The 288358-nt window shown below is 36.4% G+C and overlaps 7 protein-coding genes and 2 long non-coding RNA genes across 13 annotated transcripts; 5 read left to right on the plus strand and 4 right to left on the minus strand.

Moving 5' to 3' along the window:
* The first annotated feature begins 50839 nt into the window (after nt 1–50839).
* LOC127951590 (uncharacterized) lies at nt 50840–54699 on the plus strand. The gene is made up of 6 exons (XR_008152670.1): nt 50840–50872; nt 51702–51764; nt 52094–52151; nt 52950–53044; nt 53335–53420; nt 54230–54699. It is a non-coding gene; the product is annotated as an uncharacterized LOC127951590 (long non-coding RNA).
* On the minus strand, nt 54688–57809 carry LOC127951591 (uncharacterized). The gene is made up of 2 exons (XR_008152671.1): nt 57667–57809; nt 54688–55275 (listed from the first exon to the last, which is right to left on the minus strand). It is a non-coding gene; the product is annotated as an uncharacterized LOC127951591 (long non-coding RNA).
* On the plus strand, nt 57001–59288 carry klf17 (Kruppel-like factor 17). The gene is made up of 3 exons (XM_052549570.1): nt 57001–57183; nt 57702–58662; nt 58775–59288. Exons 1-3 carry the CDS (start codon nt 57097–57099, stop codon nt 58948–58950), a joined length of 1224 nt encoding a protein of 407 aa, XP_052405530.1. The 5' UTR covers nt 57001–57096; the 3' UTR covers nt 58951–59288.
* Nucleotides 59289–61488: 2200 nt separating this feature from the next.
* slc6a9 (solute carrier family 6 member 9) lies at nt 61489–109130 on the plus strand. 5 transcript variants are annotated; one of them, XM_052548431.1, is made up of 14 exons: nt 61489–61638; nt 72304–72560; nt 97276–97432; nt 98395–98526; nt 99445–99715; nt 100884–101016; nt 101249–101383; nt 101469–101572; nt 101821–102058; nt 102537–102671; nt 102766–102865; nt 102966–103066; nt 103166–103336; nt 104434–109130. In XM_052548431.1, exons 2-14 carry the CDS (start codon nt 72531–72533, stop codon nt 104656–104658), a joined length of 1932 nt encoding a protein of 643 aa, XP_052404391.1. In that variant the 5' UTR covers nt 61489–61638; nt 72304–72530; the 3' UTR covers nt 104659–109130. The 5 variants fall into 5 exon arrangements, with proteins under 5 accessions (XP_052404391.1, XP_052404390.1, XP_052404392.1 ...); XM_052548430.1 differs by lacking the exon at nt 61489–61638 and adding an exon at nt 62321–62501; XM_052548432.1 differs by lacking the exons at nt 61489–61638; nt 72304–72560 and adding an exon at nt 62321–62501.
* Nucleotides 109124–122127, minus strand: ccdc24 (coiled-coil domain containing 24). The gene is made up of 8 exons (XM_052548433.1): nt 121844–122127; nt 120004–120173; nt 116678–116830; nt 116493–116597; nt 114203–114257; nt 110480–110531; nt 109741–109846; nt 109124–109611 (listed from the first exon to the last, which is right to left on the minus strand). Exons 1-8 carry the CDS (start codon nt 121973–121975, stop codon nt 109233–109235), a joined length of 1152 nt encoding a protein of 383 aa, XP_052404393.1. The 5' UTR covers nt 121976–122127; the 3' UTR covers nt 109124–109232.
* A 1231-nt stretch (nt 122128–123358) lies between these two features.
* Nucleotides 123359–128177, plus strand: LOC127950963 (von Willebrand factor C domain-containing protein 2-like). The gene is made up of 3 exons (XM_052548434.1): nt 123359–123903; nt 125689–125818; nt 127335–128177. Exons 1-3 carry the CDS (start codon nt 123550–123552, stop codon nt 127514–127516), a joined length of 666 nt encoding a protein of 221 aa, XP_052404394.1. The 5' UTR covers nt 123359–123549; the 3' UTR covers nt 127517–128177.
* Nucleotides 128178–128529: 352 nt separating this feature from the next.
* On the minus strand, nt 128530–226954 carry LOC127951700 (beta-1,4-galactosyltransferase 2). The gene is made up of 7 exons (XM_052549739.1): nt 226397–226954; nt 212988–213420; nt 183809–184044; nt 152471–152658; nt 149854–149976; nt 139076–139180; nt 128530–133747 (listed from the first exon to the last, which is right to left on the minus strand). Exons 2-7 carry the CDS (start codon nt 213322–213324, stop codon nt 133597–133599), a joined length of 1140 nt encoding a protein of 379 aa, XP_052405699.1. The 5' UTR covers nt 213325–213420; nt 226397–226954; the 3' UTR covers nt 128530–133596.
* An 802-nt stretch (nt 226955–227756) lies between these two features.
* On the minus strand, nt 227757–234105 carry LOC127951107 (V-type proton ATPase 21 kDa proteolipid subunit c''). The gene is made up of 8 exons (XM_052548771.1): nt 233844–234105; nt 232982–233030; nt 232739–232822; nt 232417–232494; nt 231463–231532; nt 231208–231259; nt 230939–231129; nt 227757–230014 (listed from the first exon to the last, which is right to left on the minus strand). The coding sequence occupies exons 1-8, from the start codon at nt 233911–233913 to the stop codon at nt 229988–229990; spliced, it is 621 nt and encodes a 206-aa protein (XP_052404731.1). The 5' UTR covers nt 233914–234105; the 3' UTR covers nt 227757–229987.
* An 11507-nt stretch (nt 234106–245612) lies between these two features.
* On the plus strand, nt 245613–258381 carry LOC127951342 (G-protein coupled receptor 54-like). The gene is made up of 5 exons (XM_052549191.1): nt 245613–245999; nt 246786–246910; nt 249856–249991; nt 254623–254861; nt 257180–258381. Exons 1-5 carry the CDS (start codon nt 245774–245776, stop codon nt 257552–257554), a joined length of 1101 nt encoding a protein of 366 aa, XP_052405151.1. The 5' UTR covers nt 245613–245773; the 3' UTR covers nt 257555–258381.
* Nucleotides 258382–288358: the final 29977 nt, after the last annotated feature.

Here is a 288358-nt window from a genome sequence, read left to right on the forward strand (position 1 = left end):
GCTTTGGAGTTGCATTGATTACTAAAAATCATTACTGTAGTTTATGTTAACTAAAATGCATGTAAAGCTCTGAATATAAATATCAGATACTTAAAATATGAAATGTTGCCTTGGGACCTAAACTAATAAAATGACTAAAACTCATAAATGTATTCATGTAAAATGTTACAAAAAAGTTTTTTTTTTTTTTTTTAGCTTGACTTGATAAAATTGATTAGTCTCTATTAGTTGAAAACTTTTAGTACAAAAAAAACAACAACAACCTAATGTTAGCTTGTTCATATAGTCTACTGTAACAGTAGCTATAATATACTGTTATAAAAATGATACAGTTTTCCCTGAACTTTATTGACCCTGTTCATAAAGAGGCACCTGATATCTGGTTGATGTCTATGTTGTATCCTCAATATCGGTGATACCTTGTAGTGACAGGGATTTATTGGTTACCAGAGGTCAGACTGGGGTCCAGGCAGTAATGTGTCTCCTATGTAGCGGTGAAAGAATGTACCTGTGGTTGGATCATCTCACCTCTCTGCCATCTAACCCAAGTCTTTACTTACTGTCAAAGGCTGTGTATTCCAGACAGCCGTGCGATCCATAGAGTGCATTAGGCAGGCTGTGGGCTGGGCTCAGGTTACCGCCCACCCTGTGGCCTGAGTGGCGCTAGAACCAGGAAGAAGCCTGATGAGTGCAAGCAGATCTATAGAAATTGCTTTTGGAGGTCAAAGCCATCCCTGATGGGGAGTATAAAGTGTGGGGGCCATTATAGGCAGTTTACAAACATCTCCGCAGACCAATCAATAGGACAGGCCTTCTCTGCTGCGTTGGGTAATTCCTCGATCGCATTGGCTGTCTGTACCAATGGTAATTTACACCTTCATGTGGGAATTTTACTGTGTCTCCACCCCTTCAGTGTCCACTACTTTCTGGTTGAAGTGCTTGTACAACTCATTCAATTAGGAGCCTCTCCTCTCCTCAGCCTCTTTATAAGATCGATTCACTCAAGGTGCTTGACAGAAGAAAAAAAAAAGGCTTTGGGTATTTAGTTATGTGCTGGAGTAGGAAATTGAAGAATGTTGAAATGTTTGGCCATCTGGCATATTGTTAAATTGCTCATCTAGATTTAGTGCTGCAAAATAGCATCTCCAGAGTGCATTTACACTACACACATTGTCTTATTTTCAGGAAGCCAAAATAATGAAAATTTACTGGTTGTGCATTAGTTCCACTTGACCCTAAGTGGATAGAGACAGATTAAATTCCCTGTAACGTAGACAACTGCTTTTGGTCATAAAGTTATTTTTGCCAAACGGATGGAATTATAAAAATGTTTGCAAACTACTGTTGATATAAATGGAGATACTGGGGTTGAACATTAGGTACATGCGATGGAAAAATACCACCATACACCATCACCTTCCAAAATTAATACTTTTATTCAGCAAAAAAGTCGTAGTCAGAATACTCCATCTGCCATCACACATGCAATCTGGGTTATAAGAAGCGACAGGAACACTTTTTGTAAGCGAAGAAAACAAAAATAACGACTTTGCAGCTGTATCATCCATGCCACAAGGATGAGCTGTTTTATTTTTAAATCAAAGTGCTCTTTTGTTGATTTTGATTGCTTCCATTGTCCTCATTTGTAAGTCGCTTTGGATAAAAGTGTCTGCTAAATTACTAAATATAAATGTAAATACATGTAGAAACAGTCAATCCCTGTGACACAGAATGGCATAAACAGCATACAGTGATATTAAGAGACACAGAGGAGACCGTTGACAAAGGAATTCTTGAATAAAGTCGTTATTTTTGTTTTCTTCATTTGCAAAAATTGTTCCCGTCGGTTCATATAACCTAAATTGCACGTCTGATGGCAGATGGAGTATTCTGACGACGACTTTCATACCTTTTCTGTACCTTGACACTGTTATTTACTTGGCAGTCTATGGGACAGTCATCCAAAATATCTTCAGTTGTGTGTAAAAAGGAGCTTTTACGGGTTTGGAACAACATAGGGGTAATTGACTGATGACAAAAATTTCATTTTGGGGTGGAGAATCCCTCAAAATAGACATTTATATAGTTCCAAAAGAATTCTATTTCAAATAAATGCTGTTCTTTTGAACCTGATCTTGGAAATATCCTCTTGTAACAAGTTACATTTTCTTTTACTGGACCCATAGAGATTAAACAATGTAAATATATAAAAGTCTAATCATGAAAGTGACTAACACACAATGTTTAACTGCTAGTGCATACTTTATGTATATGTTCAATCATTTTTCCAAATTGTTTGCTGTTTTAGAATAATATTTTCCCTTTTTTAGGTTAAAACCTAAACAAAAATTTCGAAAGTTCAAAGTTTTTAGTTAAAACTAAAACATGGTTACAGATGTTAGAGCAAAAAAGTGCTACAGCCATCCAGAGTTTTCCATATTCCAAAGTCTTATCTGCTCATTTAACAGTGCACGTAAATTAGGGCACCCATTATAACTTTTGGATGGTTATGGTTTATGGATGCAAAAATGTCCCCTTTTCTTTTGTCTTTCACGAGCTGCCTGGAGGAATTCGATGATTATGTATGAAAGCTTTGTTCTCTAGCTAACGTTGTGGCTAAAGCGCCATTCTGAATTGTTCTTATATTCACCACTGCTTACAAGATTGCCTGGTGACATTATGAGGATTTAGCAGGGACGCTTGTTTAATAACGAGGTGAAGTGAAATGGTTTGTGTGTTTGTGTAGGGGATTGTGCATGTATGTGCATGCATGTGTGTTAGCACTGACAGGATTACCATAAACCTGCTGGTGTGAAAGATGAGATATTAAGCCTCGCTGCCGTCGACTCTTAATGGGCCAGCGTGGGAGTGTTGTTCCCCAGGCTCAGTAATCTCTCCCAAGACCTATTTATTACCAAAGAAAATCTGCTGTAGCATTCATATCCGCTACTTCCCTGAGATTACACATATCAATCACAAGAACAATGTATTAAGGCCCCTGCAACAAGATGCATCCATACTCAATGTATCCTCTGTCGCCTGCCGGAGTGTTTACCAACTTTGTCTGCCAAGTTTGATTATGATAGACTGCCACAAAAAAAGAAAAAAAAAAGAGAAAGAGAAAGAAACAAGGCCTGACCTGCTGACCTCAAAATAATTACAACACAGGCTGTCTGGCTTTGAGGGCCTGACCAGGTAAAACAGGCTACTAAAAGGAATTTATTTGTTGTAAAACTGCAATGCTAAAAGTATCATATAGGAAAATGTAAGTATTCATACTTTAATCTAATCATGAAACTCTATAGCACATGTAAAAAAACAGCTTTTAAAATAAGTCAAAAAGCCAAGAAAAAAAAAAAAAATAATAATAATGTCACAACCCCCAGAACTCTGGTCTGCGTTTGTTTTAAATGAGAGATTTATTCCTTACATTTCTGAATGCAAGCAGGCCTACAGAAGACCGTTTAAAATCCCTGAGGTGTCTTGTAGTACAACACACGCCCCACATGAGGGCGCTAAGCACTGCTAAAGATTTTGGGAGAGACTAGCGGGTTCAAGTCAAAGGTAAACTTCATTTTAGAGGGAGAACGTTTTTAATATCTTGAATCGTTTCTTTCTCATTAGCAAGAAAACATTCTAACGACATTTTGACAGTAGTCATGTTTATGCTGCTGATTTCTCAGTGTTTTTGTTACATTTTGTTGTGTGAGGAGATTACACTTGCGTGATAGCAGTTTCCATGTGAGCAACTCGCCACTACATTATTTAGCTCTATTTTCATGTCCACGTGAGGTTTTTGGTCTAACAAGACTCTTGTATTTTGTAGCATTGAGACATATTGTGCACATAATTATCACTTTATAATTGCTAGTGGCCTGTCAGCCAAACGAGACTGTCCTGATAATGTTCATATGATTATTGATTGCAGCTTTTAATTAAAATAATCTATTAATAATAAAACAGATAAATTATGTAATATTTTTAGAATAGGCCTAATAAAAAAAGTCAGAGTTTCTTGTCTCGCATTGTTTTATTTCAGTAAAAGCCTTGCTCTGTCCAAAAATAAATAAATATGCATAGCCTACATAAATATTTATTTATTTATTATAGAAGTAATTACATTTTGGCTTTATGTTTATACAGGTCAGAATTTAATTTTGGAGAAAATTCTAAATGTGTTGTTTGCAATCTGTGTTACTTACAGGTGCATTTCAATAAATTAGAATGTTGTTGAAAAAGTTCATTTGTTTTTAGTAATTCAACTCAAGTTGTGAAACTCATGTATTAAATAAATCCAGTGCACACAGACTGAAGTAGTTCAAGTCTTTGGTTCTTTTTATTGTGATGATTTTGGCTCACATTTAACGAAAACCCACCAGTTCACTATCTCAACAAATTAGAATATGGGGACATGCCATTCAGCTAATCAACTCAAAACACCTGCAAAGGTTTCCTGAGACTTGGTTCACTAGGTTACACAATCATGGGGAAGAATGCTGATCTGACAGTTGTCCAGAACACAATCATTGACACCCTTCACAAGATGGATAAGCCACAAACATTCATTGCCAAAGAAGCTGGCTGTTCACAGAGTGCTGTATCCAAGCATGTTAACAGAACGTTGAGTGGAAGGAAAAAGTGTGGAAGAAAACAATGCACAACCAACCGTGAGAACTGCAGCCTTATGAGGATTGTCAAGCACAATCTTTTCAAGAATTTGAGTGAACTTCACAAGGTATGGACTGAGGCTGGTGTCAGAGCATACAGACGTGTCAAGGAATTCAGCTACAGTTGTTGTATTCCTCTTCTTAAGCAAACATCAGAGGCGTCTTACCCGGGCTAAGGAGAAGAAGAACTGGACTGTTGCCCAGTGGTCCGAAGTCCTCTTTTCAGATGAGAGCAAGTTTTGTATTTCATTTGGAAACCAAGGTCCTGCAGTCTGGAGGAAGGGTGGAGAAGCTCATAGCCCAAGTTGCTTGAAGTCCAGTGTTGAGTTCCCACAGTCTGTGATGATTTGAGTGCAATGTCATCTGCTGATGTTGGTTCATTGTGTTTTTTTTTTTATCCAAAGCACCCGTTTACCAAGACATTTTTGAGCACTTCATGCTTCCTTCTGCTGACCTGCTTTTTGAAGATGCTGATTTAATTTTCCAGCTGGATTTGGCACCTGCCCACATTGCCAAAAGCATGAAAAAGTTGGTTAAATGACCATGGTGTTGGTGTGCTTGACTGGCCAGCAAAACCCTCAGACCTGAACCGCATAGAGAATCTATGCGATATTGTCAAGAGGAAAAAGAGAAACAAGAGACCAAACAATGCAGATGAACTGAAGGCCACTGTCAAAGAAACCTGGGCTTCCAGACCACCTCAGCAGTGCCACAAACTGATCACCTCCATGCCACGCCGAATTGAGGCAGTAATTAAAGCAAAAGGAAACAGTACAGTAAATAGTGATATTTTTGTTAAATATGAGCCAAAATATTCACAATATAAAGAACCAAAGACTTAAACTACTTCAGTCTGAGTGCACTGAATTTAATACATGAGTTTCACAATTTGAGTTGATTTACTAAATTACTTTCCATGACATTTTAATTTATTGAGATGCATCTGTACATACCTTCAGGTTAAACTTGACAAACAATGACTAAATTAAAGAGTACAAGGGCTTACAGTTATGACAAACTGAGTTCATATGCTTAGACAACAAATGAGACAAACATCATAGCCCTAGCAACTTGCTAGCATTTATTTTTATTTATTTATTTATTTAAGAGCACAATATTCTCTCTTCAGCTAACCTAAACCTTAAATCCAAAACGGTCATCCTTAAATCCTAATTTCCCAGAGCAGTGTTTTTCAAAATAGGCTCCATGGAAAAGTTCAATCACATTTGGGTCTGTGATATCTGAAAAATTTAAAATGTAACTGGAAAATTGACTTTATATTTGTAACCAGACCAAATGTGAGTTTGCAAAAATAAAATTATATATATATATATATATAACATGGAAAGGGAAAGTTTTTAGAATCCATGCTGATTTAACCATAATAAGACCCCTAAAATATTTCTCTGTGATACTGAAAATACATTGCACCCAGCCATCAGTAACCTCTCACATGGGCACGAGCAGTAGAAACTTCAGACCCCCAGCAGCCCCTCCGCCACCCACTCCTCACACACCGCTCGCACAAGAGAAGCCTTTGACTCTGCCGTTTCATCTGCCCCGCTCATCACCTTACCTTTCATCTTCCGTCTGCCCAGGGGGCAAACACTGGCCCTTTGTCTGCACGTCGGGGGCCTGGGGTGTAGGATGTGTTGCTCTGCTATTTCTGTGTCCCTTACAGTATCTGTCTGTCTGAGAGGCAGGTGAATGACAGGTCTGAGCGTGGCCTCACATGAGCCTGTAGTGCTACTCACAAGTCCTGCTAGATCAGACGTAGTGAATTCAGATTGCTAGAACATCAGTATTGCTTCCCTTTCATCTGATATAACACAGTCTTGCGAAGGTATTTGCGCAGTTTGTGTACTGTCTTAATACAGAAATATGTTGAAGCATCTATTTTCCATGGCTGTTTAAAGGCTTATAATAAGGGCTTTGTTTGGTTTTCTCTCTCTTTCAAGAACAGCACTTGTACTGTAGCCGTGGCTCATCACACTCCATTACTTTGTTTGTCTTAGCGAGTATATGCTCCACTAATTGTGTAATAATACCACTAACTGTGTGCGTTAAACTGTGCCATAATCCTGCGACTGGACTTTAGCGTGTTTAATGGGAAGAGCCTCTAATTAGGGGATTTTTTACAACACTTAGCAAACATTACACTTGTTGCCAAACAAAGACAGACAGAGTACGTAGTTAATGTTGGCTTTGTTGTGAGGAAACAGTGTACTGTACTGTTAGTAATGTTATTTATTGTGAGGTGTTATTGGTGCTGTTAGGACACTGTAAACACGTTTAAGGATTTTGAGATCAGATGACTCTATGAAGTACAGTACCTAGTTCACTTTGAGGATTTCTCTATTTAGAGCTGTAAATGGATTGTTCATCAACAAAAGCAAATTGTCTGACCTTCTTTGCTTTGAAATGCTAAAAAGGAACTGTGTTTTCCAGGACTGGAAAAGTTGGTTCTTTTCAATGATTCAGTCAAACCAGTTCACAAATCAGACTGAATGATTCATTATAGTGAGTTGGTCTAAACTTTAAGGGTTTTTATAAACCTGTATCCAAAAATCATTGATGGCTGGAAAGATCAAAAAGGGTAGGAATGCTGAAGAATTACCTGCATTACCTGCTCCTCAAAAAAAAAAAAAAAAGGCCCTAAAAGTAGCATAAAAGTGGACCGCATAGCCATCATGGTAATAAAATACATGTTAAAATACCTAAAAATAGAGAACCGTTATTTTACATTGTAGTAATATTTCACAATATTAATGTTTTAATTTTTAACTTTAACGTTTTTTTTTTTTTTTAATAAATGCAAATTTAGTTAGTGTAACTTCTTGGTGACTTCTGACCGTCCCCAAACTTTTCAACAGTAGTGTATATAGCTCACCGTCTGCCTAATGTTCTGATGTTCTGCAGTATGTTCATGCAATGAACAAACTGAATTTGTAACTGAAATTATTTACTGAAAATCTTCCCCTCCATGAAATAAAGAAAGTCAAACAGGGATAGAACAAAGGGTGTAAAAGGGTGAGTAAATGATGACTGAATGTTAAAGGGTTCTGCTAGTTAGAAAATAATTGCAACTTGATGAAGTATTTTTAGTTTGGTCTAGTTTAGTTGTAGAGACGGAAGAGAAATAAACTAGTTTCCTCTTACCATTGTGATTACCATACTGACTTTTCTGTCATTTCAACCCATTTCATATCCTCATGTCTTGGCAGCACTTGAAAGAGAGAAAGAGATCAGGCATTGGGCAACAGTTTGGCCTGGGCCAGACCCAGTAGTAAGATAAGCACAGAGAGATGTTGTCTGGTTCAGTCTGTTATCTCTGATCCTTACAGTCAATATGCTGAGAGAGCAGGAGAATGTTGACCATCACTCCTGCCAGGCAGACCATTGTTACCTATTATACATGTCTGCCATCATGGATATCTGACCTGCCAGCTTTCAGAGTGTGCGTATTCTCTCTAGTACATTCGATATGATGTGATATGTAGCGTATAGTCATGCAGTCTTTGGTTTGTCCTGTACTTTTTCTGTCAGCGGTACATCTTTGAATCCACTAGAGGGCAGCAAATAAACACATTTTAGCTTCATTTTGTATTATATCTAGGCCTGTTTGCCCTTTACTTATCTTGAATGATCTTGTTCAACCTCTTGAGGAGATCTTTTTTTGTTGTGGTTGTTTTACATATAAATGCAGTCTATATAAGTACTTGTGTAGAGCAGCAGAGGCATGCTGAAATGTGATTATGCTCCTTTTTTACTCTTTCTTTCTCTTCTTTTCTTTCTATCATCCTCTCTGTCTAACGAAGAAAAGGTAGAGTATGATGGCCCGAGGCGGCCGTGACTCACCTGTGCAAACAGGGGGTTGGAAAGACTGGTTTTAAATCCGCCAAATCCACTGTATTCCGTAACTGACTGCCTGCTTTACTTTCTGCCTTAATTAACCACTAAATTGAGTATTTAAGAACTTTGTTGGTCCCATTCATGATTCTAAACGTTCCTTCTTTTAATTGCAGACAGTTATGGAGGACAAGTGATGTTTTGATTCGCTATGATTTAAGGTACAGCTAACACCATTGCAGGTTAGTAATCCCTGCGTCATTCATGTCACAGTTGACTTTATGTTGGGACATAAAAACGTGAGGTAACATCTCTCTTTCCAGTGAATGTAAACATCCCAAGAGTGCAAATAAACCTTATCGCTCTTCCTATTAACTCCCAGTGTAAATAGTGAAACCATTCTGAATATGAAAATGCTAGTGTGTTGCTTTCTTCATCTACCTGGATGTCGCATATTCTTCGTTTTCCTATGGCAAATATATCTTTTTTTCTTTTCTATTTCCAGTAAAGTAAAGCAAATTAGTCGGTTTTCATAGACTCAGAGTCATTCATCTGCACTATTCATATTTTTGCAATGCCAAAATGATACCAAAATGTCACGAAATGCATCAGGGTGCTTGTTTTGTTTAGTTTTTCTCTCTTACTTTAAAACCAAATACTATGCAAGTCTGAAAGCTAATTCCATTATTTCCTTATTTGTCTGTCCATTTTAAAGTATGTACATTACATGTTTCTTCTGGTGTTGCATGAAGCCTCAAGGGAAATATATTTGACTAAGTCTCTTTCTCACACTCACAAAAGTGTATTTAACATCTTTGTTAAACCAACACTGTGCAGCTGCTTTTGTCTTAGATCATTTTAGCTTACATTAGATTTGCAATGACTCTGCAAACTGTCTATCTCAGACGAGCCTGAATAGCAGTGTTGTTATTGTTATAAAACTGTTAGATAATCTTTTATCAATTGGAATATCATATAAATACTAGAATGAAGTAAAGACTAAAGCTACAACTGAAATTAAAATAAATTAATGCTAAATAGAAATGTTTAAAAAAACAATTAAAATGTAAAATGGAAACTGAAAATCTAAAAGCTAGTCTGCAATATAATAGTATGTAAATAATACTAAAATAACACTTCTGAATGCCCTCATGGCTATATTTCAACACGGATGGCACAAAAGGATGATGATGATGCCAATTCAGCATACACCAGCTGGTATTGGTTCAAGTGTGGCTCCTGCGTGAGGATGTTTATTCTTAGACGCGCTCTTCAAAGTCCTTCTGTATTCTCTGTCAAAAAAAAAATGACTGGAGCCCGGCCCTCCCCCAGCCTGCCTGTGTTCACGGAGGATTTTGATGTGGTGTCAGACAATGGGCGATTTAGAGATTTCCTGTTTCGGAGTGTCGTATGATTTGTCCTCAGGCAGTGATGTTTAAGAAACCTTTTGTTGCCGAATAGGACCAGTGGAAACTATACTTCCCAAAGGTCCTTTATGTCACCTGTTGAATACTGGGATTGTGAGCCATTGTGCGGTGATTTACACAGGTAACGTTGGCTCCGGTGACCCCGGCATGACATGCGCAGAGTTAACAGCGTATTTGATATGGCTGCCTTTTTGCTTTTACCAGATCTTTCTGTCAGGAGAGCAGGCTTTGTGACGGACAATGGCTTTTGTTGGCGGGCACAAAGAAGAGGTTTCAAACATCTATTCACGGTTCCACTGTGATTATGGCACATGGATGTATAATTTCATCAGAGAGGAACAAAATGTCTGCCATCAAAAAAGAACATAACTCTAAGAATCAGTTCAGTTGCCCACAGCGCTGTATGTGTGCTTTGGTGCAGGTGTGAGATGGATTATTATATTTTGGAGCTCAGGCATTCTGTTTACTTCCTGCATGTCAACTCCAGCGCTCCTGCATGAGAGCGTGAGACATGGCGACAGGTAAACAGGACTGACAGGGAGGATGTAGATTTGGCATGTCCCAGCCTGGAAATGCTTGTTCTCTGAGCTAAATGTTTAAGACATAATAAGCATATAGATATATGTGTGTGTGTGTGTGTGTGTGTGTGTGTGATGAAGTGCGTGTGTGGACTAAGGGGGGATTGGGATGGGAAGCCAGAAAATGTGTGTGAACAAAATAGAGGAGTGACAGAGAAAGAGATCGGGACAAAAGAGAGAACTGGCTTATTGAGAGAACATCAAACGGCTCTCTTGAGGCTCTCCTCCTGCTGGACAGGTTTTGCTCATCTGCCACTTCCATTGAGAACAAGAAGAGCCAAAACCACATCCACATCATTGTTCCTTTACTTTCTCTGCTCGACTTTTATCATGGCATCTGTAAAAACAAAGATAAAGTTTATTACTTCAGTGTACCATTTAACTCAGCTTACACTTCTCAGCCATTTCCGTCCATGAGAGATGATGAATAAACTCTATATTGTGGGTACAGATTCTGTTTAACTGCTGAGAGGGGATCATTTACCTTAAAAAAAAAAAAAACTACATATTTTAAAGATTTTTGACAATCCTCATAAGGCTGCGGTTCTCTCGGTTGGTTGTGCATCTTTTTCTTCCACACTTTTTCCTTCCACTCAACGTTCTGTTAACATGCTTGGATACAGCACTCTGTGAACAGCCAGCTTCTTTGGCAATGAATGTTTGTGGCTTACCCTCCTTGTGAAGGGTGTTAACGATTGTCTTCTGGACAAATGTCAGATCAGCAGTCTTCCCCATGACTGTGTAGCCTAGTGAACCAAACTGAGAGACTATTTTGAATGCTCAGGAAACCTTTGCAGGTGTTTTGAGTTGATTAGCTGATTGGCATGTCACCATATTCTAATTTTTTGAGATAGTGAACTGGTGGGTTTTTGTTAAATGTGAGACAAATCATCACAGTTAAAAGAACCAAAGACTTAAACTACTTCAGTCTGTGTGCATTGAATTTATTTAATACACAATTAGTTTCACAATTTGAGTTGAATTACTGAACTGAACTTTTCCACGACATTCTAATTTATTGAGATGCACCTGTATACTCTATATATTTAATTTCAGGATTAACTATTCCATTCCACCTTTACACTTTTTAAATGTTTGGGGTTGGTAAGTATAATAACAGTTGCATTGTGATATATTACTATAGTTTAAAATGTAATGTATTCCTGAGATAGCAAAGCTGAACTTTCATAAACATTCTGCAACAAATGTCTTTAATGTCACTTTGATCAATTTAAAAAGGCATAAACCTGTATGAATTTCCCACTGACTTTGGTTACTAACATTCTTCAGAAAGTATTTTATTCAGGGTTTTGTTTTGCTTACCATCACTTTAATACATGTTAGCTGAATAAAATAACTAATTTCTTAAAATATTATGTATCTTTGACATGAGAGTTCTGTCATTGTCTGAGCATGGCTGGAGGCCTTCCAGACTTCCTTCTAGATTAGTCTTTCCTCTGTCCATAAATCCCACTAAGCCTTTTGCTCTTCAGAGACAAGATGATGAATCCAGCCCAGTAATCTGAACCCCACTATGTCTGTAAATATGTTTCAGTCAAGACCCATGATCATGCCTTAAATGGGACATCTTCAACAGGACCACATCTTGGTGCCCTCTAGCCTTGCAAAAAACAATAAGAGCTCTAAGCTGAAGTCAGAGTGTATCAGACACCTAGCGTGGAGCTGTCAAAAAAGAAGCGTGTAAGTGAACAACACTAGATATGAATCAGATATGAGGGGACCAGGATTGGCACTTTTTAGCATGCAGATACTTGTCAGAGGAAAAATGCAAAATCTCCTTGCTTGTAGGGGATCCTCTGAGGAGATACCAAATACTACTGGATGAATGCAGTATAATTCTCCTTTTTGGTCATGTATTGCATTCTGGCACCAAAACATGATAACAAAAACTGTTTGCAAACATATGTATCATTTGGCAGATACTGTTATCCAAAAATTCTGCACATGTATCTTTTAGAAAGTTAATACATTCCTTAAGATTCATGACCTGAATCATGACCACGATGCTGGTGCAGGGAACTACTTGTTATTTAAGAATGTTTTCTTTGTTGGTCTAGTTTCTTGGAACATAAATCCCGGTTGTAAAATAATAATTATAAATAATTCAGACACCACAATAACTCAACTGTAAAACCTGATGTTTAACCAGAACTAGGTGTGTGAAACTTGTTTTTTTAAGCACCAAGCATGGATTCTGTTGATTGCATAACAATATTATATAATAAAACTTGTCAAAACAGTTAAAGTGTTTTTTTAAACCTCATAAGCTATTAAGAATGTAGATTGGTCATGTTGCCAAAGTGCAACAATAATGTTAGTACAAGACTGGCACAATCTTGGTGTCATTGATAATGTGACATATTTCACCATAAATCTTGTAAAAACAAATGGTAGGATTTTATTTATGGTGCTTCAGCTTATGTACTGTTTTATTTGTTTCTTTGTTTGTTGTTGGTTTTATGCCAGAGGAAAACTGGGCAAGGTGCCTGTCAGATTTAGTATTAGATCAAAAAACGCAGAACTATTGCTTGCAATAATTTTAACTTTCCTTATGGTCTGTCCTTGTTTTAGGCCTATAGTTTCTAGGAATATTTACACCCTCAAAAACATTGAGGCCTAATCTAAACGATTTATGTACTTTATATTTTATATTTATTATCCAATCAGTTTATTTAATTAGCCTCATCTTCAAAGGATCAGTGTGGAAGAACTTGACTGTCCAGCACAGAGCCCTGACCTCGATCCAATTGCAAACGTTCACATAGAAACTCTTCAAAAGTTCATGGAGCTTTTATAGCTGTGTATTTATACTTAAGTTTTCTACAATTTCCACTGTTTGATTGGACAACGAGAACTTTACATATCTACTGAACACATGATGTTCTCTGTGTAACACCTCAAACCACAAGATAATCTCTCCTGTTCTAAACTGTTTCTTCCTCTTTAATGCAAAATTCATCAGCAATATCTAAAATTCACAAAGTCCCCTCAGTGCAGAAGCTCGGGTGAAGCTCAGGTTGATCTGCTGACAGAGGGATGTCTCGGAGAAAGCACTTGAGGGCGATTAACAGCGAGATGATGTAGTCAGGCTTGGATACAAGAGGGGCACCTGTCCCAATCGTCAATCTCTCTGCTCCCCGGGCGCAGGACGATGCATACCTGGCTCTTTTCCAGATTGTCTTTTTCTCCTTCTCTCTCTCTGTCTCCCTCCTTATCTTCCAGTCTTTCTGTTTATCTGTTGATCAACCAATATTTGCATTTCTTTCTTTATCACAAGATAGACTAAGGTATGACAAGTGCACAAATTTTGTATCCGCATGTACTTGTTATTAGCATGTGGTTTCTCATGGTATGCTTTTATTTAATTTTTTGGAAGTCATTATCCAGGTTCTAGGACACGGCAAGTCAAAAGCTGTCAGGTTTGATCAGTCAGCTCATTTCAGCTTCAGGGCTTTACATACTTTTGGCATACTAAGTGTTATGTGTAACCCCTGTCTTTCTGTATGAGGTTGTGTTATTCACTATCACGAATAGCATTCCCCTTCTTATGAAGCACTGCAGGACTTTGTAAAAGAGTCAAATTGCGCACCTATACACTATACTACAATGCATATTCAAGGCAAATATCAACCACTTGAAGTTTAAATCCGTTTCATTTGATAACTTGTGAAGGATGAAGAAATGCTATGTTGAATGGTATCTTTCAATGCTTTTTTTTTCAGTCGGTACCTTGGGACACAACAGGTGTGTTTATTTTACTCCCAACAACTGTGGTACTGTTATGGTACAATTATGCCTTATTCACTCATTCAGTCAATTAAAAGAAAGAAGCGGTAAAAGATCTTTATTTAGCGTTTGTGACCGTATCAATTAGAACATGTATGGTATGATGCTTTGATGTCATTCTGGATTGGTCCCAGCATCACATCATTTGTTGCTTAAATCAGTTTCACACATAAATCAGACTTCACCTACAACCCAGATAAAGCAAATTCCACCAGGTCGTGAGGCGGTTATTCACTGATCAGTCACAGTTATCTGGAACTTGATTTATTTACCCTGACAGCCAGGTTGACGCTGTGTAATGTGTCGAGATGTGCTGACAGATTTATCCATTGCCCAAACACTGGTCAACAATGCTGTCCTTAAAATGAGAGCTATCCTTTATCAGCGAGACAAGTCAGGCCAACTAGATTACACTGAGATGCCAACAGTCCCTTTTTGAAGTTTATTGTTCTGATGTTTGATTCCTGTTCACAAATATGTAAAGCATGAAATTAGGGCGTTACATTTTTAGAAATATAAATAAATGTGACCCTGGACCACAAAACCAGTCTTGATTTATACATCATGAATAAATACGCTTTTCATTGATGTATGGTTTATTAGGATCGGACAATATTTGGCCGAGATATAACTATTTGGAATTCTAGAATCTGAGGGTGCAAAAAAATCAAAAGGCTGAGAAAATGACCTTTGAAATTGTCCAAATGAATTCTTAGCAATGCATATTACTAATCAAACATTTTAAAAATATATATTTATAATAGGAAATTTACAAAATATCTTCATGGATTTTGATCTTTACTTAATATCCTAATGATTTTTGGCATAAAAGAAAAATGACCCATACAATGTATTTTTGCCTATTGCTAAAAATATACCCCAGCGTCTTAAGACTGGTTTTGTGGTATATATATATATATATAATATATAAACATTCCTTAATATTGTAATCAATGTAAAAAATGTAGCTTCATATTTTTAGGTTTCTTTGCTGAAGAGGGAGTTCATAAGAGAAGCATTTCTGTCAGGACCACTATCGTCAGAGATGTCTGACAGTTAGCATACAGTTTGGATTGAGGTATGGTTCTGCTCTGGGCAAGAACTCCCTGTGCATCCATGCAGCCTAGCATGAATAAGAGAAGTGAGAGCAGCAATAACCTCCAGCATAAACAGAACTGGACCAACATGAAAGTATTGCAGATATCATTAAAGTTCAATAATTGAACGTACACATTTAGAATTAGTCTGATTATAAAGGAGAAACAGAGGAGGAGTTGGGGATGGGGGAGGGTAATTAGCTATTGAGCAATGTGAAAACTGCTGATAATACTGAGGGACCTTATATATGATTGCTTAGATGGATGTCGTATTCCTACAGGTAGATGGGGATCAGCTGAGAGTCAGCAGATGCGAGCTTGACTAAGGTGACCAGAACTAATGCCTACACTTGATTTATTTTAAATAGAGAAGGTTTATATAATTGTAAATTTGTTTACTGTCACTTTTTTATCAGTCGAGTGTATCTGAATAAAAGTATTAATTTCTTTAAAAAATTTATAAAAAATGCATAAAAAATAATAATAAAATAAGACTTACTTAACCAAAACCTTTGAATGATATTGTACATAGAGTTTGACTCCTAACCCTAGGGTTGTGGGTTTGAGTCTCAGGCCGGCAACACCACGACTGAGGTGCCCTTGAGCAAGGCACTGACACCCCAACTGCTCTGCATTTTTTACATCAGGCATTTCTTAGTTCTGAGATAAATTTCAAATTATCTCTGTTCTTTTAGTTAGATGCACTACTGAGACCACTAGAGGGTACTGTACTTTCTGTACTCATGCAATCACCCACATTATTTATAATTAGACACAGAGTTGTTATAATAATAATTATTATTATTATTATTTCTCTGCTGTTTCTCACACACTGTTGCCCATGCACAAGACTTTAAAATGTTTAGCCTTTTTATTATTATTATTATTATTTGGGGTGAGATTAACTTAATACTAATAGTAATACTAATACAAATATCAGTGGCCATATAATCACAAAACTCCATGTTTCATGCAGTAACAATCACAAAATTGGTGGCATTATCAAATACCTGATCGCTGTCGTCAGCTTGTTTAAACACAAGACGTTTTCGTTTCACGTAGTCTGTGACAGTTTTGATAGTACTCCCCTGGGCCGCACAGTCACGTCTACCACCTCGACTGCGCTTCCTTATCAACTGCTCACTTATTAGTTCATGAACTGTAATGATTGTGCGCCACGGCTGCTGCTCTGCGCTGGAGGGGAGATTGCAGAGGGCTTTTAACAACTAACGGCAGGCATAGATGCATATCAGAACCCAGCACAAACAAATGGTTTATCAGATTCAAGAGCCTACACAGAACATAAGTTTCATTTGATGTTTGGAGTTCTAATCAGGAATGGCAGGACCTTGTTTGTTGCCAAGCGCAACAGGAGACAAAATCCCCCCAAACTTCCCATTCAAGAAGTGTGACTCTGAGACAAATGTCTTTCGTACTGCTGGTGCCACTAGTCCAATAACATCTAAATAGAAAATCTGGAGTGGAAATTGTCTTTTTATCTCAGGTCTTTGATGTTGCGCACAAGCAAATCCGCTGAGTTTCCTCTTTGCATTTTGTAAGCCGCTGGTTGTCGACAATCCCCCGGGCCTTTATACGTGCCATGGCCCATGCCAGAGACAAGCTGGAGAAGAGCCACATACCTCCATGCCCCTTGGGTTCATCTCACACTCTTAATCTCTTTTCCCATTACATTCAGTTAATGATGATTAATTAAATCGCATTCTTCCACCTGTGTTCCTCCAGTTCAGCTGCCGATTGATTTTGCTCATGTCTCTCAAAGAAATTTTTTTTTAAGGATTTTGCAGGTGACTGATGAATGTCCTTGCTCGAAGCATTGAAGCTGTGATTGATCATGCAGCAGAATGTCAGTACATATGAAGATACGAAAAGATTTAAACCACTTCACTGTGTCACTTGCAGAGGAATGCAGAAATAGTGCATTTTCAAAAAAAGAAAAGTGGGCGCGGGCAACATCTAAAGCACTTAACCCTTCGATGCCCAAGCTATGAAAACACCTTCTAATGCACAACAAGGGTCTAAAATGACCCGTATTAATTCCTAATTCCTGATGTTATGTCATACTTCTAATATATATATTAGCAGTTATTTAGACAAACATATTTAACACATTAAATATGTTTATTTGCCGCTTTGTACACATAACTTACACATATCACTGACAACCGATAAAACTAAAATTTACCTGCCTGTAGTGCAACTGTAATAAATTGTAGTGAATGTACAGTAACTGAATAAAAGAAAAAGTCAAGTTTTTTTTTTTTGCCAGGTAAGGAGTCCTAGAGAGCCATGGTCCTGCAGAATGTCTGTAATTTTCTCTTCCTGTGGCTCAGTGGTAGGGCATTGCATTAGCAGTGCAAAAGGTTGTGGGTTCAATTCCCAGAAAACACACATACTTGTAAAAAAAATAATAATAATTATAACCCCAATGCACTGTATTTTGCTTTCAAGCATCTGCTAAATGCTTAAATACAAAATATAATATTAGGGTTGGAGTTGAACTCTCCAGGACTGTGGCTCTTCGGGACTGATGTTGACTGATGTACACAACGAGGATGATAACACCAAACCATAAGCAACCTCCATATTTTCCATTTATATGAGTCGATGCAAACCATTTTACTCAATCTATTGGACTTGGTCTGAGTTTCCCCTTAGAGAACTCATCAGACAAGATATCACATATTTCAAAGTCTGAATCAGGACTAGAATTGCCTGATCTTCCTGGTCCTGTTCTTTTTGTAGCATCTCAACAACAGTTTCAGCCATTAGTATAAGATGATTGAGACCAGCTATACTAAAACTCAGGATAAAGAAAATCAAAAGAACAAGAATATATAAGGAGTGCACATCATACAGCCGTTTTAAGAATATACTTATAATAAAAATAAAAATAATAATTTATTAAATTCATATAGTGATGTTCTAAGCATTTAAAGAGCTTTACATTGCGATGGGGGGAATCTCCTCATCCACCACCATAGCAGCCATAGTGCGCCAGAACGCCCACCACACACCAGCTTACTAGTGGAGTGGAGACAGGGTTAGCGAATTCAGATTCACCATTGGGGCACATCCCTGATTTTCAAAGTCAAGGTAACCTTAGCCTAACATTCAAATATTATGTGTAGTTGTCTTTCACAATGTATCCAATATTTTCTGTGGTAATAAATTATAAAATAAGACTTGCCTCAAATATGCAAAAGCAGCCATGTAGAATTGTGAAATGGGGCAGGTGGATAATTTCTACAGTAAACATGTTCTTACTTGCAAAATAATAATAATAATAATAATAATAAAAACATAATATATATCAAAGATTTCTATATAGGAAATCCTTAGGGGGTCGGGGGGGGGAGGCAGGACCCCACCTCCCCACCACCCCACCACCCATGTGAGGGTTGCCCCCCTAAAAATATGATTAAAAACCAGTCTGTGTATTGTAAATAACAATGATTTGTACTTTTTAAATCATTGTGTAAGTAGTAAAACAACACAAATGGGGCAAAAATGCGTTTTAAATTTAGAAACATTTTGAGTCTCCTCTCTCTTGCCACACAGTGCTTTGGTCCAAATGCCTGCTTTCCTCTTTTACATCCACTACACAAACACAAATCCGGTGAGAGAGAACAGGGTCGATAGTTGTGATACTCCAAGGCTGTCAATGCTATTTTTGTACAGTATATGGGTATATATACAGTGTGTATATATATGTGTATGTGTGTGTATGTGTGTATGTATGTATGTGTGTGTGTATGTGTATGTGTATGTATGTGTATGTGTATATGTTTATGCACGTATATTGTTTATGCTTAATTTCTGATGGGTAGATGTTGTTTTGTAAATAGGGTAGGCGTAATAAGCCATCGGCTTCAGCCTACACCTTTTCTGTTACCCTGTATTAGAGGGGTAGTAATACAAAATATATTTTTTTAAAAGCAATAAAGAAAACACATATCTTTCCAATTTAAAATCTCTCTTAATCTCTGTCGGTTGTTAGGCCACTGTTCATTCATTTTGTGAATTAGCCACACAAACAGTCACAGAATTCTGGTGCTGTTTGGAAGAGTCTGTCTTTGAACTTGTTTTGTCTTGCCATGCATGTTTCTGTGATCAGTGAAAGCCCTCACTCGACTCTTTAAATGACATTTTTCCACCTGTCTTTTTCACCGTAGTTTGTTCCTTCTCTGAAATTGTATCCTAATCCGTTCAATCTCTTAACAGCTCATCATTACAATCCCTGTAGATTACACTGTCAGGGCAGCCTGACATGTATAGTGCATGTAAATGTGTGTTTTCTGGCTGCCTGCCAGTATACATACCTCCCGTGTGTTTTCTTAGATTTATTTGTGTCTTACAAGCTAGTTAACATTTGGAATCTGATTTATGTGCACCATATACTTGTTATTTTTAATGGATTATTTTTGAATTACCTATAAAGTTTGATAAGCTTCAGATCTACAGTGACAATTAGTATGGCAGTTACAACATAACTGCTCCGTTCTCATGTTTTACTGAGCATGTGCTTTATGCCTTCCAGACTTAAACATTTTGGTTTTCTGTAGCGCATCCAACGGTAGCGTATTGTTGCATTTTCTGCTAAATTGCAGATGCTTCTATGTCATTTAACTGGCTTACACAGAAGAGGTTTTGTTGAAATCACCATAACAATTAGTGCCTAGTAAAATAGCCTTAGTAAGAATAGATTGGAAATTATAAGCCTTAATTAGAAGTGTTAAAATGAATGCATTAGTTAAATTATTGTATGCATAATTCCCAGCTACCTTTGCAAATTAAAAACGTATTAAATGTTTATAAATATTTTTTGAATTATTTGTGGTAAAGAAAACAAAATGCAATGAAATAATAATAATCATGATAATAATCGGCCAACATAAAAATAAAACTGCTACTGAACCCTGATTTGTGAGTGTATGAAAATCCTAAAAAAAGAGTGTTCAGTTGTTTTTTAAACTTCATGTTTTATTTCTATAATGTGCCAATAATTTTGTCCGATCATCTGAAGTTCTATAATAGCAACCGAAAGTCAAGTGAAACCTGTTGACCCTCTCCTCAAGTCAGTTGCGGTCATTGTCTGGAAGATGATTGATGGATCCGCTAATGCGATGAATAAGTGTTGAGTGTCTTGGTCTTACTGTATATTTACATTCAGAGTTCAGTTTGGGACAGTGTGAGTGATGAGGATGAGTCACAGGTACAGTAGATCTTATAAGGTTTGCACAGCTGGAACGCCACATATCTAGTAGAGTCGTTCAGAGGATTTTATGAAACGTGTCATTGGTTCTAAAAACGAATTAATGAGTTGTTTTCAGTTCTCTGTGATAACATTTGTGATTTGTTTGAGAATTTTGCCCATGATACATTTGGATCTATCAGTGAAGGGAAGATTGGGTTGATACTACTGACAGCTCATTGGTTGTGTGAGCGAGCATGGAATGACTGTGACTCATTGCTGGAATTCCACCCATCTTTCTGTCCGTCTTGATTTTGTCAAGGTTCCCACAGAGTGAATCATATGAATTATAATGAGGGAATGCACTGACAATTATGAGTAAATAATATACATCGCCAGTATTCTACCACAGTATCATTCATGTTCATCTGTCATAGTTATGATTAGACGATGTAAAAAAAATAAAAAATTCTTATTTGCTTTATTTACCAAACCAAGTACCGTTTATTTTATAGAAATGTGGCAAAATCACAATTTTCTATAATGACCATTTCACAAAAAGATGATTAATTAGTTTTAAATGGATGTATTGTTCAAACTAAATACAAAAGGTGTAGCGTTTGCTAGTTTGTTTGTACATTTAAACATTTAATTGCTTAAATACTTTTTAAAGCCACAATATGAAGTTAATATTTGTTTACAGTAGCCTGTGTACTACTTTAGCAGATCAGCAGTACTGTAAATAAATGGCAAGTTTCCCGTTCTAAATAACGGTTCTTCAAAACTGAACAGTATAACGGGGCCAGACTGGCGCACTAATTGGCTTTAATAGGCATTGGGGCATGAGGTGCTTCCTCTGTGTCCACTAGGGGAACCAGTCTACTTCCGTGTGCCGCGTCTCCATCAGTTAACCACCAGATCCTTAACTCAGACCTACGCAGTCTTGTAGCAGGGGGCCTGTTAGTGGTCATGGACTGAGACACTGTGTCCCTCATTGGGGCATTCGTGGCTCCATTCAGGGGGGACAGAGACGCTGGGGTTTTCCCCTTCTCCTTGTTCCCCTCTTTCCCATATCCAGGACTGTTTGATGTGAATAGGCAGAGTGTGAAAGGTGGGAAAGGAGGAAGGACAGCCAAATTGCTTAAATGCCACACATTTCCTGGTAAAAAAAAAAAAGAAAACCAAGACATTTCCAAAGTTTTCCCTGCAACTCCCCAGAGATACGATGTGAAACGACCCAGATGAATGGATACCTCAAAGCGTTTTGGTATTGGAATGGTCAACATGACAAGTGTCCTAGTTTTGAGAGCCAAAATAAGCAGTTTAGAATAAGGATTGGCCTCAAATACAAAAGAGAGAGAATTAATATAATCCTCCTCATTTACTTTTCTGATAGGTTTACAGTTGATCAACCGAATAAAGACTTGTTGCAACAATTAGGATTTTTCCTGCTGGCCTGGTTGGGCCAGTAATTCAGATTCATACTTGCCCTGGCTAATTTTCACTGCCATTTTAATATACATACATAAATGTGTGTGTATATATATATATATATATATATATATATATATATATATATATATATATATATACATACACACACAAACTCACAAACATGGTCAGAATTGTTAGTACCCTTGGTAAATATGATCAAAGAAGGCTGTAAAAAAAAATCTGCATGGTTAATCCTTTTGATCTTTTATTTACAAAAAACAAATCACAAAATCTAACCTTTTATTGGAGAATAAGAATTTAAAATGGGGGGAAATATCATTATTAAAGAAAAAAAAATTGTTTGTTTGTTTGTTTTCTCAAAATACATGTTGGACACAATTACTGGTACCCCTAGATATTCTTATGAATAAAATATATCTGAAATATACTCACAGTCATATTCACAATTTTGAGCACACCAGGGTGATTATGAACAAGTAATTATCCAGCCATGGCTTCCTGTTTTACAGAAATATAAATTGTAGGAAAAACAAAGGCCAAATTCCAAATTAATCACCCATCACAATGACAAAACCCAAAGAATAACTTCACAAATTAGAAAGTGGATCGAACCTTGAAAAGAGCAAGAGCAGTGAAAATGCCAAGTTTCCACCATCAGGGGAATAATTAAGAAGTTCCAATCAACAGAAAATGTTAGGAATCTGCTTGGAAGAGGAAGTGTGTCTATATCTTCCTAATGCACAGTGAGAAAGAGAGTTTGAGTGGCTAAAGACTTAAAAAAAATGATCCAACAGCATCTACATCACCACATGTTGTTTGGGAGGGCTTCAAGAGAAAAAAAAATCAAGAAAAGAAAATGCTTTCACCAACAAAAAAAAAAAAAGAAAATCTCCAGCATATTCAGTTGTCAGACACAACTGGAACTTCAAATGGGACTGGCTTCTATGGTCAGATGAAACTAAAAAATGAGCTTTTTAGCAGCAAACACTCACAAGATGTGTTTGGTGAACACAGAGATAAAAAAGTACCCCATGTGTACAATGAAATATACTGCTGTATTTTTAATGTTGTGGGCCTATATTTCTACTGGAGGTCCTGGACATCTTGTTTAGACACATGGCATCATTGATTCTATCAAATACCAACAGATAAAAAAAATCAAAAAGTGACCGACTCTGATAGAAATCTTATAATGGGCCATGTTTGGATCTAAATAATCTAATAATCTAAAAACAAACCTTAAAAAAAAAAAAAAAAAACACAAAATGGGTCAAATGGCAACCAAGTCTTGTGTTCCAAGATGTTATGGCTATTCCAGTTCCCTGACCTGCACCTTATAGAAAATGAGTGTGGTGAACTGGAGAGGAGAAGCACCAACATGGATACTAAACTATTTTGGCAAATGGAGGTTTCAAAAAGTATTGAATAAAAGGCTACCGTTAATTGTGTCCAATATGTATTAGAGAAAAACATTTATCACATATGATACTTCTCCAATGAAAGTTTAGATTTTTGGTGAATTGTTTTAATAAAAGATCGAAATGATTAACAATACCAATTTATTTTCATAGCATTCTTTGATCATGGTTACCAAGGGTACGAACAATTCTGACCACATATGTGTGTGTGTGTGTGTGTGTATGTTGGATACTATGCATTTATTGCCTCCATGAAAACCAGATTTATTTGACACTTCTAAGACTATTATTGAGTTAATCCCTATACAGCAAGATAATGTTACCATTTACCATATTAGACAAAAAATCTAAGGATTTTTTAAAAAAAAATTAAAAAATTTTTTTTAAATACTGTTAGAAGGTTTTCCCATAGTTATCTCTTGTAGCCTTTAACTGAAGAAAATTAGTCTTTCCCAGGTTTCACAGCTTCACAGCTGAGGGTGAGGCTGATACATTGTCCAGGCATGAAAGCTTGCAGAGCCCTCCTTTTCCGCTTTGGGGAAGACCTTTAGACTTCATTAAACCATCAACAATCCTCAGCCTCTCCTTTACTTGCCCTCACTTCCTGTACTTCCTGTCTGATCGTATGTGCAGTTAATAATCAGAGCAGAGTGTCAATCTCCATGGCAAATGATCTGCGGTCCCCACAGTGACATCAGAAGCAGCTGTTTGCATTGGGGCCGGTTCAAAACAAACAATCGGTCAGCCGTTAGAAGAACCAGTGACTGAAGTTTAGAATCAGTCTGACAAAGTTTTACACATCAGTACTTCATTCTGATCATTTTGTCATTTTGTATAAGCAAATACATAGTATAGCATACTTCCTGTTTTTCAACAATACCTTTTATAATCTTATTTTCTGAGGCACACTTGTGACCAAGCCTCTACAGAAGAACAGATACCAAATACATACTGTAAAAGGGCTGACAAGCCCTTTTTTTCTTTTTCTTTTTTTTTTACCCACGAGAAGTTATGTTGTTAGACTGAATTAAACCTAAAACTATTATAAATATGATATAAGCTGAAATTAAATAAGTGTTAAACATAAAACTTACATGAAAGTTAGAAACTGAAGTACTACAATGACTCAAACTAAAGTCAAACTAAATGAAAGCCTAAATAGAAATATTTAAAACAAAAATAGAATATAAAAAAATAAAGGCTAAACTACTACAGTAGTATAATTTTAAATGAACACCCTTCACAAAGCCATTATTATGCTCTTCAGTAAGGCTTTTAAATCCAGGTTGCTCCTGGGCCAATTATCTCTCTTCTGTAAATCGCTTAGGATAAACTTCTCTGTTAAGTGACAACTTGTACCCTACTGAAAACATTTCTACATCATCTGATATGCTTGTGTTGACATTGCTCCACGTGTGTACTTAACGTTTAAATCAACAGGGTTCTAATACCTATGGATTAGACAGCAGATGCCACGCAGATAGCGCTTCACCTGGGAGGATATTCTTCTATTGCAGTGAAGGAACGACTAAGGTTAGATGACAAACAGAAATATGAGAGTCCGGCATGACAGAAGTCCTGATCAGAGGATGTCACTGTGCTCTTGTGGCTGTTCTCTATAATTAAAGTGGGGACGGATGGGTGCTGATGTGTGCGAGTTAAGATCAGAATCTCATTGTCACAGCAGGGGTCCGAGCTTTCATCCTGATCATAGAGTGGGTAGTAAAACAGTTCTCTACATGCAGGGTCTTTGCTCTCACATAAGACTGTAATGTGACAGTGCTCTCTGTTACATTTCAAACATGAAAGCACAGACATTTCTCTCTTTTTAGCCTCTTAATGATCCAGTGTTTACTAGATGTTGACGGTGCTTTGTGAGCGGGTGGGCTCTTTCACATTCAGTGTTTCAGATTCCTGCAGTGGGTTCTGTAATGTGGTGGAACAGGAGAGACGGGTTTATCTGATGACCCATACTCATGCTACTGTCTTGCCCTGGAGCTGCAATGGCAATGTCCAGGCCAGGCCAGATCTTTATCATGTCTTTTAAGGCCAGTGCACTTGTGGCTGCAGGGATACATTTCTATTGTCATCTCTGACCACCATTCTTTTAGAAATACTCATAGCTATGCAGCAATTCCGTGTTAGTTCTGACAGTTTGAAGAGCTAGGAGTGATTTCTGTTAACGAGGAGATTTTATGACATCATCTGTCATATAACTGACAGTTAACCTATTTAATCCTAAATTCTTCCCAGTTTATTGAGCCCATGTATTTTACTGCCTGGATAGGTCAATGAAACGGTAAGCTAATGTTTTTTTTGTTGGTTTGTTAAAATGGGTTAAAATATGTGCTTTAGTCTTTGTAACAATTGTAATAAAGTAGACAAATTTGATTATTTGGTCAATAAGAATGAACAGAAAATACAGTTACAATTGATTTAGTACATTTTTTATTTTATTTTTTATTTGTGAATATGTGCATGTTTAAAGGTCCTGTGCGCCAGATATGAGCCAGAGTTGTCATAATTATAAATGTAATATTTAAAACTTTAATTATAGATACATTTTGTATTCAGTAAATGAGTACTTTTATTATCTCTAGAAGTTCATTTCCAAAAGATGCGGATTTACATAGAGAACAGAACAGCAAATGATTGGCAGCATTTTTATAATTGGTTCCTGAATTTCACTCTAGAGAAATGTGAATCATGACGGAGGAAGCATGTGTGGTGTTAAAGTGTTGATGGAGAGGAAATGCATTCTGTGCATGTTCTCCAAAGCATCACGCAGAACATTACGGCTCCTGGGCCGGCACAGTTTCCTTAATGTTTCCCTTGAGATTGGATAACAAATCTGGTTTATGACTCTTATGACTAAGATCCAGAAATTTGGGTGGAGGGAGTACATTTTGTGCTCTTGTTGGATCAGCAGTCATACTCTGTGAGACTTGACCCTGGGCAGGTGATGACGTGGGCTGTCCACCTCTTTCCTCATATCGCTCAGTCTAATGCTCTCACTTCTGCCTAAAACAACCAGCAGCAGGCACCTGTGAAAACAGAGGGAAGAGCAAAGAGGTGCTGAAGAGTTTAGCCACAGTGTCACGTTGACTGTCAGACACTGCAGGAACACGCCTGCTCGCTTCAGCTGTTTCCCTTTCGATGTTCTCCTCGTGCAATCTGTCAACATTTAAAAGTACACTGAGTGTACATTATATATCTGATTAGGAACCTTGTTTGACCTATTTGAGTATCAAACTGTTGGAAATATTGCATACATTTGAATATTTGGTGTTCGGTCAACTCTGGACACTTGCATTTCATAAACTCTGTAGAAAAACATTTAAAACTGTTCTGACTTACATTTGTAGTTTATCTAATGTGGTACAGTGTCCAACATTGAACATACCTCAAAGAGTATTATTTTGAAGAGTCAAGACCATTATGTGATGAAAAAAACATTTTAACATTCTTAAAATAAAAACTATCTCTCTTGTCATAATTTCATTATGTATAATTTTATACGGAATTAAACAATTCCACAGTTTTCGCATAATTTCACAAATTTACAGCTTATATATATATATATATATATTAGTGCTGTCAATCGATTAAAAAAAAATTAACTAATTAATCGCACAATTTTTAAAAATTAATCGCGATTAATCGCGATTAATCGCAATAAAAAGACTGAAACTTTTTGGATATGTAAATGTAAAATGTAAATAATTAATGTAAACTCAAGACATTTAAATTTAAATTCAAAATATTTAAATTCAAAATATGATTGTTTATTGGAATTTTTGTTTAACTTGTAACACAGATTTTCTCATGTAAACAACATACCTGCAATAAACCATCAATATCCTCCAAATTAACTGTTGGCTTGAAAGCCATATTTATTACAGAAATAAAAACACAGGCATGTAAGTACCATTTGAATTTCAAAACAATCAATGCCAATGAAAAACAAAAATGATTTCCATGTTGAATTATAAGTGGACTGCAAAAAAATTCCTAAGTATAGTCATTGCCAGTGCTTTAAGTGGGCCAGTACGCACCAGTACTCAGTACCGCCACTTCCCAATATAGCTCTTGAGCGTACCGCCACCTCTCCGTGCGCCCAGAACGTGCTTGTAGCGTACCGGTACGCTCATTTGGACATCTGTTTTAATAGAGGTTTTAATCTTTTACCTGCACCGCCGATTTTCAGAGCGCCCTTCACAATGCAAGCTTCCTAATTCATCCCACCCAGAGCAGAAACTACATTACCCATTCACCCTTAAGTTATACAAGTGAATAGCGCATGTGTCGCTTTTCCCACTGTTAAGTGTCAACAACTCAACGTGGCCGGAGAAGGTGTGTGAAACTCGTTGTGAGTTATACTAAAGCAAAATCTTGAGTATTTATTGTCTGATAAACATTAAAAACTGTCTGCGGAGGTTGAGTCGTCCTGCAGCCCCCGCTGGCTGTTCATTGGCTGCAGCATCTTTTTTCTAAGTTCTAAAAAAATACCGTAGACGGCAAGGCACAAATTTAGATATTCATTTATCTAATTAATCTATAGCCTATGCACAAAGACAATATGATCTTTTTGTCCCCTTTTTGTTTTAAAGCTTGATGAAGAGAGAGAGCGCAAGTTGCTGCAGCTGCGAGGAGGACAGTGATGCACGCGTACAGGAGTGATTGACAGTTCGCGGCACTGTGTACAAAAAATACTCCGCTACACAATTATTTCGTTATTTTCGTTTAAGCTTATTAACAACGTTAGCGTTACAGAAAGGTCTGATTTACGCACTGTTACAGTCATTGTTTTTTTTTTTTTTTTTAAACAATGACATTTGAGTTCATGATTTTAATGTTGCTGTTTCTTGTGGCAGACTAAATGAAGAGTAATGTTTCTTGTGGCAGACTGAAGAGTAATCCGGCAGAGTTTTATACTGAAACTTTCCGTCTAAATGTCCTTCCTTGGTCTTATCCATATTTCTTTGCACGTTGAACACACATAGGCCACAACTGGAAATAAAAAAAACTGCAACCGCGTTAATTGCGTTATTTTATTTTAACGCGTTAAATATTTCAAATTAATCGAATGCGTTAACGCGCTAATTTTGACAGCACTAATATATATATATATATATATATATATATATATATATATATATATATTCTATTCACAAGTTTTGGGAAATTGTAAATAATGTGTGCACAAAATAAATTCATAAGTGATCGTTTAACTCATTCTTTATTTACATAAGTTAAAAACAAGTTTTTTCATTCATGTAACATACATTCATACATAAAAAATATATTAAAAAAATGTATATACAAAGCAACAACCCCTGGGACATATGTTCATATACTTGAGCCGTGTGAAGCTAGGGAAGGCCTGCGGGTGTACAGTAGCTCTTAATTATTTATATTATTAATATAGATTTTAGAGGTGTTGATTCCTTATAAAGGGATTTTAGAGGCACTGAAAAAAAGCTTTCTCTTTCCATTTATTAGTGTGAAGTCAAGACCACAATGGCGACTTTGAGAAGTGAATTGTAACAAACTTGAACTTCAAGTTCAAAGCAAATGGAGCACATACACACATCCTCTCAGCCACACCACTAAATCTGAACACTAGAGATGAAGGGGTTCACCTTCACCTCTTCAGACTCTCCCAGAGTGGCCTGTATCTCTCATGTTGGCCCATCTGGGATTACACAGGCTGCCTTTTGTTATTTTTTGAGTTTCTAAAGCTGTGGAAGTGCTGTTTTTCTTGCCTCTTCCTTCAGGGCTTTGTGTGTTTTAGGTGACACAGCGGATGTGAAGAGCTGATTATCATGCCCCTCTAGAAGCATGGGACTGGAACTGTTGGGTGGAGAACCTTATATCTGGTGCAGCTCCACCTGTGGGAATGAAACAAATGTCTTTTTGTTCACAGTATGTCAACATATCAATCAAACATAAAATATACACTACCAGTCAAAAGTTTGAATAATTACTTTTTTCCTTTTCTCCCTTATGCTCATCAGTGCTGCATTTCTTGTATCAAAAAAATATAGAAGAAACGGAAATATTGTGCAGTATTATTGCCATTTAAAAGAACTGTTTTTGAATGTAATATATTTTCAAATGTAATTTATTCCTTTGATTGTAAAACTGAATTTTCGGCAGCCATTACTTCAGTTTTCAGTTTCACACACTAATAGTTGTTATTTTTGTTAATAAAACTGCTTGATATTTCTTTAAAAACTGTGATTCTTTGATTAATAGAAAGTTCAAAAGACCAGCATTTATTTGAAATCATTTATAAAAAAAAAAGAAAGAAGATTTTATCCATTTCTTTTAGTGATGATTGAGTCTTTAGCTAAACCTCTAGAGTTGTTTGGGTCTGCTTTGGCATTGGTTCTGTGTAACTGGGATAGCATTCCTGCTGAGGCCTCTTCAGCCAGAAGCAGGGCAGCCCAAAGGCTAGGGCAGGCCTGCGATTGTAGCCCCCTGCCAGGCCTGAATGAGGGTCCTGCCTCCCATCAATTTCCCCTGGGACCAGCCCCATGGAACACAAGACTTTACAGCTCCAATCCAATCGAATCCCCAGGCAATAGAGGGCTGAGTGAAAGAGAGCCAGCAGGTAGTAATAGTCACTTAAAACAGCAACAACATTCCTCTGTGGGCAACCTCGCCCTGCCTGGTGGAATCGTAGAGAATCCCACCAGGTACCAGTCATAAAAGAGACATGATACTAACTGACCCCCTCCTCTGTCTCACCATACCTCAGCCTAGCCCTGAAATGAGGCTAATTTGCTTTATTAATCACCCTCGGCTAACATAACTAAAACAGTATTATCAACATGTATGTACATAAGTCATGGTATGAAGCTACAGTTGTTCAACGTGCCAGCATGCAACCAAAACGTGTATCTCAACGTGTCTGTCTTGGCAGCGGTACAGTCTGACTAAGCTCTAAACTAGCTAATCTAGAACTAGAGTAACCGCACCCATGTATGGTGTGAATATGGAGTCAGCCAGTACTCATACCGCTCCAACAGAACCTGAACGTGCTTGCAATGGTCTGCGTGACAGATGCATATTAAGAGGCCTGCACAAACCAGTGGCACCACTTTGCACCACGTTTGCACTGTCAAGGCCCCAGATCTTACTCAACCGGACATCACACCACCATGGACGTTTTAGTAAACAAAAAAATGTCATTCATCAATCAAGCTACCCGATGGTCTTTACAATGAGGGTTTTGTTACAGGAAAAATTATTATTTTTGTCATTATTTACTGTCATTTCAATTTCGGTTTGACTTTTTCACCTGTGTAATGCAAAAGTGTATGTTTTAAACAGGTTGTAGGCTGGTAGAAGGAAAGTTGAGTTTAAAACTTAAAAAAAAAAAACAAGATGCAAAAGCTGGTCTGATTTTTCCAAAATGTTCCTTTCATGTTCCTCTGAAAAACAGTATTTTGTGTGAACTAAGGCAAATGTTTAAGTTAAATTATTTAATTTAAGGCAAATTTCCCGTCTGACAGATGTGTATTTTTCAACAGAGTTAGCATTACACTTCTGGATACAATGATAGATTTTTCAAAAGTTTAGGTTAATTTATTATTATTATTATAATTATTATTATTATTATTAATTAATTAATTAAATTGCTATATTGCAAAGTTATTGACATTGTAAAAAAAAAAACATCTAGTTCAAATCAATGCTTGTGAACTTTATGTTGATCAAAGGATTCTGCAGCAAAATATGATGGTTTCCAGAAAAAAAGCAGCATTGTTTTCAACACTGATAATATTAAGAAATGTTTCCAAATCTGCTGCTGAAAATACATCTTAGCCATCACAGGAATAATTTACATTTTTAAAGATAGAAATGAGTTATTTTGAAAGAGTTATAATATTACACAGTATTTTGTAATAATTGAATGCAACCTTGAGCATAAAAAAAAAAAAAAAAACATCTTACAGACCACAAACTTTTGAACAGCAGTGTATATATTTGAGTGTGAAGATCATCTATAACATTAATGAATACCATTCTTAACATATTTGCCCATTGTTAGGAAAATGATATCCAGTGCAGTACAACTAATTTGTTCATTCTCTTTCTTCTTTCAGTGTTTATAAATGGCTCCTATTGTGTGATGACTGATAGTCCAGGTAGTGGCATCCAGCTGAGTTCTAACAGTTCGTCTGCACTCTTCCCCAGGCATAGGTGGGTTCAGCTTTGACTTGTGATTAGTCTTACTACACACATCCACCCATTTTTTGTTGATAATCATAAATCTATTCATGGCAGTAAGGCACATTATAAGATTTTTTTGGTTCTGCGTTTTCATATTTGAGATCTTGGAAAATTCTGTTATTTTGTAACTTCTAATAAAAGAATCCCAGTCATGGAAACACACTCCTACCCCCTGCCAGGATTTATGGAATTTTTTATAAGCGGTGTATCACACTCTCGTCACAAGCAAAACAGCTTGCTGTAGATGTACATAACAAGCCCTGCAGTGAAGCTAGCTTTAGACACAGCTATGGAGTTTAGATGAATAAACACTTTCGCAGTTCAGGCTGATTTCCAAGACAACATCAAGTGGTTAAAGGACCGCTAACTGATTAAATGCAACATGCACTGCTACTTTACACATGACTGCATGGATAATACACTTCAAACAATCTACTGTACACATTTAGCAGCATTATTATTACTTCATTAAAGTGTGATATTTCATTTAACATGCCAATTTAACAGTCACACGTGACACTTGATGTTTACTACACTAGCAACAAGGAATCTGACCAAAGAAAACTAGCACTACAATTACTCTTTCCCAAATGTTTTGTCAGTAAGTGTCACTTTGTCCCCAAATGCATCCCTGAAAATAACAATTTAAAGTATAAAACAGTATAATCTCTCTAAAATATTCTCAGTTATAGCCTGTCTGTCTATCATCCGTCAAGTTGTCTTCCTTTGAGAAAATTAGACAGTATTATATCTAAGCCCCCACGCAGAGATCCTTCCTCTCCCTTACACTCACCTGTGTGTTCTCTGTGCTGTGTCCTGGCAGGTCTGTGGGCTGCAGGGGGCCAGCACTGACTGACAGAGGTCCTGCCGTGAAAGGCGGAGAGCTCCTCATGGGCCTCAGCATGCAGCCCCTTTCCCAGGCCCGCCTTGAGGCCTCCGGCCGCTCTGCAGGAGAGTCCCGCTCCGCTCTCAGACCTCATCCACTGACCTGTGGGGCAGGTGAGTCTGAACCACACCAAGACCCAACCTTTAATTTAACCTGTTCCACATCTATATGCACTGTCTCTTAGGAAGGACCAATTATGACCTTTATAGCTAGCTAGCTAGCTAGATGGATATCTGTGTATATACTTGCATACATACTACTATCTACAATTATATCTATTAGACACACACACACACAAACACCCACACACATGCACACATTTGTTTCGCTATATTAGCAAGGGCTTATCATGGACTTCCTCTGTTTTTATGTCAGGTTACTGAACATTACCCACACAGAAACCTGTGTAAAACACTACATTTAAATAAAAACTTTATTTATAAGAGAGATATTGAACGTTTACCAAAATATTTCTGAAAAAAGAAAATAACTTCAAAAACTGCACAAAACTATTTTAATTGACAAAAGTCAATGTTGCTTCTTCACATGGTAGATGGATTGTACAGTCTTATGACACGAAAATGGAAAATGCATCTCTAGATGTTAGAATAGTCCATACTAAAGATATAGCTTTGTTTCATCCATGTGTCTAGACCAGTTATGTCTTTTAAGGAAATGTATTGTCTCCATAATTAAACAAATCATCTTAATTTATTTATGTGGAATGGGTGTATTGAAATGTTATGTAATGGTTTAGTAAAAGTAATTTTGAAAAGCACCCTGGAAAGATGGGATGAATGTGTGTAGGTTGGAATTTACATTATTATTTTTTATCTCACGATTAGCTTCACTGTTAGTAATTATAGGGGATTTTATGTAACCATAGGGGTGTTTCTTGAGCTCCATCTCATGTTTCAGTAGAAACTGAAGATCCATCTCGGATCTGGTTGTTGACAAAGCAGTTTTATTCATTTTTAATGAAGAAAATTCAAGTTTCTCCATAAGGTCCTTGATTGTAGGTTTGAATGCTTTATAGGATTAAACAGCTGGATGATTGAATTGCTTGTTAATGGCGGTGGTCCACATTCTTTCTGAACACCTCTCTGGACACGGGACCGGGTGGTGCGTTTGTCTTCTGTAGAATCTTCTAAGACAGGGTTAGACATGGGCTGGGTCCTCTCAGCTCCACGGGGGGTTATGGTCTGGGCAAGCCTGGGCACACTATATTCAGCTCTAAAGTTATATGAGAGCCACGCCAAAAATGTACAGAGCCAGCCTGTTATTTGCTTCATTCCTTGAGAACTTCACTTCCCGCAGGATTTTTGCTGCAGGGTGTTAAGGACACTGATCAGCCTCCAAAATTAGTTTCATGTAGGTGCAAGGTATGTTATGTTCTGGAAATCAAACCATCATTGTTTGTCCTTAAGGTTTACTGCAACACCACAATTTCCACTATGACATGTTGTCTTTGTTTTTTGGATCATAACAATTTTCCCAGAAACCAGTTATGTTACAACATGCCATCTATACATTTATTATTTAAGTTGTGTGTAATTGCATTACATTGTGTTTAAATCCTCAAATTATTTTGAGAGCAGGATTGACTTGTTTATGAATGACTTGCACAAGATGTTTAAAGTGCCCCATTATGCCATTTCCAATATGGCCTTCCATGAAGTGTGTAATGTTGCTTTCTGTGAATGTAAATGTTCAGCAAAGTTGAAAAGCCGAAAGTGCACAATAAATAACGTTATTGTCTCCCAAAATATAGAATCGACTTTCTACAGCCTAAACGAGCCATTAGTAATTCGAATACCACTTCCTTGATGGCTACACATCATGAGGTAATAGATTTGCATAATTCCCGCCTATGTTCTACATTAGCCAGAAGCAAACCCCGCCCACAAACATGTAATTTAACTGACGACTGCTTCTCTAAACTCTGGGAGTTAAAAAAATAATATTGGGGAGTTCAATGCTGGATTCTCTAAATGCTTGCTCTTCAAAGATGGCACTATGTTTATTTGGACCAGTTGGCTCCATTGAATCACAAGTATGATAAATGATAGATATTTATATTTTCTATCCAGCATTCAAAATATGGCACTATGGCAATAGGTGTACCGTTTCTGACATTCGCTGTACGCGGTAGACCAATCACAACAGGATGGGCAATCTGACCAATCAGAGCAGAGCAGGCTCATGAAAGGAGGGGTTTAGAGAGACTATATCTTGGAACTGCTTTGAACAAATAATTAGAGAATCACTGGAAAATGAGGCGATATTAAATGCATATTTTGAGAAAACAAAAACTTTTTTTGACCTTGCATGCATGTAATCCTATTGAAGGGGAGACTCCCAAAAGAATATTAGCAACCTTAAAAATGGCATAATGGGGCATTTTGATAACATTTAAATACCACTCGACTATAAATGACAAATTACAGCTCCCCAGTTGCAGCCAACTGTATGAAGCATATCAATATATGAAATTTTTATTCCGGTATGTAAATTTGAGTCTGTGTCTGTACTAAACATAAATCTATTTTGGAATGACCTGCCCAACTCAATCCGAGCAGCTGAGTCCTTAGCCAACACATCTCTTCCATCTTTATCTGACCCTCTAACTCCCTCTAACTAAGCACTTTCTATTCTGATTGTATTTCTAATTCTCTAAACAATCTAAATCTCTAAACCTTTTAGACTTGCACTCTATTCATTTACTGTTTGTTTTCTTAAAAATAAAAACACTAGCTTTTCTTATCTTTGTATAATAAATAAAAAGAAAACAAATACATAGAACACACAATTAACAAAAGCCATAAAAGGCCTCTAACACTAGCTTGCTCTATTCTTTTTCTATTCTATCTGTTTTCTAATGAAAACCAATGACAGCATTTTTATTTGTGACATGAATAGCCTAGTTAAAAATAGTAATAATGTCTGTTTATGTCATCAGAGTCCATCTGTTTGTACATGTGAGGATGGAGAGGTGACCTGCACTAGGTCTGTGGATGCACTAAGGTTTTGCTCCAAATGGAAAAGTGTCCTGAACTTTTCCATGATTTCACAGAAAAAACTATCAGGGACTTCCTGTTTCCAAGTGCCCTGACTGAAGCTGGCTCAGAGAGATATCCCGATACAACACACACAGTTCCACAACCTTCGCTTATGCCCCTGATACCTTGGAAATGTCACGAATAGATGATTCCATCTAGTTTGTGCAGTTGTTGCACCATCAGCGTCACTAAAACAGGCGGTGGCTCTTCACATGCAGTTATTCTTATACCTAAATCAATCTGAGTTTCATGAAAATGTTGTTGCGTTATAAACCATCCTGTTTTGGTGGTAGAGACGACTACTTTCTGTTTCTGTATTGTCTCAATGAGCGGTCCCAGTGGAGGAGGTGCCGGCCATTATAAGCAATCATGCCTTTTTGGGGATGGATTTATTGTAATACGGACAGCTGAATGAGGCAACTCTCATGTCTGTGGGAAATGAAAATTACAAAATGGTTTTGAAATGTGAACAAGAGGCTTTTATATAGAAAACACAAAATATCTGCGAACCTCCGCTGCAGTTCAGGCTAAATGAGACGTACTTGAGTCCCGCACTCATCTACATGGAATGAGTGTTTGAAAACACTGCTGTTGTCTTCCCGTGCCTCACTCTAGAATTTTCCCATTTTAAAACGACACAATTAGTCAGTGAAGTGGCTTATTTTCATGCTGTTAGCTATGACAGAAAGAAATTAGTGTAATTTTGAAAATGCATTGAATTGGCATATCTTTTATAGAGCTCTTAAAATACTATTGTACTCCGGTTATATGGTACATTTTTATTTTAGCCACATTTGTTGAGAGATATAAATATATAAATCATACAGGTCAGGTTTAGGGCTTTTTACAAAACTTATTTCCGTTTGTTTGATTAGAAAACAACACAATTTATTTTCTGATGTAATGAGGCCACACTTTATCTGCAACTCAGCTGGGTTTGATGTTTGCCATGCATTTCTATTTTAGACCTTTGAATCAGATAAGACGGCGATGACTTGCATGAATCAGAGTGACTCTAAGACAGATCATGGACTTCTGGAATGTTCTCAAAGCCTTCAAAGTCCAACTTTTTGCAGATCTCACCACTTCCGGGAACAGTTTGTTTGATCTCGGAGGTCCCTGGAGATCACAGCTTGAGAGGAGATGACACTGGCACAAGGGAAAAAAAATGGGGAAAATGAAAGAAAGACAGAGATGGAGTTTGAAGAGGCTTCAGTTACAGTGAACACAATATGACAAAGATGGCGGTGGGGGGTTGATTCCTTCCGTATTTTAAGAGAAGTGTCACTCTGGGAAAGACACAGGTGAGAGAGTAGAACTGGAGGAAAAGAGGCATGATCATGAGAAGGTGATACTGCCCTCTGGCAATGAGACAAATTACCACCTTTTCATTTTGGTCTCTTGTTTTGAGAGGTGGTCAAAGCTTATGCCTGCTTACCAGTGTTTCCCCTAGGCCTCAGCAGCAGGTGTAGCTCTCTAATGGATTGTATAACGGTTCCAATATTTACAAGATTTAACTGTTAAAATACCACTCATACAAATTATATCCAGTTTATTTTAACAACACATGTAACAGATTATTATGGTCTCTAGACTGTACATTTGGCCGAAGTCCCAGATCTTTGATTTCCTAGCCATGCTAGTCTGTTTGTTTGCTTAGTTAGTTAGTTGTTTATTTGCTTTAGTTATTCAGTGTTTTTGCACGATAAACCCCTGTAGACCAGTTCCAAATCTCTTAAACACCATCTATTTATTAAGAAATTGAAACACTCTCACTCACTCACTCACTCACTCACTCACTTTCTCTCTATATATTCTTAATTTGTTATATATATATATATATATATATACATATATGTTTACTCCTATTTTATTAATTGTGTGTAAATAGGACAAAATGTATTATTTATATATAAATATATACAGATGTTTTGTCTGATGTACTGCTTTAAAAACTAAGAAAAAACAAAATAATATTAATATAAAATATATAATTATATGTATTATACAGTTTACTTATTTGGGTTACTGCGTAATGTTTCATAGACATAGAAATATATTTGTAAATAAGTTTGATAGTTAAAATTGCTTTCATCTGAAAAACACAGTGGGGGGAGGGTCTGGTTAAGATTATGGTAATCAAAAACACAATATATATTGAGAAATACAAGAAGTATTGAGCAAAAAGACAAACAAAACATTTTTTACAGAAAACAGAAGTGAATTGGTTGGTTATCTCTTACTTAATGCAGTATAGCTTCACCATAAAGTTTACCATAGAGAGTCACTGATTTACTCCTTTAACACTGGAACCAATGGCGAATTATGACTGATGAATTATGGGTCACATTATAAGTGTTGGTGTTGTCCACTGGCCAAAAGACTTATTCTGGGCCAAAATGTCAAGGTGTCTGTGTAAGCAGGTAATCGTGCCCCTTTGACAGGGAGGCTATGTAGACACCCTGTGCCATAACCCTTGGATTTCCTCACAGTGAGATGAATTATCCTCAACTGGTTATCCTGCTTCATGCCCTGGAGGCATCCTTAATCGCCCACCCCCTCATCCTATCTCTCTGCCAGGCCACCACAGATCCATTTACCCCTTCAACAGCAGTTACAAAACAGGCTTCTGAAAGGAGAGGACTTGCGTTACAGTTTCTGTGTGCATGCTTTTGCTCTTTTTTAATTACCTTTTGTATGATGCACTATATGGTTTCAGGCACCTGGGAGACCTTCATATAGAAAAACTATGGCAGTGTTTGCCTCGAGGTACTGGCGAGGGATGCAGTACATTAGGACAAACAGTCTGTACCACATCAGGTTCTCTAGGGATGGAGAAGAGGCTTCCAGCACCTCTTTTGCGTCCCGCCACTGGATACTGACTGCCTACAGCAGGGTTTAGGCGGGATATATCCATATAACAGAGAACAGAGTGTAACTTTAGATTGCGGATGTAATATCAGTCCAAATGTTACAGTGTATGTCATCACATATGTAGAGGGACAGCTTTTCAGTTATGCTAATGCGCTTCTCTGATTGCCTTTGCACGCAATGCAGATACTTGTGAACCAAGCTGGGAAAGATTAACAAGGAAGTGTTTAACAAGTCTGTTGCTTCACCTGCTAAATTGTGTATTTACTTTAGTTTACAGCAAATTGTATGCAAAAAAAAAAAAAAAAAAGTACTGTAGTATTGAAGTACCACAAATCAAGTTTCTTTGGATATATATTTTTATTTATTATTATTTTTATTCTATAAGGCTATAATTATTGCTATATCACATATTTAATTTTTATGCTACCCAAGGTTGCATTTATTTAATAAAAAATACACAAACAGTAGTAATATTGTGAAATATATTATTACAATAAAAAAACAGCATATATTTTTTTAATGTTTTAAAATGTCATTTATTCCTGTGATGGCAAAGCAGAATTTTCAGCAGCTATTATTCCAGTCTGCAGTGTCACATGATCCTTCAGAATTTTTAAATATACTAATGTATTGCTATTTTGTAGTTATTATCAATGTTGAAAACAGTTGTGCTGCTTAATATTTTTGTGGAAACTGATCCCACTTTTGAAATATAAATATTTAGTAATATTATAAATGTCTTAATTGTATTTTGGATCAATTAAATGCTTAATTGTTTATAAAAGAACATAAAATAATATACAAATTGTGTATTCAATATTTATTATATTATATGAAAAAAAAAAAAAATTAGAAGGCTTTAATTTTTGCCAGCTTGAATTCTGTGAAAATATAACATTTCAGTCATTAATCATTTCATTAGTATCTGTTAAAGATAAACATTTGCTGTAATTATTCTATCTAAAGTTATGACCTACAATCTGCAGCATATGTTGTTAGATTGAGAAAGTATGTGTTTCTACAGTGCCTGTATATTGACATAAGGTGCTATGTTAAACATTGCTTTTATAAAATAATAAAATGCATTACAACTGTGTGCAACGTGACTTGATGACATGGTGTTTTGATAAAACTTGTCTGAACACTTGAAAGCTGATGATAAGATCACACACTTGTTGATACAGAATGAGTCAAGAATTCTGAGAAAGACATGAATAATCAGTAAACAGACAACTTTAATGACGTTGGAATATTTTGAAAATGTGTTGGCCCTCCATTGATCTGTAGCTGTCAGATAAATCGAAGCGACATTTGAAATGTAATAGTAAAATACGCCACAGAACATCATGATGCATATTATATTCCTTCCTTATCCACACATTCCAAGGGTGCAAACAAGATTCGCAAATATTTAGAGTCTGCTTACATATTCCAGCCGTGTTTCTGTGACCAATGTCTATGACGGCAATTACAGTGTGTACATGTCATGTTTATTTAGAGCTATCATAATCCTGACAGGATGTTTGCTATGTCGGGCAGGATGCCAGCATGTGCCACATTTGAAGAAAAAAAAAAAAAAAAAGGGGAGCACAAATGAAAACATTTGTTTTGTTTTTTTGCCAGTGGCTGTCAACATTTGCGATCTTGAACTTTATCACAACCTGCAGCAGTAATAGTGTAATTAGTTGTTGGTTTTTCTCTTCATGTGGTCCTGCTCGATCTTTATCACAGGCGCCATTTCGGGGGCTTGTGGAAAATGGCAATGTGCAGCGAGCTGGGTTTGGTCAAGTTGTGTGGTCCGTGATGGGAACCGGAACGCTGTTGCTGCCGGTCTGTTTGTTTAAGAGGTTGCTTGAGCTCCCGGTTGTGTCACATGCCTGTCACAACTCATTTGCTGGACACTAGGGACCTGAATGGCTCCAAAACTCCAGTGACTGTCTTTGCAAAGGAGAGAGTGGCCTACCCTTTCTCATGCTCAAAGCATCAAAGAGAAAAAACATGTCAATTCTACATAAGATAATATCTGCCATGTATTAAAAGAGTACCATGTATCAAAACTGAGGTACTTACCGAACCATCATATTTGTGTACTGTTACACCCCTACTATTATTAGAAATAAAGTTCTTAATGCAAGGAGCACTACCTTTTTTTCAAAACCAAGAGATGATGTTTTTAAGGGAAGATTGTAATGTTGACCAATGCTGCATTTGTTTAAATACAGTAAAAACAGCAATTATTAGTGGTTAATAAATTATTACATTACTCAAGAAACATTTCTTATAATTATCAGTACTAACAACAGTTGTGCACCTATGGAAACTGAGATGTTTTTTCAGGATTTTTTTTATGAACAGAAAAAAGTATATAAAAAGTATATTATAATAATGCTGATTAATTTAATGCATTATTACTGATTTAAAGTATTAATTTATTTAAAAAAAGACAATAATTTTATTTTGAAATGGAGAACAGTCTTCCAAAATGAACCACTAAAATATAATAATTATAATGTAAATGTGTATTAAATGTCAATTGAATGTGGAATATGCAGTTGATCTTGCATTGAGGTTTTTTACATAGTCATGAAGTTTTCTCCACATCATCTTTAATGTCCATCAGTTTTATTATTGTATGTGTCACAAAACACCATATACAGTATTGTTCAAAATAATAGCAGTACAATGTGACTAACCAGAATAATCAAGGTTTTTCGTATATTTTTTTATTGTTACGTGGCAAACAAGTTACCAGTAGGTTCAGTAGATTCTCAGAAAACAAATGAGACCCAGCATTCATGATATGCACGCTCTTAAGGCTGTGCAATTGGGCAATTAGTTGAATTAGTTGAAAGGGGTGTGTTCAAAAAAATAGCAGTGTGGCATTCAATCACTGAGGTCATCAATTTTGTGAAGAAACAGGTGTGAATCAGGTGGCCCCTATTTAAGGATGAAGCCAACACTTGTTGAACATGCATTTGAAAGCTGAGGAAAATGGGTCGTTCAAGACATTGTTCAGAAGAACAGCGTACTTTGATTAAAAAGTTGATTAGAGAGGGGAAAACCTATAAAGAGGTGCAAAAAATGATAGGCTGTTCAGCTAAAATGATCTCCAATGCCTTAAAATGGAGAGCAAAACCAGAGAGACGTGGAAGAAAACGGAAGACAACCATCAAAATGGATAGAAGAATAACCAGAATGGCAAAGGCTCAGCCAATGATCACCTCCAGGATGATCAAAGACAGTCTGGAGTTACCTGTAAGTACTGTGACAGTTAGAAGACGTCTGTGTGAAGCTAATCTATTTTCAAGAATCCCCCGCAAAGTCCCTCTGTTAAAAAAAAGGCATGTGCAGAAGAGGTTACAATTTGCCAAAGAACACATCAACTGGCCTAAAGAGAAATGGAGGAACATTTTGTGGACTGATGAGAGTAAAATTGTTCTTTTTGGGTCCAAGGGCCACAAGCAGTTTGTGAGACGACCCCCAAACTCTGAATTCAAGCCACAGTACACAGTGAAGACAGTGAAGCATGGAGGTGCAAGCATCATGATATGGGCATGTTTCTCCTACTATGGTGTTGGGCCTATTTATCGCATACCAGGGATCATGGATCAGTTTGCATATGTTAAAATACTTGAAGAGGTCATGTTGCCCTATGCTGAAGAGGACATGCCCTTGAAATGGTTGTTTCAACAAGACAATGACCCAAAACACACTAGTAAACGGGCAAAGTCTTGGTTCCAAACCAACAAAATTAATGTTATGGAGTGGCCAGCCCAATCTCCAGACCTTAATCCAATTGAGAACTTGTGGGGTGATATCAAAAATGCTGTTTCTGAAGCAAAACCAAGAAATGTGAATGAATTGTGGAATGTTGTTAAAGAATCATGGAGTGGAATAACAGCTGAGAGGTGCCACAAGTTGGTTGACTCCATGCCACCCAGATGTCAAGCAGTTTTAAAAAACTGTGGTCATACAACTAAATATAAGTTTAGTGATTCACAGGATTGCTAAATCCCAGACAAAATTTTTTTTTGTACAAAATAGTTTGGAGTTTGTACAGTCAAAGGTAGACACTGCTATTTTTTTGAACACACCCCTTTCAACTAATTGCCCAATTGCACAGCCTTAAGAGCGTGCATATCATGAATGCTGGGTCTTGTTTGTTTTCTGACAATCTACTGAACCTACTGGTAACTTGTTTGCCACGTAGCAATAAAAAATATACTAAAAACCTTGATTATTCTAGTTAGTCACATTGTACTGCTATTATTTTGAACAATACTGTATGCACTTTATTATCATTATTATTATTTGTAGGGAGATTTTGCCAATACGTTTTATGGATTCTAGGTCAGGTCAGGTTCTTGCAGCATATTGCTCCGTTAAGGTTTAATCAGCAGTAATCACTCAACTACAGACCAGAGTGACCAAGGCGGGCTGCGATAGAGTCCTGGCTCTAACTGAAACACAAGAGGGGATGGGGAGATAACACCTCAGACTCTCTCAGCTCTATTAGACGTGTGAAGTGCACTCTCGCTTTTCTCAGAATGGGCTGATGATATACAACGCCAGTCTGAACGGTGAAGGATCTTCATCTGGTTTCCTGTTCTTACACTGCTGACCCTGTGGCATAGATAGATGATACAGATGGACATCACTTGAGCTGTGCTCACTTTCCAGGACAATGTCTTGGTTGAGATGACACAACCAGGGCAGTTAAAGTCAGTTTTATCAATTAGCACCCTAGAGTTTTTTTGAGAGATAGCCATAGTTTCCAGATCTTGTGGTCTTGTGGCTATTAGATCAGCTCCACTGCTCATCCCACCAAGGGCTGAATGACCCTTCCTTATTACTGAAAGACCTGAGGATTGTGAAATGCTGTTATCTGACTGTTAAAGAACAGCTGAGACAAAGGCCAGTTCAGACCCTCTATCTCTGACGGACTCATTACGCTTATATCCTGGGTCAAATAAACAGCTGAAAAACAGAACGTCTATTTGAAATATACTTTTGTAATAATGTTAAAGTCTTTACTGTCATGTTCAATAAACCCCAACCTAAGGTTTTTTTTTCTTTCTTTCTGTAATTGTCAACTAAAATACAATTAGACACACAATACAATACAATGAATTTAATTCATTCTAATTCAAATATAACTTAAACATTCACTGAGTGTGGAATACGTGGAATTTTTTCTTACATAATCCGACACGTTTCTTTCTTGTATAGTTTGCAAACATAGCATTAGTAATGCATTTGTCAGAAACACCATGTGCACTTTATTATATTTATAATTTGTGAGGAGATTTTGCCAATAATGTCAAATGTTTTATGAATTCCAGGATGTTTATTTGCTCATGATATTTGTGTTTCACTCTGCAGTAGTCTCAAACCACCACTTTTAACACATTCATTATTTAATTAAATTAAATTTTTTAATTAATTTTATTTTTTATAATGGTGTGATATTGTAAAGTCTCCTCAAAAGTACAAGTGTATTACAAAGTCTGAAAAAGGTGCAGTAGAAAAGCTAAAAATAAAACTATTGTTTATACTGTTTACATTACTGACATTTTTATTTTACTAACAAAAGGCTCTGTGAAAATTCCTCTTCCCTGTTCCACACAAGTGTCACATGTTCTAAACACATGCAAAAAAATTGTTTTAATTAAATTCTTGTTCTTTCATTTCTCGCCTCTGTCTTTGTCCTTCACCACGCTGACAGTAGATCTCTTTAGGCAATATAGGGTGGTTCATTTTAGGAGTCTGCCACGTGAGAAGGCTCGTCGCCAAGCTTCCTGCCGCCCACAGTAACATACGCTTGGCCCTCTTCTTCTTTTTCTCTCAGCAGACAAATTGAAAGTAGATTATTGTTGGTGTGGCTTCTGTCTGCCCTGGCACTAGTCCATGTCAGGAATTGCTGAGATGTGTGTGTCGGGAAGACCACCCCTTGCCCCTGTCGATAGTAGTCCTGCTTTGTTCCCAGGGAGTTCTCTCTCTGCTCGCTGTAGTCTTATCCTGCTTATCCTGCTTGGCTATACTTCACATCAGCACAGGGAAAAGAGAAGATGACTATGTGCCAAGCAGAAACTCCCATTTGAGGTGCAAAATAATGGTGTTGGGGACTTTGCACAATGGCCGTTGTTCTTTTGGTTTCGGTGCTTCTTAAGAAGCAGATATTTCGCTAATTGCTTGCATATGAATGCAAAAAGAAAATAGAGATCACTCCTTGCTGGATTATATTTCATTACCATTACTATTTGAGGTAATGGTGCTAATTATGATTATAGCAGATAATACTTTTCTTATTCTTAGAGCAATGCACAATTTAAAAGATACTGTAGTTCTTCCAAAATGGACTCATTTACTGATCTTTATGTTGTTCCAAACCTATATGACTGATGTTCTTCTGTAGATCACAAAAGAATATTTTATACTTTGTCCATACAATGAAAGTCAGTAGAGTGCATTGTTGTTTTGGACACCACTGGCTTACGTTTTATGAACAAAAACAGTCGAAACATTCTTCAAAATGCCTTCTTTTGTGTTCCACAGAAGAAAGTAGGTCATTCAGGTTTGGATCAACATGAGGGTGAGTAAATGACGGGACAGAGCAGCCCGGTTTTGTCCGGTCAGGTGTGAACGGGCCTTCGGTGAGTGTGAAGCGACCGTTAGGCTCCTTGGAGTCTCTCAGAGTTATTAGCAGCTCAAAGACCTGAATGCTACCAGCCGATGCAGGACTAGTTCCACCTGTTTAAGCCTGAAAACACCCAGGACTGCTTAGAAATAAGCCAACCGTCAGAACAGGGCTTTTCCTGAATGTCTGCTTGTCATGAGAAAGCACACTGAAGTAGAAAAATGCATTTCCACACAAAAGGAGCGAAACAAGTGCATATTCAAAACGAAACGCTTAAAAAAAAAAAAAAAAAGATTTGCATTTTGTAATCTGGTTCATTGAAATCAATCATTTTTACTGTAGAAAAATTGTATAATTGTATAAGTTGGCTTGATTGATGTGTGGAGAGTATTTTAAGGTTCTGTGAGTCTGAACATGCTGCTCACAGCATGCGGTTTCTTTTCAGCTCTGATTTGTTAGTTGTAATGTAAGTCCAGCCTAGGACTAGACTAAACCTAAGTGTTAAAATCCCATAGCAACTATTTGCCTCAAATATTTGGCTGTGAAACACGTTAATGGCCGCGCTCTTATCAGCCTGATAACGGTTAATTAGTTCTACTTAATTAGCCTGGTAATTCCGATTAATATCTTTTTAATCTTATTAAGTGCTCATTGGCGCAAATGATGATATTCGCAGTCTGATCCCACAAATCATTTGCAAGGAACTCTCCATTGTAAACAAAGGAGGAATTAATGAAGGCCGCCTCATGCTGGTGGCTGGGTGTTTAAGGAGAGTGCCATTAAATGGTGTGAAGATATTTATACCCATCTTGTGCGCACAAGGGCATTTAAATGTTAATATGGCAATATGATATCACACACATCATTTGTGTTTGGTTCTTTATGTACAATATAGTTCAGGTTTAGCCAAAGGACATACTGTTCCATTATTACCCTATAGAGGGGTCACTTATTGTAAAAGGATTTAGAACAGGTGATTTTTTAAACTGACGAATAATTGTTGAAAAACGTGTTTTTTCTTTCTGTCTCTCTCTCATCGAACCTCCAGGGTGCTAACAGATAAAACCTACTTCAACTGCCCCAGTTGGGTCGCCTTACGGAGACTGTGCCGTACACATTGTGTGGGAAACTCAAGAAGCGTCGCTCACAATAGCAGGTCTATTTCATACAGTCTTCTGTCGTGCTCATTTTGGGTTGAAAGCCTGCAGGTATTGACGCTATGTTTTGGTTACACAATATGCAACATTGTTCCTCTTTTTTTCGAGGGATATTATGTGTAGAGCTATGTCTTGTCGAACCCAACCTGTTACATTTGGAGAAAGTGTGAGGGCTGTAATCACGTAGCTGATCAATATCTGACACTGACGTAGCCACTGAAATATGGCATTTATTTACTTAGTGCACAAACTGTGGTTGTCCCATTGCGCTGTTATCAGAGGTTCTCTCCTTACCATTCAAAGATCATGACGAGCATTTCCATTTATTCCCATTATTCCATTTATTCTGCAACAATGGATGAATGGGCCAGGAGAGAGCAATGACAATGGCGGAGTGCAGGTCTGTCAGAAGTGAAAGGCATTACGCAGACAGGTGAGCTCATAGCACGGGTTTCCCTCCAATGCGTTTTCCCACATTCTTTACAGTAGAAGTCACCCCTGATGAATGAAAACATGGCCCACCGTGGGCAGATGGACAAAGGCTGTCGTTTCATGGGCAGGTGTTATTTCTTTAAGCTGCGGTGAGAGTTTTCCCTCTTATTCAGATGTCACAACTACTGCAGTTTTACAAAACAGCCACTCAAATGCATAAAGACACACAAACCAACAACATTTGCTAATTGTTCAGTGGAATGTGTGACGGCAACAGATATTTTTTTTCTGTATAAAATGTTTTTGCTGGTCGATTTCCAGATTTGATGTTTCGATTCATTGTGGCTATTCAGTTCCTCAGGACAACATTTCAACATAGCGTATGAGAGATAACCTACATGACAAAAACGAAAAGTTTCACTCTTTTGCATACTTGAAAGAATAGGTCCGATAAATAAATGAAATTCAGTCGTCATTTACTCACCTTCATGTCATACAGTGAAAGTGGAGTCCAAAGCAATTTTTTTAAATAACTTTTTTGTGTTGTTTATTTGTGGGCTTACAGTGCATTCAAAGTATACTTCCATCATTTACGCATTCCCTGAAAATCAAACCCATGACTTTGGAGTTGCTAGCACTGCTACTGCTTGAGCTACAAGCAAAACAAATAAAGTTTGGAATGACATGAAGGTGCGTAAATGACAACAGTGTTTTTCGTTTTTGCACTAACAATCTCTTTAAGTCACCTGAATAGTGTGGTTAAGCTGTCTCAAGCACCAAAATGTTTGTAAATTGCTCATACAATTATTTAAATTACTAATACATGTGTCCCTGGCATGCACATACAGGTCCTGATGGCTGAGTATGAATGTGTTCTGGAATTCTGTTTGAAAGGAGAGAAAAAAAAAGATGGAGAGCACTTTTGGCAAACTGGCATGTGAGAGCACAAGGCTGTATGGAACGGCTTCTCCTGTGGACTTTTGACCCCAGACACATGCAGTCATTCATAGAGACAAGTTTTGTGTCCCCAGACAAGAGTTGCTCCAAAGCAGGCAGAAGCAATTACACTTGGAGACAAAGAGGCCTCCAGGGGAGATGAGAGACATGGAGCAGTGAGTAGGAAAAAAAAGACCAGCTACTGGAAGTTAACAGTGCGGATGTGTGTTGAAATAGATGTGAATATACAGGATATTTCTGCTGGGCTACCGTTTTATATCATATGACTTTACTGACTTTACTTTAGGTTAAAAGGCCCCTTTGTCATTCATTGCAATACACTTCCTACAAAAAAGTAATGTCTGAGATTATTTTAAATTATTTGAGTATTCATTCTTCACATTTCACACAGTCTGCCCCTTCATACCCCCCCACCCCCCACCCAGTACTTATGTTAGATAGCAGTGAGTTTCTCCTCCTGGTTGGGTGATGGGGGATAATTACTATTCTGGAGACTTTAGATTAGATTGTAATTGAAAATCCAAGTGCCTGAGTGAAAAGCCTGCGCAGAAAGACAAATGGAGGGAAAAGGCAATTTAGGCCATCAGCCACAGTAAATACAGTGCCACCTTTACAGAGTTTACCTCTATACACTAATGTAGCAGCTCGAGCATCAGTGTAAGCTGAAAATTGTCCTTAGTTCACGTGCTGTGTGGGGTTACATTCAGACCACCTTTGAGTCGGCAGAGGTTTTGTCCTCACCTGTACCTTGTCTTGTCTGAGACCCTGCAGTGGGTCTCGGTCTTCATCATGGTCCAGTGGAAGTGAAAGGACTTGTTCTTTTGTCGTTCTTGTGTGCTAGACAAGCACAGGAAGATCGAGTGGACAACTCTGATGGTGGTCGGTGCAGTGGACACAAATATTTGCTCCTGTGCCCACACAAATTTGTCTAGGTGGTTGAGTCGCTGAGCGATAGGTAATTAGCTGCACTTAGACACCACAGAACAATGAAAGGGAAAGGAGTAGATCGTCTGTTTAAAATGTTTTTTTTTATTTGTAAGATTTTCTAAAAAATATATTTGTTATGAAATAATATGCCATAAATCACACACTAATGTGATGTTTACACAGGTTTGTAGGTGGATTCAATGTGGAATTTATAGCACAAGCAGCTTGATTTTTTTTTTTTTTTCTGATGGAAACAATTGATTGTGGGTGTGCAGTGACTGACTCAGCCATTAGTCAGAACATTTAACAGTGAAATGGAGAGGTATAACATGTTATATATAGATCTTTGTGATGAAGGGACCTGTGTACCTTGAAGGGCACTTCTTCTCAACATGTCTAAAGGAGTCCTGCTACAACTTGCCTGTTTGTCTTCAATACAGAAGTGATAAACGTGCAGAAATGACTCCAGTCTCATTTACACATATCAGTGCAAGCAAAGCATGTTATGTTAACTGAAGATGAGCATCATTGCAAAAACGCTGATGCCATTATACATGGTGGGCATATGTGGATGTAAACAGGAAAGTGTAAACATTTGCTGTCATGCACATATATACTTCCCAAAGATCACGTATCATTCACAGGCCACAAGTGTGTGAGGGTGGAGACTTTAGGATTGTGTTCCTTCATAAAATCAACATTTTCTTTATCTGATCTCCCTAAAATTTCAACAGAATGGCTTGCATGCATTCAAGAGACTAAATATGCATCAATCTTCTGCTCTATCTGTTAAAAAGCATGGTTTGTTTTACACAAACATTATGAAATGTTTTTATTTAAATAAAAGTGTTGCTCACACAGCTTCAGTTCATTATGACTAATGAGTATAATGTGGGTATTTATATATCATCAAAAGCAAATATCTCTCTCTTTCTCTCTCTCTCTCTCTCTCTCTCTCTCTCTCTCTCTGTGTGTGTGTGTGTATTTGGCTGAAGATTGTTCTATCCTGCTACACAGGTACTGTTTGCCATTTAGCAATTAACTTTATTGCAATTAAAATAAAATTGGGTGCAGTTTATTAAAGCAGTATATTTGAAACACACATATACAGTGGCATTTTGTGTATTATGTTATCAGGGAAATGCTTTAAAAACCAAGAAGGAAATTCTACGTAAGTCCATGTAAACACAGCTCATTTTAGAGAGGAAACACATGCATTATTTTATTTTACAATATTGTAAAGCTATACAGGACACAGGTAACACAAATAAAAACACTTTGTCAGTGTTATGGTGAAAGCCAGATTGTATGAGAGATAATATATATATATATATATATATATATATATATATATATATATATATATATATATATATATATATATATATATATATATATATATATATATATATATATTAATCAAAAGATTTATTTATGTTCCCTACATACATGGTGCATCAGTACTTTATTCCTTTTATAAAATATTTGGCATATATAACCCTATCTGTTTTTTTTTCTGTCAAAAGTCAATTTTTATCCATAATGGTAACCTAGCTTCATTAAAGAATTAGTTAAACTGGAAACTGAAGCTAATTTGTGTATTATGTTATCAGGGAAATGCTATACAAACCAAGAAGGAAATTCTACATAATTTCATGTAAACACAGCTCATATAGCCCGGGGCATTTTAGAGAGGAAACACATGCATTGTTTTCTTTTACAATATTGCAAAGCTATACAGGAAATACATTAAAGTCACTCAAATAAAAATGCCTTTGTCAGTGTTACGGTAAAAGCCAGATTGTATGACATAAAGATAAATAAATCAATATTTATAAGAAGATTTATTTATGTACCCTACATACCTGGTGCATCATTTTAGAAAATATTTATCATGTACACTCAAAAAAATGAAATCTGGGTGTTGTTCGATAAAAATAAATAGAGCATTTTGAAACAAATAAAATTAATCAGTTTAAGGGATGTACACAATTATTTTAAATCAGTCTGAACTAAAGCCATACAACCTTAAAAGAGCTCAATTCATTTGTGTCGAAACAACAAAAAATAATGATTCAAGTCAAACTACTACTTTTGCGCATGCGCTGATGACAGGAAATCCACGTGACCTCGTCAGTTATCGCGGGCGCCATTATGTGGAGTCCAGTCTATGGAGGAATGCTGTAGAATTGGTAAGTTCAAAAATCCTTTATTTTCTTTGTCTGCATTGTGCTGATAGAGAGTAAAACTATTTAAATCAGTCAGAATTCAACATTAAGCGGATATTTGACAGCTTATTGGATTATTTGAATTACTCTATTAGTCACATGTTCATACTCGATAAAAACATAGTAAATCGATATAAACGCCTGCATGTATGTACATAATTTAACATTAATGCGGTATTTGCTTAGTTCTAATTCCTGTTGCAAGCGTTATTTTACTAGATTGTTTCAGTTAACCCACTCGGGCTTCTGTTGTTGAGCGTACTGTTAAGTGATGCTTCTGTACAAGTAAAGACGAGAAGACTGCGAATTAATGTAAAAACGAATTAACAAACAATGATGTCAATACAATTATATGCTTGATGTTAATCAACAAGCAGCCAGGCGGCGTGGAATACAGTATAGAGCACATGCGTACTAGGCATGTGTCATTTGACTATGATCGCACAGGATTAGGGTGCACGCGTTGTAATACGTTGTATTATTGTTACAGTTGCTGTAATTGAATGAGAATGATTTAAAGACAATTTGATATTTGTTTGTATGAAATATAATGATCGAAACTTCCCTTCCGGGCAGCATTTACATTTTATATAGATTTCAGTTATAATGCATATTGCATGGGAAAATCAGCCTCGGTTTCGTCGGTAGAGCAGGATCGCCCGTTTTCTTCAGAATTGTTTTGTGTTTGTATATATTATAGTTTTACTGTTGCTGAGCATGTAATAGGTGAAACATCTGTACAGGTAAATACAAGTACACTGCAAATTTATGTAAACATCGTTTTATTTTACAGGTTTTTACAAGAGCTCATTAAATAGCAATCCTATACTTGGGTTATAGTCTACTTTTTCACATGGTAAGTTGTATTAAGTATGTTCTTAAATGGGTTTAGAAAAATGGCTCATTATTACTGTAATAAAATAAAGGAAAGTTTAAAGTGTTTTATTAGTGTGTGCTTGGAAATACCTAATGTTTTCATAACCAACATACGAATGGATAATGTAATTTTCTGATTTCATACAATTTGATAGTTATTTTACTATATTGTTTCAGTTATGAAATTAGCCATTTCATTCAGACGACTGCTGCTGAGCAATCTGTAGGAGATTTCTCTGTTCAGGTAAAGATGAGAACACTGCAAATTTATGTAAAAATGATTTTTATATTTTTATTTTTATTTTACAGGTTTACAAGAGCAATAAACAGCATCCCATGCTTGGGTTTTAGTAAACTTTTTCATGTGGTAAGCTGTATTAGTGATGTTCTTAAAGGGTTAGTTCAGACAAAAATGAAAATGATGTCATTAATTACTTACCCTCATGTCATCCCAAATCCGGAAGACTTTCGTTCATCTTTGGAACACAAATGAAGATCTTTTTGATGATTTCTGAAAGATTTCTGTCCTTTCATGAACAGCGACACAACTGAGACTTTGATGTTTTAATAAGTTCGATGTTCGAAAGTATGATGAACAGATTTAATTTAGGTTTTTACTTGCATATAAACATTGATCAGCAAACATCAACGGAAGGTCAACTGAACCTGATTGATGCCCAAAAACAGAAGCTCAGACGTGCTGCGTAACGAGAATGAACCTCATTGGTTCTCACATGTCAAACAAACATGCTTATGCTTCCGTTCACCACAACTGATGAGTTGATGAATGTTTATATGTGAATAAATTGCAAATCTAAATCTGTTCATAATATAAAGCGAGTCTTCAGAGAAATGTGACTTAACCGCTCAATTTATATGGATTCGTTTTATGATCTCTTTATGTACTTTTTGAAGTATCAAAGTCTCAGTTGCATAGCTGTTTATGGAGGGACAGAAAACTTTCAGAATTCATTAAAAAAAAAAATTATTTGTGATCCAAAGATGAACGAATGTCTTCGAGCATGACACGAGGGTGAGTAATTAATGATAGAATTTTTATTATTAGTTGAACTTTCATATAGATTGCATGTCCTGTTATACTTGGTTATCGATATGATATTGTCAAATAATCAATGTTTTTGTGTTTTTTTTTTTTTTTTTACAGAACAACAGCGTAGACATGGAAAGAGAATGCATCCTCAAAAAGCACTGTGTGTATACTTAAAGGAGGACCATCTACAGCTGTTCAAGGAGTACAATGTAAGCAACTGCTTTTCTCTTCTTCACTTTTATGTTTACATTAAAATCTAACCGTACCATTCTCTACTTATGGTTCGGCACGCACTTGAACCGCGGTCCACCTCTAATGACGATGCGAGTGCCGTATGCTGCTCTAACGTCTAGTCATGAACGCTGTTGCTATCTTTGTGTAAACAAAACTCATTTAAGCCTTGCTAACTTAAACATTCAAGAGCAAGACGCAAAAGAGAACTGTGAGATGATTTGTGAGTGTGCTCATCCAAAGCGCCCACATGTTTTTTTTTTTTCAGAAAACGTGCAAATACTGAGTTCTCTTTCAAGTCTTGTGCTTCAGAGGCCAAATTCGTACAAAAATTATATCAACATGACCGTCTTGGTGAGTATCCTAGCAAACATAGTCTGTTATGTCTTAAGTGAAGTTTTATTAAAAGAGAAAGACATTGTATGTGTAACAGTATGTACTGGATCGTCAAAAAAACTATTCTCACTGCCTGTGTTTTTAATGTTAAATCACACAAGAAATGACAAAGAAATTACTAACTAATCTTGACTGAATAGCTGATGTTACTTCAATAATGATTAATCTTTAATTTATTCAGTAAAGATAATATGCAGTGTTTTATATTTGATTATCCATTTTCTGTACCTAAGGGGAAGTCGGGGCCTAATGGTTAGAGAGTCGGACTCCCAATCGAAGGGTTGTGAGTTCTAGTCTCGGGCCGGCAGGAATTGTAGGTGGGGGGTATGCATGTACAGTTCTCTCTCCACCTTCAATACCATGACTTAGGTGCCCTTGAGCAAGGCATCGAACCCCCAACTGCTCCCCGGGCGCCGCAGCATAAATGGCTGCCCACTGCTCCGGGTGTGTGCTCACAGTGTGTATGTGTGTGTGTTCACTGCTCTGTGTGTGTGCATTTCGGATGGGTTAAATGCAGAGCTCAAATTCTGAGTATGGGTCACCATACTTGGCTGTATGTCACTTCACTTTTCACTTTCACTAAAAAAAAACTACTGTTAGATATCTGAAAAAAACTGAAAAGCACTGTTTATTTTATTTGAATCTTTGATCTATTGTATTTATTTGTAATGTTGCTTGTAGTTTGATTATTTGTTCTTATTAATTGTTCTTATTAATTTTTATTTTACAGTAGTCCAATTTTACCACATTTTATTTGTCTTGCCCAGGATTGCGACTGGATGAATGCTAAAGAAGCCATAGATCAGATGGTAATGGGGATCTACATCGTCCAATCCATAGACGCCAACCAGGAGATAAACCTGTGGACGTTGGTATCCTGATTGAAGGGACCGAGGTTCTCTGCTCTTTGAAGAACGTGTAGCAGTGGCCATGCTGTTTGGACTTACTTACGCCTTGAACCTCAGCTACCCACAAGAACTCAAGGCTACATTTGAGGTCATCCAGAAAGTGTTCTTTATCTTGGATGGACAAAAACTTTCACTAAAGGTACCAGCCCTTAAGAACAAGATGTTGGAGTAAGTTACCTTACGTGTGTATTCTCAAAAGACTAAATCTTGACTCTAGCTGTGCATATACATTGAAATATAATGTTGTTCATCTTGGATGATATTTTTTTGTATTTTTTTACCTGAAAATTTGCCTTGAAATAAGAATAAAGAGAAACTTTTGACATTCACTTTGAGAACATTTTATTTGTGCAGTAAATTACATTTTGATAGACATGTCAACAATTAAACATTTGTTTGATGTAAATAAAGTTGTACAATTAACTTAACGATAGTAGTTGACACAATATTTCTGGTTTTCTAAATTAAGTGATTAAGATTAATTGGCTCAACAAGATTAAACAGTTTATAGATAAATACGATAATATGATTCAAATGAAAATGATTTGATCTTGTTGGTTCAAAATGAATTTTGCTCTTGGGTTCCATTTGCCTAAATTAAGTTGAGACAACACCATTCAAATGTGTGGAAATAGGTGTCATAATTATATTAAGTTAGACCAACGATTTATTTTTTTGAGTGTATATATAGGCTGTTTTTCTGTTAAAAGTGCTTTTTTATCCATAATGGTAATCTAGCTTTGATCGAGAATTAGTTAAACTGGACATAGAAACAATTTCTCAGGCCAAATTATGCATCATGTAAATACAGCAGAATGTCTCCGGGAAGATGGTGTCCTGTCTGCCAATCTGCAATCTCCTTAATTGTGTTTAGAAAACAGCAACGGGGGGTTGTTCTCCCGTTCCTTTCATACACAAGGACAAAGCAAAATATACAATATATATAGGAAATTCCTTCCAAAAACAGGCAAAATATAGGCAAATTGGAAATTGTAATGGTAGCATATATAGCGCTTAAATAGACTTGATGTGCCTAACACATTGACAATTTTTTTTATCTTTCTCAAGTATTATGTAAATACATATACATATCTCTATATTAATACAGTTCTATATAGAGTAAAAATGCACAAATCTGTGCATAAACAAATTTACTGTTCCAGATTCATACACATTACTTATTGCTAAGTCTTATATTCTGCACTGAAGTGGAGACAGCAGTTCGGTATCTTGGGTATTTCGCACGTCTGTTTTTTACAATTAAAATAATTGCAATTGTACATTGCTTGCGCTGGGGAAAGGACACCCTTTGTATTTCAGGAAATTCTATCAATTTCCATTTCCACCTCTCTTTAGACAATGCGATTGTACCGGATTCTGAATTACGTAGTATGGTTAAAAATAACAGGACTATATAAACCGACAGAATCAGATTGTACAAATGCTGCTGGTTTGCGCGCAGAACAGGAGAACCAGCACGCGCAAAACCTTTCCATATTTCTCTGCGAATAGTTAGCTCACGGCTACGAAATATTCAAAACCGTTTTTAAATCCTGTTTTTCGTTCTATCCACACTTTATTTGTGTTGGAGTCAGGGATGTTAAAATGTCTCGTCCTTGGCATCAGGTGGAATAGTTTTTGCCCACCTTGTCTCTAAACATAAGCCCGAGAGCATTAGGCCATTCATTTGCATTTTAATCAACTGAAAGAGGAGGTCTATTGACTCGGAGATCATTAACTAACATGTACCTGCATTGTTGAACATTGAGATTATCATGTTGTTTCGATGGCTCCGAGATTTTACTGCTGATTGTTCAAATGCTAATTAAGCAGGAGTTCATTCTTGGAGAAATTAATACTTATATCAGACACATGAGATCAGGCCATTTAAATACGAATGGAGCGGTGAAACTCACAAACATCTAACTGGTTTATTGAAACTTTTGGTTCCATGTTATATAATTTATATATATATATATATATATATATATATATACTTTAGCTTGTGGTTTTTATTTTCAAGTTGTTTTGTTTTGCATTATTTGCCACACACCTTTAATATATAGATCCTATAAATAATAAATTATACGGATTATTTTCAACACTTTTTAATATATTTTTCTTATATAATTGATCAAAATTATGTTTAAACGGCTCTCCAATAAAATACAATAAGTCTTACCGATCGGGGGGTTGTTGCGCCCCCTTCAGAACTCAAGTAACTGAAATAAACAAAAATCCAACAAGTTATATCGGCATAAGCAAAATGATTTGAATGCGAAACTGTTTGTCATTGAATCATAACATTTGTCTATACTACGAACCGAATTATTATTAAATAGTATAGTGTGATTTAATATTTACAATGAAAACACAATAGCAGCTCCAGCATGCACATTTTAGGGCGTTTGAATCTCTCTATAATGTATCCTCTGGAACATACAGTATTTAAGCAATCTTCGTTATTTAATGGAATAATGAGATACGGTTAATTAAAAGACAAATTATCAATTGTGCTTTGACAATATTTACATGTTGCAATGGTTACCAGAGTAAACCTAATAGGCTACAACTACATGAGCAACGTCACGAGAGCACGCCCCTGCGACATTCAGACCCTCCTTATAATGGGACAGGTAAGCAGCCAGTCAAAGGAATTAGAGACGCATTGTCTATCTCGGACTGAATGAGAGCGGACACCTACTAAGTTCCCTAACATTTGCAACATGGCTCTTGCAGATGCGATGTTGCCTTCGATAAATTCTTTTGCAAATGACCAGATGTTAGACGAAAAGCAGTCTGCAATTGTTCGGGTGAGTTCAGGTTTTCATTTCAATTTAAGGTAGGCTATAGGCTATTTCAACTGTATTTTGCAGCCTTTGAATAATGAGACTATGGTGTAGACTAGGGTCTTAATGTTATATATAAGCCTACGTTTAACTAATCACGGGAGTTGCAAGTTATTGATACATAGAGCTATTACAAATCGTGTTCGTGTGGAGATGAAAGTGCATTCGTTAACATTATTATCCTACTGTACATCAGCAAAACATAAATAGCAGCATAGGTTACTGTTATTATTTAGCGATCATTTATACATTAATATTTCAAGACCATAACAAGAAAAAAAGCTAATTTGATAAATGTTGAACATTTATTTTTCTAAGTGGTCTCCCCTGAAAGTCATTATTTACTCACTGCATGCTACATTTTTATTTTTACACAGCATGTCTGTTATGTAGATCTTTATTTTTTTTATTATTATTCATTTGATGGTTTAATCATCAAAGTCTTACCCGATTTTCTTGTTTTTTTTTTTTTTTCCATTCAGGATTGGAAAGTTGACCCAACTAAAACTAGCGCGACAGTCGGAGACATGAGACCCCTCATCGAGGTGGAGTTCAGCATTGTTGAATCTCCACCTTTGGCCAGAGACGAGGACGATCTTTCCAAGTTTTTGGATCTAGAGTTCATTCTGTCAAACTCCGTCGCGTGTGACAACGACACCTCAGCGCAGCAGCCGCCCGCCTATTCTCTACCGGAGTCGCCAGAAAGTTGCAGCACCGTGTACGACAGCGATGGATGTCACCCGACGCCGAACGCGTATTGTGGCAACACCTTTAACGCGCGTCCCAATCACAGTCTGGTAGCCGAGTTGTTTACTCCGGACGTGAATTATCACGGCGACACGCATGAATATAGTTTGAAAGGGCATTTAGACAGACTGGAGTACACTGAACTAAGGGCTCTGAACTCTCGAAACCAGGCCAATGTTTCCAATTCTAATAACGTGGGGTACAAAATAAAAAGTGAACACCACGAGCAATCCTGCATGATGGCAAACGACTACGTGGGCCATTATTATGGACAGCAGCAGCACCAGGCTTATGGGCATCACGTGCAACAAGAAGTGCCTCGGGACATTTTAGCAAGGAAAGACTGCATCCTAACAGAAATGAACTCTCACCATCATATTGACATTACACAACAACAGCAGTTTATGAATGGCGCGCCTTTTCTACCTCAGTACGCCCAGCATCAGCAGTATCACGGACATTATAACATGTTTAGCGAACCATTGCGGGCAAATCACCCGGCCATGCCAGGTGTGATGCTGACTCCACCATCCTCACCCCTCCTGGGATTTTTAAACCCAGAAGACAGCAAGCCAAAACGAGGGCGCCGGGCCTGGGCACGAAAGCGGACAGCGACGCACAGCTGTGAGTTTCCCGGATGTGGGAAGACCTACACGAAAAGCTCCCATTTGAAAGCGCACATGCGGACACACACAGGTATGTTCCGAGTTTTTATAGGCTACATGTTGTTTAACTTTAATTTATCACTTTAAACCGTTTGACCAACGTTTGTATACAATAATAAACGTTCCTCCCGTTCTGTCGACAGGTGAGAAGCCCTATCACTGCAGCTGGGAAGGCTGTGGCTGGAAGTTCGCCAGGTCAGACGAGTTGACGCGCCACTTCAGGAAACACACCGGACACAGGCCGTTTCAGTGCCACCTGTGCGAGAGAGCGTTCTCCCGCTCAGATCATCTGGCTCTGCACATGAAAAGGCACATGTAAAAAGAAAAAAGTTAAAGACTATATGTATTTTAAATGACGAAATGATTTTATATTGTTAAGACAATTCCTATTTTTGGGACAGCAGTTATATGTGAATAGCAGTATAACGCATTACATTTAAATTATGACAGTATTTAATAGAAGGAAATTCTTGTTCATTTAGAAGGTAAATTATGTAGTGCTTTCCCAGATGTATAATAACGGGGCAGGACCCAAACCTTTGTACATATGTTTTTTTATTTTTTATTCTCCAATTATACATTTGTATTAGCCTAAGTCAGGGAGTATTTTTTTCATGGATTTTCAGAAGAATTAAAAACATTGTCTTTTTTTGTATACTCAGCCTTTTGTCTCATTTCATTATGTTTCTTAAGTTAAATATGGTGAGTTACCACCGTGAATTTTATGAAAATCCATATATCCACATACAGCACCAATCATTTTTACACCATAAAACACTGGGCTAAATAAGTGAAGCTTCATGTAAAGTAATAATAGAAATGTTAAAAAAGATCAAAAGGTCTACTCTTCTACATAGGCCTAGCCTATATTTAGTTTTGCCACATCTTATTCTCACTGTTACCAAAACTAAAAGTAAATAACTTCTGTAACATCACCATCACTGTCAGCAAATATAATCATCACAAATGTTGTAAAGTTCAGAACACAAACATTCCCACCATTATGCATCATGTTACTGCTACTATTCTTGAAAAGCTACAGTATATCGCCCTCTACTGTCTGAAAATAAGTAGGCAGTTTAGTCACAGAATCTCATATTGGCCAAACCAACGGAAGATTGTCAGGTTATTTTGTCTAACCTGAATTTTATTACAAATAATTACAAGAAGCACGTGTGTCAGCTTATTTTAAAACAAATTGTCTAAAACAAAAGCCAGAGGTTCAGCAATACCTGAACTGTTCATAATTAAACACGTTTATTATTATTATTGAATCTGTATTTGTTGACGTATTTGTGTAATTTATTTAATTGTAATTTTTTTAGCTTTTTCCTCCATTTTTAAAACTGCCTTTATATACTATATACTATATAAGAGATTCAATAAAGCAAAAAAAGTGCAGTCTCCCTCTGCTGACAAAAAGTCACACTACATCGAAACACCTTGCTTTGTTCAGCTACACGTCGAATATAAAACAATTACTTTCCATATTGAAATACAGTGTCGAAAGACATTTCAGGAAGTTAGAGCTCAATGCAGTGTCGTAGAGCAGAGTTTGCATTATAGTCATTCTGAGTCAACTCAACCAAAGGTTCTCTGCTAAAGAAAAAAAAAAAGTTTGTTAATGGTGGAAGAAAAATCATAAATTGAGAAGAAAGCCTAGCTATAGATGTAGGCTATATTTAGAGCTTAATTCATTTTGTACAGGGGGGTTAAAATTATATTTTGATTTGGAGCCAAATTACAGGTGGGTAAAAATGACTTTAGAAAGATGGCAGAATCATTATGTTATTTTATTACAGTGCCTGTTCGGTCTATTAGTAACATCTGTTGACTTTAGCAATCTTTGTTGCATTAAAAACCAATGGTGACAGTTCAAAAATGGAAAAAAAGTTTGCATCAAAGTTTGCATGCCTGTAACTCAAAATAATGAAATATCCCTTGATTTTCGACCATTGAAATCGTGTAAAATTTAACTCGCTGAAAATTTGAAGTCATTTTACTCTCCGGTAATCTGACTCCAAGTTGGATATTGTCTTCTTGATTACTTACTAAATATACATCCATTACATTTATTATTTATGTTTGTTAAAAATGTTACCAAGATTAAAAATTTGATCCGGAGGATTTGTTTCTGAAATGTTGTTGATTTGTCACGGAATGTTTCATAAGTAATTTGGTACAGTTTAACCGAAGGTATCGATTTCTACCACGAGATGGCAGTGTTTCCTACGCTTTGTCTCTGATGCTCCGCCTGCTGATGCAATGCCACGCATGGTTGAGACTACACCAGCAAAGATGCTGCAAGTGTTCAGAGGTACTGGTGAGCAAGATAAAACTTAAAAAAAACATATTCATCTACCTTTGGGCTATAGCAAGAATTCATTTAAATGTTGTTTAAATTAACTTTATTGCTCCCAAGTTTCCCGAACAATTAACTATTAAAACATTAATGTTAATACTGAACTAATGACTAAATAAAATTATGATGCAGACAGAATATGCAGAATTTTTTTTTTTTTTTTTTTTTTTTGGAAAAAGCAGACTTTTGTGGGATTTGATCTCACAGCTTTCAAAGGTTTCAGTTGACGCTAAAAATAACAAGACTCCATTTTCATAAATATATTTTATGACCGAGCCGTTTACATTAGTGGAGGACCAGTGACTACAAAGGTTAAACTATTTCCTATGTTTGGGCAAGGTTATAGACACATTGATGTTGTGTATCAAGATAATTTAGGTTAAGGCTTAACTACCAGGGTTAGAATAACCACGATCTTCTGCCTCTTTGGAGATAAAATGTAATATCTTTGTGTATGTAGGCCATTTCCTCTTTAGAGTGGTAAACTAGAGGGACCAATGGCATAGCCTACCTTATATGTTACAGTATCTTGTTTTTTGTATTACTAGCATTTGTTACATCCACCGCTACACTGCGCAACGGCGCGTGAACGGAGAAGCGTTTGTATCCTGCTAATAACGTCTTCCAGCATCATTTAAGAAAAAGGTAAAGAATATGCGTCTGTCGAAATATGTCCTCATTTCACCCATAATAGTCATTCCACACTCATATAAGTTGTAGTGTTGGTTGCGAACTGGGTTGCTATGCGACAAGACATTATGTTTAAGGTTTTGGCAGCACACCTCGCACTATTTTTATTTATTTATTAATTAAATTATTTGTTATTTGTCATATTTTAAAGGATTTGCCGATTTACTGATTTACTACGGAAGTAGTAGTCTAATAAAACTCCCAGAGCTTTATTTGCAGTGTAAGTTAGATCCGTTATCAAATAACAATCGCAGGTTTAAGGTCTACAGGAAACATCCGTCCATCAACCGTAGCAACACGTGCTCAATACTACCGGTACATGTTTAGTTAGGCTAGTTACGACATCTTCATCTCAATCAGATCCCCTGTTAAGGTGATCTTCTGTCATCTTCATATAACTTCATATAACCGAAATTGATTATTTATTTAATTATTTTTTTTTATCCCGTTTATCATGGTCCAAATTATTTAAGAGGTAGCCTATTTTTATGTCTGCGCATTTATACTTTATTTTCAGGTAAGAATCAGTACGCTAGAGCACTGCATTGCAATAACATTATCCAAGTCACTCTTGAAAAGCGTTGAAAGTATCTTTAAATATATTCACATGCGCGTGGAGGGGGTCTTTGGTCGAGGGGCGGGGCCACATCTGAACAGCGTGTACTTGGAATATTGGAAGTTTAACAAAGAAATGTCCATCAGTTTAATGAGGTCGTGTTCGTAACTTTACCAAACTAATGCCGGTTCTCGTCTGAGACCATTTGCTACAGAGCAACTAACAGTGCTGTCTTCTGTATCACATCAAGGAGCAAGCGATGGTAAGACCACACAAATACCACACGAGGTGCAGCCTAAAGTCGAGAGATTCTTCCGTGTTTTATGTCATACCACTAGGAAGAGAATGGTACGTTTAAAGTTTCAGCTACATAAAATCAGTTGTTTGAAATGTAACTGTTTAATAGATTTGCTAAACTATAGCTTATTATGAGTTTCAGGTCAGAACAGTATTAACAACAGATTGGGTGAAATTTTGGCAGTGATGTTGTTTATTCATGTTTTCACCCTACAAGCTGTAGAATAATGACATCCTTTAATGTTATCTTTTCATTGAGTTTTTTTTTTATATAACATATGGAGAACCTGTTAAACCTGTTTGATTTCTCCATGACACACATGTGGTTAAAATTGTTCCTGTGGTGTAAAGTTGCTCCACCCCTGCCTTTATTTTCAGTTTCAGTTTTAATTAAATGTAAGCAGTTTTACCACATATTTAAATAGTTTTATCACTCCTACTACTTTAGGCTCAGAGATCCTCATATGTCGTTGCAGTGATAAACGTGTAAACTGAGTCAATGTACAACAGTATATTTTTTATTCACTGTCACTATTAAATACATCCATTACTTATTTATTGTGCTTTATTCTCGAACATACAAAAAAAATAGAGAACTGAATTCATAACAACAAATTATAGCAGAGATCATGACAATAATGCATCAAGCAACAAGTATCCCAGTTGGTCTTAGCTGCATGGCCTCCACAACCACTCACAGCTGATCTGAAACACAACATAGGGGAAATGTGTGAGAAATGGTCATGAGTTTATATCATCTAAATGTGTTCATGGACAGACAAAGTAACAACTAGTGCAACATCTGTTATTCTCAGTATAGTATTGTTTAAACAGTATTGCTTTTTGCACATCCTTGTCAGGGAACTCCATTAATTGCCTTAATGTACAATCACATTCAAGAGGTACACTGAGTAACTTTATGGTCCTTCAAACCTTTTTTTTTTTTTTGTAGTGTTTTAAGGTATCTTTTTCTAGTTGTGGCAGTTCTTGGTCTAAGGAAGATCAGAGTGTATCAGCTACTGTAACATATTTGTAAATATTAGAGCAAAACTGGCTTTTGAGTCAATCGAAAATGTACTCTTGAAAAATATAGGATTATAACCAGAATTAATACTAAATCAAGGTACATAAATGGCTGTCATCAAATTCTCAAAAATATTTAAATTCTGTTAAATCGTATGGAAACTGGAATTATATGGAATCAGAATAAGAGAATGAGAATAATTGAGAATTTAATTGGATCAAGATCAGAACTGAATTAAGAGCTTGTGAATCAAGTGGAATTATGAAATCTGTATCGATCCCCAGCCCAACATCTGATTTATCATTCCCACACACACACACACACACACACACATATATATATATATAAACTTACAAAGCCAAATGTGCTGTGATTCTAGGTGGCCCTTAAAAGAGTCTTTGGGGTGTAGTTGCCTCTTGCTGACACAATAAAAAGGGAGGAAAAGAGGAAATATCGGAGATATATTGCATATCTCAGGTGTGGGATGCTTGATCATATATACATATCTTTAACCCTTTAACTGCCCCACCAAGAAAAAAGCATTTTTTGTTTGCATTTCTTATCTCCTTATGTCATTAGTTACCACACTCAATGTATTTTTTTTCCAACACGTCCCATAATTTTTAAAACATTAGCTTAGCTTTTCTACGTTTACCATAAAGTGACAAATCAACCATTTGGTTGAGCACGTTTTTGAAAAATTATTGAAAACATACTAAAGTTTTTTCATGGCACCAAGTAAAATAATTTTGTAAAGTTAGGGCTCTTACAGTGTAATATGTCAAAAAAATATGCTTACCTTGCAAAATTTCACCAAAAACAGTTTACATGGCAGGAGTGATTTCTTTCTCTCTGACATCCATCAAAGAAGAAGTGTTGTGACAAATGCTGTTGATTTTTTTTTGGCTTAACATACCTCTACCAGATGGCAGTTAATCTAAACATACTTACAAAGACAAAGATGCTCAGTGCTGTGGCTCCTAAATTAGCCTTTCTGGGATGTTGTTTCTGTTGAAATAAGGAAACGAGAGAAAAATAACAATATTTTTCGTTTGTTATTATTGACTAATCACTATATGTTATGAACATGATAAATCATAGATCTTGAATGACTGCTAGATTGATCACTTACACAATCAGTAGCCTATAATCAACACTGAAAAAAGAGAGAAGAGAATATATACAATAAAATGTAAAAAAAAAAAAAAAAAAAAAAACTTTTCATTCTTGAATGAATTGATTATAATTTTCTTGAATATATATATATATATATATATATTTTTTCCTCTGGTATATTCACTGGCGTAAATGTTTTATTTGTGGGAGAGAGAGAGCGTGCAGGAGAGAACACGCAGGCGAGAGAGAGAGAGCGCTCGTACTATTTCAAATGATGTCCCACAAATTAACGCCATTTAATGGTATTAATTTAACTGACGAGTAAAATATACCATAACTAGCAGTAAAAAAGTAAAATTACTAAACATATGTACTGTAAATGGCAGTCAGTCAATTGCAGGAAAATTGAATGAGTTTCATGAAAGTGGCAGTCTTTCATAAATTGTTCCCGGGTCGCTAGATTTTGCACTTTCACACTGCCAGTGATTACCCGGGATATGTGCGCGCTTTCACACACAACCCATAAAGATCCCTTAACGACACGTGACATCAGGGTGTGACGTGTAATGTACGAGTCGAAAACGTTAGTCACGTTATACTTTCACTGAAGCAAGTGAACGATCTCGGCGTCAGCGTGGAAAGTGAGGAACAAACTGATCTGCCTGTAAAACAGCCTGTAAAAGAGTCGCGCGACAACGTGCGTCATCACTTCAACACGGCATTAGATCTGGCTTTTGTTCACACAGCGCTCGTACCGGGTCGAACCCGGCAATGTTACTAGGTCTCCGACCCGGGTTCAGTGCCGGAATTAATCCCGGGACGTGGTTGCTTTCACACAGAAGGCGACCCGGCAATGTTTTGGCAATATGCCGGGTCCGACGTGCAGTGTGAAAGGGGCTATAGTAGTAGCCTATAATTAGATTTTATATTTATCTTGTTCATATTTATTTATTATTTTGTTCTGTCATGCACGTACTGGACAAAAGCCTCAGTTTATATAACATCTGATGCAAAGCGCGTGAATAAAATGTAAATTTTGTGGGGGGTAAAAAAAGATTTTAATAATTAAAAAAATGCATGTATTTCACCAACTGTGCTTACCCAGACATTACATGTATAAAACAGATTCATGTTCTTCATCCGCAGAAAAATTTACAGTAGCACTTTGCTTTTGAGCAAACAGTAAAATACAGCAAATTCCCAAATTATAGTAAATTACTGAAAATGGCATAAAATACCCGTAATGCAGTGCATATTACAGTAGTTTAACGTAAAACATATACTGTATATGGTAGATTACTTTTGCGGTAAGTAACTGTAAATTCTAACAGAAGTCAAACAAAGTCTAACAGTGCACAGTAACTCATACATTCAGTAAAACATTTTTGTGAAATTTTTGTGTGAAAACACAATAATCAATGCCTTACTTATGTATTTTCACAGGAAGTTGTTACACAACTTTTGGTTTCCAAGTGTCGTCTCGTATAACATTTACATTTATTCAAAGTGACTTACAAATGAGAAACGCTAGTGCCCTAACCTTAAAGTAAAGTGGTTTCGATGTCATACTGGAACATCTCTCTTAGTTTGAGTTTATACTTAGTAATCATAGTACTTTACTTAACCTGAATATTCTTTCCAGTGCTTTTCAGAATGATATAATAATAATAATTTTGTAATTATGTCATATTCTGGCAAGTTTTGCTGTTTCAAGCGCGTATGTAATACTTCAGGATCTGGTATGTATTACAAGAAACTACATTCTTTTCATTGTTTTTAAATATAGTGGGGATAGAAAAATCTGACCATTCAATCAGTCTTTTATTAACAAAATGTATATTGTTCTTTTGTAAATGCATAATTCTGCTGCTTGCATTGACAGGGCTGTGCACTAGTACAATTTGTAGTTTCTTCGTTCTGCCATTAGGGTCTAAATAAAACGTTTATGGGCCCTATTTTAACGATCTGAAACGCAAGTGTCAAAGCGCGAAGCGCAAGTAAGTTTGTGGGCGGGTCTCGGCGCTGTTGCTATTTTCCCGGCGGGATAAATGGCTCTTGCGCCCGGCGCAAATCTGAAATGGGTTGGTCTGAAGTAGCTTCATTATTCATAGGTGTGGTTTGGGCGTAACGTGAAATAAACCAATCAGAGCGTCATCCAACATTCCCTTTAAAAGCAGGTGCGCAAGTTCCATTATGGATTGCTATTATTATGGCGTATTTACCAGGCGCACGCCAGGAGCGGTTCACAGCCGAGGAGACTGATGTTCTTGTAAGAGCAGTGAAAGACAGAGAAGTTGTGTTGTATGGGGATGGGAGAAACCCACCCAAAATTGCGTCGGTTAAACAGGCGTGGGAGGAAATAGCCACAATTGTTTCATTTATTTTTTTTCCTGGTTCTTGACGGACAAACCAATTTGTCAGATGTCCTTATATACATAAATGTCTTGCCACTATTGGGCAAACAGGTCTGATCCTTAATTACTACAATTAGCCTTAATAATTTGTAAGCTAGATTTATTCCTATTTTTTCACATCTTCGTGGCACACCACAATGATTTCCGTCATCTCATGTGTTAATATTTTTTTAGTGTAACAATTTATAATTTGCAAAAATAACTGTTGCATCTGTGTAAATAACATGAGCAAAGTGTATGCGCGTTGTGCACGCTATACACTATGGTCAAGCATGCGCCCTTAAAATAGCATAAGGAACAACGCGCAACGCGCCACTGACTTTAGACTAGGTTTTTTCTGGTCAGTGGCGCAATTGTTTAATGGAACAGCAAAATAGCACCAGGGATTGTTTGCGCCGGAACACGCCTCCTTTTTTGCGCTGAACCGCCCAGGGAGCGCAAGTTCATTCACTAGTTTAGCGACGTGCTTCTGTGGAGGGAAAAGCGCGCTTTGCGCAGGTGCAAAATCGGAATGACACATGCGTCGGTGTACAAAGTCAATTGCGCTGGGTGCAAGATAGGGCCCTATACCTTCATTTCAGTTTCCTAAAAAAAACTCATTCAAGAAAGAGGCTGTATGTAAACAAATAAAAGACCCTCCTACAACATTCAGGTGTGCACAGTCCCCAGTGGAAATTATGTTCACTGGTGATGTAACAGATTGTTGAGGCATACTTTGCTCATGCCTATCCATCATTTTTAAATGTATGTTGGGCGTGCTGAGGTTATTTTTACCATTGTAGAGAGGAAAAGATGTAGGATAATCACACAGCCACATCTGGACCACATCTGGGCCCAATCTGTGTGCATACATGTCAGGATCATTTATGATAAAGCAGAGGAGCCCGTAGAGGCAGGTCAAATCATGCGTTAAGTAACCACACTGTCAAAGCAAAACCTCTGTACCATACATGGTGTGGTTTACCTCCAATATGGAAAAAAAAGAAAGTATCCTGTATTGACATTCTGTCACAAGCTGGAAAAGTGCCAGTGTGGTACTTTAATGGGCTTTTAGTTTAATGGGCTTTTAACCTTTTTTAATGTCCATAATTCAAAATATATTATTAATTATTATTTACATTTCCAATGTGCGGTTTAGAGGTTAAAAGTCTATGAGAAAACAATAAAAGTACCCCCCCCCCCCCATATCTATTAATGTTATGGCCAGAAGACAGAAGTAAATATGTGCAAAGTTTGTTATAAAAGTGTGCAATATTGAATACCAGGATGCAGCAGTTTGTGATAAATTCTTTTCAGATTGCTTGTCTTAAGCTAGGCCCTATTTGTTAATGAGCACAGTTCCTACTACTGTTTATGTAGTATGGGGAGGTAGGTTTATTTTTCACAATTAGTGCACCCATGCATGACCGCCTTCATCAGACCGAAAATCAAAACGTTGAGTTTCCTGGCCAGACATACTGTCCACCTTTTGTCCACAGTGTTAAGTAAATGGGATTAAGTGGTTGTATGAACAATATTTCTGTGCTGGTTGAGTGAAAATTGGGAATGCCATTGTTGTTGCTTTTCTGGTGTGCTGTCATGCTTAAACTTCCTAATATTAAGAACCAAGAATTTTTCCATGTAACCCAAACACTGTTTGCCATGTAACCCAAATACTGTAGTCAAAGCCTGATAAGTTCACATTAATTTGATCATGTCCATCAGTAGTATAACAAACTGTTCCAAATTGTTGAAGAAATGAAACTCGACAAACTTCAGAAATGTAGGGTTAGAAGCAAATGGTGAGTTTGTAAAAGGTAAATGTGAACTTTTGGCAGTTTTCTCCTCAGATAAACACCACAAATCAGTAAAGATACCAATGTAGTAATTTTACCCATAGATATTTTTTATCTACCTATGTTGTTGCTTAAATCCAGTTATACCATATTATAAGATGAACAATATTTGCAAGGCTTTGTTTTTTTTTGTTTTTTTTTTTTGATTGATGGCTTTAACTTGGAGTTGAACATTTGGCGGAAAATTGCGCAAAGTTTATTATCTTAATGAATTTAAATAGAGAGTAATTTGTGCACTTTAAATTCTCTGAAGATAACACTTGCAGACTGAATCTGTTTCATGGCTAAGCAAAAGAAACAGAAAATAAGACTGAATAAGGAACTGTTACTATCCTATAGACAAATTTCCCCCTCACTGTTAATCATCTACTGTATTGCTATCAATGTTTTGTCCTTCATATGACATCTTTATAGTGTCATCTACTGGATGAATTATAGAATACTTTAACAGAGCGTGCATCCTGATCCTTATTAGCAAAATCTTGCAATGGTTTATTAGAGAATAACTTTATTAGTTTGTTGAGACTCGGATTTCATATATCTGCATTCCTACTAATAAGTATGAGGTAACGGCAAGCATAATGGTATGCACTGCAGTGTTTTGAGCTGTTTTGTGTTATCTCTGTTGGGTGGAGTTGAGGAGGTGGAGTATATTTGTATCATGCTACAGATGCTCAGTAATCAAGCCGTTCCAGACCAAAAGGAGAAATATCAGCCTAAACCTTTAAATAGCTTCTAGTGAAGGATGTTTTGTTTTTACTGGGAATTGGAAATGTTTCTTTTGCGTTTGGTGTGTCAGATGAAACTTGCTGTTAAAAACTAGTTTTATTTTTCATATTGGTCTGTTTCTATAAAGGGACTGCACTTTTATTCAAAGTTAAGACTGATTTATTATGGTGCATTTAATACCTCTACATAACAGTCCAAGCTAGGCAAGACACCTGTGTGATTAGCCAGGGGTTAATGACAATGAAATTGAAGAGAAGGGAGTTCAGTGTGTCGGTTTAAGCCTCTGTGGCGGGTGGAAACAGTCTTTTCCAACCGTCACAGACAGCTAATGAGAGCCACCCTATGAACTGCCACAGCTTTGGAATGACATTTTATTGACCACTTCAAGCCGTGTCTGCAAGGTGACTTCCCAGCTTCACCCACCACATCCAACTGGGTTTCTGGAACACTGCTTGTCTTCTGATGCCATTCATTTTAGGGGCATTCCAAAGGGTGAAACACTCATTAACTTGTAACCATTGCATACTCTAGATACTTTCCAGGAGACAAGCTTTGAAATGCTTTACGTCTTAGAAAGAATTATTTTATACTGCAATATTTAAAAAAAATATTAATCATTTATTAAGAGATAAGTGGGACATTATTGAGAAATAATATTTATTAAAGTAATTATCCACAGTGATCAGTGTTGTCAATTTTGAATAGATCAAACAATACATCTTTGAAACTATACTTGTTTAAAAAAAAAAAAACATACTTGGGATGATAAGTATCTTGAGATTTTGATGAGGCTGGCAAGGGCTCAACCCCAGAGCGCCCTCTGTGGAGGGCATTTTTTGCACCCATGGGTAAAGTGATATCTTCCGTAGTGTTGAATTGCAGCAGGTTGAGTGGCAGCTCCCACGTGTTGAATTGGGTGTAAAGGCAACTTCCTGTTGCCGCTAGACTTGAAACCACAAGCCACACAGATCTTATGACAACTCTGTATGTGTCATACTGCTTTAATAAAATAAATTACTGTTTAATGTGACCAGTGCATGTCGATAGCAGATAACATCTAGTTTCTGGTTAAGTTCACTGATGAATCAATATGGAAGCAATTGTTTTTATTAGTGGGTGGCAGAAAAATGTACTTTTGTAAACCTGAAGTGTTAAATAACGTGACAGCTATTTTACAGTATATGTTTTTTCCAATATTGCTTTTATATTTTATTTATTTATTTATTACATTTTAGATCATCGTTTCAGAAACTAACCATTTAGAATAAAACTAATTTTATTGTTTTTGTTGCCTGGCTATCCTGGGGACTTTCATTTCTCAAGTGCTAATTGGTTACAGTTGTATTTTTCCATAGATAGCCCCCAACTCACTCAGTAAAGAGCACATGTTTTGTGTGATGCAATAGACAACTCAATACTGATAAGAAAGCAGTTGGTTCTCTGAGTTTGCTCTGCTTATCTCATGTCTTATCTTGCTGCGTTTTGTAAATAAAAACATCTTTTTGTGAAGGTCGAGGGGCTGAGGGATAGTACACTTGTCTCTAAACCTACTTTTGGCCATGCTTTATCGTTTCCCTGTGTCCAGTGGGGTTTTATTTGATATTTATTTATTTACATGTTATTCTAATTGCTGTACACATTCTTCCTCGTTTGATATTCTCATTAACAGAACCATAACAGTAATTTTCCACTGAAATATTAGTGCATGTTGCTTGCCATAAATATGAGTGAAAGTTCACTCGTCCAGGCTGAGGTATTCATTTCAAATGGTTGGTCTGGAGAAGCGTTTACTTTAATTCAGGAAGAGTGATGTACTGTGTTGCCTGGTGTCAGGATGAGTGGTTCACAACAACATTAGTGATTTAAGATGCTTCAGTTGTTGAATTGCTACTTGAGTCTTGGTCTTACCTGGTATAGCGCATACAGTTTATCTGGTATAGCGAAGAAGCACAAGAAACTTAAATTTGAGACATTTCTCCATTTCCTAAGTATTAATGTAGAATCTTAAATTAAGGTAACACTTGATTTTAAGGTGTCATGGTTACACATTAAATGTACTTACTATTATAATAACAGTTAATTCTGCATTCATGCAAGTAACCCAATGCAAAACACTAATCCTAACCCTTCCCATATAGTAAGTGCATACAGTACTTAAATGTACAGTTACTCTGTAACAAGGGCACCTTAAAATAAAGTGTAACCAAAATAAAGGATGTTGATGTGCGACATTGTTGTAGTAAATCTTTGTATTTGGGAAGATGTCATAGTGTCTAACCAATCCAGAGTGTAGACGGTTTGTTACCTGATGTAGGCTATAGGTTAATTTGGTAAATCATTGTTGTTTTCTGGAAGCTTATGTTCTGTCCGTATACTGTAGCCCTTTGTTTTAGCTATTTACTGGAAATACTAAATCTTTTCATCCTGGTTTGCAGTATAAGCATCCTCTAAATCATTTCACAGAATAATCGTAATATCAGACTTTACAATACCTAAAACCTTCAGCTGCACTTCCAGGCAGCACATGGACAGTGTTATCAGCAGTTATGAAATGATTGTTTTAGAGAGAGAACAACACTTTTGGGGGCTAATAGTTGCTTTTCCCCTCTCCTCCTCCCTCCTTCTCCCGGTCACATGTTCCTTTCACAGCATAGAAAAGTTCCTGGATTAACGCAGAATTAGCACAAAGCAGAGACGCCACCTCAGCCCAACATTGCAGCTAGCGGAGAGAGGAAACGATTGAGGGAGAAGCAGTGTGCAGCAGAAACTAAGACGCATACCCCAGCAGCTCAAGACGAGTTCCAGAGAGCCCAGAGACAGGCCAGGACGGGCATCCTTCCGCAAAGGGGACCCACGCCGAAGAGAGCTTCAAAAGCATGGAGGAAAAACAATTTTCTGGCATACTGGTGAGTCACTCTTGCCTTTTATAACTTTTATTAAAAAAAAATTCTATGTCCAGGTTTTCACAGCTATATTTTTATTTGAGATAGTTTTTACAAATGTAAAAAGTTATGTGTATTTCGTAGAAACATGTTTTTTTAATTTTTTTATTAAAGTTACTTCTCAAACAGGTCAAAGCATTTTGAATCAGGCCACAGTTCTTAAAATTTTACTTGGTTTATGATTAAATGAAGTGCAGAGAAAATAATTTGTTGTTTTAAAGAGCTTAATATCAGACCTTAACCGAAATACAGGGTTTTTCCTACTTAAAGCTTTTATAATAAAGAATCTCTGGAATTCCCTGACAGCTTACAGATATCTTTAACTAATGATTCGGTAAATATAAAAAAAATAAGATGAATTTAACAGAGGATGTGGTATAATTTAGGGAAGAAGAAAGCGCTTTCATGATGCCTGAAGAAATGTCACCACTGCTTCATTAAATTAATTAAGATATTTTTCCGAATGGTTGTGTAAGGAATTAAATCCTGGAATTGAAATTTGTATATGTCTTCTGAGTGAGGGTTTTAAACATTGTTTCCAGACCCTGATGGTTATTAACCATTGCTGTGCTGAGGGTACACACATCTGGCAGTGTGAACTGATGGGACAGTTGCGTAGTAAAACAGTGCTGCAATACTATAATGCAAGAGTGACAGTCAGGAATGTATGACGTCTTCTAAATTGATGTCAACAAAACTGGCATAATACTTTTTCAAAATAACTTTTTTAATTAAAATAGCTTTAATTTCAGTAAAATACTAAAAAGATTGATTTCGTATGTATTTATTAGCTACATTTGCTTTTGAGTTTTTATTTTAAGATTCATTATTGGTATTTTTAGTGTTTCTAATCGCTAATTTCCTGAATATGTTTATCTGATGTGTCAGTGGTTTATCTGGAGCTGCTGTGTGGCTGGGCTTTTGTTCGGGGTGAGTGATGTTGTAGACTCTTGTGAAACTTTAAGGTTATGTGTTTCTGGTTCAGGGCTGTAGTGGTACAGAAATCATATTTCATTGCTTAACTGTTTCTCCATTTAAACCAGTCTTATTATTCAATTTTTATATGCAGTTTCACCTGATTACATATAATGAGAATAATGACAGAATGTTCTGGTACAATTTGAGTTTTAATTATAATAACATAACTATTATAATTATATTTTATTTTACCTGGAATTATCCCATTGAGATATGAATCTCTTCTACCAGGGAGTCCTGGCCAAAATGGCAGCACAGAAAGTTTCACATACAGGTTAGACACACATAAAACAAAAAATAATACAGATATCATCCAACATCATATAAAAAATTACATAAAACATTCACAGGTTAAATAATCATTACAATATTCCACAACTGGACTATTTACAACCTTATCCCTCCTAAATTCTGTCCCAAAGACTTTTAGGAACATGGATGTTGAATGGATATGGAAGTACATATCAGGAATATGTAAAGCTAAAAAAACTGTTGCTGGGGTCCAATAGTAAATGAACCTTAGTGGTCCATCCCCACCCTTGTCCTCCCCTCGTGTGATTGGTTACAGAAGTTGTAATGTTATGGGTCCTGTCTATCTCTGTTCTTATAACTGTATTGTTGTACTTTTAGCCTTGTTCTGTGTCCTGTACATTTTGTACATCTTAACATATTTATTTATTTTTGTGAATTAAGGAACTTGCAGTTGGAACACATCTGATTTGATGTTTGTTTCTATTAAATTTATGGTAAAATTCCCATTTTTTAATTGAACATTATTAATCTTTTTTTGTCACTTTAAATCATCTTAATTTCAATCCTAAATTATTATTTCTCATATATTTTTTTCTTTCGAGGTTGTTGTTTTTTCAGATGTTTTTGCCCCCCATAGAGAATTGCATTAACATTCTGGCTTTTATACTTTTTCGGGCACCTTACCCTGTTTTTTTGTGGTGCGATGTGCTTTTGGCAGTCAGTGGCATTCATTAAAACTCACAGTGTTGTGTGCAGTGTTAGGGAGTACAGAGGTTTTGGTTGGCTCTCGTGAAGGGAAAGAAGATATCGACTGACACATTTGTTTACTCATCACTCTCTACGTCTTTTACTGATTGCACATCATTGAACACAAATAGTTTTGTACGATATATGATATCTGACCAAGTGGCAGTGTGTAGTACTGTAATAGATGGTTTTTGTGTGCTGTCAAAAGGCATTGCTTGAATGGCGTTAAGTCCTCTTTGTCTCCAACAGAAGCTGTTCAGCTTTAAGAATATCCTGACGTTTTGACACTGAGATATTGACAGTGTAAAGCCCATTGTTACCCTCCGAAAGTGACAGTAGAGAATGTTAGCACTGCGGTAACCCAAAACATAATTAGAGACGAGTAGAATGACATGAGAGGAATTAATGCTGGAGCTGTCAGACATTCAGAAGCAGTTGCTGAGGAACTGTTGATGAAGCTGTGATGACCCTTTTCCGTACTCGCTCCTTCTTCTGTCCCGCTGGCAGCTCTCCAGCCTTTCCCAAGGGTTGTTAATGTGTGCTGCTGTCTGTGAAGTGGAAATTAAACGGAAACAAATTTTGGATCCCATAGTCCCTCTGGATGCTGGGCTACTGCTGCACGTTTTAACTCTGCTTTGTGGGCTCTCAAACATTTCAAAGCATGGGTCAATCACTGTAGGTAGCATTAATCAAAATGAGCAACATTACATGCATACATTTGCTTTCTGTTATTCACAATGTCTTCGGACCCTAGTAAGCTGTTTCACTTTTTACATGACATTCTAAATCAGCTAAAATGGAACCTCTAACTTTATACATTTAAAATCGAAAAAAGTGATTGATTTGAAATGCTTCATAAGCAGCAGCCTGTTCAAGGTGATTAATGTGCACCACATAAGCAATGCTTCTCATGTGAAATGCATGAGACACTGGATTCCTATAGAGTTTTGTGTTCCAATACAAGTTGCTATTCTGCTATGCTAAAAAATGCATAGTGAACATATTTGTATTGGGCTAAATGTAAAAGTTATAAAACTATTTAGTTTTTACATTTCAGTATTTAACATTATTATGTATTTGTAATGTTAATTATTATATTGAAGTAATTTAATATAATAAGAAATGATAGAGTTATGTTCAGTATTTTAATATTTTTCTTAAACTTGAAGCAATGCATTTTGGGATTGCCTTTTCTGTGTAGGATAACCATCTTTGGAATAGCACACTACCATGCTGGTCTTTCTGTTTCTGCAGTATATAATAGACATAAATATTAAGATTAAGCAGTTTCCACCACTGCATTAGATTTTGGCCAGAAGCTGTAACAGAATTTAAAGGGATTATCCACTTAAAAATGAAAATTGCCATCATGTTGTTCCAAACCTGACTTTTTCTTTCGAAGAACATTTGGAACGCAACAACTTTGGAGCCCATTAACCTCCATAGTATGCACAAAAAAGTACTAGTCTAGACATCACTCAAAATTTATTCAGTTTTTCATTAAAGAGACATGGCTTATGATATGGTTTAGGAGCAGCCTTCGAGTGAGTGAAATTGTACTATCCCTTTAACACACCTATGATGTCTATTTCAAACTTTCGGTTTGACGTTTGGTATAGAGCCGATATTTTAGTCTCTTTATGAAATGTCACATCATTTTTAATGAAATCCATTTTAGTGAAAATATTATTCTTTTGTTCATAATCCAAAGTCTCATTTACAGGTGATGGGCATCAAGTTCAAGGTCGTGCCTAGGTCAGCAGAACTTATGTAAGGAACATATTGAGCTGTCGCTCACTCACATTAACTATAGCGCACACATCTTTGTAGCTGTGCAACTGTAGTGCCTTCAGGGGCATGGGAACAGATGTGGTTGAGCAAAGGGAAAGTCAAACATGATTTCTGTTTGTGTTTGAGGCCCAGACACTAACTGTCTGTGGAGCGTACCGAGCCCACCGAGAAGGCAGCCACCATGGAGTATGGACAATTGGAGGACAAGGGCCACCAAATGCCAAACACGTCCACTGCTGCGATTCCTTTAAAAATCACTCCCCTCCGCTAAAAGGGCCCATTGAGCCTCAGCCTTTAGATTTCATTTGAAGTAACCACTCAGGCTGAAAATTTCGTTTTTCTGTGTTTCTTCCTCTCGCCTTTATATATGGAGGTACTTCTATTCTCCCCCGGCGAAACACAAATACTGACCAAGAAAGAGACACTTTTTCTCCTCGCTAGCTCAAATTATGGACCGCAGTATAGCATTGTGTTCCACCCACCTGGCATCCTAAATCTTCTTTTATTAATATTATTTTTAACGGTTGAATCAAAGTCCCTCAAAGCCTTTTCAGCCCATATTTAGGTAATTTGTTGCGCTTGAACCCGACCTGCTCCCCCCGTGGCGCCGTGAATGGGAGAAAAAGGCATGGGATGAGGGGGGGTCCGCTGTTCTCAGGGTTTCTCCACAGAAACAGACCCTTGACCTATTATTTATCATTTTGAAGCTCTCCATGTTGAAAGATCACAGCAACACAACCCCTGCTTTTGTGCTGATCAGTTCATGCATTAAATTGAATGCCAGGAAATGCCATGAAATCCATAATAAATTCAGAGAAAACACAATTTCAAACGTAACTTGGAATTCGACACAGAAATCAGAGACTTCTAGTAGTCTAGTAGTAAAAATGATGCTCTTTTCAGAGATTTGCTAACTTGACCTAGATAGTTCTAAATTGTCATACCAATCACTTTTTTGTGCTGTATGAAATGGTAAATAATAAAATGTAAATATCTAACGTTCTGTAACGTGACCTCTGTGTGCAAGTGAATGGACCTCAATGCATGCCTCTCATGTACTCCTGACAGAAAGCCTAACTCGAATGTCAGAGAGCCTCCTCTGGTGCTTTTTGTTTGTTGAGAGAAAAGGTCCCCACTCCACAGACAACCTGTAAACTTCAGGAATTTTCAGGGTCTCTGACTGTTGTTAATACATAGATGGCCCTATTACAAGCCATTATTACAATTAACTTTAAGTTAATAACTATAGGGGTACGGTAACGGTAGACAAACATGGTGGTTTGGAATGTACTTTGGTTTTGACATCAAGGTTCGGTATGTTTTCTGTACAGCAAGGGGATTTAAATTTTTTTGTTTAATTTTTTTTTTTTTTATTAAACAGTGGTTTACTAAAGAAATTGCTATTTCTTTAAATAAAATCAATTATAATAAAAAATGTTCCTAACACTCTACCTCAGCATATGCTCTAAACGAAGCCCTTTACTATGAGGTTACACTTAACAACAGAGACCAAACTTAAATTCAATTACTATTTATTTTTAAATATAACATATGCAAACATCTGAATTGCACGTAATGCAGTTTTTAAATTAATATCTAAAAATCTGTTGTTGAAATATATTCATTTACACAGTGTCAATGATTGAGCGATTACATGCAGCATGAGATGTTATTTCATGTTTAGCCTATTTCGCATTAAAAATTGAAGTAAAGAGGAAATGATGATCATGCTCACTTGAAATGACGTGCCTATACAGCAACTGTCGCACTGCATCAAAGAGCTTTAAAACACCAATTATAAAACTAAAACATGGACTTAATTTGAAAAATAGGACTTTGTTTCTAATCAAAAGTAACAATATATAAACCTGGATGTTTCCACTAGAAGAAGTTCCACTAGTGCAGTGGTTATTTATTTATTCTGTATTTGTTCGATACAAATGCGTACCAAACTGAAAGATCAGTAACGAAACTTTTCGGTACAAATATGTGTACCGCTACACCCCTAGTTAACTAATAAATAATGAACTTTTCTGCTTGTTTTTTTTTTTCTCAACCAAAGCTAGACATCCCGTTGTCACTTTTCTAATTGGCCAATTGTCGAATCCACGTGAGGTGAGTCAAAGTCACATGTACCTCAAGTTCATTCTCAGCTATGGTCCCATATGTTTTTCGAAATGTGTATGTTGTGTGCTTTTTCCAGCCTGATTTGTGCCCAAGCCATTCCTCTGAGCCCCATTCTCCCCGGAGGAGGTCTAAGCTACACGCTATTTATAAAGAATTAGCAGCTGGGGCCCTTCCAGCCAAATTATGGCGGCTGGGGGGGAATGGGGGATAATCATGGAAGCTTCAGGTTAATCCATGCGTTGGAAATTGCTCTTCGGTGTCCCGAAAGCCTTTGGACCAGGTGGACGTCACAAATTCTCTCTCTTTGCCCTGTTCGCACACAAACAGGCCAAAGGAATGAGGCAGGAAGTTGTTTCAGGCGAAGGTCCATAAATATGTCTCTGTGTTGCCCTCTGCAATAGCCGTGCCAGACTTTTCACTGACTTCCCTATGTAGTGTATGGCCAAACATTGGCTCAGATTAAGATTCAATGCGTTACTTCCTTCTGTACAAAATAAGCATTTCCGTACGACAAAAAGAACCTGATACCCCTTTTAGCATCATTATGATCACAGCTGAAGCGTAATACATAGTGAGAGCATATTAAGTTGATTTGTAATGATAGACATAAATTTGAATTCATTATGATCTAATGGGAACTACTGAAGAAAACACTTGTCTTACTTAAATTAATCTGTTATTAGTAGGCAATTATCTTCAGCTGTTGTACATGTAATTGAATGCTTTTAATTGATCAGTGACATTTCCAATAGACCGGTGTCAGATTTGTGAGCTTTTGTTCTTTCTATTAATGTAAGACAATTTTATGTCTTAAACACTGGTTGACACTGTCAGCAGCTTCCCTTTTTGCCATCTGAGTTCTACTTTTGGGGTGTTTCTCAATTTAAGAGATTTTGAAAGTCACATTGCATTCAGGTGATTTTCCAAAACAAATCATTAGTACATTTTGCCATTAAATTATCTTACACTTTTAAAAAATATATATATTAATTTTTTTTGTTAACTTTTCCTATTTGTTTTGCTAAATTATGACAACAACGATATCACATTTATTGTAATAATGCATTTTAACATTTGATGTCCAAACATATCTCGTCAACTTGGTTCTCCATTTCTGTTTTGAATTTATCTAAAGTTTAGCAAGGTAGTTGCTAAAGACCATTGCCAACCAAAAGTTGTGTAACTGATTGTGTATTTATTATTATGTAGTAGGGTTTCTTAGTTTACTTCATATATTAAAGGGAAAGTTCACACATATTGCTTCAATCCTGAATGATATTGTGCATCACAAGAAGTTTTTTTTTTGTTTTGGTGGCAACTTATGTCTTATTTATGTTCCACAGAAGAAAGGAAGTTTTAGAATCACACAAGGGAGGGTGAATGATGACGGATTTGAGATTTTTGGGTAAACGGTCCCTTAAGTCTTTCTGAAAGCTAAATGAGATGTCTTGAATATTGTTTCCATTTTAGATATTAACACTCTTTTATCTTTTATCTTGTCATTCAGTCTATAGCCTGTGTGCTGTCATGTGCAGGGGGTAAAAATCATGAGAGTTGATTGTCTAAAGCCGTGGTCTTTTGTTTTGAGTGTGTGTTTGCTTAGGGTTGTTTTTGTGTGTTGGACATACCACTCTTGATTGTAAATGGGGCGAAAGAGAGCTCCGGAAGGAGACGGCTCATCAAAGCCTGCAGTAAGTTTGAAAAAGTGACGTTTTTAGTCAGCAGTAGTATTTTAGCCCTCACTGAGGCCCTCTTGTTCAGCTTGTCAATAGAATAAACGTGCCTTGAATGGGAAACACCTGCTTGAGGGCTCCTGCTGGAAACCGCACTTACTGAAGCTCCCTGGTGAATCTGGAAACCACTTGTGTTACTTTCCTGTTTTCAGGTTACACTGTAGAGGCTACTGAATTTACACTTGTATGGGGTCCTCAATCCTCATGACCCGCGGGTCTCTGAATTGAAATCGCCTTCTTCCTCAGCCTAGTAAGGCTTAATTTCGTTTTTTTAAGGATGCCTTGGCCACTCTTTTCCATATTGTGAAAGTAAATTTAAAAAAGCATTATAAAAGTATCATATAGTCCATATGACCCATTACATATCAGTGATTAATGACTTAAATTTTGGTCAGGTAAAACTTATAGCTTCAGGAGTCTTGAAGTGATGTAGACCATTTTAGTGGTGCTTTGTGTGGACTTAGAAAGCCCTGTTTTCCTTTCCCTTTCGTTTAGGGAAAAAGAATAAGGATGTTCCTCAAGAAATATTTCTTCAATAGAAAGTCTATATCTTTAGACAAATCACAAGTTGCAAAATATGGTTTGCTGCTGGTAGCATAATATTTAAGAACTGGGTTTGCTGACTCACAGATTGCAAGAGCTAAGTAGAGGTCCTAAGCAGAGGTGACCCAGTAATTGCAGTTACTAAGCTTAAAATCCTGCTTTTTCTTCATTATGCACTCAAAGGAACTCAACCCCTGGATGTTCCAGAAGGATTTTTAGAGCTGCTGCACTGTAAATAGTTTTGAATGAATTGCATTTGCAAAATGTCACGCAGTTTGATTCAAAAGTAAAAGTATAAATAAACTGTATAATAGATATAATTTAGGCCTATATAATTTATAAGTAAAAGCATTATTTTATAATATAAATCTTACTATGAATAATAAATACTATAAGATTTTTTTAAATAAACATTTTTACTTAAACTATGGGAGATATTTGAGTGAAGACAAAAATAAGTATTTTTTTGTATGACAACAAAATGCTTATGATTAGGTTGGTTGGGATAGAATGTTTTTTATTATGAAATTGAAGTTCTTTAATTAGTGCTAAGTATCTAATTAGAAGATCTTATTCCCTGACACACTTGTTTAGGATCTGTCTAATGAGTTTTGTTTTGATGTGTTGATTCCATTTCAATGCCACAGCCCTTCTCTTGTTCTCATCACTCACTATTATGCTATTGATATGGGGCAGCACAGCAAATAGCAGAGTACATATCCTCATTAGAAGCGAGTGTTTTTGTGATGGGAGGCGAGGCTCCGTGCTGCTGCTTGACTAATAGGGGTTGGCTGGGGCCCCTGAGGAGTCTCTAATGACCGCCTGTGTCAGATTCCCTTACAGCCGGGCTCGTGGCTCAGACACAAGGAGCTGCCCGGAGCTATGTGCGTGTATATGTGTGTGTTTGTGTCTGTTTGGAAGGGTAAGTGTCACAGATACATAAACAAAGTCTCAACCAGTTGCTTGTAGTTGTTGGAACTCATGTGGGAAATATTAATTGAGAGGACACTCTCAAATTAGCTGCTGATTTGTGTTCATGAAACCTGATTTTTTTTTTGTTTAGAGACAGAAGTACTAAAAATACTGGGGTGAAAGGAAGGAAGAATAATCGTTCCGTTAGACAAGACAGGTTTGAACTTCCTCACTCTAGTCTAAAGCATATATGTTAACTGCAAGTCACGTTTTTGCAGTATAATTATGTTGTGTAAGAACTTAGCGTAGTTAAGTGTAAAGAGATGCTCATCTCTATGTGATGCTATCTGTGCCCAAAGGGTCAAACAGAAAGAGCAGATGAAGTTTAAGCTCAGCTGGGAGAATATCATCAATAACTAACAGGCATAATAAACTATGGATTTTCTTTTTCCTTGTTAGGGTTTGGTAGGTAAACTACTAGTTTTTAAAGGATAAAACAATAGGTATATTTAAAACCTAGACATGATTTGCCCACTGGTTGTCAAACATTACTGTAACATGTTAATACTTAATAATGCGATGAACTACACATTGATACACTGTTTGGGGAGAACTGACTTCACTTATCCACTAAAAATCACACTGATGCCAGTTATTATATAAATGGCTGGGAAAAGTTGTTGTTTATGGTGGGAGCTTTAGCATCATTTGTTTCTAGACGACACTTGGTTTGATATCTGTTTCTAATGCAGTGACATTCAGACATTTTATTTGTGACCAATGTGTCCAAAAGTTCCAAATATTGTGCAAAAAAAAGTTTGACCAGTCAGGTTTTCATCAGTGCAGAAGACTTGACTGGTCAAAACTTTTTTTTTTTACTTTCTGGAAACCATTTCTGGACTTTGGATGTGTATATATATATATTTGGATATATGTTTTTTGGCGGGGAGGCTGAAACAAGGGGAAAAAACACATTTTGTGTATTTGACTTTTAACTTTTAAATCATCAGTAATCTTTGCAATTATCTTATGGGCCATTCCATGTTGTGAAGTGGATAGAAATGTCCATGCCATCCTCTTGAAGTCTGCTAATCAAATGCATTGCCACCATTATAGACCTCATTCACATGCTCATTAGGCAGAGACCCAGAAGTCTGTCAACCTTTCACACCCAATAACAGGATGCTCATTTGGGTCCATCACCTAAAGCTGCCTCTTAAAGCTTTTTTTTTTTGTTTGTTTGTTTTTTGTAGGACACTTTTTTTGTGTGTGTGAATTCTAATGCAGCCTTTCACGTTCCGCAACATAATTTCCTTGCTATAGATTTTCGCCTGCTTATTGCTGAGGAAATCTTATAACCTGCAGCGAGTGGGTGAATTACGAGGCCACCGCCTGACAGACAGACGAACGGAAGGGTATATCCCTCCTCTGGCCTCTTGCGGGACCTTACAGGCGAATTGGCAATGTCAAGGGATGAGGATTTGAGAGTCAAGTGTCGCTGAATGGGAGCATTGGTGGTCTGGGTGCAGCTGCCTCGAGAACAAGTGGAAGAAATGCAGAGACGGCAAGAGTAGTGCGCCCCATGGAAGTGGACCTCTCCTTACTTTTGTCTTTCATCGTGCGGGCCAGCCGCTGAAAAGCTTGGCAGTGCCTGTGACTCCAGGCAGCTAAGCTAGCAGCTCCTAGCACTCAGTATGCAGCCAAAGTGCTGGAATGACAACGACTCCATTCATTGTTGAGGTAGAGGCAAAGGCTGTGGATCTCCTCTGTCTGTTTTGCAGAATGGGGGATACAGAAGAGGAGGGGGCACTTTCCCCAACTTGCAGTACAGCAGAAGAAGTAAGAATGAGGGAGTGAGAGAGAGAAACAGAAAGGGAGGGAGGAAGAGAGAGAGAGAGAGAGAGAGAGAGAGAAAGTGCCGTGCCATGCCGAATGATTGAAAGAGGCGGAGAGGAAGCAGAACTCCATCAGATGAAATGAGGTGAAAATAATTCAGGCATTAATCAAGCTTGGCCGAAAGGAGGCTGTTCTTTTACCCACCCCCCCCCCACCCCCTCTCTCTGTGGAAGCGAATGGAGAGGTGTGAATGAAGAACTCGAGAGTTAAGACGAGAGAACTACCGGACACTATCGAGTCATGTCGGAATCCAACAGCGGCGCAGCTTGTTTGGCTGATCAGGTCAGTTGTGTTCTTGTCACATTTGTGCGGTTTTGCAACTGCATGTTCTCTTTCTATAGATGTCGAGCTCTGCTGAGAGGGAAATTTGAAAATGTTGCGTCTCTCAACGAGAGCGAGCGAGCACGTTACCCGACGCATCAAAGCCGCAATTGTACGAAGCTGCCAGGACGACGGTGCAGGGTCCTGAAAGAACTGAATTAATCAAGACCAAGCATTGTCTGCAGTGCCTTATTTTTCGGCCATCATTCAGGGGGCCTGTGACGACTCAATAGCCCACAGACCACGTGAGAAAGGGGCTGCAGCTTTTTAAAAACCAGACCACGTGTGGGCCAACTGAAAAGTTTTTATAACAAATTGCAGTGGGAAGTTCTGGCAAAGCTGGTGGAAGGGTATGTGATAAAGTTTCCAAGGAAGTAGGCAAGAGAGCAGTGTTTGAGAGACAGAAGGAAGGAGGAAAGTGTCCGGGCTGAAAGGAGGGCTGGCCCATATTTCTCTTTCCTTTTCTGTCTTCCTTCACCTCCTTTTTTTAGTCACCAAGGCTGTTGTCACTTAAACAATCATGGGGAAGATGTGTTGGAAATAAAACGGATAGATAAGACACTTTATGGCTCCGAAATTTATGTTGCAGCGCCAGTTTTGGTTGCATTCTTTCCTTTGCCTCTGTTTCCGTTCTGCCATTCAGGAGTGTGCAAATTAGGATAAAGTAACAGTCTTGTGACTAAATAAAAACTAATGCAACAAAAGTAAGTTACTTGCAGTATTTAACAAAGATAAAACTTTTTTATTTGTATTATTTATTTAAATGAAGCAATGTCATTTGGCAGGTTTTGAGTTTTGGAATGACGAATATCCATTTATCTTTGTCACCTTGTTTAATCTTGATATGAATGTTGGCATTCTAAGTGCTTAATTAAATCTCATTCCATCATTTTCCGGTCTCAAATCGCATTGTCATCAAGTTATATTCGTGAACAGTTTTTAATGAGCAAATTCTCTTTTATTATTTAATTAGTGCAGAGAAGCATATATAGTTCTGTTGGCGAGTTGGTCACAATGTCATGGCAAAGCATTATTTTGGTCTTGTGTAATGTTGAGAGGGGCTTTTTTTTTTTTTGCAACCCTTAACTATCAATAACCCTAGTCCTAAACTTTGCCCTCATATTCATTTCATTTTTTTTTTCTTTGGTCTAGTCTTATCTTTATAGGTTAGACAGTCATTAGCTGTCAGTCCTTGACATTGAAGGTGAGACCACACGAGCAGTGGTCATCTGACCTTGTTGTCCACGTTCCTCCTTAGTCTTTTTTGAACAGAAATAGCATGTACTTTTACTTTTGAATAATTACATATTTATTATGGATCATGGTTGTGACATCATAACCATGAGCATTAAAATATCGGTTCCTGCTAAAGTCACTAGTCATTTACATATAGAATGCTTAGAGTAGCAATAGAAACAGCCTGTTTAATTGTTAATAAAAGTATCAGAGAAAAGGAAAATGATCAGATAAAAACTGTGGTCACTTTTAGAGGTGATTTTTTTCACCTTGAGGTCATTCTTATCATCTGTAACACATTTCACTTGAGCAATTTATGCAAACGGAAAAATAATAATAACATAAATTTATACGCACACACTTTTTTTTTTGACTGTGATTAAGGGAAATTTGTTACTTTGTAGTATTTGACCCCTGTAAAGACACTGTTTGTTTTCTGAACATGCTGCAGAGAGAATTTGATGAGGTGTACTGATTTATTTGAAAATTTCTTGCAGTGCTAGAACCCTGAGAGGCATCCCAGACTCAGGTGTCCAGCTGTAGAGCTCACTGATGTATCACACACACACACACACACACACACACACACGAACAGGCGCATCTGCCAGAGCCTCAGCCTCCAGCCTCCAAACCCCTCATGTGTATTCAGTCATGTGTGTATACGGTGGGGAAACATCATTTCTCGATTTAAGCCTAAAAATATGCATAACTTAGAATTATTTTGAATCCTTTTTAACTTTTAATTTACACAGTGAACAATGTGCAAACTGAAGTTTATATACCTGTAATATACACAATAAATATATTGACTACAAATGTAAAAAAAAGTTACAAAATACAGTAAAAGTTGTAAAAAAAAAAGTTATTTCAATAATTTGTATAAATTTACATAATCAAAATGACCAAACCTAGACTTAGTAATGCTTCACATTGACCACTGTATTTATTTATATTATATATAAGAACAATTTTTTTTTTATCTATATGATAGCACTTAATTTGCGTGCTTGCATATGTTTGAAGGGGAGTAGCATTTTTTAATCACTCAGTTGCTGTCAGGACTTACTAAACAGAAATGTTTGCATTACACAAATATAACTGTATTAAAGAAATGAGTTGTTCACTTTTTTAAAGAGGCATCACAGATATGGGATCTCTGTATACGACACTAAGACCTAATTGATAATACATCCAATAAATCATAAATCTTATTACAAATGACTTGGCCCATCAAAATGTGCAAATTTTTTCAATTAATTCTGTGCTGGAGATTAAGTTCTGTCTTTTTTTGACAGCTTGGGCTCTATGGAGCTCTAATATGAGCTCTGTGATACGGCTAATTCAGCTGGATGCTGTAGTATTGTCTAATGTTATCTGTTGGAGTAGAGCATGCTTGACTAATAATTGAGATAATATGAGCCAGTCATTTAATTGTAGTCACATCTTACTGGGTCAAAATGTCTTCACATTAATCTAAAGTACAATAATCAGCATAAAAAAAAAAAAAAAAAAACAGTGTTTAGAAAATGTTTTGATTCAGCACTTGATCATTTATGTTACTGTTAAAGAGATGTCTATTGACCAGTATCACATTATGACCCAAAGAACACAAAATAATGCTTGGAAAGAGCAAGTGAGTGTAGCAATAAATTATCAGTCATTTTAACAGTGTAGCTATAAAACTGCTTGACGTGTGAGGTGTGTTGTGCACAGGTATGCAAGCTTGTGTGAGCATGTACTGTCAATAATGTTTATTACCTAAAAAATATCACCTAGCATAATGTCAGCCAACTGTATGACGTATATCACCAACAGTCTTCATTTATTTTTGTATTTTTTTTTATAGTTTGAGACATAGTTTTGATGTTCAGTGGGGTCCAACAATCAGACCACAGTGAAAATGTTCCGTTTTGCATTTTTTTATTTGAATACAAATATTTTTATTGCAAACATATCACAGCGTAGCGTGATATAAATTCTTAATTTATTTCATTTAAAAGCTTGTTTATTTTTATGTTTAAAATGTCAGATTTTCAGTGTATTCTCTCAGACTTTTGGAGCCCGCTGTATAGGAGACAGAAAGAAGAGAGAGGGGGAAAGCAGTTCAGAAGCATATGTGCGCTCGGAGGCAGTGGTCTCTCCTGTCTCACACTCACTGTGCTCCTGGGCTTCCAGATGCTCTCTTTTTCTCTTTCTTTCTTTCTTTCTGTCAGTCTTTCTCCACTTCTCTCTACCCTTCATGTGCTGATTTTATATGAATTCTCTTTATGGCTGTCTTTTCAAAACTTTGCACTAAATTCACCAGCAGCATGTTTGATATTTTTCCTAAAACTTGTGACTTGTCATTTTGTCCATGTGACTTCCAGGACTTTCTAGGTGAAGGTTGTCAGTCTGAACAGCTGTTATAGCTGCCAGCAGTAGTGACCCTCACTCAGTCATGGGTACATTCCTCAGGCTTAATCACTTTTAAACTCCCTGTCCTTTTTGACTGCCTTTACCTCTCGTAAACATTTGTTTCCTTTATTTTCCACAAGTTTCCTTAATAATGTTTAAAGTTATGATGAAACTGAAGTTGCGACAGATCTTTCTATAGTCAAACAATTCTGTAGAATTTATTGCAGGCGTTGCTTTTAAGAATGAAGGCAGATAAAAGAAAGCTTGCAAGGGTGGCATTTAAGCAGACTAAAAATGCTTGCATAAATAACCATAGAAAAGTCCTTTGTCCAGTTGTGACATTTTGATTAAACATTACATAGTTAGAACTTAAAACTAAATAAATAAATAAATAAATGCATTGATTAATCATTCACAATGAGATCTATTACATGCATTTAGAAAATAGTTAGCTGTATTTCTATTTCATCCCATACATTCTCCTAAAAAATAAAATCTTGTCATTATTTTCGTTTTTAAATAATAACCTGGCTGTTTTCATATTTTGAGGAACACATGGATCATTTTAAGCATGAAGTGGCCATGTTTATATGACGGTTTTATGCTACATAATTTCTTAACATTATTTGATTGACGTTTTTCCCCAAACCAGCACAAACCCCGCCCCACAGCTGATTTCATTGGTTCATTGGTCATTTCAGTCGAAAATGCTGATTCCCTACAATGCTCAAACAAAACCTTCAAAAACTTCAGTGTAGCATTGGTACCCTATCCTCCTGATAGATACCACCAGATTAATAATTTTTCTGAATGTAGGCTATTCATGATTTTGATAGAGTTGACCAAATTCAGCTGTTTGTTGGTTTTTGCACTTAATTGGTTTAACAAAATTATAAACAAATAAAAAGATCTAACATTATTTATGATGCCATTTCAAGTTAACAAGAAACATGTTAAACATATTATGTCTAGATTAAATTTCTCAATGACATTCTTTTCAGTGTTAAGGGCTCTTGGAGCACAATGCTATAAGTTTGACTAGCATTGTAGTATTAGCATTGGAATTTATTTTTGTGGTCTATTACTAAGAGTCATTCTGTGTAAACACACTTGTCTTTTGAACGAGTGTGTTTTGGCTGACCTTACTGACCCCTCTGCAGCTGTCACAGCAGTGAGCCTACTTATTTCCTGACCAAAGGGCAAAGATGCTCTCTATAAATACTACTTTTTGCACAATGTGTCATTTAAAGCACTGCCTCTTTGAAAGGCTAAATGGTGTACTTTGGGCTTTGCTGATTCTCACAGACTGGGGAAAGTTTTTGTGTCTCACATGCAGTTGGGATAATTTGCCAGAGGGCTCCTGAGGAACAGTAAAGCAGTCGCTCAGTCAGGGCTTCAGCAAACTCCAAGCCATGCTCATGCCATGACAAACCGAAGCCTCAGGATGCAGGAGAGATGAAAAAGTCAGGGCTTCCATTCAGAGCTGTCAGGAGAACAGCCTCAAATCTCTTTCTACACATTTTACTCACCCCCTCAAAGTATCACATGCAGTTGTGATAGATCTGGTTTTGTTTTGCATGTAGGTCGATTCTCTTGTGGTTTAAACAGTTTTCTAAATGACAGATTACCTATTTTTATATAGAAAGGATTTTGTAATAAAGCTAATGTTTAAGTCATATTTAAAGGAATATGTAATATATTGTATTGAATGTAAATTAATAGAAATCAAGCTCATTTTATAGCATTTCTGGCATAGTGTCAATTACAAAAGAAATGAATTGTAGAATGTGTTTAAAGAAATGAAAATGTTTGGTTATAGCAAGGCATTAATAGTGAAAGTAAATTGAGCCAAGATTTGTAAGTAAAAAGACATTATTTATAGCTGTTTTATTGCATGATAATATGTGATATTTGGACAGAAATTAATACTTTTATTCAGCAAGGATGCATTTAATTGATCAAAGGTGATGTTAAAGACAAGAAAATAATTTATTGTATTTTTGATCAACCTTGGCGAGCACTAAACACTAAACATACATTTAAAAAATGTTCCACAAACAAAAAATCTTACCAACCTCAAATTTTTTATCGGTAGTTTATCCATAAGCTTAGTCATGATTATGTAACGCAGGTAAAGGGTACGGACATAGTAACTTTATTTCTGCACAAGAATACCAAGAAGAGAGGTGATATAACCTTCTTGTTTACATCGATCTGAGCAGGTTGTGTGTTTAAAATGGTTGACTTAAATCAGCAGAACATAATCTCTGCATACATTCATAATCCCTGACAAAACACAGTCTAAACAGAGGCTGCGTGAACCAACATGCTTCTGTTTGACGTTCTGACAGAATCCACAGATATTACATAAGTGATGAATAGCCAATAATAGCAAGTTCAGATCAAATATTATATTTAAAATATTTGTTTTAAACATTGCGAACATGTAAATGTATTAACAAGTATTTTGTTGTCATTCCAGCCAGGAACAGAGTTGATTTAAATGTTGTTCCTCCAGGCCAGTGAACACAATGCCATACATTATACACGACAAACAAAGTGATTTAAAGTGATCAGAACTTATGTTTCCGTCTGATTCATCTGATGCTAATGGACTCTGAAGATGTTTTTCAGTCTAGAAGCTGAAGTTGCATGACATTACATCTCTATGTTTGATGCCAGCCAAATTTGGGCTAACTTATGCAACCCTGAATGCCTTCAGTGGGCCTTTAAAAGTGCTCTAATTGGTCCTCTTGAGCATGTTGTGATTTAAAATGGGTCGTTCCCCAAATTCAGTCCCTCCATAAAAAATTCATTTTTTTTTTCTGTGTTTACAAATGCAAATAGCTCAGCAATAATGAGAATCAGCCCAGTGGATACTGTTTATGTCTCTATGTGTAATTCTTTAGAACAATACATTTGTGCAGAATCTAGAAACAGAAATGCTGAGATGTAAGTGTGTGACGAGCAAGTGAACAGCTCACATGTTCCTTTATCGTTCTCATTGAGCATTTATTGAATGATTTGTTTATGTGAGGCGTGTCGGCATCTAGACCTGGTTTTCTGGTTTTCTATGTATGTTTCAAATCTTTTGTAACGTCTTTACTGTTATATAATACATAACAATGTAAAATACATCATGTAAAATGAGGTAACAGCCTATAGTGTTATGTTGGGGGAGTGTAAAAGTAAAAGCAACCAATTTGAATATTGTGACCAAGTGAAACTCCCAAAAGCCACACCTCAAGGCTCCTCCCCTCTACCCACCCATGGCTCAAGGGTAGAATAGGTTCCACATGGAGCCATCTCATTCTGCTCTGACCCTGCTTGCACGCTGATGCTTGCCTGAATGCTGTAGGTTCCTGTATGAGTAGACGTTACTTGCTGGGGTTTACAATGGACAGCACAAAGGTAAGACCAAAGGAAGTGTAATATAACAGTGAGGATAGAAGTGTATGTGAAATGTTGAGGCCTCAGTTATCAATATATGGGTAAGAACTCAGTCTTTGTGAGGGAACTTCTCAAAAAATATTTCAGAATGTTTTTTTTGTTTTGTTTTTTTGGGAACTAGAGGGGTTAGTAATTGCTTTAGGTCTTATTTTTAGGTCTTCGGTAGAATTCGTTTTGAGTGTTCACTAAGGTGTAAGAAAGTACCGCAGTTTTTCATTTCATTAGTTTTTTTAATAACTTTGGTCATTCTTGGAATGCTGTTAGACACGTCTTAAACTTACATAATGAATGACAGATATACGTCCTCATTAACATTTCATAAAGGTTAATCATGTTTTGATCTGGATTCTAGAAAGTGTTTGACTTCATTCAGGTGTTCAGACAATAATTTTGGTAAGAAGTAGGCATCTTTATAATAGAACAAAACAGTCATGAATAATAGCTAGTTTCTTGTTCATATGACCATGAAGAGCCATCTTCAGAATGACTCCCATACGTTGCCTACCAGAGCTGTTATGGATCCTGCCTGGTGTTTAACAGTTGCCAACTAGCTTTATGGGTTGAAGGCAGACTTTAGTATCTTTAAATGGAAGCCAAACCAAAAAAATCTAGCACAAAACTGCTAATTCACTTGTGTGGTACCTATTAATTGTCTTGAGTGAACTTTTGAATGGTAGTGTGTGTATATATTGTAACATTTTGTAACTCGGCTCAATTGCTTTACCTTTTGAAACATTACTGATATTTCTGTAATTCCTAATAACCAGATCACCTGGCCATAGTAATAATTACTTACATAGACTTGTGGAACCGGAGTTCTTGCATGTTGCTTTATGCCAGAATTATAAACATATCCTCATGTATGGACGTGTATGTGAAAGCGTGTGTGTGGATTGAGTGAAGTGAACTCCTAATGACCTGACACTTAGGCCACCTTCACTTCCCCTACTTTTGTGCCCCTCGTTCAGATTTTGGGGTGCTTTGCCTGACAAGTCACCATTGCTGATGATCGATCAAGCATGAGAAGAGTTTTTTCAAGGTCTAAGCCAATGAGAGAGCAGGAATATGACCTACTGCTCACAGGGTGAGAAGCGGAAGCTTTGCATCTTTAGCAGAATTACTTTCACCTCACAGAGACTGGATAATGGCTTCTTTAAGGACTGTCCACGCTGGTTAATTTCATTCCATTTGAAGAGAATGAACCAGCCCTTCTTTACACATTGAGTGTTTTTTAGGGGACCATAACTAAAGAAGTTAAGTAAAGGTTTTTGCTTTCTACCACTCCTTCTGCCCATCCCCATCAACCTTTGGGACACAAACAGGTTGTCCCGCCCCAAAAGCATTGCGTCTGCTGATACAGAAATTAACATTTCAGTGCAATGGTCTGCTTTTCAGAAAGTTATCATACAAATGCCTTGTAGTTGATTTGTAGAATGTAGAATGAAAAGATGCTCTGTAAGAGGCTTTTTGGTAGCACTCACAACCCTCGTGGTCTTACCTCTGAACATGATAAATAAACCCGAGGTGAAAGTCTTACTGGAGTCTTTGAACGGGCCTGTTGTATGTCCCTTCTTTTTCTAAGGAGAATGAAGCCTTCATCAGCAGAGAAAGATTGAGGATGTTGCCTTTGAAATGTGAACTGGGGGTCGGTATAGGGAGCACTAGAGAGGGGAAAGGTCAGCTCTGATGAACAGTGAACCCAGTAGACCTGGGTGTTCAACTATTTCAGAAGTGCTGAGAGCGCATTTCCTTTGGCTTTCTTGCTTTTTTTCACATCCTCAAATTGCATTGGTCATTTTTTTTTCTTGCTTTCCAGTAAACTGTCCAGCAGTAGGTCTCTAATCTCTTTTTATGTCTGGACCTGTGCAGCCTTGTGAAGTTTCACTGCCCGAAGCGGGTTCTGGAATCTGTGCTATTTTTACGAAGGTTACTCCATTGGGCACACCTTTGACTCTTTAACTTCAGAGAACAGGAAGTCATTGATTCATCACAGTATTTCTTGTAGATTCTTTTTTTGGGAGCACAAATATTTCAAATGAGTGTGGGTTTAATGTTCAATCTATAACCATGGCATCACCCTTCTCAGTTCTTATATTTAAAAACTTAAATAGATTTAAGTATAGATTAAGTATAAATATTTATAATTCTCTTAGGGATGCATCAATAATTGTTTAATACTAACTGTTAATAACTAAATATTATGCCTTTCAACTTGTATGTTACATAATATGCGACTTTTGATTGGTATGATACGTAAAAGAGTTTTTTTGTTGTTGATTATGTTTTAAATTTAATCTTAATGTTTTCTCTTAGTAATCTTTATATTTCTGTAAGAAACATTTATATTTCTCTTAGGAAAGCATCAATAATTAATTTATATAATCAATTATAATTTTTTTTTTTTTTTTTGTTCTGAATGTAGTTCATTTGAGCAGATGACAATCTGTGATGGTTGTAAGAATGAATTAAAAATACTGTCACTTTTGCTTTTGTTGGGTGTCTGTTTAAGACTTCAGAGAGTTATTCAAAAAGATTCTGAATGTAAACATATATAGCTAATGCGGCAAGCACTTATATCTAAACACTCCATATTGAGGATGTGTTGAACTGGGCGTTATATCACACCACATTCTGCATGAACATCTCAAGGCATTCTGGGTGTTAAATTGAGAAGTCACAGGTCAGTTCTCACATCGCTTCTTTGCCTGACAGGGTCACATACCTGCAATGATTTACTCAGAGGGAGATGTGCTGCTGTCAGTCACAGGCTTCCTGGGGTAGATTCTTCTTACTGTTTGAGGTTGTGGGGCAGGACATTGTGGAACAATTAACTTTTGATTAAAAATACAACTTAAAGAGATCAAGATTAGTACTATTTCTATTAGTTATCATTATACGAGGCCGTTGTTTAGTCAAAGCAGTTTAAAGGAAGTCTTCGCTTTTTTCTTTTCTTTCTTTTCTCTTTCTTTTTTTTCGTTATTTTATTATTATTATTTTACAATTTGTTTGTATTATTTTGTATTATTTTACAACCTCGTTTTAATTTTTTTATTTTCCTTTTTTCCATTTTCTTTTTCTATTCCTTTTTTCCTTATATGTTTTTTTTTCAGTTTATTTTCTAGAAAGTCTAATAGCTGAACCACTCATTTGACTCAGGTCCCCCTGAGACCTTGTGTTTATGAGTGTGTCTTGGTCTTACGTAAAAGGGCAGATGGGCCCAGCTGGACGATCTTCTCTCTCACACTCTGTGCTCAGTAAGACAGATCCTTGGAGCAAACGGCAACGGCTGAAACACCTGGGCATTCCAGAGCACAGGGAATGGGATCACAGTGTGCAGTGGATAAAGACTTAACTAAACAATTCATTGATTTACCGGAAGGTAAACCCAACATAACCTCATGTGTGAGTGCAGAAGGGACATGTTTTGTCTCATTTATAGAGCTGCAGTATAGTTACGTTGAACTTGAATACTGTTGGTAGACAGATATAGAGAAGAATTGAATAGCATTTCATTGAATGAAATTTCTATCATGACAACTCTTTGAAGATTTTAGCGTGGTAATGTATATGACAGTGGTAATGTATTTGGTCTTGGCGGAATGGATCTGCTATGCTACTGCTGAAGTTGGTTATTGCTGTAGTTGTAGATTTTTACAGGAACTTGCTACTGCCAATGCATATGGCGATGCTGTGCTATGAGTATTTAAGACACACTGCTGCTGCACAAATAGCATATAAAATAACCCATAGCAGATCTATACAGGTGGAGCTGGGGAAGGTGGAGATGTAAATCAGTGTAAATCAGTAAGCTCATATGCTGTGTATACAATATGAACCAATCAGCTTGTGCCAAGTCATTTAGCACTGTGAATATCATCAGTTAAGAACCCATCAGCCTCTGCCATCTAGAGTTTCATGAAAGAACTTGGAATTTTACATCTTCAAAAGTCGGTTCATCTTCCAGGTGTTCTGACCTCAAGGATCCCAGCTGTTTTGGTGCACAGGTGCCCAGCTGCTGAACTTCACCCAGTCTCAGGTCTAAAAGCAGACTTAACCTATGTGTCTGTCTACTGATGCAGAAGAACTCCCTTCAATTCTCTCTTTAAATATACACTAGCATAACAGGATTTGCTTTCATTACATGGTCAGAAACCTGATTAATTTGCAGTGATGATTGCATAGATTTGCTATAATGCCTCAGAAATTACATGATACATTCAATTGTTAATGAGAGATGTCACTGCCTTAACCTTACAGTGTTTAATTGCCGCAGAACCAATTTGCATTAAGTTGAGTTTTTCTTAACTCTTATTCTGCTCTGCTGTCAGTCCCACAATCCCCTGCACAAGTCTTTTACTCAGCTCCTGTAGAGAATTAATTGAAAATGCCTCCTCAGCTTCACTCATTCTGCTCCAGTGGACTTGTACAGTTAGACCATTTGCAGGTTCAAGAATACGTGGTAGTTGTAAATGGTAAATGGACTGCATTTATATAACGCTTTCAACAGACCACATGGCCATCCACAGCGCTTTACAATTTTGCCTCACATTCACCCATCCACTCACTCATTCACACACCGACTGCGGTGTCAGCCATTCAAGGCACCATCCAGCTCGTCGGGAGCAGCTGGGGTTAGGTGTCTTGCTCAAGGACACCTCGACACTTGGTCAGGTGGAGCCGGGGATTGAACCACCAACCTTCTGGTTTGTAGACAACCTACATGAACCACTGAGCCACTGCCGCCCCAAGTGTCTATTGTTGTCTATTCTCACTAGGGTTTTTGTGTTCATGTTCAAAAAAAGTTGCATTGTTTAATGCTAAACATAATTAATATTTCATTTGGGTTGAAAGGCAAACTTTGGATTATTGTTCATTTTGCTGAGACAGGTGTGTTTGCGTGATCCTGTGGGAAGCAATGTCCCAGGAAGCTCAGACTCAGATGCAGCATTGAGTCTAAATAGGTGTGTGTGTGTGTGTGTTTGTGTGTTTAGTGCCTTGTGTAACCTGAAACAAACCTTAAATACCTAAAATAACATATGCAGGAGTACCATTACAGCTGACGCTCTTGCTGCTTATAAAAATATTACAACACAGTTATACAGCCAGCTCATAATCTTTTTATATTTAGGCAGTCAGCATATCACAGCAGCGGTACTTCATGTAAAGAGTTTCTGATTCTTTGTAATTATTATTACATATGCAATTACTAACTCACATAAATTACACTTGATGAAAGGTAAGTTACACTTGTTAGAATTAATTAAGTGACAATTATACTTGCTGAAAATTCTGAAAACAAAGTTTTTAATTATAACATCTAAACAAAGTTAGTTGTCAACTAAGCATTTGTAAAGCAAATTTGCTCACTAGAATCATCAAGTGCAGCCTGGATTCATCTCAGAGCTGCAGGGAAGACCGCAAGCATGTTCATCTCCCACAGCGTGCTCACTGTGCAGACAGAGCATGTGCTTAGATCAGATCGTGAGCTTGCCTTAGAGGTCAACATGAAGAGCATCTGATGAGAACAGATGGAGAGAGTAAACTTTAAATCAGGCCGACAAGACCAAATGTTTGTCTTGTGCACATGACGGTGATTTCAGTTCACATCAAGCGCGCTCCAGCACACTCTCATGAACCCACAGTGCAACATCAACAGTGCTGGCATGCAATTTAGGAGTTTCCACAAAATTCACACAAACTTTCTGACATGTGACTAACTTCTTGCTCTCTTGTAGTTGTCTTCTTGTAACACATGTTTATCGGTAGAGAGCTATAGGAAGTGGTGGGACTGAGTTCTGAAATGACAACCCAAACTCAAACTTGCATCACCATGGGAGCTCCATATGTTGGAGGCATGTGCAGTATCACTTCACCATGGCATTCACATTATTGTTTCAGTTTTGTTTTGGCAATGCATTTGGCTTGTTTCATGCTAAAGTTAACCTGGAACCGTTTTGTAAGAATTTATGTTTGCATTTTTGAATGTCTTGGATGACCATATAATGCAAAAATCCTGTTTTAAGGAGCATTTTAAGCGAACCTAGGGAGGTCCAAAAGATGATTTAAAAAAAGAATACCACAATCAGTCACAGCTGCTAAAATATACTTTCACATATATTCATAAATATTAACCTGCAATCTTGATGATGAGCATATTATGCATCAACTATCCTGTTACTTAACTCATTTTATTTTCCGATTCTGTTTTGTTGGTGCTTATTTGTAAACAAATTTTGTTTACTTCTAACTCATGAGAGTGATTTTCACTTTCATTTCATTAATACATATGTCTCTTTCAGAATGGAGCGGTTCCAGGAGAGCCAGTAAAGAAAGATGAAAACTCCAGAAGGGGGAACTGGGGCAACCAGATTGAGTTTGTCCTCACCAGTGTTGGCTACGCAGTGGGCCTGGGAAACGTCTGGAGGTTTCCTTACCTCTGCTACAGGAATGGAGGAGGTAGAAAATCACCTTTTGCCATTATCGTACTTGTCTTTCTTTCTGTGCCTTTACTGCAGGGTTCAGCATTTTATACTTTCTATGCTAGATCCTAAAATAGAATAGGTTAATTGGTTTTCATGTAAGTCTGAAAGTCTATGGATGTTATCAGACGTAAAATTGATGGTGTTTAGGTTTTTGTTTTTGTAAGTCATACCACTGGGTCCTTTCCAAATTCTTTGCTCCCTTAAAAGGGTACTCATGGTATCACTGGTATCAAGTCTTATAACACACCTCACTTAAAATAGACCAGGCTAGAGTAAGCAAGGGTCTCTAGCAGCAGATCCCCAATGACCTGGCCCAGAAACTTCTGCCCCATGATCTCATATTCCTAGACCTGCCTCTAATTGGAAGCCTTACTCTGAATAAGCCCAGAATTCAGATAAGTAACTGAACTCCAAGCTCTTTACACAAGGATGGATTATGTCCTGTTAGGCCATAGGGCACCAGCAGCTTTTTTTGAACTATTTGTATGCATCTTGGATCATTCAATGCATTTCATTAGATCCATATTATAATTCAAGCAATGTTCACCTATCTGTATCAAAATGAAGTGCCTTACTTGATGTTGGGCTCCTTTGGGCTCCTCAGTTTGAGGCCCCTGACACATCAACCCCATTGCCCAGGGCCATACTCCGCCCTTGTATTTAAAATACACAAAGTAATGAATCACCATTGCATTCCATTATGCAGCTCGTCCAGTCAAATAGATCTGTTGTGTAACTTCGGGTGTTACTCACTTATGTGCATAAGCTTTAGGTAACTCCAAAATCGAAAATAGACAATGGCTATTCTTTGTGTCAACTACTTTTGTTTCCTACTATTTATGTAAATTAGAACACCTACATATCTGTCTTTAGCTAGAAGACTAATGTGTATGGATGAAATGGTTATGTAACACTGTGGGCTTTTGTGTATCACAGGTGCCTTCATGTTCCCATACTTCATCATGCTGGTGTTTTGTGGCATCCCTCTGTTCTTCCTGGAGCTCTCCTTTGGGCAGTTCACCTCCCTCGGGTGCTTGGGAGTCTGGAAGGTCAGCCCCATGTTTAAAGGTGAGCATGAGGCTGTTAAAGGAGGTGTGAAAATGGAAAAAAATTCAATGAAAATTGACAAGTCGTGGTTAAATCTGTGTGGGTTGGTTTGCCCTTTAATGTGTTTCGTGACCTGTTTTACATGTTAAACTGGTGATGATTTTTAAACATACGCTCTTACAGTGTTTTCTTCACCTCAAGGTGGCTTGGAATATCTAAACACTCCTCACAAAATCAAGAGGTGGTCTGAGTTTGGTTTAGAAATGTGCCATGTGAATGCTAAATGCGGCAGTTTCTCCTTCATAATTTCTTCAATTCTAAATATTCTTACTTTAAAAATAGATATCAGTAAAATATTTAGTCATTGTGGCAAACATTTTCTGAAGACAAAAATAAACACACACACACACAGATATATATATATATATATATATATATATATATATATATATATATATATATATATATATATATATATATAATTATTTTTTATTTTTTTTATTTTTTTTTACTTATTCAATTAATTACATTTTTGTGTCTATTTTAAAGGGGATAAAAGCCAGCTTTTCCTTCAGTTGTTTATTCACTTAATTTAGTCACTCACTCAATTCATTTAGTATGGCTTAGTTTTGTTTTGTTTTGTTTCATTTCGTTTGTTTCGTTTCAGTATTTCTACTGCCACCACACAATGTTTAATTCATGAAAACATACACCACCTACTGGATGGTATGTTTTGCACGTACTGCTAAAATAGGGAAATGCAGAATATGATCAAATGCTTTATTGTGTTGCAAAGCAATATTTCAGTATTTTTCAAAATAATCTGATTCTCAAATCCGATACATCACAGGTTTCACAGATCTATCAGTGTATTAGTTTCTGGGTTTTCAAACTTAATACCCGTTAACCAATTGTTCATTTGGTTCTCTTTCCCTGAAGGTGTGGGCTATGGAATGATGGTGGTCTCGACCTATATTGGGATTTACTACAATGTGGTGATTTGCATTGCATTTTATTACTTCTTCATGTCCATGACAAACCTGCTGCCCTGGACGTACTGTAACAACCCCTGGAACACTCCTGACTGCACTGGAGTGTTGAGCACTCCACGAGCTAACGCCAGCTTCGCCAATGTGTCTGCGGTCCTGTCAGGGGTGACTGAGATAGTCAACCGCACCAAAAGAACCAGTCCTAGTGAAGAGTACTGGAGGTAAACACACACCATTGTAGGTCGATTCATCTGTGTATCCTACTGTAGTAATTATAATTAAATATAACATTTATATATATATATATATATATATATATATATATATATATATATATATATATATATATATATATATATATATATATATATATAAAATGAATCATTAATAAAATACAATCAAATTAATTGTAGTTTTTTGTATGACATTTCAAAGCCTAAAATAACATTGCCTTGTCTAAAAACACTTCTTGGATTTTATAAGATTTTTAAGAGACTTATTGAGTAGGTCCTCTCTATGATGTAATCTCCAATTATTCTGGATGTTGATTGGACCACGTAAGTCTAAATGTGGCAAATACTTTTCAAATATTAATAAGCTGTGCAGTTGTTGATAATATACCATTTTCTTAAGACATAATAAGTAGTATAATAAATAAGAATTAATTTGTTTCTTTTGTTGACAAGAATAAAAAAATTACAATTAAGTTTAATACAGAACTTAAAACAGTTTAAATGTATCTTTAAATAAATTAACAGGACAAAAAAAAAAAGTTTAATGCTAGCAAGAGTTGAATCTCAAGATAAGTATATAGTCAATTATTCATCCATTATTCATCAGTTCGGAAAATTCCTGACAGATTGATAGTTGAAAGTTAAATAATACATGTTTGCAAGAGTCTTGCATTTTTTTCTTTATGTTTGGATCTTTGTGCATTGGACTTGACAGATGTGTTTGTTGAATGATCTTTGAACACTATGTAGGATGACATTACAAGACAATGGGAAAGAAAGGCACAGAATGTTTTGTTTTTCCAAGAGTGTGAATGTGTTTGTATGTGGTTTGGAATGAATGCTTCACTTTACTGCCTGTGGTCAGAGAATACAAGGCTTTGACCATGAGATTTAACATCTTTAGAAATGACTTGTGCCCTCTGGACTGTGTTGTCCCTGTGTTATGAAAGACCTTCTTGTTCAGGCCTTCTGTAAACTCTGTCATTGTGTGGATGAGGTTGTTTAGATGGGTCTGTGCTCTAATGTGCTCTGACAAAATATTAATAATAATAAATACTTAGATCAGCATGATAAATTTGATGAGTGAATTGTTTATGCTTTGTATCACACCCTGTAGTCTCTCACACTCCTCTATTACTGGCTTTTGCCCTCTCAGGAACTATGTGCTGAATATCTCTGATGGTATTGGGAACTTCGGGGAGGTGCGTCTACCTATCCTGGGCTGTCTAGCTGTGTCATGGATAGTTGTGTTCCTGTGTCTAATTCGAGGAGTCAAGTCATCAGGCAAGGTGAGTTGAACATCCATTCCTCCGACCTAATTATAAAATGTGAATATTAGATAAAAATGTAGGCAACTAGCTGATTTTTATTTTTCTATAATATAAACTAAAGGGAAAAAAGCGAAAGTTGTATAGAATATGATATTAAAATGCTTATTCAAAATGATGTAACACTGAAATAGATCTGCTTACCATACCTACATGTATGTTTTTTGAGTTTTAATGTTATGTCTTTCCTCAGGTGGTGTATTTCACAGCAACCTTCCCTTATGTGGTGCTGACCATTCTCTTCATCAGAGGAATCACTCTGGAAGGAGCCGTCAGTGGCATCAAATACTATTTGACCCCTCAGTGGGAGAAAATTCTAGATGCCAAGGTCAGTACATCATTCAACTGCTCATACTGTAGCTGCAACTGATCACTGATATTATGTTTACAATTATATATTTTGTGTTCTGCAGGTATGGGGGGATGCCGCCTCTCAGATTTTCTATTCACTGGGCTGTGCCTGGGGTGGGCTTATCACCATGGCATCATATAACAAGTTCCACAATAACTGTTTTAGGTAATACACATTTGATCCCTTTATTTTTCTACTTCTCTGTCATTTTAAAACACTTGTGTATTTGAATATGTTGAGTGCTTGATGACTTGCATGCATTACTCTGTAGCCCCCCCATGTGGCTGGGACTGATAAACGCATAGATCTTCAAACTTGTGTTATGAGAAATCAAGGAATGAAAGATTTTCCGTTTAAATTCTGATATGACTGCAGACATACTAATAATTATACAAATTTTTTTTTTTAAACAGAGACAGTATCATCATCAGTGTAACCAACTGTGCGACCAGTGTGTATGCTGGCTTTGTTATCTTCTCCATCCTGGGATTCATGGCTCATCATCTGGGGGTGGATGTGTCAGAGGTGGCCGATCACGGGCCAGGCCTGGCGTTTGTGGCCTACCCAGAGGCCCTGACATTACTGCCCATATCACCTCTCTGGTCCCTGCTGTTCTTCTTTATGCTCATTTTATTGGGCCTTGGTACTCAGGTATTTTTATTTGTCCTTATTTACTTCCTGTTTTCTGCAATTACAGTACAGATCAAACGTTTGGAATTGGTTAGGTTTTTAAAAGGTTTTTTAAAGGATTCCCTGATGATCACCAAAGCTGTATTTATAAAACAAAATGTAGTAAAACTAGGAACATGGAGGGATATTATTACAATTTAAAATAATAAAATAAATCGAAATAAATGGAAAAAAATAATAAACTGTCTTACTGACACCAAGCATTTGATCAGTTATGAAATTCAGCCTGGGCCACTTATAGGACTCTATTCAAACTATAATTTGGATAATTTCAACATTTTGTCTATTTTTGGTTTTTCGTATATCTTAAGATTAAAGTATGAAAAGCTCCCAGCAACTGAATGTTACTTACTTGCTTTACCAGAACTAGTATTTATTTTAGTAAATGTCCTTTTTTAACTAGTAGTTCATGAAAAAAGTCTTCTGTTCACTGTTGTAGTTCTGTCTACTGGAGACTCTGGTGACGGCTGTAGTAGATGAGATTGGAACTGACTGGATTATCAAAAATAAAACCTATATCACACTGGGAGTGGCTATAATAGGATTCCTCCTGGGAGTGCCACTGACCACACAGGTTAGTAACAGAATCACACTAGCACATGTGCAAACAAAAAAAGACATCCTTAATCCATGGATTGACATGATCTGTTATGCTATGTGTGATTTAGGCAGGAATATACTGGTTGCTGCTTATGGACAACTACGCTGCGAGTTTCTCTCTGGTCGTCATCTCTTGCATTATGTGCATCTGTATAATGTATGTCTATGGTGAGTCCTCTAATAAGTCACTTTCTACGTGCTCTATTTAAAGGCCACAGTAGCTGGATGTGCAGTGAGGTGTTCATTTCAATTTTGTGTTCCCACCTAGGCCACAAGAACTACTTTAGAGATGTGGAGATGATGCTAGGCTTCCCTCCTCCAATCTTCTTCAGGATCTGCTGGAGATTTGTGTCGCCCTTCATTATTACTGTGAGTGACAGTCTGTTTTAGGTTTTTCTGATTCACTTAGACACATATTCTCCATAACACTCAATCGAATCCTTTTTTTTGGTCTCTGTCTCTTCGCAGTTTATTCTGATTTTCACTGTGATACAGTACAAGCCTATTACCTACAATGACTATGTATATCCCAGCTGGTCATTGGTTATTGGGTTTGCCATGGCTTTGTCTTCAGTCATCTGTATACCTATCTATGCTCTGTTCAAGATTGCTATGTCTGAAGGATCCACATTTTTAGAGGTAAGATGTGTTCCGTCCAAAAAGCTGTCATCAGCACTTAAAGTGGTAGTTTACCCAAAAATGAAAATTCTGTCATCAATTACTCACCCTCATGTCAATCCATATTAGTAAGACCTGCATTTATCTTTGGAACAACAATTAGGATAATTTTGATGAAATCCGAGAGCTTTCTGACCCAGCAATGTAACTGACATGTTCAATGCCCAGAAAGGCAGTAAGGACATCAAGAATCATTTTTGCACACAAAGAAAACAAAAATAGCTTTATTCAATATTTTTTCTCTTTCCTGTCAGTCTCCGCTGTGCGTTCAGGAGAGTACCACGACGCAGGCATGTGACAAACAGAAGATGGCGCACACTGTACATAAAACTTTTTGAACATTTTTTGACCAACCCTACTTAATTGAACTAGGATATACAGACGATGAACTAAGATGGATGTTCTACGTCAGAGCGCCATCAGCAGCATCTCACACATGCATCGTGGTACACTCGTGAACGTGCACCAAGGACTTACACAGGAAAATAAGAAATTGTTGAATAAAGCCGTTATTTGGGTTTTCTTTGTGCACAAAAAATTATTCTCTTAGCTTCATAAAATTACGGTTAAACCATTGATGTCACGTGCACTATTTTAACAATTTCCTTACTACCTTTCTGGGTCTTGAATTTGGCAGTTGCGTTGCTGTCTATGCAGGGTCATTTTTGGGTGAACTATCCCTTTAAAACTTGCTTCTGCACTTGTTTCAATGTATTGTACCATCTACCGATGCTGCATAAAAAATGACTTAATTATTACTTAATCTCTAATGTTATTTTATTCTGGATGTTTTGTACAGACTTTATTTTCTTTACTATTTTGGAAAATGTCGGAGCAGCCAGTGCATTGTGCCACTTATAGTATTGGAGTAAATTTCCTCTTTGTTCACGCTATTGAATATCTGGTCTGCGTTTTACATTTTGTTCTTGGTTTGAATATGCCTTAAGAAAAAAGTTAATCATGGTACAACTACTTTCCTGAAAAATGATGTAGGTTTAGCTTTAAAATATGTCAATCCTACATCACAACAGTTGATAAATCGACTCTTACCTCTGCAGCGTTTGAAGAACTCCGTGAAGCCTGACCCAGACTGGGGCCCGGCTCTCCAGGAGCACCGCAAGGGCCGATACGCCACTACAGGCCCTGAGTCAGTGGAGGTGTGCCCTCTCAAAGAAGACCTGAAGGATGAGGGTAAAGAGAAACTCAAGGAGAAAGAGGATGAGATCGGTTTGACCATCCCAGGAAGCAACGGCTCCACATTAAACCCCTCACCAAGCGCATAGAGGAGCCCCTCCCCACCCTCCCCCCAGGACGGTTCCCATTCCCACACTGCGGGACAGGCCACTCTCACTGGAGACCTTTACATATTGTAAGGGCTTTATGAAATCTAACCTCTAGAGAAATTGGTTGTCATCCAAAACCTTTTTCTTTTTGTTCACTTAATTTAATACTGCAGTCTTAAAAAAAAAGACGTTCATGTAAAAGGAAGTGTTTGCATACACGCAGTGTGTATATAGCGCATTGTACAATATTTTCACTCTGTGTTGAGTAGTCTGGAAATGTGACTGTAGCGGCAGCAGGAGCTACAGTGGGACTTGGCTGATGTGTACAGTGGTGGCAGTGCTGGTCAGGTTTAATAGCTGAAGACCAAATATTCTTTGTGGCAATGTTTTAATAGCACTGTTAAATGGAGTGTTATTTTCAGTTTCTTGTTTGGGGAACATCTCATTCATAAGCCAGTATGGCCAATGTAGATGTCTGAGAGCAGGGTGGCTGATGGTCAATGTAATGCCAGTACATGATATAATGCATGTTACATGACCTTTTAACACCATAATAACTCAAAATCCACTTAAAACTAGAAATCAAAAAAGTCTGTTATCCATTGACTAGATTTCCACTCAATTTTGGAGCTAACACTTTTGTTAGACAAAAGTAGACTGGCTGATACCAATAAGCATAGGCCAAGAGAATATCAACTTTATTTCAATGTAAGTGAGAGCACAAATACAAAACAAAGGATATTTGGTCTTAAGCTCTTACTGACTGAGGTATCTGGACCGAGGCATATAACTACTCAAGCCCATGCTCAGGGTTACACACAATTTGCTTTTTTGCAAAACCTTTCCAACACCTTGAGATGACTTATTGCTGATCTTGAGTATTTGACAAAAAGGAGAGGGGGTTTTCATGTAGGAACTTCCACATGAAATGCCAAATCTGTCTAGTCTTCCGGGCATCTCGAGCCGAGGCATCTCCTGAGCGAGGGGAACATGTGTGCGATAACAGAAGCAGCTAGTTCCTCATTAGATTCAGTACTGTAGTATGCACACTAACCCCGCTCCACACGGAAAAAGAGGCATGTTACCAAAAACGTGCACAGACCTTTGTGTTCTGATTTAGTTGGGATGTTTGTGTGTATTTTTTGCTGTCTATATGTGTTAAGAGACTTGAACTGGTGTGTATGTGTCATTTAAAGGCATCTGGCTGTGCTGAAATGAAAGGTCGTGTCATCGAAACACTGCAAAAGATGTAACTCAAGGTTGCATGTGGAACGACCAGAAGTAAACATAGCATCAGTCAAAAATCACTGTGGTTAGTTAGTGAAATCGTTGGGGAAGTCAGCTTTTTTGGCCTAGTGTTTTAAAACAACATTATAAAGACTTATTGGACAAATAAAAGGTCAAACTATCAGATACTTAGCCTAATCAAACACCAGTGGAACACAATCAATTTAATCAACTCCATAGTATAAATACAGCTGACTTACCTCTGTCCATTGATGGTTTATCAGCATCCCTCCTCCTCCACATCCCCTCACTTCCAGTTCATTTTACACTTATACAAGGAGGGAGGTACTCTAGGTTCGGGCCATTCCCGAGCTCGGAGCCCTTCCCCAAATACACGCCAATCATACTTCAGCCAATTATATGTAAATCGTGAATCATATCATTCCAGTGACATTTCAACAAGGCCCCTTATGATGCATATGGTTGTAGTGGCACATATACATGGAAGAAGAGTCCTGGTTATACTGTGAATTTGTCTGGGATGTTGCCTGACGCCTTTAAACAGGAAGTCTGGCAAAGCAGCTGCTAATGTGCTGACGCATCACGTATCGAGACTTCTGATTAAACAGTGAATCTCTGTATATAGTCGATACAAAATAGTTCATTTGGTATTTCTCTCCTGTGTTGTGATGTGCTCCTTCACTTTGAGTCGGAATGAGGCAAAGAAATGCTTGGTTGCATTCATTTTGATAATACGAAGTTAGATAATACAAAGTCTCATCTTTTAAATTAGCTTAATTTAATTTAGAAATTCGAACTTCATTTTGATGTCATAGATCACTAAAGCTGCCTTAGTTTAAAGGTAGCATGGAGCGAAAGAAATGATCATCGTGTTTTCTTTACTACTAGTTAAAAATTAAACATCAGAAGCTATGTTGAAAGAACTTACTAAATTTGTCATGTCTCATGTAATCATGTTGAAACGTGAATGTAACAGCTTGCGCACAATGTTACGTTACGTTAACTTTTACCTCAGTGGCGACTGCTAAAAGAAGAGCATATAAATACACCGTAAACACATGTAATTGATGTCTTATTTAGCATAAGCTCGAATAAATCTCCAGATTCTATCAAAAGATGTCAGTTTTCATGACAGCACCATTTAATTAGAGTTTCGTTATGGATTATGAACAAATACGTTTTTGAAAGTGTTTTTGATATTTGTTTGAGATAGTTCTTTCACTGAATAAAACTGTTTCTGGGCCAAAATGACTCAAAATGATGGAGCAGGTCACAGTTAAAGTCAGTATTCAAAAACCTGATGGCATAATAGTCTACGTCATTGTTATTTTTACATTTTATTAATCTTTGCATGAAGGTATATATATATATAATTTTTTTTTTTATCCAAAAATATACAAAACACAATCTAACTTTAAGAAGTAGGGAAAAAGAGAGAAGAATAAAAGTAACCCTGCTGCCTAACAGGAGGTATCGGACACTCAGGGGAGTAGTTAGAGGTTCATTGGTCTTAGCACAAGCATACCTGCAGGTCACAAACTCTAGCTTTACCTCTGTTAGAAAGTTAGTGCAGTAGATTAGAGCAGCAGTTTAGGTGACGTGAGACTAACAGCACTTTTATTTACTGGTTCACTTTAGCTGGCTACGTGCGCAGTAGCTACATTATGATTAATCGCTGTCGGAAATGTGAATGCACAAGATTGAAGCCCTCTCATTTTTCTTGAACGTGGCATGAAGACCATGTGTCTGTCTCTAGGTACTGTGATGCTGACCTTGACACGCAAACTATTTTTAACAATAGACATGTTATGCATCAGTGCCGTTCTTGCACTGTTCCCCACCTCTCTCCATTGTACAGTAATGTAAAAAAAGTAAGACAAAAAAAAAAGACAAAAACTCAACTGATGTGTATGTTTATGTTTTCTGTTTTTATCAGGGTGGGTTGCTGTAGTAGGGTTTATTTTTTAGTTGTTTTTACTTTATTTCTTATTGTAACGTAGTTAATGTTGTGTGTACAGAGTGTTCTGTGTAGTGGACGTTCAACTGCTGAGTCAAACCTAGTTCATGTTACTGTCACTATTGATGTCATGTAATTTTAATCAGTATGTACTGTAATTATCCGTTTTTTCTCCATTTAACAAGCAGAATCTACCTTTGTAAGAGATTTTTTCCTTTTTATTTTTTATAGTACTAAAACTGTATTTTACCATCATTTTTAGCTATGTTCAGTGACACTACATTTTCCCTCCAGCCAGCTGATCTCAAACTCATTGCCAAACGAAGACTTTTTACTGAAACTTGTAAAAAAACAGAAATGCTTTTTACATCAGCGTCTAGTCAAACAGAAATCGTTTATTGATGATGAAGGACACAGTCTATAGCTGTATTTTATCTCAGTATTGTACACAAGTGTATTTGTAGTGCTGCAAACCCTTTAAGAGCATTTCTGTCGACCTGTGATCCAGTTTCATGTATTATGCACAAAAAGGAAAGGAAGCAGAGAAAGCACATTTAATTACCTAGACACGTGCCAATTATATATATATATATATATATATATATATATATATATATATATATATATAAAAATGCATTTAAAATGATCAAAATTTAATAACGAAATTTTATTTGGGTATAGTAAGACAATGTTTCAGAGAAGAACTGAACACTTTTAAATGGAATTTGCTCCAAATTTGGCCTGGATATTTCTTAATGTAAATTTAATTGTGACGGCATACACCTTAAATACTCGAATTTGGTGAAAATTATGAACACAAATACCTTTAGGTCCGAGATGGAAATATCCACTGAGGACAGTTTTATCAATGTATTAATTAAAACTATAAACAGAATCAGCATATTTAAATTGAAACGGAATTATTTTGGTTAATGTCAGCAGTATCGTGTATTTTCATGGTGTTACCACACTTTAAAAATATGTTTGAAAGCAACAGAATATAATGCAAAAAATAAAACGTTCCTCTCCCATGTGCTGCATCCTAAAAGAAGTGATGTCTTTACAATAGTATGTGTGTGTGTACTTCCGTGCTCATGGCAATATAAAACTGAAGTAGAATGACATGAGCTCAGTACTTAATCAAACAAACGGTATCTAACCATGTGTCTTTTCAATATTAGGGCCAAACAGCATTGAAATTGTCTTAGTCGTGTCAGCTGTAAACTGTTCAATTTGAAATGGTAAATAAAGTTTATTTTAAAGATCAGATTGTGGTTTGTGTTTTATCACTGTGGGTTTTTTCCTATGTGCATTGAACAGTTTGGATGTCTGACAGTGATTCTCACAGAGAACTGAGCAGTCCTTCAGACTAGGGAACACACAGCCGTCTGCTCCCCTTCTGCCCCCTGCTGGCTGTTCTCTGCACTGCAGGAGGAGCGGGCTGGAGACACACTAGCTCACTATTTTTAGTCACCTCCATCTTTAGGAATAAGTCTTTTACAGAACCGGATGCTTGGACCGAGGCTGCTGGGACCAGTCTGAAGGTTGAAGCCCTTAGTGAATTTGCTCTGTACTTGCAGTCTTTGTCCCCTTGTTTCAAAGCAGAAATGTGGATCGTGGACTGAGCACTTGGGGTGCTCATTAGTGGCGGAGCATTCCTGATGTGGTTTACGTCTATGGGTGGACATGGTTTGCATGGTATTGGTCCTTCCAAATAATTTTCAGAGAGAACAGGTTTGCATGTCTCCCTATAAAATAAAAGATATTTAGTATATAGCATAGGCATACATTTTTAAATGTACACACACACAAACACACACACACACACACAGCTACAGGACTTTGCATTTTTCTCAGTTCTAGAAAGCTGATCTGACCTTATGTGGATGTGTGGGTTTCTTGTACTCTGATTATTTGTGTTGTTGGTTATTAAACTCTGTTCGTTCAGATTCCTCTGAATGAGTCTCCGTTCCTCTTTGAGCTCTGAAAGCCAAAAGAAAAAACAATAAAAATCAGTGACGGGTAGTCTGTTTCACCACAAACCTTTTTATGATCACCTTGGGGAAAATTCTATTCTAGTCAAAAAGAGAGAATTCTGCGTTATTACTTTCGTTGAAAAGCATTCTGGTCTGAGTAGATTGATCTTTGTGGATTGAAGATTGTAATCATGATTACTGACAAGTCGTACTTATGAGTGGTTGGAAAACCATTTTTCTTTGAGACGGCAGAGTTACTGATTTATCTTGTTTTAGTTTTTAGGTTTAGGTTAGTTCTTGTCTATACAATCAAAAGAAACTGCATATCACACATAGGCTGACAGTTTTTCATCAGCCAGGAGTTAAACAGGAAAACTTGCTTCAGTGGTGATCCACTAGATGGTGGTGACACACAATTCAAAAGGCCACTTCACATCTGGAGAATTGTAAAGGGTTATAACAAGATGATTTAATGGTCATTATGACGTTATGATTATCAGGAAAAATGATGCAGTAGGATGGCTCAACAAAAGAGGCTGCAGGGCATAGTTAAGTATGCAGTCTTGTTTTAGTTCAGTCTGTCAGTAGGCTTTTGTCTGAGACAGAATTGCATGAAAACTCAAGATTAATAACCACATACCTGCTACACTGGGTTCTGTCTGAGCACTGGCTCTCTCAGTCTCAAGGTTTTCCTGTGATAAAACACATCAACACAAGTCAAAGGATTTCTACTCAGATTCTGCTGGTTTATTAAAGTCTCACAGTCTGGCCATGCTGGTGTTTAGCTGAAGACTGGTGAAAACAAAAACCCCTCTAAAACCAGTCAGCAGACCACCCTGTGAGAGCAGCAAACCATCTTAGTGTAATTACGTATGTAAGTACAACAAGTACATACAATATGGTACTATAGTTTCTGTAATTTATTGTTATTATATTAGTAAGTACATGTAACGTGGAACAAGGACACCTTACAATAAAGTGTTTTACTCAATCAAAAAAAGGTGACAGTTTTAGTCAGGCTTTGTCTTTGGAGCTTCATTATAATTGTGTGGTTGAAGCAGATCCAGAGCTCACACAGCACTGCTCCACTGAGACTGAGCTCTTAAAACTGAACTCCAAACCACATGCTTCTGCTGCAAAGTCATGGATCTCCATTAGCCCACGTTATATGGCAGGGAGTACTATTAATACACCAATCTGCCTGCTGCCTCGGTTTAATTTCTCTGAGTCACTGCTATATCATGTGGAGTCATGCTTACTGTCCAGCACATGCATTATACTCTCATCCTTTAAAATGAGACGAAAACAAACAGAGCGCCCTCACTGCCAGCGTACGGGACGCTATTCAATTTAGCCCTGCGGTCTGTGGCCAGCAGAAGAAACCCCAGAATCCAGCTGGAAAAAAAATACCACAGCCACAGTTATGAGGCCGGTCACTGAAATCTAAGAGCAGAGGGAGACAGGACGCCCACTGACACACTCCCTCCACACTCAATATGGCCCAGAGTCAGATGAGTCGATGTCAGTTCATGGAACAGGCCTATTTATCATTAACTAAAACTAAAAAATAAAATTAATAAATACTTACAATAAACATAAATTGTAACTCTTTACTACAGGGACCAATTCTCACTAAATGTTTTTATTAGTTGCTTTTCTCATTCTTATATTTATTTTTTTCGTTATTATTTATATTATATCTTATATTATTTTATAATATTAAGATATTGGCTGCTTATTGGTACTTATAAAGCACATATTCTGCATGACCATATTCTACACCCCTAATCCTACCCAAAACCTTACCTTAACAACTTACTACTTACTTACTATTAATAAACAGCAAATTAGGAATTTGTTGAGGCAGAAGTCATAGTTAACGGTTTGTTAATAGCGAGTACTGGACCTTAAATTAAGTGTGAACACACGAACCGAAATAAAATAGAAATTATTTCAGCTAGTTGCCAAGGCATTTGATATTGAGGTAGCCTACTAAAATGACTGAAACTAAATAAACCTACTTTAATTGAATAAAACACATATAATAATGACCAAAACAAAACAAACAAGACAAATAATAGTAATAGTATCTCAAAACACTGCTGTGGCAAATATGTTAATATTTAAAATGAAAACAAATTAAATTCATAATTTACTCACCTAGTAAAATCGCTATTTTGGCTTATTCTGGCACATTTACAGACATGGTTATTAATGTGCATAGCCCCTGGCAACAAATAAACTAAAACTCAACAAAACTACAGTAAAGATTTAATTTCCATGACTTTTCCAGGTCTATCCCACTTTCAAAATGTATCCAAGTTTTCCAAAAATATGAAAATCCTGGTCTTGTGGTTCTTGTTGCAGGAAGAAATAGTGAATTAGAAACATGAAGTTAGTTTACATGCTGCGTTTTTGCTTATTTTAAATCTGTTTTATTATTTTAAACAATTCAAAGCCATCTCGTGTGCCCCTTTGTGCTGCGTCCCCAGTGGTCCCCAGGCCCCTGATTGAGAACGACTGGTCTAAATCAAACATTAAATTCTTGACTGGCACTAATATTCTGATTAACAGCATTCAGATTAAATTGACTTCTCCCCAAAGACGTTGTACACCGGAGGAACCGTTTCATTTCTTCAGCATCAAATGTAATGGTACGTGACAGAACACATTCCAGTCCAGAGGGAACACTATGCCCTGGTTTTGCACTGTCAATAATGTGCCTGTGGATTTAGGTGAACTTCAAGAGCAGCGCAGTTTGATGAGGCAAGTTTCCAGCAAGAAGCAATTTGTCTGTCCACCTCGAACTTGAAACTGCTGTGTTACATGATGCAATCACAGCCAATCAGAACATATGTGATGCTTAGCAGGATGAGATTTCACAGTGGGTGGTGGACTGGATTCGTATTGTATGTGTCCAGTCGTCCGGATAGAATGCCTCAAATAGTATGTGTTAAACAAAACCAAATGGTGCTCTCATTTGCTTTGCATCTGTGGCTGAGCTCTGCACTTTTCCAAAGAGAAACTGAAGTTTGGATGAGATGAGGTTCAGTAGAAACCTGAAGCTCCTCTGGCTGATTGAGAGGAGATCAATGTTTAGCTGCACTGATGGGAAACTTCCTGCACCAATCATCTCTGGATCTTTAAGAGCTAGTTTAACATATGAGTTTTCAGACAGTAGAAATGCTCAGTGATCCATTATGAAAAACATATGATGGTAGCTGATGCATGAATATCCATTTGCCAGCTGCGTGTGTATCACATCAAAAGGAACAACTGTTCTTTATTTCACACTTTACATTAGTGTTCATAATGTGCAATTATAGAAGTACCGTATTTTCGAACTATAAGTCGCACCTGAGTATAAGTCGCATCAGTCCAAAAATACGTCATGATGAGAAAAAAAAAAACATATATAAGTCACACTGGACTATAATTGCATTTATTTAGAACCAAGAACCAAGAGAAAACATTACGGTCTACAGCCACGAGAGGGCGTTTTCTCTTGGTTCATTTCTCTCGGTCAATGTCAAATTAATTTTGATAAATAAGCCAAACTATGAAAAAAAAGTGCAACTTATAGTGCGGAAAATACTTAGTGGTTCTGTACATAATTAAACATTGTTATTAGTAGATATTTTCATTGTTACTGGTAAGGATAGAATTGCTTATTATTACAAACCAAATAATAAGAATAGTATATCTTAAACTAAAACTGAAGATTGAAAATAAAAAAGCTATTATTAATAGTATATAAACAATACCAAATAACACTGATTCTAGTAACCAATCACAACACTGAAGCATCATAGCAGTGATTTTTGCATTTACTTTCTTCAGCAAATAAAAGCACTATTGAGATTATTATAGTAGGTAACACTATTTGGACACTGTTGTGTAAAGCACTGCGATTTTTTTCTTAATGAAAATATAAGCAAATATATATAAGGGCAGCTGTCTCATTCTCAAAGGCAGAAACTTAAGGAGAGTCAATATACAAATTCACTCCAATTTTTCATTTGTACCAAACTAAGATAATTGAAAACAATTAATAAGCAGTTTGTTTAATCAGTAAAAGCAGTTCCACAGGGTTACAGCAATCAGAGCTGTATATGTATATCTGTATACTAGTATATGATTGTAAAGCGCTTTGGTTGTACAGCAATACACAATAAAAGCGCTATATAAATGCCTCATTCATTCATTCCAATACTTCTTTCACTAAAAAATAAAAATGGTGCAGGTCAAAAGGGAGATCTAAACTTTGACCAATCTGAAAGCATTTTCTTTTTCTATGCAGAAACCACAAAGTGCTCATATATACCAACCAAACCCAGTATTTATTGGCTAAATGAGTCCTTACCTGCAGGATCTGCACGTCTCTTTTCAGTGCTTCAGATTCTTCAGTTATGACTGACCTGTCAATCGAACAAGACCTTATATTATAAAGGATCAAGTCTAAATACAGTATGTAGTCTAAATCGACAGACTTTAAGTGGATTGGGAAAAATACAAACAAACAAAAAAGACATAGTTTTAAGTGGTATTATATATTTAATTCAAAGAATAATGTTCATAATGGCAACCATAAAGAACTATCAACATTCTGCTCCATTATGTACTGCCAAGAAACAGGGGACTGCTTCTCATTTAACTACTTCATACAAAACTTGACATCTTGAATTACTCTTAAACAAGTTAAATCAGTAAAAAGAGTTTTCGTCTGAACTGGACACTGCACCGTGAATTCTTTTCCAGATAAGTGGGGACCGAAAACTGGCCTACTTCTCTGTTACATAACTGTTGTAGTCACTTAAACTCCCTTCACTTTTCTATTAAAGCCAAGGAATCTTGCTTATGTCAGGGTCTGGTATTCATTTGCTCACAATGAGGTCTTTTGTTCTGATGGAGGGATAGATCGGGTGGCTCTCTTCAGTTCCCCTCCCTCTATCTCAATACCCTGCTGCCCCGCTGAGCAGGATGTACTGTTTGCATTCCTCTTGGCTGGGAGGAGAAGGAGAGGATGAGAGGTAGGCAAGAGAGAGAGGTAAGGAGTTGAGCGAGGGGTCTGAAGAGAAAGGCTTTAGGACAGAGTGAGAGAGAACTTCAAGAGGGTCTCTTCCCTTGTAACGTACTGAGGCAGTAAGAAATGGTCATATTAGTAATTAAAAGCACATGGTATTTAATAAATAAATAAATACATTTATATTGTTAAATACTTACTTAATAAAATGTCATTAATTAATTAAAAAATGTTATACATTTGATTAAATAAAATTAAATAATTTCAAACCTTTAGTTTATTTAAATAAAATAATTCAATAATGATAAATACTAAATAATAATAACAAATTAATAATAAATACATTATAACTTCATAAATAATGTGAAATAATTAATTCATTAATTTCAAATGTAAACTTATTCTGAAGCCAATTTAAATTCAAGCATTTAAACTTATGGCTTCAGATGAAAAGCTTTTTAAGATCGAGAGACACTAGTTCAGTCAAGTCTGTTCAAACATTTGACTGGTAGCATATGTATGAGCTTGCAAACAACCTTAAATTCAAAATGTAGACGGTGATTTCAAACCAGCAGTAGGTAAAATAATCCTAGATGAAGGTGTGTGAGAGCATGAGCAGACTTGGAAAGAGGCAAAAAGCAAGGACGGTGAGGCAGTCCAACACTTTATTCTCACAACAGCATGTTTGCACAAGAAGGAGCGTGTCTGGTCTGAATCCACAGTCAGCATGAGCACATGTTGAGCAAAGAAGGGAGAATTCTGCCCTGAGGAATGTATGTTCCACAATATTAACTTCACTGCGCAACAGGATCAAACTGCAAACGGACGATCTCGCTGGCTAAAAAGTCATTACATTATGTACATGGCCTCAGGTGTAAACAGATGATTCCAATGTTATCTGCTTGATAAAAAAGTAATTGTGTTTGTTGTATGCATGGAATTAGGTCTGACATTTACTGTGTTGTTCATAGTTTTCATAATAAGCTCAAAGCTATCCTCAGTTATAATAGCATTTACTCGTACTCTGGGTGACTTCCATTTGAAATGAGTATTTCTGTGCTCTACTCACTCCAAAGGGCAGAGCACTTGACGTGAGCTTTCTCAAGGGTGCTGTGCATATACACCTACCAGTCAAACGTTTTTGAACCCTAAGGTTTTGAATGTTTTTAAAGAAGTCTCTTATTCTCACCAAGCCAGCATTTATTTGGTCCAAAGTAAAATATTTTTACTATTTAAAATAACTGTTTTCTATTTGAATATATTTTCAAATATTAGAATTTTCAGTCTGAGGTTAGTATAATAATAAAATAAATAAATAATGGTAGTAGACATGTAGTTGAAAACACTTTATTCTGAGGGTCCCCCAGAGATAAAAATGCTAATATGTACGGAATATTTCCTGCTGATAAAGGCTGAGTAACTGATCATTAAAAAAAAAAAAAAAAAAAATGAGAATGCACCACCAAAGACAACAAGACAGCAACATTACTTCCTTAAGTTGACAACTTCGTAAAGTGATTCAGTTTCTCACTTTCATATAAAGAGACCCTTCGAATAGTGTCCCTTCCCACAGTTCCCTCAACAGTGCAAAAATGTTCAGTTACTGACTAAAGAGACCACATGCGCTCACCTGAGATGGGTCACAACCTCATCTATATGGGTGATGTTTAACTTGTGTCTTAAGGCCTTGATTTCTTCTTCACAACTGGAGTGAGACGGGAGGCTGGAGACGGACCTGAAAAGAGTATTAATCAATATTATCAACATTATTCATGAACAAGCACACTCACAGATACACATTTCTGAAACACCAACCTGCTTCTAGTCTCGCTCAGACTTGACGGTGGTCTGGAAGGTGATTGGGTTTCACACCGGCTGCGTGGACTCCCTTGTCTCTGTGTGCTTCTGCTGCTCAGTGCGTAACTCACCACACTAGGACTGTACTGGGCCATGACCTCCTCTTCATCCCTGAGACACATTTACTGACACTGAGAATGGCAGAATGGTGAAAGTGGACAGTGCCTGCACAGATCATCTACCATAGTGACTCACAGACAGTGACTTTTTCCTTGTTAAAATGATAAAACAGAAAGTTTGACTTAATTGGGTTTATTCTATAAATAAATGCACTGTTAGGTATTTTAAGGCAAAATAGCTCCGGTGTCTCATTATGTAAAGAAGCTATTTGGGGAGTCTCTTTCTCCATAGTATTGATTTTCTCTTGTTTAAGAGAGCACTAAAAATGAACAAAAATGCTGAATTATATCCAAAACAATATCATTTAAGAGGAACGCATTTCTTGTTTGGTGTCGAGGCCTTACTAAATGAGCTATGGGGTGCCTGTAGTTACATGTGCCATCTATCTATCTATCTGTCTATATATACTGTATATATATATATATATATATATATATATATATATATATATATATATATATATATATATATATATATATATATATATATATATATATATATGAATAATCACCTATTACAAATAATTTTTATTATCTCAAATAGTAAAGACAGAATGTTGATATTTTAGTGGGAAATAAAATAGCTCTCTCAGTCCTTGCAGCAATATTAAAACAGCCTCACTGTGTGCATGAGAGAGGATGAAGGCACAAGTGAACACACAACAGGGGAGCAAAGGCCTTTCATCCTCAGCCAAGTTTTCCAACCATAACTCAAGCTTGGACTAGATGTTACAGTCCACTTTGAAATGTTATTGTAAACTAAACAAAGGTTTGCGTTTGGAAATGCATTAAATCAATGCATCTTAATTGAAGCTTAAATGTGTTAACAATTGCAAACTGACAGCTTTAGTTTACCCGTCATTAACCATTTCCATTCAATCCTTTATAAACAACCAGAACTTTTTAACTACTTCCTTTTAAACTATTAATACAAACATATGAGGCAGAAGAACTATATTACAGGAAAACATTTGAATAGCCAGAAATACAACAAAGATGAGGCAAGCAGATGGTCCTTTCTCTCTCGCAGTCATTACGCAGACAGTAAAGCTGTGTATCACTTTCAGCGCACCCCTGCTCACGTCTTCCCCGCTTTCTTCTTTAGCACTGACAGGATACAGTTTACATCTTTGTGGGACTTTTGTAGCCAGATGAAAAGATCCAGAAGACATTAACAAGCATCTCTGACTGAATGCGTGCGAAACAGGCAGAGATCTAATGCCAATCTCTGCTCGGCTCATATAGAGGGGATGTCCTGACAGGAACAGAGACTACATTGTGGGCCCAGACCAGTAAGCAGCTTAGCGGTGTTCACAGAGGAGGGAGGAGACCCACTCCTGCCAACAAAGATGGCACAGAGGAAACGCCACATCAAAAAGAGGAGAAAAGAAAAAAAATCACTCCGTGTATCGGCCCTTTCAAAACCACCCCTCCATCTGCACTGATAAATTACCTACATGTGAAATACACAGTGCACACAACTCTCACACAACAATCTCTTTCCAGCCTTCCTGCACTGTTTGTTGTGGTATCACTCTCCAGAGATTTAAGAACCTCCCTTTTAAAGTCTCAGCCTCTCGCAGTTCACACATTAGCTAAGGTTCTTTTTCAATGCCCACTGAACGGAGGAGACCTAGCATAAAGACACAGGTGCAGTTTGACTCCATACAGCCACAACAAATCACACAGACAAGGACTTAGACCACAAAGGCCATCAGGCGCTAACTAGATCCATTAAATCAATTCCTTTCAAAGCTTTCTTGCCCATTAAAACAGTATTGAGTCAATGATTTCCGGCTTTGTCCAGCATCAGGTGGCGGGAAAGCTCCAAACCTGGAGCAATATGAAAGAGAAGTAATCCAGATTTGTCCTCAAAGCAGATCAACAGCTAAATGACGTCACCCAAGAAATGTGGTTACAAACAAACATAAGCTGAAATTGAAACCAAACAAGTTTACACCCCAACGCTCATATGCAACATTCGTTTCTGGCTGACGGAGCCAATTTGTTTCAGCAATTTGAGAACGAATTAAAGTGTTTTTTGTTTTTTTCTGTTGGGCTGAACTTGCCAAACACCTGCTCCTGATAAGCCATGGCTGAAAAGAGAGCTTTTTATTTTTCAAAGAGTGAAGTAGAAATCGGCCCAAAAAGTGATTCTAAAAAGAATAATGTCAATTGTTAAACCCGTGAAATCCTCGCTAATAATGTGCTCTTTGTGATACAGTGATACATTAAAACCCTTTCAAAAGAAGATCTTGTGTAGACATTCTTTTCACAGTCGAGCTGGTAGCTGAGAGAAGACCGCCTCTCCTGCCTGACTGGTACCTGTAAATATCTTCTTCCCAGTGCATTGTTATATTAGACAAGGAGCCACAAAAAGCCTGTGTTGTAACAAAGAACCCTTAGAAAGACAAGTCACTAGGCAACAAATTGAAATGTAATCATAAATTGCTACAAATTTAAAGGCAAACAGAACGTGACCTGACAAACAAACCAAGCATATTCTTTACTGCTGACGTATCTGCTTCACTTACTTTTTGTGATGTGTTTCTATGTCTGGTCTTCAGCTTTAAAAGTCAAGGATTTATTAGCAAGCATTCTTTGAAGCAATGCTTCTTCACAAAAGTAAAGCCACTCACTCCCAGTCGGCTGAAAAGAATGCTCGGGGTCTTCATTAAGGTCAGAACATTCATCCGTCAAGTGAAGGAAAGCAATTATAACATGGGATCCTTAAAGGAGACTTAACAGCTGCAGATTTTTAAATGGAATATCTGAAATGTTCATTTTAAAAATTACTACAAGTTACAGTTAATTCTATAAGTAATATTGTTACATCAAATCATTACTGCATTGTAGGGAGGCATGATATTTTAATCCAATTTAGATTTTTTTTTTTATCTATTTTTAAATAGAACAGTATCTGTTGATATTGAATATTATTTTTAAAGATTACCCATCATCATATGCTCAGTAAACTACTAATTAATTAACACTGTTTAATATTTTTTAATGAATAAAAAAAGATTATATAGGCTATAAAAATATAGAGTTATAATATTTCATGTTAATTTTGTTTGTTTTAATTGATATGAATTAATGTTTGAGGCTTGATGTCTGTTGGCGTAACAGTAGAGTATCAGTGTTCTAATGCTGTATCTTCCTCACCTGCCCTGTCTGGCTGCCTTCTCCCTCAATGTGAGCAGCAACAATTGAATCTCAGCTTTTAGCAGCTCTTTAACAGCCGGGGGGTCAGCCAGAGGGAATTTGGGGGCTTCTGGCCTGCTGCCCTTCTCTGAGCAACAGAGTTCCTTCCAAATCTCCTCCCACATCTCCACCTAGAACAGGTCAGCAGAGTAAAGTGTTACAGGAGAACGCTGTTTGGCTCAGCTTTGTATAAAACATTGCACTTTCCAAGTCCCTGTTAAAAGCTGCTCTACAACTAGAGAAACACAGCCAGTTGGTTAACATCCCATCATAAGTGTCTCTAATCTCAGCTGAGTTGAAGAGGAATGTGCGTAAGAAACTGGAAATCTGAGTGAAAATCCACGTATTATTCTCACAAATGCCCTACATGCAGTGGAAAGCCAGAGAGGGAAACGAAAGCCTGTCACGGCATTGGCAAACAAAGTCTGTACTCTATTACCAAACTCCACACCTGTCCTGGGACTTTCAAGTTTCCCCTTGGACACTGAAAATACACTTCAAAGCTTGTCGAAGGCAATGCAAGGAAGAGTAAAACCAGCTCCCTGAGAATTTTGATCCTGCTGTGCCAGCATGAAACCAACTTCAAGCCTAAGTAACTCTGCTGAACACAGGCCAGCTTCTTCTTATTTCCACTTATTTCCAGAACCAGGTTTGATGTGCAGAGCCAACAGAAAAACATTTCTGCGAGGATGCAGGCTTAAAAATGTAGGTGAGCTAATGCAAACTTTGATAGAAATTTTTTATTTTTTTTTCTTGTTTATTCACTTTCATCTTTTTACTGAATAAATGTTCTTAGGGATAAGCTCTGAGGCAAAAGAGAGAAAGGGAGGGAGGAAAACTGACAGAAAAACAAGATTTCTTAGTTTTGTTCTTTGTTTGCATCATATAACTGCGAAAAGGTTGCACTGAGAAAAATACAAAAACTGTTAACCGCCAGACTTTCTGACAGAGTATGAAGACCTTGGTTGCATTTGCTCAGATAATTCATTATCATGATCACTAGTATTATTTGCTTTGGTTTTTTTAGCTTCAACACACATTCAGAAGTCCTTATCTGGTGTGTCCATATGAACAGCAGAGGGGGTTTTAAACAGAAGGTCATAAATCCTATTTAGTGTTTAGAGGAAGGAGGAATTACATACAACTTCCATAGACAAGTTTCCACCCACTATTTCCATATGCACATCACTTTCTGCCTATAGTGAGAGCCTATGCAGTTTGTAAAAGACAATTTATCTTCCAAAGAGACGGATCTGAAACAAGTAAGGTTTGCATTCCATGCAGCACTTAGGATCTACGAGATAATGCACTCTTGGGAGCTGTAATTGAAAACCGGGCTAAAGTTACACAACAGTGCATAAGAGACTTTTTTGTAATTCAGAGCATAAAATTATAAAACACTAATGCATATGAATGCAGAGCACAAAATTTTATGTGCCAAACATGATCTAAACAGACAAAGATCTCAGTTGTTGTTTTTTGTTTTTTAGTATAGCCTTACAAAGAACAAATGTTTAAAAGAAACATTTATATATATATATATATATATATATATACCAAATATATTTGTTACCACACCCTAATCTAACTGAAATTATTAAATATATGCAGTCACCACCTCGAGGGATGTTTCCACTTACCTTTCAAAAGGAAAATATAGGGACTGACAAAAGGATATGACATGAATTATGTAGTCTGGACCTTGCAGTTATTTTTTTAAATTTTATGCCTACCATATCCGTGCTTTCAGCAAGTACTTGTTTTGTCTTGCCAGTCTGATGCATACATATGACTTATTTACCTCTGAATACAACTCTGCGTACGTATCAATCAGTGTTTCTCCCAGTACAGCTCGGATCTCAGGAAGCTCAGAGCAGGGAACATTTTCCTTCACTAAATTCCACACAGATTGTAGGCGCTGGAAATTGTCCATGATGCCGCTATTTCCAAAGCTAAGCACAAAAGCTCATCAATGGCGTGCATTCGGTGAGTCCATACTGGAGGGAACCTAGCTGTAAATAAATACACGGTAACACTTCATTTGAAGGTGTTCTTGTTACGCATGTTACATGTACTTACTAAGTTATTCTAAAAGCAATGAATTATGCATAATTAAATGTAAGTAACCACAAAACAAGCCCTAATCCTAACCGTAGTAGCCTAAGTTAGCCGTAGTAATATAGGTGTAAAGTTGGGGTTGCACTTTATTTTACAGTACGTGTACTAATATGTACTTATAGTGAACTTACAGTGTATTTATCTAAGAAAGTTCTGGTAACACAAGGTAACTACATGGGGTAGGGTTAGGTTTAGGGTTAGGTTCAGGGTTAGTACCTAGTTATTACATAACGTTAGTTATTGTAATTACTATAATAAGTTCATAGTACGTACATGAGGAACAGGACTGTAAAATAAAGTGCTACCAACGTTGGTTAAATAACATACAACAAAAAACGTTAAAAGCGCACAGCTAACGTTACAGCATTCAGATGCTCTGATACACAGCACGCAGGTAACATAAAGAGCATGATAAATAAATAGCCTATAATTCGTAAACAATTATGACCTGATTAAAGAACTTCTTCAATAAAACGTTTACCTAATATTTGGTTGCTTTAAACCATTAGGAAAATGAAACAATGTGATTTGAGTAAGATTTAAGATGGCATACATTTGTGCAAGCATATACAGTAGTTTTAGAACAAGCATATTCACCACAGACAGGCACTCACCAGAACAATCGTTGCTTCCTGTATCAGCGTAAACATTCCTGTTCCCATGGAGACGAGCTCGCGCACTCAAACTGATTGGCTGCATGAGTCTATGCGCGTGATGGTGATATTTATTAACCCATTCAAACCCACTCTACTACATTACAAATGCACATCGCTTCCCCTCCCAGTGATTGAATATTGAATTCTTTTAAAATGTTATATTTGCTGGAGCTTAATGACGGAATTTGTAAAAAAGGATTCTGCAACTTGAAAAGGTTTTTCATAATAGCCTATTACATTTTTTTGAAATGTTCAAGATACACGTCCATTGCGATTGACATGATTATTAATATATATTTTGTATTATCATTATTTATTTATTTAATTGTTTCTGGAACCGAAGATCGTCTGGATGTTATTTCCCTGTCTAATAGCAACAAGATGGACAATGAACAATGAACAGTTAAATTGCATATTATTGTTTTTCTCCTTTTTTTGTTTCTGAATAGACACACAAAGCTGCAATGAAAGCGAATGCCTCATAAAACGACACCCTATCAATATTCTGGAATTCGGCAGTCACGTGTAAATTGAAACATAACCCAGGAGGCGTAAAAGTCCCTGTGCGCAACAGCCTCCAAAGCGCACAGTCCATTCTGACCATGACATTAATTTAACACTTTATGTAGTTTAGTTAAATAGACGCGTGCAATAGCAAGTTTTTAAACATAACAGCGATTCTTATTTATGCTGCATTTGCAAGTCTTGGTTAGGGACTGAGAAGTTTTTGGTGATGGGCATGGCCGTACTCTGGGGTTCCCCGGTGAGTTTTCTTCTTCTTGGCTGGCTTACCCTGGTGATCAGTGGCCAGTGTGCTTTGGCTTTCTCGGTCGCTGGACAACAGGAGACGACCTGTGAGGCGAATGGCAGTGTTTATTATGTGGGCGAATGGTACTTTTTAGACTCGGATCATTGCACCCAGTGCGAATGTACAGCAGAAGGGTCTGCTTGCGCGCGGACCGAGTGCACATCCCTTCCTGCCGCCTGCATCCATGTCAGCCATTACCCGACAGACTGCTGCCCGAGATGCGAGAAGATCGGCTGCGAGCACGGGGGAGAAGTCTACGAACTGGGCCAGCAATTTCAGGTGAAGTCCAACGTGTCTGAAAAGACTCTACATATGTCCACAAAAAGAAAGAAAGATATTTTTACATTTCTAACTGGACTTCAGGTCTGAATGTTCTCTGGTTTTATATTTGTCGTTTTAAATGCGCTCCTAAATAGTTGAACCCATAACTTTTTGTCACATTGCTTGCAGTTTAATCACTTGTAATACATTAATTTTGATTTGACAAAACAGTGACAAAATAAATCTATTTATACAGAAAATATCATAATGTTATTTTATGATTTAAAGATACATCGTATATCTATTCGCAATAATTGATTAAAAGATGATTGAACAGGCCCTTTTTTCTTTTCAAGGTTTGTTACTAACTCAATAGGCTTTCGTTTCAGTCGTGTCACGTTTTCGCTAGGTGGGGACATTGTTTCAAAGTTTTGGTATTGGCCCCAAAAGAACAATTAAATTTTTTTAGCGCCATCACATGGTTAATGTTAAAATGAATTACGTCTCAATTAGAGGTGGAGATTTTCTACATTTTTGGGCAGGTTACATCTTAACGCCAGTAGGTGGCAACACGTGCTTGTGTAATTAGTGAGATTGTCATTAAATAGTTCACTGAACCGATTCGTTAAAACACTGGATCAACCAAAATAGGTCTTATTATCCTTTATTGTTGTATCTTCATAAACACGCATCTGCTGAGCAGATCTGTAGGCATGCAAGTTAGGAGTGTCAACTGAGATATTTTAGTGCAATAGGTCGAGCTCACGTGGTCCAACTAATAAAATGCTTCTTAACAGCTCACAAACCAGTGCTGTTTGCTAATGCATTAACCAAACTCTGAATGCAGAAAAGCATGTCGTGCATTTCAAAAGATTATGATTTGTTCATCACAACACTACAGTAATCTTTGTTCATAGGAACAGGTATTGAGTAATACAGCAAAACTAGTCTTAACTTGTCAAGATGTTGACTGTTTATTACTTGCAATCCACATAGATTAAATGTGAGAATTTGGGGACAATCAATCAAATGTTTCTAACATACCATTACAAAGACTTTTTCATGGTAAACAAAAAAATAAGGTAGACTACGTCAATGATACAGGAAGACTTAAGATTCCAATTATAGGTTGAATGTACCTTTTTGTTGAGCTGGAACAAAAGCAGCCCTTTGCTCCTGTAGCATAATTGTTTAATATGTTCAAATACCCTTTCATGAACATTGTTATGCACTGTGTGAGTTAAAAGCTAATACAGTCAGATTCTTTTGTTCTGAGGTAAGGTGAAGCACAAATCTGATGTACACTGGGCTGAAATCTTAAAGGGCAATTTAATACTCTGTTTGAGGTACTGAAGAATGAAATCTATCTTGGTGGCACAGGCCTGGAAGAAGCAGGGCTTATATGTGCTTCATTATCTCCCTGATTTGGTTATTATGGCTAATGGGGAATCCCTGAGGGGAAAATTGAAGCCTTCTTACAGACTCCAAGGAATACACTTCGCCTGAGCTGACATCATTTTCTTCCAGTCCATTTAACCCAAGCTCCAGCACTGAGCCACAGGTGGTAATGCGGCTCCTACTTAAACAGCAGTGTGGGAGTGAACCTTCTTCATATTGTAGGGCATTAAAACGCAGTGCTGGATTGGCACAACAACAAACGTCAGTATATACAAGCTGGCAATTTGATAGTCCCGCTGGTTCTTTTTAAAAAGCTGTTCAAACGAATAGAGTAATACATGTGTTTTGGTGGAATGGCATCATATGATGACCTATTTTTAACTGATGATTGCATTTGATTTACAGCCGTCAGCGTGTGAGCAGTGCACCTGTCACAGCGACGGCATTGCCCGCTGTCAGGTCGCAGACTGTGCCCCTCCACCATGTGTTAACCCAGTCTATCAGACAGGGAAATGCTGCCCTCAGTGCAAGGATGGTAAGTTTTTCAGAAGTGGAAAAAAAAAAAAACACAGTGCCATATTTGTAAGGCTTATTACACTTCTGTTTACTGTAATTGCCCAAGTCTCGATTAACGCAGTATGACATTCTCATAGCCTCAACACACACATGCAGGAATACAATTGTGTTTGGTCTTCAGCAATGATTCTGTATGTAATATAATTCATTCAATAACAGATGGGAATGTTCAGATGCCAGGTCACGTGCTAGGCCAGTTTCTGCACCTGAAATAAGATAACGCTCCATATGAGTTGAGCTTCTGCCGTAATGTTTTCTCTGTATACTATGAAGTATGAAGGTAATTATAGTGTTTACCGAGAGCAAAGATAAGGGAGGCATGTAGGCAGCCAAAACAACACGCATAAATCAAAGCATATACTTCACCAATGTGATAAATGGTCAGTTCCTCAAATTATTTTGCATTTTTTTGTTGATAAAAATGGCCTCTGTGGGAGAAAATGTTAAATGAAGTTTTCTGTTAATCTAAAGTATCTTCCAAATTAAAGTAAAACCTTATCTCAAGCGTTAAACACTCTAAAAAAGCAATGTGCCATTATCTACACTCCAAGGCTTCCTAATTAGCGGTGCTTGCTGAGGTTTTTCAATAAAACCTGACCTTAAATATTTGAATTCTGCACGTAAATTGTCCAGCACAGGACTTAGATGACTCCTGAAGTTGTGCAGACTTTTGAGGAAATTGTTCTGCTACTTTTCTAAGCATCTGAATTTAGAGTTAGAAGAGAGGAAAGATCCAGAATTATAGACACTTGACAGGCTTTTCTGACTTGGACTAGTAAGTAACCACTTAGCAAACACCCAGAGAACCATTGCAATAGAGTAAGAAAAAGCTCCAAACCACCTTATTATCTCTTAAATGTGAAGTTTTCCATTTCTGTATCTCTTGCATCACCAAATGGAACTGCAAAAACAAGGTTTTCTGGACACTGTCCCATCTGCCATTGGTGGAACACAGTCCCATAGTCCCGCCCCAAAATCCCACTATTGGTTGAGATAGTTGTGCTATGTCTGGCTTGTCAGTATCAAAACAAATTTTTAAAGGAATAGTTCACCCAAAAAATAATTTACTCACCCTCATGATGTTTCCAAACCCGTATAAGTTTCTTTCTTATGTTGAACATAAAAATATTAATCAAACAGTTGACAGTAAAGTCGTAAGTCAATGGGGACTGACAACTGTTTGGAGTTTCAAAATTCTTCTAAAATATCTTCTTTGGTGTTCAACATAAGAACGAATCTTACACAGGTTTGGAACGACATGAAGTTGATTAAATTATGACAAAATATTCATTTTGGTTTGAACTATTCCTTTAATAGTGGCACTGTGTTTACAACCCATGTATTGCTTACATATAACTGTCTCTGTTTATTAGGATGGGACAGCAAAACACATTTTAACTTTGAAAAAATGTCACAGTTCACCTTTAACTACAGGCAACGGGCCTCATTAATCATCTCTCTCTTTGTGACTCCAGGGCCCAACTGTTACGTGAATGCCTCTAGGACCCAAGTGATCCCTGGAGGTGAGCCAGTGTGGGTCGACTCCTGTACCAAATGTCAATGTCATGACGGTCAGGATGCGGGTTACTGGGAAGGCAACCGCTTGGCAACGTGTTCCCATTTGCACAATTGCCAGCCTGACAAGGGGCTAAACTGAGAAAAGAGATCAAAAATAGGGTCATCTTTCATCCTTCTTTATACAATGGATAACAAAACTGGGCAGATATTCCAACCACACTTGCAGAAGAAAGTGTGGTGGCTATTTAGCTATTTAGTCTGTTATTATTATTCTTATGTTAACTAAGCATTGAACACCCATTTGTTAAAGTAAAATGACTTACTAAGAGGTATCTCCTAATAAAACAGACAATAGAGCTTAGTACTGAGACACCTTTTTGGACATGCATGCAAACATATTAACATCTACAGTACATTGGGCACTGTGTAGTGCACATTTGCATCTGCAAATGCAATGATCATCCGCTAAACTACATTTTTTATTGGTGTTTTTACACAATGATGTAGCATGTATGTTTATATTATTTTCTGCTTCAAAAGCCTGAAAACCAAAGTATTGAGAACGCAAGACTTACATTACTGCCATGCAGGCATGGAAACAGCTAATGTAGCATGAAATCCAAACAAACCTATCAAAAATGAATCATGTACTGTTTAAATAAAGCAGGCTCACTTTTGCTTGATTTCTGTTCTGACACCTCATTTTAAAAGCTGTAGTAATATTGCTTTTTTTTTTCGAGGACTGTTATTTGCGGCACTGACAGAATGTAAACAAATATAAATAAACCAAAACTGATCTATGTGTCTTGTCTTATTATCCCACATATGAAGTCAGAGGATGTTTGTGTTGTTATTTCTACTAGTTTATTGCAACATCTGTCACATCAAAAATAACTTTTTGAGAGGCAGATTATTGAGTTTCCTGCACAAGTTGCCATGTCCCTGAGCAGTGATTTGGACTGGTGCTGGTAAAATGTGGGTGTTGAAAGAATCAGGTGTAAATATGAGATTTATTACTTTGTTCTGATCCGTTTTGCCTCATAAATGACTTTTTACAGATTCCATATTCCATACACACAACAACAACCTTATAATATGGCATTCTACATTTGTTCCAACCCAGAAACTCAGCATATAAAGAGTAACCCATCATCAGATTCTTGTAGCATCAGATTTATTGATTGTATACAAAAAGTATGTTTGATATGACATAATGCATTCTATATAAGATATAGTATTTTGACATTCAATGTACAAAAAACCTTGATAGACACAGTAAGTTATTAAAAATGCACCCCAGGCATGAAGCCCTGAGGCCGTCAGTAGTTTCTTAAGCAAGTCATTGTGTAGGTGTGGAATACTTGCCCACTTCTGTCCCTCTCTCACATTTATAAGCATTGAGCGAGATGGAATACTTTTCCAGAGAATGACTGAGGGCAAAAGGGGGGATGGAGGAGAGAGGGTGAGCTTTACGTACACAAGTATGTGTGTGTGAGCTTTCAGGATGGGAGGGCCTGCTGACCCAAGAGTGATATAAAAGAACGGCATCAAAATAAAAAGCATATTCATTTGTGGCACCGGTGTGATTTTGCAAACTATAAAGCGAGAGTTGCTGAAGAATGGCATCCTGACCTCAAGGACTGGATTTGTGCTTTGCAAGGTTGGGAATGAGAGTTGTGCGAGCTTTACTTGATTGTATTGTTAGCACAAGAAATATGGGTGACTTTGGAATGGAACAGTCAGATGATCTACTGTAAATGTATAGACTTTTATAAACTGCAATGAAACATTTCTAATATAATCAAAAACCCTAAAGAATAATGCAATTATGTATCTACACTGTAGAATTTAAGCAGCTTTTTTTTTTTCATTGGGGCAAAAATAACAAATATTTGAATCACCAGACTAACTTAAAAAAATTGAGATTTTATAATGTTCCTCACTTATAAGAACCATATCTACAGATCCCACACCATCCAAATACATGGCCTTACTAGAAGCCCTTAAAGGTGTACTCAGTCATTTCGTACGTAATTATACATGTAAAATTTTTTTGTTGATCAAAAATACTGTAAAAACAGTGTTATTTTGAAATATTATTACAATTTAACCTGTGTTTTTTTTTTTTTTTTTACTATGTTAACTGTTAAAATATAATGTATTCCTGTGATGGCAAAGCTAAATTTTCAGCAGCCATTACGCCAATCTTCAGTGTCACGTGATCCATCAGATATCATTCTAATATGCTTGATATTTTTGTCGAAACACTGACACATGATTCGTTGATAGACAGAAATTTCAAAAGTCCATGTTTATTTGATAGTTAATTAAATCTATTTACTGTCACTTTTGACCACTTAAATTCATCATTGCTAAATAAAAGTATTATTTCCTTAAAAAAAAAAAATCTTTGAATGTTATAAAGATGCTGAATAATTTAAAGGGGCCATATGACGTTGCTAAAAAGAACATTATTTGGTGTAATGCAATGCGTTTTTGCGGTTTAAAGTAAAAAAAAAAAAAACAATTTTCAACATACTGTACATTACTGTTTCTCCTCTCTTCCCCACCTTCTGAAAGGCATGATTTTTACAAAGCTCATCGTTCTGAAAAGCGAGGTATTCTCTGATTGGCCAGCTATCAAGTGCTATGTGATTGGCTGAATGCCTCAAGCATGTGACTGAAATGTTATGCCCCTCACCGTACTGTGATGCCGTGTGTCCTGGCACAACAAGAAAAAAAAACAATAAAACCCATTATAAATGAGGCATTTGTTGCATCCACTGGGGACATAATTACTGATTATAATGACTTATACTGTCTTTTCACACGTTGTGTTACATATCATGCCGCGTAAACATAAAACCATTTATTTGTGATCGGAGAAACGACAAACAAAAAACGCTACTCTTCACTGGTCAAAACTCGCGTTTGAGTCATCAGTGGCAAATCCTTTACATTTTAAAACATACTTACAGGCTTTGAGTCAGAATCACCAGACTTTGCTTGCAAAGTTGGAATTGCCCCACTTTAGAAACATCCTTTGTGCACAGACAGCATTAGGCTACTCTCCCAGGTTCAGGAAACAGTCCTCCGTGAAATGCGCTGCACACATTTGAATATTTGGGTTGAACTGTTCTGGAACAGTGTTGTAAATACAGCTTAACCACTGATTTCTATTTGTGTCCTCTTTTAGAAGACCAAACAAAGTAGTTTTGCTTTCACAACTGAAGACACATTGTCTCCGCGACATGGTGCCGGCGGCGATAACAATACTGCAGCGAGAATAAAAGTTATGCCTTCTTTGAACATTTTAAGCGGCGTTTTGCAAATCTTCCCACACAGTGACGTAGACGTGGGTGGTGTGTTTAAACAAGGCATTTTAGGAGGGCATGGACGTGTCTTAACTTTTATAAAGAATATCTCTTTGGGTTTGAGACTGTCTTTTGCAACTTTATGGATCTTATCTATTCACAAACAGCTTGTAACACTCAGAAGAGAAAGGAAAATTCATTTTGTGTGTCATATTAGTGCAACCAACAAAAATTACTGAGTACACCTTTAAATCAATATAAAACAAATATTTTTTTCAGAAGAATGGCTACACATTATACACTATCATGCTGTATCAAGGCTGAAAGATCACATGCAACAATGTGCGTGAGGCCCTCAATATGTTGAACTTAGTTTCTGCTCACTCCATTTACACCATATGGACTGCATTTTTCATTTTGAAAAAAATTAAGATAATGTAAATGCACTCTGCAACATTGTGTCTTCTTCAGTTTAATACGTGCTTTGATACTTGAGCTCGAAAAGGAAGTAATCTCATTTACTCCAACAGAAACAGATTTCTATTTCATTCGCAAAGACACTTCAGGACGAGCGTAATGTCTTTTTAATAAGAATACTGGATTGAAATCTCATTCGTGTTGAAGGTTTAGGATTCACTGCATTCTACAGCAATGTTTCTCAGCATTTAAAATGCAGGTCACAGCTAGAATAAATATTAGTGAATATGATCAATGTGTGCACGGATGTCAACTTTTAAGGCTATTAACCCATGAAAAATCAAAGGGCTTGAGGCAAAACTGTGTCAGGTAAGTATTGATAGTTATTTTGCTTGATGGCCAATGTACAAATACAGCGTGACAGAAGTGATGCACTTGTAACAGACAGGTAGTGGTACCCATGAGACAGAGGTGATGAAATACTTAAGATGGAAACCATGTTAGTGACACAGTGACTGCTTGGGTCAGCAGTTAAGACAACATAATTGCACACACAAAAAAGAAATGGGTTGGAGAGGCTAAAATGAAAGGCATGAGGAGAAAGTGTATTTTAAAAAGGACAGGGAGAGTGGCTGGGCTCTCATTAATGACTTCCTATGTGCTGAAAGAATCGTTGTTAGCACAAAAGAAGCGTCTGCACACGGCGCAGAAAAGCCGATAAGAGAGAAAAAAAGAGCTCAAACTCTCCTCACATTTACCCCTAATAATACATCTGAAGGCATCAGCTTGGTGTTTTCAGGTAGTCAAATAAAAGGTGAAGAAGGAATAAGCAATGATAAAACAACTTTAAGAGGCTTGCAAAGTATTGTAAAGAAAAGCAGTTCAATACATTTCCTCAGATCTTTTTGGAAGAGGTGAATACAGGGTCCAAAATTAACATCAGCCAAACACCAAATGCAAGTGAAAATCAACATTACATTATGTTGAATAATGAAAATCAGATAAATCTTATGTTCATCTATGTTTTCGTTTTTTATCTGTTAAGCTTTTTGTCCTCTGTTCAAAAGTGGTCGGTCGGTAAGATTGTTTAGTGGTTTTGAAATTCATTAATGCTGCACGTATTCGATTGAAAATACATTAAAACTGTAATGTGGTGAAATATTACAATTTAAAATAACTTTCTTTTTTTATTTTAATTTGTTTGTAAAGCATTCACTGACCAAAAGTATTAATGTTTTTTAAAAACATAGCTTACTGACCCAAAACTTTTGAAAGGTAGTGTATGATTATTACTCACATGAACATGAAACAACTATGTTCTTATAAAAACTGATTATTGGCCTGCATGATATAATTAAAGCACAGTCTGTAAATTTCCTCAAATAACTCAAATTGGAAGTTGTGACATTGAGTTTGGACCCTGGGTGAATATATATAATATATAATATAGGACATATCAGAATATCATTTAAATAACACTTCCAAAGATGATCATCTAAAGAGGCGCGAGACTCTTAAAACTGAATGACGGGAATTATTTGATCAAAGCAGCCATTGCTAACTTTTAAAAAAGACTTGATATATGAGTGATCTAAATATGAATCTTTGAGGCAAATGAAAGTAAACAAAGAAAGAGTGGCTCATAGCACAGTCAGTTTTGAGCAGGTGGAGATAGATACAGAGGTTTGATCATCAGTGACTTCTACAGAAGCTCCTCTATCTCTCAGCAAAAGTTCTCACCGTTTCTCCAGGCGTCTACTTTAGCGCCAATCCATTTATACCTTATTGACTGACAGTCATGTGCTTGTAGGACTAGTCCAGCTCCAGTCTAATTACATCACATAGTTGTTCTCCAAGTTCCAATGAAGACATCCCAGTGCTGAGACGTGTTTTGATGGTTGACAACAGTCCCGAGAGACGATGCAAAATCAAAGAGAGCGCAAGATAGAGACACAATCCAAAGGAGCCAACTTCAAGCACTGATCAATCAACCTCACATGATCAACCAACATCTGAGATACGAAAGAAGAGATTTGAACACTGCAAGCATCGCAGGTACAAAGACACATTCGCTTTTGAAATGTACAGTATGTTCAGACTGATTTACATCAAGTGACCAGGCTGTTCTTCGCAGATCAACGTCACTTCCCAAAACCAGAACTGAACGATCCTCCTGTTAAGAGCCTAAAAGCTCGAATTAATCCTCAAGGTCTGATCAAAACAGCCATTGGATTGTGATGATGATATTTCTGTCCCTCCAGACACTGTGCACATCTCGATCTGAATCAGGATATGAATCTACAGTACATCGCTGGATCCACATCAAGCTTCCATGTATTCCTGAGAACTAACCTGTTCAGCATATCACTGCTGTATCATAGGAAGGTGACCCTGGGCAGAGTTTGTGTGTGTGTGTGTGTGTGTGTGTGTGTGTGTGTGCTGAACTTTAAGAAGATCATGGTATCCTCGGTCCAGAACCGATAGCTCTCTATCCTTTGAGGGGTCTGGGTGGAGGCTTGCCGATCTCTACGGAAATGTTGGTGTAGAGCGGGTATTTCTTCACAGACACCACTCTGTACATCAGCGAGCTGATCCCATCTTTCCTCATGGTGTTCTTGGTGTTCTGGATCTTACTGAACCTGGGGAAAGAACAAGAAATACAAGCAGTGTTAGCTGTGCTATGGTTTTCAGAAACATAAAAGGACTCAAAGTGGACTTGATGAATCTTCTCATCTATTTTTCTATATAATGATGGTATAGACGGATTCAGCTTCAAAAAGCACAAAAGCAGTCCGAAAAAAAGTCAACAGCTTATCAGTGGTGCACTACTCTTAGAGAGACATTTTTGAACCTTATTAACCCCTTAAAGGTTCATGGAAGTACCTTAAGGGTACATGCAGTATGCAATTTTTGGAGGAAGATGAGGTAAAAGTTGAACCATTAAGAGTACTGGCCCAGTTACAAGCTGTTGTAGCCCTGAAGGTAACATTTTAGCAATTTTTTTTCTGACTGCAAAAATCATGATGAACTAATCTTCGACTTCTCAGAACTAAACACCATGATCTGCACGAAATGTGCAATGTTTGAGTTGAAATCTGCAGATGAAGGTAATCATTTAAAAGCGCTACCTTTGGGTCTTTTCATATCACAGGATTAGGATTTGGCTTCAAGAGACTTGGGATATAATGGAATGAGTCAAAAATGACTTTTTTCATCCTTCTATAGTGCTTTTGAGAGTCCACGTTCACCAGAAAAAAAAAAGAAAAAAAAATTAATGAAATAATAACACACAGATTTGGAACAAGTTTTGGGTGGAGTATTACTTCGCCAAATCTCAAGCCAAATGTTTGTTGTAAATGTTCTATCGCTCAATTGTAAGAAAGAAGGCATACTTGTAAGTCACCAGCAAATGACAATGTCAAATCAATTGAAGTATCATAATATGGATCACTTACATGCATGCTCTAACATACCAGTGTCAACCAGCAGGGGGTGAAATAACATTTGTAAAGGTGCACTGCACCGAGCATCATTCTCACAAAGGAAAAAAACAAATGGTCCTCACAAAAGATTTCCACTGTATCAAAACACTTTTTTTTACACTATAAAAAGAAAAGAAATTAGCTTTATGCTGTGGTCACTGTAAGATAAGAGAAAATGAGACAAGAGCGTATCAGAATCCCAGTGGTTTATCAATAAAATAAGAGGTTCTTTAAATGTAATGAGCTCAGCTAGAAAAACAAAACACCGGAGTATTCAGGAGCTCTGCTTCCCCAGCACTGTTTTATATTACATCTTAACCTCTCATCTCTTAAGACACTTAAACTGAAATACTACATTTTAACATTTCAGCCTAAACCGGAGAAGAACTGTACTAAGAAATAGCATAATTACTTTGAAAAATGCCACAAAAGTGGGAAAGGGAGTCCAGGTTGTCTGTTTCTGCCACACTATCAACTTCTGAATCAATGTAGGTACCACGAAAGCTATCACGGAGTCTGCAGATAATGATTTATGTACACTGCTTGAGTGAAATTAAAGCATTTGATAGGGCTCACACTGAACTAGAGTTAATATTCATGTGTGTAGCAGCACGAAGGAAGGTTGATGAATAGAAGCCTGGTTCCTCCGGAAAGCATAAGATCTTATTATGGAGGCTGATGCCCTTCTGCGGAGTGACCGACCGAACAAAGATGGCTCTGGCAGTAACAGAGCTGAGGAGAGGGCCACCATTCATCAAGTCGAACAACTCTTCTTTTTAAATAAGGGTGCTTTAAGTGTTGTTTTGTTTTATTTTCCTGTCACACAGGTTTAGGTCATTTGTTTTTTCGAGATGCAGTATGACTGAGAAGAGTAAGTGGCTGCGTTCCTCAAGCGCACCCTTATTTAAGAAGAAGAGTTGCTCGACTTGATGAATGGTTGTCCTCTCCTCAGTTCTCTTACTGCCACAGCCGTCTTTGTTCGGTCACTCCGCAGAAGAGCATCAGCCTCCATAATGATAGGACAGTGTAGTAATGTAGTTTGCATTTGTTATAATGTAGTTATATACATTTGTTCTCCATCTCACTTTTTTACTGTAGCACTTAAATGCAATCTTTAGCCAATATCAAAATTAATTAAAAATGTTGTTTATTTTGTGCATATTATACATTATGTTGTGAGGTCTTTACACACAGTTCTAAACAAATTCCTAGAGAAATTAAGCCAAAATCGATATATTAACACAGAAATGATAAGAGAAACACAACATAAGTCATGTTTGAAAGTGCTATATAAATAAATGGCAGTAATCCACAGCATTCCCCCAAATCAGCTTTCTTCCTCAAATTTCCAGCTCGGTTTTTAGAGGCGGTCATGTTTGAGACTAAACCTCGTCACGTACCAACGAGCCATCTTAGAATAATCCCCACAAGCCGCTAATGAAGGCAATAAAATCGAAATGACTTCGCATTATTCCCGTTATGGTGCTAATCAATTATTAATCAGATGCCCAGATGAGTTGTGACTGATGGGTGTCTGGGTGGGTTATATCAGCCCTGGCAGAGTCAGGGAGTGTTTCAGAGGATGCTGTGGAGATCCATCAGTCTCTGACCACACTTCCTGATATATTGATTGTCATCGAGCCGCAGTGACTGCCCACGTCTGCATCAGTCTGTGGATGTTCATCATCATTCGGCTACACACTCACAGTAAATGGGGCATTAAAGTAAAGCTTTTTTTCCTGAATTTATTTTAGTGCTGTCAAATCGATTAATAGCGGTTAATTGCATCCTGAATAAAAGGTTGTGTTTACATAAAATCTGTGTGAGTGCTGTGTTTTTGGACAGCAAGGTTTTTAAAGACTTCTCTTCTGCTCAACAAGCCTGCATTTATTTGAACTAAATTCAGCAAAAGCAGTAATATTGTGAAATATTTGTACTATAATTTAATAAAATGATATTTATTCCTGTGATTTCAAAGCTGAATTTTCATGATCCTTCAGAAATCATTCTAATATTCTGATTTACCGGTTAAAAAACCTTTATTGTTATTATTATTTTTTTATTATTATTAACATTATTAACAGCATTTATCTGAAACAGAAATGTTTTGCAACAATATAAAAGTCTTTACCATCACTTTTGATCAATTTAATGCATCCTTGCTAAATAAAAGTATTGATTTCTATAATTTCATAATAAATATATAATTATTTAAATATACTGACTCCCAGCTTTTGAATGGTGTGGTGTGTAATGTTACAAAAGCTTTTTATTTCAGATAAAAGCTGATCTTTTGATCTTTCTATTCATCAAAGAATCCTGAAAAAACTAAAATGTGCACAACTGCTTTAAATATGGATAATAATAATACATGTTTATTGAACAGCAAATCAGCATATTAGAATGATTTCTAAAGAATCATGTGACTGGAATAATGATGCTGAAAATTTTGACATTGTCATCACAGGAATAAATGTCAATTTGAAAATATATTCAAATAGAAAGCAGTTATTTTAAACAGTAAATATATTTTAGAATATTACTACTTTTGATGCATTTTGAAAAAAAGGAAGGTTTAGTGAGTAGAGGATAATTATAAAAAAAATACATAAAAATGTTTTTTTTGTCCAAAACTTTTGACTAGTAGCGCATGTATCTAAAAACACATACACTGATGTATATATTAATTGTTATATGTTATTGTACAGATATTATGCAAACATAAGCTTTTATTTTAGATGTGATTAATCACGATTAATCGATTTGATAGCTCTAATTTTTATTTATTTATTTTACTGTGTTTATAACATTAGGAACCATGGGTCACTGAACATTTATTAAAAAAAATAATAAATATTTAATAACACATTTTGTTTGTTAAATATTATTTTTTATTCATTTTGTAAGTATATAACCTTCACTGTACCTGTAACCTGCTTATTCCTCCAAAGTTTTCTTAGAGGAGCCCTGGGTTAATTGAAAAGCATTAAAAAATGTTTCCGCAAACGATAAAGTGCACATTTTCCGGTCTGATGCTAGTACCAAAGGTGGATCTCAGCGACTGACTCTGCATCATTTTTCCCATTTGAGACAGAACACAAACAAACGACCTGTCTGTGACAACAGACCCGCTTTAGCGTGACATGTTTCAATTCATTAACTTCAGTACAGTCTCCTCATTCATTTCTACCCAGCGCTCTTCTGTCATCTCCAGCAAAAATGAGTTTAGCATGCACTCGTGGCTCTCGGGGTGGGCCACGCTCATTACTTCAATTGTCTGAGCCACTTGTAAGAAAAAGACAAAAAGAACGAGGAAGAGCGGGACATAAATAGAGAGACAGTAAGTGAGTGCATGAGAAAGAGAGCAAGGGAAAAAAAGAATGAGAATGAAACTGAGCAAAAGCAAATAAATCTCTGACTCTTATTTTTGAACAGTTAGAGCTGAGTGAAACCTCCTACCAGAGAAAAGACCAATCCTAACTTTTAATGGCATTTCTTTTGCTTCTGTCTCACCATTTCGCTCAGAGCCATCCCAAGATTGACAAGCACCAAGAAAGAGTGGACCAACCTGCAATTGTGGGAATCGTTTTGCAATTAGTTGCTCTGCTGTGAAGCTTTTCTACCTGGGAAAGATCCAGCCACGGATGGGTTTATCGACTCATTGATTGGGCTATTTTACACCCAGTGATATCTGAGCTATTCATGCATTAAAAACCTCCGTTCTGGCATAAACACACATAATCCTATTTATGAGAATGAGTGCATCTTAAAAAAAAAAAAAAAAAAAAAAAGTCTTTTGACGGAGATAATTCTAAAATGTTCAGTATTTCATGTCCTCTGTCAAATTTTACTAACAAAATGATATCATTTGTAGTTTTTCTTTTAAAATAAAGATATCCTTTTAACTGCCAATCTGTAAAAATATATCATATACAGAAAGTTACATTTAAACGTGAATAAGAATAAATGGAGAAAACGTAAAAAAAGAAAGAAAGAAAAACTGGAAAATATACATATAAACATACCAAACATGTTAATATAAACCCAAGAAACTGTGATCTGCTTTTGATATAAAAAATAAAGTAATACAATTCATTGGCTTTAAATATAATATAATAATTTAAATGGCAATTCAGTGCTGAAACAACATTAGGTTCATGCTGGTTTTGTGTTGGTAGACCAGACAGACAATGCTGTTCATCATCAAAACTTGCTGATCGTAAAGGAAGGTCTTTATAGAGACAGCCAAGAACAGTTAGCAAATAACACACATGCGGTTAAAAACCCATGCTAGTGTTTGGAGCAGTGAATTGAAATGTCTGTAAAATGTCAGTAATATCAAGCTATGTCAGTTATACAGTATATATTTGCCATGCAAAGAGCTCTGTTGTGCTTTAGATCAATAAGTGGTGTGGTTTAACACTTCCTAACAGAGGCAGGGGGGGTTGACTCTTTCACACTGGTGGCAGGAGAACAGGGTCTTACCTCTGGGGGTTTGGCTCATTGTGCTTGTCTCTCTCATGCTTGATCATCCTGTAGCGGCCGATTCTCACGTCGGGCCGAGACACTTTCATCCCATTTAGTGTGATTCTGAGAACAGCAGAGAGAACTAATGGTTAGCGTGTGTGAGGTTTCATATCAACTGACTGACTCGACACACACAGTCACAACATCGTCTACTTTGTACTTGTTTATTTGTGTGTCCATGTTCCCATACTTTTAAAGTATGTTTCAAATCTGATGCAGATCTTGCATACAGCACTACATCCACCAAGCACAACAGTGAAAACAATCTATCCAACCTCATATTAAATTACAGTGCACATAATCTAATCTAATCTAATCTAATATAATATAATATAATCTAATCTAATATAATATAATATAATATAATATAATATAATATAAAATAATATAATATAATATAATATAATATAATATAATATAATATAATATAATATAATATAATATAATATAATATAATATATGTCACAGACGTAGTGCAGAGATAGGCGCTCTATGAAGAAGATGTAAAAATCCAAGGTACTACATTTAAATTCACCAACATAAACACAGGTGCTCACAGGATAAATACTTCAACACTACTATCAAAGAAAGACCTTCAATACCAGACACCAATTTAGGAGAAACTGAGAGCTTAAATAGAGCCACCAACCAAGAACTAAACAAGCAGCACCTGAACTGAGTACTCAGTCAATTAGCAACTACAGAATCTAAACAGACAATGAACAGAGGAGAGCATGAACTAAATACCGGACTAGAAAACTGTTAAGAGTGCAACAAGATAAAATAAAACAAGACAGGAATCCAGATCAAAACAAACTCAGATTATCACAATAATATAATATAATATAATATAATATAATATAATATAATATAATATAATATAATATAATATAATATAATATAATATAATATAATATAATATAATATATGCAACAACAACAATTATTATTATTTATTATTGTGAACTTTTGTAATAATAATTCTGAAATGTTGATAACAACAACAACAATGAAACTATTATTATTATTATGGCCTTTTTAATATTAATTGAGAATTGTTTATAATAATAATAATAATAATAATAATAATAATAATAATAATAATAATAATAATAATAATACATGTTTTATTATTATTATTATTATTAGTAGTACTTTTTAAATTCCATCATATCTAATTTTTAATCAATAGCATTAATTAAAATATTTAATTGTCAAAAAAAAACAACATCAACAATTAAAATTGTAAAAAAAAAAAAAAAAATCATTAGTAATTTTGCCGTTGAGATTAAGAACAATGTCCTGTCAAACACAAAATACTTTTAATAAATGCTATTAAAGTATATAACTGTGAAATATGAACACGAACATGATCCTGAATGTAAAGAGTGTTGAAGAAGCAAACTATCAGAAATATTTTTAATGGTAGACCCTCTTAGGAAATTCAGTGCTGAGATTAGGTCCAGGCTGGTTAATTCTGGTTTTGTGTTTTTTTTATTATTATTATTATTATTATTATTAACATTGTTTTTGTTATTATCATTATTATTGTTGCAAACTTTTTATAACAATTTAGAAATGTTGATAATAATAATAAACTATTTATTATTATTTTTATAAATATTATTAAAATGTCTTCTAAGACATCTGTGTATTGTTTGCCTACTGTTTTGCATACCTTACTGCTTTAACAAACTACATTTTGATATTTTATATTATTTTTTTACCATTATACGTAGTATATGCATATTCAGACACATATATTCAGATATTGTGTGCACTCAAAAGACCATTTAGTTACTGTCGAAGAAGACAGTAGTTGACATTACTATCAGTGACTTTGGGGCTTTCACTAATTAACAAACAATGAACTTCAAGCAGCTACAGCTTATCAAAGACTCGCTAACCCACACGAATACCAGAAAATGTCAAATAATGAGCAAGAAACAAGGCAGAATGAAAAAAAAACGAAATAAAAGTCAGTAGCTGAGAACTGTGTCGGCAACGTTTGCTTAAGAGAGCAGCCAGACCAGGCAGCTCTACACACACCCAGCCTGGAGTACAATCCCATTTGTTTGAGTAACTACAGCTTAGAGCGAACAATCCAACCATTCTAATCTCCCTGCTTGGCTCCAGGTCTTGGCATTAGTGCAAATCTTATGTTTGTCATGTGAGCATCGTGTCGTTCGAGCTTTGAGCCTCACGCTGCATTTCTGAGGAACAACGCCTCTCTTAAGTAGTAAGTATTTGATTAGATGGAAATCCTTCCGAAGAGAATAAGGGCATGCCTATTTGTGTGTGTTTGTGTGGGCTTTTATGATTTTGTTTAATATTTTATAGACCTCATCCTAATAATACAAGAGCAAGGCCTTTGTCATAAATAATGCAGCTCGGAGGATTGAAAGTAATCTTTGGGAATTCTTGACCCAGAAAGCAAAGGAGATTTCAGAAGGCCTGAGATTATAATAAGAGAAAAGACAATGTTATCAATGGACAACGCACAAGAGAGTGGATTTAGAAATTTCACTGAGGACGAAACTGTAAGCATGAAAGTGACCACATTTACATACACATTTATTTACTAATTTTTTATCTAAATATTAAATCAACAAGATGGTACATTAAGGACCATAGAAAGTACCTCATCTTTAAAAAAGCACTATTTAGAGTGAAGGTACTATGATATATACAGTACTACATTACACTGTAATTTAGTTGTAAATAAAAGATTAAAGGAATAGGTTTTCTTTTTGTTAATTAACTAGCAATGTTTGAGTGAAAAGTAAATCCTACACCAAAGGTTTTCATATTTATATATTCTATGGCATTTGTATGATATCAGTACTGACATATTAACATGCTAAATAACCAAATAAACATATTTACTAATTCAAATTTTAATTACAGTTTGTTTGAAGGTAATTGCTGTGCTACTATTGGCACCATACTCATAGTCCCGCCCCCAAAGTCATGTAATTGGTAAAGCAAATGCAGCTCATACAATTTTCGTTACAATTTTTATTTTTTTGCTGTCTTGCTGTCCATTAAAAAATATAAACAGTTTGTTGGCAAACAGTTTCTCGTGCTTTTATTACTTCTCATGTGTTTCATGGTTTAAACACAATTCTAGCTAAACTTCTTGAGGTCCGTAAAAAAATTATTAAAAATAAAATTGTATTCAAAATGTTGAAAAAACAACAACAATTGAAAATAAGTATTCTTAAGAACCCGTTTACGGCAAGAAAGATAACTATAAAGATAACAATAATTTTTCTCAATATTAAAGAATAGCAGGGTCTACACCACAACTTTAACAATGAAGGCACAGAGAAACAATATCACTGGAATCACTTTCAAAAAAAATTTTTTTCAACTGATGAACGATAAAAACACAGACAGCCAATTGGAATCAATCCTGCTGAAACAAGATAGAGAATTTAAAGCGGCAGACAAGAGTGCATTTACAATAAATGGACAATATATAGTTATCTTTATAGTTATCATTTTTGCTATGAACAGGCCTTAAGAATGTTCTGAAAACTGGTTTTCGATGTTTTTCAGATATTTCACTGGACAACAAGTACAATTAAGTATGTCAACGATTATAGATATCTGAGTTTAGATATTTTACAGTACAAAAAATATGGATTATGAAAACTGTATTTTGCAGTGTAAGAACCCTGCCTTATTGTGAAATTCCTCATTTCTGGGTGTGAGGTTGATTTTAATCAAGCGATTTTTTAGCCCTTCTGCTCTGATTCGTGTTTTGGCTGGAATCAGTCCAGTTCCAGGTATCTGAGAAAGGCAATAAAAAGACAACAACAACAACAAACAAAAGCTCTGATAACTGTGTCCATATTGGTAATTACTGTTTGGTTGGCTCATGTTCATGGTCACCTGCAAAAATTTGGCTAAACAGCCATGAGCCTCAAGTGAGATGAGGGTTAAATGCCTTGGAGCCGGATTTGTGTTCATTATTATGCACATTATACACACATATTACTGTATTCATTCGCCGAGCATTTTCACATCCTACTGGACGATTTATTCACAGCAGTGTCCCTTGAACTCTTTGGCCTTTAACGCTTGATTTAGACAGCGGTGATTACTCTGGGGCTGCCATGTTTTGAGAGTCGTCTGATTCGGGGGAAAAAGCAAAATGCTGTGCCGTTGAAGACCTTGAAAATCTATGCCAAATATCTGAAAGTTTTGTGACTTCCTTGCCACCACATAGACAAATGAGTTTATTTTTATGTTAGGAACAAACAAAGGATGCTACTAAATTAACCTCAGCCTTGGAGGCAAAAAAATGCATTAAAACACTTTCAGGAAGACAGCAAAAGTGGAAAACAGGTGGGGGAACACTCATTACTCATACAAAACAAAAGCAAACAGCATCACTATTGTACCATAATAACTCACAGTGTTTCTATTAGTCAACAAGACAATTTTGTGATTAAGAGAATGTTTGTCTGAATGCTGACGTAAAAATTCATAACGTTGACTGAAGACCTGTTTTGGCCTGTAGTTTCTAATTGGATTAAGTGAGAATTTTTCTACATGTCCTTCCGTTCTTCCTCCCTGCAGTTCATTTAATTGCATTAGACTCTCGGAGTGGGGGAGAATTGGAATCATTACTATTACTTCATGGCTTGCTGGCAGAGCAGAAATGAGAGAGGAGCAGAACAGAAGACAAGTCAGACATAGAGGGAGAGACAGAAGGTGAGGGAAGTGAGGGAAAAGTGAGAGAAGAAGGGAGGGACAGAGGAGTGGTCATACAATATGGCAGACAGACTGACCTTGTCTGGCGCTCTTCTTCCATTACAGCCCTCTCCAAACACACTCTCCTTAACGTATTAATAATACGTTTATAATAATACATTGTATTTATTCACAGGCACAGACATTTCCGTACATTCACGTTGTTTCCACACACATTCACACACTCAGCAGGCGGTTGTTTTCATTTATTTATTTATTTTTCATGCAGTCCTGTTCGGAATCGCAACTTGACTTTTTTTTTTAATTAACAAATTCATACGTGCTTATATAGGCTCCTTTGGTGTCTTTTTGGAGTTTGTAAGTCTAAATTTATCTTGAAAAAAGCTTGCAGAAAATACAGACTTTTGAGAATCACCCTTTAATCTTTTGGTTTACTTTGCTGGATATATCAAATGATGACAAAATAAACATTTGAAACAAGATAAATTGTCTATGCTTAATTTCATAGTGTGCGATTAATTTCGCAATTTAATCACACAAAAAAGGATTTGATTGATCTGATTAAAATGTTTTATTGATTGACCCAACAAGACAGCCACTGTTCAGCATTTTACTGACATTTTGTCTGCTGTAAAAATTATACTACAGTATGAAACACCATCAAAACATTTTAATGTGTACTCCTGATGCTGAAGTCATGCATCTCCACATGTCCATTGAGTTGCACAGACTCGAACAGGGATTGGTGAACGCTGTCAAAGACAGGCTCTTCATTTCAGCCCATTCTTCCTAAGAATAGTTCATAACTATTCAATTTCAACTTAAAATCCACAGTAAAACACACCTGTCTACTGCCTTCCACTTTCTCGTTCTTACTGAATTGTAAAGGGAAATGTCCCTCCAGGGCTTCCATCTTTTCCAACTACACAAATGTTGAAAATCAATGAAAGAATGATGGGCTATTTCTCTGTCCACATGGCCAGAGGGGAGAGCAAAACTCTCCAAAAGCTTTTTTGACTTCGCTTTTTGTTTCAAGCCAGTCGGATGGAACATTTGCTGTGCATGAGGCCAGGACACAGTCATCTGAGTCCACTATCCTCCCTCACACACATCCCTCTGGGCTATTTCTATCCACAATGACTTCACTCTTCCAATGCATGCAGCGATGACCTTCTGGCCAGCTTGCAAAGCATGATAGTGGCTGTACTTTCCATTTTATGGATAATGCCTCTTATGGTGACTTATTTAAAATAGGATTGTTATTATGAAGCTGACATAAAATAAACTACTTCTTGGTGCCAATAGCCAATAGTGTACCGACATACAGCACAACTGTGCTCACGGCGATCCGAGTTCCAATCCAGGCTCGTGGTCCTTTGCCGATTTCTCTGTCTACTCTACACTGTCCTTTCCAAATAATGGCATAAAAAGCCCATAAATAAATCTGAAAAAATAAATAAACTACCTCTTGACATCAAATGCAAAGGATTGTCCACATCTGGAGTTTGATACTGTATTGCCGTCTAGATAATGATCATAAAGAGAGATATGCAGAAAAATTGAGCAAAGGATGAGTTCAATTTACTTTGTCTTTCATGTGAAGTCACAACAGTAAACTATAAAATTGTATGTACAAAGAAAACTTCATGTGGAAGCTCAAATGAAGCTCAGTTAATTTACTTCCTAAATACTTTGTAAATATGCTCTTTTTGCAACAACACACTAAAGTTGATAAGTAATGCATTTATAAAGAATTCTAAACTGTATTAAAATTGTGAACTAAATATATATATGCTATTTTAATACATATATATAAAAAAACTATTCAAAAGTTTGGTTTCAAAAATTTTTTTTAATAAGATTTCTTTTTTTATATATATACATTACTTTTATTCAACACATTAAATTGATAAAAAAGACTATAAAGAAGACATTGCTTAAAAAAAATCTATTGAAATAAAAATATATTTTTGTATCTATTCATCAAAGGATCCTAAAAAAGTAACCAAGGTTTTCAAATCTTTTCAATTTAGGAAATAAGAAAATTATTGAGCACCGAATCAGAATATTATAATGATTTCTGAAGAATCATGTGACGCTGCAGACAGTAATTACAGTAATGGCTGCTGAAAACTCTCTACCACCGGAAGTTAAAAATTATGTTTACAAATCTATTAAAATAGAAAAAAATTATAGTTTTGATCAATGTTTTTTTCTTCTTTAAAAAAAAGTCGCACTGGCCCCAAACTTTAGAACGGTAATATAAAATGTTGATATATATTTCATTTTCATTAACTATATAAAAAAAAAAAATTGAAAAAAATTGAAGAACATTTTAGAAGGAAACTGCCTTAAGTTTATAAATATAATACATGGTTACACTGGCTTCTCGTCAATAGTGGCTGACCATAGCTTCTCCGTATCAGTGTACTCTAGTATCTTTGAGCAGGACTGCCACTAGTTCTTCCTTATGGCTAGAAGGTACAGTACAGGAACAAGTGTACTACTGCAGGATCAACTACAGCAAGAAACAAAGATTCTGCACTTTAATACCAGCTGCACTTCACAAACACAATCTAAAAACCCAGTCAACAGAGATACAAACAGCACTTCTCTTCTAAAGCAGCACATCCGCCAAGACTGACAAATTTTAAGAAGCCAGGCTGCAGAATTTTGAGTTTGCACAGGAGAATGTCCATTGGCACTTGGGCTCACGCTGTCAGACCAGTGACCTTCAAAGATACGGGAAGAGAGGAAGTTGTTCTGACAGGCACTGGGAATCCCTGGAGCCCCAGCAAACTGGCTCCAGAGAAGTGACAGTATGTTCAAGTAAACTTCCACCCAGAGGACCTAAATGGGTGAGCGTCAGAGTCTGTGCGTGTATGTCCACCAGTCAGATGGGGAATATGAAGCAGTACGCACAGCTGGGTCCACATGCCATTTACTCTTACATCTTGACTTTGAACGACTTCTCATGACTGCACTTTAGGCCACTATTTTGCCACACTGTCTTTTAAGCAAGAACTTGTTCATTAAAGCTATACCGTAGATCTTGTCAACTACAGTAGCCTCAAGAAGTATTTGGTAGAACTAATTTGTGAGAAGCATTTTTGTAGTTACTGGACCAAAATAATTTTGTATTAAATTTGTGAAGTCAAGTTCTAGTTACAAGTGTATTGCATACCTGCAGTTCATAACATTCAGTTTGAAAACTAGAAAGTGTCCAGACTGTCTTCTATTTAAACAGTATACTTAAAAAAAAAAATCTAATATTTTACACAATATTAACATTATTTTAAATGAAATGTTTTGCTTTATGTATTATTCTTTGTATTAAAAGGAAAGAGGCAACAGTTAATGGTTTGCATTTTTGTCATTACAATTTGCTCATAATTACGACATTTTCCAATGATCTCAATTTAACAAAAGCAGTTTTCTTAAGACCCTGACTTCAAAGTAGTTTTCTCTTGTTTTTGTCTCTTGTTGCTTTCTTGGCAATGTCTGCATTATAGATGAACACATTTATGAGAAATTCTCTTTTGAGAAGGGGGCACCAACTTTGTTATTGAAGATAAACTACAACGACTCTGAGATCACAAGAAAACTAATTTTGTTATATTTACTGTAGCTCATGAAAAGACAAGAAAGAAAAATGAATGCATGGCCACTTAAGGATACTAAAAAATAATTGTAGAAAAAAAATTAATCTGTTTCCTAAATTTCTGAAGGATAATGTGACACTGAACATTGAAAAAAAAAAACTATTTATTTTAGTTACATTTAAATTATATATATATATATATATATATATATATATATATATATATATATATATATATATATATATATATATATATATATATATATATTTGAAAATTTGTCATTCAAATTTGTTTATTTAAATGTAGCTAAAATAAATGTATTTCAACCACTTACAGTACCTTAAATATTAATTTTTTGAATAAATTTAATTAATTAGTTTTTTTTTTTTTCTTCAGGGAAGACTGCAGTAATGGCAGCTGAAAATACAACTTTTCCACCACAACACAAAGTTTATATGTATTGTATAAATGTATATAGTTTATAGGATATTTATGTGTGTGTACAGTTTTTATGATATTTCACAACTTTACTACAGTATGTACAACTTTACAGTGTTTTTGACCAAATAAATGCAGCCTTATTTCAACACAACTAAACAATCAAATGAGCAATAAGAAAATCCAAAAAAGATCAACAGTTAATGCGCATATAAATGTGCAATAAATATGCATGCAAAATACATAATTAGAACTCCTTCAAAACAACATCAAGCTTTTTAAATTCTCCCAAAAATAAACAACTCCGTTTCAGTTCTCGTTCAGAACGAGATCTCAAGGGAGACTGATGCTTTTTTTGTGGATATCAGGCTATAAAGCTTACTTTTACTTATATAATCTATTAATCATTCCAAAAAAAGCAGTGGGCTAAGGCAGGAAAAGATAATGTGAGAGGTGTGTTTTATCACACTATCCAGTTTCCACTTTTTTCTACTGTCAAAGGAACCCCAAACAACTGAAAAGAGTGACATATGGGACATATCTCCACGAATGTTATCGCTGTTGCAAGAGCGCATGTGCCCTGATATACTGCAGGTTTTTCTATCTCATCACCTCTGCGGGGAAAATGATAGCTAGTGAACACGCAGCTATTCATTATCTGAAGAGACAGGCATCAGACAGCAGAGCGTCATCTATTCATACGTTTCTGTCTGGACATGGTGTAGATTTGTGAGTGGCGAGCGAATATACAGCTGCTCCCTGCAGAGCTGCATATGCCAGAGAAAGAAAAAGAGGTAAAATCAGCACAAGGAAACTGTTCAGAGACAAAGCGACTGTCTTTGATGATGCATGCTTACTTATGACTTTTTTAAAAGCCTGTCTACCAGACCTCAAAACAAAATGACATCCCAGAAAGCTGGTCAAAGTTTGCAAAGGTCTACAAGCAGTGAATCTACAGATGTGATTCATTTAATTCAAGAGAAATAAAGGGCCATTTATTCTCTTCAATGTATTTGAATATTGCGGTTTTTCACCGAAGCTGTAATGTGTCACAAATGACATTTGACAAATAGTTAAAACATGTGTAGTGTGTTATTGAGAATCGCAGTGACACATTTTTGGCATAACAGCAATTACAGCAATCATAAATAACTCAAAATATGTGCAATTCATGTTTGAAAACAGCCATTTGCCAGCATATCAGTCATCTTTAAAATGTTTTGTTCTAGTACCACATGAAAGAACCACTAGTCAAAGCAACATTTACGTTATTACCTAATTTTAATTCTTTCCTTTTAACTTAAGCAAGGAGCTTAGACCAATACATAATTGAAATAAAACCTTTGAAGCCTTTCTCCCTTATAAAAGCTTCTCCTTTGCTGCCCATGTTCCTGAAACTGTGATGCTGTATTTTAGTAACCACCCAAACAACTGAACTATTAATTATAAAATGATTAAGTAGAGGTTTTCGAGCTTTTTCATGCTAAAGAGATTCAAACATGCCAATCCTTGTGTGAGGGACCACTTTCAATAAATATCTCAAATAACAATAAATTTGACTAATTTGTAAAAATTTCCTCACAAGTTTGGAAGCCCTAATTTAAAAATAAAAATTCACCTATCATTTTTTTAAATGCATGTTACTGATCTTATTGCAAACGATTCATCAATGCCTGCATTTTATTTTTTACACATTCTTTGACCTCATAACCTTCAGTGAAACTGCCCTGATCTTCAAGACATACTTCTCTGGAGTATGTCGTATTCAAGCTCATATTCATCCGTCTTTGGTTTTGAACTCCCACATCTCAGCCCTGCATATTATCTTTTCCAATCTCTTTTCTTTTTTTACACTCACAATACGTCATAATACAAAAGAAAAAAAGATCTGACCCTACTCCCATTTGATCCCAATTCTAAAGGACCAGACCTCGGACATTTATAAAAGAGAAAAACAGCATAATTATAGTCTTACCTGTTGTAAATGTCATCATCTTCACCTCCCCAACCCCAGTACTCATTAGGGAAGCCATTGATTTTGAGGAACTGTTTTTTGCTAAGGCCGGACACCCCTCCAAAGTACCCCGCATAAGGTAGCCTGCAAGAGGGAACAGACCCCAATCATTCTTATTCAGTTGACACACATTTTAAATATAAAACCTCTAATCACCCTTTAATCATCAATTACATTTTATACAATAGCATTATCTCAAACTGTATATTCCAGCCTACGTCCATTTGGAATGTACAGGGCTTTGGATTCCCATTAGCTTCTAGAGTGAAATATCCTTTTTGCAAGCCCTCTCTAAACTGAGCCCTTTAGTCAGTCAACTCAAGCATTTGAATTTAACAAAATTGCATCTCATATGAGGGATTCTAGAGAGCCACAAGGTCCTCCCAAAGGGGATCCAACATTTTTAAATGCTATCTGATCCTTTTTCATCATTTTCTCCTGGTTGCTACCCCTCAGGCCTCTCAGTTGAGCTACACAACTCAAAGAACGCCCTGTAAAAGCTTAAGTGCACTATAAACCTTAGAATCCGTTTCTCATCATAGATGCTTCCCGGAGGCCACTGTCGGATGAGAAGTATCTGAGGAATCATCGTCTATAGGATTAAAGGCTGATATAAATATAGATACTCCATTGCAGGTCAAAGGATGAATTAAAAGGCCTTGTTGGTTGTCAGAACTAAGTCTTATATTTGACCTTTAAAGCACAGAGTGATTACATCTCAAGCAAGTGTTTGAAGTCTTTAAAGAAATGCTCTACTGGATGAATACAGCATGGAAAAGCATCGAGTCCACTTAAAGCGGATGAAAACATGGTTTCGGTGTCTCCTCTTCTGAGAGACCCGCGGGGCTGCGGGCTGGCAGGTGCATCATGGGTAGCCGCCCGGGGTTTGCCTTGGGCTACCGCAGTGTATGTTTCCAATGACAGCAACCACATCCACCCACGCAAACAAATGTGCGACATAAGGGGAAAAGAGAAGCAAAAACCTATCTGAACGTGCACTCACACACACACAAAAACGCATCCACAAACAAGCGCTCGTGCACGCCGCAACCACACGTTAAGAGACAACAAGTTAAAATTAATGAGGCCATCTGCTACAGCAGCAGTCTTCACAGAAACAGTATGGCTGAAGTTTCTTCACACGCTCAAGGTCTGAGAGCGTGTAATTCTCTAAAGGTGCTTCACTTATTAAACACTGCAACGTTAAGGCCTCCTCAGACTGAAGATGCACGCCAACGGATGACTCACAGAGGAAACGCAATTCTTAGCCCACTGACAGTTAAAGGCAGTTCACACTTTGGAGAACGTCAGTGGCATTTGTTTAACAACATATTGTCTGGCCTTCCACAGAGAAATAAAAAACTAATTCAATAACAGTTCAAATTTTACCACAGCACTAAGCAGGTAGGTAGGTAGGTAGGTAGGTAGATAGATAGATAGATAGATAGATAGATAGATAGATAGATAGATAGATAGATAGATAGATAGATAGATAGATAGATAGATAGATAGATAGATAGATAGATTGATAGATAGATATTATATATAACATATGCATTAGTACTACTACTAAAAATAATATATAATAATTATATAATAGAATAAAAACATAATTAATCATTATATTAACTATATATACCACCTTCAATTATTTAATAACAATTAATGTTATTCTTGTATTTTTAAATAGTAAATAGCAATAATTTATGTTATAGTAACTATCATTAAATGTTTTACACATACCAACTGATTAGTAAACAATTATCTTTTGAGCTAATTTCCCAACACTGCTCATATCTTAAGATAGAAGCCAATTTAAACAAATTCCCTGAGGACGGCAGAGGAAGGCAGAGAGTTAATATTGTCTTGGTCCTTTTGGCCCCTCACACAAAGACAGGAAATTAAACACCATGGAGCAAAGGCCGACCGAAGACAGACAAAATTCATTTCAAGTTGGAGGAAAAAAAACGTAATACTGTGAACCTTCACCAGTGTTTTAATATCTCAAGCTATTACACTTGAAGAAAACCGATCTGTCTCCTCTAAATAATTGTCTGCCTTGGAAAATGAATACATATGCTTGTCAAGGCTCCAGGTCTGTCTAGACTGGCACTGCACCTAACAAATGAACTTTTGATACATAATAATTCAGCTGTATTCTAGAGCTCCAGATGACAAAGCGTCATAAGACATATATCTTCCCTAGTGGAAAAAAGCAATTAATCATCAGAAGCGCAGGCTTTGACAGACAGCCCTCAAGCTCTGGCTGTTTGATTAACTGACTCGGTTCTCTGCAAAGAAATAAAGACAAATACAGAAATGGCCTCTATTAATATGTATGTAAATAGCAACAAATGCAGCCCAGCATATCTGTAATAAAATCTGGCAAAGCCACAATTCTACAAGGAAATTAAATTCACATAAAACATGCCACTGATTTCATTTTATTGCATTTTCAGCCTTTATATGCGGCTTCTGATTATTTATGTATCAAAAGGGACCAGAATTATAGGAGTGAGATAAAATGTTATTTCAAAAGACTCCTGCACTCTGTGGTTCCCTCAATAATTAATGTTACCTGAAGCCGAATTTGTCCATGGCAATGGCAAAATGACGGGGCTGGTCATAACAGTGGTACAGGTTCCGGTCATCCATAGGGATCAGGTCCACGTCACTGAAAATGAAGCAGTCATATTCTGCGTCTTTAAGAGCCTCCGTGTAGCCAACGTTGAGAAGCTTGGCCCGATTGAAGGTGTCCTCGCCAAGCTGAAACACAACATAAAAATACATTTAAGATTACCCAAAGAAATTGGGCAATAGTAAAAATATTCCCAATTTGGTTTATATTTACACTGAATTGGATGCCATGTAACACCAAAACACTGTGTGGTGTCTGAACTAATAACCCAGTGTGACAATAATCCCATGTAATCCTGTAATACCTGAGATTTGGCCCAATAATCCAAAGGTGTGAAGTACCGTCACACATCTACAGCCTTTTCAGCACAATGACTGTGGATGTGCACTACAAAAGCATTACCAAAATGATTAAAGTATGCATATTACGTGAGGCTTTGACGCCATCAACACATCTTTAAACAGTGATGAACAGTACTGGATGCAAAGAGATGCACCTCATTTTATGACACCAGTGCTAAAAACAGTGAGGAGAATAACTTAATACTGAGTGACTTTTAGCTTCTATCAATATTTATCCTTACTTCAATTCTCTCAAAGGCCCAGAGGAGAAAGATTCTTCAATATAAGAGAGAAACAGAGAAAGAGGGGGCAGATAAGGCAATATCTTTAAGAGATATCTTATAAAATAGCTTTTTTTTCATCAGCAAGGGTGCTCATTAAACATAACTGGGCTCATTATCACTAGTTTAACAAGATTTATTCCTTGCGTGGTGGCAGACAGCTCAGGCAACCACAGCAGTAGATGTCTGGTTATAACACACACCTCGCTAAAAAATGACAGATTTATAACAGGAACATGCTCGCGACTTAGCATCTCCCATCCGAGAAACCAACCAGCTCCAAAACAGTAGATATGTGGACATCATGAACAGATGGTTTTGGAAGAAAAAACTCTAATTGTTTTTAGAAAAGGGATCATCGGAACTAAGCATTCATCCTGAAGTTTCAGCCGTGAGGTTTTTGGCTTGTTTTGTCGGGGGTTTTTTTTCAACACACCATGGGTTTGATTGTAAAACAGGTGTAGAACCCTCCCTCATTAGCTTACTCGCACCTGTTCTAAGTCATTAACCTCAACAGGGACAATGGCTCATCTGGTGAGTGTTATATCATCCTATTTTTGTGTTGTACATTACCAAAACAACCACGAGTGATGGACATATTGTGTACAGTTGCATTCATATATTAAAGCATGGCAAGCTGTGTCACAGATTTTATCATGGTTAAAGGTGTTGTTGGACATGGCACAGTGTAAGTAAGTGAATTTGGTTGTACTTTATTTTAAGGTGTCCTTGTTACTGTGTAATTATACATTTAAGTACTGAGTAATACTAATTATCTATGTGCACTTATTATATGGAAAGTGTTATGATTAGGGTTTGGCTTAGGGCTACCTGCATGTAATTATGCATAATTTATATGTATTATAATAGTAAGCACATGTAGCATGTAACAAGGACACCTTAAAATAAAGTGTTACCATGAATGTTTGTTTACATAAAATGTAAAAAGACACTAGTGATCAATAAATAATGAAATGTATTGATATTAATTTTTCGGTTACTACTTAAATTAGTGAAAGACTGATATATACTAATTTATTTAAATAGTAGTGCTGCTTAACATTTTTGTGGATTTTTTTTTTTTTAGATTATTTGATGAATAAAATTTCCAAAAGAAGACAATTCAGTTGAAATACAAATATTCTGTAACATTTTAAATGTCTCTATAGTCATGTTTGATCAATTCTCCCAACTAGAGTTACACATAAAAAAAAAAAAAAAAAAATATATATATATATATATATATATATATATATATATATATATATATATATATATATATATATATATATATATACAGTATTGTTCAAAATAATAGCAGTACAATGTGACTAACCAGAATAATCAAGGTTTTTAGTATATTTTTTATTGCTACGTGGCAAACAAGTTACCAGTAGGTTCAGTAGATTGTCAGAAAACAAACAAGACCCAGCATTCATGATATGCACGCTCTTAAGGCTGTGCAATTGGGCAATTAGTTGAAAGGGGTGTGTTCAAAAAAATAGCAGTGTCTACCTTTGACTGTACAAACTCAAAACTATTTTGTACAAACATTTTTTTTTTCTGGGATTTAGCAATCCTGTGAATCACTAAACTAATATTTAGTTGTATGACCACAGTTTTTTAAAACTGCTTGACATCTGTGTGGCATGGAGTCAACCAACTTGTGGCACCTCTCAGCTGTTATTCCACTCCATTATTCTTTAACAGCATTCCACAATTCATTCACATTTCTTGGTTTTGCTTCAGAAACAGCATTTTTGATATCACCCCACAAGTTCTCAATTGGATTAAGGTCTGGAGATTGGGCTGGCCACTCCATAACATTAATTTTGTTGGTTTGGAACCAAGACTTTGCCTGTTTACTAGTGTGTTTTGGGTCATTGTCTTGTTGAAACAACCATTTCAAGGGCATGTCCTCTTCAGCATAGGGCAACATGACCTCTTCAAGTATTTTAACATATGCAAACTGATCCATGATCCCTGGTATGCGATAAATAGGCCCAACACCATAGTAGGAGAAACATGCCCATATCATGATGCTTGCACCTCCATGCTTCACTGTCTTCACTGTGTACTGTGGCTTGAATTCAGAGTTTGGGGGTCGTCTCACAAAACTGCCTGTGGCCCTTGGACCCAAAAAGAACAATTTTACTCTCATCAGTCCACAAAATGTTCCTCCATTTCTCTTTAGGCCAGTTGATGTGTTCTTTGGCAAATTGTAACCTCTTCTGCACATGCCTTTTTTTTAACAGAGGGACTTTGCGGGGGATTCTTGAAAATAGATTAGCTTCACACAGACGTCTTCTAACTGTCACAGTACTTACAGGTAACTCCAGACTGTCTTTGATCATCCTGGAGGTGATCATTGGCTGAGCCTTTGCCATTCTGGTTATTCTTCTATCCATTTTGATGGTTGTCTTCCGTTTTCTTCCACGTCTCTCTGGTTTTGCTCTCCATTTTAAGGCATTGGAGATCATTTTAGCTGAACAGCCTATCATTTTTTGCACCTCTTTATAGGTTTTCCCCTCTCTAATCAACTTTTTAATCAAAGTACGCTGTTCTTCTGAACAATGTCTTGAACGACCCATTTTCCTCAGCTTTCAAATGCATGTTCAACAAGTGTTGGCTTCATCCTTAAATAGGGGCCACCTGATTCACACCTGTTTCTATTTTTTTGAACACACCCCTTTCAACTAATTCAACTAATTGCCCAATTGCACAGCCTTAAGAGCGTGCATATCATGAATGCTGGGTCTCATTTGTTTTCTGAGAATCTACTGAACCTACTGGTAACTTGTTTGCCACGTAGCAATAAAAAAATATACGAAAAACCTTGATTATTCTGGTTAGTCACATTGTACTGCTATTATTTTGAACAATACTGTATATATAATAATTGTAGTAATTTTGACTAGTAGTGTATTAGTGAATTAGCCATTGAGAACCTCTATTCTACAAATTCTGGTTGACATGAGAACATGGAAATACTATGGCATTCTCTACCATGTAAAAAACACTGTACATGAATATGTTTATATAAATCTTCATTTATGTCTGTGAGTCTGTGTCTGTGAGTTTGACATACAGTATAACCCATTACAAACAGCCTGAACTGAAAAGCATTTACTCTGAAGGTTGTTCCTAATTGTAGTCAATGAGGCAGAGGAAAATCATACAGCTGGAGCTCAGTAAATAAAACAGCCTCCCTCATCTCTTCAGTTGCACACTAAGAAGTACAATGACTCTGTTTCTAAATCCAGACTTAAACCACTTAGCTTGAGGTCTGAGAGTCACATCGGTCCCCAGCTAGAGTCTTCTTCTCCTTCTCTAAGCTTATCGCAGCCATGTCAGTTGCTCAATACTTGCTCTCTGAGAAGCAATTAGCTGTATTTTTTATTATCTGATGATCACGCTGATAGTTTATCACAATCCCATGCTCGCTCTAGTTCATGAGGCAGGATCCCTATAGCGGCATACTCAAGGCCAACCGGGGGAGTCCTACCCGGACCCCGTCGCTATGGAGACAGATTAGGAACAGGGCTCATCCTGAGAGGTTGCATTGTGCATTTTCCTTTGCAGGTGTGTGCGTGTGTGTAGCGATGTGTGTGTGTGTAAGCATTATCAGTCCCCAACAGGCTGACCATATCATCCACCATGCTATCGATGCCAGAGCTGAAGGCTAGAGGAGAGGGGACAAAAAAAAAGAAAAAAAAAAAGGAAAAATCAGGAGTGGAAAAAAAAAATTCTACATTTAAAAAAAAAAAATTATATAATTTTCGAGTCTATGAGTTTGCCTACCAATGGTATAAGAGGAACACAGCTTTAAGTCTCAACCAAACTAAAATTACTAACCAATCAGAATTTTTTGCTCTTATAAACAGGAGCACTATAGTATCCAATTGCAGCCCTGATAAATGGAGAAGTGCAACATGTAAAGGCTGCGAGGCACAATGCTCAAAGATGTCCATCTAATGTGTATTTATATAGAAAAACTAATTAAAAAGCAACGGAGCTTCGTAAATAGCTTAGAGTAATCACGTCATCTCCATAAGAATGATGTGATTGGCAGAACAAATTTACCTGGGATTTTTGAAAAGGTCCTGTACACACATGATCTCTTAAAGGGGGGGTGAAATGCTCGTTTTCACTCAATATCCTGTTAATCTTGAGTACCTATAGAGTAGTACTGCATCCTTCATAACTCAAAAAAGTCTTTAGTTTTATTATATTCATAAGAGAAAGATAGTCTGTACCGATTTTTCCCGGAAAAACACGACCGGCTGGAGGCGTGACGTGTGGGCGGAGCTAAAGAAACAAGAGCGCGAGTAAGCTTTTGCGTTGAGCGCGTCTGGAAGCTGTGACACCGTGAGGACAAAACCAACCAAAACAAACCATGGCTAACAGTCAGATTCAGCGTATATTTATGATCCAGAATCAGATCCAGAGGCTGAAATTGAACAAGAGCACCATCAGCAATCAGTCTCTATGTGGTATGTACTGAAACTGTATATATTTGCTTAGCGGTTTTGGAAAATGACTAAGTTCCACTTTGTCGTCTTTTTTTTTTTTAAGCTGAACATGTGGAAAGTGCAGTTTGATGACAACATCGCATGTTGTTTACTTGATGTGCTTACACGCCGATAGCTAAGTTAATAACACAGAGATATTTGAAGCAGTTTTACTCACCGCATGCGGTTCCAACACACGATCGTGACCCTTTTTCGTTGGGACTGTATTATCCTTAAGAAATAAACAGTGTGCAAATCCGGCGTCAAACTGGGCCTTGTTTGTAAAACAAGCATCTTCGAAATGCAGGAACAAACACAAACACTTGCACAACTCCGTTGATGCTCTGTAAAAATAAACTCCATCCACTGGTCCCTTAATGCTGTTTCTTTTTTGGTAATCTGTGCAGGGTTGTCTTGCACTGGCAACCAAAAACACACTTCTTTTGTGAATTTTCGCGACGCTCTCACTCTGATCAGTGATTGTCTGTTGTGCTCTCAGTGCTGTGCTATACGGGAGCGCACGCTCTTCCAGCAGACGTGCCCTCAGGACCCATATAAGGAAATTCCGCTCCATCTAACGTCACACAGAGCCATACTCGAAAAAAACTTTCCGAAACTTGTGACAAACCGGAAGTAGTATTTTTGGAACAGAAATACTCCTTCAAACGTACAACTTAATTTTTGAAACTTTGTCCATGTTTAGCATGGGAATCCAACTCTTTAACAGTGTAAAAAACTCAGTATGCATGAAATAGCATTTCACCCCCCCCCTTTAATAGTAACTTACCGGTAATTCACCAGTAAAGACCTCATGTGTGAAAGGTGCTAAACTCTTTCTCTGCATACGCTGTGAATTTGAATTGCTATATACATCCACTACACCACGCCATCCCCTGAAACTCAGTCTCACCTAAACGAGGACACCATATGTTGCACAAGCATGCTGAAGTCAACAGACCACTACTGTGAGTGTTTTACATGCTCCGTGTTTTGACAGGCTCTCTTGTTGGAACCTATTTTTTTCTGCTCGCTACTATAGAAATGGTTTGTATAGTCAGACTCAGTACCATTTCTAAAATACTCAGAGGAAATAACAGCTCTCTACAGAACAGCTGTTGAGCTTTGACGTTTCTCACTGTTGAACAACTGCTGGGGCAGAGAACTCTGCTGGAAGTTTTGCTATTACAGTTAGCTTGTTTTGGAAGTTGCTTTGATTTAGGAGAGAGTTGCCTCATTACTGTTCCTCACTGCCACCTGACATCTACTGTAGCGCGAGCAGGGCTCAATTAAAAGCATGCTTCAGACATGCGTTCATGTCTTCGCGATGGCTGGATGAGAGGCTCTGAGTCTCAGGATGAGGCAGCGCCGGCGACCGGCCAGGCAAACTAATTTACAGTAAGGAAACAATGGCAATGGAAGCGCAGAAGAAAGGCAACTTATAGACGAACCCTTTCTGAGAATTTCTGAGAATTCAATTTGAGTTTGTCTCTATTTCATCAATAGCCTGACATCACAAGGATTAGTATGAAAAAACGACAGACGATATGAGCTGCTGCTATCAGAGAGATTCATTAGGCTGGATCAGAGCACTCTCTGCCTCTTTTGTCTTTCCTTCCTCGTCCTTTCTTTCTTAATGACTTCTTTTCTTTTTCCTAACTTTCTCTCTCCTTTCTATCATTATTTTATTTCCTATATTCATAACTTCCTCTTCCTTCTAGCCTTCCTCCCTCCCTATTTAGCTTCTATACCTCTTCTGTATTTTTATTGCTTCCTCCTTCCAGTTTAAATTCTTTATCCATCCTATTTTTCTTTCTTTCTTACCCTGCCTGCCATCCTTCCTTCCTTTTTACCACTTCCTTCTTCCTCTGGTTTTCTTTTTTCCATCCTCTTCCTTCCTTTCTTTCTTCCTTCCTTCCTTATTCATTCTTACCTGCCTTTCTTTATTTTAGTTTTTTCTCTTTTTATCGCTTTCTCCTTCCACCAGTTTCCCTTTTCCATCCTCTTCCTTTCTTTCTTCCTTCCTTCCTTCTTCATTCTTCCATCCATTTATTTCATCTTAATTTCTTTCTTTTTCTTTCTTTCTTTCCATCTATTAATTGCATCTTGCCTCCATCTTTTTTTCTTCTTAACTTTCTTTTTCTGTTATTTCCTTTCTTAAACTTTGTTCCAAATATGCTTTCCCCAACCATTCTTCCATTTCTCTTTTTCCTTGTCCATTCTTTCCTTCAGCCTTTATCTCTTGCTCATTCTCTTGCTTCTAAATTGTCTTTCCTCAATTTCTCCTTTTTCTTTTCTTTCAGTCCTTTCCATTTCTTACTCTCTTTCCTTCCTTTTTTCACTTCTTTTTTCTCTGACTGTCTTCCTCTCCTTCCCTCCCAGGCAGATGTCAAGGATCAACCATTTTTGAATGTAAAAGAGAGAATAACCATACACCGGTAAGATGGTTATTGTTATTCTCTCCTGTAAGTGAGAGGCCAATGATTTATTGCTGTTCTATCAGTGCACCATTTAAATATGGATTATCGCTGGGCCTACATCAGCCCTGGAGCAGATTATTAGAGCAAGCGTTACTAGTGTACACAACACCTGCACTCTCGCTGTCCAACTGACACTAAATCTATACGATATTCTAAGGGCCCACAGGGAATTAGGAATTTCTAATTATAAATAAATCACTCACAAAAACCGCAAGCCTACCTTCTCTCGACCGAGTGTCAGGCTTTCGAGAAAACAGAATGTTTGGGGCATTCTGGGTGGAGCTACTGCAAGAATGAAGGACAGAATCACTTCGATCTTATCCACTATACATCTGCTAAACAGACGCAGAAGTACTCACAATGTTGCATTACACATCCCACAATGCACTGCAATATGATTATTTCGGGGTTTTTTGACATCATAAAAGACAATGTACCATACACACACCCTCCATTTCCTTTAGCAGCGTTGGGCCAGGTCCGGTTGAACATGCAGTTTAGGAGATCTTAACCTCCCTATGGGTGCCACTAAATGAATCATACATGGTGTTGCTAGCAATCAGCTTACATTAAAGCTATCAGAACACCTGCTGTCATCTAATAAACCAGAGAGTTGCTGAAAGTTCCCCTGTTAAAGTGAGTTACTGCAGTCCTCAGTAACACTCGCGGGCAGAAGAGAACTCTTCAAGAAACGGCCTCTACGGTCCTCTGTGTACCCAGAACAACTAGGCCTTGCTAATTTGATTTTGATGTGTTGGTATCAGTCCAGTGGCTTAGGATACATGCCATGTTTCTCTCTTCTTTTTATCATTTGTTCCGGGCAAGACTGCCACCGCAGGGATCTCATGCAAGAAATCCCAAAGCACAATGGGGCACTATTAATCATTCTGCGCTAACAAGGGACAAAATGCATGTCCAGCCTTATTTTCATTCCCTTCTGTGTTTTGTGGACTGTAAAGTAAATGATAAATTACAAAGTATGACAGTATCGGTGTCGCAAAGCAAGGCAAGAACTGGCAAAACACTTTTGTGAACAAAACTCTGGCTCTCTTTCTCCAAATCCTCCATGGAAAAGCATACAACACACCTTTCATGGTTAATAAGACTGATGCTAGGGAAATGGACTAAGAAAAACAAAGACTGTTCCTGGTCACAGTTTTATATACAGTTGCAATCAAAATTGTTCAACCCCCTTGACCTGCAAGACATTTTTCTGTGGAGAACAACATTTTATAAAATCAATTCAGCAAAGGCATCAGTAAAGTATTAGAGAAAGTTTGTAAATACACTTTTGAGTGATTCTGAGAACGGAACATTGATGAAATTCAAATTGGCTCTAAGCATTCATGTTTAAAACTATTCAACCCCCTTTGTGCAGAATCTTTTATTCTTTAAAATCACCAATAAGCACTGTCTGTAAGTGTTTAGAAGCTTCTGTCACCTCTCTTCTACAGTATTGGCCCATTCATCACCTAAAAAAGCTTCCAGATCACTTATAATTGGGTTTTCACAGTGCCACTGCTTTCTTTAAATTCAACCAGTTATTTGCAATTAAGAATTAAGCCTGGAGACTGAACAGGTCACTCAAGTACATTCTATGACTGATCCCTGAACCAACCTTTTTAACTTGCTGTAAAGTTACCAAATTTTCTTATTTATTTATTTCTATTGTAGTTAAACCTTAAAACACACTTAAAAGCATGTCTGAGGGGGATACGTCCACAGACCAGATTTTATGAAGGAAGACTGAAGTTAAGTCGAGATGTGGTTGAGCATGAGATGCATGCTAATGTAACTCAATTACATTGCTGGCCTCATTTTCATTAATCGGATCGGCTATTGGGGCTTGTAGGATAAAAGAGACCCTGCACATCAGCAGGTGATTAATATATACTCAGCTGTCAACTGTATAGAATTCAGATGTGCAGCATGAAGAAGCTTCATAAATCAGGCTTTTGAAATAAATGTGCTACAAGTATAATACTGGGAGACAGGTGGGTGGTACATCAGCGCTCTTCTTTGACAGGCAAGTGTTCAGATGTAGGGGGAAGGGGAATTTCACAGACCTGATTTAACTACACAATGTGAGCTCTGAAAATGTCAAACATATTAACAGTTGGGCTGTATTCATAGCTGAAGGCAGGCAATGGGATGTAAAGGTCCTTATTGTGTAACTTCATTAAATGTATCTCTACTGCCTCTGTAAGTTTCCTGTTGTGATGGAAAAATCTTTTTTTTTTCTTTCTTTTTTTTTATGAAACTGATATATAGTCCAACCAAGACTAAGTCATACTTTCACAGTTCTTCACTGAAAAATCTTTTATTTTGGATGCGATTAATAATTGTGATTAATCATTTGAAAGCACTAGAATCTGTACTGTAATTTATGGGATTATTGAATGTACATTGGTTTTAAAACAACTTTTTTGAGGTTTTGCTATATTTGCTATACAAAATTGTTACGTTCATTATTGTTTCACATCAAACAATAAAAAAAAATGCATTTGATAAATGCTAAATAATTTACTAGGGCACAAACTAATGAGTGAAAAATTAAGATATTTTCAATTTGTATATCCTTGCACAGTGATATAAATAAAATAAAAAATCAAGTTCCCATAAATGTGCACATAGTGCCTATTAAAACACTACCAGGTTGGTATTTAAATGTGAATCTTTCCCAAGTTTTAATTTACCCCTGTGAGAATTGCAGGGTTCATCCATCTAGAATGGCTGTGAACAGCAAGGAAAGTCTGTGGACCCCGGTACCCTCCAGAGCCGATGTTAAGGCAATGAAAGTCTGCTTTAGTCCATATTCAGGGCATGCTGCTCACCCAGTCTATGTCCTAATCTTCAAGTACCGCCGTAAGCCATCGTCCAAACTGATTTCCTACACGAGCGAGTCAGCCATTCAGACTCTCTGTAGGGCTCAACTGTTTTCATGAGCTCACTGACAATACCAAATCTTATTACAGACTAACAGCAGGTCAAGCCCAAATGCTCTCGGCGCTCACATTACGAAAGCACTGCACTGACATTTGGAGAGAAAACGTTCAATGCTAACAATCCAAATCAAACATCAGCAAAAAAAAAAAAAAAAAAAAAAAACTCAAACTGATTGCAGAAGATTGACCTGCCTGACACCAGTAAGATTAGTCTCAGTCCTGAAAAATGGTAAAGCACCTCTGCTCCAGGGCTGTTGGCTGAGTGGGTATTACAGCTGAAGTGTTAACAGTGTACAATATCTGACCAGTCTACTGTAAAAAACCCACTGCTGCGTGCTGGATAGAGTATGATCCTTCCTCTATATGCTTCGCTGGCCAAGCTCCAAGTGTTTCCCTCCTGAGGGAGGCCCCTGATGTGTTACATTGTTCTTCATAACACGTGTAACAGAAAGCTAGCCCTTGATCCACCATTGTAAATCCAATAAGCAAAGTATGTAGCCACAACAGTGAGCATGCTAAATGGGTTATTTATGTTTTTGTGCACGAGTGAAAGAGAGACACTTGATCTCTAGAGGTACTACTGTTGGTCTATTTAAAAGAACAGTTCAAAATTCGGTCATCATTTAGTCACCCATTTGACTTATTTTCTTCTGCAGAACAAAACTGGAACTACTACTTTTTCAAATCTGCAATAAATGGGTCCTAAAAAATGTTTTAAAAAAGAGAAAAAATCCTATCTTACGTTGTTGCAAAAACAGCTGAATAATACACACACATTATATTCACTGTCCCAAACTCACACATTATATTCCTAGACTTCCGAAGCTATTACAACAGCTTCTTTGATTCATGAGATGTCGGATTTGTGAACAAATCATTCTTTTATTGAATGAATGGGCCAATGGTTCAACTTACTGATTCAATGATCCAGTTAACAATACACACACACACAACTACTGCCATTTCAGAAGACTTGACTTGTGTCATACTGTATGTACTGCTTTAATGATATTTTTATGATGCTTTTGAGTCCTTAGATTCCGCCTTGTTATTGTGTTACACACTGATCTGAAGATGCAGCAGTAGCCTACTGAAGTACCTTGTGCGACTTCTCAAAAGAAAATCTTCAAGTGAAGAACCATTATTTGTCACCAGACTTTGATTGTACATTGTCTGGAGTTCGGCAGAGACCATCTAAGCTTGCACTCCGAAGGAATCCTGAAAAAAAAAAGGACGTCATGAAAAAGACAAGGAACACAGATGTGCTCTGTAGAAATCTAGTGGATTTAGCACAGCTATAATGGTTGCAGGGCCATGCCAAATCAAAATTCTGGCAGAGTGTGTAAGCATGCAGCCCCACGAGGCTCAGCTGGAGCACAACCGATCACAATCTGAACCCCTCCTTATTATCTGCCTCAACATCTGCCCCATGTCTCTGCGGGACTCAGAAAAGAGAGGAACCATTTGATTAATGATTCAGAATCGCTCTCCTGAATCGTTAAACAGATGTGCATCAGCAACCTTGTTTCACATAGTAATAAATAACAGGAATCTTGATGCCTGACCGGAATCTGCTTTAATGGAAATCATTTGATCCCTACTAAAATGCTGAATACTGATGTGAATGGAAATTAAACTGGAATAGTTTCATTTTTAATAAAATTCTCTGAATATTTGAGACATATAGGAATACTTACTAATATTTAAAGGAAACATGTAAAATGTAAATGTACAACATAAAATGTGTATGTGTGTGTGTATATATATATATACACACACACACACACACACACACACAAAATCAAATAAATTCTGAAAATTCTATTGAAATTTGTATCAAATTAATAAATTACAATTTAAAATGTCTTAAAATTGAAAACTGATATTTTAAATCGTAATACTTATTTACAATATTATTACTGTTTTTAATGTTTTTTTTTTTTTTTTTTATAAATGCAACCTTGCTGAGAATAAGAAACTTAAAAAAAAAGCATAAAATAAATACAGACCCCAAAGTTTCAAAGGGTGATGTGTGTATTATTATACATGCAACACATGTAAATAATGTTATATTTAAAAAGATCATTCAAATAAAGACTTTTAAGTAGTGAATACAAAAAAACTATCTCTCTCTCTCTCACACACACACACACACACACACACTTTTCACTCTTTTCTTTTTGTTTTTGTTTCTGTTCTTAACTGAAATACTCTTCTGCATCAGCAGAAGCCATCAGTGAAAGTTATCAACTTCTAATTTCACAGGTTATCCATAATTGATTTCATATGAACTGTGTTGATTTGCTCCCCTCTAAAACCAGATCAAATTCAGCCAGACTGAAATCCTTGAATACAGTGTAGGACTTCTGCAGCTAATCTAACTAGGGTTAGCCATAATTGGACTGTCTCCATGCCTGACCTCAATTTCTCACTACTTAAAAGGTCAGGCTCCAGGGAGACGATGTCTTTCTGCCTTAGTCTCTTGCTGGCAATCTACAGAAATGAAGAACAAAGCTAGAGGATATGGGAGAGAAAAAAATCAATTATGAATTAAATTTACATTAATTTTGGCTAGTGGGCTATATGGAGGAACATCTACAGTAAGTAACAGCTATTAAAGTTATTCATTAAATTTTTTTTACTGGCCAGTTACGGTGACCCTTCACTCTCAGTATATGAAAAATAGCTGCTATAACATTCTGCTATACACAACTCATTTCAATTTTTCATGAAAGAAAGAAAATAACAGGTTTTGAAAGACATGCAGGTGAGTAAATACATTTCTGGGTGAACTCTTACTCTTTAAAGCAGGAACCCCTGAAGGACAGACAAATAAAATGCTGCTGATCTGTTTGTGAGGAGGAGAAAACAGACAACAACCTACCGAAGCATTGTTTTTGCCTGTCTGTTGGTTTTTATTCAGCTACAAACTTAATGGACCATGTAAACACAGAAACAGTAAAGCAGCTTGTTGAGTTGACTAGTGCATTGTAAAATCTAAAGGTTTTATTTTTTAAGGCTACTGTGTATTAAATGTGGAAAATATCACATCAACAATAAAACTTCCTACAAATACCAGTGGGCCAGGTTTACGCAAGCACATTTTTCCCTCATCCGTCGGCTCCTTGGAGTGTAACACTGACCCTAGTAAATTGCTGTCAAAACAGCCCCAGATAGGGAGGACAAGCTATTAAAGAATTAGACCTTAATTTTTCTGATGGTCTTTAGTCTGCAGCTGCTAATATAATGGTGCATTTAAATGAGAGTGTGCTTTAGGAAGAGCTTTCTTGATTTGTGTTGCCTATGTGCTTAACTTTAGTTACAAATCCTATTAGTCTTAAAAACGGTGCATTACACTGGCAATTTGATAAACAGATGGCATGACTCCCTACCTCACATCCACCATAGCACTCCACTTTGAATATGGGGAAAACATCATTACTTTCACTTAAAAGCCCTTGCCCAATAAAATGAGCCAATTACCAAAAAGATGCTTGATCATTTTGCTGTTTGTCCTTCAGAAGGCTTGCAAGCCAGCCAGCAATTTACAGTCCTCCTTTGGGATACGTGTGGGTGATGTGCACAACGATTAGCTGGATATGTGCCTTGATATTCTCAACTGGATGTAAAATATCTGGATTATCTTATTATATTTCAAAGACAACAAGGGAAACTCTCTGTTGTTTGTAATTTTACCCCTCGCTATATCACAGACAGCTTGTTATCGTCCTAGATCTATTATTAATGGAGACCAAGAATTAAACATTTTATGAGAATACGTGCATTCACCACAATTTCCCAGTAGCCAAGCATAGAAACTTTTTGAGGGCTTCCTCACATAGTTGCAAGAGCAAAAAGCAAAAAGCAAAAAAAAAAAAAAAAAACAGGCAAGGGAACACGTACTCTTGTGTAATAAATAGCTGATGTTTGCCGGTGATTCAAGGTGAACGCACTAAAAAAGGTAAATACTAACTGGCAGTAGCGAGAATGCTGAGATGAGGGAGTAAAATAAAGGCCTCTCATCTTAAATGATGCATTAGGCCTGCCACAAGGTCTAGAGGCAAAAAGCCCTGTCTGTTCGTGACCAATGCTGTGATATGCCATCTCTCTCTCTCTCTGTGTGCTCTTAGGGTAGTGCCCATGGGACGTTTCCACTCTGAAGGACAGCCTATTACATGGTCAGGGTTGAGGAGTGCTGTCTCGCCTAAATTGGAAGTGTGGCAGGTGGATTATGCTGACACTCACACCATGGCCTTGGCTAAACGCATGAGCAGGTGGGTGAACCACTCAAGCAGAGGTCAAGGTGCCAGTGAGGCCCAATCTATCCACTCATAGTCTCAGTCTTAGATGGCATAGTCCACCCACAGAACGTCTGATGCCTATTGCGGCAAAGTGGAAAAAAATCTTTCTAGAGCTGGCAAAGCTTCAATCCGATTGCCTAACTCATCATAACTAATCTTCAAAAAAAGATTCTAAATAGTAAGTTTAGTAGATATACACAAGTAATCAAGCAAATAAAACCAATCAATCAACCAATCAATGAATCAATGAATGAATGAATCAATGAATGAATGAATGAATGAATCAATCAATCAATCAATCAATCAATCAATCAATCAATCAATCACCATTTATCTGTTAATAGAGGAGTAAATAAACAGTTAACATTTATTTATTTACCTTATGTATGTTATATAAGATATACTGTAGGCCTATATAGATATACATATATTTGTAAAATCTGGGGTCAGTAAAAATGTATATTTTTGAAAGAAGTTTCTTATGCTCACCAAGGCTGCACTTATTTGAATAAAAATATAGTAAAAAAATTGTATTATAATTTGAACTGTTTTCTATTTTAAAAAGTTGGATTATCATCAGCTTCATTCTCACAGTCCAGGCTTCATTCTCACAAAATCCTTCAGGAATCATTCAAATAAGCTGATCTGGTGCTCAGGAAATATTTTGTTTGACCATTGAAAGACCAATAAAGGATAGTACATGCTCATTTCACTTTTAGATGAGCATAAAGTCCAATTAACAGCACTTTTGAAAAAAAATGAAATTATATTTGTAACATATCAAATAAATGTACTTGTAATTATGAATAATTTCCAAATAAACACAATAACAATAATAATAATAATAATAATAATAATAATATAACTTTGTTGTAGTTTAGTCTAAGATCTGGGTTGCCCTGATTTAATATCCTGAACCTTTGCTTTACAGAAACCTAGGATGTTGCTTACACTTTTCCTGTGAATAAATATTGTGGGAGTAGTAAACATTAACACAAGTATAAAAAAAGAGAGATACTGTGAAATTAAAGGAAAAGCACCGCAGATCAAAACAGCTGTGATGTGCTAGTGTGTTTGTTTGTTTGTTTGTTTATTTATTTTATTTTGTACGAGATGCAGAACTGAAACAGAGTCTGGGAAACGTGTCCTTGAGAAGAACCGTAAGTGAAAGCAGACGAGTGAGTAATTCAAGTTGTATCTCCAGAGAAACTCAAGCTGGTATGTTCAGGCTGAAAACAACTCATTTTTGTTGCTGAGATATATTTCTAGCAACTTCAGTATTTTCTTTAAATGCAGTCCAACACAGAGTAGCATGTGGAACAGCTAGTGTGGTTAAATTCAACAAAATCGCACACCATTGAGATATGAAGTGATTGATTGCATTGGCCTGTTACCTAGTGAAAAACCCCAAAAACCCTGTTGGAGAGTGAGGATGAAACATTACATCATTAAAATCTTTTCCACCAGGATGTTTATATCCCACGATCCCCCACAAGCTTTGAGAGGATCCACTCTAACAACCTTCAAAAAGAGTTTTTGTATGACTTCCAGATTTTGTTTGGAGGTGCTGCACTGGATGAACACGGCCGATGAGTTCACAGAATATGTGAAACAAGTAAAGAATTGTGAAGGTTGGAGGAATATTATGAAAGCCATTAAGCAATGCCCCACAGCAGACAGAATGCTCAGCCGACATCAGCATGCCCCGGCACACAGTTGGCCCCCACACAACCTTATCCCTCAGAGACGAAAAAACAGCCCAGAACAACTGCAGCCACTCAATTACATTAATATCACAAATTGGAGTCAGGAGGAACATATAATCCATCATAGAAAATGAATATCTACTTTTCACTGGGTTTAAATTGATTTTTTAAAATTATTATTATTGGAGGAAGATGCTACAAGGAAGCAATGCGATCCAAAAAAATACTAAATACATAACATGAAATATTCACAATCCATTAAGATGAATCCCAAGGCCTAGTGTTTACTCGACGACATGTTTCTTCACCACCAATATAAAGTGAATGGATAATTTCTCCTACAAATCCAGCTCAAAAGGCAAAACATTTACTAGGAAGGAAAACAGAAAATGGACAGATTCAAGCGGATGTTTCATATGATAAGTTGGGTTACAGACTAATGGACTATTGTACAGACCTCCTGACACATTTGTTCTGCATTTGCAGCATTTTATCTGACAGACGCATGGGGCCCGATAAAATATGAAATATTAAAATAGATCATCATAACGAACAAAGAAAATGGGGAGAAAATTACAAAACAAAAATAATATATAAAACTAATAGACGGATGGACGGACGGACATACAGACATACAGACAGACAGACAGACAGACAGACAGATAGATAGATAGATAGATAGATAGATAGATAGATAGATAGATAGATAGATAGATAGATAGATAGATAGATAGATAGATAGATAGATAGATAGAATTGATTTTTCAGTGTTTCTGTAGTTTTTGTGTTAACCAGTTCCTGGGTCAAATGTAACAACCCAGTGTTTAGGTAGTTTTTGTATTCCTCAGATTGCGGTTGAGTTATTTATTGCAGGGATTTTGCGTTCTCTTCTGGAGAGAGCAGTTCTAAGTTCTAATCGAATTGATGCATTCGTAGGTAAAGTACAGGTTTGTATACCTTTTATTTTATCTATGAAATCAATATTGTGCTGTGTATCGTTCAATTTTATGCAAATGATTGCAGATTGCAGTGGACAAATTCGGTCTACTAACGCAAGACTGCCTAAAAATGCTGGGAGGTCTGCTATTCATGAAGTTCTTACTCCTTACGTCAGATTAAGTGAGTTGGTCTTGCACTTATAGATAAAAAGTCTGTCCAATTTTGATATCAGAATCATCAACTTTTGAAATTCTGGCAGTACAACTTAAAGGTCTGATTTTTCACTATTCTTGTTGTGATTTATAGACCACCAAAGGTATCTGCTATGAATCCTTTTTTCTTGTGTGAAATGTCTACTATTTTAACACATCTGTGTACCCTGTCTCCAAATATCATGTTGATGGGAGATTTTAATATTCATTTCGATAATACTGCTAGCACTCAATATAAAGATTTTAAATCTGGACAGTGCCCACCTTTTGCAGTATGTTAACTTTCCAACACATAATAAGGGACATATTTTAGACTGTTCTGGTGTTATGCCTTATAAACTTACTTCAACAGAATTTCCCATTTCGGATCACAAGCCTATATTCTTTAATATTTGCCTTTCTTTAGCAAGAGTTAAACCTTAACGATCTGTTTCATTCCGTAAAATCAAAAATATTGACCTTAATGTTTTGGATGGTTTGGATTTTAGTTTACTCTGTAAATCTTCTAATTTAAGTGATAGAAAATAGATTGTGCAGATTAAGAATACACATTCATATCCTGTCTCAGTTACTCATGGCATTCCCCAGGGTTCAGTGTTGGGTCCGCTTTTATTCATCATTTATATTCTACCTCTTGGTCGTATTAATTTCCATTTTTACGCTGATGTAACACCTAATGTTTCTCATCCCCCACCTGACCTTAATAAATGTCTTCAGGACATTAATATTTGGATGACTACTAACTTTTTAAAGTTAAATACCAATAAGACAGAAGCCCTCCTTGTGGGTTCTAGGTCTGTCTTCTAAAAAAAAAAAAATCAATCCTTTACCTTATTCACTGATAATTGTTGAGCAAATTTTCTACCCAGATAAAAAGTCTAGGGGTTACACTGGATGGTTTGCTTTTGTTTGGCTCTCATATTAGGAATATTTCACATTAAGAATTTTTTCATTTATGCAAAGCAATTTCCCATTTTAAAGCTCAGATAAAAATGTATTTGTTTAGAATTGCTTTTAATGATTTGGTTGTTTAATATGTTGTTATAATGCTTGCTTTTTATGTTTTGTTTTATTGTACGGTATCCTTAAGTGTCTTGAAAGGCGCTTATAAATAAAAGGTATTATTATTATTATTATTATTATTAATACACAAAATCTGAGATTTTTAAAAATGAAGGACAGGGGAAAAAAGCAAACAGTAGCACAATGGAACTGCCACCAACAGGACCCATAATTCCCTCCCAACATACCGCTCCATTATATCTGGGCAACAGCCTAAAATGACAGCACTGATTAACTGACCCTGAATAGCCAGTCCCCTCTCTGCTCTGAGCGTGGATGGCGCAGTGACTGCTGAGCACATAATCTTGATTAAGCAGAGTTAGCAGACTTCAGCTCTCGGGTGAACTCAACAGTTTTCAGATCATTCTCAGCAGGGCTTGTTTTCATGTTGTGGCAGATGCTTTCCCAGCAAGGTCAACTGCTACACTCAGAGACACAGATGAAACGTAAAACTAAGACAGAAAGGGAAAAAGTTGCAGCTGAAACGGTTATTATTTTTTTATATCTCAAAGTACACCATTACTGTCTCAGCAGTATCATAGGCAATAGATCCAAGAGAGCTCAATCTGGCCAAGTGACGAGCAATCAACAACCAGCATTACTGTGCTGTGTCAGAGCAAGGGCTGAGGGAAAAACTGTGCTTACTGCTTTCTTGAAAGTAAATAATCTAATTTCATTTTTGTAATTTTTACATAAAATTTAATTTTGACTATGTGGAACAAGTCAAACTTTTAACCCTGTTGCCCACATGAAAAATGACAATACTGTGCACATATTTCTTTGGGAAATGTGTGTATAAATAATTACAAAGCAGCTCTTAAAGGGATAGTTCACCCAAAAATGAAAATTTGATGTTAATCTACTTACCCCCAGGGCATCCAAAATGTTGGTGACTTTGACTTTTCACAGACTTATTAGTGCATTACCACCAACTATCTCTCAAGTGGACCATTGACACTTCTGATTGAGATTGTAGATAAAGTGTCATCGGTCCACTTAAGAGATAGTTGGCGGTAATGCACTTATAAGTCTGCATTCCACCATAATGCAAGAAAAAGAATGCCTCGCATTCACAAAAGTTCTAACAGTTCAGAAATTGCATGAGTCAGAGGTAAAAAAAAATAAAATAAAAAAACCTCTCCTAGATTTTGACCATTTGCCATGCATTGTATGGCTGAGAGACTGCAACAACAGAAGCTAAAAATCATAATTTGTGTTCTACTGAAGAAACAAATCCACAACATCTTGGATGCCCTGAGGGTAAGCAGATAAACATCTATTTTTCATTTTTGGGTGAACTATCCCTTTAATAGCTTGCATTTTACTTGCAATTTTATGCCATTGGCTAATTTTACAATTTCTACAATATTAGCTATATATTTTGAAAAATGAACATAAAATGAAACGGCAAATATATATTTAAAATAAATAAGTGTTTCACGCTGTATTCTGTGCCATACTTGTGGAAAGAGCAACCAACAATAATAATAATATTATATATATATAGAGTATAGGGAATGGTTTGTTAACTTTTTATAATAATAATAATAATAATAATAATAATAATAATAATAAAATAAAACACTCCTTAAAAGTAGGTACTTTTTAGCTTTTCCCATCAGATTTCCCATCCAGGTGCTGACCAGTCTCAACCCAGCTTAGCTTCACTAAGTAAAAGAAAAAGTCTATGTGTCTAACAGGCCTGCCTGCAATCCCAAATGATGCTCTCTGACTGGCTGAAGAGAGATAAACCTTAATAGCTCCACACTAACTCTAGAAGGCAAGAAAGCTCTTCGTTCAACAGATTTATTTATGTATGGATCTGTGCCGATTTGCTCTGTGCCTCTCTACAGATCACATGACATGCATTCAGGGACTTTGATTCTGACTAAAGGAATGAAACATTAAATGTTCTTCATAAAAGACAGAGAGGCTATAGACTGGGAAATTATCTCCTGTGTGAGCTCACATCTATAAGGGGGGCAGGGAGGATCAATGGAATCAGAGGGAAAAAGAAAATTAAATGTGCTCCTTCTGTATTATTTCATAAGCCTTCTTGACAAGGCACTTAAAAATTCACCATATACTGTAGGTTTTTATATACTCAGATTAGATTCTCTTTCAATTCAGTTTGTAATACAAGCTTTTAGTTACTTATTTAGAGCATGAATATCTACTGTAAGACAGGTTAAATAGTGGAAGCTGTGATCTCAACTTCACTCTATCTGAGCTTGGCAATGATGATAATGTTTGTGCACAGTCCAGTCTAAGTTTTAGCTTAGAGTTCTGTAAAAATCACTAAAAGTATAAGGAAACTAGGCATAAATACTTAAATTCTGAACATTTAAATATGTATCATTTCTAAAGGGCAATACAACCTATATGAAACTGGGTAGCAGCCAGTCTTGTCCTACTATTAATAGCAGGTAGAAAGAGAGTGTGAAATTGGTATTCTGAGCTTTTTTAAGAAGAAATATTAGAGAAGACACATTTTAATGTGTTATTCAATGAAAGCAGACTTGTCTTTTTGATATTCTTCCTAAGAAAATGAAGATTTCATCTGCCTTTGGTAGAAAATGTGGTCAAGGGACTGAGTTTACTTTGATTGGAATGTCTAAAGTACTGGTGCTGTACTATTAAATTAAACCAAAATAAAACTAAAATTATATTATGAAAATATAAGCATATAAGTCATTTTAAATTTTCAGTGGCACTGAATACTATGGAGCCAAAAGAGTATCAATAAAGATAAATGCACACACTACATTCACATATGCACACATAGGATTCATACATGCACACACACAATTCATAAATACACACACACAGGATACACAAATGTGCACAAAATTCACAAATGCACACACAAAATGTAAAAAGCACAAAAGATTTACAAATGCTTACAAAATTCAGAAATGCACACAAAATTCAGAAATGCACACACAATTCAGAAATGCAAACAACATTTACAAATGCACTCAAGATTCACAAATGCACAGGACAAGATTCAGAAATGTATTTCTGATGCACACACACATATATCTTGATTTACAAAATGCTTGCGTGTGTGAACTTCACTGCATTTGTGTGTGAATTTTGAGACTCCTCTGACTTGGCTCGATACACAAATGCCTTTTTTTTAAACAGGGAATGATCTGCAACCAATCAGATATCTCCCTTGTTTGAGCCAATCACAAGAATGCACCCCACGTGGGGGATTGTTTACTTATAGCCAATCAGCGAACGACTCACTTTCCTCAATCTGCGAATGACTCACTTTCCTCAGCGAACGATTCACTTTTCTCACGCAGCGAACGACTCACTTTCCTTAGCGAACGACTCACTTACCTCACGCAGCCGGCGACTCACTTTGCGCAGCCGGACACCCACTTTGCGCAGCAAGAGACTCACTTTCCGCAGCCGGAGAGTCACTTTCCTCACGAGTCACGCAGCGAGCGACTCACTTTCCTCAGCGAACGATTCACTTTCCTCACCCAGCGAAGTTGAGCGAACGATTCCCTTTCCTCACGCAGCCGGAGAGTCACTTTCCTCTCTCAGCGGACCACTGACTCTCTCTTCATGTAGGGACCGAATATTATAATTAAAGTGACTTCTATATTGCATCCAAAAGAATATTTAGATATACTTAAAATATTCAAAAAGGTGTAATTTTTTTTTTTTACTTTCATTAAAATATTTCAATAAAATGAAATAATTGCCTATTGCAAATTTATGAATCCATGGTTAACTTTTTTTCTGCAGTCACAGTCTGGGCTATATGTATTGAGACTTTTTTAAATTTATATTTTGAAAAAAATAATAAAAAATAAACCTGAATTGTAATCTAAACATCTGTATTTCCAAACAATTTCATAAATAGGCTGTGTGAACACGTTCATGTGATTGGCTTATAAGTAAACAACCACGTGGAGTGCGTTCTTGTGATTGGCTAAAAGAAGGGAGACATCTGATTGGTTGCTGATCATTCCATGCATTTGTGTGTCGAGCCAAGTCAGAGGAGTCTCAAAATTCACACACAAATGCAGTGAAATTCACAGACCGCAAGCAGTTTGTAAATCAAGATATATGTGTGTGTGCATCAGAAATACATTTGTGAATCTTGTTCTGTGCATTTGTGAATCTTGAGTGCATTTGTAAATGTTGTTTGCATTTCTGAATTGTGTGTGTATTTCTGAATTTTGTGTGCATTTCTGAATTTTGTAAGCATTTGTGAATCTTCTGTGCTTTTTAAATTTTGTGTGTGCATTTGTAAATTTTGTGCACTTTTGTGTATCCTGTGTGTGTATTTATGAATCATGTGTGTGCATGTATGAATCCTGCGTGTGCATATGTGAATGTAGTGTGTGCATTTATCTTTATTGAGACTCTTTTGGCTCCATAGAATACAGTCTCTTTGACTGTTTTCAAACACTTAAACGTGTATAACCATGTGCACTGTGAAGAACGCTCTTGGCAATGCAGCTGCAAGCAAGAACAGTCAAATGCACATATTTACATACATTATGTAAACAAAGTGTGTTTTTCTTAAGTGAACGTAAAGTGGTGGAGCAAAAATAAAATATCAGATTTGTGCATTAGACCATCCAGTTTAAATACAGCTCAACACCACTATCTGTTACTGTATGGTGTATTCCATTAATATTCATCAACCAATAACACTGACAAGAATGCTGAATATACATTCAAAAGTCTGGGATCAGTTTTTACCTTTGGAGTCTTTTATCCTCATCAAGTCTTTATTTTCAACACTGATATTGTGGAATATTATTGCAATTTCTAATATTGGGTTTCTATTTAAAATACTTTAAAATATAATTTATCTCTGTGACGCAGCGCTGAATTTTCATCAGCCATTAATGCAATACTGTGATACTGTACTGTCACATGATCTTTGAGAAATAAACGTTAACTTTTTTTTTTTTAATCATACAAATTATGCTGGTGTATTTCAGTGTTGAAAGTGTTGTGCTGCTTAATATGTTTCTGGAACCTGTGATACTTTTTTTCAGGATTCTTTGATGAATTTAAAGAGAATGATGAAGTTAAAAAGAATAGCATTTGTTCAAAATAAAAAAGTAGTGAGCAAATGAGTAGCCAAAATTTGTTTTAAAATCATGTAAAATAGTAATATTGTGAAATATTATTACAATAAAAAACAACAACAACAACAGACAAACATTGTCTTCAGTGTCACATGATCTTTCAAAAACTATTATGCTAATCTGATGCTCAAGAAAGATTTCTTGTTATCATTAATGTTTAAAAAAGCTGTGATACTTAATATTTTTTTTGAAATCTGATACACTTTTTGAAAACAACAGCATATTTTGTATGAAATAATGTAATAATAATAATAATAATAATAATAATAATAATAATAATAATAATAATAATAATAATAAGATTCATATGATAAAAAAATCATTTTAAATCTAATGCATGTTTTATTTTGTTTTGCCTTTAACTGTTAAAATGCATAAGATTTAATAAAGGAGTGCTGTACATTCACTGAAATATCAGCATTTCTACAATCCGAACAATATCTAATAGACTGAATCATAGATTGCCTGTCTTCAACAAACAGTGCAGTGTAGGAGTGTCTGAGATCTGTAGTGGCCATGGGAACTGGACTTTAATCACAACAGAAGATTAGACACAACGCGTCCATGTCAAACTCAAACCAAGCACTCTTCTCCCTCCTCACGGATCTACCAAGCTGGCAGCCGTTTGACTGAAAATCTTAGAAATTGCATCTAATCTCATTAAAATGACAGCATACAATACTGCACTCACCCCGACACTAGAACAACAGACAGCACAAAACAATGACACAAACACAACAGGAAGAGGGCCTGCTGTTGCCAAGTGAGTGACATGCAATAACATGTTCAGCTATTTCCCTGTTGGCTCAACACTGGCTTGGACATCCAATCCGTCTGAGCTGGATTTTCCCTCTCTGCAAACAAATAATGAGAAATACACTCTCAGTCCTTATTTATCCCCACATAAGCAAGAGGCAGGCAGGTGGAGGAAAAAGAACAGAGCAGGAAATGACACGCTGGTATGCTGCTGTGATGACACGGCATCTGAAAGGTCGGTGCTGACGGCAGTGCCACATCATAAATATCCCACATCCCCAAATGCCCTTAGGATCAATCAATCCTGCATGATAAATGCATAACTGAAAAACATGAACTTGATAGGACACATTAAATCCTGCAGAGGTTTGTATCGATACCTGAATGTTGGCTTTGTTACAGCCTTTGGTATCACTGCATTTATAAAATAAAAAGCCTTATGCAACTGATGAAATTAAACTAGGACTAGCTATATATCAAAAATTTGTGAATAATTTTGTCATTTTTAAGCGTTAATGCATTAAGTTTCTTGTAAAAGTTTTGTGTTTTTACACTAAATATCTTTCTGCATAATGCATGTTTGTTATTAGCATAATTTTAACATTAATACAGACTTTAAACGTTCTTGTCGATACATGAAACATGAAGTAAATTGCAACTCAGGGCTCAAAGAGGGTAATTTGTACATGGACATCTGTAAAAATCATCAAACTAAGTTGTGCTAAATCATCTCTTCAAATGAACAGACGCCCATCGTGTTGTATTATTGAGTACAGGTTTACAGTTATTAACTTTTTCTGTGCATCTGGGAAGTTGTCCAGTGAACACTATCTGCATGATGGGAGGCAGGGAAACATTGGCCTGTGTCCCTGGCAATCCCTACCGAGACACAGTCGTCGTCCTACCCAGCGCAGAGCTATCATAACCAGACATGGCAACAATCAGCTTGTGAAGCAGGAGGAGGCGGCTAGAGGCCCCCTATGTGCGCTGAAAGAGAGTTGGAGGATGTCTGAAGGTTGAGAAAGAAAGAACAGGCAGGCTTGAATATTTATTGCATTCAAGGGGAACCTTCTGAGAATGAATAATGAGTCGTGCCCTATAGGTTTAAATGATACAGTCGGAAATAAAAGGATTCATTTGAATGATACTGTTGAAAATATAAGGATTCGTTTATATAAATTGAACATGAAGCTGCATTCAGGAGACACTATTTATCAATCTATAATTTTATGAAATGCTGTCCAAATATTTGAGGTTAGTATTGTTTTTTTTTTTTTATGAAGTAGGCTTATTTATTTTATTCTCTCTTTTGTACGTTTTTAGAATTATAATGATTTTTATGATTATTGGACTTAAAAAAAACTAAAACTTCAAAGCAATAAATTACATTTTAAAACATATTAAAATGAAAACATATATCATTTAACATGTACTTAAATGCTATTTTAATTTGTAATAATATTTCACAAAATTAATATTTTTTACTGTATTTTTTATCTAATTAATTCAGCCTTGGTGAGCAGAAGAATATTCAAAAACATACACACAAAAAAATCTGAGACCTCAAACTTTTGAATAGATATCATAGATATAGAATATTTATCAGAACTATATTTGCACGATCAAATGACAATTTACAGATTATTGTTTGTTTAGGGTCACCAGATCCCACTCAGACACTTTTAAAAACTGCCCAAAGAAAGGAAAACTGCCAAAAAAGTCAATCTGCACATAGTCAAATAACTCAAAAATAGCATTGCAGCCCTTTATTATGGTAGCTGGCACATATTCAAAATGACAAAATATCTATCATTTCAGATACATACGTTTCTTTAATTGCACAAAATCACAAAGAGTTCACACAAGGGAGTTATAAGGATTATGCTTACAATGAGAATATTGCTCCCAGCAGGTGATCTGAAGTACAGCGGTAATTGTCTTTAAATTTACTGTTGAAGGCGGTGCTGCTGAAGAAGCAATGCTTTTCAGGCAATACATTTGAGTCACATTTTTTCTCACAGAGTTTGTCTGAGATCCTCAATAAAAACATCCCTCATTAAAATCTAAAGACAAAAGATTTACAGATAATAAAATGATACGCAACTTCTCCAATTGACAGGTACAGTCTACAGTCTAGTTTGTCTATAGTCTAGTTTGTCAATGAACTAGTCATACTCTCTATTCAACAGCCAAAGAACGTCATGCTTTCATATATCTTCTGTGATGCTTAAGGTGAATAAAAAACTGATTTATGCACAAGCAAACTACCTTAAACTTAAGTCAGTGTGTCAAACCTCTTTGACTGAGATAAGAAATAGGATTGTCCCACTGCTACATCCTTCCAAACCCACCAATACAACACCCTTGGGACTTGGCAGCACTTATCCGGCAGCCCAAAGATCTGAGGAATTAGCACGCCTCCCCCAGTCCCTGGTAAAACGGCCACACTTAAAATCATTTAACACTCTAGTGAGCATGATACATGAAGTACTCCCAACTGTCATCCTGTGGAAATTGTGAGAGTGGAAGAGGAGGGGGGGCGAGACGAAAGAGTCCTTACTGACCTGCCTTATATGCTTTTTATTTTTTATTATACAGTGTGCTTTCTAGTGGGTGAAACTGATGAGGAATGACTTGACATACTGTAGGTAGCACGTGTGTGTAAATCTTTAAGAGAAAACCTGGCTGAACTCAGTGTTTGTCCTTTGAATTAAGTGGATGAGATCCGGCGAGATTCAAGCAATTTGAGTTTAACAGCAAGCAGCAGAGGTCACGGCAATGATGCATCGTCCTCATAAGATGCACTGATCTGTAACTTTAGCTGCTTAAAGCGAAGGAGTATGCATGGCAGCCTCTCTGTGGTAATGCAAATCGCATTTGAACATGTGAATGTTTAAAGGGGAAAACTATTGCCGTAAAGGGCAATTTTAAAATAATTCTTCAATCTAATGAGACCGTATTTTATTAGCTGTGAATCAAGCGCAAGAAAAAAGAAATAAAGATTTCTATACACCTCCAGTTCCTTATTAATGTGGTAAAAAGGAGGATTGTCATTAAAACGCAATGCCTGAGGAATTTAATAGAAACACATTTTCATAAAGTTGTGATTTTATACCATCTTTCAAGTTTAGAAAAGTAACACATGAGTTTCTTTCTTCTGTCAAAAACAAGATATTTTAAAGAACTACTTTTGTCTATACAGTGAAAGTCAGTAGGGTCCGGTGAGGTTTTAACATTTAAAAAATAAAATTAAATACAAATATTTTGTGTTTCACAAAAGAAAATATTCAAATGTGTTTAGAGTTACACAAGAATGAGTGAATGATGACAAAATTATAATTTTTGGGAGAACAGTACAATTTGGTCAGTTTTATTATGCTTTCAAAAGGAAATAAAACTTTTTTATAGGAAGAGAAAGTTGAAAAAAAAATGGATATAGCTATGGCAAAATGACAAACAGGCAATAAACTAGTTTTTTTTTTTGTACTTGTTCAAATAATTTTTAAAAATCCAGAAATTATTTTTCTATTCTGCCAGCCAGTTGAATAAAAGATGCTCAAGGAAGATTGCCATGGATTCTTTAGCAACAACGTGATAAGAAATGCTTGTGGAATTGGCCATCTGAATATGTCTGAGGCAGACTTTACTTGGCAGATTTCATTTTAGGTAAACTAAAATGTCTTAGATGATGAATTATAAAGTAACTGTTTGAAAAAGGCTTTCTTCAGCTGAAATAGAATGTATCATGTTATGTGTTAAATTATAAACCCAATGGATTTTTAAATGGCACTTCAAGTCAGTAATGTGACATGACATACAGCCAAGTATGGTGACCCATACTCAGAATTCATGCTCTGCATTTAACCCATCCGAAGTGAACACGCAGCATTGAACACACACGGTGAACACACACACCCGGAGCAGTGTGCAGCCATTTATGCTGCGGCGCCCGGGGGGGCAGTTGGGGGTTCAGTGCCTTGCTCAAGAGCACCTAAGTCGTGGTTTTGCTGGCCCGAGACTAGAGTTAAACTCTCTAACCACTAGGCCACGACTTCCCCAAGTCAAAATGGAGAGAAACAAAGTCAAAATGGAGAGAAACAATTTTTTGTTGTATAATGCATGCAGTTCTTTCACAATCAAAAGGGTCTTTTGGTTTGTGTGTCCCCTGGATGTACAGTACCATCTACTCCAACATACAGAAATGCCCTCATTTAGCAAACAGCTTGTACTGAGCAATGAGCAAAACACTGGCCTTATAGATTATTTTGTTCAGATACACAGAGCTGAGCGAGGAAATTTCCTGTTACTGCTTGCGTAATGAAAACGCAGAGCGCTTAATGTCACTACTGAGAGTGTATGTGCAGATGGTGTGTGTTCCTCACTTCTCAGCTCTGACAGCGCAAATAACTAGCTACACATTTTACATTTTTGATGAGACACTCTCAACACAATTTGGCAGCACTGCTTGAGCAAACTAAACAGACGTGCAAACAACACCTTTCCATGAATGTTAGCATAAGTTTTTTAAGGCCTGACTTTACAAGTGTTGAGTCAGAAGAAGAGATTTGTTTGATATGAGACAGGCTTCAAAAAATACAATGAGTTTTACAGAAAAACTTTTTTTAAGTAAATGTTTTAATAAACATTAGACTATAACACATTAAGTTAATGATATAAATAGCATTTGCACACCTAAGTGTCATTATTGTTCTTTTAAATTGTCAATACTTTTCAAAAGCTGAAATAATTAAAATGAAAAGTTAAAAAAACTTACACTTTAAAACATTTAAATTAAAAATGAAAAACAAAAATTAGAAATTAGAAAATAAATAGAAATGTAAAAAAAGCACTAGACTGCACAATTTAATTGGTAATTTAACACTATTTAATTTAATAATGCATTGTAGTTATACCTCTCAAGGATTATGAATTGCAAAGGTTAAAGAGAATAAAAAATGTTAATGTATTAAATTGATCAAAAAATAAAAATAAAAGCAATAAAGACAATGGTACAAAAAAAGATTTAAAATAACGGCTATTCTTTTGAACTCTTAATTCATTATTTTAAGCAATTTTAGGAATAAATAACATTTAAAAATAACAAAGCGTTATTTTAAATTAGTATTTAACAATTTTACTGTTTTTATTGTGTTTTATATCAAATAAATGCAGGCTAGGTGAGAATAAGAAAAAATAAATAAAAAAATTGACAGACTCCCAACTATTGAGTGGTTGTGTATATGTTACCTCTTTGGTATAGACCAACTTTTTCAAAAGAAGTACAGAGGAAATGCAAGTCTACCTTAGATATACTGACAAAATTAATAACACAATGGACTTCTGCGGATGGCAAGCCAGTGGTATTCTTACTGTATGTTCAATTATATGTAAATAAAACATACTGACTTAACCATTTTTTAATTATTCAACAGTACACAACATAATTTATGTATTATGACATTCTCATCTGGGGGCTTTTTTTAAATTTTGCAAATATTTAGCAAATATTAATTTATGATGTTTATTGTGAGTAATTTACTAACTAATCAGCATATCCTGCAATTCATTTGATTGTAATTCGTAATCGATTGACAGTGCTAGCTAAAATCATTTGCAGTAATCTATAAAGCTGAGTCTGAGGAAGATCCATTTGCTTTGCATTTTAAATTAACTCCAACTGTCACATGGATAGCAAAGACTGCAGTTAAAAAGGGTAGTTTTATTGTCTCTGTTCAGTGGTTTTAAATCTCAAAGATAAAAAAGTTCATAAGTCAAACATCAATCTGTTGCTTATTTAACCTGCATTTAGTGATGTGATGCCTCTAAGAAAGGAAGGTAACCTCAGGCCAGAGTTCAGCCGATGCTCCATCCATTACAGACCCTTTGGCCTGGTTTGTTACTCCATAGACAGATCTCTCAGCACTCACTGCTCGACAGCTCACATCATTACTCTGCAAACTTTGAAGATGGATAGCTGCAAACTTTTGATCTCTCTCATTAACCCAAACAACCGGCCTATACAGACAACAATGTGGCAAGCAGGCTAATGATTTCTCATGGCCTTGAACATCTCCGCCGCCCCTCCAGGGTCACTCCACAGATAGAACAACAGACTGATGTAAGAGGGGGAGGTGGAAGAGCAGCAAAGCTTCCAGCTGTTTACACAAATGCTTCGATTGCTCGGTGCAAATCAGAGTTCAATCCTGACCACCACCCCCAACCCACACATGTTGCTCGTCTTGTAGTATTTTGCCAGATGTTGAAGTAAATATCAACAGCCATGTCTGTATTATTGGAAAATTGTCATTAATTACTCACCCTCATGTAATTTCAAATCCGTAAGTCCTTTGTTTATCACAAATTAAGATATTTTTGGTGAAATCTGAAAGCTTTCAGATGCTGCATAAACAGAATCGCAACTGACATGTTCAAGGCCCAGAAATGTAGTTATGACATAGTTAAAATAGTCCATCATTGGTTCAACCTTAACTTTAATGGTCTTACGGGTTTGGATCAATATGAGAATCAATAATTAATGACAGAATTTTCATTTTTGGCTAAACTTTTATAAATAAAAGCTGTAGTGTGAAAGTGTCCTACACAAACACACATATGGACACAAACCTGGTTGATGATAAAGATCCCATAGTCGATCTTCTGTCTGCGCAGGACTGGGTGCAGGTAGTGAAGCCAATATTTAAGGTGGTTGTCTCTGTGTCTGAATGGGACGATGATGGCCACCTTTTGTCTTGGCCGGCAGTCCGGAGGAGTGTATTTACCCCCTTCTGTCACATTAGGGTTCTCTCTCTGCACCCGCTCGAGGGTTATCAGGGAGCTGAATTCGATGAGGAGACGTCCCACTGCAGAGCAGAAAAGAGGGGTAGTGAGACTTTATGAGAAGTTTCAACAGCATTACTTGAAGCAGAGTGAAATTGAGAATGGTTGTTACAGTTAGATCATTACAATAACAATATAATCACCACTAACTGTCTGTCCAGCAGAGGGAGTGCAAAAAAACTCTTCTTTGAGTCTCTATACCTCTTCATTAATCCTAACATCTTAAGTTGAGAAAACCAGTCAATAAAGCAGACTGAGGCTTGATTACATGTTCACACAAAGTCTTTGAATGAGTCTTAGCAGTAAGAGATTTCGTGTCTACACCTAGCCATGATCTAATCCCTGTTTGCTTGTGAACTGACGTAGTTTTGGCCGCAGGGACTTCTACAACACTCATTAGCGAAGGAGTCTGTGCTGCTACTGAATATGTATGGAGGGCCATTTTTAGGAAACAGCATGATGTTTTCTCATCTGATCATAAAGATTCAGTATGTCTAGAAAAATCTAACGCATAGCAAATCAGCTATGTTACTAAATCAAATATGGTAATGAAGGAAAATATAAGATAAACAATTGTAGAATTCACACAACTGTGCTAACATTTAAGGAAGATTCCATTTCTTTTATCAAGCAAGCTTTTTCCATTATCTGTAAATCAGCAAACGTTCCTAAACTGGGGTCCGTAAAGGATTTCAAGTGGTCTGAAAGCTGACTGGCTAATAGCTGAGGGTAGAAAACAAAGCTAAATTGACCAAATAATTAAACTTGTTAAGAAATCAAATCAAGGCAAGTTCCTAAATAGGTCATATGATGCTGCTAAAAAGAAAATTAATTGGTGTAATGAAATGTGTTTATGCAGTTTAAGGTTAAAAAACATTATTTTCCACATACTGTACATTATTGTTTCTCCTCTATGCCCCCCGCCCCCCCCCCTTCTGAAACGTGTCGATTTTTACAAGGCTCATCGGTCTGAAAAGCGAGGTATGCTCTGATGGAAATGTTACACACCTTAACATATTGTGACACCCTGTCTGGCCGGAGCGACGAGACATAAACATAAAACCCATTATAAACATGATATTAACATGATTTCTAGTCGTGTCCTCTTTTGGAAAGCCAAACAAATTAGTTTTGCTTTCTCAACGAAACAGCGTCACACACTGCGGCCTTGAGTGAGCAATATTTTTAAACATGTTACAGTGTTGTGATGTCAATTCTCCTGAAGCATTTTAAAAAGACTTTATTTTATAATTTATTTAAATAAAATATTACCATGTACTGTTTATCAGTCATGAAAATACATGAAAATACGTGGATTTTTTTGCTCCAGAGGCGTGCGACCTCAGACATATATAGCAATTGTAAGTCGCTTTGGATAAAAGCGTCAGATAAATTAATAAATGTAAATGTAAAGTATAGATAGGTCACGGACAGCAGTTATAAAAGACACACATCAAGCACCACAGTGAAATCTGACCCCTCGACTCCTGGAAGTGATGGAACTTATAGTAATTGAGCTGACCTTGGCAGCAACAGCAGCTATTCAGGTACCGTCACATCAATTTAGATGCAAAGAACAGCAGCTTTGTGTAAACATCTCACAGTCTGGTACTCTATTTCGGGAGGCAGAGGACAGGTCCGGTTAAAAATACATTTATAGTTGATTTTATGCAAGGCCTATTGCTGCACCTGTGCTCGTTTTCCTATCAGCCACATTATTAAACTAAGCAGCAGCAGGTCAGCAGGGTACAGCACGGCTGTTTGCGGATGTAATTGAGACATCCGGGGATAAAGGTACTTGCCCTTAGAGAACCTTCTGAATGCAAGATCAGTGTGTTTATTTCTAGCATTCATTCAATCAGATATGTTGACCACGACGATGTTTATAATGACATTACGCTTCTGTGGTGTTCTGCTATCATCATCATCCTGAGCTCACTTGGATTGATTCCATAAATAAGCTGTAATTGACTGCTCCTCACGGACACAGAGAGATAGAACGGAAGAAAAAAAGGCTTGCTGTTTCCACTTTTTATGAGATGCAGCCACCAACCTAATTGCAAGCTCCTGGCGTCACTGTGTGCCAATCCCCTCTATCTCTCCAAAGGTCTCTTTGAAGTGATCTCTACAAAGGTTCATTGGATCCAGCTACTTCTAATTAGCAGTGTGCTGTATATGAGTAAGGCAAGCAGTCAAGTGGCATGTGTGGAGGAGAGAAAATGGTCTAGAGCAATGAATACGTTGCGATCTGAACACCTGCTCTCATGCAGAGTGTTCCATCCACTCTGATCGCAAATGACTGAGGCCATTGATAAGACTGGGGGAGGTAAACAACAACCGGTTCTTCTGCTGCCTCCTCATAACATTCTTGTTGCAGCGTAGTCTCAGCTTCAGTCAATTTCCAAGAGTCAGGGTAAAGAGATTTTTACAAGGATCAAGGTATGGCTTTATTATTAGTCTTTAAATATTTGGGGTTTATTATTATTCTTCTTTTGAATGTGAAAGTATCTGAAATTACTTGGAATGTATACCTTAGGAAAAAGTATATTTACAGTATATTTATTATTAGGACTTTATTAATTATAATGCTCAACTGAAAACAATAAATAATTATATTACAATATTATTAGTTTTAGTATTATTATTTACTATGATTTACACTATTGCTGATTTCAAATATATGATTGGAACACTACCGTCACACACCACACAGGTCTTTGGTTTTTCCCAATTCCCAAACCTATTGAAAACCACATTACCAAGATGGCCGCCAAGGCCTGCCTTAGAGGGACTTTGATTAAGTGCATCCAACACAGCATTATATAATATAAGCCAGGCCACCATGAGGGATAAACCCAATGAAACTGTAATATACTGTACTGTAGGTGCCTCTAAGCACAAAGGGTTTATTACCTGGATCTCTTGGCCACACACACTCGCTTATTGGTTTTCTCTCTCTAATTCTCTCTATTTCCATCACAATTTCTCCTGACCCCTGCAGAGCTCTATCATGGCTCTCAGGCCAACTGCCAACAAAGTTACGCAACATCACCACAAATAATACTGTAGGCAGCTGGAGAATGGGAGAAAGGGAGAGAGAGGCAAAAAAGAATGGAGAGTAACGAACAGTACTGAGAGGAAGGGAGTAAGAGAAACAAATCCTGTCCAAAGCACTACTTCACCAGCACACAAATGTCACCCACTGAGTCATAGTTGGAGGCAAGGTCAGGCTTTTTCCTGTTCAGACAGGAGATTTGTAGATTCTGTAAAATCTACTTAATTTAAACGGGGTTCAAGCACAATCCAATTATTTCTCTTTACTTTGACACTTGCTGTGATGCTCAAATCCAAACAGTGAGAACATCCTCCACCGGCTGTAACCTTTAGCACAGGGCTTTTAGCCAGACACTAAAAACTCTGATCAAAGAGGGGGGAGTATGCATTGCAGTGAGAGTGCTTTGCCTTTTCGTTTCAAATTATGATTTTCCTTTTGTATATATATATATATAATATTTATTTTTACATACAATACAAGTTGGTGGTGTCCAGTGTTGTTTTGGACCACACTGACTTTCATTGTAAAGACAGAAGTTGAAACACTCTTGAAATTACTTTATCTTGTGTTATGCAGAAAGATAAATGCCATACAGGTTTGGAACAAGATGAAAGTAAATAATTTTTGGTAAACTATCCCTTTAAATTCAAAAAGTGGAATATAAAATGGACTGAATCCAACAACCGATAACACAAAGTAACATTGTTTTTGACAAGTACAGTACCATCCTAATACTATCAATCAGCCATGATTCATTTATTCTGCTAGTGCGAGTTTAAAAGATGTTTATGTTTATGTAATTCATCGTGAAAACCCCTAGACTTTAACATGGTATCATTTAGTCATTTAAACTTTCAAAATATATCAAAGTATCAGAGTTTTCCATCTGATATCATCACTGGACCATGGTGCGTTTTTGTGGGGGCCATTTAGTCAAGAGTGGATGAAAAGTGAGATTAGTCACAGCAAATGTTTTTAAGACACCCTGGGTCATTCCCGTGTTCTATGGCTGTCTCCAGCTATATGGTGATAGAGTGTTGGCCGCCCTGTGAACTACACAGCAGAGCCACGTGGCTGCAAGTGACCACTGAAGCAGAAGAGAGAGAGAGAGAGGGAGAGGAAGAGGAAAAGAGGAACAGATGGAGGAGTCACTGAGCATAACACTGCACGCTGAGAGCCATGAGAAGTAAAGCAGTAGAAAGATTGAAGGTGGGGAGGAATGACAGAGAGAAAGTGGGAGGACAGAACTGGAGGCGAATAGTCGGAGAGACAAAAAAAGAGAGAAAGACACAGAGAAATGGGCTGAGGGAACATGACTAAGGGGGAGTGGGAAGGAGGAGACAGCTATAATGAATGTCTCCAAAATTTGAGATGCCACTTGAGCTAGAAGATATATAGAATATTTAGCAATGTATTAACAGTGATGATTATTTTTATTTTTTTTACAAATTATTATTCTTTTTGTAACAATGAATTAATGAATTTGGATACAAATTTGGATTAAACATATTATGAAACATCAGAAAGTGTTTTTTTTTTTTTTTTTTTTTTACATTTTTACTTCACACTTTTTTAATATTTATATTTCTTATGAAACAATCTATGATTACTATATTTTATTTTATTTCTGTTAATCACTGTATTTTATTTCTGAATTACCACTGTGTATTAAATTTTCTATACAAATAGCCTTGCCTTATATTCAGCAAACTGATCAAAAGGCATAAACATTAAATATAAACATAATAAACTATGTTTATTGAGCACCAAGTCAAGAATGATTTAAAAAAAAAAAATATGATATACTGGCTTTGAAGACAGCTTTGCCATCACAAGAATAAATTAAATTTTAATATATATATATAGTAAAATATAACCAGTTATTAAATTGTTATAATACTTCACAATATTACTGCTTTTACTTATATTTGACAAAATAAAAGCAGCCTCGTGTATTTACGAATAAAAATTAGTTTTTTTTTTTTTTTTAAGACATTTTTCCTTTATTTCATGCCTTCCAACAGACATTTTAAAGGGGTCATATGAAGCAATTTCAATTTTTCCTTTTTCTTCGGAGTGTTACAAGCTCTTGGTGTGTAAAGAATATCTGTAAATTTCCAAATCTCAAATCCAAAGAGATATTCTTTATCAAAGTTAAGACATGTCTACACCCCCGTAAAATGGTTCATTTAAACACGCCCCCACATCTCTACGTCACTATGTGTAAAGATTTGCAAAACGCCACCCAAATGTTAACGCAAAGAAAGAAGGCATACCATTTATTCTCACTGTTGCCGCCGTCATTTTTTGGAGAAGATGACGTGTTTCATTGTGCAGGTGAAACTACTTTGTTTGGCCTTCCAAAAGAGCACAATATCACTTCGTCATGCCTGGAGCTGATCCCTGCTGGTCACTGAGGAAATATTTTAACTTCACAACAGTGAATGGCTTTCACTGTGGAGGAAGCAGAGTCCAGCCCAGGGTCATCACATGTGGTTGCCAAACCCCCGGCCGCTCCTTCGTTGAATCTGCCGGCCGTTCCTCGTTCACCCCCCTCACAGTTGTCATGAAGGGCAAAATTAGCAATATAGACCAAAATCATTTTTTGAACCAGGCTGTAAACATGTTTTTTTTCTGCTGTAAAGTTGGGCATTTTAACTTGGGGAGTCTATGGGACTGACTCCCTTTTGCAGCCAGCCTCAAGCGGCCAGGCGATGAATTGCAGTTTTAGTCACTTCCTTATTGGCCTCACGAGAGAGAGCGGGAGGTTGCCACTCGAACGCAACGCGTAAAAAGACAGTATAAGTCATTATAATCAGTAATTACCGTATTGACCCGGATGTTAGAAGACCCTGATTATAAGGCGACCCCCCTTTTTTCAGATGTACCTTTTGGAAAAAGGCTTTTGAAATCCAAATCTTGCTTTCTCTCTCTCTCTCTCTCTCTCTCTCTGTAAAACATATTTTTTTCTTAAATAATTTTCATATTGCATATTTTTCCTATTGTAATTTTTGTTTTGAAAGTATGGTAAATAGCCTACTGGTAAAATGTATCTCATATTAGCCTACCAAAATTTTATTAACAGTAGAGGTCAAATCTTATTGTAGTCTTCCAATCTGGGTACTGTCTAATGTTTTAAATAACTTACAGAGAATGTTTTGGTCCCATAAGGCTAATAATGATGGTCACGACTCATGCGGCAGAAATCATTTTCTTTTTCTATAATTTTCACTCTGTTTTCACTCGCGAACTTTACAACACACATTCCATTACGTAACTCATGGCACACTCTTTTTATGCGTTTTTTGGCGCCACATATTGTTGTGGTTGTATTATTGACAATTCAAAATCTAGACCCTGAATATAAGACGACCAGGTTTTTTCAGATATATTTCCAAGAAAAAAACATTGTCTTATATTTGGGACAATATGGTATGTCCCCACTGGATGCAAAATAAAATACAAGCCTCGCTTGTAATGGGTTTTATAGTTTTTGTCCTGTCATGCCGGTGTTCTGACTGAAACACGCCATAACAGCATATGTCGAGGGGCGTAACATTTCCATCAGATGCTTGAAACACCATCTCGGTTGATGCCTGCTACAGTCTGGAAACACCAGACTGTAGCAGACCAGCTGTTCCACACACCTCTTTCATGCAGAAAACCAACTGCTACAGGGCAGAGCAGTTCTCAAAGCTACACTCAGCTCTGTACATATCAGATGTTTAATTAAACCTCAGCAGGTGCTAGTTCAAAGTCATGGTGTGAAGAAACATTCAGGCCAATCAGCCTTTTTGCCATTATTTTAATACAAAAAATCAAGTCTCAAGTTCTATATTCTATATTCTATATAATTCTATATGCTTTACAAACAATGTAGAACAATTAGATTTTATTTATTCGTTTTTTAATGTATAATATAAGTATAAATTCACTAGAAAAGCACTGATGTGGACAATTTTCACCAGAAAAACAGTGACAGAGACCACACAAGTGGCTGTTTTCTTCTATCTAAAGAGTTTTTTGATTTTCAGTGCACAAAAGTTTTTAACAGCCCTTAACATCTGTTGCTTACAATTCTTTACATGGGAGTCAAGTTATCGCTCAAAACAACTGCCTACAAATCTTAAAGCTGTTCACGAGGATGATAACTATACATTTTTAATAATCCCTCTAATTCTGTGAGAACAGGGAAGTCCACACCACAACTTACAATGATAATTACACAGAGAAATTATATTTTTGGAATCACTTTCAGAATTTTTTTTTTTTCCCAGTTAATGAATGATAAAATAATAAAGAACTCCCAATCAGAATCCACCTGACTTCAAAGAACTCAAGCATTTAAACGGCAGATGATACAACAGGCATAATCTGACAATGTGAACAGGTTTCAAGTCACATTTTTTGCACTCAGATTAAGCTAAGGTCATTCACACCCAGAACTAAAACTATAATGACAAATATAAAATTGGTAACCAATGAAAACTTGAGCATTTAAAGCAGTGCATGCTTAAAATCTCTTTCGTAACATTTTTCGTAGCATAAAGTATTTGAGCTCTGCTTCCCTCTATCTGACCATCACATTTTAAATTTCACACAGACCGACACAATAGGTCATCCAAATGCATCTATCGTCCCAGGATTCAATAATTCATAGTCTGCCCTCAACACAGTCCATGGCTCTCTAGAAGTACATCCTGCTCAATAACACATTGTTTAGAGCAGCACGACTTCAAAAGGGAGGACAGAGATGAGGCGATTAACCTTTCACAGAGGGTAAGGTTTTACCTTTCACTACTCTATTTGACATGTGCCAACCTAAATGGACTGGTCCTCGGACGTGTCATGCTACTCGATTGGCATTTCACAGAGCGACTTGGGTGACCCACTGACAGATCCTGGAGTCCTGAGTCCTTTGATGGAGCAGCTCCTTCAGTGCTGGTGTCAGCCATCCATAAGTAAAGCAGACACTGGGGAACATTGAGAGTGATGAATGCTAGCAAACTATGTTGTGACCGGGACACAGCGTCAAGTCAAAGCAGGTGCTTAAAAATGATAGCTTTCAAATATTAACATACTAATAGGCATGCTAAATAACTGGGGAGGCACACTGATAACAGCATGATTACCCATTAAGGAGATGTAAGGTGATATTAATAAGATCTCTCTTATCAAACAATCGACATACTAGAACATCTGACATTTTGGAATCGCTTACAAATCATGTCAGACATTATGATAATGTTTAAAACATAGAGCCATACTGACCGGCTGCTTTTTCCTGATACTTACTCATGGTGTTTTGATGCTGTTTAGTTTTGATTTTACTTATCGAGCATCCACCTTTTTTTCAGTGGCCTTGGTTCTGGAAGTATATATATATATATATTTATTTTTTTTTTCAAAAAATGTTTTCATTTAAGAGTTGTATGACATGAAACAGACAGACCAGCTATGAGGTGAATTACAACATTACAAACTTAGATTTGAAGGAAAAAAAAGGATTTGAAAATGTTCTGCGAATACTGACCAAAAGACAATGGAGAAATCTAACTACTGATTCAATGATGTTCATTTTATATAGGAAAAAATTCACACCTGCAAACTCCGGACCAATGAAAATTTTTTTTTTCTAAAATCAGCAGCTGAAATTCTGATATTAGAATATAAGTATATGTATTTTAGGTTGCAATGTCATTCTGAAACAAGAACAACATCTATGGTGACAATGTAATATAAAGTTGACAAAATAAAGTTAAAAAAATTTAGAAACTTAACATTTCAGACTTTAAACTATAATTTTTTTTAAATAAAAGGGATGAGTCAAAATCAAATGATTTTACAAAAATCATCAGATTTAGACAAATCATGTCAATAGCCAACAGTATTTCAATGTCAATGGTGAATTTTGCAAAAAGGAAAGACTATTTGGAAGACTTATATTGTATTTATTGCACAACATGCATAGTATGCATACAGATCACATTTTAAGTAGTTTGAGAGTGTAGGGAAACAGAATCTAAATCAGTATTAATATAACACTATTCATTTTATGTGCGAATAATGGTCATTTTAATGCTTGAACGATTATTTTGTACATAGTGTTATGGACTAGTTTTTTCTTGACAGAAGATTTGGGATAACATACATAACACAATATCATAAAATAATTTACGTAATAAACATTTTTTATTAAATTAGAAACAATGTTTTTTCTTTGCTTTGCAACAGCATACAGGTATAAAAGTGATACAATAATTCAAACTCAAACTTCACATCCACATATTTATGGTTGAGTAGCCCTATAATAGCAGGACATTGTGCAGTCAGCCGGTCATCACTGCAAAATAAACGACAAAGGGAAGCAGCTGACTGTATATTATCCCTTACACTGCAGTGTGCTGAGCCATTTCTCACAGAAGCAGCCATAAAGCTTCAGTTGATGTCAATCATCACTTACCACCAGCACTATTTCTGTAATGAAAAGGTGCCATATTCACTGTCTTCTCTAAGTGAATCGTAAGACTCACTTCACATACACCACATCTTTTGTTCAATACAGGAAAACATCCTTTTCAGGCACTGCCAAGCATCCTCTCACACATCGAAGGCCCACTCAGCAACTTTTATAAGTGTAAACACTGAATGTACTTAACACTAGGGGTGCAACGATACAATTTTTTCAGAACCGATCCGATCCGATCCAGAAATTTCTGAGTATTTGCTGATACTAATCCAATCCGATACCAGCACAGTTTTCTTAAATCAATGTAGAATTTCTATACTTCTTTGTGTTGACCTGATCATCACTCTTTTGTATTAATCACAATCTACTACATACACACAACTTAACTTTGATGAAAATATAGAGCGACACAGAGCTAATGCGCATACTGGAGTCACAGTGTGCAGGCTGCACAGCCCTTCGAGTCCGCATAGAAGAGTTAGTACAACACACAAGCAGCTCGGCTCGTGTTCATCTTCAGTTCTCTCTTCACAGCAGTTCAGTCAGTGTACTGTTTGAGTAAATGAATTACTCTGGGATATTGGTTCATTTCAACTCAGAGGGAGTGTTAGCCACGTTAAAAAAGTAAATTACTTATTAGTAAAAAAAAGTAAATAATTAGTGGATTAAATATTACTCAAGACCGGTGAACCGGTTCAAACGATTCAGTCCGATTCGGTGAACTTGTTCAACCGGTTCACTAAGAATAGCCGGATATCACTACAAAGGAAAGAGATATTATACGTAGTGTATTAAATCTGTGCGTTATATTATTGAGCCTTTTCTTTGAACAATTTTAAACCTCAGTTACTGTGCGCTCTTGAAGAGAGTTTCATCGTTTTGACTTTAACCGAATTCCACACACAGTTTGATTGCTGAATGGAGGATGACAGACAGCCGCAGTGGAAAGAAGAGTTTATGTGAACTGAATTTAGCGACTTCAATATCTGTACCTCACATTGAACTATGGTACAGCTTCAGGACACTTGAAATATGTCCACGAAAACATTTTGGTGCTTTATAATGTTTTTATGCCTTTCGTTGGGCTCAAAAATAACACAGAATATTATACGCACAATATCGAATTTGGATTGGTCTCGTCTGACTGATACCCAATCCGTAGAAAATTCGTGTTTCGGAGCCGATACCGATCCTGAGTATCAGATCAATGCATCCCTACTTAACATCATCAAGTACTAGTAGCTCACTGGCATCTGAAATAACGGAAAGATGGCAGAAGCCATTAATGATGACTCATTCCTATTTCTTGCTGTTTTGACTAATGATCATGTGGCAAGAGAGGAATCTTCCTGTAATTCTCATTTGAATTACATGATCGTTTCTTGTAGCCCTGCACTTTCACAAATTCAATCCACCACAAAGAGATGGATAACAAACGGGCACCTTAAGATGTGTGAAGAATTTTGAACAGCAATTTATGTCAAAAGTGAAGCATAAACATAAACATATGACTCTGGTTCAGTGGTATAAATGAACTGTAAAAGGCGAAGAAGCAGCTTAACTGCAACAACATCATATTGTGTTTTAATACTGACAGCGTTTCTGTCTGCATAAGCAGTGCATTTATGCAGGCAGTGTGAAAACTGTAACCTGTTTTTAGGGGCGATGGAATAAAAGTGCTGCTTCAGTTTGAGGTGTGAAAAGGGCCTAATGGGATCAAAATAAAAAAGAGAGCAAATAAAAATTTTATGAGCCTTGACTTGAGTGATCTGTTTGATGAATACATGTGCAGAAACATTTATACGCCCACAGTGAATATGGTAAATGAATAGTGAATAACATACTAATCTGAGTAGCACAGTGGGTTTATTTAAGAAGTTAACAATTGAAAAATGACTGACTCTCATTCTATTCCAAACATGTAACACATATTTTTCTCTGTTGAACACTGAAGAAGATATTTGGAAGAATCTTTGGACTGCAGTGACATTCATTACATTAAAGTAAAAAAAAAAAAAACATTTCAATACAATTATGTTTTGTCATAATGGTTTAGAAAGACATAACAGTGAGTAAAGATTGACAATTGATACACAAGTAACTAGATGGTTCTCCAATTGAAGATTCCAGTGGTGTTTAGAAATGCACAGAAAGATTAACTAGCAGTAGACAAAAGGCTGGAGCAGTGCTGGATGTCAGGTGCATTCCGGGGAGCTCTGGAAATGGTTTCCCCAGTGTGTTTTTGGAGTTTTCCCATTTGTGCCCTGCTCAACCCAGGCAACCGGATTCCATCTTCCTCACTGCCCATGCAACAGATTTGACAACCAAACAGGATAGAGTCCTGGCAATAAAAGGGCCAGCTGAGAGCGACACAGACAGGAGACAGAAAGGATCCTTTTGTTTCGGGCTCCCAGCTGCCATCACCCGCAGTCAAACCGGGCCTTTCATGTGAAACCACAGAAGCTGGGCCAACAAGAGGGGAAGGCAATCTCACACCACTACCTCCATAGGTAATGAGCAGAAGCCGGAAGCACCACCCTAGAGCTGGGAACACACACTTCTGCCAAGCTCTGCTAAGGGTGCCATGAAACCAGGCCTATCAATAGCAGAGCTGAAACAACTATACTATTGTTTGTATAGTTTAGCAATATGAAACAATTTATCTTCATTCTTGCAATCTCTCTTCTCAATGTTCTATTCCCAGATAGAAGCAAACTGCTGTGAAATTGTGCTGTTTCCGCACTCTGCTTTTGAAACACCTTTCAATGCGCCAATCCCTTTTCACTTTATACTTCAAGGCCAATACAAGGTAAAGCAAAAAAGGTAAAAATAAAACAATGCAGTGTTCCTACAGGATTTTGCTTTTGCAGAGCGAGCACTAATTCACCGACAGCATTGTATCTTTAGAACTGTAAAAACCCTTTTCTGGCCTGTTAATTAGTTTTATTCACTTAAATACTGAAAAAAAAGAACTGAATGTGTGGCAAATGCATATTAGATTTATAATTGATTTACTAAATATTAAATTCTAAAATCACTTATTCATTTAAATAGTTTAAAACTTAGTTAAACATCAACTATTGCTCACATACCGACGCAGTGATACTATACAGCTTATTTTATTTCACGGATATCCAGAATTAACTACGAGATGCAGTTAATTTAGTAAATGATCAATGAACTTAGTATAAAGTTTTCCAATGACTGATACTTCACCCAGACATCCAGGTTATAATGATGTAACTGATTACAACATTCAATGAAGTGGAACAGAGTAAAACACCTGCTTCTCTCTAAACCGAAACATGTCTTCTGTTTAAATCCAATGAGTTCGTAATAATCAAAGTTTTGGGGGTTTCCTTTTTCTTTGATGCTTTACATATTCCATATTTCTCCTGCATATCTAATAGATCTATATGCTTGTAATATGTAATTATTACAAACATAATGTTATATACTGATGCTTGAAAAATATACCACAAAGCTCAGAGAAATAAATTTGCACATCTCCGGCAACCTTGCATGAGGTCAAAGTTGAGAACCTTTGCTATAAAGCAAACAAAATCACTAGCATAATTAAAGTTAATATTTAGAGTTTAAAAAAACAACAACTTGAAGCCCTTTTGAAAGAGTGGTAATTGCATTTAAACGTTAAATAATTCTAAATAAGCTGTTAGATAAGTTTGCTAATCACTACAGAGTGTTACTGTTTGAGGTCAATGATTTCAGCTGATTGTTTTGAGTTAATAACCTTTTAACAGAGGCTGAGACTATGAGACAGCAATTACGCTCCAGAGCACATTTGCATTGTGCGGTTTCATTTTTATCTGCTTGACAGTCTTTTACAACCAAAAGTCCTTATCTGGCAGTTTGCTGAACGTAAGATGGCAGTGTCAGAGGCCGTCAGTACTTAGTAGGGTAAAATGCTGTATTTTGCCTTCAGAGAACAACATATTTCCAGAAAATATGCCATGCCCCTGAGCCAAGTGCTTGGATATGTAATTAATAATTAGTGAGATTTCAGCTTGGCAAGCCTTTTCTGAACAGCTCTAATCCTAGATCCCAGAAGGTACTGTGATCACTTCCTCCAGCTTTGTCATTGAACACTGCACGTCCTTTCTATGGAAAACGAGTGCTGTCTTTGTTCAGGAATTTAGCAGTCGATTGCAAAACTTTAGAAATCCTCAGACAGTTTCTCAAATGAAGGAGAAATTCTCAAAACTCATCTAGTAATATACTGTACATGAATGTGCCGATGGTCAAAGGGGGAGACCATGAAGCTGCTATATATTTGGTCCCTTTTCCTTGAACGAGCCATAAATATGACCCAGAAGAAGCCTTGGGCAGTTTTGATGGCCACAGTGAAATTATACCTCACTAAACTGGCTTTCATGTCCATGCTGAGAACTCAGAGCAGGGTTCCAGTGTAATTGGAGTTTGGGCCAAGCGGTTTGAGGGCTTGTTACTGGCTCGGCCTTATCATTCTGTGGCCACAGCAAAGCCTGGGGTTTAACTGGGCCACATACACACCTCTCCACTGCCAGCTGGAGAGATATCTGAGCAGAAGGCCTATAGCAGAAAATGATTTTGATTGAAAGCTCCAAAGCAGACTCTTGGTTTTGACCATCAGTTCTGAATTAAGTCCAAAAAAATGTTTTTTTACAAAGAGCTGAAAGAGACAGCGAGACAGAGAGAGAATAAAAATCATTTTTAGCTGATTCAGCCGAACTGACAGTCCACTGGAACAGAAATCAACACACAGGCAACACATTATGTGCTAGAAAGGAAAAGAACAATGTTTTGTCTTTTACATGCACAAGACGATATTTTTTATGCGTCCCTTATGTAGCTTATACACTTTTAATGAATTCATCAACAGAATTACACTCAGGTACACTTTAACACATTTTGTTTAAATTGATGATCATTAGTGATTTCTGGCTGTACTTTTCTTATTTACTGTTTATTTACTGATAAAATACCTTTATTTACAAATTTATACTTTATTCCTGTGATGACAAAGCTTAAATTAAGCTTAAAACCACAGCACTTATTTGGAATATACTTTTTTGAAACAATGTAAAAGTTTTCTATCTATCTATCTATCTATCTATCTATCTATCTATCTATCTATCTATCTATCTATCTATCTATCTATCTATCTATCTAGAGTATCTTTACACGCACACAAACACACAGACACACACACACATGCATAATTCCAACTTTATATCTTCCAGTGTGAGTTAATTTTTTTTTATTTTTACATTGCTCACAAGGTCCTTGTAAGGTGAAATTCTATTTAGACAGAATGTACAACCTTATTTAAAAATGTTGAAAAAATATACAATATGTGGAGAAACTGACAAAAAAAGTGTGAAAAATATATTTATATAAAAATAAAAATTATGGATAAATTAATGTATTGTTTTTGTTGTTGTTTGATATCAAACATTTAGTAAAAAGATTTATATTAAACATATATACATTATCAATACAATATTATTAATATGTTCAGACAAAGCTTACGACAAAGCTAAAGTTCTAAAAAAAAAGGTTAAAAACTACATTCACATGCATCTTTTTTTTTTTTCAAGTTGAGAAAAAAGTCTGAAAGCTCATAATGGCATACTGTGATATGACAGCTATCAGAACAGAGGAAGATTAAAAAGACTTCTGAGAATACAGAGAACACCAAGTCAATCATTGTTCATAGCCCTTGCATTGACAGACATTCCACACTGCTATTAAATGTGCCCATCCAATAATGACGAGGAGAAAACTGCAGTTCAGACACGTTTTCTTCCCACCAACAGACTTTTCTGAAGCTAGACCTAGAAGTATCTGTAACTAGTGCATCAGTGCTGCACAATTCGATTCTCTTATTTAGTGTGGGGAAACAAAACCTTTGAGCCAGATCTCCAGAGGCCGCGGCTGCATGATCAATACAGTTACAACGGCAGGAACCCTTACTGCCGGGATATTTACAGTGGTGACCTACTTCCTCGCGGTACAAGCGATTTACTGGATATACGCTTCAGCCATTTCACCCGGCAAGTGGACCAAAACACCTTTAAGTGTTTGTGTGGCAAAATCACAGAGAGATATACTGACTCAAAGGAGTCCATGTGGCCTTGTATACAGATATTAATCAAGGTGCAGCATAAATACACACCATTTCTAACAAAAACAAAAAAAATGTAACAGTTAATACCAAGCCAATATTTGATTTACTTGTAAAACTCAATATCATTATCTTTTACAGCTGCTGTGAAACAAAACACCATGTGCTTAAACCTTGTCTCATAATTAGGTGACAACATATTTGAACCGCAACATTTACAAGTTGTAAAACATCTGCTGTTCACTTCTTAGTTAGTATGCCGAGCCATTAATACTATGTTGCAGCCAAACTTTCATCAGCTTCATTATGCTGCACCTAAAGTCCTCATGATTTATGAGCAGCCCACTTACTATTGGATGTCGCTGCGTATTGTCTTTAAATCGAATTAATAGAAGCCATTCATCTGTGGCTGACATTAACTACCACTGACAACGACTATACCGAACACTTGAGTTTTCAACACTTTTTCCCTCGGCTTTGGGATTTGGCTGATGGAACAGGACGATAATAGTGAGGAAAAACCTGCCAGGGGTAAACAAGGACAAATAGTTCTGCTCTAAACTGTTTAAATAGAACAAAATGTCAATTCAAAAAAAAAAAAAAAAACTGCTATTTTCTCTGTTTTCACTGCAACAATCGATATGCATCAAAGAACTAAACAAACACTACAAAACTTTCATGAAACACCACAGAAGATCTCTTTTTGATACCAATTCAATCAAAGTTGTTTTGAAGTTTAACAATGCCTTTTCTGTGTTATACAGTAAGTGTAAAAAAAAATACACCATCTATGAAATGCATTACAATACCATAAGGTTCAATTGCTGTAGTATTCAAGCAGCTATTACTATTGTCATAAACAACTGCAAGCTCTCAGCAGGTATCTTGTTGATACTGCTTCCATATTTTCAATTTAACAAGAATTTAACAAAACGGAGTGCTGCTTTTTGTTTTGTTCACTCAGGATACAGGTCAAGGAACTTACTGACCTTGTCATATGCACTTCAACTTACTGTACATTCAAAATAAACTAATTGAAGTTTAAGCTTAATTATTATTTAATTGTGTCTGAAGAACTCTAATAAACTCAAGGAAATATTTTGCATGGCTCATGGTTCAGTTAATTAATTAACAAAATGAAAAGTAAAAATGAAACTTCAAGTTGTCATGATTTAAAATCCGCCGTCATTGTTAGAATTGTGTAACACTATATGACAATTTTAACAGTGTTCCTGTGTAATTTAGTGCTCCTGTGGCTCAAGTGGTAGAGCATTGCTTAGCAGTGCAAGGTTGTGGGTTCGAATCCCAGGGAGCACATGTAAGGTAAAAAATGTTAGCCTGAATGAACTGTAAGTCTTTTTGGATAAAAGCGTCTGCTAAATGTTAATGTAATGTAATATTAAAACTGTTCTCATTGTTTACATGGATATAAATGTTTGTTATTCCATGTCTTGAATACAAATTTACAAATCATTGATCCCAAAGCACTTGATCACATGAATGCTCACAATAAAGAACTTTTGAGCATTCTTTGATCGATCGAAGATTGATCTTTTTACAGTGCATGAAGTAAAAGAACACATTAGGAACCAGTATGCCATTTAACCAGCAAGCAAAATTTACCAGGTATCCTGCTTTCTCTGTCTCTGGGCCCTATCTTGCACCCAGCGCAACTGACTTTGTACACCGATGCATGTGTCATTCCTATATTGCACCCGTGCAAAGCGCGCTTTTCCCTCCACAGAAGCACGTCGCTAAACTAGTGAATGAACTTGCACTCCCTGGGCGGTTCAGCGCAAAAAAGGAGGCGTGTTCCGGCGCAAACAATCCCTGGTGCTATTTTGCTGTTCCATTAAACAATTGCACAATAACACACAAATGGTGTGCACATCCCAAACATCCAAATAGGATGCAGGTGCAAGACAACTGAATAATATAATCAAATAAAGAAGTTTGAGCTTAATTAAATTAATTAATTGAGCTTAATTAAATTCTTCTGGAGCAGTAGTTCTCAGTGTGCAGACTTCACTTCTTTATTCCATTAAACAATTGCGCCACTGACCAGAAAAAACCTAGTCTAAAGTCAGTGGCGCATTGCGCGTTGTTCATTATGCTATTTTACGCGCATATACTTTGCTCATGTAATCTACACAGATGCAACAGTTATTTTTGCAAATCATAAATTGTTACACTAAAAAAATATTAACACATGAGATGACGGAAATCATTGTGGTGTGCCACGAAGATGTGAAAAAATAGGCATAAATCTAGCTTACAAATTATTCAGGCTAATTATTCTCCAATCCCCATAGAACACAACTTCTCTGTCTTTCACTGCTCTTACAAGAACATCAGTCTCCTCGGCTGTGAACCGCTCCTGGCGTGCGCCTGGTAAATAAGCCTTAATAATAGCAATCCATAATGGAACTTGCGCACCTGCTTTTAAAGGGAATGTTGGATGACGCTCTGATTGGTTTATTTCACGTTACGCCCAAACCACACCTATGAATAATGAAGCTACTTCAGACCAACCCATTTAAGATTTGCGCCTGGCGCAAGAGCCATTTATCCCGCCGGGAAAATAGCAACAGCGCCGAGACCCGCCCACAAAGTTACTTGCGCTTCGCGCTTTGACACTTGCATTTCAGATCGTTAAAATAGGGCCCTCTGTCTCTTTCTCTGTTCCTAAAAACAGTTCGAACGTAGCACAGAAAACTTGAAAAGACCTTCTGCCAGAAAGGAATTTGCCAGAGCTTAAGGATTACATTCCTCTTTTAAAAAAATCAATTACTGTGGCATGTAGTTGTTCAATGGTAGAGCTCACTCTCTCTCGTTCATTACGCTGCCCTTCATTCTTGAAAGGTGAAATGGAAACTCTCACTATTGCCGCAGTAAACAGACAACTTTGTGATCGCAGCTTAAACTAAAATCTGTAGAAACTTTTTTTGTGACAAAAGTGGTCGACAGCTATTCTTAATGACATAAAGCACAACATCCATTTGTCAGGAATCAAATGTGACATGTGATGCCACTGGCAGGTATTCAGAGAGACTCCGGCCCCCTCAACACTGCCTTCCATCTGACCAGTCTAATGTCACTGTGGGGGCAGCTGAGACATTCTCAAGGCTCTTCTCGCATTTTTGTGCCCATGTTTCACACACAATTGTAGGCGATGTGAGCCCTTCCGTTTAGCAATCCTTCTCAGTGTAGCTGAGGACAAACATCAAAAGAGGATAGATCTAGCATATTTTTTCATTACAATATTTGGAGCATTAAAAATTACATAATAAACATATATTTTTAAATAAACTGTATTTATATTTTATTTTGCATCCTTTTATAATTTTTACAGAATTTTTTTGGAAGGCAAGACACTACAGGCATGGGAAAATATGTTTTTGTTTCTCAACTTTTAGCTTTAAGGCTAATTTAGCACTAAACATTTTCAACTATGATATGGCATATTTCAATTTTTATGACAGATGTTTTTATGTCCTGATTTCTTATACATTTTTGTACTGTTTTGTAAGATTATGCAACTTCTTAGATTATGTAATTTGCAGTGAATGTTTTTACATATTTCATAGAAATATCTCATATTTCAGAGGAGCATTATTTATTTTTGAAGGTAGTGTATCCCCAACAGGGCAAACATATTCAGTGCCTTTTGAAAGTTTTTTTTTCACATTTTGTTATGTTGCTGCCTTAAGTTAAACTGCTTAAGATTACGTTTTTGCCCACATCAATATACACTATACACCAGAAACAGAACTGTCACAACTTCATAAATGTATTTAATATTCAGTTGCAATCAAAATTACTCAACCCCTAAGAGACTGCAAAACTTTACAAATACAAGCTTTTCTGAAGATCCAGGATAAAATAAAAATTGCATCTATAACAGTTCACTGGCATATTAAAAGTGAAATTGTCAATATATAAATGTAATATTTTTTAGTTATAATTATGTCATGATTATTCAACCCCTATTCAACATTGCTGTTTTTAAATCACTTATTTGCATGGTGGGGAATAAAACAGTCTCAAAACACAATTAAGCTTTAGAAACTCTATTAAAAACAGAATTAGCTTGAGCTGTTACACATACATACAGTTAGCCCATGCATGTGTTGAAGTTGTGCAGCAAAAATCTCAACAGAGATCTCACAAAAGCTAAAGAAAATAAATATTGTATTACTTTAGAAAGGCTAAGGCTATATTTCCAAGACATTGACAGTTCCTAGAGACACAGTTCTCAGCCTTATTCTGTAGCTTAAAGTGTGTTTTACTAGAAAACATTTGAGGGTGTTGAAGAAAAAGCACAATATCATAAAATGTTTAATCAGAGCAACTGAGAAAAACCTGCAATGTACAGCCAAAGACTTGCAAGATGACCCGATGAAAGGAGGGAAAAAAATTTCAGTGCAGTGTGTAAGAAGAACACAAGACAAGTATGACCTTCATGTTGAGACATCTTGATGAATACCACTCTTGATCAAGAAGAACAAAAGGCCATCTTGAACTTGATAAATTTCATTTGTATAGACCTGTGGAGCTCTGGAGGAATGTTTTATGGAGTGATGTGACCAAACTAAACTTTTTGGACCCATGGATCAGCGCTATGTCAGCTGCAAAACAGGCAAAGCTCATGAGCAGAAGAACACCATCTCCATTAAAAAACTTGGAGGTGGATCAGTCCTGTTGGGGTTTCTTTACTGTAGCAGGAAGTGGAAGTCATGACTGTATGAAGGACATCATGGATACTTTGAAGTATCAGGCCATTTTGACAGAAAGGTGACCGAAGCTTCTAAACACTTACAGCATTCATTGGTGATTTTAAAGAATAAAATATTCTGCCCAAAGGGAATTGAATAATTTTGAACATGAATGCTTAGAGCCAATTTGAATTTCATCATGATTCATCAATGTTTCATTCTCAGAATCACTCAAAAGTGTATTAACAAACTTTCTCTAATACTTTACTGATGCCTTTGTTGAATTGATTTCATAAAATGTTGTTCTCCACAGAAAAATGTCTTGCAGGTCAAGGGTAAAAATTTTGATTGCAATTGTATATACATAAATAAAAACTAAAATAAGTAAATTTAATAAGTATTCATACCCTTAACTAAATATTAAGCTGAAGCACCTTTACAGTCTCAAGTCTTTTTGTTTGATGCAAAAAGCATTCCAATAATCTGCCATTATTCTCCTCACCTGTTCACTTCTCAAGCTCTACCAGGTTCGATGAGGGCAGATGCATATTGGGTTTCTCCAGAAATATTTGATTGGGTTCAAGCTCAGGCTCTGGCTGGGCCACTCAAGGACAAAAAATTGTACGAGTCCCAAAATGTATAAGTTTATACCACTGTTGTTTGCTTTTTTTACTTGCTGGAACACCGAATAGAAAACTTTTTTTTTTTTTTTTCAGATTTGGATATCTACCAAATCTACGAATTCAGTCAAATTTCAACCTGTGTTCAAAAATAAATAAATATAAGTCAATAAGGTACTTCTGCCAAAAGCTTGATGCCAATGAGATTCATCATCATATTCTCAGAGCTTCAAACGTTTTGAAAAGAGAACTGGAGTCTCTCCAGCTGGCATGAACGTGACATTAGCGACAGGCTGCTGCGAGACCTTGTATTGATCTAACCTGTGTCCACTGGTTAAACCAGACAGGATGAGAGGTCACTTATCCCATTAGTGCAATAATAGCCATCAGTTTAATCTTATTGTATTAACAGGGCTTGGCCTAATCCAATATGTGTGCATCAAATCCTTTGATCTCTTTTAGGACATACCCCTGATCTCCCAGAGATGGCTTTCCATACATAATCCCAGGAAAACTTGCATGAAACATAATGCATGAATAAACAGTGTTAATAAATAAGCAAACGCTTCTGAATAAATCAACAGAAACTGACACAACTAAAAAAACTGTCTAATTAAACCAGTTGGAAACAAATAAAAAAATAACTAATAACGATGACATTCAGTTCTCCATTTCTGAGGTTTCATATTATAAACAGCTTTATTGAGAGGGGTTTATGAGGAGTGAAATGAAACCATTGCATCTACATCTACATCTACATTTTAAATTTAGTCACGTATCCATCCTATAATAAATATATATCTCCAGACAGTCACACTCTCTGTGCAAAGCTTTCCATCACAGCGATCACAGCAAAAAATAAAGAAATAAATGAAACCAACAATTTTGTAATCCTCTTACAGATGACAATATTAGTCCTCTGTTTTGTCATTTATCATTTGGGAAAGCTTGCTGCTCGTCTAGTTTAGGGACCAACATCTTAATGGCTTCCCGGGTGTTATGGCGGGGATGGATGCAATTTTCTCTGCCTGCCGTAGCGCTTGCCGCCTTAGCTCCTTGAGTTCACATTTGGCATTCATTGATTCTGTGTCTACAATCTTCTTCTCAGACACTGAACCGATGTGACAATCTTAATACAGCTGCCCCATTAACTATCATATTTTGAGGATTCACTGAGCGTCCAAACAGGCCAGCAGTTAATCAGAACAAAAAATGTGTCTGAAAAACATGCCATAGAGCGGCATTGTTATTGTTAACTAAAACTAAAAATATTCCAAATCATTAAAAAATCAGCAACTGAAATTAAGCTGAAATAAAATCTAAATATTAGATTAAAAACTTAAACTTCAAAAAATTTGAAAAGTCAAAACTTAAAAACTGCAAATACAAAAATAAAAGTGAATTCAAAATATTATTAGTTAAATATATAATACTAAAACAACACTGAGTATACAAAACATTTAAACACAGGTTTCCCTATCCAGAGCACTTTGTGGTTGTTGCATCACATAAGAAAATTACGCATCTCATTACATCAAATCTTTCGCCTTAAAATAGATTTATGTCTTGCTTTTCTCCACCTTAACCGTTTTGTGTCTCTTTGAGGACTCTAGAATACAATTAGGCTGATCATGCAAATTGTGGCTGAATTATCAATGTTTTTCCATTTCAATTTCCTCCACTTCAAATGCATGAGAAAAAATAGTCACTTAAATATCTGAGAAAACGCAATCTTGCTGAAAGCAATTAGCTTTTGATGAGACATATAAGATGTGATCATATGAGCGAATCCTATTCTGTGATGAATGTGCAGTCAACAGTGATGAATCAAGAGATGAAATCAGTGGACAAAATACCACTGAATATTTCACTCTTGCATATCAAAGCTGCAAAAATGCCACCTTGTACAATTTTGCCTGTTTTAAATGCACATACATAAAGGCCACTGCACAACTGCGGATAAAAATGTGCCATTAAGAAGTAATATATGAAGGTATTCTTCTTGTAAGATAAGGAACATTAAGTGTCCTTACACTTAAACGAAATATTCAGAGAGCGTTTTGGCGGAAGCAGGCAGGCGATTCAGGGAAGGTGAGGGGCGGAACCTGGCCCCGGCAGGGTGATGCCAAAGAGCTATTTATACCTTCTGCTCAAGCAGAGAACCCTACAGACCCTGGGGTGCCCGTGCAAAGACAAGAAAGTATTAGAAAAACACTAAAAAAGCTGTTTAACTATAACTAGGGCACAAGAAATCCAGTAAAAGCCCAAAGAATGGTCATAAATAATTCATGAGAGAGATCCCAAGAAGCATCTTAAAACAAGGCTGAAATGGATGAATAAAAGCGCATTGTGTCCTTGCTAAAGCTTTAAAGAACTCTATCTTGTAAAATGGAGAGTAGATGGAAACTTCAACTTCATAAGATTATTACAATTTTGCTTCTCAGTCAAAGTTATATATTGAATTTTCTATAAGATTATACAACTGCTGCAAAGTTAGAGAGGAAAATGCTGATGTTTAACTACTTCATAGCAAGTCTTTTTCTAGACATTTTTTCATTAGGGAGATCTGAATATGAACTTCAATTAAAAGAGACCGATCAAATGCCAGGAGGGTGGTTAGAGGACTAACCATAAGGGACCGAGTCACCGAACCGAGATTCTTTAAAGAAGGTTTAGCCGTAGTGTTCCAATAAATCTTACAGCATCACCTTAAAAAAACCTCAGAACTCATTTTATAATTTAATACATGTGGATTTTTAAAGATCTTGAATGGGGTAACTGTGGGACAGCAATTCAAATACTGCTTAAAGGTACCTGTAAAAAGATCATTTTATACATTTGTCTATATACACATCTTACACACATGACTGATTCTCGACTGAGGTTGCCCTTACTGAAATATTTACAACAACTGGTGCAGAAGCAGTGCAGCTTGAAACACCAAGAGAAATACTGCATGCCCTGGTGAAAGAAAATAGTCTGCTTGCCAAAAAATACAAATATAAAAATTAACTAATAACTACTAACAAAGCACAGAAAATTAAGCTGCAGCTGTGTCTCCCTGATACTATTCCCGAACTTCACAAAATAGTAAAATGTATATTGTCTCTATGCCAAACAATTTGCTTTCTAAGCACTTTTACAGTCATTGACATACATATGTCTGGTATTACTTTATTTTAAAATATTAACACGTGGCCTTCTGACAACACAACTAGCAAGCAACTGATTCAACAGAGAAAAGAGGAGCCAGGCCGTGTTTCATTCGAGTACAGTGAGGGACAGAATGCCACAGGCTACAGCATCCCAACACATCAGCTCTATTCGCTTAAATGAGATACTGACTGAACTATTCACTTTGGCAGGTGCACTTATTTTGATGATTCTTTTCCCGTTGTCATGATTATTGATTTGATTTCATCATTAGGTTCAGCTGTGACTTATTAACGTCCACACGAACGTGGTTATTTTTAAAACCGCTGCTTTTTCTATGCGTTTTGGACGTTCGTCCACATGCAAATGCAGTGGCAGGTCACTGGAACTGAACATCTTTGAAAACTCCTGCCAGGGTGAAGATTTTCAAAAACTCCGGTTGCAGTGTTATCGTGTAGACAGCGAAACCTGTGTTTTTGGCTTGTGATATCGAATACAGCACTGTTATCTCTGCCTACTGGAAACTTTTACTCGACTTACTCCAAACTTTTTAAACTGAGATTATATTGTCACTTGTTGGCTTGGCATGTTCTTGATAGCGCATCATAGCATGCGTTTGTGTTGTGGATGGAGATCCTTTTTTTAAAGAGAAGAAGGAAGAACTCATGGCCTAAATAAGACAATATTATGATTAAAGTGTTTGCATGAGTTGCTTTTAGAATATTCTTTTCATGTTCCCTTTTTACATGTCACAGAACAAAGATCTTTACATGTCACAGTACAAAGATCGTTTAATGGCACGTCATTACATACCCACGTGACGCCATACGACGTCCCCTCTAGAATTTCACATATAAACATATAGTTTGTCTTCGTGATGATGCCATATACGGTTTCATTTTTAATCTTATGAAAGCTTCAAGTGCAGTTAATTATTTGTACATGCATACAGACAACTGCTTTTATTTGCGGTGATACCATGTTGTTGGCTATTTTTAATGATTTAATTGCACGTGAGTGATTATAACGCGGAAAGCCTCCTGCCGTTAATGTGGTGGCTGCCATGCTGACACAGCTCCCCTCCAGGAAGACAGCACCAGTGAGTCATCACCAGCCACAAACCACACCTGCCAGCTGGGATGCAATCTACCACAGATCTTGGGTTTTCCCCGCAGGCCTATGCCACAATAAGATCCGTGTTCTACACGCACCTGGGACCAGCATAGAAAATCTTTCAGGAAAAGTCTGCTTCTTACACGCCTCAATTACATTAGAGTCTCTCGAAACTAACATTAACAGGTCAGCTCTTGTAAACAGGATGATGGAAAGGGTGCACCAAATCCAATCAATGTTCATTTGCAAAATCTCTTTGGGCTAATAACGGCTTAATGCCATCTCAATCAAGGCGATTTTTCAAAACGTTTACAGTTTTCTAATCGCCAAAGAGCAAGCGTTTATGTAGACGCACTTGTCTTGGCTTGACAGCAAACATCAAATTTGCATTACAGAGGCATACTGAAGACTAAGCAGCATTGCCAATGACAAACTAAAATGTGGCTTTCAACTCCAGAGGCTGGGATGGTCTCGTAAACAGCCTGTTCCACACTTTAACAGCTGAAGCGTCTGAAAACAATGGATTTCTTTGAAAACGGTGGTCGACAGAGGGTCCTTTGTACTTCCAGCAGCTAGAGGACAGGAAAAGGGGCGCAAAAAAGCTGTGGAAACAGCAGAGCGTTTTCATTTGAACACTTCCTGTCAAAGTTTCAGTCAATGACAGATTCTACACTGCCTCACGGATGAGGCAAAATCGGATTTCATGAAGATCCCCCAAAGACATCGATCAAATTCTCCCAGCATTTTGGGCCCTGAGTGTAAAAATAACAAGTTTTGAGATGGCCATCTTGGGTTTCTGTCATTACTCCAGATGGTAGGCATGAAAATGTATAAAAACGAAGGAAGAGAGACCCCTGAGCAGCCTAGACGAGTCATATGACACCGCTCAACTCCCTCCAGAGTTCTGCTTTAAACTCATTAGAAGGATATGGGTGGCAAAGGCCCGCTGCTTGCAGGCATATCAAATAGCGCTGCTGCACATTCATTATGAAGGTTTGCCCTATTATGAGCTAGAAAATGCAGTGCAATGACATTGTAATTAATGAGAGTTTTTTTTTTTTTCATGCAGATGAGGTATATTACTCTGGAAGAGGTATTTCGCCTAACGCACAGGGCTCTGACTTCCTGTTGCATAATAATCATACTTAGGAAGACGTGCCATAAGGTAGTTCTGTACCTTTCTCCATATATATATTTTTAAGTGAACAAGGATAGATTGACACAGTAATGAGACAGTAAATTGGTACAGTCCTGTTAGTCATGCACACAGGTCATTTTCTCTGAACACGTCACGCACTGCGTAAGAGACTGGTAATAAAGCGGATCGGCAGATGAAATATAAGTGCGCTGAAGTACATGCTGATGTTAAATCCATTTTAACTCTCCAGTCAGTTCGGAAAACAGAGAGAGACAACGGCTTTTACAGTAATTGGAGTCTGCAGAGAATCCATTATGGCTCTGAGATGGGGAACAGTGGCTGGGGTCCTGCCCACATCTCTTATAACACACCAGTGAACTTCTGCTTCCTAGATTTCAACTGTTCAGACCACTAATTGAGAGTTTTGAGGTTTGAGTGCCTTCCATGTGTTACTGTGTCATATTATTCATATTATAATTTTTTCTTTGCATAACTGAATGCTCAATCACTGTAGTAATTAAGGGATTTTGTTCTTACTTAAGAAGTTCTAACAAGGAAGCCTGATCTAGAACCCTGCCAAGAGGTTCTTGTCCAAATCTCAGTTTCCACTGAAGGAACTTTCCCCAGGAACTAGGGACTTTGGGTCAGGACTCTGTGTGTTTCCACTGCAGGAACCAGGAACCAGGAACCAGGAACCAGGATCTAAATAAAGTACCGGGTAAAAATTTGCCCCTCAGAAAGTCCCTGCTTGCAAGCAAAGTCCTTTTAGGCAAGTCGTGCCATTCAGCCGCCATCTTGGTGACGCCTACGGACAGCTATTTCAGACTAACAAGACCAGGCTCCTATCTAAATGAATGGGCATAGAGTCAGAACTGCACTATCACTGGTCACTGGGACATAAAAACTACATGTATGGAAACATCAGTAAAATATACTAAATATCGCTGGAAAATGTTGATGACTTTGCCCCAAAATAAGGTTTAAAATGTCTTCTTCCCCACATGTTATACTTTTCCTACACATGAATGTTTCCCGTCTTGGCTGTTAAAAGCAGATGATTGGCTTTCCAGCGGGAGGGGCGTGACATGTGTATACAACCGCCATCTTTGCCGTTACGGGTTTTCCTTATATAGTTGTATTGAGGATTGAGGAAGTGGCATGCCTCCTATAAATTTTCTCTGTTGCAAATTAGTACTTTTTCAAAGGGCCGGAACTTTCGGGGGTGGGACTTGGGAACTGAACATGCTGATTGGTTGAGTTCATTCAGCATTGTATTTCAACCACCATATATCTACATCATTTTTTTACAAATATTACTGTTATTATGTCATGAAATGTAGTTTTAAAAATATTTCAGATGAGAATGTATTTGTTTAAAACTCAAATCCATGGTTTATTTATAAAAACAGACACAAATGAAGATATATGTTTCATAATGATTAACATACAGCGTTAACAAAATCAAAATAAAATTAATGACAATATTTTAAGAAAACTGGCAGAATGGCATAGTGGCAAAACCAAAGCTACGGATCTATATTCAGATAAAAGAGCAGTTTAAGACTCAATTTTATGTTGGAGCAATTTAACTAGAAATCAAAGATCTCTTATTGCTCAGCTGCGTACAGTGAAAGTGAAAGTCATTTTCTGTTGTGTTGTACTTTATATGATGAATTCAGAATTCCTGTGTTTAATGAGATGTTTGCTCAAAATCCTGAATTGTTCTGGAGCATGGATGATGATAAGATGAAATGTTTGTTTAATTTCAATATGTATAAGTTAGTTACTTTTGTCTTTAAAACCTGGAACAAACGGCAGACTTATTTATTCAGATAAATGTGTATTCATTTCTGTAAATTGTACCAACTGTTTGGCAACTGTTTTTTTGTTTAGTAAATTGATGGTGTCTTATAAGCCCTCAAAAGGGCTGAGCATATGTCTATGCAAGACACAATAATAGTAAAATAGTAAAATTGCATAAATAAGGCAGTGATTAATGTCATAAAATCATAAGTAAGTTTTGTTAAAAGTCAGAAGCTATAGCTTACATGAATAAAAATCACAAACATGACACTTGTAAATAAGGCTAAATAAATGTATACCCTGTATAAAGATTTATTCATTAGTGTGTAATATATTTATTTTTTTATAATCTCTGCACTGGAGAGAATTGTTGTTGTTTTCGAAACATAAGGATATATGCAAAAATCCAATATCTCTATTTATTTTATTTTTTTCAAATCACAATCAGAGCTATAAGGCCTAAGGAATCTACAGCAGAGTTTCAATTGATATGAAAATATTTTTTTTTTTCTTATTTTATAAAGAGACATTCTCATTATTCTTACTAATATTATTATTATGACACTAACTATCAAATATTTATTAAGTTTTTATTATAATATTTTGACAATTTTTTCACTTTCACATATATGTGGGTGGTTCAATTATATCCTCACTTTGGTAGAAAACATATGGCAAAATTTTGAGTTGTAGTGTGTAGTGTGTAGTTTAATAGCCAAAATTTTGTCACAATTTTGATTCTATTTAGAGTCAATGTGCAGCCCACAACAACTTACCCAGGCCAGGAGGTGCTTCCGGACATGGTGGTAATGGCTTAGGGGTCGGCGGTGTGTGGTTGACCTCTGGCTTGGTGCTGGGCAGAAGATGGTCAGCTGTAGCCAGGTAGCTTGCAAAGGTAGTGTTGGGCCTTCCGCTGGAGAAATTATAGTAGTAGTGGTGCGGTCCTCGTGAGCTGTTCGCTCCACGGCCGTTGTTGAAACGGCTGAAGATGTCGAAGCGCTGGCTGTAGACATCGAAGTAGAGGATCATCATGATGAGGAAGTGCACCAGGCAGAGCAACAGCACAGCCTTGCAGATCCGCTCCAGGGTCCGGCCCAACATCAGCCGGCTCATGGTCAAAGCCACACGGCACGCTCCGCTACACACATCCGGTCAACGTCACCTCTCCGCACCGCTGAAACCTCCCGGACTGCAATTTACTAATATCACCTACGAAAACAAAAGGAGGGGAGTTATATTAGACTCATGTGCATTTTTGATTTCACTGGTGAGATCAAATATCAGATGCTCATCAGGCATAAAGACAAAGCAGAATTCCAAATGCAGAAAAAGCTTTAAACTAAAGCATTGTGTATTGTTAGGTGTAAATGCTCTCTATTGCAGCAGACGATTAATTAATGTTTAATCAAACACTAATTATGTTAATACAATGTCAGAGCAGCTTCCCTACAACTGTGCTAAAACTGCAAAGTAGATGTGATAATAATTTGTGCGCTTATTAAATGTAACATAGCCTAATTCATTTATAGCATTTGCATAACTTAGAAATCCTGGATGTGCTTAGCACCCAGATTCTATAATGCAACATGCTACACTACTGTTCAAAAGTTTTTTTTCTTTATTAATTATATTTTTTTATTAATATACATTTTTATTTGTATTTATTTATTGTTTATTTTGCTAGAATGCTTTATGTTTATCAAAAGTAAAAAAATAAAAAAAAAAAAGCTATTTTCAACACAAAATGAGCAGAATTATTTAGACCTTTATAACTGTAAAACAGTGATACATTATATTTTAAAAATAGACAACATTTCTCTAACGCTAAACTTTCGAAGTTTTGAACACAAATGTATTTGGTCAAACACTAATATTAACAGATTATTTGTCAATAAACATTTTGGAAAACAGATTGATTTTGCTATTTTAGTGATATGTTGCTATATAGTTAGCTGCATTTCATTATTAGCATGAATTTCTTTTTCTTGCTGTTCACAGCTGGAAGAGACCCACCAGCTGTGAAACACCGGTTTTAATCATAAATCAACTTCTCAAACGAACAATAGCATTCGTGAGTACATTATGCAAGTTTGACTGACACTAGGGTTATGCCACACTTTAATTATAGAATAAGACTTTGCTTTGTACGGCAATTATTATTCATTCGCATTTAAAAAAGAATACAATTAACTCTGAAGATGATCTTTACCATAAAATGTCTTTTTCACATCATTGTTCTGCATAATATTGATAAAGAAAGTCTGAAGTCACTTTCAAAGCCCCATTAACCATGTGAAGAAAAAATGAATGTAAGAAAAACCTATTCAAGACGATGTAATTTACACAGCAATAATATAACTCCGGCTTTCTCCAGGTTTAATTGGGATAAACTAGAAAACACTTAATAGCTATCCAAGTCTTGCTGTGCCCAATTAAAATGTTGACAGGATTTTCCAATCAACCCTAAGTGTAAGAGGCCAAAGGCAAGGAAGTTTACGAAGCAACAGACTACAGCCTGAAGTCAGAGACCTGCGGCTAATTTCTCCCTTTCACTCTCTCCTGGCGTGATCGCTGGATGAAACTAGATGGGAAAGCCTCTTGATTTCACACATGGCCAGCTGTTGAAAGCTCCCTGGCGGCAGTTCGGCAGCTTGTAAGCGCTAACTCACAGGCTGACCGTGTGGAGGAGGAAGTATAGGATATTGGAATTTCACAACACCTGCAGAGACTGGGCCTGTAACTACACCTGGCCTGCACTCTCGTCCACTGCCCACTGTAACGTGTGCCTCCTCTGCAATACCCATCATCAGCACCAGGGAGAAAAATACACTGTCTGACACAATTCACACGGCTCAGCCTAGTTTGAGCTCCTTTAGGAAATCACTCAACACTCACCAACCCCCATAATGAATCACACCGGCAGTCACAGACACAGGAACAAGCCAAAAATACTGCTACCGAGAGGTGGGAGAAGAGGTAAGATACTAAATAAGAATAAGAGATGACCGAGGTGTGTGTGTGTGGGGGTGGGGGGTATGTCACAAAAAGGGAAATGAGGTGCAAGGAGTCAAGAGAGAGAAGGGAGACAACAACAGCAAAGAGAGAGACTGTAAAGAAGCATCTGAATTCCTGTACTTCATTGAAATACATGAAGAGCCTACTTCTGGACTGCTAATGTTTTGTAGATTTAAAAAAAAAGTGACATAACCAAGTATGGTAACCCATACTCTAAATTAGTGCACACACACACTGTGAACACACACACAGAGCAGTGTGCAGCCATTTTTTGCTTTGGCGCCAGGGGAGCAGTTGGGGATTTGGAGCCTTGCTCAAGTGCACTTCATTCATGGTATTAAAAGTGGGAGAGAGCAATGTACATTCACTCCCCCCACCTACAATCCATGCCGGTCGAGCCTCAAACCCACAACATTTGGGTTACTAGTCTGACTCTCTATCCATTAGGCCATGACTTCCCCAGATTGTCAGCGTGTATATGAGGCTTAAACTTAGGAATGCACGATTATGACAAAAATCATGACTGTCGATTATTCTCTTGAAACTGTAAGTTCAATTATTAATTACGATTATCACAATTTACATTAAATGATGTTTATACCATTGTTTGATGCATGCCAATTTTTTATATATTAATAAACATGCTGGAAACACTCTAACTTTTAAAATCGTCCATGTGACATTAGTGGTTACGAGAATACTTTTTGTATGGAAAGAAAACAAAATGTACGATTTTATTCAACAATTTTTTTCTCTTCTCTGTCAGCCGCGGTGGTGTCAATGCTGCATCAGAATGGTCTCAGATTTCTTTAAAAATATATTCATTTGTCTTCTGAAGTTGTATGAAGGTCTTACAGGTTTGGAACGACAGGAGGGTGAGTAATTAATCACACAATTTTCTTTTTTGGGTGAACTACTCGTTTAATACCATCCACTTTTAAAATGTAGTGTATTCATTATATTTTAAAAAATATATACTGAACCACTTTCAGGCATATTCAGCCTTTCTGCAAATGCCCACTCATTTCTTTTTGTTTTCCTCATAAAAAATGAATGGATAACTATGGTAACCAGGGTTTGTTTAGCTCCATTCTAAAGGTGACAGGGCTCGATAAAGAACAAGTTGCCACTATATCTATAGATTCCAACATCTAACATCATTAATTATTTACTGTTACACATCCTGTCACAAATCTACAACATGTCCATTTCTTGCAGGTGAGTAATACAAATACATTCCTAGACACCGTTCAAAAGTTTAGGGTAGGCAATGTTTTGTCTCTTGTGTACCAAGGTTGTAATTATTTGATAAAAAAAATATAGTAAAAACAGTACTATTGTGAAATATTATTACAATTTAAAAGAACTGTTTGCTGCTTTGATATATAATTTTTTTTTATTTATTTATATGGCAAAGCTGAATTTTCAGCATCATTACTATATATATAGAATTTACACTTAAAAAGAGCCACCTAGCTCATAATTCTGTGCATTTTTGTCTTTTCATCTCCCGTGGCCTTATGGAACAGAAAGTGTCCAGTGGTTGCACACTCCCATCAGTACATCATTCAGTTACTGTTGGCCTGAAATCAGTCTCTCAGCCTCACTCATGGTTCCCTCTAATTATCACATTTCCTGTGATTATTCAGGTTGACTGCCATGGAAAACCAATGGAGGCTGCAAATCCTGCAGTGTGTATCTTTTTCTGGAGCTGGAGCTGTGGGTGGATGTTTCAGCACAGTAATGGTCCTTAATATAGGACATCAATATAACACTAACCCAATAAGACGGAGGTCACTCTAAGTTGCTACTCCACTGAAATATGGTCTTCTCTCAAAATCGCATTTGCAAACTCCTTGCCTTTGCTTTTGCTGTCATCAGTTCCTTCTTAAACTTTACTCTCTTCTATGAACTAGAAGTTTGTCTCAAAGAATATATTGTATGCCGAAGTCCCAATACAAAGGCTCCTAAAATATTCATCACAGCTCCAAAGGCCTTGTAGAAGAAGAAGACCCCTGTGGCAAAATTTTGAGCAAAAAGGCTTTCTCCGAAGTTCTTACCACACATCATTTCCTTAGTGTCACTTCTTAGCCATCAGACAGTACAAAGCTTTTTATCAAAGCACTTTATAAATAAATTTCAACTGTCATTTTGGGAAAAAAAGCAATATAGAATGACAATAAAATTAATTAATAAGGCGATATCAAACCAGCTACTCTTTTCAAATGCTATCTAATCAATTCCTCAGTTAATAGAACACTTCCAGATACCCTAAAATAATTTCCACAGGACTGTGCTCATTAATTTAGTATATCCACTTCACTGTAATATTATTCATGCTCTCAAAGAGGGACTTACTATGCATGCACTGGTTCTCAAAGCCAATGTTAATGAGGTTATATTTTTGAACACTCCAGAAGTTAGCAATTTGGTCTCAATAAAGTCAGGATCAATAATAAGCCAAACCCCTGAATCACATACTTTCCCACATTACACAAACTTAATAAACTAAAATACTGATACTATAGCACAAACTCAAGCTGCTCAGGCTGACCCATAACAGAATTAGCCAGAAATAGAGGCTAATGAATATTTTACATCCCACCTATGTCATAAACTAATGGGGGAAAAAAAAGCAAGGTTTTACATCGACACAAAGGAATCCATCAAATAAACTGGCAACAACTTCTATATGCTTAATTTTTTATAACCAACAAACCGAACAGGGGCACTTTCTTGGTTTGCATTATTCATGTTGGCCTTCAACATAACATTCACTAAATAATCAAATGTAAACTAAACAGCAAAAAGAAGAGATTTTGTAGTTTTTGCAGTACATGGGTATAAAACATTTATTTTAAATTGAACTTACAGTGTTATTTAGCAAGTTTGCTGAGCTATATTATAACGATCTATGCTTAAATGACAGTCAAAATATTTCACGGAGCATATTTTTATTATTTTACTACATTATGATATAATGGCAAATATATATATATACTTATTTGGTAAAGATGCATTAAATCAAAAGTGACAGCAAGGACATTACGGCATAATTAAAGATTTCTATTTCAAATAAATGTTATTTTAACACATTCTATTCATCAAAGAATCCTGAAAAGTCATGGTGTACATAAAAGTATTAATCACCAAAACTGGATAATAACAAGCAATGTTTCTCAAGCAGCAAAGCAGCATATTAGAATGACTTCTGAACGATCATATGACACTGACTGGAGTAGTGTATAGAGTAGTTTCATATATATTTAAATGTATTAAAATAGAAAACCAACCCCAAACGTTTGAGTGTGTCATTTTGCACCATAGTCTAGTTTTCATAAACAGTTTTATGGGAGCAGAAGGACAGCTTGAAGGCCACCAATTAAACACTGAATAGTCATTCAAGGCTGTTATTCATGATTCGAAGGAAAATAATTTGTGGCAATTGTACCGTGTCCTTCCTGAAGACAAAGCGACAAAGCAACAGCTAGAATGGGAAAAGAAACAGGTGAAGCACAGCATGAGTGACTCAATAAAGCAACATCTGGTGGAGTGGGAGGGTTTTCTTGTGCTTCAAAAAGCACATCTGCATCAGGAAATGACAGATCCAGCCATCTCCCACAGCATAAAGCACTTCCCAACAATGTATTAATCACTCTCTCGTGCTCTCTTTCACACACAGTTTTAACTTCCATGCGTGATTGTGACATTAAAATGGACAATCTGCAGAGTCCTGGAAGATTTAGGTGGGCAGCCTCTCCAGTTTCTCCATAATTCAAAAAGACATTAATGGCTGCAGTACACAAAAGACTCATCAGTCATCTGTTTACAAACTGCCTAGCTAGATGGAGGCAAAAATTTGAGATTTAATGGCTCGGGAACCAGAGATTCTGGTTCTGGTCAGACGACAGATTGTATTGAGAGCTATATTTGATTAACACTAATGTGCCATAATGCATTTGGGTGATTTTCTTCAATTGGGAACTCTTTGAAAGGTCACACGTCTTGGAATTTTGGAGAAATAGGCCTTGAACAAGTTAGCTAGCAGTCAGTTCAGTTTTAAATCTATAAAAACTGAATGAATTCTAAAATAATAACAAATATCCAATGAAATAAAAAAAGTACAGTTACTTTTCTGATCCTCATGTGCTCCTCTGTTGCTTCTAATTTTCATCAAAACCAAATGTATTTTTTGTCAAAAATGTAATTGGTCTCCGAAATGCTGGAGGTGATGTCAATTCAAATTTATTTATTTTCTTAGAGAAAGTGCAAACTAGTTTCCTAATTTTAATAACCTTTTATAAACAAACTGTGAAAGGAAAGCTAAAACATTAGACTCCAAGACTGCTTGTAGACAATTTTAATACAAAAAAAAAAAAAAATATTAAAGTGAAAAACTGAACTGAATATTTTTCAACCATTTCCTTTTTAAACTCAACCTAAGATACAGTAATGGTTTCTTAATTGAAGACCAACCTATTTACAATCAAAAACTTTCAAACAAATTTTTTTTAGTGTTTATAACAATGCAAACATATAAAATAAAATAATAATAAACTGGGCCCAACCCAACAAGCTGTGCCTTTATTTACTGGAAGCATTTTCCATCTTGGTCTCTCTCCAAGATTAAAAAGCCCTATAGCCACCCTCCTGCTCTCATTCAAAATACAGTAGATGAAAACACAATTCACCTCGGAGCTCTTTTCATCCTCATGATGGAAAAACTCCCGTTCTCTTATCAGGCTCATTTTCAAACAACATGCTAAGACTTGACATGAGGGGATTCGACTCATCCAGCTCCTCCTAAGAGAAATTAATTAGATGCCAATCAGGCCCTGACTTTGATGTTTAAAAGCAAGAGCATGTTTAATAGGGTGGCAGCACCAAGTGAGACACTCAACAGACAGGAAACTTCATCATACATGTGTGAGGGACTGCGACTGTCAGCTGCACTATGATCAGTGTAAATCATCAGCTCCGTATCAAGGGCAAAATGACTGAAAAGGGATTTCTCCAATGCTTTACTTCTGGAAAACTACGCAAATTAGAAATCCAAAGAAATAAGTAGGGTTATATGAGCATATTTTATCTGAAAATAGAGAAATACAATCATTGCACATTTTGGCTTTTACAATCATTTTGAAATGATCTTACATTAGGAGAACTGCCACCACACAAAATGATATTTATTGGGGATGTCGATACGAGAACTGTGGGTTAAATTTAACTTGAGTGGCATTATTTGTAAATTGATTTAGACTTGAGTAGATGACTCCGTCAAGACAGATCGTTTCTTCACAGACTGAAATTTGAGCTCAAAACCAAGTGACTTAATAACAGAAAACATTTATGGACTGTCACTAAAAAAAACAAAAAAAAAACCAGCTAATTTCATACAATAACTGCTATGTGCAAAGTTCACGAGTAAATTCCCTACAAGCAAAATTGAACAAATTTTTAATAGAAAGTTGAGTATACTGAAAACAGTATTTACTGGCACCCCGTCAAACATCCATTGTCAATTAGCTATACATTCTACAAATGAATTGACATTTACACCATAAATGTGTGAATATTCAAACAATATATATTTGTAAGGAATGGCAGTCACTCATTTCCTCTTAACACTAGCATACACACTTTTTTAGAGTCTGAAATTTACTCTGAGCCCAGCAACAAGCCAAGCAATATCTCACACCAAAGAGTGTGAAACCTATCACACTTGAAGGCATGTATGAACTAGTGAAGTGTGAATATAACTAATTACATTATAGTTGTTTCTCCTGAAAATCTCTATTGCTTTGCTCCAAATCCTATAGCTGCCAGATATTGGCAGATCATTTTATAAAGATATATATAATTTACCATTTGTATGTTCAACACATTTTTATGCATATTTGAGAATAATACAGAAACCAAAAAAAAAATTTTCAGACCACAAAAAAGTATTCCATCTGAATTTTAAAAGGTTAGTTCACCCAAAAATAATTGTTCCAAATTGTTCCCTTCATATTGTTCCAAACCCACAGGACATATTGTAGAGCTAAGACTAGACCCAAGACCTAAGACTTTTGTAACAATGTCGTCACTATCTTTCTGAGCCTTGAACATTTAGTAGTTGTGTTGCTGTCTATGGACGCTCAGAAAGCTTTAGGATTTTTATCTGATACTGATATTCCCCTAAAGGTTCATACATTTCTATTGAGATTTTCGAAATAAACATAAAGACATGGTTCTACCCTCTCTGTGTTGAAACATAGCATTGTTGCTCTATGAAAGTGGACATGCTACAAGAATGGTAGTTGATTTCAATTAGGCTACAGACTGTTCCAACAGCATGCAATATAATACGGTGTGACATTACACCAGGATTATAATATGATACACATATTTGGCATGTCACACTATAAACAAATAAAATTAGTCACACCATGGTCTTATTTTTAATTATAGACTGTTTTATATACTGCAATTTTTTATTATGTTTATTCATCTATTTATATTTATTCTTTGTGTGTGTGTGGAAGGCCAACAAAAATGTTCACTTTCACAAACTAGTAACAAAAAAGGGGAATGGCATCCACTCACTCACTTCCCAGCACTGCCACATGGATGTGAGGGAAGATAGAGGGGTCAGTGGCATGACATGTCATACCCTTGCAGGACTAAAGAGTTGATAAACACTCATGGCAGAAGTGAAGAGAGTCGAGCTGAGAGTCACTGGCCTCTGGCCTCTGGCTATCATTTCATTATTCTGAATCCCAGCCTCCCTGTGGACATGACACCACTCACCTCACACTGGCACACATCCCTAAACCTCTACAAACAACATACACTACATGCCACTTCATAAAACACATACACTTCTATTAATGTAAAGAGCGTTTCATCCTGTTCATATCAGGAGAGGTGTTAAAAACAGAGGAGGTTGACTTTTTACGACTTTTAATTTGACTCTTAATAAAATCTTAATGAATCAGACTGAGATATTGATATTCGCTACAGAAATATATGGATCTGGGACATAAAGACCTTTGTTAATCAAGGTTATTGGCATGTTGCCAGTTTGCCACTAATATGAGTTGTGTATATTACTCCGTATTGACAAGTAAAATTGTATAACAGCCTAAAGTGTTCTGCAATTTACGATTATGTTATTATTTGTTTCATTTCAAAATGATTGCTTCTATCTAAAGTCTAACATTGGGTGTTACACAGATATATTAATTTGAGCATCTGATCAAGTCAACACCTCTCAACCAATGGTGTGAGTTTGGGGGCGGGTTTCTGTTTCACTGACCAATGGCAGACAGGCGAGTGCTTAGGAAAAATATCTACACTCCCCAAACAAAACACTGCCTGCTTTACATTTCTAGTCTTTTTTATATTAACTGCACTAGAGGCTAGAGGAAAAAATACACAACAGAACAAAGCATCGTTCACAGGTACTACTAAAACACAGAAATTAAAATCACTGAGGAACCCTTAATACATTTTCTTTCAAAAGAAAGATAATACAGGCATAAGTTGTTTTGCATAAGCTTCAAACAGCTTTGGCAATACTCTAGTTAAAGCTGTCAAGATTCGTTATTGGGTGACAAAGTCAGACTCAGCAAAACATCCCAGAAGAAAACCCCACCCACTATTCGCTAAAGATTAAAATGAGCTTAATTAGATGCTTCATATTGAGTGGGAGGCAGCTAAGAGCCCACATCTTGAAAATATCCACCCAAAATTCCTTAACCTAAGACGATTCTTCCACATTAAAAGTGTGCTTTTCTGCCTGCAGGCTTCCATCCTCCTCTGGCTGGAAATCTGTGGCCAGCACCTGTTCAGTGGGATGCAAACGTGACATCCATTTCAGATTAAACTGAATGGGTACTCCGCTTGAAGACCCACTCAGCTACGCTTTCAATCTCACCACGAGTGTAGCCTACACTTTTCAAAACACATTCAACTCACTCCTGTGATGTAAACATCACTTAAAAGATCATGTGTTGTGTTGTGTTACCTGTCTACAATAGCTTGACTATGTGAGAATATGAGAGGTCTGAAAAATTGAAATATTATGATACTAATATGTCATTAATACTGCAGTTAAAACCGTGTAATATTTCATCATTGCAGCTGAACAAAAGTAAATAAATATTCCATGCTCAAAACAAGAATTGCTACAAAAAAAAAAGGTTCAATCTGTGCCTCTTTTTTCTTGAAAACAACAACAAAACAAGTAAAATTTTGGGTTACAGCGAGAAACTTGTAATGGAGGTAATTGGAGCCAATCCGTAAACATACAAATACTCACTTTATAGATGAAATAATACACAGGAATTAATCTAAGCACTTCACATCATTTTTGTTTGCATTATTTATATACTATTGTAATATTTATCAATATTATATTTGATTCATATTTTTAGTGTTCATTCAAAAAAAATTTGAGTTTCAGTATTTATGTTTTTTTTTAATGTTTTATTAGTATTTCAATATTTCTATTTAGCTTTAATGTATTTTCGATTTTAGTAGTATTTCAACTTTTAATGTCAGCATCTGTCAGTTTCAAATGTAACTTTTCAAATGTCCATTTTAGCTAAGTTTTTCCATATATATATATATATAGAGAGAGAGAGAGAGAGAGAGAGAAATCATTTTACTAGTTTTAGTTTAACAGTAACAATGCAGCGTCACATTTCTGCTTTCAAATCCTCCAAAAACCGTAACCATAAGAAAATGTGAGATGAGACAGAATCTCTGAATTATTTTTAATATTATATCCCAAACGCAGTCGACGGAGCTCAACTTGTGGAACATTCTAACTCAAGCTTCACATAGTTTCGGCTACCTTACATGAACATTAAACAGTTACATAATCGAGTCCTTTCAGGGTTTGAATTGTATCTAATCCAGAATATCACAAGGGTAAGTGTAAATCCGAAGGGCTAATTATGAGACAGCATTGTCTCTATACACAGTCTATATCACAGCACACAAACAAGCAGAGGGAAGTCTTGGGTGGCTGCGCTCCAGCTCTGTTAGCTTGTAAGCTCCACAGACCGTGGCCCCAGCTTTTGCCTGCCTCAAGTCCAGCTGCTCACTCTACTCCGAGCCAAGAGATAAATTAAACCGCCACAGCTGAAGCCTTCGTTTGGACGGACCTCTAGGTTGGCATCTGGATAGACTTAGTCATGATTATCCCCATTCACCTAAATACTCTTGCAACTCCCCCCTAAGAAATAAACTACAAACACATTATGTACTTCCACACGCAACTATACTTGGTCTGATATCATTAAGAATTAATTATTTTTATGCTCATGAGTGCAGACAAATTTACTTTCAACTTTGAGGAAGAGACAAAAATCAAACAAAGCAGGTGTTCAAAACAAAGCAGTCCAACTCACACCACCTTTGTTTCACGGGGTCTTACTGTTCCCATGACAACAAATCCCAACGCCCAATGATTTCTCAACTGTATGACCAATGAATTAGCAGTGTCCAATAAAACAACATACATTTGCACATGATTTCCAATCAAAACCATTCCCATCAAGCAAGAAAAGGGATCGCTGCAAACTCAAAAGGTCATTTATTTCTGGTGGATGGAGGTAGATTAGCCAAACAGAGCTGCTCCTGTTTAAAACAAACTGTAAAATGGACCAACGGACAATCCGCCCTTGGGCTCTCGAGTATTGTGCTGTAGAAAGAGAGCTTAAAAAGCAGATTGTGTGGGTGAAAGAGAGGAACAGATACAGATGCTGAGAGAAAGTCATTTAGAGGATCATGGAGCGCATATAAGACTGCAAAAGTGACTGACTGCAAATGAGTCGAGCTGAAACAACAAACTCCCACTTTAACTTTCCATCCTGTCAGTGATATGCGTATATTTAGATTCACCATCAAAACACTGTTACAGTAGTGTAAAACAACTGGAATAGCCTTTAAACCGAATCAGAATAATTGGAAATAATGCTAGTTTACTTAAACCTATTAAAACAGAATTGAAAGAGTCAATGCGTACTGACAAGTGTGTGTTATTGTTAGGGACTGGGACTGTTCGGCAGAAACAGACTCAGTAAAGGATTCTGAAAGGTATATTAAAGAAAGAAAAATGGTTTGTTTTACAAGTGAAAAAAAAAAACAATCCTAAAAGCCCTTAAAACATCAAAAAAGAAAAAAAGTGCCTCAGTGCCATATACTGCATGAGCTTACAATAAACAAAACTGATATTTATTTAAAAATGCACTGTTACAATAAGTGCAATTAACAAGAAATACTGCAATCACCAATTAAATAAATAGGGAGAACAGCTGCACGTTAAATGGACCCCATAATGTGCCATGATGTGCTCTCATCGATAATTTACTAACCAAAAGGTTAATAGGAAATATTATGTGCCAAACTTTTGTAAATATTCAACAAATTTCGAGTTCTTCCAGGCTTGATTCATAAACCACCTCTAGAAAGCTTACACTGTACCACACAATATTCAGTAACCCTTTCCATTAAGTCTGCAAACATGATGGATTCAAAAATGTTCATAAAAATATTAACCAAAGATAAGATTTTAAAATGTTCCTTGTCGTTCTTAAGAAAGAGTATAGCCATGCAATATGGTTTTAAGCATGTTTTAAGTCAGTCTTTCAATTTATAAATAGGTATTATAATATTGTTTGTAATTAATAAGAATATGTGATTAAAAGATGCATTTCATGAATGCTTTCAAAAACATTTGCAATGCATTGATTATACGGATAAAAAGTGTTAATCTGAATTCTTCTCCATGCTCATAGATCTTCGGCCACAAAGTCACACATGTCCTGTCAGCTTACTATCTCGAGACACTGGGCAAGATGCTGTCCATGGATGCTGTGGGTACCATTACACAGCAGCAGCATCCCTGTACTCGACTCTGCTGGGAGGAGCTGAAATCTTTTCATGTCGATGAAATAAAGCCTATTTTGTGGTATTGCGATCTGGCCAAGAGTTGCGACTGTATAGGAAGCATCTCTAGTACGTAGAATATCTCTCCGCCTTGATCAAGATGGCAGGCAATAAAGATAGCATGTGACATAACAGAAAAACAACAAAGAGCATCCCTCAAATGAAGTCATGCAAATATTTTTTTTTTGTTTTTTTTTCAAACCATGAACAAAAACATGCCATTTCTTACCTTGATCCTTTGAAAGCTAGGGAGCTCCTCTATAAGGGAATCATCTTTGTTGTATTCACTTCAGCTGACTGTCTATTTCAGAAGAACTGTAAATGTGTCATCTGTGTTAAATACAGTTAGTTGTATCATAATATGGGTAAAGAACGAGGGAGTTACTTGAAGGATAGCGTTATTTCTTTCTGCAGACAACGCCGATTAATTCATTTTTCGCAAAGAAATGCACACTGATGAAAGGATTATGCCATATCGCAGGAATATTATATATCTCCATGTTGTTGAGAGCCCTTGACAGCAGCGTACACTCCAGTGATGATACTAAATATTTTGCCGTGTATTTTCATCTGTCCGTTCTGTGTTTTTTGGCGAGGAGAGATGATGGGTGTGCGAATAAAGGCATAGGGAGGCAGGTTTTCTTTAGTACGGAGACTCGGAGGGCTCAAACGGAGGTCGCTTGTTAGCCGCAGGAGGGCGCAGTTTATATCGCCTCGATGTCTTGTTTTGTTTTGGTATTTCTGGTTTTAAACATTTCAATATCAGCTCTTTTCCAATTATTATGCAGTTTGAGTTTCACACGAGCAGGATTGAGCGCAAGGGAAACAAACATCCATAGTGGTCCATTCTTTGGCCAAATGTTTGATCTCTGCAGTTCAGTCAACAATGAAATGCACATTACTGCTGTCACGAATGGCAGGCGACGCTCAGTGTAGATTCGTGCTTCTTAAAGGGTTATATTTACGATTGTTTATTTGAATTTTGTATATAAATATATAGCATCAAGCAGCTGCCGTGACAAGCGATGCACCTGCTAAACAGGCGATGCCTGAAAGCGATGTGAAAAGTGTTGCGTCCTTCAGCGCCATCTGGTGGATGTTTAAAGCTGTCACCTGATCAATCAACATCGTGAATAACCTTCAGTAAAATAATGCACATCGTTGTCTACATCAGGAGTTTCCCTTGAATGATATATATATATATATATATATATATATATATATATATATATATATATATATCAATCAAATATTTAGCATAATTCTTTTTCCACATTGATAGTAAGAAATGTTTCTTGAGCTCCAAATAAGCATTTTAGGATGTTTTCTGATGAGTTTCTGCTGAAGTACTACTGTACTTTTTTTTTTTTTTTTTTATGCAGCTTTAGTGGTGAGACTTATTTCAGAAACATTTGAAAGATTATTTTTCATCATGCAATATGATAATGAGGGGGTGATCGGTTTACTCCTTTTGGCTGAAGGATCATGGAGCTGCATTTCCATTCCTCCATCAGAATAATTAGCCATCTGATAACCTAGTGTTTGAGTTAACCTCTGATGATACTGGCATCTATAAAACCAACAATCAATTAGTTTTTCACATTTCTTTTTATTTCTCCAAGGACAATTATTACGTCTAGAGGATCCACTTGTACACATCAAAACAATGGAATCACCACATTAACATACTTAACAATCATTGAAACAGAAGAAATGGTTAAGAGTTCATCTTTCCCACACAACTCCTGAACCACTAAACCACAGACAGCTGATCCAGGTCCTGAAAGCTCCACAATTATGAGACTTAAAGCAGCCTCACAGTGGGATCCAAGCTGGAATGTTTTCAAATTAACACTTATCCATGTAACAAAAGAAGAAGAAAAAAAAGAAAGAAAAATAGATCTCTACACAGATCCAGTGAAAGAAAACAGATGATCATGGTCACTAGACTGGAAATGATTCACAAGACCATAGTGCTTTACAGATGGAGTATGTGATTTGATTGATCATTAATATAATATAAACCATGTCAACAGACATTTAACAGAAGTTGATTCCGGACATTCAGGAGTTAGTAAAATCATGTTTCGTATGTACCTCCACTTCACAAAAACATTATGGATACTAAAGTACTTCAGTAGAGCTAAAGGAAGGCCAACTGATCTTACAAGTTTGATAGATAACCTTAGTTAAGGGAAAACATCTGATTTAATTTAACAAGAATGAAAATGAAGCTGTGAGGGATAAATAGACTGTCCCTTTAAACATTTCTGCTGATGCAACTCTGAAAATACATCTTCCTAAAACATTTCAAGAGAACAGAAACTCTGGTTGTGAAGATGAGATCTTATTATACAGTAAAATCTACAGCCTCATTTTGATTGGTTTAAATCTAGAATCTCAGGTCTGTGGCCAATTCAAGTCCAGCTCGCACTGTTTGCAGTGCTGTTCTGCTATGAACTTGCTTTTAGATGATGGTTTTCAGGAATAACTGATGTGACCAGCAAAGACATTTTTACATATTGTTCAGCGTTTACAGTAACTTATAGAAACTTGATCCCACTATGGGTTTAAAAAAATAAAAATAAGTACATTCTCACACAATTTGGATTTACAATTAGACCTCACAAGTCTGACTTTTTCTTGCAATTATGAGAACAAAAGTCACAATTGCTACATATATGAATAGAATTAAAAGATGTAAACTCTGAATTCAGAGAAAAAGAAAGAAAAAAAATTATATAAACTCAGAATTGCGAGATGTAAGCTAAAATTTTGAGAAAAAAGGTTTCACAATTATGACTTTTGTCGAAATTAACTTTTTTTTTTATTTTAAACCCATGGTGGAATCGAGCTTTACCACTGTGTCCTGGGAGATAAAGACTTCTTGCTTTTCAAAAAAAAAAAAGAACAATAAAAATCATTACAAGACAACTAGGAAATACGGAATGGCAAACACCCTCATGCTTCACAAAAAACAAACTGCTTTTAATATGTACACACATCAGATTATTATATCCTTTCATTTTTAACCAACCAGGACTAAAGAGAGCCCTACAAAGTGTGGGTCGAGTCTACACTGGTAGAAATACAATTGGAGATGACTGGTATTATTCTTTTTTTTAAAGTTTTGGTATAACGGTATTCTCAAAGATAGCATTTACTTAAATTCAGTAGCTACTTGAAAGAACACAACAAGTGAGAGTGAGATCAGGTCAAGCACACCGGATACACCAGGTGTCATCACGCAAATACAACAGCATTCAGCATACAGTGATCAAGAGAATACATCACGATTTACACCCATCCAATGCACAGAACCACACTAATGCAATTTATCACTTTTCTTGTACTGTACAGAACAATCACAGCAAACTATATATTGGAGTTTGAGATGATTACAAACAGACCCCAACACTGGGTCTATGGACAGTCTGTTCTGTCACCATATGCAGAATCACCGTTTATATTATTAGGCCATTTTAATAAATAAAATACCTTTTGATTTAAAAAAAGAACAATTCTATAAATTCTTAAATTTAATATTATTACATTATGGAGGTATGGGCAAAAACATGAAGTGATATTTTCCTTTTCAGAATTATGAGGTGCCAAACTAAGTGTGAAAGTCGTCACAGATCTGCCTTTGACATTGTCATGCACTCTTTTAAGACAAATTGGTGCACATATTTAAATCTTCAGGAAATGATGGTTAAAAACAGACACAAAAGGAAAATACATTTAAATAATTTACTATGTATTTACACCTCCTGTTTGCCTCAGCAACACAGCATCTTTGATCTGTAGGTTGTGTAGTCTTCTAATCTCCCATTTTTACTTTCGATGTCTGAAGAGAGAAAAATACAAAACAATGTTAATGATTATACAGGTCCAAAAAAAAAAAAAAAGCACAATATGATGTAAAAAAATATTTTCCTGAATAGACTGAATACTGAATGGAAAACCATAAAGATATCAAACTTCTTACTCCAACTATAGAACCTACATGAAGCGATGTGTTTTAATATGAGCTGCTCTTGTGTGGTGCAAAAATCTCAATCTGAATTCAAGCGTGCATGTCAGATCGATTTAAAGAGTGGGACTGGAAAAGGTGATAAAATAGTCATTTTCCAGAGTGTGGTCATAAGTAGCTAGATGGATATTAATAACAAGATCATTCTGCTGGAAATCAGATGGGGAAGAATATGCTTAGGTAAACTAAAGGCCTGTTCACACAAATAATGAAATGAAGAAGTGAAACAAAAGGCTGATTCAGATAAAGAGCAAAATAATAATAAAAAAAAACATGCTTAAATGCAAGATACAATCCATTAAACAAAAAAGATTTTACTCTCTGCATTACACAACTGATTCTTGCTTGCAATATCAAACAACAACAAATATTAACTCTTGCCATGAAAAAGGCCTTAAGACTAAGATGATTTATTATTTTGAAATACATGTATAATTAAAAACCGCAATTTACTACAGTAAAGTAGCATCTCATAGATTTCATAATGTTTTAAATAACTGAAAGCCTCAAAAGTCTTACACTTAATATATTCCTCTTGTCACTAGATATCAATTTACTAAATCTAATGAGGTCATGCTAACAATTCCATGATTTGCTGCTGAAAAGTGAACGACTGGTAATAAAATCTTGACATTAATGTGTCTGGCATATGATTTGATCTTAAATGTATTCAAAGTAAACATTTTCAAAACATACATTTTATATATATAAAAACACCGATTTTAGAAAACCACTTGCCTGCAAGATGGCTACAATCACTCCAAACAGTCCAATGGCACTGCCGAAAATTTCAACAATGAGGATCTTGACAAAGAGGCTGGCATTCTGAGCATCAGCGAGGGCAGCTCCACTGCCCACAATGCCAACACAGATGCCACAGAAGAGGTTTGAAAAGCCAACAGTGAGTCCAGCACCAAACATGGAGAAGCCTGAAAAAAACAGAACCAATGTGTCATCCAGTCGCTTAACAGAGGCAGAAGAAATTACGATTCAGAAGCTAAATTTACCTGCTTGGTAGTTCTTTGCCCCAATAGTCTCTGGAGTCGTACCAGAAAAGTTCTAAATAACAGGAAATGGGGAGAAAAAAAAAGAAAGAAAAAAAAATTATGTATGAAAAAGAATGTAATGCAGAATGTAAATGTTGTCAAGAAAAAAAAACATCAGTTCTTAAAAGACACACATATCTAAAAATCTCTTTAACGTACGACTCGCTCAAAAAAACCAAAGCATTCAAAGAAATGGGTCAATCAGTTTTAACTTACCTCTGCCAAATTGCTAATGACAATTGCCATGATGATCCCATAAATGGCAACAGCTTCACAAAAGATAATGCTAGAAGAAAAAAGAAATTCAATGTCACCACAAGTGCCACTGTGATCTGAAAAAAAAAACTTAAGCAAATAAAACTAGACCATTACTACACATGTGGAATCGTATAAAAAAACAATGGTTTTTGTTTTCATATCAGACAAAAGTAACATTAATATCTATATTTTTTTTAAGTTTTGCCTTTAATTAGACTTCATCTAAGTTCAGCGTTTTTAATAAGACATTTGCAGGACAACTGTGTGTTACTGTCACTAGTGTTAAGATACCAAAATAAAAAATACGACAAATACAATATTTTATATGTAGGCCTATATAAGCAAAATCTGAACCCCAAATGTGGCAGCAAAAAAAAAAAAACTTTAACCTATTAAAGGGTTAGTTCAACTAAGAATGAAAATTTGTCCTTGTTCTACTCACCCTCGAATCATCCTAGGTGTGTATGACTTTCTTCTTTCAGAATAATCCAATCAGAGTTACATTAAAAATTGTCCTAGCTCTTCTAAGCCTTACACTGGGTTAAGCAGGTGTTTATTGTCAACAGTTCAGAAGACGTGAAATAAAGTGTGCGCATCTATAATAAAACTCCCCCTCACACGGCTGTGGGAAGTGAAGTCCCCCCTGTAGCGAATCCATGTGTTTTTGTAAGATAAATATCCAGATTTCAAACATAATAAACACTTTATTTCACGTCTTCTGAACTGTTGACAATAAACACCCGCTTTACCCCATTTAAAGGCTTAGAAGAGCAAGGACAATTTTTTTTATATAACTCCAATTGGACTATTCTGAAAGAAGAAAGTCACACACACCTAGCATGATTCAAGGGTAGAAGATGGACAAATGTTTTATTCTCGGGTGAACTAACCCTTTAAGTAAACGGCATATACCTGACAAGATTTTTGGTCTTGATTCTAGGGGCTTTGACTCCACCACCAATGATGCTGGATCCAGTGATATAAATCCCCCTGCAGAGTCACATACATGTAATTTACTGTTTGTTTATATATTTTGCATAATAAAGTCAAATAATGCAAAAGAAACATACAATATTCATTTTGGTGACTGAGCTATTGATAGAGATACAGAGTTGAAGGCATTAATTTATGGAGCTCTTTTAAACAGAGCAGAAGAGGATATGGAAAACTGCACTACAACTGCACTGTCAACTTCTGTAAGACACACAAAAAAAGAGGAAACAGACAGTCTTACCAGGCAGCTCCAACAACAGAGAGAGAGATGGCCAGGCCAATTCCAAGATTAGCCCACATAAATGGAGAAGTCTCTGTTAAAAACCTGCAACAGAAAAGGTTAGGTTATGTAGACTTCATCAGGAGCATTTCATTCATCTCAAGTCTTAAATTAGGTCTTGTGGATATCAGAAATGTAACTGTTGTCCACAAAACAAGTCCTACTACATTAAAGTTTCAAAAACTAGTCTTATGGAACACATACCATGCTACATCAAATCGAAACCCAAGGTCAAATATCGTATAGCAAATACCTGTGAAGAAAAATAAATTATTAGATTAGTACGGTTTAAGTTAAGCGTTTAAGGTTAACCAGAAATTTTAAAGTATGAAAGTGACAGAATTTTCAAATAAACCTTAAAAAGTAAATAAATAAAAACACTGAAAGTTTGTATTAGAGAACAAAAAAGAAAAAGGAAAAAAACAGTGGCATAATCTTAATAAACGACATAATACAGATAGACTTTTTCTGAAGAATCATAGAGGATATTTGTGAAAGCTCACAGTCATGTGAGAGCTGTCTTCCTCATTTGATCATAAAACCCTGTCCAACTACTCTGTATCAACTTGAAAATAAAAATTAAAAAAATTAAAAACCAAGACTGCCTTCACATTGAACTGAATTTTGCTGCTCTCCTGTGCCGATTACAGCTACCGTGTGGATAAACAGGTGAAAATACAGATAACGTTCCCAGAGAAACATTTAAACTACAGCTAACATGATAAAACGTTCTCGTCTGAGCAGATATATGTCTAACTCACACTGACAACCTTTAAAATGTTTGGTACTATCTCCATAGCTCGCTTTTCAACGGTTTACGCCAACGTTTGACGATAAAAGCGTTCAATACAATTAAAACGATATTTAAATGGTGTTTGTCGTAGTCGTGCTAGCGTATGACAGCTAACGTCTGTTAAGAGGAGCCGAAAATGGCTATCCGGCCAAAGAGACATGAGAAACAGTAAAGAATTAGAAAGATAACTGTGTACAAATCAAGTATGCATGACTCTAATACAATGCATGTGTTAATCATGTCCATATGGCAGCTGGTCTCATTAGCACTCACCGACGATCAGGATGGTCGTCCAGAAGGCCAAAGTGACCCCGGTGTATAAAATTGCGTGCCCGTTCATCATCCACTCCAACAGCAGAGCCAGTTTTGCTATCTAAATGTTTTCCCGAGAACACACCTACAGCTACTGTGATGTTATTTTCTGTTAGATGATTGTAATTTGAAGAGAAATTGGTTCCTGCGAGCCCTTCGAAGCGGTGAAGGCTGGAAATCCTGCATCCATCAGAAGGGAAGGAGTCATCAGCTGATCATGTGACGAGCTCGAGCTGTGCACGTGACTCAAGACGTCACGCTTCCTTCAGTAATCTGAAGCGCTGATCTCCGATCGGGTCATATTAGAAAGTAGAAAGCTGATTGTAAACAGAGAGAAGAAGAAAAAATAATGAACAATATTTTTATAACTGTCTGGGGGAAAAAGTATAAAATAATTGTACAATTTATTGTAGTTCGTGTTTCAACCAAACGATGGCAGTAAATTCCCAATAATGAGAAAAATCTATATTCAGGCTTATGTCATGAGAAAAGCCAATGATGACTTGCCTCATCATTCTAAACCTGAGGGGGGAAAATTCAGTTAAAACACAATTTAGTCTGATTAATGATGATTAACTGGAGGTGCAAATGTAATTTCTGACAAAAGGGCAGTATGTTTTTCAGAAACTGATATGTGTGCCCTCTGAACTGTGAATTCTTGTGAGATGGTGGGTGAACAGGTAAAATATGTGTTACTCAAAATAGTTTTGTATGCAGATGATTTATCAGCCACACCCTGATATAAGCTTATCAGTTCCACAAATGGTCAATGCATATAGGCACCACACAGGAATCTCTTTTTTTAGAGCTATGAAGAGGATGCTGTGCTTCACACCAATTTCTTCTCTTCCCTGTCTGTCCCTGAGAAATTCATCACTTTAGCAAACAGTCGAATCTATGGCCAGGCTTTCATTAGCTTTCTTTCCTTGTGGCAAAGTCAGGCTTTTTCATTTACTATTGATAGTGTACCAGATTCATGTTGGGCTGCCTGAAATCACTCCATCAGTCTACATAGGTTGTCCAATATTGTAATAAACATTTCATATGCTGAAATATGACTCCTATTTCAACAGACTTTTGAAGTCATTTAAGCCCAGTCCCATTTATGCAGTTAACATTTTTGCAATGGAAATGTTACATATCATTGAGCCACAGCCCTCAGTTTCTAATTAAGTGTGTTTGTTTTTTAATCAGAGCTATTAATGAGCTATTAAAGGTGCTGTAAGAGATTACAGCTACTTTGCTAATCAGACGTTGTCTGAACAATCCAGCCCCCCAAAGACAGATCAACAAACCTGAACACGTCCAAGGCAGCGAAGCAAAGAGTGTTTTGTTTTGGAAAAAAAAGTCATGGCCTTTTGTGTGTGTGTGTGTGTGTGTGTGTGTGTGTGTGCAAAGCTGGCTGTCTCACAGAAAGATGTACTGAAATACAGCTGAAATAAAACATTAAATAGTCTATTACAAAAATAAAATAATACATTAAAATATACATATATTATATATTATTTAATTATTTAATAAATATATTATTTAGGTACTAAAGTTATTACAACTGCAATAAAAAAATCAAGCTAAACATAAATATAAATAACTAATAAAAATTACAAAACCACATAACAAAATTACTTAGATGTAAATTAAATTAAAATCAAAGCCAAAAATATTAAAATTAAAGGTACTTAAAAATGTTAATAAATACTATATATATATATATATATATATATATATATATATATATATATATATTTATATTTATATTTATATATATATATATATATATATATACAGACCAAAAGTTTGATTTTGACCTTCTCATTCAAAGAGTATTCTTTATTTTCATGACTATGAAAATTGTAGATTCACACTGAAGGCATCAAAACTATGAATTAACACATGTGGAATTATATACATAACAAAAAAGTGTGAAAGAACTGAAAATATGTCATATTTTAGGTTCTTCAAAGTAGCCACCTTTTGCTTTGATTACTGCTTTGCACACTCTTGGCATTCTCTTGATGAGCTTCAAGAGGTAGTCACCTGAAATGGTCTTCCTACATTCTTGAAGGAGTTCCCCGAGAGATGCTTAGCACTTGTTGGCCCTTTTGCCTTCTGTCTGTGGTCCAGCTCACCCCTAAACCATCTCGATCGGGTTCAGGTCCGGTGACTATGGAGGCCAGGTCATCCGGCGCAGCACCCCATCACTCTCCTTCTTGGTCAAATAGCCCTTGATGCCTTCAGTGTGAAAATAAAGTAAACTCTTTGAATGAGAAGGTGTCTCCAAACTTTTGGTCTGTACTGTATATATAGTATTAACATCAGTCAACTAATAGTCAACCATTTTATGCCTGGTATTCCTAAAAAGAAAAACGTACACTGCACACATAACATTTAATTATAAATGATAAATTATGAATTATGAAAAACCTTGTGCATATACAAGGTTGTCTAGAATAAAGATAGAATAGACAGCAAATAAGGTTATTCTCCTATTATTGAATGCATGTTAATTTTCCAAATCTTCAAGGCATGAAAAAAGATTTATGATTCATTCTCTATTATTGCTCTACTATTGTGTTCCTTTCTCATACAACCCAATGCAAGCTGTGCGATTATGTAAGTTTACACTGACTTCTATCCAACCCAAAGATTGCATTTGTCCTTAAGACAGTCACTGAGTCATCTCACAGTTTAAAACATTACATAGCTGAATGGGGGACGAGAGATAATTTAAAGGAAATATGTCCCTGGGTTAAGTGAGGGAAATTGAAGTGCAAACAACAGTGTAACCAAATCAATGTCCTAAGTGTGTTTTATTCATTCTAGGCACATCTCCACAGCCAAAACCCAGAGAGCAAAAAGCTTTTCAGCTTTAGTAAATAGGACTTAATGAGTGTCAAAGCCTGTGAAAAATATGTGAGCGAAAGTCTCAAAACGAGGGTGCATCTGAGAGCACATGATGTATGATCATTTTAACATTGCTTGCCTGAAAGGAACATATGTACGATATCAGCAGGCCCAGAGTGGCAGATTAATAAAAGGCTGAATGATGCAAACCTGACGCTCTATTCCAGCTCATCCGGAAGTGTTATCATGTGTCACATCTCTGCGTTCTGAGCTGAGTGGATGGTGCATATGGCCCCATGTGTTCTCAGTGTCAGGGCACAATGTTACCAAGAGACGCAATACCTCGGCTTTATGTGCTAGATTAATTAAGAAAACGTCTTGCTATAATGAGCTGTACGTCAAGTTTTAATTAAACTGGGCTCATAAGTCCAGCATTGATCTTAAATCCCAATACTTAAAAGCTTCTGACATGTTCTAGATAGTTTCTTTGAGAAAAATGAATACAAATATAAGACATATATCTCACATTTCTTACTTTTTTCTCGTAATTCAGAATTTAAACAGATTTAGGAGATATTAACTCACAACTCTGGGAAAAATTGCAAGATAAACTCAGAATTATATTTTTTTATTTTTTTCTGTTCAGAATTTTCTTACAGTTCTGAGCCTACATCTTGTGATTCTGCCTTTTGTTTCAGCCATGGAAGGTATAAAAGGAACAGTAGTTGTGTTAAAAAAAAAACACACACACACAATTCCTTAATATTAAGGAATAAAAAGCTAAACAACAACAAAAAAATATCCAATAACAGAATCAAGATTCAATACATCATGATGTTGGAGGAGAATGAGATTTTGATAACACATTAAAATGAAGGACACGTGAAAATAGCCTTTTTAAACACAAACTGTGAACCTTTTTCACCCATGCAGAAGGAAGAAAAAATTTCAACCAGGAATGTGATTTGCATTTTGACATGTCCTTGAATGAGAACCTCAAATGGCTGGACAGCTTTTTCCAGTAACAGTTTTATGACAAACAAAACCAGCTTAACCACCTCATTACACCAGACAGACATTTTTCTTGCAGCGTTACAGGTAAACGGAGCCAGCGCAGCTGCCTCATGTTTTTAAACGGGGTGCGGTGTTCACGATGAATAAGGATCCTGGCTGCTAACTGAAAGGCTGTGGATTCAGTCCCAAGTATGTGAGTGACCCATCTGGAGAACAGAGAGATCACAGTCTGAGCTGCTACAAGAAGCTCCTTGCAATTATTTCACTGTCGCTTTAGGGGGAAAAGCAGAGAGAAAACTGGGCTCCACAACATAGTATTTGCAACAGTTGAGCAAAAACCTATAATGAGAGTGTAGATTGAACATCTCAACTGAGTTATTTGTCACAGGTCCACTGATTGCTTTTCCAAAGCAGATCATGTTTCTCGCATTAGAGAAAACATCTCCTGCTGCTAAAGACAAATAGATTTTTTTTTAGATTACTTTGTTGAAAAGAGAAATGCATATGCCTCCACCATTATTAGATTTTAGATCACTGATGGAAATGAACCACAGAATTTCAAGATCTGCTATGTTTGTACAGAAAAGAACAACATCAAAGTCGTCTGAATTTCCATGTGCACTCCCCTAGATGCAGAGCTTTTCCTTGCTTGTGTAAAGCACTCTATTTCCATTTTCAGATTCTGAGCTGTCCTTTTATGTTAAATTTAAAGAAACAGTCCTGCAGTGAATGGAAACGGAAAAACTCTTAACAAGCAAACAGAAGCGATGCCTGAAATAAATCAGCTTTGCTGTGGACAAAGAGCCTGAGAAACCACTACAAGGGTTCATTGCTACTGGAAACAGATAGCTTCGAGCTGCATATATATCCATAGCATGCTGAAATATAACAGTATGCATAACTGCACATGAATGGTATAGAAATCCCCAATTCAAATAACTTACAAACAACTGTCAGTCCTGTCACTATTGAACAGAAACTGAAAGTGGGGTTGCATAATAGCTCAAAATCTTTTAATCATGTGCCCTTTGGAGAAAACAAAGATTTGGCAATGAAAAATACGTTGCTATTGTGCCGTGTTTACAGAATCCACATAAACATACCTCAACAAAGTGATGTGTGAGTATGCAGATGAATGGAAGTTGACAGGTCGAACCATTCACGCAACAACAAGAGTGCTTTTTGTCTAAATACTGAATACTAGTCATTAGCGATGATTAAGAGGTAATTTTGTTTGCAACTGCGGAATGAATGTTGAATGGTTTATAATTGAACTGGCAGATACAACAAACATTATGTCTCCGGTGACCTCAGTATCTGTGCACCAAATCATGAAGGACACAATGTATCTGCAATTATGTTGGAGCACGATTAATCACTTACTTGCTATTTCCTATTTATGCTATGTGGAATAATATAGCGAGAGGTTATTATTGTAAAATATAACCAAGATCCCAATGCAAAGCACTTATTAAAAGCTGCACACTAAATAAATATGTGGACATGGTGACATGATTGACCAATTTATTTAGTTTTCGGATTATAAAACCCGCTACACCATCCGTGTCTTGTATATGCAAACTGAAATGTGTATTTTTTATTTTTTTTTTTTTTTTCAAATCAACTCTAGCCGAGCTAGTTATATTTGAACTTAAAATATTTAGTTAAAAAGCAATTCTCATAGGACGTATGATGTTACTCCCTAAATGTTCTGTAGTTGAGGGAAAACATGCTGAAGCAGATACTGTGTGCTTAATTCTTTATTATTTTAAAATGCGTTTGGGTGGTTTAATGAAATAGAAAATGTTGGCATGGTTACCAGCCTCAGGTCCACAGCTTCCTCAAGCACACTGTCTGTTATGAGCTCACTGGACTGTAATCAAATGAAAGGAGGTATTTCTTTTAGAAGATATCTTTTAAACATATTTAGCAGGCTCTGCTCTCCTGCATGATGTTTTATGCATTATACAGTCTTTGATGTCATTAATAAAGAAAAGCACACAGAACAAGATGTGTTGAGTGCTCGAAATGAACTTATACAGAAATCAAAGATGTGCAAAATTGGTGAGATAGCAGTCAGCCACATGCTTTAATCAAGACCCAGAAAACATTACCCACAGACTGTCACTTTATTGCAAATATAACAAAAAAAGTAATTTCATTAGCATATTCATTAAATATGCACATTGCTGTTATGAATAATGATATTCACAGCCTGTGTTTAATGGGGAAAAATGGGCTCCAAAATCTGATGTATTATTCATGGTGGGTACTACAGCAAGCATCACTATTACTATAGCTCATAATTAGAATCAGTGATTTGATTAATTTTCTAAATTTGTGTTTTACAGTTGGTGCATGATAAAACAAGAGAAAAAAAAAGCCCCTGAAGGAGGGACCCAAGTCATATTTAGAACCGTAATATCACAGATACCTTGAAGAAACCACTTTAAAGGGCTAGTCCACCCCAAAATGAATATTCTAGAATCATGTCATTCTAAACCTGATTGACTTTATTTATCCCAATTTCAAAAAAAAAATTTTGGACCCCCATTAATTTTGTATTGCATGGACAAAAACCCACATAACCCACAATATTCAAAATAAGTTATGCATTCCACAGAAGAAAAGCTGGTTAGTCATGGATTCGAATGACGGGGAAAGTGACAAACAATGCCACCGATTTTTTCTTACGTCAAATGAATCCTTGGTTCAACTCTTTCCCCCATTTTACAAGCTCATCACTGATTTTCCACTGGAACATTGACTGAGAGGACCAAAGCCTGTAATTTCGGAGAGAAAAAAGTACTCAGGGAAGATTGAACTTCGTGTCTTCATATACAACATTCTGCTTACTTCACCCTATATATCACCAATGCTTTTAGCACATTACCACTGACCATTTTAGAAAATCATCACTAATTATCTAACTCTTCACAAATCTGAAAGAAGCCTAATTTAGCCTGCCATATAGGTGAGAACACCATCTCCCTTGGTTACCAACAGTGTGAAAAGACGTAAAAAAATCATCTTGGTTTTAGCTTTTAAACAAGCCATTTTTTCCACTTCAAGGTCTAATAGTCTCTCTAGTTTCTATAATCAGCATCTCTTCATCTCAAACAAACCACAGAGGACTGTGATCAAATGCATGCTGCTGCTGAAACCGCAGGACATTTAGGTACTCACACACCAGGATTCATGGCCTCTTCAAGCCCATCTACCGTCAAGAGACCACAAGACATTTTGAGCAATGTCATTTCAAACTCAGCTTAATTCATATGGACAGAAAAGCTAGTTTTGTGCATTTTAATTTGGGACCACTTCATCGCCAATTAGCAAGCTCTGTAATCATCAACACTCCCAGTGAGTTCCAAATCTACCGCACACCTTTCCCGAAGGTCTGATTCACACAGGTAAGTGTGTCGGTGAGCTCATCAAAGCATTTCAGTATGAAAGAATTCTCAGTAATAATTACAGTGAAGTGCTCTTTTCAACCGTTATCACCTGAAAGAGCCACATTGTCACTTGTCATCAGAGAAAACCATATGACAAGGCTGTAAAATATTTCATAAACATCAGACAGCACTTATATTAGATGTATTAACATCTAAAGAAAGTGTTTCTCTGAAGGCAGATGTGCTTTTTTGGTGTTTGCCATACAATGCTGCTTGCACACTTTAAACCATCTTTTTTTTTTTTCTTTTTTTTTAAAGCTGCCCTCGAAAGAAACTTCAAAAGATGATTTGGCTTACGTTATGTGTTTTACATACTGGATATAAAAACAATCATTCATTTGAAATATTTTATGTGATACTCTAAGAAAGTGTATAACATTAACCTTGGAAAATACGTGTAATCTATTAGGTTTTAATAGGTATTAAGTTTGTCATTTGAATTATGCACATATGTTGGTGATGTGTCACTCGGGTGAGATCACCTTTCCTCCCTGCATATTTTCTCACCAATCCTTATGCCACAACAGTCAGAAGAATGTAAAAAGCACTGAATCACCTCATCCATCAGCACACTGCACTCATGGTGTTGGCTGCACAAGTCCCACAGATATTCCAACAGTCTGCTCGGCTCATCATGAACGGCTTGATTGAATTCAGTGGGATGCATGTGGAGATGCTGATGAATAAGTTTAGGAAAGGCTGGAAGCGAGGGTTTAGCCTTAATGGGGTGGATAGATTTTCTTTTGGCATAGGCTTTGAGATTGAAGTGAGACTCACTAAGGAATAGTAGCTGGCAGTATTGCTGTTGCCTGGGGTGCTGATGTTTTTGTCTTCTCCAAACAATCATTACAGAGGAAACTCCATAGGGTGACACATTTTTAAAAGTGACTTTGGCAGCTGCCATCTCACCATATCAGAAAAAAAAAACATAACGGAGGGATAAAAAATATTATGAGGGATGTGTAAACTCTTGCAGAGCTGTGTTAATAAAGATTGACCCATATGGTATATATCAGGGGTGTCAAACTCAATCCCTGAAGGGCTGGAGAAGCCCTGCAGAGTTTAGATTAAACCCTAATTAAACACACCTGATTCAACTAAACAAGTGCTTCAGGTTTATATGAAAACTACATGGTATGTATGTTGGAGCAGGGTTGGAACAAAACTCTGCAGGGCTCTGGCGCTCCAGGAATTGAGTTTGACACCCCTGGTATATTTACCTGGTGCTAAGTGACCATAATGGCCACAATTTATACACCTATATTAAGCAACATATATATATATATATATATATATATATATATATATAATTTTTTTTTGCCCTTCCAGTCCTTCAGGGCTGCCATTAAGATTTTATAACCAAGACACGCTAAAAGACCAAGACAGTGATATTAAATGTATTATCAAGTTAAGTTACAAAAGATTTCTATTTCTATTTCAATTTTCGATTTCTATTTTCGATTTCTATTTTCGATTTCTATTTTCACAACTCTTTTCAAAATGAGAAATGTTTCGTAAGCACCAAAACAGCAAATTAGAATGATTTCTAAAGGATCATGTGACTCTGAAGACTCGAGTAATGATGCTGAAAATTCAGCTTTGCCATATAAACGTTATTTTTAAAATGTAATTATATTTCTCAATATTACAATTTTTAGTAAAAACTTATAAATAGCACACTTAAACTTATTAACACACATACACACACACGAACACACACGCACACACACACTTTTCATTTATCAATATTGTGTTTATTCCACCTTCCCTTTCTTTATTTCTACCACTTTATTTGTCCACTATATTTCTTCAAGCCTGTTAAAATGCTTAAACAAAATAATAGTTTTCTGTATTTTAGCTCATGTGTATTACCTTTGAGGCCATCTGTGTATATAACATACTACAAGATATGACAAAATTATTATTTTTTTTAGCAGATATATGCTTATGAAATGTAACATTTTAAATAGCCTTTAGGAATTTGTTTTTTTTCCCTTGCTTCAGTTACCACTATGCAAATATTTGGCATCCTATCAGTGCCAACACATACGGTTTTTATAAAATGAAAAAGTTGTGGAGCATCAATTACTTTCCCCCTCAGTTTTCTTAATTGTTTTGTCCCATGAACCATGACCACAGGCTTCTCTGAATGACAAATTGAAACCAATCCCATGCGAAGTCTTAGCTAAGTGACTTCCTTCCAACATCTGTGCCACGCCGGGCGAACTGCAGGATGGAGAAATGAAATATAGTGTTTATGCAATGGCACAAAGCAGAATGGAGAGTGTCTGTATTTCCACAGCTGTTATATCCCCTGGCACATTTTAGATTAGATTCCACTGGCAGATTGTGACTACTGAGAAAAGGTCAAAGCAATGCTCTTTCCCACAAAGGTTAAAAAATAAAAGCAAAGAAAAAAATACTAAAATATAATGCCCATTTGCAAGATAATTCGATTTTAAAATGTGCTTTGGGCACATTTCCAGCCTTAGGCTCCGCTCTGTATGTTCTCTTGAAATATTTTGATTGTCTTGCTTGCTGCAGGGCATACATATTTCATGACTGGATAGCTAAAAACTGTATCTATGCAGTGAAACCTGTGCCAATTATTTCTGTGGTAAAGTGCTTACAAATAATACACTCCATCCCTGCGGAGAAACAGATATGATGTCCACCTTGTTGAAGGTTGGCCTCCCAGGAGTTTTGTGAACAAGACCCGTTGACATGACACATTTGAATCTGAGCTGTCCAGTACATCTGAATGCTGAGCTGAAGCAGGCTTCGGTCTCCAGAGACTCGGAGAATGCCAGCGGCAGAATACAAATTTATGGTTTTCTACGACCTTCAAAACCACCAGACAGGCATACTGAGCTTTAAAGCTTGATTGTTCAACTAAACTTCTAGTGCTGTAAGGTGTGCCATTCTGTCATGTTCTGTTCAAGAGTGATTAAAGTATTAACTGACTGATCACATGAACGATACATTTGATTTTCAATGAGAGTCTGAGTGTGTGTGGTAAAGGTTTCAGAAAAATCTGTATATACACTTTTAAAACACATACATGAGAAAAAAAAGTTTTTTTCTTTCTTTTTTTTTTTTTTGAAGATTTGAATGTGTGAAATATTGCAATATCAAATTCCCAATGTGGATGCTTCCCAAGCAGGTAATACATTTATTAAACCATTGTAGTGGATGATGCCGAATCTGATGTACCTTTCCTGCAAATCTAATCTAAAATAGCAAGATTTTAAAACTCTGCATCTAGAAAATTATTGAAAAAAATGGCATCAGTGTTTTGTTTTTTTAATGTTTTTTATCCAATTTATTGATTTTGTAAATTGTTACATTTTTATACTGTAATTGTACAATACATCATCATATTTTGTGCATGCAACTTTTTTCAACAAATTTACCATCAATAAAGATGCTGCACCCATTGTCTCCAACTCAGAAACTCTGGGCTTAAAGAAAGTTCAGAGTTTTCTACTTGTAATTAAGACTTATGGTCCCGTTCATGTACATTAAATTCATAAATACAAACTTTCCGATGTGAATGCACGATTAATATATACATTAAATTAGAAAAATTATTGATAAACTTTTCCAAACAAACAAAATTCAGATTATAACAACCATTTCATGCATTAAATGTGTGCAGTTAAAGGTTTCATTGCATAGGGGTCAAAAATGCAATGAAGAGAAGGCAAACTGAAGTGTTGAATTTTAGTGAACAGAAATTATGGGAGTGTTCGGTCTCCATGTCTTCATCAGTGTTCAACGAGACCACTGTGCTGTTATCAGAGCAGTCCGTGTGTGATTCAACCATGATTGTGAGCTCCTTCTCCCAGACCTTAGGTCTTATTGAATTGCTCATTCATAGTCTGAAATTGTTTCCATTTGCTCCAAGAGAGCATATACAGCCTTCAGTAAGAAAAAAGTAACCTGAACTCAACAAAGGAGATCCCATATGGCAATTTGCCAGGATGCAAAGTGCAGTCCTGAGAAGCGGTAATTGTGTTTTTCAATGCTGTGGCCAGTAATTTCTAGGTTAGAAATATGAGGTGCGATAGTAGAACAAATTGAAATACATTGATCTCTTTGATTGCACAGGTTTGTGTATCTTTAGGCTATGTGAATATTGCATGGTAAATACCACATTTATATTTTGCTTTCTGTGCACACACAGAGCGGTGGAATGAGAGAGCGAGAGAGCCCTAAAAGTGTTGCTAGGCGACCTGACATCAGTTCTTCATTCTACAATCATTTTTTTGCCCACGTGTGTGCAGGCTGCGTATAAAGCCAATGGGAGTGAATCCACTCTGCCTTTGACTGGATAGTGCTCGCAGGGCTCCTTTTTCAAAGAGCTGAAGAGAAATTGCGGTAATCGTCTCCCTCAGACACCCGTCTGTCCAAAAAACTGCCTCAGAGACTAACATGAATTTTATGAAAAAACACCAGATTCTAAAGGCGTATTCTTTAAATTAATTGGATTTGTGGGCATGAGGACTTTGTCATTGCCAGAAAGAAGAAACTTGACTTTTTTCATCCTGTTTCAAGGTCTCTGCCAAGTCTAAATATATGTTTCCAAGTGAAGATTGGAACTCAAGTGAGCTGCTTAACAGCTCCATTGGAAACTCCTCTATGGAGGACACGGAGGACGAGGAGCACCCCTTCCTGACGGATGCTTGGCTGGTGCCCCTTTTCTTCTCTCTCATCATGCTAGTGGGGCTGATCGGAAACTCACTGGTGATCTATGTCATCTCCAAGCACAGACAGATGAGGACCGCCACTAACTTTTACATTGGTGAGTTGCAGCCAATTCCCTTTTTTCTGCACAAAAGCTTTGGAGCCTTTTACCACATTACACAAGCTCCTTTAAAAAGCTTCTAAAACAATTCTTAGTGTCTGAATAATATATTTTAGTCTCTTTTTTCAATGTACTTTGCCATAAGTCGGATGAATCTAATTTTGCACAGGAATTGCAGTGACAGGAGGCAAACTGGAGTTAAGGCTCTTACTAACCGTGTCGGTATATTTGTGGTGAATGATTCATTAGTCACAGAATAATGTACTGTCATGTAACCATAAAAATGATTGCATTCCCTGAAGGAATACTGCACAAGGACCTCTTGAGCAAGATTGTGAGATTAGGAAATTCCTTAAAACTGATGGAACTTGAATGAAGTACTCAATCAAAAAAAGTCATAGTCTCTAGCGCTATACAAATAAACTTGAATTGAATTGAATTTATGACTAAATGTTGGCATGTTGTAATGTTACCTTATTTGTGAATTGTATCAGTCTGTGCATGAAAGAGAATAAAGTCAGATGGTCCACAGTTTGTCAAATTGATTTTCAGTGTCGCTGTCAGAGCTCACATTTAATTCAGTGCATTTTCAGCTCACATTTCCATCGTTTCTGTCTCCAATTATTTTAGACTTCACAATATTTCAAGCACTGACAGAAACCCGGTACCCCTTGGAGATAACATTAATACAAACAGTGTCACCTCACATTACACATCATCTTTTTCCATACCTTCTAATCAAATGAAACAGATCGCTCATTTCACATATATTTAATCCCTCAGCTAACTTGGCTGCCACTGACATCATTTTCCTGCTGTGCTGCGTGCCGTTCACTGCTACCCTCTACCCTCTGCCTGGCTGGATATTTGGGGACTTCATGTGCAAATTTGTTGCTTTTCTCCAACAGGTAAGCAGAGCACCTCAGGGAACAACACTGCAATACGCTATTTTTCTTTTTTGTAGTGTAAATGTTTCATCTCAGATTGTTTTGAGCACAATGGCCATACCGGCAAAGTCACTTTGAAATGAAAAGTAAGAGGAATAAATGTGGAAAGATCAATCCTGCTAGGATTCTGGACTTCGGTACAGTAGCCAACAGTGTCACCCAGTAGCAATAAATGGATCTGTACACTAAGACCTATAATATAGTCTCTATTCTTACTAGAAAATCAAGTTTTGGGCAATGATGACAGAATGAGTTTTAGAATCGAGGGCAGCTCAAGATGGGCACATTGTGACATCGCTATATGGCTGTGAAATGAATTTGCTCAAGCCATGTTACTTATTTCATATTCATGACCAAATGTTTGACTTGCGATAATGCTGGTCATGGAACTGCGATTAGACAAAAAGGTAAAAAACAACCTAGACTCTTTGGAAAAACATGCATTTGCCTACATTTCTGCTAAACTCCAAAAATAACAAGCTATAATAAACAAATAACAAGCACATAACAAGCTCCATATGTATGTCTTTTTTCTTTCTTTTTTTTAATGATAAAATTACATGGGCTAAAAGTGCTAGCATTCCTAGTGTTTCAAGGTAAGTAACTAATAGAAGCAAAACTACTTTACTACATTTTTAAATAGCAAGACAGTAGGTATTGCATAGTTTAGCATCTTTTTACAGTGAAATAATATGTCAAACACTGTAAAAACTGAATGAATCTGTTCAAATCCCGAGCCACAAAAAAAAACAAAAAAAACAACAACAACCTGAAAGCAGGTACCTGTGCTTATGATACCAGACGATACCTGAATCCTATGAACTCTGGTCAGCAGTAGACAGCAATCAAGTCACTACAGTCCACATCACAGCAGTGAGAGCTTCGAAGGGTTGTAGGGTGTTGGGGACCAAACAACTGTTTCTTGAAGTGCCCTTGAAGGGGGTCTCCATGCCCACATGCCATCATCATGTAAAGAATCTGCGCAAAGGATCATGGGAGCCCGAAGTTTCCATCAGTTGTACACTTTTAAATCCTTCATTCTCTTTGAAGTAGGCGGTTTTGAGCATATGGCGGCCATGATTTTTTTTCACTCCGAAGTACCCTTCAGAGGGAGATATATCCTATTAGGAATGCATCGACAGTCAGCGGAAGGCCTTATTGCTTCATGAGACTTAATTTGCCCATCAATACTTTAAATTAGTCAGAAACTTCGCAGTCACAGTAACTCAAAAAGTTCACTTACTCAGAGTCCACTCTAATATCCTTGAGATGGACTACAATGTTCGTATTTCTAACGAAAAACACATATACAGGGAGATATTTAGCTAACATCTCCTTTCTTTCACTCATACTATCTTCTCCTTTTCTTGTTCTTCACCCCCCCCCCCATATCGTAATACCTGATTGGTCATTATTCACAAGGCAGCCAATTACATTATAAAGAAATACAATTGAAAGGCTCAATAGTTTATGTTCTCTAGAATTTTTTTTTTTTTTTCTTTCTTTTTTTCAGTACCTTGGATTTGGGCTGGACAAATTTAGCTCTGATTAGATGATAGACTACCATGATATAAAGTATTTGTTCTGAATTTCAGATTGACATACTGTAGCCTCAATGCAGTAATCTAACTACTTCTTCTGAAAGGATAACCAGCTACTATAGTATAGCTACACTTTAAAACTGTAACTTGTAGCTTGACAGTCTTCAAAGCTTTCCCAACAACAGTGTTCTCTCTGCAGTGGTACATAAAAGAATAATCTTCTGAGAACTCAAACAGTTCCATTTACAACAACTATACAAAATATACATCAAAACAGAAAACCACCACTGAACAGAAAATCTCTTAGGAATACCATTTTATTTTATTTTATTTTTGTTTTTTTACATTTGGGTGTACATAAAGGAAGAACTTCTTTTTGTATGACATTTCAACATTATGATTCATCCCTCATTTCATGTAGATTATAGAAGATGAGTGAGTCAATCTTATTCATAGCCTTGTGAGAGACTGCATCGGCCAAACAAAATAAGTAGGACACAGTATGTTTATAAAAGCTAGTGTGTAAAACATAGCAAAGGGAAAAGAAAACTACCCTTGTTTCCAAAGAGATATGCCATCCTGTCAAATATATCACTAGACACTCGTTTCATGCTATACTTTGAAGCAAATTCTTAAATAAACAATATTTCAGGGCAGTTGGAACTAAATAAAATGTAACTTGTACAGTACCAGTTTGCTGTTAATATACAAGTCGTCTTTCTCATTTGTATTTAATTACTGAACAAATGAACAGCTTATACAAACACCAAACAATCGCTGTGGGAGGAGTAACTGCATAAATCCAGCTGTGTTTTTGCTCTTAACTAATCCTGTTTTCTTCATACAGGTTTGGTCCAAAAGCACTGAGAAGCTTATCTTGTCGGACACACAGGCCTCCTCAGATTGAGACTAAGCACATATTTTTTGTTTAATAAGATACCTTGCACAAAAGACGATGAAATGGAACAGCTCTTTGTTCACACCTGTTGCATCAGAGAGCTAAGGGATAGTTAAGCTTGCATAAAAACACTCGGCGCAATGATTGAATTTATTCTCTAAAGCCTCTCCTCCTACCTGATTCTTTTAATTTAAGATGTGCAATCAGGCACTTCAGTTCAATTAATTCACCAGACAAAACCACAAGTGAATGGGGCTATTTTTTGTGTTTCTAGAATTAATTCAAAAGGCGATGAGCTAAAGACTGGCCTGTACTGAAAGCATTATGCAGATGTGTCTTTGATGTGTTAGATTTTAGATTAGTTAAATCCAATTTTCATGTTTACTCCAGTGCTCTGGAGCATGTCTGTCTTGCATGTCCTGATAATGATATGAACACATGATAACAGAGGGTTTGGCAATGTGTAGGTGACCGTACAGGCGACGTGCATCACTCTTACGGCAATGAGTGGAGACCGTTGCTATGTGACTGTGTATCCTCTGAAATCCCTGCACCACCGAACCCCTCGTGTCGCAATGATTGTTAGCATCTGTATCTGGATTGGTAAGTCATTTAGTACAATTATATATAACGTACACAAAACATAAAGAAAGATAATTTTGTTATAATGTAATTAATGGATAGTTCACCCAAAAATGAAAATTACCCCATGATTTACTCACCCTTAAGGCATCCTAGGTGTATCTGACTTTCTTTATTCAAACAAGTACAATCAGAGTTGTATTATGTTACGCTGGTGTCCTATGTCATCCTCACCCTCCCAGAGCCATGTGGGACATGTTTAATTATGGATGGCTCTGCTAAATTGGACTGTATTTAGATTTTTTGAAAATTAACCCCCACCCACTACCATTATAAAGCATGGAAGAGCCAGGATTTTTTTTAAATGTAACTCCGATTGGATTCATCTGAAAGAACAAAGTCATATACACCTAGGATGGATTGAGGGTGAATGAATTATGAAGTAATTTTCAGTTTTGGGAGAACTATCCCTTTAAAAAATGTTCTGGCTCTTCCAAGCTTTATACTGGCAGTGAGTGGGAGAGATTTGAAGATTTGATTCGAGATTCGAGATTTGAAGCCCAAAAAAGTGCATCCATCCATCATAAAAGTACTCCACACAGATCCAGGCGGTTAATAAAGGCTTTCCGAAGTGAAGAAAAAATATCCATATTTAAAACTTTTTAAACCATAATCTCTATAGCTTCAACTACTGACGTTCCAAATGTGAAAAAAAAAACATTTTTGTATTTCATCATGTTGCTTTTACATATATATTTTTTATTTTTTTGTATACTTGCACTAGATGGACAGCATCTAAATATTTCATTTCATTGTTTTCTGTTTTTAGATGCAAAATGTGTTCTGTGTGGAACAGTGATGCAAATGTAAATGCGTGATGGGGCCATTCATACAGAAAATGTTCTCTACGTGAGACAAAAGCAGTGAAAAATAATACAGTGCCTCGAGATGCAAAAATTCTTTGACACAGAGTATTAAAAAACATGGCACTCATGCACAAGATGCAGCCAGACATGGCACAACTGTCAGAACAAGACTGCAGAAATGCACTCTGTGTGAACCAGTCCATAGAATCTCTATATTCCTTCCAACGTTGTTTGTCTATTATCTCAGCCTGATCTCATAAGTATTCATACACAGCATTTATACACACACACAGTTTATATTAGGCTTTATATTAGTCCTTAACTACTATGTATTAACATTTAAATTAATCAGTTGAAACAATGCACTTATTTTGTACATACGTGTTTTTACATTGTACATATATTTAAAAAACCTGTATGTAATTATATCTGTAATTAATTTCTGTAATTAAATTTATAATTACACTGTTGACCCATCCCTTACACCTTAACCCACCTCTAAATTTTCCAATACCAACAAACCTGTCCCCAACTTTACCCATTGCAATACAATATGAAAACAATAAGTACATTATACTTATTTTTTGATGTAAGTACTTCGTTAAGGCCACATAAAATGGGACCAAATATAAATATAGCATAAATAAAATAGTAATATATATTAGCTAATTGTATGTATTTTATTTAGAACTGCAATATATTTACTATAATATTTTTTTTATGTTATTTATTTTTATATTTTATTTTTGTATATATTGTAATATTGTATAGATCAAAACATGCAATTACCAGAGGTCTATCCAATATATAAAAGTAGTCCCACTGTCATGTCCATGGACTGTCTGTGGGTATTTTTCTCCCTATGTGCTCCCCATGGCCCAGATTGTCCCTTCTGTGATTGTCTTATTTGGTTCAGATGTGTCTTGTTAATTATTCAGTTAGTCCTTTATTTAAAGTGTTGTCTGCCCTATGTTCCCTTGTCTGGTGTTAAAGATCTTGATATCATACGTGTGTCTCCAGCCTACCCTGAGTTTCCCTGCTTTTGGATTATTAAAGACCGCTGTTTATGATTATCTCGCTTCTCCACATTACTTGCTCCTCTCTGTAGTAATCATGACCGAATACTGGGCCAGCGAAAAGTTTATTGGCATGTTTTCCCCCATTTTGTTTCTGTGTTTTGTAAAAAAAAATTTTCATTGTTTCCCCATGGATCCCCTCGCAGCTTTGGTCATCTCCCTAGCCCATAAGGACCTTCCCCTTTTGCATCTGGGACTGTGGTACACTGAGGGGGGTCCCAAATTGGATTTATGAGCCGACCTACCCCCTGTCCTTCTTCAGAGCCCTCTGTCAGTTCCATTCCCATGTCCGGCCCACCGGCCGATTCACTCCCAAGCCCTATGATGACAGCATCAATCTCCTTAACCTCAGCCCAAAAGAGGAGAATGAGGAGGAAAAGACTGTTGGCTTTAGCCCCTGACCAGAGTCGAGAGATGGCTCAAGCCCCTGACCAGAGTTGAGAGATGGCTTTAGCCCCTGACCAGAGTGGAGAGATGGCTCAAGCCCCTGACCAGAGTTGAGAGATGGCTTTAGCCTCTGACCAGAGTTGAGTGATGGCTCGAGCCCCTGACCAGAGTGGAGAGATGGCTATAGCCCCTGACCAGAGTTGAGAGATGGCTTTAGCCCCTGACCAGAGTTGAGAGATGGCTCAAGCCATTGACCAGAGTTGAGAGATAGCTTTAGCCCCAGACCAGAGTGGAGAGATGGCTCGAGCCTCTGACCAGAGTTGAGAGATGGCTTTAGCCCCTGACCAGAGTTGAGAGATGGCTACATCCCCTGACCAGAATTGAGTGATGGCTCGAGCCCCTGACCAGAGTTGAGAGATGGCTCAAGCCCCTGACCAGAGTTGAGAGATGGCTTTAGCCCCTGACCAGAGTTAAGTGATGGCTCCAGCACTTGACCAGAGCTCATAGAAGGCTGGACTTCCTGCATCCAACCAGGGAGGGGATCAGATTCTGAGTCAAGCTCAGAGAGGGCTGTGGTTCCCACGTATGACCCAGGGATGGCCACAGATCCTGAGTCTAGCCCAAGGAGGGCTCCTGTATGAAGTATGACACAAGGAGGGCCTCAGTTCCCGAGTTTAGTCTGGAGAGGGTTCCTTTTCCTGAATATGGCCCAGAGAGGGCTTCCACACCCTCCTTGGTCTGTCATCATCCATCCGTCACCTCGGGAGTCTATTCCTCTTTCTGTGCCTTGTCCCTCCGACTCTGTCAGGTTCCTCCTTCCCTTCAGCTCCTCCTTGGTCCTCCCTATCACTCTGGCTCCACCGCGGCCTTCCGGATCCCTGCTTCCGCCTCGGTTGCCTGAGCCATCTGCTCCATATTGGCCCTCAGGATCCTCCCCATTACCCTGGCTCATCGACTCTCCATCTCCGCCTCGGGCTCCTCCACCGCCATCGGCCACTCCACTGAAATCGCCAGTCCTTCGCCAGGCTTTTGGTATGGACCAAGAAAATACTGCATGGAGAGGTTTCCATCAAAGACCCACGAGAAAGCTTTCATCCTCTATCAGTTCATAGCCGTATATCTACTGCCTGTCATTACCATCTCCTTCTGTTATTCCTTCATGCTGAAGAGAGTGGGACAAGCCTCTGTGGAACCAGTGGATAACAACCATCAGGTATGATTGTGGGTAACAGCAATCAGTGATGACACTCCATTGAATGGATAAGAAAGGCTATATGTGCTTTAATCTATTATTCAGGTTTATGTCATCATCCATCCGTCACCTCGGGAGTCTATTCTTCTTTCTGTGCCTTGTCCCTCCGGCTCTGTCAGGTTCCTCCTTCCCTTCAGCTCCTCCTTGGTTCTCCCTATCACTCTGGCTCCACCGCAGCCTTCCGGATCCCTGCCTCCGCCTCGGTTGCCTGAGCCATCTGCTCCATATTGGCCCTCTGGATCCTCCCCATTACCCTGGCTCATCGGCTCTCCACTGAAATCGCCAGTCCTTCCTCCACCTTGGCTTCTCCTTCCATTGGATCCACTGTGAGTTGCCTTCATGGCTGTGGCCTGGGTACCACCTGGCTCTATCTGCACCAAGCCCTTCCTGTTTCCATCTGGTTCGCACTGGCTCCTCCTGTCTCTTACCTGGCTCCTCCCCCTGTGGGCTGAACCATGGACTCTGTCTGCCGGCCCCTCCTTGGTGCTAGTCTTCCTCCTGAGCCTCCTGCCAAGTTCCCACCCATCCCTCCCTATGTTGTTTCTACCGTGTGAGCCTTCCGCGAGGTGGGATATATGTCACGCCCATGGACTGTCTGCGTTTGTTTTCCTCCCCAGGTGCTCCCAGAGACCCAGTTTCTCCCATGTGTAATTGTCTCATTTGGTTCAGATCTGTCTCGTTAATTACCTAGTTTAGTCCTGTATTTAAAATGCTTTCAGCCCTATGTTCTTTGTCTGGTGTTAGTCTTGATGTGCTACATGTATATACAGCCTGCCCTGTGTTTGGATTTTTAAAGACTGTTGTTTATGATTATCCCTCATCTCCGCATTCCTAACTCCTCTCTGTAGCAATCGTGACACTCACTAGGTTTAGACAATTCAAAAAAACATTTCTAGAACTTTTTTTCCCCTGAAGAATTTATGTAAATGCTTTACTAGAAATTCATGCTTCACATTTATTCTTTTAAACATGTCCACTTCCATGTAACTGCATGACAATACCTAACTGCATTTAACCAAGAATACTCTTATTAAATTAAAATAATCCTTATCCCTTTTCTTATGCAACAAGGTTCCTTCATCCTTTCCATACCAATCTTCCTGTACCAGAGGCTTGAGGATGGCTTTTGGTATGGACCAAGAAAATACTGCATGGAGAGGTTTCCATCAAAGACCCACGAGAAAGCTTTCATCCTCTATCAGTTCATAGCCGTATATCTACTGCCTGTCATTACCATCTCCTTCTGTTATTCCTTCATGCTGAAGAGAGTGGGACAAGCCTCTGTGGAACCAGTGGATAACAACCATCAGGTATGATTGTGGGTAACAGCAATCAGTGATGACACTCCATTGAATGGATATGAAAGGCTATATGTGCTTTAATCTATTATTCAGGTTTATATCCTTCCGAGAGGTTGTGAAACATCTTGGATCCTTTTCTTCTCTTCAAAAGTAAAGAAATAAAGGAGTTGTGGTAGTAACCTTTATTTAACAAGGTAAAATTAAAAATAATCTATGGGCAAAATAATATACAGTATGTAGCACCTTGTAAAAAATAAATAAATAAATAGAGAGCTTGATTTTGTACACACTACACTTAAATGGAAATAAAATAAAATTAAATTAAAATTAACTATGTTAATATTAAGTACTTTAAATAAAAACGTTGAGTGTTTATTCCTGATTTTTTATATTTTGTAATATATTTTTCAAAACAAAAACAGCATTAGGTCATCTGGTGTAGGTGTGGTCCAGTAGGCGGTGTCTGAAACCTGAAGTCATGACTTTACAGGTAGCATTTTGTGCATGAAGTTTCCCCCATATAAGCTATGACGATAAGCATTTTTTTTTTAAATAAAAATGGAACCATATGTTGAAATAAACAGACATTTACTTAAATAGATTTACTTTAGATATACTTTCACTACTTCAGAAACTGCTTTATTCTTTTTTTTTTTTTATCAACTGCTGAACTGATCATATGCTGCCTACAAAAACCAAACTAACCTGAACAGATCAGTTGAATTTACCCATACACTAGTTTCAGATGTGCCTTGGAAACGTCAGACAGCTGAAACATTCACACGTGATTTGGGCCCTTATTTTTCTTTGTTACAGGGTTTAGGTTCATACTATACCTATGCTTCACAATTTTCAAGCAGTGGCACAAATTCTATATTAGACTTCGAATTGCAGTATTTTCTCTTTGACAAGAAGTCCCTGATAATGAAAAGCCACCTCACAGCTTGATTCTGCCACCACCACACTTCTCTGTAAATATAGTTACTTTTTGATACATGAGCAGTATAGCTTTGCCACATATTAACTTTGAATATCAGACTAAAAGCTGCTAAAAACTATATCTTATCTGAAAAAAAAGAACTCCCACACGAGAACTGAGTTCAGCTCCAGCAGATACTTACACCGTCTTAAAGGTCTTTTTCTTTTTTTGTAGTGAGTTTTTTTGAGGAATGAATAACTGATGCAACAGTGCTGCAAAATCACATTTGGACTTTGCTTAGTACCCTTTTCCCAATAAATGCTTTTGTTTCATATTATCTTCTTATCTTCATTGTAAATTCTTTGCCATGGTCTGTACTGTTCATTTTTCGAAGCCAACAGATTTACAACATGAATAATGAAGAAGCTGTGGGATCTTAATCCAGAAAATATGCTGGCTAATTTAGTAATTCAGAAATCAAACTCAACTGTTTTTACAGCAGAAATTGTGAGTGTTTTATTTATCTGGGTATAGTTACAACAGTATATTGTAGTTTTGTATTGTGGGAATATTTAAGAGTCAGTGATAAATAAGGATATCTAAACTGATGAAACATAGTCATTGAATTAATGTTGCTTTACTTAAAAAAACAAAACAAAAACAAAAAACAAAAAAACAATTATAAAATAAAATATGCAAAAAAAATATATATACACCTTGAATATTCTTATAAACACATCTTACTCATTATCTTAAAATATATTAAAATATATTAAAATCCATCTATAATATAATATATGAAAACAAATCCCTTGTCTTAACCTAACTTGCCTTAATTTTTCATTAAAATTTTCAAAAATGTAAAAAAAAAATTATGTAACTTTCTTTTCTGTCGCATAACTAATATTAGTCACATTTTAAAACAAAATATATTTTAAATATGTAAATATGAATGAAAGTTTATGCAAACTATTTAAGTCAATATGACTTTTTTTATGAAACTTTTAATTACTTTTTTTTTTTTACTTTTTTTTTACTTTAACCCCAATGAAAAATATCAAAGTTAGTTTCATTTAGAAACTGAAAACGTTTTCATCAAAAAGAAGTGTATTCAATAAATTTTTAAATATTTGTTAATAACATCCAGACAGAAACAATTTTTGTTTCTTTTCTTGTCAGATTTAATTGCATTAAAATTACAAGGAACTGCATTTCAGTGTACAACTTTATTAAAATGACTGAAATTCTTAATAAATTTGCAGAATGCTATTGCTTAATATATAACAAAAAAAAAATTGAATTTTATTTAAAATATCACTGATCAACATGAATTTATTTATTTATTTTTGTAAAATCATGTCAGACCCTTTGCCTGCTACAATCATATCAAAACCTTTTTTTATTTCAGGTCCACCTGCTCTCAGAGAGAACTATCTCCATTAGGAGTAAGATTTCCAAAATGGTAGTGGTCATTGTTGTTCTCTTCACCATCTGCTGGGGTCCCATTCAGATCTTTGTCCTGTTCCAGTCTTTCTATCCCAGCTTCAAAGCCAACTACGCAACATATAAGATCAAGACATGGGCCAACTGCATGTCCTATGCCAACTCCTCTATCAACCCTATTGTCTACGGTTTTATGGGCGCCAGCTTCCGCAAGTCCTTCAGGAAGACCTTTCCCTTCCTCTTCAGACACAAAGTGAGAGACAGCAGTGTCGCCTCCCGCACGGCCAATGCAGAAATAAAGTTCGTAGCAACGGAGGAGAGCAACACTGAGAGGAAATGAGAGCGGATGACACCTCAACCATGAATCCATGCCAACTGTCTAGTCGCCGAAGCGCAGGCTTCCCCCATAAATAGGGATTATATTCAGTTCGCTGAGATGTGAAAAAATTCTAATGTGGTGCAAAAGGCCATTTAGAAGGCAAATAACTGCAAAAGTGCACATAAATTATTACAGTTTATAATTACAGCTGGAGTTTAGTAGTATTATTTAATACTGGCATCCAACAACTCTTATGACTGGCCTGGCTATGTTACGAGAGCTTGCATTTTTTAAAAATGTTTTATGGAAAGCTAATTTTACAGGGCGTAAGTTCACGGATGGGGAACCAAACGGATGTTCTGCCAGCGGAGATGTGTAGGAGCTTGCCTGAGAGGATGTTGACTAAATCAAACATGGCAACTGTTGACTCATCTATTGTGTTTGACATATACACGACACCTCCCTGTGCACACTTCCTCATGAAACACCACTCCAAACTGCCCTTCATCGGTTGTATTTATATATTCTGAGCATTCTACCACATGACTCAAGCTGAAGAGGTGTACTCACAAGGTATAGACTCTCTCAAAGCACACCCCTTCTCAAGAATGAACGAACGTTGCTCAAAGCATGCAAACTATGCTGCAACTACCAGCAAGGCAATTAAGATTACTGTAGGATAGACACTGAGGGTTAACAAGGTTAAATGAAATTGAAGATGATAAAAATAATATCATTAATGTGTTAAATTTAAGATTTATTGCATTTTAAAAAATAGGATGCCGCATAATGACCATTTTCAAGGAGCGATTCACGTAGAATTTGTTTTTGCGTTTAGTAATGTGAGGAAAAAAAGCAAGAAAAAAAAAAAACAACAAAAAAAAAAAACAATTTGCTGCTAAAAATGCTGGATGGGCATACAACGGTCAAATATGTCCATCTACCCTAGTAAAAAAAGTAATTACATTTATTTAAAATTAAGTATTGTTCAAATCTATTAGCATATTTATCCGTTCAAGACTTATTGATGTAAAAACTAAAATTAAACTTTATATGGAGTACTACTTGTGCGCAATGCACATTTCTTAATATTAAGCCTACAATGTGTTTTAATATCACTTGATCAGGATTGTGTGATCTTTAAATAATAAAGGTCTTTAAATGCAAGATATTTAAAGTGATACTTACCATAGTTCCATTTTAGCACAATCAAATATACTTCCGTGTATCTTTAGTTGGACTTTAGCACTACTTCCACACAATTAAAGTACAAAATAAGTTGTTTCAATTTAGCAGATTTTAAGTATTCTAGTTTAGTATACTAAATTTTTTTATTAAGTACAATATGTCAATTTATTTGTAGTATATTTAGAATTAAATACATTTATTTCAAATATATTTTAGTGTATTTTTTTATTTTTACTAGAGTAGTGCATTTTGACAAAGGAAAAGAAGTGCATTGGAATGCAGCAAAGTTTTTTGTGTGAAAAGCCCCTTGATATGTTGTTGTAAAAATGCAACACTTGTGTGCAAGATATGTATATATTTTTTTTCTGAGAGGTGATTTAAACAGAAAGCATATTTTTTTTGTATGTTGAAAAATATGAAACAGCTCAAGAGGCACATTTTTTTTTTTTACAATTTAACCTTTTTTAATGTGTGGAATGAGTGGAATGGTGAAATATGTCCTAACAAGATTACAATTAAACAAATCAATTTTGAAAGGTGAAATGCAAAAATGCTTTCTGTGTGAATGGCCCTTAAGTTGTCTTTATCTTGAAAACACTGAAAAAGAAGCACAACACAGTGGGTCAGTCATGTTTTTCTAAGGGGCCATTCACAAAGAATGAGTTTTTGTGTTGAAAATGGCAAGACACAAGCAGTGGAATCTGAGAAAAGAAAAAAAGAAAAAAACGTTTAACTTGAGCACCATGTTTTTAAAACGCTGTCATCTGTTATAGACAGCGTAAAAGCATGACGGTTCAACACATCCCTCTTGTGCATGTTCACATAGAAAAGCAACTGAAAATGAGTGAAATGCAAAAATTTGTTCCGTTAAAATGGCCCTAAACAAGGAAGTGGAGCGCAAAAATGCATTCCACATGAACTGTCACTTACATATTTAGTGTTTTGGATTTGGTAAATGAACAGCATCCTCCAAGGATTTCTGAAATGTGCCCATCATTTTGATGTAATAATTGCGGTAAAATGACTCCTTCATGCACAAATGGCAATACAACACATCTACAGGGTAGATTTATTTACCATGCTAAGTGAGAAGGAATTCAAAGGGGAATTAAGTGTGATTTGTTTTGCTAGCATGTGCTACCGCAAAGCTTGCTTAATTACTTTTGCCCAAAGCAGAAATAGATGTCTTATCATTAGCATTTGTGAAATGTTTTAGCAGCTAAAAGCTTTTCTTGAAGTGCTGTCGGTTTAACCTTGGCATTAATAAATGATTCAGTATTCTTCAAGCATGGTCCTGTTAGCTCTTTAAATGCCTTAATGAATTCAAATCTGACTGGACTTGAGTAGCTTCGTTTGTCTTCTTCCTTTTTTGCCTTTTTTATTTCTATATTCCTTCGTCTTTTTAGGAAGAATTGATTTAGTTAGTTATGGTTTTGTAGAATACATATACACAGGTTTCTGTCTAAAATGTCCTGTCTGTTAAAGAATCTTATAATCAATTCCAGTGCATATACTCTTTGCATTTAGAAATGTTTTTATCTACGAATGTATGATCAGAGTTTTCAAATGGATCATCATTGAACTTTCAGTACTTATCAAGTGAATGGGAATTTGCAAAAATAAATTAGCCAAATCTATTAATAATTCTTCGACTTGTTCCAGTGACATCAAACAGATATTTGATATTCACTGCATAATGCGTCTTTAATTACCATGCAGAGTGTATTGCTCCCAGAAATGGCAAGGCAAAATCAAGCAGTTGGACTGATGGACTAATAGCATGGAAATAACCCCATGATGCCACCTACACAGGCAGCCAATTATTATCTTGATCAGTGGAAAAGGGGCCGGAAATGCTTAATCAGTCCTGCTATTTCAAAGCACTAAACTAGCATCTGTCCTCTTCTTGGCCTAAGGTCAGTAAACAGAGCAGAGGCACTGCAATAGTTCAATTCACTTTAAAACTGTGAGATGCAATGAGTCATTCTATTCATTATATTACACTAAAGAAACGATCGAATTTATTCAGAAAATAATTAGCCTGCCCTAAACCATTGAAATTTCGCCTCAGACATCTTTTAAATGTCACCAGCAGTTTTCAGTGTCCATTAAAATGATAATTTTAATTGAAATAAAATAAAATGTGGAATACAAATAAACTAAAAGTACATAAAGGTTACAATCCTAACACAGATTCTGTCAAATCAACAGTGGTATGACATAAATCCAACAATCAGTGAAAATGTTATATATGAAATATATATGAAAGACTACATGAAATAAATAATTAAAAAAATCGTAAATGAGTAAGAATATTGGACCAAATATTACAGTAATTTTAAACCTAGCCCTCATTTGCATCTACTGTAACAGCTATAGTGAGTAAAAATGAAAACAACACACACACACACACACACACACACATATATATATATATATATATATATATATATATATATACAAAATTCAGATGATCACGTGTTGATCATTACTAAAACTATGTATTACCTAGGCATATGTCACATTTTTTGAATTTATATATATATATTAATGTCAGACATGCTGAGGTTGTCCACTTGCATGGGGGTAAACACTCTTTCTTTTTCAATGCATCAATTCAAAGGTTCGACATCTCAGTGAGCACAGAGAGACTGCCTCTGTAATCACTCTCCAGTGCACTCACTTGTCACTGAAGTGTGTGTGTGTGTGTTTGAGTGTGTTTGGAATTTGGTGTTGATTCATTTGCATTGCAGAAGAAATGAAAACATATTGCTTGCAGAGAAAAAAATGTGGCTCTGCTGAGAAAAAATTGCTTTCAAACTTTTCTTCACTTTTTTACAGCATATTTCCTCTGAATTTATGAAGAGCAATGCAGTTTTTATTATTAAATCATAAATTATTATTACCAAATGGATGTAGAGATAATACTGGATTTCAACACTCCAATGCCAACTCCATCACGGTCTAGCAGCGTCTTTCAGGTTTCTGGGTTCCATCTCCCTGAGCCTGTGGGAGACTAGCTTCAACATCGCATGTATTTCCTTCAGCAGCTGAGAAAGATAAACCTGCCACAGGAGCTTCTGATACAGTTCTACTCAGTAAGCACTGAGCCTGTGCACGTCTATAGCTGTCTCATTTGTCTCAGTGACCAAATCAGACAAAAATAGGCTTACAACAGACAATCAAGAAGACTGAGAAAAAAGATTATTAGTGCTTCCCTGCCTGTCCTTGTTCACTTCCAGAGTGAGAAAACGGCAGGCAAAATCATCTTTTCCATCGACCGTTTTTTGCACAGGCAATCTCTATTATTTTATAGTCCCCACTAAGGTTTCTTGACAGTATAACACATTCATTTCCAGTGAAATGTGTCAAATAATTTTTGTCATTTACTAACACTTCTGTCTGTGTGATATACACAATCTTTTTATATCTTATGTGATATTGACATTTCCATTTTAGTTCTACAGTACTGTTATGAATATATTATTCTTCTTAGCACACAACTAATCTTAAGTCTTAAGTCACTGGGTATATTTTTAGCAATAGCCAAAAATACACTGTACGGGTCAAAATGACTAAAATCATTAAGATTATAGGACTGTATACTATACACACACACACACACACACACACACACAAATTTTACAAATATCATAAATCTAACCTAAAAAAAAAAGTTATAATAGAAGTTACCTCTGTATATGAGCACATTCGACCAATAAAACTCTTTCTGGTGCATAATGACTCAAGTAATAGTAAAACATTTATAGATTTTGCATTTTATGTATTAAATGGATATGTCTATAATCTACCACATTCCATATTCTATTTCAATCTATTTGACTATTTGCTCTATTCTGAAGCATAACGGCATAAGGACAGCTGTTCACTGACAGAGATCTGTCAGCAGCAATGAATTGCAAATGCACTGAAGAACCAGCTCTGCAATTCCATTCTGTGCCCTAAGAGGGAAGCAGAGAGTCAGAGACGCCTAAAAATAAGACGCAAACATTACTAAGGGAGATAAATGAAAAGAAACGTCTACATGGAGGAGCTTTTCCATCTTTATTTACTTTTAATTGCTTTCACCCAGTAGGGATTTTTTTTTTTTTTTATGGTTTTAAGAACGTTAGAGATGTTTAATTTTCCAAGCTTTGAAATAGCTGGTCTGGAAAACCTCTAACCCGTACCTGACACCCGTGGGGACCTGTGTGTATAAGAACACCCTGCGGTGCCTAATCACAAGCTACCGTTTTGGCAGAGTAGACAATTTGAAGTAAAGTGTTTAAGAATGGCACGGTTCTCCGTCACTCATGACCCTTTTTTCGCCCGCCTGAAGAGACAGATGGAATGAGCTGGGGCGGCTGGAGTCGTGTTGGATTTGGTCTTTGAAGGGGAAAAATGTTGTCAGCACAGAGACATGGCACCACAGCAGCACAAAGAACCCATTCTACATGCTCTTTGTGTGTGAGAGAGGTGGTGTGTATGTAAGCATGTGTGCTCCACCGCTCTGCGTCACAACACAGGCAGGAAACCATTGCGTGGTCTTTACCCAGGCGGGCCGTCTGGGACCCTCACAGCAGCCTTAATGAAACCCAATAGTGCACCCAACTAAAAATAAACTCACCCATATGGTCTCAAACGCAAGGATATGTACATATGGCAAGAAGGAGGTTTTTTTTTTTCTTTCTGCAAGTTTATTTGCAGTAAAATTAATAGTGCGCCCCCTGAAGGCACAATTCCATTACTACTGTCTAACTTACCATATTAAGTACTTTCTTTATTGTTATTAGTAGCATTAAAAAGTTGCTGGGGGATGCACATTTACCTGCATTAGAAATAACTCGTAAACAAAAAGAAATCTGTATAAAAATGGATAAGGTATTGGTAATTTTTATCTTGCAGTTACAGATCTTTCCTTTAACCTTAAAACATACCACTCACTCAAAAGACAGTTAAACACCTGTGAAAATTGAAATTTTTAATATTAATGCAGTGCTTTGAGCCTCATTTTTATAGTGAGCTTTTAAAATTCTCGCCAAGTAAACCGTGGTAGTTGCTAACTGAACTCTGCCCTTAAATTTGTCAGTCAACTACAGTAAACATAACAATTTAGTATATTACATGTAATGATTTAGTAATGAGTTCCAGAAGCTGAATAGCCTTTTCCCTGCTGTGGAAAACTACTTCTCAAAATTGTCCTAGTGTGTGCTTGCAATGAGGGCTAAACATTAAATTAATTGTGCATGGAGTCCATCGATAATAAAAATAATGACATATCGATGAATTAGGTTTGTGTGCTGTGCATGGAAAATATCCAGCAGTCACTTTTTACACTTTTTGCAATAAACTGTAAAATTTAGAAATTAACACAAGCATTTATATGGATAAAGGTGGATAAAGGTTCTTTAGAATACTGAAATTTTCTTCACATTAAGGAAAAAAATGGCTCTTTTAAGAACTGTTGACTGAAGGGTTCTTAGATGATTTTACTATGGCCTCACTTTGCAAAAACCCTTTTTTTTTTTAAGAAAGTAGTGTTTTCACACTGAACAAGCATGAGGCTGCCTGTCAGTCAGATCGAGTGTGGAAAAAAGAGAGCACGGTCATTCCGTCGAAAATATTTAGTGCTTCAGTGCAAAACAATCATTAGTTGCAACCCTATTTTAACCCTAGGCTATTATCCTCTTTCCATGCTGACCGTTTAGGAATTGTAGGGCTTGCAGTGGCACCTGAGCTGCACGTGCATGTCTGTTAGGGTTGCCGATCCACCTGGCGCAGCTATTTGCTGTGTGTCTGCCAAGAGACACTTAAAGTGCAGTCGTTCAGTCTAGCACAAACACGCTCGTCTAGGCACTCGTCAGACACGGACAACTGCCTGCCACAGAAAAGAATGGGGGATGGATGAGGCTGTTGAGTGGGCGTTGGATTTTCTGATTGTCATCCTTTACGACACTCCCTTTGAAAAAGATGACATAAAAATGGCTGTCTATCACAATCGTCAGAAGTTAACCTTGGATGCTAATAATTCACAAAAGCAAGACTCAAACTCATTGCCAAGCATCTGTAGGAGTAGAGTAATTATAGTAGTCTGCTGCAAATGTAACATTTCCTTGCCAGCAGAATTTTCTCTACAGAAGTTTTTGAGTCGTGAAATTAAACAGCGCTCTAAAAGATGTGACAATGCAGCTGGACTCGCACCGAGGCCAGATTTAACAGTGAATGGTGAACAGATTTACTATGGCAGTGGATTTCCTCTCAGAGCTGGAGAGATGTTCTCCAGTGACCCCTTCCATTCAGCTTAAACTGTGCCTGGCCGCCTTTTCAGAACAACACCACCTCCATCTCCAGTAAAAACAAACATGGCATTGGAATACGGGTAGTGCGTGGAAAAAAACCCTCTGCTATGGGTACAGCCCAGGTAGCAACATTTTGTGAAGCTTTAATCTTTTCAAAGTCACTAAGAGGTCAGCAGTGACCATTTATAAAAGAATAGAGGCATAATCATAAGAGAAGACGGCAAATAAATAATACAGCTAAATAACCATGTTTGATTACTTGTTGAGATGACAAATAGCACTTCAGCCACTATTTTTGATCATATAAAAATTACTCCAGAATCAGATTTCCATCTGGGTGTACTGAGAACAACGGCACACACCTGTTTTTGTGGACTTAAATTTATGTTAATTTAAAAAAAAAAATTGTACTTGATGCAAAATGCTTTATGTATATATATATATATATATATATATATATATATATATATATATATATATATATATATATATATATATATATATATATATATATATATATAATTTTGGCTATTTTATATTGAACAAATCTACATAGACATATACTGTAAACTGAGAAAGTTTTAAATTAATAAAGAATAAAGGCTTCTTACTTGATTAAAACAAAGGCAAACATAAAACACACATAAAAAATGTATATTCATTTTCATCTGTTATTTCTATTGTATGAAACCAAGAGGGGAAAAAAACATTCAGCTGTTTTGTGATTATATCAGATAATTATATTTGAAAAACGGGGAAGGGGAGAGTACTGCAGATTGGCCGTCTTTATTTTTCATTAATAAACAGATGCTTTGAGGGTCCCTTTTTCTATATCCTCTTCCAAGAAATCAAGTTAATATAATTTACATTTCAAAAACAGGCCCAATATATTTTCAATACAGCTTCTCTCGCAGGAGCAGGGTTGAACAAAAGCAACTTTTGTACGGTTACGAGTCATTTAACACGGAGAAACAATTCATTCCGTAAACTCAAATCGAGGTTAACGCAACAACAGAAATTTTACCTGTTTGCTTGATGAAAGTACCTTCTAAAATTGCTGTTGACATTTCAAGGCTCATTTAAATTATATTTTTTGAGAAGTGTACTGTAAGATCTACAGGTTTGGAGAATATTAACATTTCTAAAGAACTGGATAAAAAAAAATGACTGAATAAAATGACTGAATAAAAAAAAAAAAAAACGAATTAATGAAAAAATGTAATAATTTAAATACAAATTGCAAATTTATAATAACATTTTATACAATATAGCCAATAATAATAATAACATTTAATATATATATTTTCTATTTATATGCTTGCACAAGCTTTTTACATCTTATTATATAAAGCCAATTTCTGAACTTGAGTTAGATTAAAACACCTTTTTATTTGTTTACACACTTTTCATTCATTTTATATGGCTGTGAAGTGGATATTATTAGCTCCTACAGTATGCATACGGATATAAGCGGATTTCTGTATATGCCGAGCACCAGTAGAGAGGAGGAGGAAGTCAGGCGCCTAAACGGAGAACAGAGACAGCTGCCTGATGTGCACATAAAACCTATTTATTCAACCAGTACATACCCTCCTAATTATTCTAATTCTTAAGCACACTATTTAAAGGTGCCACAGCGGCTGACATTTAACAGCCTCCAACTGTTTCACATGCTAAGGACAATAGGGTTTAAATGCGGGGAATGATTAATCATGTTTGTCAGGCAGACTTAAGAAAGGCAAGTCTCATATCGCTGAAAACGACACTCCTCTTCACATCAATAACGAACTCTCGCACACGCACACGCACAGACACATTTTCATGTAATTGAGTTTCTTATGGCAGTGGAGATCAAATTCATGTATAACTTCATATAAGGACTCGTATTTTGCACAGTGTCCTCCTGAGCCCAGCTTGGTTGAAATCAGACCTACTGCTGCTTCTTGCTTTTTGCATGATAATCCACAGATTGTTGTTTTGAGACATTTGCTGGTTGAATTCAAGCTGTGGAATGGAGGGGAGTCATACTTCATGGATCATTGTTTGTTCCTTCCTGTGTGAGTCATTGTGTAGAATTATTGTACTTCACTATGGAGTCTCATTATGAGCTGCCTGACTTGTGCCCTCTGGATTAAGTGAATCACAATGATTTTTGCCCAGTTGATGCATTATTTAGTCTCCACCAAGCATTCAATTTGTATTTGTATAGAACTGACGGAATTGCACTTTAGGCATCATGCACAAATAAAAGGTTTCATATACAAAGTCATTATAGAAATGCGCTATCCACAGTCATTATGATTCATTTATTGCATTCTGTTATGACATCCCTCATGAGGCGACCCACTCCAAAAAAAAAAAAAAAAAAGAAATAATAATGATTATATATATATATATATATATATATATATATATATATATATATATATATATATATATATATATATATATATATATATATATATATATATATATATATATATATATACATTGTATGAAAATGCATAAAATAGGAAGTACCTTTTCCGAAGCAGTGCTGTGCTTTAAAAAAAAAAAACCCCTGAATGCCTTGGTTACTATTTACTGCTCTGATAGTTTCATCACTCATGCAGCTGCACACATTGTTCAATATATAATCATTTCAGCTTCACACCTGCACACTATATTCTTACACACATCCTACATATTTGTTTAGGCATAATGTGCCTGCAGATGAAAACTTATTCATAAATAAACAAATCCATACTGCAATATTTTGGCCCAAAGCTCCTTCATAAATAATTAAGTCTCCTCTGAAACTTCACATTAGAGTAAAAAAGCATGGAAGAATAAGAGCCGTGCTGACTTAAGGAGGAGTATTCTTGTTACCCAGTGACTCATTCACCTTGAATGGGAACATACTTCACATCTGAGTCACTGAGGTTACACCCCTTGACAAGTCATCAAGATTGCACCCTCGGCAACAGTAACTCAACCAGTTTCTCTGCAGCAGTTTGATGCTGCTGCAACTATATTTCCACACCCCAACTCTTTTTCTCTAGAAACTATTTTCTCAGGGAATAAAACAACATTTGAGAAAATTAAATGGCAAATCCTGTTAGTTCTGTACACAAAGAAAACTGGTTGGAGCTAAAAGTAGTTTCAACTCACTGGCTGCGGTTGAACACGTGCACACAAGTTTAAAAAGAAGGAATGTCATCTAATACAATGCATCCTCTTGATGCATGTTGAAAGGCTATTTTGCAGAATGGGAAATTAGAAATGGACATGAGGGAAAATAGCGCTCATCAACCTTGTACCTTAGTGAGAGATTCAGAGATATTAATCTCCAGAAACATGCATCTGAAAACACCCTCTCTTCTTCCCTCAGACAGGGCGCTGATCCCACTGATAATGCTTTTAGTCCGGGTGTAGAAAATGCACTTTCCCCGGCATACATTATGTGTATGATGTCAAACCTGATTTTTCTGTGCTCTAAAAGAGGAGTCATTAAAAGAAAGATGATGCCTTCTAATCAAATCACTGATGGATAAATTAAGTTTAATAAGACCTGATGATATAAATAATCAGTTAATTGTTTGTGATTACATGTCTGTGAAGATTTTGCATGTGCTGAGTTACATGGCTTTGTAGGAATAGACAGATATTTAGAGGGAAGGGTCACCATGGTTGAATAATAACCTAGTTGTGAAATACAGCTACAGTAGTCTCTGAGGAAATATATATATATATATATATATATATATATATATATTTAACAGCGTTAAATGTCAGCAGTTATTACTCAGCTATTACAATCTTCAGTGTCACAGGATCCTTCAGAAATAAATAGATGCATATATACATTTATTTCTGAAGGATCCTGTGACACTGAAGATTGTAATAGCTGAGTAATAGCTGCTTAAATTTAAGCTAAGCCATCACAGGAATTACATTAATAAATTACATTATTATAAAACACAATATTCCTGTTTTCTTTATTAAAGAAATACATTTTATTCATAACACGCACACACACACGCACCCACACACATATATAAATGTGTGTGTGTGTTTTAAAGAAAAAAATAAATGTAGTCAAACACACATTTGTTTATTTATGTATAGAATGTATAAAGTTTTGCTTTCCCTGTTTAGTAAAGTAATGCAAACAGCATTTGATTGTAATGATTCTCAGAAACCTGTAACAATGACGAGGGGAGTAAAAAACAACAACAACAAAAAACAATTAACAACATAGGGGGAAAGAAATTAATATCAGATTGTTTTCATCCTTGTTCTAATTTAGACTTTCCACAAACAGAAGAATACATATCTAAATCTAAATCTGCATGAACAGTGCATCTAAACATGTGATTCAACATCACTTTAGCATCACATTGATAAATAAAATAAAATAAAAAAACATTCCCAAAGCATTACATTTCATGGTCTAAACAAAGTCATTTTTAAACTTTTGTCAATAAATACCCAGAAAATCTGGGAAACTAAAACTAGTTTTCTCCAGAGACACAGTCATCCGGTCAGTGACTAATATCAAAGTTTCTCAGAGCGGGAAGCCATGTCTGCAACATAATGCAGCGTCGCCTTGATCAGCCCCTGCCTTCAGGTATCCCATAATGACTGGAAGGGCTGGGAATGGGAATGGTAAACTTGGCTGTGTCTGTAAACTCTAAAAGGTACAGCGGGTTGTTCACTTCATTCTCCATACAATTGGACATTAAAATAATAAGCTTTACACCATTCTGGATTAAACATGCAGTCTGATGGCTTCTCCAGCCCAGCCTGGCATCCCAGTCTCATTGCCATCTAGAGAGTTGTGCGGGGAAATGGCCAAGTGATGAAGAAACTATGGGTGCGGATGGCGCCTGACAAAGGAGTTGATTTCATTTTCTTAATCGCACTTCTGATTACACAGCAAAATCGTAAAGAGTTCAGAACTCTGTGCACTGGTCAACTAAATAATTAACTGTTCACTGGCATATATACACAACACGATTTACAGCTGACATAAATCTGAGCGGAATAATATGACATTTTCATAGGTTTAATAACATGTGACTTCTAAACTGATTTACATTCACCAGCATTGATTTACTACATGGAGAGAGAAATGATAGACAAAATAAAGAAAAGAAAATTGCTGTCCGTGAAGTGGGGGTTGCCTGTTCAAACAATGTAGCTCTTTGTGATATTTTTACTTTTTGAAATCACAAGCTTATGATTCATCAGGACTGGGTAACCCATACCAAAGCTGAACATAATTTATTCCACATAGGCCAGAGAGAAGTGCAGGAAGAGAAAAAGCAAGAGAGAGAGAGAGAGAGACATGAGTGCTGCCAAAGCCTAATATTGAAGGCTGATTCCAACTTTCCTCTCTTCCTTGCACGCACCGACACACAGTTATTCCCTAATGTTCTGGGAACAATTACCGTTTCCGAGGTTTAAATGGGGACAGAATGTCCCCATATGCGTCATTGACACCTGTTTGAAGTGGTTACCAAAATCATAGAGCAGTACTGGTCAAAAACAAAACAAAAATAAAGACCAAAACATGTTACTTTAAATGATTAACATTTTAATATATTTCATTATTATTATTAATTCACATATATAAAAGTAAAACTAAATAAATTCAAAATAAAATATTAAATATAATTATATTTTATAAATGTTTCATTTTATTTAGAAAAATAAAATAAAATAAAATGCAACAAGGACAGATTAAAAAAAAACAACTCAGACATTCAGTATGGTATATATGATTTCTACCATCACAAAAAAAAAAGAAAAAAGAAAAAAGAAAAGAAATGCCATCATGCTATTCTGTGCGAAACAAGAATGCAATTGCAAGGGGAGTCTGGAGAGGCTCTAGTGAACTTACAGTAATGATCACTGGCATAGAAAGTAGCATCACGTCCTGGTTTCTGTTAGCTCACAATATTGTATGAGGGAGTGTTTATTGATGCACATCCAAAAAAAAAAAAAAACAGTACCCTGCATCTCCACATGGCACCCACCTTGAATCCCCAATTAGGAGGAAATGAATGAGTCTCCGGAGTACGGTGGCTGCCAGGATTGAGTGGTAATGATGACAGTGATCCATCCCAGATAAAGCAGCTTACTAGACCACCGTATACCACTCTGTCTGAGAGTAATAAGAAAAAAAAGGCACTTTTTGAAAACCACAAAAGAAACAGTGCCCAAGAAAAAAAAAATCCTTTAGTTCACATTTATATAATAATATATTTTGATTATATTTTGTTTATTTATAGATTTTAATGTTAATATTTATATTATTTTATATGAATGTCTCTTTGCTACTTCAATATCGAAACTGAAACTTCTCTTTAAATCATTTAATGCTTTGCGAAGAAAGAAACTTAATGCCTGATGTCCATCTGCAATGGATCTTTTTCTTAGAATTGTTTTCTTAGATGATCAAAGATTAATGATCATGTTCCAGAAGAACAAAAGCTTCTTAGAGGAGAGCAGTGGCTGGAAAAGCAGATCTCAATAAATCCAGCTCTCAGCAAAAGGGCAAATGAGGCTATCATTCACCTGAGACGGACTCTCTTGTTTTTTGTTATCTATCATCACATCCACCCCCAGTGCCCCAGCCGGGAACACGCAGGAACCACCCCTGAGTTCAACCGTGAGCACAGATGCATCAAGGCTACTGTGTGCACTTCCCCCTGCCCACCCATAACCCGCCAGCCTCTACCCTAACTCTATTTCCACTCTCTAGTGGGAGCTCCAGTCAGATACTGACCTGTTTCCAAACCACAAAATGACTCATATGGAAATCAGAGGAGGACATTAACCCAAATGAAGTGAATGGAGGAGGGAATCAGAAAGACTTAAGCAGCCTAAAATAATAAACCATGCACAGTTGTCAAATGTGCATGGTGGTCTGACTGAACTTGTCTTTTTAATGTTGTTTTTTCCCATTGCTTAAAGGAATAGTTCACCCAGAAATTCTAATCCTGTCAGTCTTTACTCACTTTCATGCCGGCCCAAAGCCTGTATGATTTTTTCTTCTTTTGTGGAACACAAAAGAAGAATTTTTGAAGAATATCCTTGCCACTATTTCAGTATAATGAAAGTGAATGTGAATAGACGCTGTCAAGCTTCAAAGGTGCATGCTAAAGCACTATTAAAGTAATATTAAAGAAGTACATTTTACTTGTGTGTACTTCAAAAATATGATAATCTGAGTGAAAAAAGTGTAAAACAGTTTTTTTTAAGCCCTCGTTTATTTTTTATTATATTGAAAAGAGAGGATATTCTTCCAAAAACATTTTCTGATTTAAAAAAAAAAAATAAGTATTTATAAGAATAAGAATAATTCTGACATCATTTACTCTCATGTTGTTCCAATTCTTTTCTTTCTTTCTTTCTTTCTTTCTTTCTTTCTTTCTTTCTTTCTTTCTTTCTTTCTTTCTTTCTTTCTTTCTTTCTTTCTTTCTTTCTTTCTCTTTCTTTCTTTCTTTCTTTCTTTTCTTTCTTATTTTCTTTCTGTTTTGGTATAGTGATGTGGGATTTAGTTGCTACTAACAATGAGTCATTTCAAAACAAACATAAAGAGAGTCATGGAAAATAACAATAACAATAATACCAATAAATATTTGTCATACAGTATATAACAAGTGCTAGTAATATAGTAACATTACTTATTATATATAATATATAGTATATATAATACATACAGACACACACACACACACTGTAAAAAAAAAATCTAAAAACAATAGGGCACAATACACTATATTGATATCAAGGAATTTTCTGTATTTATTTCTGTATTTATTTATTATTATAGATGATTCCCCTGTATATTTATGCACTTCACTGTGTTTTGTTTTATGGTATGTGGAAGTGTCTGTAAAATTAGTGGATAGAGTCCAAAAAGTCAAAATGTATTATTTATTAAAACATTTACTATTTATGGACCAAATGTAATTTTAATTAATCACTTTAATTCACCTTTTTTTTCAAAAATACGGATATCATGTTGTGTAAAATTATCAGAACCATACTATTTAATAAATATATACTATTTAGTCGTATATAACATAACCCCAGATTAAAAGATGAGCAGGTTTTTGCAGTCCTCAGACTAACGTGCCCCTCTGTGGTATGAAGGGTTTATTTTGAAATGACTCATTGTTATTAGCAACTATCAAAACCCCACATCGCTAAACATCCAAACAGGAAATGGAGGAACCACATCACCCTCCATGTGAGCTAAATCCATAGTCTCAATCACTACCCTCTCCATCACTCACAATGCATAGGATGTGAAAACTAATGAGGTCATTTCCAGAGCTGTGGACAGAAATGCAGAGAGGCCTGAACACACAGTTACTCTCAACACACCAGAGGTTTTCAACACCAGTCAGGCAGCCATTATTACTAAAGAAAGAGAGGAAAACAGACAGGCAATGAAAATGGAGCTGTTTTCACACTTAGGTCCTACAGCTACATTTAGTCCCTCGGCACACCGCTACTGGGGTGAGAGAGAGAGAGAGAGAGAGAGAGAGAGAGAACCCAAACACAACTGAAACATAACAGCAAGGGCACCAGGATCCTGTCAAAACAAATGTTATTATTAAATGTTAAAGAGTGAAATTATAATTATTTGATTTAGCAAATTAACAAATGCTTTTCAAAGGCAGTTTTGGAAGTGGAAACCATTAAGTAAAACAGGGGGAAGGGAGTGATTTAAAAAAAGTGTAGTGAACAGTTGTTACATAACTTTTTTTTTTTTAAAAAGGTAAAAAAAATTCTGTCATTATTTACACCCTGATGGCGCTCAAAACCCGCATGACTTGCTTTCTTTTTTAATCAAGGAAAAAAAAATAGATTAAATGAAACTTTTCTACACAATTAGATTAAGACTTTGTAGCAAAAATAATTAGTTTGGATAGATTTGTTCTAATTGGTGTTCTAACTTGAGTGCATTTAGTTATGCAATGAAAATAAGAATGAGCCAGTGGGATTTGAACTTGGATCGCCCACACACACACACACACACACACACACACAAACACCACATGCAGTGCCTAAACCCTGCTGATGAAATCTCTCTAATTTAATAACTTTTAAAAAGCACAGTTAAGACATTTACCACAATATTTTCTGCTACAATTTTTAATGCATTCATACAATTGAAGGATTTCTACCAAAATAGCATAATATTTTGGATATGACAAATCATTTCACGTCATTCTGTATCAAGATTTCACAATCTTCATCATTTAAAGCAGTTTTACAGAAAATCATTCATTATGCACGTCTTAAGCCTTAAAGCCCCAACAGGAAATAAAGACATAGCCATATCTTAATTTAGAGTATTAGTTTAATACACTATGTAAATGGACAATGTTAGATTAAAAATTACGCTCAAACCATTTCCAACATTATTTATTTTTTATTTTTTCACAACGAGTTAGGACAAGCAAAAATGATTCTTGTAATCTCCACCAAATGGAGTAATAAACATCTTAAACCCAGAATTAAATAAATGTTAATGAACTGTGTTGCAATATCTGAATTGAATTAAATGATTTGGGTAAAGACATGGATTGGAAGACGTGACCAAAAGAAATTAGTTGCTTAGAATCTGTAAATCCTCATAATTAAAAAATAAATAAATTCAACAATTGTTTAACGTTCTCATTGTATGGAAAATATGAGCGTGTTGACTCATATTTGAGGGTAAATGTTGACAGAATTGTCAGTTTGAAGCAAATGAGCTGCGGAAGGACTTAGATATGTAAATGGGTGTGAAATAGGTGGACATTTCTGCAACAAACTGTTTTAATGCACAGTAACTGCAAAATGCAATGATCTAAGACAGATCATTTAAATGGGCATGAAACATCTGTGTAGTCATTGTGTAGTTATATATATTTTTTTGTGGAAAAGGTCTTAAAAGTATATTAACTGGCTATTTATTCATGTTTAATTTACATTAAATAACTTCTTCAATTAAAATGAATTTAATGTATAAGTTAATTTGCAACCTACCACTTAATTTATAAAGCAAGTTATTTTAAAGCTCCACAAATAAAAAATAAAAAAACTAACTTTCATATTATGGTAAACCTTTATGACTTTCTTCGTTCTGTGGAACATAAAACTATATGTTCAGTATGAGTGGCAATATCGAATCCCAATCTACATCATTTTTATTATTATTTTTTAAGCAATGACGATGATCTTCCTTGTAACACATGTAAAGGCAGGCAGCTCAATAAATGCTTTCCACTCTATGTAACTGGCATCTGAAGAGTGTTCTCAGTGCTCCTTAAAATACATCAGAGCACCTCTGGAGAGGACAAATGAGGTAAAGACCAAGAGTGGATCCTAGACTCACTATCGACCATCTGGTGGTTATCAGCCCACGAGCAAGAGAGAGAGAGAGAGATAGAGAGAGGCATGTTAACAGTAAGCTCCAGCTGTCTGTCTCACCCAAGCCAGACTGCTGCAAGTGTGGGAAAGAGACACGGCCCCAACTTCAGGCCAGTTCTTGGGTTTGTGTTCAGAGGAGAGGAGATTACAATGGCTGCTTTACAACTGGTTCCCGTGTACACGGCTAGCCACCGAACAGAGTGCCTCAGGGCAGTGACTCATGGCAAAAGCTTCCCTTCGCTTTTGCGACAGAACGAAAGGCGATAATTGGATCCAGATGGCGCAAGATAGCCAGAAACACATGCTTTGATGGCACTCATGTTGACTGTTCCCCCATCAGGGTCTGACCCAGACAAATCCATTTGTATTGAATTTCAAAGTGTCAACCTGAGATTACTTGATTACCTTAAGGAGTCCTGAAAAACCTGCTTTGAACATCAACAAATTAAAAACACAAACAAAACGCTCTGCGCTGAATTAAATATGCAAATAATTACCTAATTTTACAGTTACTGAGAAAAACTGTGAGAACAAGAAAAGGAATCTATATCCTCGTGTTAAATCAGCACTGTTATTCAGTCTACTCAATGTAACAACCACGCTCAGTCGGGTTCAGAAGTTCACAGTTAAAATCTTCTAAATCTAACTGAAACCTGGAGAAAAAAACTGCATGTTTTGGAATTTTTAGATACAACTATCAATACAAGCTATTTCTTGTTTAATAAGCAAATAAACAAAATGTTATGACACTGACCATGAATTTCTTTGTATAAAAGGTCGGGTTTCTTTCCACTGATGTGTAAGATGCTCTTTGGATTATTTTTCTGATAAGTAGGCTTTAGGTCGGCTTGAATGCTGCTGTTGCTAAAGAGAGAGAGAAAATAAAGTACTGTAGAAAGGATTTCTGAAATTTATATTGATTTATAATTCAGTTTTAAATAAAAAATGTAATGCTGATAAAAATAATCATCACAAATAAATGGTTTAATGCTAAAAAGAAACATTTCACGAATTAAATTAGACTTTCGTAGACCATTGTATATTCACATTCTTTTTTTCTTTCTTTATAATTCAGATATATGTGATGGAAACGAGCAAGAAAGTGCATGAACCTTAAAAGTAGGTCATGAAAAATGTCGTCATGAGGAAAAAAGGGAAAAAAAGAAATCATGTCATCATGTAAAAGCATTGCGGTGCTGTCGGGAACACAAGGTGTTCTTGTACTAAGATTAAAGACATATTTATTAAAGCGGCTCTCTAATACTACAGCTATGTGGCAAGCCCTCACTGGTAAAACACAGCAAACGCATGTTAGAATTGAATAGGACAGCATGGCCCTCCAGTGAAACAAATAACAATTTCAACAATTTATGCAAAATAAAACATCGAACATCTGCAGCCAGTAAGAACAAATTTAACGGAGATGCTTTTTGTTATTGCATTTAAGTATGTCCTCTACTGTTTAGCACAAAATTAGGTTTTGCTTCTTTAAAGTAAATTCTATCTCAATTCAATTTTGCCCAAAGATTTCTCAAAGAACTCATATCCAGTGACAAATTAAATTACAATAATTAAATGTACATTGTCATAATCTGGGCAAAATGAAAGTTATGTCATCATCAAAATGGTCATGCTATTTCTATTCTATTTCTTCATGATTTAATTCATTTAATTATTTATTGCTATTTAGTATAAAAGCACTTTTGAAAAAGAAAACAATTCATAAATATGGCTACTTAAATATAATCGGTACAAACACACAATGATTCTAGGTTTTGTATATAATAAATAACAGTTATTTTTATGTAGTTGAACATGCTCATCAAGGAAGACTGCCTGATTGAACATTAATTATATTAACAAACTGATTTAATCATTTCATTTGTAAATTGAATTTGTAAATTGAAGTGTAGCAGGAATATTTGTCATGCATGCACACCTGATTTTTCTTGTGATATTATTATTACACATAGGTGTTTTAATAAACGCTCTGGAGTTTTCAGGGGACTAAAGAAGATGCATTACAAACAAAGTGCGCTCTAACGTTCTCTGCCTTTTGCCCTGAAATTAGAACCAGTGGATCCTGTCAGAAGTTCATCTGGAGATCAGAGCTAAACTGATTATGGAGCTCCGAAATATGATTTAATCTAAATGAAAACAAACAGGTCTGGTCACAATATGAGGCTGTCTATCAGTCTCAGACTGTAGAATTATTCTTATTATTATTATTTTTTATTAAGTGTCATGTTTAAAAGAGAAGTATATAAAAAATATGATAACAAAGAATAATAATAATAAAAATAAAAAAAAACAGAATTAGCCATTTCTCTTCAGTGTTTTTTTTTTTTTTAAATAACTTTTTTTAGCTCTTGTTTTAGTCCTCAGGTCTTTGATGAGTGAGGTCACAGTGATTAGAGGACTGAAGACGCAGGGCGCTGAGAAAAGCAGATGACTCTGTCTGTCGCTTTCCCAATCAGCCACAAATGCACAACAATATGCCAGAGTATCTTCACATCTTATGGTTTTAATTATGCTGCACACTTTTCTGGGTGTAACTTTGAGCAGAAGCATGTGTGCAAGGTGGTTAAACCCTTCAGGTCAAAGGGTCAAATATAATCGCAATCAGTATGACACAATAACTGGTTTAAGACATGTATTTTTGGGGGCGTTTAGTAATGATGCAAGAACCAGTAATTTGATGGGTGTAAACATTAGTAAAAATAAATAAATAAATAAATAATAACTGTGTTCACGCCTTTTCAGTTCTAATTCTTCACTGCGTGTCTTTAGTAAATCCTGACAATACTATTTTAAAGCCAAAAGATGGTTTGCGCTGACACAATATGTTAGTAAATCTGGCCCTATGTAAAAGAGTCTATACCATGAATAACTGCACAGAGGAACAAAATTATTGGAGTCACTTTCAGAGCTTTTTGTTTTGCTGTGTTTTATTTTTTTTCAGCTGATGATCGATAAAAACATTGACAGCCAATCAGCATCCATTCTGCTTTCAAGCGCTCAAGCAGCATGCTTATAATGAAAAAGCCATTACCGTCCATTAGTGCGGATGCTAATATAGTTATCATTCTTCGAGGGAAGGGGCTTTAGGAACTGTTTGGGGAAACGCAAAACAGTACTTCTATGGCATCGCTGTGAAAACACCCTTTTTTAACATGCACTAGCACACATCTTGTTGCCCTGTAAGTCACTTCCCCTGGAGATTGTCTTTGATGCACTACTACAGCATATATTAAATTACAGTTTCAACTAGACAAGACCAAATGGCTCACTGCTGCTGACCTTTGCTGGAGTTCATTTGACTTAGCTTTTTTTTTTTTCTTTAGCAGCTTGATATGCACTGTTTGCACGCTTCCGTAGCTGTTTTTCTTCTCCCGCTGAATGAAAGAAACACCAGCCACTGAACAGATAAAGAGACTAACATTGGGTGTGTCCAAATCCATCTGAACCTACATTTCATTGTCAGACTGTCAGAACTTGCCAGAGATAGCAACGTAAATGCCTATTATATGAAGTCGTACAGTCAGATCTTGTTAAATGAGCAAATAAAATCCCTTAATGGATGCCTCCAGGTGCTAGTTTTGCATGTACGAGGGGCAAAACCGCTCTATGAAGTGGGTCGGTTTATTCACTAATACAGATGTGGTGATGGGCAAGCTTTAGATAATAGTTAGCCTATTTCCAACCGACCAAAAGGAAGAATTAATCACTCATCAATAGATGTACTTCAGTGATGACTGGTCTTCATATCACATAAAACAACAAAATCGCCATTACAAAAGCAAGTATTATTGCACTGCACATGGTTAAAAAAGACAAAACAACATTCGGAGCGTATGAACAGAGGGGGCACGTATGAATGAATGAGATGAAGCATAATCACCTGCTTCAAGGCCGTAGTGATTAGTTAATTGTCGCGCTAAATAAAACTACACAGCGCACATGGAGTCTCTCCCTGGCACAATCAGTCAGGCCCCCGGATAAGTGCTTCCAGACGCCATTCCTACTTTACAGTTCCCTTCGAAACAAAACCCCCTTGTTCCCACACCCAACTCGAATACATCAGTGAGGTGTAATGTCAATCAGTGATTATGAAAGGTAATGCATAAATAGTTTGTTTGTTATATACATGTTGCATGAATTATATGTTTCAAATGTTGTGCATCGTAACAGGATCAAAAACACCAAGAGCCACATTGAATGAAATGGCGAACAGATTTCAACATGAATGATTCTTAATTGGTGCAAACAAACCCATTGCTGTGGGAAGGCGATGCAGGCGGCAGGGCGAAGACATGCTTTATTTGGACCGAGCTGCAAGCAAACAAAATATTTGATTTTGGCTTTCCAGCAAGCTGGAAAACCCAATGTCCCCTATTAAGTGGCACACATGACCACATGGGCCTTATTTTCTTTTGCTACAGCTCAGACTTAAAGTTACCTAGTGTTCAGAGACTTCAAAGCAAATATCAGAGTATTATTTCTCTCAGAATCATTTTAAATTGAATACAGGATTAATTTTGATTCATGCAGTTAACAGATCTATGTACAGAGACTCAGAGGAACAGGGGTCATTTAGTGACCAAGGCACCATTTTAAAAATAGAAGAATTGAAAATCACACTTTTTTTTTTTCAAAAAAAAAAAAAAATATTATATATATATATATAAAATACTTTGTTTATTTTATTTTTTGAGGGGAAAAAAGTGTAATTTTCAATTCTACTATTTTCAAAATAGCAAAATAATATTAAACAAATGATTTGTCTTTTTTGCCACAGAAACAAAAAAAAATAAAATAAAAAAAATAGCCAAAACATAAAAAGTTAATATGAATAAATCAGATTTTTTGACTAATATAAACTAGCACCATATATTTTCAATAGTACATTTTGTAAATAGTATATATATATATATATATATATATATATATATATATATATATATATATATATATATATATATATATATATATATATATATATATATATATATATATATATATATATAGCCAAATAATATTAAACAAATGATTTGTCTTTTTTGCCACAGAAAGAAAAAAATTGCCAATATAAATAATTCAGATTTTTTGACTGATATAAACTAAAGAAATTGTGAGATATAAACTCAAGATCCAAGCCCATAATTCACAACTGTAAAATGTTTAAAAAAGAAAAAAGTCAGAATTGCAAGATGCATACTTGGAATTAAGAAAACATTTCAATTAATGTGAAATATACATTCTCATAATTGCAAGAAAAAAGTATAATACAAACTTTGAATTGTGAGAATCAATGTCTTAATTGCAAGGTTAAAAAAATATTTTTGGACAAAAAATGGCTTTCATAATGGAACTATAAAAAGAAATAAAAATGATATTTAATATTTTCTAAATGAATTAAAAATATTGCAAATTAAATCATATTTGTGCAAAAGGTCACGTTCATGTTACTGACTAGATCCCAAGAATTTTTGAAGCTTTAATGGAAGCAAGATCATCCAACATTTTGTGCAAAGGAATTAACATGGACAATGTCACACATTTGCTTACATTTGGTTAGTGAAGTAGTGCTCTGCTAAACTTTGCCTTGCTCATAGACTTAATCAGACAGGACGGTGAACCCAGAAACTTTCCATGTCCTGGATTCCCTTCTACTCCAAAATTAGGCAACACACATAAACACACATTCACAAACCAAAATAATTATGTTTCTTACAAGTGTAATTTAAGGTTGCGTGACTGCAAAGGGAAGCTATAAATGTGCTAAAATAGAGAAGCTACAGATAAGAATCAAATGGACATTTTTAAGTGCAGTCTTAAAATATCTCTTGATAATTTTTTTTTAATTCTAATTTTAAAAAAAGGAGAACATACAGGATAAACATTCAATTTTCTGAGTTTGCTATACTTTTACGACATTGGTCAATTTGTATAAAGCAAGCGAAATAGCTTTGGGATTGGACAGCTGGAAAGATCTCATCATTACCCAAGTTTAACTGACATTTGAACAAAGAGAGCTGTTGTCTGGGCAGTTCTTCCCAGGACAGAGTAAGTGACAGGCTCAATTGCCCTCCTACGCAGGGTGGAGTCTCCCATACAGTATGACTCATACATACACAAACTTAATACATGCATACACTCACACACACACACATAGACATGAACAGGTTTTTTTTTTTTTTTTTTGCTACAGTAGATTTCCTTTTCAGGGAGTTACAGGTGAAAGTGTTCATGAAGGTCTGGCTGTCTGGCTGTCTGAAGTCCCCGATAGGGAGTGTGTGAGCAAACTTTGTTTTCACTTGCTGTCCGGGCAACCGGCCAGACCAAATAGGACTTTTATACTTTGTTTCTAGACCTCTCCTTTGTAAGCAAGTCTTCACAGTGCTGTTAATTGTGTCATTTCCTCTTCCATGGTATAGTGCTCTGATTAGTCAAAGCCATAACCTGCAGGAACATCTCTGAAGGCTGCCCTTGGTAACTAAACAAGTGTCCAGACAATGATTACTATGGTCAAAAATCGGACACAAAAATATCTAGTTGCGATAACTTTGTGAAAAAAGGCAAGAATAGGCACCGATGCTTCAATAATGCAACAACAAATACAGAATGAGCCACAAGTTACTTTTATGTATTAGCGTTTTAATTTGTTAGTCCAAAAGACATGAATCAGTCATGAACTTGTTCATTAGTTAGAAGTTTGAATAAGACTCAGTCTGCTGAAATTAAAATATATTTAGATGTATTGAGTTTATTTGAGTTTGTAAATGATTCCCTTAATGAACCATGAGGCATTTTTTTTTGGCAATTTCACATAAAAAAATAAAATAAAATCATAAGGTAACACTTTAGTAAAGGGACCAGTTCTCCCTATTAACTGCATGCTTATTAGCATGCCTGATATTAACATATTCGTTTTTTTAATACATATAAAGCACATATTGCACATATTACATATTAGGCATGACCATATTCTAATAATCCCAATACCTGAATTTAACAGCTACCTTACTAACTTATATTAAGCAGCAAATTAGTAGCTTGTTGAGGCAAAAGTCATAGTTAATGGTTTATTAATAGAAAGAACTGGACTTTAAAATAAAAAGTGACCAAACTTTGTGTGTGTGTGTGTGTGTGTTTGTTTGTTTGTTTGTTACGTTATTTAGCTAAGTGAGAGCCAATCAGTTGTTCTTTACATGGTTCATTTAAGCCATGCTCTAACTAAAGTACAGTATCCACTATGGTCGATATGTGCTAGAAAGCAAATATTTTTTAATATGTACATTATAAGAGGTTCATTGCAGTCTCAGTATTTTCTGGGAAAAGCAAAGATAGATGCAAACAATAAAATAAGCAGTTTCTAAGAAAAGGTTTCCCTATAGTTGTTGTTATTCCAATCAAAATACTGTGTTTTTCTGCAAATCCATCTGTCACTAGGCAAATTAGGCAGATGTCAACGTGGACAGGTTGCGTGACATCCTTCTTATCCTTGAATAGTGAGGGGAAAAAAAGAAAAGAAAAGGAAACATAACCCAGAATGCATAAAACATGGGTTAATTTGCAACGACAGCATGGTTTTGTGCCGACCACAATGAGCTTTATGCAGTGAATAAATGGCTGCCAAGAGCATAAAACACTGAAATTTAATTTTGGTAAAATTGGTGGGTCGCCACATGGTGTCCAATGTAAAAATCTGGGCCCAGTTGTGAACCGCTGCTATAGATGACTCGAGCCATCATTTACACAGCTAAACAACAAGAACTGATGGATGTGGATACGTGGTTTCTAGTTTCAGTGCTAGTGGGCTGTGATGGAGACTGATTGGATTAAGATGATAACGTAGAAGCCAGTTACCTAGCAACACAAACAGTTATGCTGTAAACACAAGTCGGTCATCAAACATAAAGAACACTACTCATGCGTATTTAAATCTTTGCTCTCATTTTGGATGATAATAAGGTATGATACAAGACAGAATAATTAGAGATGATCATGATATGCTGTCAAGTGTGGTAGATTGATAGCTTGAGAACTTCTGCACGTAAATGAGAATAAAACCTATGGGCGTGGAGTCAACGAAAAACGAAAAAAAAAAAAGTGAAATGAGTAAATCGTCCAAAGCAGCCTCATTTTAGAGGGGTATTCCTCTCTTGAATAGAAACATCCTACGTGACCTCAGATATCACTAACTTTCTGTTTCCTTTTTATTTTTCAAACACAGCCTCCTGCCTGATCTTTTGAGGCTGAAAACATAAGTTTCCTCCCCTCTCTGGTGTTATTTAAGGAAAAGGCAGCCTCTCCCCTCCTCTCTCTGCTCTGGGATGGGTGTGGTTTTCAAAGACAAACTTCTGAATGATGTGTACGCCTCCGTTTCAGTTCCTGAGTCTGACTAGAGGAGGAGTGTAGAGCAGAGCTTTGCTCAGTGGAGATCAGTCTCCGCATGTATGGACGCTCTGTATGGCCTAAGGTGAACGCTTGGCTGTGAGGACCACCACGGCATGGCCACAACAGTGCCAGCCTTGGTTTATTTCAACTCGGGGAGTGCGAGTCACCCGGACTTAATTGTGAGTAAAATATATAAAAAAAAGTTTTTCTTTTTATATAATTTTGGGCTGAAGCAATGTGGTAGCTTCCAACAAAACTGCTACATTAATATTCTGCCAAATTAACATATTCTGCTGCCTCTGGATTTTCTTGACCTGAATTTTTTGGATTATATACTACATGTTTGAACCTTGAGGCTTATTCCCTTTGTATGAACATGATATTGTTTATGCGATAATTCACCTGTTCGAGATTTTTTTTTTGTTTTTTGTTTTCGGTGAAAAATAAAATAAAGTAATAAAAAAGAAAGAACAATCCAGTGTTATGGATTGCCAATTTTGCAACAGCAGATTAGTATTCTTGAAAAACCATAAAAAAATCATTCAAAAGTATTAATTGTCGGACATGAAAATTGCTGACTGAAATCTCTAGTATACACTTGAGAACCGAGATCCAATAAAAAGAGGAAGAAATCTAAAATAAGTGCAAGGTTTATTCCAAATGTAAAAAAAATTACATATGTGATTATTATAGCAAATATTGAAATTTACATTATCGCTTTTAAATGTTTTAGATTCAAAGAGAATGAGTGTAAATTTGGCATTTCTCCCCCCCATAAATGGCTGTTTAAATATCAGAAATTGCCGCTCATTATAATGTGGCAGGAGACGTTTATGGGCCTGTGTTTATCGAGCTTGGAATGAGATTTTAATGCTGGAACCTGTATTTAACCTCACGTATTGCTAGGAACCACAGTTCCGACATAAAGTTTCACTGTAAACAGATACCAAACGAGCTTTAGGCATAAAACAAGAACAAAAATGTAATATGCAGTAAAACACTTCATAGTGTAGTTATGCATTTATATGTCTCTATTTAGACTCCCAATGCATGGGAAACTGGGTTTATATTGGGTTTAATAGCTGCCAGATTCTGTTGATACTCCTAGCAATTTGTTGAGGCTTCATGGTTTAATAAAACTTAAAGCAGCTGTTTCTTTTTTTTTTTTTTTTTTTTTTTTTTTAAAGGGGTCCACTACCAAACATATTTTAGTGAGAATATATCTAAAAATATTGCTTTGATGTGATTAATTAATAAAGGAATAAATAAATAAACAAATAGTACATACATAACAACAGATAATAAAAAAAAAAATGTTATTGTGTTTACAGACAAATAAAGACATGCAGCGGAAGAAATGCATATGTAATTTAATTCCGGAACTTTCATGATTAAGAGACCCCGAGCATGTGCTTTGTCTTGCTACTTTGTCTCTCTCAATTGGGTCCTGGCAGAGAAAGAGGAAGTAAGCCATCTTTTCCACCTGACATTACTGACGTGCTTAGAACAACAGCATGGCGGAGGTTCTGTGCGCTGGGCCTTTAGCTGCACTCTACTCACGTACGTCAATGAGCCTCGGTGGACTGCCATTACCAAATACATAAATACTACACAGTGTCTAATCTTACAAGAATAATTAACAACCAAGACCACAGTTTGCTGTGCATTTGATTTTAAAAAGATGAGATGTGCTATATATATATATATATATATATGTATATATATATATATATATATATATATATATATATATATATATATATATATATAAAGATTGTTAATGTACAGAACATTATTCAGTTATACTTTATATTAAGGTCTCCTTGTTACAATGCAATTTTACTGTACATTTAAGTACGGTTAGGATTAGGGTTACTTGCATGTAATTATGCATAATTTATTGTTATTACAATAGTGAGTGCATGTGACGTGTAACAAGAACACCTTAAAATAAAGTGTTGACTACTATTCTTTTATATAAATGTGCATGTACATCAACAGATATAAGTTTAAGACTGAATGGGCTTCAGAGTTTTCCTTTTTTTTAAGAAAAGAAAAAAGAAATTAAATTAAATAAATACATTCAGATTTCTTTTTTATTTTTTTTATTTGTGTTTTTTGCTTTTGTTTTCAAATTAGAAATACATTTCAGACAGCTTTACTAAATGTGTTTACAATTATATTTTACTTTACATTTCAATTGATTGCATTTCTTATTCCTCAATAGATATGCCTATTAAATTAAATTAATAATAAAATGAAATTAAATTAATAAAAATGCAAATGAATACTCAAACCTATAAATATATTTAAATATATATTTTTCTAAATAATGATAAATAAGCCATTTCGAAATAAAGAAGAATGAAAGGAGAAAGTAATGACTCCAGTAAACAAACTTCTAAAGCTTTGTGACTTTACAAGTTATAGAAATTAAATTATGTATCAATTACGTAAGTGTTCTGTCAGTCAGAGCTTAGATGCATTTTAATACCATGCTCGCTACAATTAAAATGCATGTTCTGTCTAATGAGATCTTCCTGGTTTCCGAGTGACTAAACAATCTGAGCGTGTCTACTGTAGCAAAAGAGCATGCACTTCAACAACTGTGTCATATTCCTTATTTACAGAATAATTAAACCTAACAGCAAGTCAAATCAAGTTAGGATGTAAACCCAGTAATCCTGCAGCTACAGCTAAATTACAAGCAACAGGAGTAATCTGGAAGAGTTCAAGTTACACAAAACTGTCTGTGTGGTGTTGCTTCCAGTAAATGGGTAACTGTATGAAAATGTCCCTTCCTGGCAGCTGAAAGACTACTAGACGAGAGCAAGGGAAAGGAAATGGCACATGATGCACGCAAACAAATTATGAGGAGGGGGGAAGGGAAATTACATCATAACGTCCCATATCTGAACAAATCAGGTTAGGAATCATTACTAATTTCCTCTACAATGGCAGTCTAAGAAAGTAACAATGTTAATTAGTAGCAAAATGTAAGAAGAAAAAAAAAACACATAAGGAACACAGACGTTACTCACATAAAAATGCACCACAATAATTCCATTGTTCAAGTGGGAAACAAGCACAAAAAAAAAATTCTTAGTCATATTTTATAACATAAGCTCCGTCCTTTCAGACCCGTCTGAGATATGATGTGGCTAATTGCTTCGAGGGTTCAGTGTTCAAGATAAATCCACGAAATTAAACATCGTCACCATAATAAATCTTCAGCGTGTCAAGAGCCCTGTTAAGTGTCACAGTGCTAATGTGAGTAAGAGCAGAAGACAGCAGGCAGACAGCAGGCTAAAAAGAAAAGAGGAAATTAAAGATGAAAGGGTAATTTTGAGCAAAGACCTGGTGTGAGAGGTTTTGTTCTCCACGACTTGTTTACAGGAAGTCTTCTAAGGTCCAACAGATGGGTGCATTCAGAGAGAGAGATTTTATTGCATTTTTCCAAGTCCAATAAAGTCCCCAAATTTTCCCTACCTTCATTTATGCGTGGGAAAGCAGAGCAGAAGCTACTTGTCTCCGTGCTGCTAATCAGAAAATGCAGTTGGCAATAAGAACCTTACTTAATTAGCCTAAATCAGCGATGATCTATTACTTTAATAATCTGTATCCCATTTGTCTTTTGAGGCAAGACAGAAGAAAAAACAGGACACTGTATTCTGGAATATTCTGTACATTTTCAGAGCCATATCATGGAACGCATTAGGCTCAAAGCTGAATCTCACGGCCTCTTGTAGTATTGAGCCAGTCTATTGAAACCTTAAGTGTTTTGCTGTCCTTTCATATGACATTGTGCATTTATTTAAGGGCTAAGCTTATGCAACTAAGCTTTCATTTAGTCTGAGTCTTATTAAGCTCATCCTCGTGTGTCCTCAGAGAGCGGTTTTTGAAGTTATACACTCTCTGCTGTGCAGTAAATAATTGTCAAACGTTATTATGCCTCCAGACAGCTCCTTTATCCAAAGGCCTGTTAGATATTTAGTTAATGAAGAGTGTCTTTGAAAGCACTTTGGCAAATGTGGTTCAACCTCGGTGTGATTATTTTTTTTTTAATGTGGTCCCTCTGGAGGAAAATGTAAACCATCCGTGACAGCCTGTGATAAGTTATTCCATGTTTCTAAGATTACCTTTTGATTCAATATGATTAAATAAACTGGATAAGTATTTTCTTAAGATTTACAATTACCCCCCCCCCCCCCAAAAAAAATTAAAAAAAATAAAAATAAAATAACAACTGAAGGAATAATATCGTTCTCAATAATACAATTCATGCGTAATGCAATTTTTTTTTTTTATACATACAAAGTGGTGGTTTTATTTATTATAAATCAAAACCTTTTGATTTAATGTGATTAAACAGGAAATAAACTGGGTAAATATTTTCAAGACTTACGAAGGAACAATGGAAGGAATAATAATGTTCTCATAAATAATTTAATCATGAGCAGTAATATTTTTATAAGCCAAATACTTGGTTTCAAAAACCTGAAAAAACAAAAACAGCATGTGT

Source organism: Carassius gibelio, chromosome B2 (genome assembly GCF_023724105.1).
Source record: "Carassius gibelio isolate Cgi1373 ecotype wild population from Czech Republic chromosome B2, carGib1.2-hapl.c, whole genome shotgun sequence".
Classification (NCBI taxonomy): domain Eukaryota; kingdom Metazoa; phylum Chordata; class Actinopteri; order Cypriniformes; family Cyprinidae; genus Carassius; species Carassius gibelio.

Bases quoted from the DNA above. Each gene is read 5' to 3' on its own strand.
- LOC127951342 (XM_052549191.1), top strand. From the start codon at position 245,774: ATGTTTCCAAGTGAAGATTGGAACTCAAGTGAGCTGCTTAACAGCTCC. The intron at 246,000-246,785 runs GTGAGTTGCAGC...TTAATCCCTCAG, and splicing joins CGCCACTAACTTTTACATTG to CTAACTTGGCTGCCACTGAC. The intron at 246,911-249,855 runs GTAAGCAGAGCA...GGCAATGTGTAG, and splicing joins TTGTTGCTTTTCTCCAACAG to GTGACCGTACAGGCGACGTG.
- klf17 (XM_052549570.1), top strand. From the start codon at position 57,097: ATGGCTCTTGCAGATGCGATGTTGCCTTCGATAAATTCTTTTGCAAAT. The intron at 57,184-57,701 runs GTGAGTTCAGGT...TTTTCCATTCAG, and splicing joins AGCAGTCTGCAATTGTTCGG to GATTGGAAAGTTGACCCAAC. The intron at 58,663-58,774 runs GTATGTTCCGAG...TTCTGTCGACAG, and splicing joins GCACATGCGGACACACACAG to GTGAGAAGCCCTATCACTGC.
- ccdc24 (XM_052548433.1), bottom strand. From the start codon at position 121,975: ATGGACAATTTCCAGCGCCTACAATCTGTGTGGAATTTAGTGAAGGAA. The intron at 116,831-120,003 runs GTGAGGAAGATA...AATGTGTCTCAG, and splicing joins AAGGCAGCCAGACAGGGCAG to GGATGAAGAGGAGGTCATGG. The intron at 109,847-110,479 runs GTATGTGGTTAT...TTTGGCTTTCAG, and splicing joins GACAGAACCCAGTGTAGCAG to AGCTCAAAGAGGAACGGAGA.
- LOC127951700 (XM_052549739.1), bottom strand. From the start codon at position 213,324: ATGAGCCGGCTGATGTTGGGCCGGACCCTGGAGCGGATCTGCAAGGCT. The intron at 184,045-212,987 runs GTAAGTTGTTGT...TCTGCTCTGCAG, and splicing joins GGAAGCACCTCCTGGCCTGG to TGGGACGTCTCCTCATCGAA. The intron at 133,748-139,075 runs GTAAGACCCTGT...TTCTTTCCCCAG, and splicing joins AATGAGCCAAACCCCCAGAG to GTTCAGTAAGATCCAGAACA.
- LOC127950963 (XM_052548434.1), top strand. From the start codon at position 123,550: ATGGGCATGGCCGTACTCTGGGGTTCCCCGGTGAGTTTTCTTCTTCTT. The intron at 123,904-125,688 runs GTGAAGTCCAAC...TTTGATTTACAG, and splicing joins AACTGGGCCAGCAATTTCAG to CCGTCAGCGTGTGAGCAGTG. The intron at 125,819-127,334 runs GTAAGTTTTTCA...TTGTGACTCCAG, and splicing joins CTGCCCTCAGTGCAAGGATG to GGCCCAACTGTTACGTGAAT.
- LOC127951107 (XM_052548771.1), bottom strand. From the start codon at position 233,913: ATGATGAACGGGCACGCAATTTTATACACCGGGGTCACTTTGGCCTTC. The intron at 233,031-233,843 runs GTGAGTGCTAAT...TTTTCTTCACAG, and splicing joins GACGACCATCCTGATCGTCG to GTATTTGCTATACGATATTT. The intron at 231,533-232,416 runs GTATATGCCGTT...TTTTTCTTCTAG, and splicing joins AAGACCAAAAATCTTGTCAG to CATTATCTTTTGTGAAGCTG.
- slc6a9 (XM_052548428.1), top strand. From the start codon at position 90,893: ATGAGTAGACGTTACTTGCTGGGGTTTACAATGGACAGCACAAAG. The intron at 102,672-102,765 runs GTTAGTAACAGA...TGTGTGATTTAG, and splicing joins GAGTGCCACTGACCACACAG to GCAGGAATATACTGGTTGCT. The intron at 103,337-104,433 runs GTAAGATGTGTT...TTACCTCTGCAG, and splicing joins AAGGATCCACATTTTTAGAG to CGTTTGAAGAACTCCGTGAA.